General features: G+C 36.4%; 5 long non-coding RNA genes across 6 annotated transcripts; 3 read left to right on the plus strand and 2 right to left on the minus strand.

Annotated features, from left to right (window-relative positions):
- The first annotated feature begins 20,486 nt into the window (after window positions 1-20,486).
- On the plus strand, window positions 20,487-152,370 carry LOC125318615. 2 transcript variants are annotated; one of them, XR_007200448.1, is made up of 6 exons: window positions 20,487-20,953; window positions 82,060-82,146; window positions 140,177-140,421; window positions 141,506-141,618; window positions 143,012-143,174; window positions 152,306-152,370. It is a non-coding gene; the product is annotated as an uncharacterized LOC125318615 (long non-coding RNA). The 2 variants fall into 2 exon arrangements; XR_007200449.1 differs by having other exon boundaries at window positions 141,506-141,558.
- LOC125318618 lies at window positions 32,157-34,511 on the minus strand. The gene is made up of 3 exons (XR_007200452.1): window positions 33,320-34,511; window positions 32,562-32,684; window positions 32,157-32,377 (listed from the first exon to the last, which is right to left on the minus strand). It is a non-coding gene; the product is annotated as an uncharacterized LOC125318618 (long non-coding RNA).
- Window positions 72,020-77,353, minus strand: LOC125318616. The gene is made up of 3 exons (XR_007200450.1): window positions 77,090-77,353; window positions 74,877-74,939; window positions 72,020-72,643 (listed from the first exon to the last, which is right to left on the minus strand). It is a non-coding gene; the product is annotated as an uncharacterized LOC125318616 (long non-coding RNA).
- Window positions 152,371-165,991: 13,621 nt separating the features above from the next.
- Window positions 165,992-210,345, plus strand: LOC125318617. The gene is made up of 7 exons (XR_007200451.1): window positions 165,992-166,352; window positions 172,253-172,286; window positions 173,170-173,298; window positions 183,407-183,506; window positions 200,361-200,467; window positions 201,973-202,059; window positions 209,739-210,345. It is a non-coding gene; the product is annotated as an uncharacterized LOC125318617 (long non-coding RNA).
- Window positions 210,346-217,350: 7,005 nt separating this feature from the next.
- LOC125318619 lies at window positions 217,351-219,768 on the plus strand. Its single transcript, XR_007200453.1, has 3 exons — window positions 217,351-217,441; window positions 217,833-217,990; window positions 219,541-219,768. It is a non-coding gene; the product is annotated as an uncharacterized LOC125318619 (long non-coding RNA).
- The last annotated feature ends 68,590 nt before the right edge of the window (window positions 219,769-288,358 follow it).

Raw genomic sequence — 288,358 nt, forward strand, 5'->3', positions numbered from 1 at the left:
ACTTGCCAGCAGTGGAGGTATTTTGTTTTAAAGAGCACTATAACAAAGGATGATACCTGTTCTTCTTCTAAATGGTGAAATCAAGAAACACCAGCAGTTGCAACTCAGTTTCCCTTGAAAATAATATCCTTGAACTTGAAACTCAAGTGAAATGAATGTTTAAATCAGATATTGTCAAAGTTGATTGTCACTCCATATGTTAGAAAGTAAAGGTAAGGTAGTTTGACAAGTGGTTGCAGTTTGTTGTTTTTACTAATTGGTTCATTTCCTTCTTTCTTTTAAAGTGCACGGCAGTCCATGGCTGCCTTTTCTGCTGCATAAACGCATAGTGCTGCTTGTGTTTCAGTACAGGCCAGATGAACAGAACATCTAGTTAAGATCAACAATAAGATTAGGTCTTATTTAGAAAACATCATATAAAAACCAGCCAAGTAAGCCAAATAGACAGAAGTAATGTGAAGAAAAAATCCTGACGTGAATTCGCAGTGATCTTTCAAGCAAGATAAGAGAAGGAATTAATTAGCCTAATCTTCAGGTGGAACTGCAAAGCATATGCCTGCATAAAACTGCATGGCTCTTGCCTACATGGAGAAAGTTGACTCCTTAGCAAGGGCTGAGATGTTCTCCAAGAGGCATCCTTCCTATATTTTCTGGAATCTGTAGCCATATCAGTTGTAATGCTTTGTTGATTTCCTATCACAGGCTTTTTTCTGTGATAGTGTCACCAGATAAAGAGGATTCTGAATTGCATCATACAAAGTGAGATTTCCTTACTCCTGGCAATTTTTCTGTAGCAGATGTTAGAGAAATTACAATGCAACAAAATTACAGGTGTTCTGTTCTGCCCGAATTTGATACTGACTTTCTGGAACTCAGTCCCCAGAGACCCAATGAATAGGTGGTTTTTAAAGTCAGTAGAGTTTCTCTCCGGCTCTTAAAGCTAATGTATGTCTGTTTTAATATTCTTGAGCCAGCTTATAGCTCTCTTGCCTCCAGCCTTCTGTAGCTAACATTAGGCCATCAGCAAGAGGGGTGGGTATGAGAAAATTACTCTTGGGATCCCCACAGTTATAAATTCTATCCCATTTGATAAACAGACCAGAGATTACAGGTCCGAGGGACATGTATCTTAGCTTGTTTTTCCCCAAGCATATACCTTCACACAGATGAATTAGGGCATGACATTTTGGAGCCCCATAGCTACTACATTTCCACTGGAATTCCTCCTCCAAAATAATAGCTTGGAGAAGGGGGAAAAAAAAGGAAGAAAAGAAAAAAGAGGAGTTAAGAAGAAATTCCTGATTTTCTATTGGTGATTTGTCCTTCAGCATGAAATTATCCCATCAGGACAAGAGTAAGGAAGAAATAAGATTTCAGGTATCGTAGAGATACAAGTTTGTTTAAGCACCTAATGTAACTTGGTGCAGACAAAATAAGTTTCCAACTGAATACAAAGGAAGGAAGAGTGAGTTTATAAGATTATAAGAAGGTAAAAAAGGCTGTACTTGACTGGAGCAAAGGACCATTCAACTCAGTGTGCTGTTTCCAGTAGTTGCCGTCTATGAACACTTAGGTAAAAGTACAAACAGTGTAAAAATAGGATTCTTCCTCTGATCGTTTTCCCTGCCTCAGGACTGAGCTAGATGCATTTAGCAAATCTAAATAGATTTCTTTTCCATTAGGTTTTTCAGTCTTCCCTAGAGTTCATGTAAAATTTAGAATCTATTATGTCCTCTGGCAAGGAGTTCAACAAGGCTGTTATTCCTTATTTTAAGTGCCATCTTTCACTATTTGTTTTCACCCTAGCTCCTGTCATCAGTTTTCTAAACTGAAAAGTCCTTGTTTACTTAGTTATTCTATGCTTGAAAGCATTCCACTCCTGTAATAATCTTCACTCCCCTTATCTGATTTTTTGTTATTATCTTTGTTAGGGGGGCAAGAGCTGCTCATAGTGTTGAAGATAGGGACTGAAACAAATTTAGATGCTAACTTATGACTCCAAGTTGGTATCTAATCATATTTTAAAGATGCTTACCATTTTCTGCAACTTCAACCAGTTCTGTTTTGTACTCTGATTCTCAGAGAGAGATTTTGAAGCTTGCCTTTGAAGCACAGAAATGTTATAAATAAATTACAGCCATATTAACTGAGTGTTTACAAGTCATAGCAAAAATCTTCAGACACTGCAAAGCCTCTGTTTACAAAAAAGAGATTCCAAAAAAAACATTCCAATGGAATTTTATCAACTACAAGTGCATTTTCTTCTTAGAATCAAAACTTGCTACTAGTTTTAACTTTGTCACAAAGAAGAATATGTGAATTTTCAAGACAAAATAGGGTATGAATAGCTAGTAAACTGATACAAATACTAACAGAGCAGCAGCATCATCTCTGTTCTGACCATTAATGCAACCTGTCTTCAAAGTCAGCTGTGTACTTCTGAAATTTTTACACAGCTTTTAAATCTGCACAAGATGTTGCTTGTTAAATCTGAAAGTAGAATCACATCTGGATTTTGCATGGCATTGCACAAAGCAAACAGGCAAAAAAAGGGTGCAAGAAGATCTAATTAACTCTTTAAATATTCAAGAGCTCTTACCTAGCTTCAGCAATATAAGAAATGCTGTGTAATGCAAAGGTTTGCACGCCCTGTCTCTGTTTCTCTCTTTGTAGAAAGGTTTCTCACAAGTATCTAGGTAAAATATACTTGGTTATATTTTTAATCCTTATTAAGATTCCTTGCCTATGCAAACACGAATATGCTTTGAGAAGGAACATTTTCTGTTTAGAATGCTATTCTGGAGCTCTTAGTGTTGTTTCCTGTGTAATCATCTGGTGTAATCTTCCTATATCAAGAGGAAAAGAAATCAGTCTAGTTTCTGAACACATAATTGCATGTCTGTCAGTAGAAAGGAGGAGATTATACAAAGGAGAGGATATGCTCCCTAAAAATTGCTTTATCACTAGGTAGACCTTGGTGGACACCTGAAAAGATTCACTTTTTAAAGTTACCTATGTGCAGCTTTTCCCAGTTGTTTGGCTTAGACCTTTAAGTCCCATTTCCAAATAAAGTGTTTCAATGGATGCACTTGATTCTGTTAAATAATTAGATTAGACATCTAATCCACATTCCCTGGCTGTGTACAAATGAGTTACATGTACTCTTAGTGTGTCGTGCAAATTACAGTAAGGAGGGGGATGCAGAAATCTCTGTCCTGTATGATGCCTTGAAAGACAGATCCTTGAGGAATCTTAGTTATTATTCACATAGGCTTGAAGTTTTTGGCTCTCTGATATACATCTGACAAGACATCACAAAATGAGACCCTCTGTTTTTCAATCACATCAAACCTCTGTATTCCAAATGAACTAAGCTCTAGATTATAAGAAGGATGCACAGTTGCCAAATTTACAAATCATCTGGGTGGTTACAGGAGTCTATATGCATTTGGCAACCTTCAGCCTTCAAAGAACATACTGGATTCAAAAAAGCCATAGGATCCATCTGTGGCATGGCTATCAAAGTGCTGTAGTGGCTAGGGTTCATGCTCTGACTGATCGTCACATAAGCATTCTCACCCCATCTGAGTTGTTAACATAGCAAACACATTGCATTTACTGTTGCTGTACCAATGGTTGTGACCACAGTGACAAATCACATCTGCTGCTGAACTGCATGTGTGAAGATACAGCCGAGTTCCTGCTCAACAGGGAATGATAGACTGTTTCAAGTCTCCACACATCATTTTTCACATTGCACACAGTGATAAAGAGGACCATAGCTTCTTTAATGTAAGGGATGAAGCAGCAAAGAAATTGCTGATTATAGAAGACAGAACTTCTTAGCTGCTGCCAGCAGGACTGGGGAAGTCTTCAGTCAGGGCAGATGGAAAATACTGAAAAACCCAGAAGCAAATATGGGATTAGAAGAGGTAGGAAAGGATATTACTTGGGTAGCAGTCTCTTGGAAAACTCTATAAGTGTCTCTGCTTTATGTCTGACACTGGACAGCTTGCTCCCCCACTCAGGCTGGGAGCTAAAGATGCCAGATTTCTACTGTGAAATTGCAATGAATGGAGGATGCATGCATATATCAGAAAGGGGTATATACATTCTCAATGTGGACCTTCCAGCATGAAAGTCCAGGATAAAATTCATTACCATAAGTATCTCTTTCAAAATATATTAGAAAGTCCATTTTCAGAGTGCAAAACAGCAATAAAGCAGCCATTTCCCAAGCAATTTCCCCTGCGTTTTATTGAGAGTGGGAATATATGGTTTTGTCTGTTTGGGATATTGAAGGAGCAGCTCATGTCTCCAGAGGTGATTGAAGCAGTGGAATTTATTTTGAAGTAATGAGCTTGGAAGAAAAGCATGGAGAGAGATAGTTCTGTCATAGTTGAAGGTCTTATAGAAGGAGGGGAGGGTGCTGAGAGTTGAATAAAAAGTGAGACTGCCAGCAAAGGCAAAGGCAGCATCCTGTATGACCTTTCCTTCATAATCTTCTCAGATCATTGTATTCTCAGGACATCTTCTCAGAGCGTTGTATTCTCCCTTTTATTTTTTTAGAGCTCTCTCCACCATCCAGTGCCCTCTTGCCTCCCCTGCCGTTCTCTGTAGCAATTTATTGTCCCAGGGAGAAATCCAATGAACAGCAGGGAGACAGTATTTGGTGCATTGTGGGATCCAGTGTCATCCACACTGAAATAAGTGTAAAGAGTGTGGTGGGTTCTTCTGGATGTGTATTACAGATTGTGATCTCTGTACTTCCCAGCATCTTTATAAAAGTACTGGGTTTTTCCCCAGGTTATTCTTGTTACACTTTAATTATAAGCTCCTTAAAAATGTAGTCTAAGGTGACTAGCTAATTTTCATTGGCAATGCTAGATGGTACAATAACAATTTGAGGTGGCCTAGTAATGTTCAATTACAGTATTTTTTTTAGTGAGCTGAAATGCAGCATTAGGAAAAAAGTGTATCATTGTTTTTTTCCTTTAAGCTAATGTTTGTAAAATGTTAACAACAATCTTACAGTTAAAAACTGCTTTCGTCAGCCTTCTGTATTTACTTATGCTTCACTTTCTGACTGTCCCTATTGTATTAATTTCAGAAAATTAAAATTCTTAAGAAGTTCCATGCATTATTTTTAGTTCTGAAATGGTTGCCCTCCTAAATTGGGTAGGGAAAAAAAAAAAAAAAGAAATGTCATATCTTGCTCAGGGCCAGACTACTATATTTTTTAAACTTATCTAGTGTAGGTTCTTTGGAGTTCAGTCTGGACCGGACGGAGACGAGACGGTGACGGTGACAAGAGATCTCTATAAGCAGATCTTGGAACATGCAGTTTATTGCAAAGGGCGTGGGTACAGGGGCACTGCTTAGAGCTGCCAGACTCAGCTCGGAGCAGGCCCAAGAGAGCAAGAGAGTAAGCGGGTAAGTAAAGAGAGAGAGAGAGAGAGTGTAAGAGTGTGCGAAGAGAGGAAGAAGTGATGAGAATAGAATGGAATGGTGAAGTCCTGGTTACAATACAATAAATCATCTTCTGCACTGAATATTCTAATTGTCACTAACCAATCTAATACAAGATACAAATCCTATAGCATTTACATACAGCCTATAAGAGTTCTTATATTACCATAGAGTGTTACATCTTAACTTCTAAAAACTACTCTTTGGACCCCTTCTGCTGAGCTAGTAGGGTCTGCTCTGACCCTTGGACCTGCCTGCAAGCAGAGGGTATTGTTCAATCAAGAGGGGATTACCTTCAGTCGGCCATACCATTGTTTTCCAGTTGTTCAGTAACTAAGACTTGGTATTTCAAAAGTGGCTTTCATTTCGATGTTGCCTGTAGTTTTCATATTCCCAAAATCTTTTGTCAGGCAATCATATTTATAAGACTTTCCTGTTTCATCTTCCCCAACAATCTAGTGTCAAAGTAGCATAGAAGTTAACATTTCCTTGCTTGAAAGAAGCCAATGATAACTTATAGTACTCAAGCATGCCCTCTTTATCTGGTGATTTCAGAGTGCTGATCTGAACCAAAACTAGTGCATCACTCCTTCATGGACTGATTGGTGGTTAGAAACAAACTTTAACAAAATTAACAGCAGAAAAAATGCTCTTACAAAATGTATTTAACTATACTTGTATATGCAAGTGCATGATAACTTCCTAACTTACTAGTATTGGAAAGATAGAGTTAAATTTTGGAGTTGCTGTTAAAAACCATTCTGGCAAATATGTTCCTAAGTAATTAAACAAAACACAGATTATTAAGGTAGCATTCTTAATTTCTGAACTGAAGCTCTTTAAGGAAAGTCATATAAACAGCACACATTATGTACAGAGAATCACCCCAGCAGTTTGATTTGAATAACTGAATAACTCAGTGTTTCTCACCTGGCAGTGCTTTCTGCTTTAAATGTACCTCCTCTCCTATTGTGTGAAAGGCATCAATTTCCAGTGTTGGAGGGTCATGCCTCTTGACTGGACCCAAAGATCTAGTGTTAAATGATTTTGATCTGCTTTCTTCCTAGGAACATGAATTCAGCTAGCAGAGGAGTTTGGATCTGTCTGATTTGATATGCAACATAAGGATGACTTGGATAGGAAGCAAAAAACACTGCTGGGAAAGCTTTTTTATATGTTCTTAAGGGAGAAAATAAGTGTTTGCTTATCTGCTGTGTTTAATTGAGTTGGGATTATAATTGTTCAAGTTTTCATTCCCGACTGTATTTGTAATGGGAACAGTATTTGCAGTGTGTTTAGTCTTCCTGGGCTTCACTGTACACATTAATCTAGCTTTATGAAGGATTTACATTTTATATTTGCTTGTCATATTATTTTTATAAGAAACAAAAAGCTCCCAAATAAGCCCATCAGGCAAGGCTATGAACACTTAAAAGCAAAAGATAGCTGTTGTAGTAAGAATTTGTAAATTGAGTGTAGCAAGGTTGGCAAGAAAAGTCAGAAAAGTACTTACACTCCCAAAGGGTAACTAATGGTTTAATAGTAGATGGCGAGCAGAAAAGAACTGATATAAAATTTTACAGGATGCTGTTATTCCCCAGTGAAAAACACAGAAGAAGGGGGGAAAAAAAAGAAAGAGACCAAAAGTATGAAAAGAGCTTTAAAGGCAGCAAAACGTACATCAGGGAAAAGGGGAGCTGTTCACTTATGCCACTGTTTTAACAGACCTAAAGGATTTCACTTGACATGTGACCCTTCAACACAGGCCAAGATTTTTGTACAGGCTTTCTATTTTGGATAATAAACATATGATGGACAAGTAAGTCCCTCTGGTATTTAGATACAAATGTCAATTTTATGGTGGAAAATGTAGTGGCTTATGTGTAGTAGTGGTTGTTGATATCAATGGATTAAAACAAATGGATTAGATCTGAAAATTATGGTGAATGCTGTTACGGAAATATACTGGGAAATCATAAACTGAGGGATGTGGAATGGATCTACATGTGGAACAAACTGAAATCTGACTTTTTAAATTATTTAGCTGTATTTCTCTTATCTCCTTTCCTATCTATCTATACAAACATAAGCACATACAGTACTAAAGAAAGAGGGCGAGTGCAGAGTGTAAAGAAAATCCCCATGGTCATAATCTAACCTGCAGCATTGGAAAAATAGGAAGAAATGTTAATCAAGGAAAAAACTATTCTGTAAATAACTGATACATAGTGCTGCATCTTCCACTGAAACTGTTACTGGCTGTAACTGCTGCAGAAACTGCCCTAGATGTGCAGAGCACTCATGGGTTTCATCTTTGTTGCAGTGTTTTGGTTGTTTTTTTAAAATTTTTTGAGACATTTGCTATTTCATGTATTTGGTATTTCCCACATTTAATTTCTATCTAACTGAAATATGAGCCTTGAAAGTTGCATTTGCTAAGGTATTGATTATTTCCTTTTTAAAAAAATAGAAAAATATATCATCTATCACTGACATTCACAGAACATTAACTGAGTTTTAGTTTATCCAAATTTATCCTGAGATGCAAGTCATTTTTAAACCCTGTGTTAGTCAATCAAGTCCACCTTAATATTCAGATCATCCATTTAATGGGTTTTCCTTGATGCTATTTGCCAGAAAATTTAAAGTCACTTGAAAATTTGTATACCATGGTAAGCTTCAGATATCAATTGCCATTTTTTCTTTTTCTGTGCCTTTTCTTCCCTCTACAGTCATTCTCTCCTGGTTTTATACATACTTCCTTCTCCTTGGTATGATTCATGATGACTATTTTTAAAACATATGGTGATCATTGTGCGTCATGAGGATGAGATCCTTTACCCATGTTTTATGGTATGAGATTATGAAATGTTTTGAGAAAAGCTCCTATTCTTTCTCTGTACCAGTAAATCTCATGGATCACTTCCACTAACACATATATCTCCTCAGATCCCAGTGCATCTAGGACCTTCAGAGCCAAAGTGTTACACAGACTTACACTAACTGTAACAGTAAAATGATTGAATCTATTTAATGTAAAAGGTTTTAATCCATTGATAAGAAGACCCAAAGAATGGATCTTACCCATTTCTCCCCTTAAAGTCAAAATGAGTATATCTTACATTGTATGTTTCCAGCAACTTATTTAGAACCTATGTGTGCTTTCAAAGGACTATTATTTATAAACTGTTTTCTTTCTTTGCTACTTTTTGTAATGGATCAGGGTGTAGAAATATTGAGGATGTATAAGAAATTGGGCTACTTGCTGGCTTGGGAGCAATTCATATTAGCTACTGTCTACTTCATCTCCTCTTATTGTTTGGAGTGAAAATTAACTCTCCAATACCTATAGTGCCATGGAAAACATAATCTACTTTTTTAATAGCTTGTAGATCAAATAGCTCAGCTCTGGGAAATGGGCTCCAATAAAAGCTCCATTTTGTTATGCTGGGCAGCAAATCCATACTATAGAAGCTATCTTCATTATTCATTGGTATTTTCCTAACTTAAAGTTTCCTTCAAGTAGTGTTAACATTTGATGATGGAAAATGAAGGCCAATAAGCTGTACAGTGTACGTGCTTTGTAAAATTAATTGGCCTCTTGGGAACAGAAGAGCTACAACTTCAGTGGTAACAATTATGTTTTTATGGGCCAAGACAGAAATAAAATGTTGAAATGGGAAATTAATGCAAAAGCTTAGTAGCAAAATTGTCTAAAGCTTAGAATCAGAGCATGTAAAAATCATTGTAATATATCAAAGCATCTGTTTATGAATGATAAGTTACAGAGAAGCTGAGAGTTATAAATAAGGTTATATTTTCCCATTTTCCTAACATCAAATACTGGCTAAAAATCTTTAAATTTAAAAATTTGCATTATGTGGGTTTTGCTTCCTTTTTGCTCAAGTTCAATTTTCCTCATTTTTTAGGGTAATAATTGAACAAAGAACAATTCATGAGTCAAAGACCACTCCAATTTCTAGTTTAATGATGGATAGATAACGATAGAACATATGGATATGAAGACATATTATTTGGATGCTGTAAGTTTCAGAGTAATTTATAATGCTATATTAGATGAGATACTTTTGTTGTCAGTCTGCAGAAGTTTTCAAAGCAAGGAAACAAAAATCAGCATGAGATGAGAGTGGGTTCCTAAAAATACCTTAAAGAATATCTGCAAATCTATACTGTGGTAATGCTCAAAAATTTATATAAATCTCTGCTGGTCAGTGCTGGCTGGTGTCACTTTGGGTTTTTTCTGTTATTCTGTTGTTCATTTGAATTACAAATGAGTCTACGATGGCTGGTAGCAGTCAGCAGTAGTGTATACAGGGATGCAATATGCTTCATAACCTTTATTAAGAAAGGTTTCCACAAAATCCAAAATTGTATTAAAAATTTCCAGTTAACTCACTGCCAATAGGAATTAAAATCATCCTTTTTTGGTTTATTTAATCTGATTAAACTTTTCATGCTCTAGTATCTGCATGCATTTGCAGTGTGTGCATATGCCATGTGCAGGATAGAAAACCCATTTTTAAGCAATTTTAAGCTTCCAGCTACTGAGAGGCAAACTTTCGGTTATCGTAAATGCATAGCAGATGCCATTCACTTGTGTACATTTGACTTTATGTATGTGCTGGAAAGACTCTACTGTGTATCAGAATGGACAGAAAAATATTAATTTTCAGAGAACTCCCCTCTCGACTCAGAGTGACACTACTGTACTCCGTTTTGTATGAGCACCTTAAATCAAATAAACACATAAAAAAATCTCTCATTCTACTTAAAATATTTAGAAGTATGAATGATAGGATTAAAAGATGTTGTGTCTTCCCAAGGTCTGGCAGAATGTTTGTGTCAAAGTGAGAAGCTGAAGACAGATATATCAATAGCTCCTTATACTTCAGCATTGCAACAGCATATGAATAGTAAAGAAACATTTGTCAGGGAAAGCAAGTTCTTGCAAAATTTTAAGGTCATAAAAAAGGCAAAGAGATTTTAGGCTTTCTGGACAGTGCCTGGGGAAAGATTATCACTTTCAAAGAGGATCCACTTGAGTCAGCAAAATGAGTAGGGAGCTGCCAGAAGCCAATGCTTACTTATTGTCCATTTAGACATGTAATAGATGATGGGAAGTGTTGAGATGGGGAACTCATTTTAAAACTCAAATCTTAGAACTTCACAGGCATTCCCTTGAAATCCCCAGCCTGAGATGTTGCCTCATTAATAAATATCTAATTAAACTCTCTGAAAAGCAGACATTTTTCAAAACATTTGAGGTGGTTTCTGTGGGAAGAGATAAGATAGAATTGAGTTGCGGGCTGTGGGACGTGCCTGCAGAAGCACATGGCAGCACAAAGGAGCACATGGCTATGGGGAGAAATAAGACAGAACTCGGTTGTGAGCTGTAAAACCTTCCTGCAGAGGCACATGGCAGCACAAAGGAGCACATGGCAGCACACAGAGGCTTGTCTCCACCGGGCCCTGGGGGGAGGAGGTGTCACAAGCAGACCCCTGCGGAGAGGAGCCTGCAGGGAGCTGACAGATGGGTGAACAGCGAGTGGTCATCCCATAGAAGGACACTGAGAAAGTGTGTTGCTGATGTGGCAACAGCGGATAAGTCACGTAGTGAGAATTACCATGTAAGGAAATACTGTGTCTTGGAAAAGTGTATAAAACCAGCTCATTCCTTTGAATAAATGATTCAGATTCCCTGCTGGTCTGGGTCCGTGCCTCAGTCCCTGACAGTTGCTCTGGTTTTTATTCAGTGTGTGGCTGCAGTCCCTAATTCACATTTTCAGGCTGAGAGTGATTCTGTTCACAAGGTACAGGTGACTAAATCCCTTCAGACACATGGGGATCAGGGAAATTTCGGGTTTACTTGTAATGCTTGCAGTGTCCCTTTTCTCTTCTTAAAGAAAAGACACAAGAGTAAGTTAAAGTCCCACATCCCTGTCTTCAGTCATTTTTCTATCTTTTATGCAGTCCTGCGCACTGATCACTAAAGAGTTTTTTACCAGTAGGGAGGCTGTGGGTAGTTTAGGGAGTTAGTGTAAGTGATTTATCTTTAATTTTGTGGGCTGACAATTCTTTTTATTTGAGAGAATAAAGAAACGTGGTGTTAACTTTGTAGTAAAACTGGAACGGCTGCTGAAAATTGCCAGCTGAGCAGTGGTCAGCCCAGTAAGTCAGAAGGCAGTTGTTCCTGATTTTCCAACATCCAGGTTAATGTTAGTTTTGTGGGAAATTTTTCATCTGTATAGTTTCTTATTTTGCATGAAGTTCACAAAAAGAAAAGAGAGCTATAAACAGATACAGTAGAATGATCAATAGGTAGAAAATAGTAAAACCCCCCCATTGATATATTCAACATTATGTGTTTAATAGGAAGCTGTTATTATTGATTTATTTTTTAATTCACCATCCTTTAAAATGGTTTGCATTTTTATAATGCTTTTTTTTGTCAATATGTTTCAGCAAATTCTTTCTATCCTATCTGTGCAATAGAGTTGGTACTAACACAGATCAAAGTGTATCAGATGTTTCACAGTGCACAGCTTAATGAAATGTGACTTACTTAATTTTTAGCAATTTAAGCATCCAGCAAAGTGTCATCCAGGGGTGCTGGTGTCAGACATTCAGGTGGAACACTGAGCACACCTGACTGAGCTCTTTGAAAGAAGGGCTGGGGCCATCCTCTTTCATGGGACATGAAGGGCTGCCTCACGCAGCCACATGTACGCCAGGCCACTGAGGTGGAATGAAAATATCTGATTTTGAGATGTGTGGTCTTTTAAGGCTTTTGTCTCCTACCTAAAGGCTAAGTGATAGAAATCCTTTACATTTCATGGGGCCAGCTCTGACAACATCTCTCATTCTGAAAAGTGCCTGATGTCATCAGAGTCACTCTGATTATCTCCTGTGGCTTCAAGAGGAAAGTGTGAGAGCATTTTTTTTTGTTCTTCTTTTGTTGTGTTAAACCATGAGGCCAAATCTTCAGTACCAATTATTTATCTCAGTGGACCTTGTGTTGGCCTTGTACTAATTCCATCTGCCAACCCTCCCTTAGAACAGCAGTGGAGGACTTAGTCTATTATTTAAGGGATGAGAGGAGAGGTGTTTCTTTTTGTCTTGCTTTATTTTGTCTTTGGTGATTTTATTTTGCTACAGTTTGCTAGTAGTTCAGGAGCCCTTGAGAAACAATACTATTCTTCACTTCAAATCACTCCTTAAACACAGAAATTATCTTTGTTGTGACCATGTGGGTTTGCTCTTGCATGTGAGTTGACTGTTAATCAACAGGCTGTTCATTTCTATTGGCTTCACAACCAGCCTAATCAGTTCACTGAGCTTAACTTAAGTGTTCTCTTCCACTCTGCAAGAAAAATACTTCTGAAGCAAACAGATGGGCACTTGACTGCCTTTGCTCTCAATGTGTACTGTGTGCTGCACTTTAGATGGATGGCTGGCAGTGATCCCAGGCTCTTCCCTTCCTGAGATCCTGTATTGCTACATTTCATGTTCATGGCTACTGAGGTTTTACATGTTCATTAAATAATGCAAGACTAAGGAAGACACATATATGCATGCAGACACAGAATCTTAAAAAAAAAAAAAAGAGTTCTCACAGCAGTTTTGCTTTTAATACTATTGAGCAAATGAAGTCAGAAAGCAAAACACTTAGTGGAGAAAAAAAGGGTAAATTGAATATTTTTATCAGTTTTTCTCTGCTTTCTAGGTCAGCATGTCATACAGAAGACTAAATCATTATGAAAGGTAAATGCATTTTGCTGTCTAATTGTTTGAAATAGCATGATAACAGCCATATTGCTACAATGAACTTGTTTTGATGATTGAACTAGATATATTTTTATCACTTCAATATTAGCCTCTACAAATTGTCCCTCCCTCATCCAGTAGAATTTCTTTCCTCACTCACTTAAAAATAAACAAAACAACTGTATGAATCCCTTCACACACATACCTGCCCTTGCAGGAAAAATCTAAATTACAAAATATTATTGTTGTTTTATAAAAAATATATGCCGGTCAAAAGGCCAGTAATCACCACATGTGGATTTAAGTCCAGCATTCTTACATTGTTGCTTGTTTGATTCACTTCTGTTCATTAGTGAGGAGTAGCTGTTAAAAAAGGTTAGTCGTATTTCAGCATCAGCAAGTTATGTTTTAGACAAACAGTATTAAAAATGCTTTAGCATTGGTACAGTGTACTCCTGTAGCAATAATGCAGTTTTTGTTCATCAAGGAGATTCAGAGTCTCAGAGTTTGCTTTTTGATGAACTTGAAGGTCTTTTCCAAGATTAATGCTTCTATGATTCTATGTAAGCAAATGCTACAAAAAAGAGAAGAGATTATGTCCTCTGTCTATTGCTTCAGAATTGAAAGCTGGTCCATATCTAGTGTAAGGAAGAATTTGCGGATAAATATATTATTAAGCAATAAAGGAGGTTATGATGGCATAAGGTGTATCACTAAAGCTGGTAATCCTTTCATTTTCACAGTAATGATTTAGGTAAAAGAGTAAAAGTAATAAAAATAGGTCTGTTAGCAGAACTGCTGTGTCATACATTGTGTAAGGTATAAAAGCTCACTATTCTTTGTCTGTTTAGAAAGACAAATATTTTTAGACACATGTCAGTTTCCTAACTTTTAAAACATTAGGAGAGGATATTCTGAAAAAGTCAAAATGGAGCTATCAGAATATTTCAGAATGAAATGTTTTATTTTTTGGTAGAGAATTTCTTAGAATTTTTTTAATATTATGCAATATAAGATAAAATGGCTTCATAGCCTCATGCTTCTGTCAAATTTTGTGTGTTCCCCCCATATTTTTTTTCTAAATTTTTTTTTTTTTTACTATTTGTTGACTTAAGATTAGCAGCAGTCAGGCACAGGGAGAAAAGAATGCATTATACAATTTTCTTTCTGACTTCTGTTCCTAATCCCTGTAAAATGTCGAGTTGAAGGTGAGAAAGAACCTTTTACTGCAAGTAAGAAAGAAATACAGCAGCTACAGGCAAATGCTTTCAGTCAAACATGAGTGTGTTGTTTTTGTGTAGTCTATCGTCCTAGCCTGGAAAAAGTAGAACTTGGTCATGTGAATTCTTCTTCAGAGAAATTCTGATTATTGCTCTATAGATCAACTTCATCATTTAAGGTCCAATTCAGAAGTCCTAGTATTCAACAGGAATATTTAATCAGGCTCCTACAGGCTTTGGATCAGGAGGTGAAAAGGAGTTCCAATTCTCATTACCCAGTGAGAACTAGTGGAGTTTGTTTCAAAAGTGAAGCAGATATTGATCTGCTCTGTGAAACTCTATTACATGGTCTTCTAAACATTTGGACTAAGCCCTGGAATTCTTGTACAAGGTTCTGGCTAATATGCAAGTCACGTTGGCTGACCAAGTGTGAAAGTAAAAATCCACTGAAATTTTATAGCCTACAAATTTTGGCTAACCTCCTTAACCTTATTTCATGCCTAGCTAATCAATTAATATTGTACTGGTGTATGTTTGTTTGGTGATAGACTCTTCTAGGTGTTAACGTGAAATGTTCCTGTGTGCCTACCCAGAGAAAGCACAATTTCAGAATCAGTCTGAAGTGGCTCTGGTATAAACACCCTGACCCCTTGACTCAAGGCTTCTCCACACTGTATGTGAGAATGCAATTTTGCAAGCCTGAAAGTGAGAAGTGGAAGCTAGTCTGGACCTGGGTTTCTCGATATAGGAAGGGGAGAGAAATGGCAGAGCTGCCCAGAAAATAAGGACAAAATTGGAGAATGATGGCTTTGGTGCTCCTGCTGCCCTGGAAAAGATAGAAGGTGATAAGGATGCTGTCTCAGCCAGGTCTGCTGGCTTGAGGGGGGCTGGGAGTAGGTGCCCTGGATCACAGCCTAACCCTTAGCCTCAGAAGTGGCAGCAGCAGACCTGTTTATTTCTAAGGTTTGCTGCCAATACAGATGATGTTTGTACCATGGCTGTTGCTGTTTTCTCATCTGTTGTCTGAAGCAGCCACCCACTTTGTCTGCACCTAAAGTTTACTCTGTTCTTCCAGGACTAATTCCCTTTTTGTTTTGTTTTGCTTTGAGAGATACTCAACACTCATTTATCTCCTTGAAAACTCAGTTGAAAATACACATGGTTTTTTAAAGACTTTAAAAATACATTTTGGGGATTGATTGTGACATTTCAACTGTTCCTCCTATTCTAACATTGTAATTACACTGCTGGGTGCAGGAAAAATAATAATAATAAAAAAAAAAAGTCAGCATGGTTCAGAGATCTTGAAGTCCATCAAAGATTTCAGAGAGCTTTCGTTCCAGAAAATCTGGGAGGGTTTGCAGGAAAAATTCTCAAAGCAAACATTTTACAAAGAATCAGTAACAACTTAATCCACATTAACTAGGACAGCATCATTATAAGTGCAATTAAGTAGTAGTGTTAAGTGTGAAAGCTTCTTAACATTTTGCTCATATTGTGTTGAATAATGATGTACTTAAATAATGTTTATTTTGATTCATTAAACATTTCCTCATTATACAGGATTACATCTACAAAGTGTGGAAGGTAAAAACTTCTTAACATTAAACTCTTAGCATCCTAATTTGCAAAGGATTGAGGTTTTCTTATACTTTTCTTATTAGAATAATTTCTAAATAATTCATATATCTTTTAAGTAATTGGGTTTTATTTATGTTCACATTAGTGTGCGTGAAAAAGTTCCAGCATAATAAAATATTTTCTAGGACTTTTATTTCTTTCGGTGATATATGGTCAATTTTCAGAGGAGTCTTGTCTTTTCTATAGAAGGAAAATGTCTGAAGTCACAATGGGACTTCTTCCTTCATACAAAATAAGAAAATTGTCATGAAAACCAACCCTTTGTGTAACCAGTGTATTTTGACAATTCTGATTGCTTCAGATGTTCAAAATTATGATTGTGAGCAGGTGTCAGGCAGGTATAGCAAAAAGATTTTTTTCCTTCATTCATTGTATATGAAAGAATTAGAAAAATAAAAGCTAGAAATATTGATTTTTGCTGTCTGTGATCCAGTAATTCAGTAAAATTGAAATCTGACATTTGTTGACTTAAGATTAGCAGCAGTCAGGCACAGGGAGAAAACAATGCATTATACAATTTTCTTTCTGACTTATGTTCCTAATCTCTGTAAAATGTCAAATTGAAGGTGAGAAAGAGCAAATCTCCCGTGCAAGAATGTAACAAGAGAAACTCTTGCCGTGTGGCCAGCAAATATTTGCAGAACATCATTTTTGCTGACAGTGGAGCAGCGATGTTTTCATGCTGGTAAATCCGAACACACCAAATGAATTTTGGTGACATTTGCTGCGCATATCTCAGTTTTTCCTCTTCTAGTCTCATGCATAATATCCTCTTCCTGATTCCCTGTTCTGAGGCAACATACAGTGCGGATGCACTGAAGTGTGCTATTTGGGCAACTTCTTTCAGGCTAACTCCCTCAAGAATAGCTGCCATACAGCTTGTGCTTCATTGCTTAGTTATAAAATAGAGCACACAATGTGCCTGGCCAGAAGAAACAAAAAAAAAATTAGTTAAATCAAACACAACTGGCTTATAACCTTTTGCACCACCATCCCCACCAATTTTTTGTTTAAGGCAAGCAGCTTAATGACAACTGAACTGCCTCGGAAATGTGAACCTACACTGACATCAGCTAAGTGCTGTCACAAAATTGATGCAGGTTGTGCGGTTCTTATGATCTGCTGGATATTAACTTATTTTGAAGGCAGGATAGAGCACTTCACTCAGCAAGTCTGTTCTTTACTTAGTCCTACCTTTCTGTTTGCTCAATATGAAAAAATATTCCTTTACTGCAATTTTTCTTTCAAAACCACCTGCAAAAACAGTGTGCTTTTGAATTCCTCTTGCTTGTTTACTTCATCATTTTTGCATTTAGTATGATTTGGATAGACAATAAATTTTCAACAACATTATGTGTTTGCATGTTAGTGGGTGTTTGTGAAAAGGCTGATTAGTTTAATGCTGCTCTAAATGGCTTTCCTCCTTTTTGTTGTGAGAACTCTTAATTTTTGCCAGAAGAGAAGGGGAAAGCTTTACAAACCCAGCTTTTCTTCAAGTTAGATCCTAGGTTTCTCCTGAGAAAACTATTTCAAGAAAGGCAAACAGTTTCCACAGAAAATCACCTTATCAAAACCACAGTTATTCATCAGAAAAGGTTTGGACGGAAACACTTCATCCAGTCTCATCTCCTTCTGCACTTACAGCTACCTGCAATGCACAGGTCTTTGAAAGCCTTCTGGTTATATCCCTCAAAGATTAGAGATGTACCCTTCCTTAGTGGTTGCCTCATTTGCAATTGCCTGATCAACCCTCAGCCGTCAAGTGAAAGTTCCGTGTTTCATAACATTAATTTCTTATAGCCAACCTAAAAACTCGGAAAATTAAAGACATTCTCTTGAAGCAGCAATGATATAGCATCCATTGCTTGTATATTTCTTATGTTCTTCGTTATTCTATTATTTTACCAAAAAAAAAAAAAAAAGGAGCAATGAAGGAACATATTTAATGGTGCTTGCCTTTTTTCTCTTCCTCACAAACCTTCTTTCAAAGTTCTATTTTTAATATTTTAATGCATTAATTTTATTAATTTAAAATTTAATATTGATATAATTTCTCAATATTATAGATAACAGAAACTAAATAACTCTAATTCTTTGTTGCAGCAGTCCATCATGCAATTATATACACACTCTTCCTTGTGCACTCTTCAACAGTGAGATAGTACAAAATGATAAGATATGCATGACTTTGAGTGACTTCTTTACTGACAGATAATGTAGTGTTCATTGTTTTCATGAAATATTATTTTTAAACACTGTGCGCAGTGTAAGGTTGTTACCGGCATGTAAGAATGTAAGAATAATAGGGATTAAAATGACAAGCAGGACTTGGTCTTCATCAAGAAATTGATGTGTTTGAGGATAATGCTTGTACTTCTAAATTTAGAGATTTTAAAGCACCTGTTTTCTAAAAACGACTTTAACAAAGCAAAAGAGAAGAGTAGAAACTACTATTGCTAAAGCCAAATGCAGTAAGCTAGATCTGTGTCTCAGTAATCAGCACAGGAATCTTTCAGCAATATCCAGAACATTACAGATTCTGTTCAGGTTCCTCAGCTTTGTCTCATTCAGACTGGATGGGCATGTTAAAGCACGAGTGATTAGACTTTTCTACTCCTGGCTGCTTTTACTTTTTGAGATATCCATTTCTGCCTCAGTTCTCATGTGGTAAGTGTAGTTTCTTGATAAAAGTCCCTGGCAAATTTCATGACATTCATCCTGAGTGAATGAGTCAGTGAGACTATATGTCTGAAAAATAGAGGGCAGAATCACACAGGAAGATACAGATGTTTGATCGCATTTCTCATGCACACAGGGCTGGGAAGAAACATTGCACTGAGCCAGAACTGTCTGAACATTATTTTGAACCCAAATGAACTTGTTCTATTGTGTGGTATGATGTCCTAATTTGCAGATTTTTAGTGCTTTCATGTGCTACGTGACTGTCATTTCATGTAGAGGTGGAGCAGAAACGGTGGATGACCATGCAGACATTTTCTGAGGGTTCTCTGCAGTGTTAGCAGGCCTTCTACTAATTGATATCTTTGCTCTTAGTGGCAAGGAGAGAGATTAATCTTTGCACTGAGTTGCTATGGCACACCCCTGCCTTTAAATTTAACACACTTTGAGAGTCAGTCCTTCTAAAGAATAGTGTTATTCAATGATCATTCAGGGCTTGCTACATTTGGCATAAAAGTTTCATTGAGAGTTCAGGACTTTCGCTAAGTCTGGACCTCAAGAGACTCAAGATTGGCAGGAGAAGTAACTACTGCTATATGAACTACCATGGCTTGTACAGCCAGCAAAAACACAAAGAATTAAAAACCTAGCTTAATGACTGACAGAGAAGAAATACCAAGCCTTGTACAGGATGAAAAAGGGTGGGCACCATCTGCTACTCTGTTGAGTAGGATTATAAAATACGTCAGTCATGCCATTGCTTAGAAAAGCAGAGAAAATGCTGCATGTCGCTGCATCTGTTATGACAGGTAGAAATTTCAGGGAAGAAAAAAATGCCTGATACAGTGCAGAGAAGCTGCTGATGGTGGTTATGTGAGTCTCAACACTCCTGAATGTTCAAGCTCTAGATTGCAGGGATAGTCTCCATCCTGATGGAGAAGGAAGCATACAGAGAAATGCAAGGGAGATCTAGTATTTGTCTTAGTCTTTGTCAATAGAGAAAACATTAAATATTTCTACTCTAAGAATTTCTTTTTCCCATGTAATTTCATATCTATCCTGTACCTAAACTAATGGCTTTGTGTACAAAGAGTTAAAAAGCTCCTTGAATTAAAAGTTTTACAAATGTTGAAAAAGTTACTAATTCTACATCTACTCAGAGAGGCAGATGTTCACTATCCATGACATTCGGTTCTCAAGAGACATGCATTCAACACAGCAGCAGGCTTGTTGGTAGCATGCTTTTGGCCAAAGAGAGCCTGGCCAAAGTCAGAGGACAGAAGGCCAGATTTTCCAATAACCAGGAGTTGCATATACAGAGAACAAGGCAGATAAACAGAGATGGAGTGCTCAGTACAAAGGTGCATGAGATACCCAGGTGAGTCCTCATAGTGCTCTAGAAAAGGGGTATCTATCTTAGTCTTCTTTGATAAGGCCTGGATCAGTTATGCTGGACTGTTGAGTTACTATTGGAAAAACTGAAAGGTGGAGATAATAATATCAATCTGGTTTCCTACTGCAGTTTAGAGTCCTTTGAGGAGTTTGGAGTACTTATGTAGGATGCTTTGTGCATATCTGTCATCTTGTTTTCTAGCCTCCTACTGTGTAGGTATCTTTATAAAGAACTTTATGATTAAATTTTCGAGTTTCCAGAAATATCATTTTACTGATCAGTTGGAAGAAAGTGGGTTCTCTTCTTTCCTCAGTCCTTAGTGAATGGTAGAGATTCATGAGAAGTCAAAGGAATGGTATTGTCCTCACATTTGACTGTGGCAGAGACGCTGGATCATGTTGCAAGCGTCATAATGCTAAAAGAAGAATGCTAAAAGAAGAAAAGGACAAACCTTGACTGTTTCTTTCTTGTTGAACATTTTAGTTTTATCTTCCTTCACAAGTACAGCATATTGAAAGCAGAGATAATTTCCCAGAAAAATACCAGTTCCTGATGGTATTTACAGAACATCTATAATTTTTAGAGATTTAGTTCCATGTGGACCCATGGCAAGAGCACTGCTGATCTTAGCTCTGCACTGCCGTTTACATCGATGCCATGTATCTTAACTCAGCAACACTGCAGTTCATTTTTCATTCATGTAAGTCACCAGCAGATCCGCAATCATTTGACTCATTGAACAGTGGGTAACGTGTTTTGAGATAAGGTAAGAGATTTGATTGCCCTTCTCTTGACCCTGCCTTTGCCCTTTAAGTATTTGTTTTTATTTTGTTGCAAATCTAGATATATTGCTCTGTACACTTCTGATTCTGTCTGCTACTTCTAGAAAAGCAGTTTCTATAGTAAGCCATGCAGAATCATAACACAGATTCATATTAGCCAATTTGAGAAAAAAATACCATTTCCACATCAATGTAGATTTCTGTATTGATTTTAAAACAATAGAACAAAAGACCTAAAATATATTTTAATGTATGAATAAGAAATAAATTCCTGGTCCCATTCCTAAGGAGGTAAAAGGAATACAAAAATATACAATAACTGCTAAAAAATAATAAAAATAATCAAACAATCCTCAAAATTAAAGACATTTGGAATTTTTTTTTAAATTTATGTACATGCACATATATTATGCATACTTCTATTATGTATATTATATATTAAATACTAGAAAAAAAAAAAAAAAGAAGCTGTAAAAACTGCTAGGAGAATTTGGGAAATTTACATCTATTCATTCACAAATTGCCAGGAAATTTCTGACTTCTCTACTCTGTTTTTTTGAAAGAGAAAGTATTCTGCCTTTCAGATCCCAAAAGTACAGCTGGTCAAAAAAAGCTTTCTTTTCACTAGAAAATGAAACATAATTTATATGGCATTCACTGGGAGAACATAAATATGGAAAGATAAGTTATCACTTCTTTGAAAATCCATCATTTGAAAACCATATTTTTTCAGTGACTTGTATCTTAGTAGGAAAGAATATCACTTTGAAAAGAAGAATCTCTTTCTAACAGATTTAATTGGACTGTATTAGGTTTCAAAGAGTATTTCGTTAATTTTATTATTCCGCAGTGATACCGTTAGATCATATTGCTTAGATACACAGATATTTAGAGAAAAAATGCACAAATTGCTTATATTAGAAGTCAGCTTTTAAGAAATAAGTTTAGAGAGCATCTGCAAAATGAAAATCTAAGGAAATAGGAATTCTGCAATAAAAACTGAAGTTTATTGTAAATAATATCAGTTTTGGATGACTTGGTGACTTTCTCCAGTGAATTAGAATAATATATGTTATTAATTTTTCCATCTGGGAAATAGAAATACGGCTGACAATGGAAAATTCATGGGGAAAAAAAAAAGTTGAAAACACAAAACAAATAATTTATTACCTGTATTTTATATTGAAGATTTGCCAACTAATAACGACAGTGTTGGTGATTGTGTGGATAAACATGATGATTCCTTAGCAGCATTCTCTAATTCTTTGAACAATCATTCTAAGCAATAAGCTTAGAATTTTGCACAAAGGGCAAATTTTGTCTTGACATTTGGAGTTTGACCATTTATTTTGACTTGACCATGACTGGTGAAGAGACCTCCACACTTCTTGTATGTATGTAGAGATTATGGGACTGATTGATCCTGCAAGAAAGATGGAGAGGGACTGTTTACAAGACCATGTAGTGGCAGGACAAGGGGGAATGGATTCATACCGAAAGAGAGTAGATTTAGATTAGGTAGTAAGAATAAATTATTTACTGTGAGGGTGATGAGGCACTGGAACAAGCTGGCCAAAGAAATTGTGGATGCCCCATCCTTGGAAGCGTTCCAGGTTGGATAGGACTCTGGGCAACTTGGTCTAGTGAAAGGTGTCTCTGCCCATAGCAGGGGTTGAAACTAGATGATCTTTAAAGGTCCTTTCCAACCCAAGCCATTCCATGATTCTATGTATAATTCTCAAAAGCATCCTTCAGAAGCCTTTGTAGAATTAATTATATTCTGCGTATTGTTGACTTCGTTAATGTTGTATTATATTTTCTGTACCAGGGCAGTGGAAAATAGAGAGAACTGAAAGCACAGATTTAGTCTTTCCTGTGCTGTCTGTGATCAGCTGGGGACAAGGCTTAATACACAGTTACTTGTGCTAAATCAACTCATTATAAAAATATATTTATAGATATCATCTAAGATATATAAAAAAGCAGAGAGAGACATCGTAGATTATTAGGATGGTAAATATGAAAGTTCATGTGAAAGTGTGCATACACATATACACACACATTTATTTATAATATGCAGCCGCGTAAGTGAAACTTGGGGATTTTTGTTCTCAGCACTGAACATATTTCCAGTAATAAACAACTGTTCCGGCAAATTTGTTTCCTATATGAAATTATTAGATGTGTAGTCAAAGGAGAGGAAGCTGGCATTGCAGCAGATTACCTTGCTCAGTGTCATGCAGTAAGTTTGTGATCGATTAGTGTTCCCTTTCCTAACCAGACCAGTGATATGTCCATTACATAGCAATGTTTCCTCCCCAAGAATGGTAAGAAGGAAAATATCCAAAGCTCTGAAGGGCAGTGTTTAAAAATGGAATTGTTTATTTATGGTTTTTGTTAGTGAATACCACCTATTTTAATTTTTGTTATTTATGAAGAAAAAGTTGCAAACTAAATAAATAAAATAAAAAGTAAATTTAAAAAAAATAAACTAAATAAAGTAAAAAAGTGCCAAGCGCTAAGTTGAAAAACTAAATACAAATATCAGTCCACTGGAAGTAGGGATTTAAAGTTCAGGTAAGCAGAAAAGGAGAGTAATAACAGCTGGTATCATAGTGATCCCTCAAACAGCCCTCATTTGGAAACTTCGTTGTTTATAAGGAACATTTTGCCTTCAGAGATAATATAAAGAATCATTTATATCTTCTATGCTTTTGCTAACAGTATATGCCTTCCCTTGATAGATGTAACTAAATTGGCTTTATTTTGCTTAGATATTGTTGACAAGAATCCCTTTAACACTGGTGCAGTTTATTCTAGAAGGTCTTTTCAAAGTATAAAAAAATGGAGTATTTTCAGGTCATTTTTGCTGGAAATTATATTCTTCAGTTTACCAGGAGTATTCTTAATGACGGTATGATATGGTCTTCTCTATTGATGTACTGGTAAGTTTTATGCCATGCTGTGAACAGGGTGTATGGTGCTCTCATCACCTAGATGAATTACAGCATTTTTGGTGAATGGCTGCAGACTCAAATATGAGAAGGAATCTACTGTTACTCTGCTGCTGCTGCAATGTGGTTCATCAGAGCCCACAAGTGCATTGAAATATTCTTGTCACGCAGAGCTCTTAGCGTAACAGGACTTACTGTATTATTATGTTGTCCAAATGTTTGGTGCCCTTTCTGCTTTAAAGGGTTTTCTTTCAGAATTATTATTAATAAAATTTAAAAATAAGACTTAAGAAAAATTTGGATATATCAGGCCGAACCAAAATCAAATATCAAAATGATGCCCCCCCATCAGTACTGTTTGATATTTTACTGTATATTACAGGATAAAAAAATTAGTAATTTCAAATGTGCTTTTGTAATATAGAAAAGGGCTTAAATTATTGTGGCTTTTTATTTCCATAAACTGAACTATTTGCATAGAGTATTTAGGGAAAAAAGACAACCTCTCAGAGTATTTATCACCCCACTGTTCCTTAATTAAAGATGTGGGAAGATTTGAAATAGGCAGTTAAGCTCTGTAGGGCACCATAATCCGGTGTAAAGTATTTTTTCTCCCTGTTCTTCACAGTTTATGTTTCCAGGAATGAGCTGAAACTCACAGCTGTCATTTCTTTCTACCTTGGTAGATAATTTCATGTACAGATACAAACAATATTGGTGGATTTTTTTATTTTATATTTTAAGAAAAACTAATTAAGTAAATTAAAGGATTATATTAATTTCACTGGGTAGATTCTTATGCAAGAAACAACTTAAATGCCTAAGAGAGATTTCTTAAGAAATAATTAATTACGAAACATCAAGACATAAACTGGTCCTCCACATCTAAGTCAAAAGCTTTGCTAGATCCTGGATGGTCATATTCAGATGTATTTATTCAGAGACATGGGGGCCACTTCACAAGAGGCTCCAAAGGCAGATAGTGATTGAAGAATTCCTGTGACAAGGCTTTATACACTGTGTACCAGTTGTCATCTGATGCACACAAAACCACCTGACACTGATAAACTGACAGATGCTAAGCTACTGATATTACTTCCTATGAAAGCCCAAATCAGTGCTAGAAAGACTGGAAGTTGTCCCATTTCTCATGATGCAGGGTTCAGTTGCTCCCTGAGCACATTTCAGAGGTTAGAAAAGCTGCTTATGGCTTCTTTTAATGTTTACTAGTAGTACAAGGTCCACCTTGAATCATAAGCATATGATCTGAGGAGAATGAAGACCTACTGTCAGCAAGATTTGGAATTATAACTTTGCACTGACAAGTGACTCCCTTCAAATTCCTAAAATTCCTGTGAGATTTTAAGTTTGTACACTATTCTTCTATTTGGCCCAGATTAAATGTTTTTTTCTGTTTGTTTGGGTTTTTTTGTTTTTTGAGAATTAAGAATATTTTCTATAAGAAGGAATAAGATAGTGGAGGGATTGTGCACTTCAACTGAGGTACTCAGAATGTGCTGCCTTGGAAATAAGGTCACCACAAGTCTAGCCAGCTCACAGTAGTATTGAAGTACCTCTGTGTATGCACTCTGTCTTCAAAGTTTACCAAAACTTCCATTTTTGTGGAAGCCCCTTGCCAGTCACATGCCTCATGTACACAACAGAAGTCAACAGCATTATCCCAAAACCAGAGTTTGATTTTTTCCTGTGGACTTCTGCAACCTCTAGTTGAAGATGCAGCAATCTTCTTGCAGATGGAGGCTATGGATAGTAGATAACAAGGCTCCAGAGGAAATGAACACATATATTTTTCCTCTTTCAGTAACTGCCTGTGGTGTGGAGATGATTTTTTAGAACCACTTCCAATTATCAGCAAACTAAAAGAAACTGGAAGCTTATAAATAATAATAAATAAATAAATGAATTGCTTATGATGGGCAGTATCAGCAAGCTGACTGTGATTTTTATATTGATTCACTTAGAGCTTTTTATGGTTAATAAGCTGAGAATGACAAGTACAAGGAATATTATTCATATAATTAATAGTGATTTAGAGAGTCTTTATCCATAATTGCGTTTGTGTTAAACCCTCCCAAGCACTATTGAATAAAGATCTGAAGGTTGTGTTTGAGCAAAATTGTATTGATTTAAACCCCAATTGTATCTCTTTGTCTGAGATCAGTTTTAGTTCTTCTCTGTTTTATCCTGGTATTACTGATTTCTCTTGTTCACTGCAGAACATTACACTGTTACTATGTCTATACAAAACAAAAAACAGTTGGAGCCCCAAAGCTGTGACTAAAGCTATATAAAACTAAAGCTGTATAAATTAGGGGAGGTTCTGAAACAAAAAGTCCATAAAAAGGACTTAGGACTTCAGTGTGTCTGACAATATAATGAGAAGTGATCTTCCCACTCTCTAAAGGAGTACATCTAAAGCACAACTAAATTTAATTTGGATAAAATAGTGTTCAGGCTCACTAAATAGTCACTCAAAATAGATGAATGCTTAAAACAGGGAATTATCTTGGCATATGTGAAGCAATTACTTGGTCTGCAATGAACTTCCAGTCGTATGTTGAGAAAGGTCTCTTTCTTTTCGGTACTCTTCCAGTAATATGGAGGAGTATATAGCTCTCCCACCTAACACGGCTGACAAGTACTATTGCAAAATGTTAAATTGTCAAATATTAAGGTAATGACAACTTAGGACTAGAGCTTTGTACAGTCTCAAAAATGCACTAGGAAAATGTTCAATAAATTTTGTGATCTCCACAAGAATAAGAATGTCCTGAAGGTCTTTGCTACTTACATACAGTGGCACCTTTACGTTTTATCCCGCACAGTTAAAAGGACTACATATATGAATATTTCCAGTATACAGTTTTGAATGCTTCCATTGTAGTGAATGGGGAAGAATAATTTAATATTAGATATGTATGCATATATTTATTTATTTATTTATTTACTTACTTACTTACTTAAATGCTACCTTAGCCTATTGCAATATGCCAAATAAGATGGTTTTTTCCCCCAAAATTTTCTGTATATAATGATATATAACCTATTCTGTATATAATTCTGTATATAATAGTATGTAACCTATCTTCTGTCATTGGAATTCCACCTTCCATGCTGGATTTTATCACAGTGACTTCCATAAGTTGCAGTGTAAAGAAACAAGCATGGGACTCCTAGATGATGGCATTTCTTTACAGAAAATGCTAACTTTCATCAGCAAAAAACTCCATGCCTACTACTGAAAGGTAATGTTCTATGGCTGAGGGAGAAGCAGTTAAGACATAAGCAAACCCCAAGTATTACTTTTTAGAAGTGGAAAAATAGTATGAAAACTTGTTAACTGCAGCCTGTAGAATAAGGTTTTTTATGCACTGTTCTTCAGTGATACCAGAATTTACTTGCCCTTTTTGTTTCACTTGGACTAGTTAAGGTGTCTGGAAAAACCAACCAAACAAAAAAGTAAGAAATTGAAAATATCCTCAATGACTTCTGTTAATATGAGAGTTAATTAGGCATGTGTAGTAGCTATGTCTAAGGACATTTTATAGAAATATTAAGTAACAAAATCTATCACATTTGCAAAACTAGACAGTTAGTGAAATAAATTTACATTTGTTCTACTTCCAAAAAAAGCTCAGAGGACCTATTGAAACATATCTATTTGAATATACTACAGATAATTAACTAAGATCAGTCTTGTGCCTCTTTGCATATTTTGATATTAATGCTTGTTTAAAGCTAAACATCATTTGACCCAAGCTATATATTGCTGGGTATTGAACACACAAAGGAAACGTAATCTCTATATAAAGAAATGAATCAAAATGCTTGTACTTTGGAAAAATTGCTTTTTTGATATTGCCTTTTCTATAACAAATATGAAAGATGTGATTTATCGAAAAGAAAGTACTGAAACCAACAATATATAAAGAAAAAAATCACACATGCAGAAAAAACATCATTGGCCGGAAAGCATATTAATCACACACAAGCAAACACATATACAGAGAGTGGTTTGAAACCAATGTGTTAAGTTGTACCAGATTTTCCATAAAATAGGAAAAGAAAAATAAATCAGTATTCTTTAAAGGGACAAAATATGCAAACATAGTTTTGCATATTATTATTTTGCATTTTAGTGAGGTACTATTTTGTCTTTAAGTGTATTCTCTTTATCTCTCTGTGTTTCCTACTTTGGGAACGTCAAGTGACATCATGCCAGCAAAATCAGCTGTGAATAATGTGCTTTTTATGCAGTTCTTTCCTTTGAAGAATCCAATGTTGAAATATTAATTAGTTTTCTGTGTAAGTCCTACATAGCTTTTCCTCAGCAAAGCCTTTATAGAACAAGGGAAAAGAAGATTTATCCCCCACCATCCTAAAACTCTAAGTAGAACAGGCAGTAAATGGCATCAACATATTTTGAACTAACTAAAAAAAAAAAAAAATCATATGATTAAGTCCAAGTAGAATTTCAGTCTGCAAATACTTGCTGGTCTCTGTGGCTCTTATGAAATGTGATTCAGTTCTGGACTAATTTCCTATGGTGTTTTGAATCAGAAAAACCTTGCTTGCAGGGTTAGCTTTAATTACAAGTTACATACTATTCAAATTCTAAACATTCCTATGACTCCTGATCTCTTTCTGTGAACCACAAGATGCAAATTACTAGAAAAAATAAACTTTTATATTAGCTCCTATTAAGTTAGCACTAGTCAATATTTTAAAATTTCATCCACATCAGATTTGGAAATGTACATATGCGCACACCCTTTCCTAAAGATTTGGACAGAAATTAAACACTATGCAAGCATTATGCACTGATCATGGGGGGAAGAGGGAAGATTCTTATAAATAAGAGCTAAACTTTTTGTTTATTTATGGATATTTCCTTTTAAAAATTAATACTGTTGAATCTGGATGGATTCACTTCTGAAAAGTCAGTCTCAGTGAAGGCAAGGAAAAAACACAGAACTGTAATTTTGTGTTGATTTATTGATCTTTATTATGCAGCCAACAGGAAAAACTAAGAGGCAATAGTCTTCATATTTCAAGTCTTTTTAAAAAATTTATTATTATTATTATTATTTTATTTATTAACTGTGAATTAAGTCTGACAAGTTTCTATATGGTTTTGAATTCTTGTAATGCAAATTGCTTAATTGTTATTGTCTTCCTTCATGAATTTACTGTCTTGATTCTAAACTGTTGAATGCTTTTCATCAGCTAATATATAGATATATATAAAATTATATAAACATATCAAAATGCAGTGATGCAAGAAGTATTCTTTTAAAACATGATGTTTTAAAATACTAGAAGACCTTCAGAAAAGCTGTATATTCAGCATCAGATCTACAGCTTTTTAAAGTTGCCAGAGCCTCTTTTAAACGAAGTCGGCTTTTTAAAACATGCATTTAAATGTCCATGAATATTACATTTTATGCAGATTTCATTGCCATTATTTTATTTTACTTAAGCAGGAAAACATTGCCATATTTATCTGACATGTTTTGGTTTAACTGTACACTTGTGCAGGCATTTGCAAAGGCAGACAAACAGTCGTCCTAATTGAACACTAAGAATAGGATGCACTTTGAAAACATGAGTATGTGTACTTGGCTGGTTGCTGAAACAGGGAACTGTCAGCTCTCACATCATGCCTAATTTGCAGTTAGTGCCATTCAGTACGACACTGGTTAAGCACAATTGTGCACCTTCATGTCTCGATTCAGTCAGGTGTCTAACAAAAAATGGAAGGAAAAGGAAAAGGAAAAGGAAAAGGAAAAGGAAAAGGAAAAGGAAAAGGAAAAAGAAGAAAAAAAGAAAAAAGAAAAAGAAAAAGAAAAAGAAAAAGAAAAAGAAAAAGAAAAAGAAGAAAAAAAAGAAGAAAAAAAAGAAAAAGAAAAAGAAAAAGAAAAAAGAAAAAGAAAAAGAGACAAAGAAGGCAAGGTGAGGCAAGGCAAAGAAAGGAAAGGAAGAGAAAAAAAATATTGCATTTATATTGCAATGATCTCATGGTATCCCAAATAAGATTAAGAGCAGTTACTAAAGATATAGACACTGCAGATGTCAAGAAGTTTGGTTTCTTAGAAATGGATAGGAAGGTACAGAAATGTAACCAAACTTTTCAATAAATTCTTACATATTCTAGTCAGTGCTAGATTTGGCATGATTTGCAGAGGGGAAGAAATTAATTACTTTTTAGCAAGGGAAGGCTCCAGGGTTTTTATTGTTCTGGGGAGAGGTAGTAGTATAGAGCTTGATAAAAAAATTAAGTGCTTAAAGAGATTCAGCCTTTAAGCCAACAGATTCTCTTGCTGGAAACAAAAGTGGTGAGAAATAAGCCACAGCAGAAACCACTTTATTCTTGCCAATACCCAATTAGACCTTTGGAATAACTTGTTCTCAGTTTGGCTTCTGGTCAGTTACAGAGGATGCTCTTTGAGTACTTGTTGTTTCTTTACAATTGCCTTTTGTAAATAAAAATGTTTGGGTTTTTTCTCCCACAGGATGCCATGTGGTGAGGGAAGAAGTTATTAGCTCCCCTTTCTAAAATGATTGCTTATTTAAAGCCATTTAGAAGCTATAGGCATTTCCTTTAAATTGAATACAGTGTATTCATATTAACTTTGGTAAACTTAAAGAATTATTTGAGAACTAGGAAAATGTTGGGGGCCAGTACATTAAGAAAAGTCTCTTCATGGTTTCTCTGCACTATTTTAAATATTATTTAAAATGTCCTCTGGCAGCATTTGTAACATTAATTGTCTAATTATTTTCTCATATTTAAACCATGGTAATTAAATTGTGCAGAGAGTACTTCTTTTTCCTGCTGCAATAAAATGTTTTCACTTGATTGAAGCTGAACTGCAATTTGGCCTTTATGTTATAAGGGAAGAAAGCCACAGGACTGCTGGGACCAAATGGATCAATTAAACAATGTTCTTTTGTAATGAGGATTACATCATTCTGCCAGTGATAAAAATCTGTAACCGAATCTGTCACTAATGATGTATGCCATCTTCTTAGCCCCACGATGCTAACCTATCAGGGGGCAACTATAAGGCTTAACTTTCTATTGATCCTTGAATGTTCTGTTTCAGAATTCAGTAAAAAAATGAAAAAGCAGCTCATTATAAAATTTTAACTTTATGATCAGAGGCTACCAGAGGCTGAGAACAGCAATTTCCAGGGATGGAAATACAATTTTGGGGCTTGGGGCATCAACCACTCTAGGACGCCTGTTCCAGTGTTTGACCACCCTCCAAAAGTAGTAAAGAACCATTCCCATGCATCCTACCACTGGATTTCAGGGAGAAGATCTCAGCACCTCCCTCCCCAATTCCTCTCCTCAAGAAGCTGCAGAGAGCAATGAAAGGCCCTGAGTCCCCTTTTCTCCAAACTAGACAAGCCTGAAGTCTCTAGCCACTCCTCACAGTTCCTGACTTGCAGCCCTTTCACCTGATTTGTTGCTCTTCACTGGATGCATTCAAGGACCTTCATATCCTTCTTAAATTAAAACCTTCCAAAACTGCAGAGTGCTAAAGGAGAGGCTGTACCAGTCCTGACTACAGTGGGATAATCACATCTTTTGACTGGTCAAGCAAAAAAGGTCAAGCAAATCTGAACTAGCAAAGAAAAGCAAAACCAGAAATGCATTCGCTATTTCTTATGCAGTGTCAGGCAGGTGTTCTTTGTGGAAAGAAAGTCCGCAGCACACATAATGTTTACTTGGAAAGACAAAACTGGAAAATAAAACCTGGGGATTTCTTCTATGCAAGTCTGATCTGTCCAATCTCTACAAAGACTTTTATGTCCTTACCCACTAGTTTGGCTTTACGGATGATTTTGCCGAGTGAAAGAGGCTGCACTCAGGATTCCAAATATGTTTGTGAAGCGCAGTTATTTTGGATTTGAGGAAAGGACAGCAAACCAATTCATGTGCTTGGTCAGCAAACCAAGCCAAACCAAACCAAAACTAAACAAAGCATAATGTTCTACTGCATACCATCATGATTTAATCCCAGCAGGCAAATAAGGATCCCTAAGCCACCCACTTATCAGATCCCCCTGTCTTCCCAGTGGAGGGCAGAGAAGCATAAAGAAAATGTAAAACATCATAGGTTGAGATAAAACCAGTTTAATAATTAAAACAAAATAAAATACATTACCACTACTAACAATAGTTGTTATGAAAGGAGAGAAGGAGAGAGGTGCAAAACCCAAGAAAAACAAGTGATACACAACACAATTGTTCACCACCCACTGACCAATACCCAGTCCATCCCTGAACAGCAATTAGCAGTTCCTAGCCAAGTCTTCCCAGTTTATAGACTGAGCATGGCATTCTGGGGTGTAGAATATTCCCTTGGCCAGTGGCACCCAGCTGTCCTGGCTGTGCTCTCCTTCAGGTTCTTGTGGACCTGCTCACTGGCAGAGCATGAGACAGTGAAAAAAGCTTTATTTAAAGTAAGCACCACTGAGCAACCACCAAAACGTCAGTGTGTCATCAGCATTATTCTCTCTATATATATACACTGAATAAATAACACTGCACTTTAGCAGGTACAGGGAAGAAAATTAACTTAATCTCAGGTAAAATCAGGACACATACCTTCCCAGAATACCTCAGGATTGCCTCCAGGGCAGATTTGATCCTTTAAAAGTATTGGAAGGCTGAGTCCTCCTATGGTTTCTGTACAAGTTTGCACAAGGAAGACGATCTCTGTTCACAGACCTGCATTCTCAGAGATGGATGAATTTTAGAGCTGACAAAACTGACAAAGTGTGGAGATGAGGTAATCTTACATCTACATGGAGAGGACAGAGGAATGTATTTCTCTTTTTCTGGGTAAATGCTATCATAGTAATTACTGACAATACATCCATTCCTAAATATTTCTGTTGTTCAGTTCCATATTATCCAAACATTCTTCAAAACCAACAAAATAAAACTAGATATCATAGGCTGGTAATCACAATTCAGTCTAGTCACTATTTCTTCATTTTACTTCAGATGGCAAGCATAATTTAACCCATTCAAAAGCAGGAACTAATCATTTAAATTACATTCTTCAGTGTTTTTTTCTTCCTTTTTATCTTTTTTCTGTTAAGCTGACATTAAAAAATGTTACAGATAGTTACCCCTAAATTTTATACAACAAATTTTGCATGTAACATTCAAATCTCATTTACAGTCAGAGAAAGAACACCTTATGTATAAATAAACACAAGAATTTATTGCTAATACAACTGATATCTTAAGAGTCTAAACATTAGTCCAAATCTGTTTCTCATAGAAAAAGAAAGAATAATCATGTGGTCTAAAAACTACAGTTATATACAATATATAATTAAGTTATATGAACTTACCCTACTTCTTGCAGTTATGTTCACCCTTCCCCTGCTCCTCTGGGTGCCTTCACTCTGGTGCTGGTGATGAATGCCAATGTTAGCAGCTAATTGCCAGCATGCAAGTCCTTTGCCAGGAGGAATATGATAATTATGTTGACGATTTCTTATTCCTCACTTTGGGATCAATTTATATATTTTTTATATGTTTGTTAACATATATGTATACATTTTTGCTTTCTTCATTGGTCTGCAGCTTCTCATTACATCCAAATTTACTCTATATGGTACCTATTACACGTAAGAGACCATTTCTTTGAACTCTTTGTTAAACATAAAATCAGCTTTATCAAGCCCCAGTTTTCCATGTCTTTGAGTATTTTGAGGAGGTTTGCAGCTGTGGGTTCTCCAATGCCATAAATGCAAAGCTGAGTGGTTATTATAATTTATAATGGAACACAACAAGTGGAGCACAATGAAATTGGTATTAAAAATGGAGGAAGGTAAGAGAAAATCTAAAAAAAATAATGGAAGGCAGGAAGGCAGGAAGGAAGGACGGAAACTGACTTGAAGTTCAAGCCCAACCCTAAGCATTTCTAAGGCTTGAGGGAATATTTTCCAGTTGGCATCCCTTCAGATTTCTCTTTTGTAAGACTACAGACCCCATCGATGAACAGATGTCTTTGAGAATTTCTGAAGAGCTGTCAGTACCATCAGTATTTCTTTTAGTTGGCTGAATAAGTCTTACAAAGTATCAGTGAATCTGGCTTTTAAAATGTTATGTGCTGTGATTTGTGTGCACCATCTGAAATATCAGTCTTTATCATTTTAGGAGGTGTTCTTGCCTACAAGAGAAGAAAAAGCCATAAGGCTTTTCATTCCCATTATGGTTTTAAGTAGAAAATATATTGCTATGTACATATAACACATTTGAGTAAAAGTTGCCCTTGGGACTTCAAATCTTTATAATTTCCATATTATTATCACTTCTGGGGGTTCAATCATAACAATATCTTAGCACAGGATTGTTGTTTGTTTTCAAATATTTGCTCATCCTTCTCTGATATAGGCAACTAACTCTCATTGTTGAGAACTTAAGAATTTAACAAGGTTGGACTGGGTTAGATTTTGAGAAGAAAACTTCTGCAGCTTTCTTTGAGGGGGAAAAAATCCCTGAAGTGCTTTACAAAGTGGGATCATGATACAGCATTGATAAAAATTTGCATTGTACTTGTAAGATAATTAAATATCATTTATTTCACCATGCAGTACAGAATATAAAAATGATATTATTTAACTTATGAAACAAGAGTAATATATAATTTATTATAATACCTTGTATTTTAATTTTTATATTTGTAATTATTATTATATTTCTTGTATGTCACGCACTTGAGTTTAAATTTTTCCCTTGCTTATTGGCATGAAAAATACATCCTTACATCCCTTTTTTTAAGTTGCCTTTGCTTGAGGCTGTGCCTGCAACTTACAAAGACTATCAAAGGAAAATTGTGCCTGAGATTCAAACTGTACTGAGCTGGAGGGATAGAGCATTCTTTTAAAGTTTACTTTAGAACTTTAAGTCAAGAATATTTTTTATAAATTCAATCAGTTTCAGTCATCTCTAATACATGAAACAGCATTTGAGTTTTGCTGGTGAGTTGATGTTTAGTTTTCTACAAGATTTGCAAAGAGTCTCTAAAAGAGGAGAAGAGCAAAGAGCCTTTAAAGTCCAATAGCAACCTGGAATAATTTTAAGGTTGAAGTGGAATATAACATTTTTCTTTGCCACTTTTTTGCAAAGAAGTAATATTTTGGGACACACAAAATGTTTTGCTTGCTGTATAGTTTCTCAGAAAGAGAATCCATAAAGCTTAATAAAATATTAGTTTGGTCATTATAAGGATTATTTGAAAGTTAAAAATAGTAATTTCGTCCATGATCGGAGAGAGAAAAAAATGTGAAAACAGAATATTTTAGCATTGGATTATGGAATCAAACACTAGAGGTTTGGTATATTTATATTTTGGTTGTGGACAAATGCTCTTTGTTCCATTGCAATTTAATAGTTTGCATCTCCTCTATCACCTCCTGGTTTATAGTGCAGGAGCATCTCCATATTTCCTTTTGGGGTATCCACCTTTGTCACCTACCAGCAAGGATGGTAGAATTTCCCAGCTATCTAGCTAGTCTCATATTTTGTGCTGGCATTATACGCTGCAGTAAGAAGCTTGACTCATACCTATGCATATTTGCATAAGTTGCAACTTCTATCCTGTGCTCTCCAGAATCTTATTCAGGGGTCAGAATGTGTCACATCTCCTTTTCTGTACACACCCATCTGAGCCCACAAATAGGAAAGGAAATGTGAGGGAAATGTTTGTTTGAGACCATTATAAAATAATCTTCTCCCAAAAGCACTTAGATAAATTTCCATTGCATTGCACTACTTGCTTACTAGTTAACACTTGGATTTAGGTGAAATTAAAGTTGTTTTTATTAATTTAATTTCTGGTAAATGTTAAGAAATTTGGCACACTGTTTTGAGTGACAGCACTTTTCTTGAAAATAACAACCATACTATTGTATATGATACATATCACTTCATTTCTAAGAAAAAAAAATCATCTGTATTAAAAAATCTTGTATAATGAGTCTTTCTAACTTTATTATGTTATTGAAATTTGAAAAGCATGTCATTTTTTTTCTTATTTTTATCTTAGAAAATAATTTTGTGAAGCTGAGATTTTGTGTACTTCTAGTGCAAAAAGCCCTCTGAGAATTGATCTCTTGTGCTTTGCCTCTAAGAAATTTTTTACAGCACTCACAAGTAAGCTGACATACTTTCATCAACCTTTGTGTTATTTTTTAGAAGCAGCTGTTCCAAAAAACATAAGTGGAATCCACATTAAATGCTTTGCTTCTTGAACCCAGCCAACACAAGAATGAGTCATCCCTGCCAATCTACTGATTTCTTGCCTTTGAGAAAATGTATTTTCCAGAAACAGCATCTGTGCCACTATCATAAAGGAATAATAAAGTGTTAGAAAAGAACTAGAGCTTTTCCTTTCAAGAATTCCACAAAGAAAACTTTCTCCAAAATGAAACCTACATATCATACTGTGCCTTTACCTCTTCCATGTATGCAGTGTAAAGGAAAAAATTAAATCTGTAGAGGACACAGTTCTTCAAGGTGCTGAGTGCCAGCTGAAAGCAAAGGCAAATGCATATAATTCTTTTGGGATGTCAGCAAAACTTTGACGATGGTTAGTGTTTATGAACGAAAATGACAGTTTTTCCTCCAGTGGCAGAATGCAAAGAGATCCCTTATTTCCACTCATACCTGATAATATGAAAATAAAAATAAATAAAATTCAACTTGAAATTTTGTCCCCATGTGTATTAGAGGGTGGGTCAGCAAAGGGGGCATATTGCCCTGTTGTTATTCTGAATAACCCTGAACACTTCTTATTGCAGTATCCTTGCCAGGAGTTGCACTTGACTCCTATATACCTTAGAGAAATGAAATAATTTGCTCTCACAGTTCAGTTGATGGATTTCTACCCTAATATTAAATCCAGGCTGATGAATTGAATGTCCTATTATATTATTGCCTATATCCCACTTAGGACCCTTATTTTTTTATAAGCTCTAGTGAAGCCTTCACAGCAAAGAATTCAGACCATGAAATTCAAATTTTTGGTGTTTTCTAATTGTAATTTTTTGAGCTCAGTGTAAACAACACGTGACATTAAAAATGTGCTAAAAAAGGCATAGCCCCATGACTTACTATTCAGTCCCATGGGCTCCCCCGTGTTTAGAGATACTCTTCAGGTCCAGTGATGCCACTGTCAGAGACTGAAATATTACACCTTATGACTTAAACAATTTCACAAAGGACTTTTAAAACTGTATTACAAAAGCTGCTGAGAAGACTACCACACCCTGAATGGGGTTCTGAGAGGCCCTGGACCGCTCCCTGATGAAGATAAGATAAAGCAACAACTCAGGGCTGGGGACATTCACAGAGCACAAGCTTAACACCTCCAAGATGAGGACCACAGCCCCAGGGCTATCAGCTGCCAGGCTCGAACAGACCCCCTGCACCAAAGGGTGGAGGGAAGAGAGGCTTTGGGTATCTGGGAAAAGCCTCTGGTCAGAGGCGCAGTGACTGCCCATCCTCCACTGTGCAGAGGAGCCCAGCAGAGGGGTCCTCACCAGGGGAGAAGCTGCACCCATGTGAAGGACAGAGGGGGTGACACGGCCCATCAAAGGCTCCCCCAAAAGGGTCCCCAGACCCTGCACCAGAGCACCAGAGATGATGCAACAGACCCTCAGTGTTGCAAGGGACAGTGTTAAGCCAGCCCCTGCAACGGGAGACACGTGGGCGTTCCCACCTGGCCCAAAGTGTATATTAGTCCACGGGATTCTGCACTCTTTGGTGTGTGGTGTGGTGGCGTGTGGGGGCGTGGCCACGGCAGCGACGGGGGACCCTCACCACCAGCAGACCAGATGGAGTGGAGCAATGAGACATTGTTGGGGCCCTTGGAGGGGTGATGTGCTTCCACCTAACCCCTGTCACCTCTCCCTGTCCCCCCACCCCCCACACACACTTCTTCATCTCTTTCTTTTCTCTTTCTCTTCGCCTCTCTACTATTAAATAAAAGATATCATTTTTTTGGCACCAATATCTAACCTCATTTGGTTTTAATCTGGTTTTGGGTATATTTTGAATGTTCAAAGTTCTTTCCAGTTTATACACAGAGACTTAATTTTCTTTGCTCTTCTGGGTTTAAACCAGATTGCACCAGCCACATATGGCATTCCAATTTAAATAATGTGAAATATATCAATTGTTACCCAAACCTATGAAGATAATCGATGCAGAGTTTTTAACATGTCTGACTAGACATACTTCTGTGTCATTTTTAGCAAGTTTTGTCAGTAATTGATTCAACTTTTACTTACTGAAACTGTTAATATTTCTTACTTCAGTAAGTTAATAAACTTACTGAAACTGTTAATATTTCTAAGCTGGCAGAGGAATAAATAAACAATCATAGAGTTATAAACAGTTTTAAAAATTGCTTAACTGGTGTAATTACAGTATGAATTTCTTTGCCTGTTTGTCACATTGTGTTTGAATTCAGCATGGCATACATTCAGTAGAAGGTCCTTCAGATATTAACCCAGGAAGTGCAGAGCAGACTCCAGCTTCTGCAGGATTTTCAGCTCTGTTGTGGGCTCTAGGAGATGATTTCTTGGGTAACCTTGTTAACAATCGGGAAGAGTTGTTCCAGATAGAAATAGGTGACCTTTTTTTCACCTGGGAAATGGACTGTGCAGGCATTTAAAGATAGCTGCAGCTTTCTTCCAGGTTTCAGCTATTACAGTCAGCACTTTCTCGGGCACTATGATCCCAGGAATCTACAATGAGGACACAACATAGAGACTTGAGTTTCAACAGGACCTGTATAATCAGAAAGGCCTACAAATCCATTAAGTCCTTTAACGTTCCTTAAATACTTAGGGAATATAATTCCTCACTTTGGCTAGAAGAAAACTGGTAAGAGCCTTGAGAATTTGCATTTCTCACTTTTATTTTTTTTAAAGTTTATTGTGTTTTGTTATTCATGCCGACATTTATGACTCGAAAGTTAGCACTTTCTTTTTGTTTGGTTTTTATGCTTGTAAAAAGTAAAGAATCAGCCTGCTGAAAGATACCCAGTTAGAAACAAATAGTTTTCCCTTTCTGAAAGCAGCAGGATTTAGCAAGTTTGGTTTAAATAAAACCTACAATGCAGCAAAACCAGAGTCCCACTCCTACACTGGAAGCAAGATCTGCTTTTCCTCATAATTTCCTTTCTGCTTCTTTATTTTTCTTCTCTTTTGTTGTTGTTTTGTTTGCTAGTACATAAATCAATTCCTCATTATTCATTTTTCATGCTATACATATAATAAGGACTTTAGAAATTGAATGATATTTTGAATATATTGAAACTTCCCGCATTTAATTTTCTGGATTTTGCCTCAGTTCTTGTCAGAAACATGCTTTGGGCATTTAATGAGTCTCTGTGTCCCATACCTGATGTGCCATATGTGCTTGCCTGCAGGCTTTTAATTTACAGCAAGGTATCTTGCTAATGAAATATCTTTCTACATTGTTTCTCTTTCCTTAATAATCCACCCAGGTATTGCTACTGTGCTTGTCAAAAATAAAAGAAGTCCCTAACTCTAGTACTAAATTTGCTGCAAGAATATGAACCCAGAAGATGGAACTGAAAATCCTGCTTACACATGTAGTTATGTCCCCTGAATACAGGGGTATCTTAAGTTGACTGGCAATAAAAATTTAAATTAAAAACATTTTAATTTTTAATCTGTTTTTATTTTTATATATTATTTTGCTCTTTCATTTAATCTCTATACTGCTTAACAACTTCTTTTTTTCCCTATTGTGCCTTTACAATGTTGCCCTATAAAATGCCCTTTTCTTTTCCCTTTCATCTCCCTTATTTCTCTTTCTTTTTAATTAGCAAAAACTTAACTTCAACAAACTTTCTTCAAGGTTACCCTGATGGGAAGGAAAGTGGTCTCATTTTCCTTGCAGAAAGGCTAATTATTCAAAGCTTCAGAGATCTTGTTACTCTGCCTATACAAATGTTGAACCCGTAGGAGATTCTTAATCCAAGAAGTACCTTAGAAATTGCCACTTCTGTTGTTCTCATGATTAAACTCATGGGAAGGGGTTACCTCCAAGCAATATAAATATGCATTTTTAATAATACTCATAAAAGGAGATCTGCAGGAACCAAGAATAAGGCAAAAAAATGGTAGGTTGTTTCATTCTATTGCTTTGAATGGTCCCATTATATTTTAGTTATTGCATTTGAGATATTTAATTCAAAGCAGTGATTACAGAGTGATCAAGTGCTTCCTCTTAATTAAGGTTTCAATAAGAATTCCATTAGTAGCCTGCTTCTATATCTTCTTTCTTCTTTCTTTCCCCTTCTCCCCCCCTCCCCTTTTTTTTTTTTACCTCTGGGTATTATTTTTGTCTTAATTTTTTTTTTCAGTTGAACTTTTAAAGTGAATTAAAACTATCCTGCAAGTATGAATAAAATTGATCAAGTCGTTCCCTAGAGGGTAATTCAGAATTGCTTTTTTTGAAATGGATTTCAGCCAGGTAATTTTTTTTCTCTTGTAAGCACTACTGATAATCACTTTTCTGGAGGGAAAAATAAAAATTACAATGTATCTTTATCCTCAATTCTTCCAGAAATCTGTCCTTTGTTTAGTGTACAGCCACACAAACAATGCCTTTTCATGTGGTTTGTTCATGTGAAATGTGCTCCCTGATCACAGCAAGAGTGGGAGAGGAGCAAGACAACCAGAATGAGGGTTAAACTGATTATGTTTGCAGAAATAGAAGTGATTTATTTTTTCAAGTTCCTTAATTGCTGTCCCATAGATGTTACAGAGGCTTTTGTAGTCCTGGTATGTAAACTCATGCTATATTAATGCTTAAACTGATGACTCATCAGCCCCAGTTCTGGTAAGAATTCAGAAGCTGGGACCAGTCCATAGGGAGCATGTCATGCATTAACATAGCTGAAGCAAAATGCAGAGCTGAATCCTGAGGCTTACTGACAGGCTGGTTAAGAAGTCTTGAAAGTGAAGACAATATTTAGCCCACATTTTGTCAAATAACTCTCTCATGACATGTTTTTATCTCTCCAACATATTTAGTCACTTCATTTACTGAAGTTCTTTTCAGATTGTTGTATTTTTTTGTAGAGGGTAAAGAGAAAATTCAGAGGAAAAGAACACAGATTTAATATACTCAGGGTGGATCTAATTGGGAGTTCTTTCCTGCAGATGTATATGAACTGCATGGGAGAGAGATTGATCTATAGTGCAACTTTGTAAACTGCTTCCAGAAGCAAGTGCTTTCAAAAAGAATTCTCTGCTGCAGAATGGATATGTTCTTAAATTACTGACTTAGAAAACTTTTCCTATCACATTTATGCTTGACGATTCAGGTTTATTTTGTGGTGTCTTTTTTGGCTTTCTAAAGAGTTGGGTTTGTTTGGTGTCTTTTTTGTTGGTTGTTTTGTTGTTTTTTGTTTCACACGAAGTGATTGGGACCAAGTTTACTACAGAAAACTACAGAAATTTTGGGGAGTTTGAGAATAATTCAAAAGGGCTTTCCCCAAGCTTTATAGAAGTTTTAGGAGAACCAGAAGCTCTGATGTCTTATTCAGAAGCAATATAGTTGTATAAAAATACCCACCTTTAATAGTGTTTGTTTCTTCAAGTCTTGAATGTTTCTGGTATTATGGTCCTATTACAGCATTTGTGTTATGGTCACATTCATTCTTGGAATTTTAAAGAGAACAGCAAAACACAAGATAAAGTCATTGATTTCTCTAATCTGCTGGTCCTAAACTTGTTGCCATTTTGGAACAAAGAGCTTCATGTATATTTGATTGCTGAAGCTGAACAGCAGGACACTGCATGGGATGTGTGAGCTCTTATTTCACTCCCACGTTGTCAAGTGATCCCTAGTGCCAAGCTGATGGCTCAGAAAAAGCCTACTCCCTTAACTGCATAAATAGGAATTGGCTGTTTGTAAGGGGATATGCAAAACACTGTTTGCTTTTTATTGACATTTCCCTTCCTGCAGCACATTTCAATAAAGGTCATTCCTTCTGTTCCTTCTGTTTCTTCTACTGATGATTCAAATTACACTTAGTGTTGTGAATAGAAATACAATGCCATTAACACCCTATGGTGCTAACCTTTATTTTAATGAAATATTAATTCCTAAAGAACTAGCAAGCTGGTAAGGGGGGTGGAGTGGGGATACATGGGCTGGCATGCATAAGTTAGGTTGGTTGAAGCTAAAGGGACAGGAATAGAGTGGCTGAATGTGGCTGCCTTCAAGCAGTCCTTCTATTCTGGGTATTTAGGTGGATTTAAATATTAAATGATTCTTAGGGAGTGTTTTGGCAGACAACTTAATCATTCTCTCTCGCATTAATTGTCTTTAAATATTAAGTTTTCTTTGAGACTAAGATCTTCAGGACAAGAACCAAGCCTTCAGGTATTCCCTTACAGAGGCCAGTGGAATTCTGCATATTTTTAAGTCTGAGCACTTTCATAAAATGAACATTAATTAAAACTGATAGTTAATCTTCCCTAACTCTTTCCAATAGTCTGGAAATTGGGGGTTTTAAAGATAAAACCATTATATTGTTAATTATTTTATTGGGAAAAAAATGTGCCCTATATCTTGTGCTCTTTCAGATAATGTTGAATAGCCTGTCACTATAATTTACCAAAATTATCATCAATGAATGTGCAGTCAGATATAGGTGGGTAAGTGATAGGCAAGTAGAGATGTAAATGTGTGTGAGACAAAGAAAGAACACTTATGTGAAGCTAAGATGGAAGGAAATAAAAAGAATAGTTTTGGGGAGATGACAGCCACTTTGCAAAAAAAAAAAAAAAAAGATTCTGCACAAGAAAATTGTACAGACTTGTTCACTCTTTCTTGATATGCAAAATCCTTCAGTGTATTATCCCATGTTTTGACACACCGGCATTATTTTGTACTTGAACTGTGGTAGATGCAAATATTATTTTGTACTTGAACTATGGTGTGTTGTAGGTGTTGAGGAAAACTGCAGCCTAGTGCCTTCAAAAGAATATAATTACCACTGGGAGAAGAAAAGGGTATAATCAACACCTTTTTGCTTTTAGGATGGATCTTCAAAGAATTATGATTAGGATTACAAAATGTCATTTCCTATGGTACTACAGGTTTCATATCATTACTGCTGAGCAAAATTTTTTCAAGAGAAGGTTAAATTTTCTGTAGTCTCTTGCCTACACATAGGATATCACCAACTTCTCAAATCTGTATTGGGAAGCTGTCAGAGCAGGGTTCAAAGCTGCTTCATTATGCACACTGAAATTTGATTCTTTGAAAAGATTTGTCTAACCTGCACAAGAAGTATACTTTGAAATTAAGAATATTGCAATTCGCTATATAGAAATAAATGGAAAAGAGATCTGCTACTTGGTATCCTGTGCTACATTTTGCGCTTTTTTTCCACATGGGTGCTTGGAATAGAAAAATTGAAATTAATTAATTTTTCATATCTGTAAATATTATCAAATACAGCATAAAAATACCTCTCTTTTTGTACAATAAAGATTAAATATATTTAGTAAGTTAGTGTATTTATTTAAGTGTTCAACAACGATAGAGAAAATCATTCTTATTTAGAGTAGGAAAGTCAAAACCATAGTTTCTTCAAGTTAAAAATGTTTAGATAAAAACAGTGAGGAAGACAGTTCACTTCTGTCAGGTTTTGACCAGTACTTCAGGTGTATCATGTTTTGGCCTCCTATTTGTAAGACATACAAAATGACTGTGGTGAAGACAGGTATTTTTGGGGGTGTGTCAAGACTGTGTTAGCTAGTGTTTTTGATGTTTTTCATAGGTTTGACAAGCATTTATAGTGTGCAAACTGACAAGAGTGTTGCCTTTCTGTCAGCTGAGTTGGAACCAGTACAAATGATTACCAACACATCCACCCTGGCAGGGGAAAATGTCTATAGAAGACAGAAAGCAAAATAAAAAGTATTCTTCAATTAACAGCTGCCAGAGCAGAGAAACTTGATCTTCAATATCAGCTTGTCACTTAATGTTTCAAGTATATTGTTTTTTTAGGACAATCATGTAAAGAGATGGTTTAGAACACTTCTAACTAAGGGTCTTCAAGGAGGGGTGGTACTTGCAGGTCCTTGGAGTTTCAATACACTGCACATCTTTCTACTCCTCCACAATTTATGTTAAGAAACATCATAAGGAACTTTAAGCCCTCTGCATGTATTATTTTTGTTCTCCCACATACATTCAAAGTTGTTGTGTTGGGCCTTTGACATAAATTAGACAAGTGTCTTTCATTCTGGTTTTGTGGCTATATTTTCTTTAAACTTGACCTGTGTCTGCATTCCCTGCACATATCTGGTTATGAATTATATTTGCTTCCCTGAAGAGACTTTAAGTAAAGTGTTTTTTCTGTCATTTTCAAGCTCTCTTCAAATATTTTGTTTCTTTTACAGACAAATAAAATCAGATGTTACCATCTTTTGAATACCAAGAGTGAAAGACCACATATTTTCCTTGAAAAGGAAACAATTTCAGCATATTTTTCTCTTTGAGATTAAAAAAACTCCAAATATTTTCCAAATTTGATTATATTTTCTTTTTTCTAAAATTTTCAAATCACAAATTTTATTAAAAAGTATTTTTCTAGTTAAAAAAAATATATTAAAAAGAAAAAAAAAAAAAAGGTTAGATGAATGGTCCTATTAAGTTCTCTTCAGTATTAGAGAGATTGCAAATGTGTAGTATTTGGACCTTAATTTTTATTTAGGCCCACTCTTGGGAAAGGAAAAAAAAGTGCAAAACCAAATCACAGTCCTTTAGTTTATAGTATTTCTATTTTACTTTTCATTTAAGCCAAACAAAATTATTGGACGTGGTTTAGGATGAGAAATTTGCACACAAGGACCCCTGTCCATTGTTGAAACACAGCTATTCCTATGGGTTAGGGCACAGTGATCAAGGGCCAGTATTTCACTTTCTGGATAAGAAAGGAAGGTGAAAAGAAATATATCGAGTTTGTGGGTAAAGTTTCTAATACCAAAAAGACTACTCAGATATGCTATCTACAAAGTGCAATGTCCTAGTCACAGTTTATGAGACACTCTTCAGTGACCAGAGGTTTCATGTGGTGACTCACCTATCTGATGTTAGAAGTAGGTTTTTTGCTTATTGCAAGCTAGCAGTCAGTACTTTAACTTTCACACTATTTATTAAAATATTTTACATGTTATTACTGTCTCAGTCCAGCTCTGTGGCTCACATGCATGCACGCACAGATGCATGGATATCTTCAGTAATATTGTTGGTAGCAAAGAGGCAGGCAGGTTCTTTGCATGGGTTCCAACAGGAGCATTTATTACTTCTACACTGTCAAAGGTTCCAGAGGCAAAGATGAGAATAATGGCAAACTCAGAGTTTTATCTGGGGGTGGAAAAAGGCGGGACTAAGGAACAGGGACCAATGGGAAAGCTGCGGGGGAGTGGTGATGGGCAAGGGCCAACAGCCAACCGGGGAAGCTGAACTGGGGTAGATGACTGTAACAGAACAAGGCATCCTGGGAGAGGCTTCTTTCCCTCACGATGACCGCTAAGTCTCTGGCACCAGAGACTGTCTTACCAAGAGCTCTCTCTGTCCCTTGTGCCACAGGCTAATCGGCTACCACAACATGTTAGCCTGCATTCAGTTTCTTATCAAAGATTTACATTTCTGAAGATGAGATGTCAATATTTAAATTGAAATATACAAGAGAGGCAAGGATTCCCTACTTAAATATTTCTAACGATTTTTCTTGGCTTTATATACCTCATCACTTCCTCCTATCCTCTCTACCACAACAACATATAGCTATAAAGCCATCAGTAGAAAGCCACTGAATATAAAAGTGAAATTAATAATTGATGTGTTAAAAATATTTTGAAAGAATTATTGACTCCACAGGTTTCATTTGTGATATGGGAAATTGCTATATATCTCTGGAGAGTTCTGGAAGGAAATCCTAAAAATGCCGGTAAATGGAAGCCACTGTCTCAGCATAATGTCAAAGCTGAAGTCAGCATACTGCAGGATATGCAGATACAGGGTACAGCTCCACAGGATGAAAAACTTCAGGGTTCCTGAATTTAGATTTTTTCTAAGTCACCTTTAGCTAAAATACAAACATATTAACTGTGTATACTAAGTTAAATGTTGATAAACTTTGCTTAAGAGGAGATTCAGTTAGTTTCTGCAAAGATGTATTACCCTCTTATCGCTCTTTTTGATCCAGAGAAGGTAGGATAAAAGATGTCCTGGTAGCTAATGATAAGAGATAATATCTTGGGCAGGAAGTTTACTTTAAAGCATATAACACCAACAGTAAGCAATAAAACTTGAGCTGTAACTCCACTTTTTCAAGCTCAGCTGGAGATAAATTAGGGGCTCAATTTATAAGCATTAACCAAACAAGAGAAAAGATAAAAAGTCATGGACACACACTGCTGTTTGAGCAGTAAATGTTTATCACCTTTTTCCAGGGGAACTTGTCCTGTTTGGTAACTGTTACCAATTGTTTCATATGACAAACATTATACAGATATTTTAAAAAAAAGTATTCTTAATATTATTTCATTCCATAGGATGGTATAAACTAGAGAGACAATGTTGGTAGAGATTTCTCTCCAAAATTCAGGGGAAAATAGATAAGCACATAATATTTTTGGGAATGTCTTTTTACAAAACACCTGGAGGACAGCATGAAAGAGCTTTTCATTAATATTGTATCTGTTAAGTGGCATTTAAATGTCAGGAAGATTTTCTGTGTGAGGTTCTTCTAAATCCTTTCATACTGTGATTAGAAATAGATCATACTTCAAAATCAACAGTGTAGATATACATATGCAGTACTTTAACAAAACAGCTATGAGGGTTCAGTCAAATCCATGATGTAAAAAGAGGACAGTACAACAGAGAAGTGAAGGTTCTTTATAGATCCTCCAGTTCACTAGCAAATATTTGAGATTAGCTCTGTTGGTTGGAGTATAGTGCTAATAATGACAAGATTGTGGGTTTGATCCCTGTATGGGCCATTCACTTAAGACTTGGACTTGATAATCCCTGTGAGCCCCTCCCAACACAGAACAATCTGTGTGATTTGTTCATGCAGATTTCCTGACATCTTTAAAAAATCAGCCAATAACAGTAATTGCACATGTGTTGGATATGTATTGCAATTATTACTTATGCCTACAGTGTCTCCCAATCAGGGTTTTATCACAGAAGATGGTTACTTCCCACTTTATATCTTTTCTATATGTGACATTATTATGAAGAACAAAAGCAAATTAAGAACGGGCACAGAAGAATGTGTTGTTGCAAACTGTTTGAAGATATCTGTGTAATGGAGGTAGAATGAATATGAGAATGTTTTGAGCCTGAATGACAAACAGGTTTGAGTAGCAGGACTGGGTCTTATTTTTTGCTTTGAAGAAACCTTATTGTACCTGAAAAACTCACTGATGCATCTATACCACAAGCTTAATTCAGCATGATTTTGGTACTATTAACATTTCAATTAACTGTTGGCACACTAACTCATCTCTGCTACCTCATTAGTAAGATTAAAAAATCTGCGATTTTTTTCAGGCATGTGAAGTAATAGTTGATTTACACCGCTTTTTGCTGTTACTGTGCATCATCCAGACATGCAGATACAAGTAAGATTAGACAAATATCAGTGAAAATTCTTTTTTAACTGCAAACTCCCAGGGGGCTTTTTCTTGTGAAAGTATTTTTGTGAACCCCCTAGTGCAGTAAGGCCTGACTACCATTTGCTCTAAACATTTCTATGATGAAAAAGAATTATGAACATAATATAAAAAATGAGGCATGTCACTATATTAATGTATTTTGTAGAGCAGTCTCTGTTGTTGATTATAATGATACTGATTTGCAACCTTTGCTCCCCTCTCTTTGTTATTCTTTGTTCTCGTTTAGCTTCACATCAGCTTTCTCCATCACATGTAGCTCTAAATTGGTACTCCTTAAGATCTGTATTTCAGAGACAGCAAGTTGCTCTGTAGGGGAGTATGTTCTACTTTTGTGGAGGTGTCTGTCCCACACTGTTCTTCACCTTATCTTGGTTAGAACAAGGGCCATGTTTTCATTGTTTTGATTATTTATTTATTTCAAAACACGAGCTGAAGTATCTGGGAAATTCTGGTAATGAACATGTTAATCACTGCTTTTCAATGTTAGAAACTAGCACCAAATAAAGGTACCTATCACAAAAGCTGTTCAAGTCATGAGACTATTCAAACAAGGAAGGTCTCTTGAGCAGTGTCTCAATAGGAAGTGGTGTTGGAGGTTCATGCCTGGGCACTGTTCTTCAGCTCCTAGTCTAATATTTCACTGCAACAGAGCAGTGCCACGCTCGCACTCATGAATCAGATGCTGATGCGGCGCAGCCAATCCCTGAACGTCCCACAAGGAGTCCGCTTAGGGCAGAGCACAGATAGCTCTTGTGTCCTCGCTCAGCACCCGGAGCGGGTGAAGGCACACACACACAAGCAATAAAGCAGGCAATACCAGCTACAAAGAAGTCGGAGGGACTCTTTGTGTGGAATTCCATGAACAGGGTTTATTCTGAGCATGAAAGGATCCAGGGACAGAGAGCCCAGATTATGGAGGGTCCAGGGATTAAATCGGGGGAGGAGCAGGGGCAGAGAAAGGGCCAGGGACCAATGGGACGAAGACTTTGGGGAGGAGCTTAGGCAGGGCCAGGGTACATAAACCAATGGGAGAACACAAAGGGAGGAGTTGGGATACAAGACCAATGGGGTATTGAGGAAGGGAGAACTTTCTGGAGCTAAATTAGGGAAAAAGGGGTGCACGGCCAACGGGCCAACTACCAAAGGGTAATCTACATAACAAAGGGTAATCTACATAACAAGAATGGAGGATTATAGGAAGTCACCCTAACCACAGAGGCACCTCTATACATTGACACCTGCCCACCAGGGTACATCCACTGTTCTAGGGCCTTGTGGCTCCTTCGTCATCTCTGTGGTGGGTTTGACCACCGCAACAGAGCAGGAGGGAGATATTTCCTCCCATACGAGGCTTGATTGGAAGAAAACATGACAGGAGTGTTCCTTACTCTGGTCAAATTTAGCAGCAGCTTAAGTATAAAGGCAGAGCTAAAAATGGCAGGTATGCATCATGCTATTTCAATAGTGAACTTTTTCTACCTCCTGGACAATCTTGGCATTACCTCTGATCCCATGCTTGTAGAAATCAATAGAAGCCTTTTTATTGAATTCAGTGGTGCTGAAGTAGGCTTGTGGTAGGTGGAGTGGCTTGAGTAGTTAAGAAAAATAGTTTTGTATATCCCCAGCAGAATAAACCCCGCTTTGGCATGGTGTTTCAGTGCCTAGTGACTCGACTACATTATTAAAAATGTGGCCTTTGCCAGAAACATTTCATTTCATCTATAACAAGGAGCAGGACTACACTTTCCTACAGTCAAGCAGACTGTTTATAATTTTCACCTTGTTTGATTTTTTCCTTGCTCAGTTTTTGTGGACTTGGCAAGAGCTCAAAGGTTTGTTTAGTTTTTCCTTTAGCATCCCAAAAGGCCATGTTCTTTCCTAGTTTAAGGCACTATCATTCCTCGACTTCCACTGCTAACCACTATGTGTAATTTTTTGACCTCATTCTCTGCAAACTTCTGTCTGACCATAATATAATCCTGAAACTTTTGTCTAATTAGATTAAGATGGGAGATCAAGCTACTCAGGGGGAGGATTATGTGGGCTGAATACAGTGTTCACTGTGAAATTAATTGCAGCAATGACATAATTGCCACAAAATCCCTATCACTGAGAATTAGCATCATCATTGTTCTTTGTTGTTTTGGTAACTGAATAAAACTGAATGTGAAATGTCGTTCTTTAGTCTCACTGTTCTAGTTTGGAGTTTTTCTGTTTTGGTTTTTTTGTTGGTGGTGGTTTTTTTTGGTTGGGTTGTTTGTTTGTTTGGGGTTTTTTAGGTTTGGTTGGTTTTTTTTTTTTAATCTGAGAGTAGAATGTTGCCAACATGGTAAGTAGTACCTCAACAGCAAACTCAATTCAATATTCTGAACTCTGTGGCAAATCTGATATAAATGTGTGTTGACTACATGCAAATAGAGACCCACTGTAATTCTCTTCCCTCACTTGGCTGCACACTGGTATGGCATCTGAGTCCCAGACCTATGGTAGCTAGATCAGAATATTTCAACACTCAAGGCCACTGCTGTCCTGAGAGTTACTATGTAGCCTTAATCTGGTTTGGTATGGATGCTTTGTGACCGGGCCCTGAGGTTACTACCACGCTGTACTGACCCTAACCCATTTGCCCCTGGGATGTCCCACTACAGCTCTCCATGGGTCCAGAAACTCCATTTCAGCTTAACCTGGTGGTCTAAATCCTTTCCCAAGCTAGGCTCTAGGTATGCGTTCTTCCTGGCCCATCTCCCAGGTCTGTTCCTTGGGCCTTGATCCCTTAAAGGGATTCTGGATCTTCCACTGCATATGTCTGGGGCTGTTGATGGTCCCTGTCACTAATGTCCTGCTTGGGTTCTGCAGGCTGGCACATGGGTCAATGAAGGTGTTGCCTGCTTTGGTGTGGCCCTGGGCTGTCCCCCCTCGTGGAGTAACCCCATTCTTGCTACTAACACCTTGAATGTGCACCTAAAGGTATATGATCAGCTCACCACTCTCAGTACCATGGATTTGGATCCCTTCTTCAGAATTATTTGTATGTGAAAAAATCCTTGAATAAAATTTAAATGTAATGCTGAGAGTAGGGACTCAGCAATAGTTCATTCCAAGTGACTTCGCTGACTCTGGAGTTTACAATGTACCTTTCCACTTGATCTCTTATATCTTGATTATTTTTTTGTTCAATGGCTTAATTCTGTCTGCGTATCTTCAAAGTTTCACCTGAAAAAACCTCTAAGTAAATAAGCTGTAGTTTCCTGTTTAAGGCATCTACTTTAAAGATCATATCTTCAAATTCCTTCAATCTGGGAAAAGACTTTTAGTCCTTGATCTGTTTTTACTTTTTATTTTATAGGTGATAGGCACCACCTCTGTTTATATATAGAGAGAAAATCCTTTTTTAATCTTTTCCTAGGGAAAATATGTTTCATATAGAGAGAAGGTTAAGAGCTGCATATCCCAAGTAGAAGATGAGACCAGCCACTTCAGCCTCAGGAAGGGTTAAGAGCCAGTGTTTCCTCCTGGCCTGCTGCAGGCAGATTCAGGCAGATTCTGACTTAAGACTGAACTCTCCTTCTTCTGCTGATTGTTTGGCATTGCCATGTTGAGAAGCTTAATTCTTTTGGGGATTTGCTGGTGGATTCTTGGGGCTAAATCAGGGCTCTGTTTTCCATGTTTACTGTTAGATCCAGACTTTCATAGAAATGAGATTCTGTTATTGTTGTTGTGAATCATTTGTATCCTAGAAAGATTTTAAAACTGAAATATTAATGTACATGGTCTGTGGCTAATGGCAAAACTACTTGACTAATAAGGCAATTAGAGTTTAAAAAAATGGACATATTAAAGGTTGAAAGCACCTAAAAGCTGAAGAGTTTGAAGAAATTATATAACATAAGAAGTTGAGCCGAAAAAGACTAGAAAATTCCAGTTTTCCTGATTATCCAGAAAGCACTTGTGCAGCATATTGGTGTTTAGAGAAAAGCTTTTCTGTTTCTAGTGGACTTGGAATTATCTGTAGAACAAACCTGGGCACTGAGTGTTCATTTTAATCTTGATTACATGTATTTTAATATTTTAAATTATATTAAGTACTTATATCCTTTAGAACTAGAAAGCTTCAATGTTAAAATAAAGGAAGTACTGAAAGTTTGGACAGGAAGTAAGCTTTGAAGTCTTTCTTTGTGCTAATAAATACTTCAGTTGGACAAAGTAGGATTGTTCCAAAGAAAAAAGATAATTTGATGAGTAGGAATACTAATAATTTCTAAAGGAAATATTAAAAAAAAGTAAACCAGCTTACAACACACTCTTCAGGTAAGAAATATAATTAACTTATTTATTAATTCCTGTTTCGATAGGAAAGAAAATGGCATGGTTCCTACAGCATTTACTAAAACTGAATCCATATATCTGGTATCCTTTCTGAGCCTTGAGAATATGGGTAGCTTTAGGTCAGCTACTTATTTTTGGGAAAGGTAAGAGTTTTATTTTCAAAACATTAATTTTTTAGCCTGATGTAAAACAGAGGAAATGTGGATATCAGAAATCGTTTTCCCGTCCAGCTTTCCTACTTGGATCAAACACTAACTCACATAATTCTGTATATCTCAAATTCTTCTCAACATTAGCCAAATATCCATTCAGGAAATGTCAATGATTTTATCAAAGGCCCCAGTGAAGGACTGTGTCCAACAACTTGGGAGGGAGAAAATCAGTTTATTCAAACTAAAGCCAAAGTAGCATTTGAATTTGAAAAATTAAAGACACTTTATGTTAGAGAGTTACTTATGGTGGATTTTCATTTTATAAATTATTTTTAAACCCTTTTGTTGTTAATTGTAGTGCGCCTAAGTTTACTCATCTCTAAAATGGATTAATGGACACTCTCCTTAAGAGCACTATGTTTGTTGCCTACAAAAATAATTACAACAACTTTCTGTGTTGCATAGCTACAAAAGACCAAGCAAATATATTGTTGGAGGAAACAATCCACCTCAGTGTGTTTAACTTTCGCTTGAAGGAAGATATGAACTAACAAAACAAACAAAGACCCACCAAACAAAAACCCCAACAATTCTATAATGTTTATCTCAGATGCTCATTTATACTTCCCGCTGAGAAAATGGCATTCCCAAGGGGCCTTTATCTAAGGTTTATGAAACTTCAAAATATCTTAAACGTTCAGTTATTTGAGTGCAAATAATTTTCAACTAAGTTCTTAGGAATATGCTTGTACTGAGTTTGTTTATTCTTTTTTCTTAAAAGCAGATATCAATATAAATTTTTGCTGAATAAAAAATTTAGATTCCTAATTTCTCTATTTGGAGGATTAATTGAAAGGTACAGAGAGTCTGTATTGAGGCTGAACATCAATGAGTACCTCAAGATCCTCCACTCGTGGCAAAAATTAACGTACTGTTGTTATAGAGCTTTTATAATGATAATTAAATGTTTCTATTCTCTGTCATGAACTTTTGAAATGTTTGTAATAAATAGGTGTAATATAGTCTTGGTGTGGAGTTTTGTTTTATTGGTGTCTATTTTTATTTTTCTGCTCGGAATATTTATTTTTCTTAGTCTTTATGTGAGCCTGGTCCTCATCCTGTGTAGACCTGTCCATGTGCAGTCCTTGTATACTCTTGTATTTATGTTAACTTTGGAAATATCATACCTAGTATACAAAGACTTTTGCAGTACTGTGCTCTGTGTACATATCCTTCATCCCATATTTCTGTCTACTGTTCTCCATGTACTTATCAGCTGGGCTAGACAGGGAAATTTCTTCACAGGCAAGTACAGACATAGCCAGAGGGGACAGACACCAGCAACATCAAATCCCAATTGCAAAGCCGCATTGGAACTGTCTGGGCAGGAGTTAATCTTGGGCAGTGTTGTGTTTATCTAAGACAGGATTTCTAAATGGAGACTATATCAATCATCAGTTAAAAGATCTTCAGTGCAGAAATTGTAAATTGCCACCTTTTTATCCTTAAGGATCACGAATGCCTTTCTGTTCAGATAGCAGAACAGCCTATTTTGTACTTAAAAACTTTTTGCTTGCTATCATAAGCTAAATTAACAGAAATATACTGAAAAGTGTTTTACTGATACTTAAAATTTTGCAATAAAACATTAAACACACTCTCTCACCTCAAGTAGAGCACCTGTTAGTAGGAATCATGAGGATGTAATGGTGCTCAAAAGGGGAAGTCAAATCCTCCTACAGTCAGAGGCTAAAATGACACTGCAAAGCTGTTAGGTCTTCTTTACCAATAACTCTGGGTCTAATAAGGGCTGATCTCCCACCACTTAGAGACATAAGACTTCAATTATCATGTAGCAAAGTACTGAAATTAAGACCATTTCTGTAGCTTACTGCTACAGAAATGCCAATGGCAGTGTACTTTTAATAATTTTATTTTTTTAAGAGGTTGTTTCTTTATCACGAAGAGTTACAAAGCCTTAAAAAGTAGAGCATTAAGTATCTTTGTACTGCATGGGCATGGGATGAGGCATGCATCTTCTAATGTGACCTGAAAAAAACAGGATTTAAGGAAAAAAATATATTTTGGGGGCACACTAGAATTACTGAAGTCACAATCATGATGAAACAGTATGCTTTGTACACTAGATTCTTCTGCCCCTAGATTATAGAGTATTTCAGGTAGGAAGAGACTTCAGTAGGTCATCTGGGTCTTTCTTACTCTGCTAAAATACACTAAGTTCTTCTTGCACCCCCTAAAACACAAGTGTGATAACTTGCTCTCAAAATCTGTTTTCCCCACTACCTATTCATAATAAAATCTTCTCTTCATCCCTTCCAACACTGCATTACTAAGGGGACAGTCCTTCATCCCATATTTCTGTCTACTGTTCTCCATGTAACTTAACAAGGCCGCTGCTATTTCCTGTGCCTTTGGCTGGTCTTCTGGCTGCTCTCTGTTGCTGCATTTGCTGGTCAGAGTTGGATACAGCTTATTAGATTTGCAGGTTGTGAGGCAATTCAAGCAGCCTAGATCAGGGTGCTTGGCTTCCTTTGCTGACTTTACTAAATACTTGTCTGCCAATTGTAAACGATTTTTAAAGGTCTGTGATCTCCACCCTTTTGAAAAATTCTGATATTTTCTATAAGTTTAAAAATTATTTAGGATATGGGGGACGGATATATTAAAAGTCAAATTGCTAATACTCTTTTCATTAAACTAAGCTAAAGAAAATTGTATTTGTTTGATTGTTGCATGTACATCCATAGAGGAATCTAGGAGTAGTTTTTTTGTTTGCTTCCTGAGTCTGCAGTATTTTTTATTTTCCACTGATTTATATTCTTTTCTATATGTGTGTGTATGTGTAATTTGCATATATATATATGTAAATATTTGTGGTTGCTTGGCTACCGATATCTAACAAAACTATATTAGCTGAGTTATGCAGCAAATTGTTAACGTTAAAAATTCTGAGCACAGGGAACTCAATGAAAGGTCAATGTAGCCAAGAAACTTGGGTGAATCTAGGAATAAATTCTGAGGTGATTAGCAGCCTTAAACCACCTCTGGGCTCAGTTCTTGAAGCAGTCATATTAGAGATTTTTTTCCCCCTAGGGTTTTCCATTGAGCTGATTGAATCGGAGAAAAGGAGTAATGCAATACATCATTTCTAGATTCATATTTTATAAGCTGATTTGCTCTCTACTTGGTGGGTAATCTCCACTCTTTTTTTAATATTATAGCAAAGTTCCTGTGCATGTACCTTTAGATGCTTCTATTTATTTTTTAATTAATGCAAGATTTGTCTTTTTATTGAAATATACTTAACCAGGAGGTCTGTTTGCATTACAATGAGCAAATCTTGTTGCAAACTGAGAACGAATATCAGAGTCTGAATCCACATAGTGTAGGTACAAAATCTTTTACACTCCTGCAGACACCTCATTCGATATTAAAGAAACCCAATTAAACTGTTTGAACATGAATGCTTAAGAACAAAGAAATTAAACTTATTTAATAATATTAGTAGTAGTAGTAATCTAACTGGAAGCAAAGAGATAAACTAGTTACGTGAAGAAATGATCTGACACCTTCTTTATGCTGTAGCTTCCCATCAGTATATAAACAAAGCTGTGTTATTTTTTTGTTTAACATTTTTTCCAATACACAGACTCTCAACTTTAGAAGAGATTTGTGCTTTCTGAGCAAGATTTACTATTTATTGTGAAACTATCAGAAATATTAAAGGAAAAATAATTTTAAGGTGTGGCAGGGTGGTCTGTTTTAGGAAACTGAAATTTGCCTTAGTCCTTTCCAAACACAAATGCAAAAACCTTAAGGGCAGAAGGATGTTGGGAAAGGCACAGTCTAGATGACTAGCAGAGGAAAGAAAACAAGATGCCTTTACAGATCTGTTCTCTGCTTTCAGATGGTGAAGTACCTTTGGAGAAAGAAAACTATGATATATTGATATACCAATATGTTAGTGTGAGGCAGGGGAAAATAGCTCCTTTGTTCTCCTGGCTGTGCAGCTTGAGGATGTTCCTATGCCCAAGTTAGTGTTACAGGAAATAGACAAATTCAAGGATGTGGTTAGTGTCTGTCTCATTTTAATTCTATTCATAAGGAAATTCCAGTCAAATGTTCTGTTCTATTCAGTCTTTACCAGCCAGAGTCCAGATTAGTGACCAGGAAATTTTTAACTATGCTGGTAGGGGACAGTACATCTTGTGGTAAAGTTCTGTTAGGAAAGTAATGGGCTGGAAATCTTTCCTGATATCCGTGCTGTCTGCTTGGTATGTCACAGAATGAACCAGATTAAAAGAAGGAACAATGATCAGACTTTATAGGAAATATTCTTATTTTGTCTTAGAACTGCTGTAATCGCATTGAAATAAATATGTTAATTCCTTATTTTCTCTCTTCCTCCCCACCCCTGCCTTGTCCTGCCATCCCCCTCAATTTGTGGTACAACAAGAATTCAGACTTCTGTGTGCTTCCCAGTCTAAAAAAGGTGGTTAAACTCTTTCCTCACTGACCTACAATCTCTTTTGTTATTTAACTAATTCATGAACTGGTTCATAGGAATGACAAAGGATGCTTATACCTGTAATAATCACTTTCTGGTGATAAAATTTTATCATATTTAGAATTCGCTGTCAAATCAGCCTTCAGAAGTACGTGGAAATTTGACTTTATAAGAACTTTGTGTAAAGGAACCAAGAATATATGAACACATTTCCTGTCTGCTTTATCCTTTGGGATTAAAAATTATTTTACAGCTCTATGTCCAGACAAAGCACTTGCCAAGTAAGTAATTTCCCAATGTGCTGCTAAATGCTGTGCAACATCCCTAATATGACTCTTCCTTTGTAGAGCCATACAAAGAAGGTCAGTATCACTAATCTCTTCTTTCACATATGGGAATCTGTTTAAACTATTTACTGCTGGTATGAGACACCTAGACAAGGACTATTCCTGCCTTAAAATGAGTTTCTTAGGCATAAGCTTGACAACCTCTGATCTCTTTCGAGGACAGTTATGCTCCTTAGGTTCAGGCTATTTGGGAAAAAGATAGCTAGGAAGTTTATAACAGAAATTACCCTTGTAAATTGAATTCCATACTTACTTTCTCCTGCATTTATACTGCAACTTAAGTTCTGTTACTCTTGGCCTGAACTCCATATCAGTCTGGAGAGAATCCAGGTTTCAAAATCGTAGATCATCCTGACTGATGATCTTAAATGTAATAAAGGCCAATCGTTTGAGTAGGATAATAGCTCATATTGGTTTCTTAGTATATAAATCTCTTCAAAAGCTTTTTATAGAATGATCTACATCTCCTTATTACATAAAGATAACTTAGAGATATGCAATGTGGAAATAACTTAAGTTCTATAAATGTTATTAAAAATTGTAATTTTGAAATATTTACATAGCCATTTCACTTGAAAAATTATTACAGTTAATTTTAGATCATTTGAATTCTGGTTAAATAGATTCTATAGAAATACAAAACCCAATTTTTCTTTAAAAACTGGATTTTAGGATACAGTTGTATAAATTGTATTAATTTTATTGTAAATATTCAACTTTTTACCTTGTAGAAGCATTTTGAAATTTTAAATACGCAAAATCCAGTGCTGACAGTTTGTTTTGGTTTGTATCTTTTGAGCGGAGAGGGAAGATAAAGAAAATTAGAACAACGTGAAATTTAAATTTGCAGGACATTATGTTCCTTAGATATTATTCATAAAAGACCTGATGCTAATAATTACTTTTTTCAATACATAAATTCTTCTGCAGGAGAATGAAGGCTAATGCTTTTGATCTCAGTCAATATATTACTTGGTCTACAGAAAAATCCACATATAAAACTTGGAGTAACTTTTACTTGAAGTTACTTCAGTTTCCACGAGGGAAAGTTGAAACTTAAATATCTCAGCTGATCTTCTGATACACTTCTGAACTAAGCTCCAAGAGAGCTATATTTACTGTTTGTGTATCTATGTTTAGAAAGGAATAAGCTACTTCCAATGCCATCTTATTTGTCCTGTCTTTTCTCAGGAGCAGCAGGAAGCACAGAGGGAAGCAGTGAGAATTCACAGTCAGTCATAATCTGTGTCACTGCATGCTGTGGGTGCAGCTCTCACATAGGGCAGGTTTTTATCCAGTGGAAAACTGGGTGCTGGTATTTCCATGCCCGATAATTGACTGTTATATGAGAACAGATTCAACTACCTAAGGTGAAAATTCACAGCAGCAGGGTGTAGTTCTGGTACCAGCTGCTCTGTGGCAGCAGGTCCTTACTGGCTGTACACAGCTACTTGGCTTTTAGGGGGCACTGCAGAGAGGCAGACTTGCAGTGTTGGCATGGGGTTTCCAGAAACACGCTCAAAATGATGATTAATGCTGCTCTGGGAGCACCCAACTCATGCTAGTGGAGTGGGACAGCAGGTCTTGAGCTGCTTGCAGCATATGCTGCAGGTGAAAAAAAGGCAGAGTTTAGGGTTAGTAGACTTTAAAGATAAAAGTAGGGTTGGATGCAGTGTAGTAGAAGGTAGTCTTGGTTTGACTGCTCAGTGCAGGTGTAAAGAGAAGTGGGAGATGGTGGAAGAACTTGTTTGGGGCTTTTTGTGTCAAATGGATGAAGGAACACCAATATGCTCAGTGCTGAACAGCCATGTAGGCTAGCAAGTAACCTGCTTTTCTGACTGAGCACTCAGCTGCTGCTGCTAGGTTGGTGAAATATGTTATGGATCTCTTCTCTTGAACACATGCTCAGCCTGCCCCATGGTTGGATCTGCAAGCAGGAAATTCAGCTAACAAACTGCTGGGGGAAAATTCGGCGTTTTAAAGTTCCTGGTCTTGGCTTCCCAGGAAGAATTGTAACTTTAAGCAAACCTTGCTTTGTTCCCTCATTAAGGAAACAAAACTTCCATGGGAAATGTTTCCACAATTACTATTTTTTTATTATCAATAAAACCAGAAAGAATAATTTAGCTTAAAATATTTTGGAATGACACAAGTTCTGTTATTTGCAGGGGTTTTGTCTTTTTTTTTTTTTTTTTTTTTTTTGATTGGTTGGGGTTTTTTGGGGTTTTTTTGTGGTTTTTATGTAGTTTGTTGTTGTTTTTTGGGGTGGTTTTAATTTTGGTTGGGTTTTTTGTTTGTTTTTGGTTTTTGTTTTAATTTTTTTGTTTGGGTTTTTTTGTTTTGGTGTGGTTTTTTTTGAAAACCATACTAATAAACTTTTTTTTTCCCTTTGGTGTTTAACACTGTAAGTCTTATTGAAACAATTTCATTTATTATCCTGCTAGTTTAAGTGATGCTTTACCTTTGCCTTTCTGGTGGCAAAGTACAGACTTACTCCATCCATCTCATCCACCTATCTGTCTCTTCTCAGATATATTAGCATTTGTGGGTTAGTTTTTCCCCACCTAATAGCTTGTAGTGCTACATATTAATTACTTTTTTTGTGAAGCAATTTATCCTGAAGTCCCTTGTTGACCAATCTTTTCTTAGCTTTGGTTCATGCCCTTTGTTTTTCAGCCCATTACTCTGTCAAATAATTTCAGGGCATCTGCCTTCTCTGTGCCCTTCAAAACTGTGTCTCTTAATCATTGTGTTGTGCTAATCACTTCTACCCTAATTAATATATACCTTACCTAATCTCCTTTCAGAACTCTCTTGCCTCATGTTACTATCGCAATTGCTCCCTGTCCCAAAGTTTGCTCTTACCATCTGGTTTATCAGATTGTGTCAGATATTCTGACTAATCATCTGTAGTAAGATCCACATAGCCTATATTAAAAACTCAAGCTCTGGGACCAAATATCACAAATTTGTGGCCAAAACCTGTGTCATGTCATCAGTTCAATGAAGACAGCAGGTGACATCCTAATATTAATGTTCATATTAAATTGTGGTCAGTATTTCCTGATAAAATTAAATACAGAAGGGAACAAATATACAGACACTTTCAAAATATTGTGAAGTATCAAGCCCTACTGGTAAGTGCAGGGGAATTAGATGAAATGTACTAAGATCTAATTGCTAGCCTGGTGTACTGGGTCTGCCTAGGATAGAGTTAATTTTCTTAATAGCAACTCATAAGGTGCTGTGTTTTAGATTTTTGGCCAAAGCAGTGCTGATAGCACTGCGAACAGTGCCTGTAAAGCATCAGTGCCTTCTACATGCTCAGTAAATTTGCAGATGACACTAAGTTGGGTGGGAGTGTTGATTTGCTGGAGGGCAGGAAGGCTCTGAGGAGAGATCTGGAAAGGCTGGATGGATGGGCTGAGGCCAATTGTGTGAGGTTCAACAAGGCAAAGTACTGGGTCCTGCACTTGGGTCGCAACAACCCCAGGCAGCGCTGCAGGCTGGGGAAAGAGTGGGTGGGAAGCAGCCCAGTGGAAAAGGACATGGGGATGCTGTTTTGAAAGCTGGCTAAACAGGAGCCAGCAGTGTGCCAAGGTGACCAAGAAGGCCAATGTCATCCTGGCTTGTATCAGAAATAGTGTGGCTAGGTGGATTGGGGAAGTGATTGTTCTCCTGTACTCGGCACTGGTGAGGCCACACCTCAAGTCTTGTGTTCAGTTTTGGGCCCCGCACTAAAAGAAGGACATTGAGATGCTGGAGCACGTCCAGGGAAGGGCAATGGAGATGGTGAAGGGTCTAAAGAGTGAGTTATATGAGAAACAGCTGAGGGAGATGAGGGTGTTTAACCTGGAGAAGACGAGTCTCAGGGAAAACTTTGTTTTCTACAACTACCTGAAAGGAGGTTGCGGCCAGGTGAGGGTTGGCCTCTTCTTCCAGACAACCAGTGACAAGACAAGAAGAAATAGCCTCAAGCCAGGAAAGGTTCAGTTTGGGCATTAAGAAGAATTTCTTACTGAAAGGGTTGTCAAGCATTGGAATGGGCTACCTGAGGAAGTTATGGAGTCACCGTCCATGGAAATGTTCCAGAAATGACTGGCCAGGACTCTTGGTGCTATGGTATTCAAGTCAAAGGTTGGACTCAATGATCTTGGAGGTCTTTTCCAATTTTAATGATTCTATAATTCTATGATTCTGTTTCTCAGTCTATCCCTGTCACAGTGAACAGGCTGGGAGAGGACAAAGCCAGTAAATGACCTGAAATAACTGCAAAGGTATGCTGTACCCTATAATGTCATGTTCAGCAATAAAAATGAAAAAAGGGAATTTTAGGAAGGTTCTGCTCAGGCATCAGTCTACCCTTGGGAAGCAGTGAGTGATTGCCTTTGTGTGGTGATTTTGGCTGTGATGGAGTTAATTATCTTCATAGTGGCCAGTACAGGGCTATGTTTTGGATTTGTGCTGGAAATAGTGTTGGTAACCTAAGGATGTTTTTGTTATTGCTGAGTAGTGCTCACACAAAGTTAAGGCCTTTTCTGACCCTCATACTGCTCAGTGAGTGGGCTGAGGATGCCCAAGAAGTTGGGAGCAGACACAGATGGGACAGATTACCCCAACTGACCAACCCTACCCATCTGAATTATGTTTGTCAACTTCAGTATGTCCCCAAGATTCAGGGTTTTCTTAAAGTTTACCAATAAAAACTAGTGCCCTTCCTTTATTAGTTTATTCATTCTTTTCTTCTTTTAAAGAATAAATCTTGGTGAAAAGAAAATGCAGAGTACTATCTTTTTTTTTACTTTTAGTTTCATGACTTTTGGTATTTATTTTCCCAAGCCTTTCATAAAAAATGCTTGGTTATGTGTCCTAAAATGAACAGCGATGCTCTAATGGCTCTTGTTCTATTTTTTTCATTTAAATATGCCATATTTACCTGAATAGTCATTATACCATGATAAATTACTTTTATAACTTTACGCATTGTAATTAATCATATCTATTCCAGGCTAATATCCCAATATAAGCAAAAAGGTGTTTTGCTCAGTGTTTGTTCATAATTGGCATAGTCTATGCATTACATTAATATTTCCACATTTATTCAAAGACTAAGCCCTAGAAATTCTCCCTGCACAAACTTATGTATTTTCATTTCTTGCAAAAAATTTAACACCGTGATTGCATGTTGATATTTCAATAATGCTGTTATGAAGACAAGAGGTAGATGTCTTTTGTGTATATATATGTATAGGTATTATGGATGACATAACATTAATGACAAAAACACATGTAACAAAATGCCAGAAGGAGGTTTAAAATTGAATTCAGTAATTTATACGGACCTTGACTGTCATTATAATACTGATGTGTAATTGCAGAAATTAAGGCACACAGTGTTGATCAGTGAGTAGCTTCTGTTTAATAGATCCCCAGATGTATTGGTGGTCATGAGAAAACAATATAAAGGTGAAACTCATCAAGGTATATTTTGCATGTAAATATATGACTGCTCATGGTTGCTTCTAAGGGTTTGTCCTTAAATAAGAGGCTAGAGAAGAACATATTGGAAAGTAACTGAAATTATATTGAGGTAGTTTTTAATTAATCTCCCAAGATGTGAAAAATCTTTCACTAAGATATTCCCAGTTGTATGACTTATTGTTGAGATACTATTGTCAGCTCTGGCTGAAGTTGATATACTGCCTATGATTCTATGCTAACTATGTGAAATAGGCTGCAATTTTATATATAATTTTTTTTCACCTCAGTTTCTAGTTTTTTTGGCAGGATGTGGAAAATTAATACTATTGAGTTATTTTCTTGAGACCTAGCATATCATAGGTTCATAACTGAAGAAAGTACTGGATAGTTTCTGCGTTAAGTAACAGCATTTTGTCACCACAAGAGAATCACTTATCAGTTGGGAAGACAAAGTACTGAGAGCCAAACTAACTCTCTCAAAACTTAATTTCCTCAAAAGCAAAAGGGTATTATTACAATAATGGATGTAAATAGAAAAAGGTAATTCAGAACAAATGGGGACAAAAGACAGAAAACATAATTAAACTTAAAAAATTGAGGGCATGATGTGTCATTCTAATTGGAAGGAAAACACTGAAAATGAGCAGATGGTACCATTAACTAAATCAATTATGGGGCCCATACTGATGTAATAAGGATTGTGTTGCCGTGAATCATCTCACATTTACTTACATACCACACTTTTGATAATGAGTATTAATGACTTGGCAAAAACACTTACAATTTTTAAGGTTTTATTTTAAGCCAAGGAAGAATTAAATTTCTGGAGAACTGAAACATAGGTTTTTTTAATTGCTGTTTTTTCCAAACATGAGGTGTAAGCACACATTATCTGTGAACCACCCAGCACTCTTCTGATATTCAAAGCCAGTAAACAGACATTAACAAACTAAAAGTATGCACTTAAGCCAATACTTCCACTAATATGTGACAAAAGTCTCGTAAAAGTTCACTTAATCCTGCTCTTAATGAAATTTTGACTTGCTGAACATGACATATCATAATTTTAGATGAGCTAAAAGGGGAGTGAAGGACGATGGAAGAATATGATCTATTTTAGTGAGTTTATCAAGAGTCCACATTGAGAAGGAAGAAGGAGAATACACTTGAGCATGGAGAAAGGTTGTGTTTGTCAAAATGGTTACTTCTTATTACCTCATCCCGCAGCCATATGGAGGAGAGATATCCAGCAGGCAGGAATTGTGCAGCAAGATTGATTTATTTAATTATTTTACAAACTTTTTATAGACTTTTTTCTTCATAGTCTAATTGGACAAAGGATCAGCCACCCCTTGAGGTGATTGGCTAAAATCCTAAAATATCCATTGTCAAAATATTTTCCTACTGTACTATAAACAAAGCTCTGCAAGGTCGCAGGTGTTCATGGTTTATAAACTCTGCGAATATCTTCTGTGAGAGAGAAAAGTATCCCACGGACTTAGAAAGTAGCAAGAAAAATTCTTGCTAGCAGCATTTCTGTATCCACAATTTCTTGAGATGGAAACATGTTAAAATTAATGAAAGTACATGCTTTCCTAAATTGATGAAAATTGATTTGAGTACAATGTGTGAGTTTTAGACTGAGAAATTTTAACTTGATTTTAGTAAATAGGTAGGCAGAAGAAAAAGTTTACTCAATTTTATAGTACATTCTTTACACTGAAACTGCCACTGAAACTTTCTTCAGGCATTAAGCAAACGTAGACATCAAGCAGAACTTCATCATCTAGACCAAAAGGAAATTACTGGAAACACCAATTGGTTGTATTCAGTTTGCAGCAACTACTTGTTATCTGTAAATGTGTCTCCTTAATATCAAAAAATTGTAAAGAACAGCACCCACTGCATCTTATGTCTGTTTTCTTTGTGTTGCCCTTCAAAGATCAGCTTTTCTCACAATCTAGTAGACAAAACAAAGTACAAGACTGTAAGGTCCAAATGTTTTCTCCTTCTAAACCTAATGAAAAATGTTATTCAACAAGATTATTTAAAAGGAGACTGGGAATATAGATAAATAAAAAGAATATCAACAACAACAAAACACTAATATATTAATTACTAAAATACAAACATATCAGCTATGAAGCAGTAGGGTTTCTAACTGAAAATAATGCAGAACTGAATACAATGAAAAAAGAGAACGGAATATACTGCATTGTGGAAATGAAACCTGAACTTTTGTTTGACAGCATTGGGGTGGTGATAGTGAAGAATTTATTGTATTTTATGACACTGTTACAAATCCCTCCTTTCCATTTCTTCTCTTACTGAAAACCCCAAGGTACGGGTTCTTTGCTCTTCTTCAGTTACTGTAATCCCTTGTTGATCGTTTATTCAGCTTACAAGCAGGAAAATAAGTATTATCTGAGAGACAGAAAAAGTTACTTTCTATACACTTTTGACAACAACACTGGAATTTAATCGTGTCATGTCTTGTGTGTCATACACTACCATTTATGTGTGGATTTTCTATTATTCCTTTAATAGAATGGTGTGGGAGATAAGGAAAATGCTCCAAGGGCAAGAAACACAGGTAGTACTTCTTTTAGTCCTCTAGAACATCATATTACTACCTACTTTCTTGCATGTTCTGAAGTTATAAACCCCATTTTGCTATGTTAAAGTAATTCATGAGGAGCCCATTTGCTGGATTTTTTGACATTGTTGACCAAGCTGAAGAAGAGCAAAACTGGATGAAAAGAGATGTGCCAAATAGAAAATGTGGAATATATACATATAATAGTCACATTCCCAGTATTACCACATCCGAACCGATAGATTTTACCCCTGCATTTTCATGATGCCAGAAATGAGATTTTAATCTCAAGCATTGAGGGGATAACTTTCTTACTGATATCTTCAGTCTGGAAGTGAAGTAGCTTTGAAGGTCAAGCAGCTCTGAAGGGCACAGGTATTGTAATCCTGAAGTATAAGGTTTGATATCTCAGACACATAAATCACTTAAAATGTTGGAGTGGTATTAAGAAACCAAATTTAATCTTTAGATAAATATCTCCGGGTTATGGCTGGCTTGACAATTAACTGTCAGTGTGTAATTTCAGTTTTTAATGCCTCAGTTTAGGAGTTGCAGTTTCAAAACTTGCATTAAAAAAACCCCCTGTAAATTGGAAGACTTTTCCTGAGAAATATAACTATCTAGGTGTACCTGGAGCTTTGACCTGAGATGCATTTACAGATCTCCCTTTACCAAGGTGAAATTTGTATCAGAGGAGGTAATGTAGGCAAAATACCTAGATTCTCTGCACAAAAATAGCAAACAGCCAGAAACCCCCAAGTTTCTGTAGCTCATCTTTTTATTTTTGACCCAGTATACTTTTGTAGTAGACCCACAGGTTTTAAGAGATCTTTACACTTTTTCTTCATGAAAAGGACTCAGTTCATAAAGCCCAATGCTTCCATAAGGGGAAAAAACCCAGAAGTGATGGAAGTATTCAATTTTTAGAAGATGAAGCAGCAGAATTTTCACTTTTATCACATCAACTAATATGAATATACTGAAGAAGTGCTTATATGAGGTAAAAGACAGCAATTCAGTTGCTCAGTATTTCTCAGAAATTCTGTAAATACTGAAAGTAAGTGTTAAAACATTTGAGCTTTTATATGCTTTAACTGTACTCTTGAGAATAGACCCCTAATTTGATTTGTAGTTTTGATAGAGTTTTTTAAAAATCTGGACTACACAGTGTGCATTATAATGGAGTTATGGAATGAAATTGCAACAATGAATAGTAAAATGGGGATTATTTTTTTTAGTTTCATGTGGACACATTGCACAGTAATTTAACCTACAGCAAATTAATGATGGTATTTACCTCAGAGTATACTTTAACTATAAAGAATGACTTCTTCTTGTGGTGCTATAACACTTTATCAGTCCAAAGACTCCAGTAATTGTAGCCTTTTTTCAGACTGCATGGTACTGTACATAAAAAATTCATGGTACACATATTCCATGTAAAGCACAAGAGAAGCAAACATATCTATCTCTCAGTGCAGTTGCAATGGTTGAGATATGGAAAAGTAATTCATCCCTCTGAAAATATTAGCAAGTAATTTTAGAAAAAGAAATGTCAGCTGCACCATATGTCCTATAAATGTCATCTGTAAAATAAAGAATTTTTTTATTCCAGAAACTGTAGCCTAAATTGCTTACCTGACTTTTGAAGAAATTGAAAATATCTGTAATGTGAATAATTATCTTAAAACCTATAAAATCTTATTTTCCTTTATTTTTTATTTAAAAGTACTACTCTGCAATGGGAAAAGGACTTATGTTATTTTGAGGCTGTGTACCTGCCTCATGCAGAAAAACATATTAATAATATATAAATATGAATGCGTAAATTAAAAGTCCCCCCTTAATTGCTGAAATACCATATTTTAAAAAAACGAAACCTCTCAAGCTGTCTCAAGTCCCTTCAAAGTTTTACTTCCTTCAAATCCTGGTTATTGCAGCAAGCCCCAGAACACATTGTTTTGTTTTTTTTTTTTTAAGATATTCTAAATCCAAGCGTGTTTGGCATTTTAGGCAACAGAAAGATAAAGTATTTGTTTAAAGATAATGCCTTTGTTTAAAAACATCTGTTTTGCCATGCTGTTGTTATATTTAGACAATTCGTTGCAGACTACTTGGCTTAGTTTCAAATTTCATTATCTGTCTTATATCAGAACAGGTATTAACTGTGTCACAGGAATTCGGATGAGTGGATGAGCTGATCTGCTATGGCACATACCATGTTAATTCTCTTCAAAACCTGTTATCCAAGACTGGTGATACATGATGGGCAGAAATAAGCTGTCATTAGTGCAACAATGTTATCTCTCAAATATGGAATTTCATAACACCTGGGTTTATATTGTATCATCTTATCTTTATGTAATATAACTTTCCAGTGAAGTCTTTCTCTGTCCTTAGGGCCACAAAGACTTCTTTCCTAGCTCTCTGTATGTGGTGGCCTGTTAACCCCCTGATTCTGTATGTTCCCCCTGTTCCCTGCCCTAGCCTTGGCCACTCCCTTTGTTTCTCCCTATTTGCTCCAACCCTGCCCAGGGACCACCCCTGGGCCCCTGACGAAACCACCCCGCACTCAGACCGCGTTGTCTCTCTACCTCTGAACATCACGAGAACAACATGTTATTAAAGCCATCTCAAACCCTCATGAGAGACCCTTCTCTACCTTCTTTACCACCACTGCATTGTAACGCTGCTGGCTGCCGGAGCCAGATCGCGGGGCTGTCCGAAATGGACTCCGGGATGCGACTGATCGCATGGCCCTAGGAAACCCCCGCTGAGCTCTCAGGAAGCTGCAGCCTGCTAGGCAGAGCCCAGTGGTTACAACGTCTGTATACAAGAGGAACAAGGTGTTCAGCTTTTGGATAGTCAGGATGGTCTTTAGAATTAGCTGGTGGCTGCAAAGGTTTTCTGTTCTATGAGGGGACTTGCCACAAACAATGACATTCTGAACACAAAAGAAAAGGCAACGATATCTAACAATGAAAGTATTGTAATTCAAGCTGATGTCCATGTTTATAAACTCAACTTTTGCAATGTTTTTCAACTGGTCTGTTCCAGATTTCAGAGTAAAATTTTTGAATAATTGTGCCTAGGTTTAAGTGAAACAATAATATTTAACATGGAAACAAAAAAAAAGAAATTCCCAAAGTAATTTAGTTTCAAAACCATGTTTTTTCAGCAGAAATAATTTTATATTCTTAATGAAAAAAAAAAAAAAAAATCAATGTATCTCTGTACACCAGCTTTTTTTTTTCCTACAGAAAGTGGAGTTTGTACACAAACCCAAGATTAAGAATACTTGCGATTTTCACTCTTTAATGTTCTGAGAGCTTAAACAAATTCTGATCTTAGAAGCAATTTCTTTGTTGCAGGTCATAGGTCTCTGTAGGCCAATTTTTCTTGGTTTTCATGGTCAAAATTGCCTTAGAAATTCATATAATTCATGGCAGCCTGTGAGATGACCTTCTCCCAGCCTACTCCACCATATTGTTTTACTGGGGGAAAGATTGAGTGGACAGTCTGTGATTCTGCTTTTCTGCTGCAAATAAAACTATTTTAAAGAGGAAGAAAAAGAAGGAAAATGTCTTGAAGGGTAAACACGAGATGGCAAGAAAACTTAGGGCAACACATTCAAACTATTTCACTTGCATATGGAAAGAGCATCACTGTGCAAAGAACTCATTTTTACAAATTAGGAGAATGGGTTACAGCAAGAAGATGAGACTTTTGAGCTATCTTCTTCCAGTGACTCATAGTACAGCTCTGTATGTGGAGCATGACATCATAAGCTATGGGATAACGTTTTGCTCTGTTGAGGTCAGCTGTCCCAGCCATGTCCCCTCCCAGTTTCATGTGTGCCCCCAGCACCACCTTGGTGGGGTGCTGTGAGAATGAAAAAAGGACTTGATGTTCTTTAAGTGCTGTTGCTTTCCAAAGACTAAAATATTCCTGTTATTAACACTGGTTTTTGTCACAAATTTAAACACAGAATCATAGAGGCTACTATGAATAAAATTAACTTGACCCCAAACTAGCAAAAACTAGTACAGAGTGTTATGAGATTTGGATAAGATTATCACCATGAACAGTAGTAGATTCTGTTCAGTGGCCAATGGCTTTCAGTCTGCCAATGTAAGTAGTTTACAGCAACAGATTGCCTCATTTATGTTTTTAATTATATGTTCAATAAAAGGATTATCATACATCACAATGAACTTTGAAGGTTGGCACTAATTGACAAAAAGTTTTTCAAGAGAAGGAAAATAGGAAAATTTTAATTTCCAGTTTGAATGGAAGTCTTAACTTCAGGGTATAATGTGACATTTTCTTGAAATATTTGTCATCTTAAGACTCACAAATTCCTATGGAACACCTCACATGGTTTGTGTGGAAGCAGGTTATACTTCAATAAGCAGTTTAGCAGACATGTTATAGTTTACACTCTGCAACTATTCCAGATTGAGGTATATCAAGGCCTTTAGCAGTCTAGTTGGAGACTGAAGCCTCAGGACAATATTTCATCATTATAGTCTTTTAAAATTCTAATACTTTCTTTAAAATATTGGAGGACAAAATTTGAAGGACAAATTTTAAGGGGAAATCTATCCCCACTAAACAGCTCTTTGGAAGAGAGGTTGTAAATTTTTTGTGTGTTTTTAAAAAGCCTAACATAATGAAGGTGTTGATTCTGACTTGAAGCTATATGAAAGCACCTGTGACACTGAGATATAATTTCGATGTTCAATTTTCCTTGCTTCATCTCCTTTGAGGACGTTGATGTTACATATTTCTGTGGTATAACTGATTGTTAAGGGCAGAAAATAAAGCTTCCAAAAAATGAAGTGGCAGAACTTGAAGATTTTTATCTCTTCATCCAGGCTAAAATTGGTTGAGTCAACAGGGCAATATAAGATAACAGCTGCAAAGGTTCTATGAAAAACAATTTTTAGGAACTACTAGGGAAAATTTTACACCTCCATTAAAATAGAGTTCACTTGTCACTGTGGGTAAGGCATAGGAAATAAAGGCACATATCTCTATCTGTCCCTGTAAACCATCTCTCAAAGAAAATAAAAAAGCTTCTGTACCTAAAAGGAGTACTAATAAGTAAAGAATTAATATCAAAACTAGGGAGGAAATTCAGGCGTACTACTAAAAGTAGATTCTTTATCACATGTTGTGTTAAATGTCAAATATTGTATTATTTTAGACAAAAGCAATTCCAAAGACAAGAGTTTGAAATGGTATCAAAGTCTAGGTATTATTCAGTTGGGCTGATAAAGATTGAAATTTATGTTTGATATGTATGATTGACATGAATACATATTAACAAATGTTGATATTAACTGAATGCAGAAATGCTAAGTGGTTTACTAATTAATAGAAAGATCAAATATAGTTAAAGTTTAGCTGAAACTTTTGGTAGACTGTAAACAGCATATTAAACTCTGATATGTTTGGCCTAAAATAAACTCAAGATCATTATTATCCCTTTGTCTATCATTTATACCTGGTTAATGCCATCTTATCCTAGTCCTGGCTGCGGTTTGGTAATAAAGAGACAATGGAAGAGAACATCAAAATGTCCCGAGAAATCAATAAAGCTGGAGCCTCTTGTGTATATTCATTGGAAAGCCAACAAAGCAATTTGTAAATTTTAAAGGTTCAGTGAAGGAAAAAAAACACACACAGAAGTCCAGATTGGTATATTAGAAGTACTTCTGCTTTTATATTGTGGTGTCTGCTCTTGCATGAGTTTTTTTTTTTTAATTGCAATAAAAACAGATCAAAGACAATGGGACAGTAACTCCTCATCTGTCACAAGCTACTGGATTTTTCAGATAATAGTTATTAAAATATGCTCTTGCTCCTCTGTTGATATTCCAAACATCTGTTACAGTATTCAAACTTTTGTAATTGAATCTGCAATTATGTTTAATGTTAGTTTAAGGGCTTAGAAAATCATACTTGTTTTCCATGTTCCAGGATTTTTTTCAATAATATATTAACAGTAATTGTAGGCTTTAAAATATTAGACTTCCGTCCTTGTGGCTACAAAAGTCTTGGTGTCCCCTGACTGAGAAGCATGAACCTCTTTTGATCGAAGAATAATTACACCAGGCTGCTGTGGTTAATGAAGGGTAAATCTCAAAAGTTCATGGTAAGAGTTCAAGTAATCATCCATAACTAGTTCATACTAGTCAGTCAGAGAATTAACCAGATGATTCACAGAGTTTCTCTTTCAGATTCATTGTTTATCACTGTCTCACTGACTGCACTTTTGTTATGAGCACAGGAAATACCATTTTTTAATTTCAGAAAATAGAGATAATGTGAATAGCAGAAGAAAGAGGTGCTGAAGAAAAACTCAGGAAGGGATTTCTAGTGGCTGACAGATGTATCAAAATCTTAGGCTAGAATTGAAAGAGAAGAATAAACCTGAGTTATCTATTTTAGCACAAGAAAGAATTCATCTAGGAGAATGAAGATGCAAGGGGGGAGATTGGACATTCAAGTTGGGTGAGGCTAGGCAGAATTCGAGAAGTGTTAGGGGGATATATGCAGGGCCAGCAGGAAGAGGAAGTTAAAAAGGCATAAAGATGTAAGACAGTCAGACAACAATTTTAATAGGACAGTCAGATCAATAAAAAATGAATTGTCTGTAGAGACAGTACATGAGTTTATAAATGAATGGTAAACAGAGCAGAAAGCCAAGATCAGTTACGTAAGAGGGAGGCATGAGCTGAAAGAGGATCTAATCAGTTTTGCAATGGCTGATTTAATGTACTGCAGGTACCAACACTGCAGCATATCCCTATTTTTAACACTACAGAGCAAAACACAATACATCACACAATGCAATGCTACCTCTTTTGCTATTTAATTAGTTTTCTTTCTGATATACATTATTTTCAGTTGCTATGTGAGGCTAAAAAATTGATATGTCTTACTTTATCTTTGGACACTGGCAATGGGAGTAGGGAAGGTTTTCATTTCAGCTTTTAATTGTGGCTTTTTTTTCTACTGCCTGGGAAAATGAGTAGTTCCCAAAGCCCGAATGCCACCCATCATATGAATTTACATATTACAAGAGATTAAAACTAGAAGTGAAAAGGACACTTAGGTATAAAAAACTTTTGTTCTCATAAGAAAAGCCCTTGATTGGGTTGTCTGGTCTATTTTGCATTAAATTCTGTATTGTCTGCTATCAAAACATCCCCGAATATGAGCTGATGTTCAAAGACAAAACAGTGGAAATACAAGTCCAGGTGCACTCTGAAATCAATGTTAATTTTTCAAAGCCTTTAATTTCCCCTCTTTCATTATTTTCTTTCACAGTGAATATTGCTTCCTTTCAGGACACATGATAATGAAAATGAGTTATTTGTTTTCATCCAGCGATCATGATTGCCACCAGTAGAATTATCTTTGAAAGCATCATGCTTTTATCCTCCTGATTTCATCTTTTTGGAGGCATTAATCTTCAATCTAGGGAGAAAAGCAATATCTCAAGTCAGATATACTCTTTCACACTATTCAGCTAGCACAGCTATTTTGGACAAAATCTGCTAAATAAATTTGCAGTGCGTCCTCAAGTGTAGTTAATAATAAATACAGAGTTATGACAGTAAGCAGCAGCATAATCAAACCTTTCTTTTTATTTTTCAAAACTGGCTGACAGCACTGTATATTATTTTTGTGCTTAGGATTATAATCTTGACAAAAGCAAGGGCTAGAGAATTCTTCAGAAATAAATTACTGAGAAAAAATATTTACTGTGACTTCCAAGTTCAATGCCTTAAAAGCATCTGATCACATATATAAGGCACATGTTCCTGGCATACAGAATGTGTATGAACACACAAATGGTTCATAAATAAATTTAAAATTCCCTCATGATCATAGTGATTTGCTTGTGCTCTGGTATGAGTCTCAGTATTATAGCTATGATGGAAAGAACATGTTTTAGACTCAGTTATCTATGGCAGCCTGTGTAAACATGAGACAGCCTTTATATAATTAAAATAGTTGTCTTGGGGGTTTTCTGGTTTTTTTCTTTCTTTTTCTTTTTTTCCCCCAATTATAGTTTAATTTATTTCTCTGGAAAGATCCATTTACATAACTGAGTCAGTAATGTCAGAGAATATTTTTCACCTAGATTCAACTGCAATGCAAAGCAAGTAATTTCTAGCTTGCAGTCACTCTAAGGTCATGAAGTTTAATTGTGAATTATGAATTTGGAAAGAGAATACATCCCTTGGACTCTTAAATTCAAAATGTTGAGAACTAATTTTATGGTGCTTTCAACATGTAGGATTTACCCAAAACTCATCACCTGACGAGTCACCTGTTCGTCACCTGAACACAAAGTATATTTTTTATTTGCACCTAGATTTTTCTATAGCTGCTTCCAGTCCAAAACAAACTAGGTAATGCAAGGTGTGCCAGAGGCAACCTGTATTCATTATTTGTGTGATGAAATGTAAGAAGGCACAAAGGAAGAAACCAACTACCTGACCTCTCAATGCAACTGGAGAAGTATTCTCAAAATGTAAACAAAATTAACAGAAACTTGTGGGAAACAGAGAAGCAGAGATTTCTACAAGCATTAGTAAATTTGATTTACAGCCCTGGAAAGAACTTGGGTTGATGTAGTGGCAAGGCTGTGCAGGCTTTAAGCAGAAGAATCATAAACCTGTGTTTCTAGAGTTATAAGTAAGAAAATGTATTGGGTGATATGGTGAAGGGTTTTTAAGTATAGTAATGTGATTTTATAGTTTAAGTTAAGAATTTAGATGTTATAATAGAAGTATGTGTGTGTATGTGAGCTAATAAGTCATTGGTTGTGGAACAGACGCAATGCAGTAAAAAGTAGTAAAGGTGATAGGTTAAAAAGTCAAAACAAAGTTTCGTGTTAATTGCTTATTAGACCAAAAAGTAATAAATTACGATGTAACTCTGAAACTCGTGACTGTCTTCAGCTATGGCAATTTGTTACTAAATCCATGGCCTCTGAAACTGATGCTTTGTTTGCTGTTTTAAGCAATAAATTGTGGTAACATGACCGTCCCATCTCTTGGATAATAAGGCACCAACAGAATAATGATTCATCAGTATTTTTGCCTTTAGGAAAACAGAAGCTTGATATGTAACTGGAAGCTTGTGAGTTCTGGTCAGTGACAGAGCAGCTGCATATATAAACACCTCAGGGGAGCAGTTAAATATCTCCTCAAAATTTACTGAATCTTGAGGCTCTTCAGTGTTGCCCTGACCTAGCACCATAAAGGTTGCCACTACAGGAACAGAATACTCTGGAGGAAGCAGAGAGGCTTAAAATACTTTTTCCTTTTTTATTTTTATTTCTAAGTAAACAGTGTAACAGGTGAAGAACATGCCAACACCTTGTTAGTGAAAATCCTAAATTCCCCACTTTATTAATTCCTTGGTAGATTCCCACATCATAGCTGGATGCTGCAATGGTTCAAATAAAATATTATTCAGTGATAGCTAGTCTGTGTTTTGGCAAAACAGTTTTTTTTTTTTTTGCCTTTACATGTACATGTAATCAAAGGATTTTTAAGGTCTCTTTCAACCCAAACTATTCTATGATTGTATGATTGTATGATTCTATTGATACAAACATATTTTTTCAATTTTCTATTTCCAGCATTTTCTCCAAGCAATCCTAAAGTGAATAAAAATTTTGACTCAGAATACATACCTCTCGATACTGGAAGCACACATAACATGTTTCCTTTATTTATTCCATAAATATAAACTTCAACTATGTATGGTGGGAAAAAGAGAAAACAAAAAGTCCGAGTATTAACATTTAGATTTTGAATATTAACATCCTGCAAAAGCAGGTTAATACCATTTTACCTAGTTTCGCTCAGGTTATCTCTCCTAAGATTTTCTTTATAATTTCTTTTGGAATTTTTTTATCATTCCTTTCTGATTTAGATACATCCTTATTCTTCTCTAGATATGTGTGACCTTTCTCCATTTAGAAGAAATGGGGTTGACAGTTGTTCAGCAAGTCTTAACCCTTCTTCACTATGTTTGATTTGTCTAGACATTATCCTTTCCTTGGAACAACAAAAGAAAAAGATCTGAAAACAGCTTCTGTGTGAAAAATCTTCAGCACAGACCTGTTTAGGTAAAATCTTTTGATGTTCATTAAAAACAAACATAAAAGCTCCCTTATGCAAGATCTCTGAGCCTGGAAAATATTTCTAGATAAAGCCGTCTCCCCACTTCCCTTATCACAAATTTTCATTTAAGAAGGTTTGCAAGTGCTCTGGATGGGACATTTAAATTTTTGAGATTGTCTCATAAGAGTAGCACAATAACAGCAGAATAACTAGCATGTACAGCATATAAGGTGAAAGGCTAATGAGATTGGACAGTCTCTTCCACAGTGTTCCTAATGTTCCATATTTAAAGCAGTATTTATGTTGTGCTGCTCACTATTGATATTTGCTTTATTGTGCAGAGCTAATAACAGGGGTTATGGTTTGAATAGGGAATTACACTTAATCAGAATATGTCACTCTTTGTGGTATTGAGAACCAAGTACCTACAATCATTTTAGAAATTTTCACAGTAAGGTTTTTCCTGAAGAGGGATTTTTACTACATGCAGATATATATAAGTGCTAGTACGTTGTCATCCTGCATAAGGAAGGATTTCAAACAGAAAGAACTGACTCTCTCACTTAATATTTTTTCTCAGTATCATCAGCTGTTTTAAAAGAACTAATTTATTGCCATAATCACAAATGTCAAAAACAAAATCAAGCTTTTATGTCCATCATTTTAGATCGAATTTTAATACACTTCATTGCATTGATTTCTCATCTACAGTATTATTATTTTATCATCCCATGAGCAAAAGGATTTCTTTGCTCTCTGTCATCATTTTTCTGAAAAACAACAGTATAATATATGCTCTGTCACCTTTATCTAAATGGCAGCAAATAATTCTTTTGTCTGTTTTTTTGAGTGAAGAGAAAGGGAAGAAGTGGAAACCTTTCAGGATTCTTTGTTGCTGTTGTTTAGTAGAAGCCAATATGTTATAGGATAGACAGGTGGACGCTTGTAAGGTCAGTTTACCCTGATCTCTTTTTATATGATGTCTAACCCTAGAGACTCATCAAAACAGGTTTTTCTCAAGTCTTGACAGAGGTGCTTTTTCTGTGAAGTTTCAGGTAGCTTTACTTTTAATGCATCCACAATAACAAAAACATACACCAAAGGAAATAAGCTTTTCTGCCAAAAACACTAATTTTTGATCATGTCACCTGGTATTTGTTTGTGTGGTACAATATGCCATTTCTCCCAGTGGTGGATTCAGATTTAAAAGGCTACCAGCCTCCTTTGCTTTTCTTTTCCCTTTTCTTTCATTAAAAGAGACAATCCTGTTAATCTAGTTATAATTCATAGGTGGAGAGAGTCCAATTTGTTTCAACCTTTTAAGGACTGGAATTAGAAATTTGAATCCTATCTTGTAAATGCCAATGGTAGAAAACAATCATATACTGATCATTTATTCTGCTGCCAATGATTATGACTACTAGGGAATGATTATTGTGTGACAAAATTTGTATCAGGTGGACTTAAAATTGGTCTAGTTTAAACAAAAGATATGTATTGCCTATGAATTTTGGGTTCACAAAGTCATCCCCTGAAGTAAAGAAAGGCTAAAACAAGTTAGATGGTGGTATGAAACAATTATATACCATGTGAAAATGTTCAGATTTATAAATATTTACTTATAAACTATGGAAAAAACCCCCAGGTAGTAAATGGAGAGACAAAGGAAGATAACCCATTCTCCTGCAACTGGGAACTATGAACATCCACAGTCCTATGTTTTTACAATCTGTCTTGTGACAACAGCCATATAAACATACGCCAATAAAAGATGACTTACCTGTGCACTCTTGCTAAGGGATGTTTGTAGTGATGGATTTTGTCTTTCCAAGTCCCTGTTGTGGATGATGTAGCCCTGCTTTCCTGGGGATGGCTGAACACCTGCCTGCCCATGGGAAGTGGTGAACTCCTTCATTTGCTTTGCTCGTGCGTGCGACTTTTACTTTCCTTAATTAAGTGTCTTTATCTAAACCCATGAGTTTTTTCACTTTTACCTCTCTGATTCTCTCCCCCATCCTGCTGGTGGGGGAGTGAGTGAGTGGCTGCAGGAGGCTTGAGATTCTGTCTGAGATTAAACCTCGGCAGACATTATAAACTGCATAAAAGCATTAATCGGACTGATTTTATGATGGCATCACTTTGGAGCATATTGGATTTTTAATTAAAAAAAAATCTTTGTTGCATTCTCAGTGGAAATTATATTAGGACACTTTTGAAATTAAGCACACCCAGGCAATTATTTTATAAAAGCTTTTGAATGGCCTTGACAATCTTATTCTAGTGTCAGTCATTTACTTGATTCAGCATTCCCATAACCAGTAAATGTCTTTCTAATTTAAATGTATAGAGGCCTCATCGACAAAAATAGAACCTTTGCTTTGACCAGTATTTTAATCTAAAGTCTAATTTGTTTGTCTGAATCATTTTCTTCATGCATGATGTGCATTATTACACTTAGTGAAATAGTAAGAGAATGTTAAAGATGCCTGCTAAAATACTAAAATTATTTAATCTAGTTTTACATTGTTTGCGTCACTAAGCTTCAATTCAATTTGGGGCTTGTGAGAAAACGTCTCCAGAGTTTTCATGTGTCTGTAAAATACAGTGCAGCAGACATCCTCATTTCACAGTATAGTCATTATATCACAGAGTCTGGATAATAATTGGATCTTACTGGTAGATTTGAATTTTAATTATTGTGTTGAGATGAGAGACTAGCCTACCTACTACTGCTTCAGCTGCTGATAGGATCTGTCTCCTGCATTTTAAAAATGAGAATTTCGATGAGGAGAATAACTCCATAGTAAACCACCATGAAATAAATTAATCAAGACTTACTTTTCCTGCTTTACTTTATACAATAAATTTTACTACAATTTCATTACACAATACATATTTTCAAAATTTCTTTACACAATAATTAGTAAAATAAATCCTTTGACTGGAGATGCTAGATGCCATAGGGAATCTGGTTTTTTCTCTAGTCTAATTGGGTGGCCTATTCATTATTGTGCCCAAGAATTTGGACATTGTGTTTGGGAAAACTATGACAACTAAGTTTGAACAACTTGGGGCTTGCTCAAGCTCCAAAAGCAATTTTTTGGTCCTGCATCATAGTCATTGGAGTTAAAAGATTGGTCTCTCTGCAAAAGCCAGAAGACTGAAAAAGGAATTTAAAAATAGTTTTTTAGAATACAAAATAAAAGGGTTTTTGTGTACATCCTTTTAAAAAATTATTTTTACAAGAGCATTTGAACCACAAATCAACATATAGTTTAATAAAATATTAAATATAAATATGATTTAAATTTAAATTGTATAATAAATATAATAAAGGAAAGTAGTATGAAATATAATTTTAATAATTATTGCTTTTAAATCTTAACTTTAAAGTATACAACATTCTCCAGCTTTGAAACCATCTATTTATTTTTTATTTTCTTACCTTCTTTTGGTTTTTGTTAAATATAACCATAACCATTACACATTAAAAGTGTAGCAGATGACTATTTCTGCCAAGACTGTTAGACTTGGTTTGGGGATTTGATACAAATTAGCATGCATATATTTAGATATCCATATATCTTTCTGTCATTCACTCCAGGGGAAAGAAAAAAGGGAATAATTTTAGGTCTAATTATTTCTTTGCTCTAGTTCATTGTGTGACTGTGGAGCTTATGGTGCTAGGACAAAGGTAAGGGCAACAATCATTGGGAAAAATGGCTGAGGGCATAAGAAGGATTGCTTCTTTTGGTGGTGGAGTTGTCCTGTTTTAATTTAATTTGTATATGCAACTATTGCCTGAGCTAAGGAAATGTCTGTCCGGAAAAGTGCACTATCCGCTCAAGATCTACTGAGGGAGGAGAGAAACACTTTTCTCTAACCACCAGCGCCACTTGCATTGTTTGGATTTTTTGTAAACAAAAACAAAAAAAAAGCTTGTAGAAAGTTAATAGCTTGTATATTAATTAATAAATTTATACTAATGTTGGCTACTCAACAGTGATGTGTATAAATCCTAAAGCACTCTAAGGCTAAAGACTTGCTATTGTGCTCAGTGGAGCTGCCAGTGGTGTAAATGAGTTCCACTATCCCTGCCAGCTGGTTGTACACACACTGTCAGGCTGTCTTGACACGCACTAAGTAGCCCCAGCTAAAGCTCACAACTGCTAAGCAGCAGTATTTTATGACAGTTGCCTGCAGTTATGTGTCCGTGTCATGTCCCTGCAGAAGCATTCTTGTCCAGACAATGTCAGCATGTGTTATCATGCTGGGGCAAGAAGGAAATACTCACAGTACAGTTGCTGAAGTAACTTTATATTTAAAGTAAATTTGCATAAATTTGAAAAGTCCCAAGAAAGAGGCAGCTGTATTCATGTTGTGGAGAAAAGACAAAAAAATCCAACATGCAAGAAGATATTAGGGTGGACAAACAGCAGAACTGAAAAGGGAGCAGTTGAGTTTTGTATGAACTGGCAAGTCTAAAGGCAACTGAATGGGAGCTAACTGGAATCATTTCACCAGATGATATAAATAGGAATATTAAAAGGAAACATATATAATAAAGTCAATTAACTGTTCTGACAGGTTCCCATACCTGATCAATTTGGATGAGTAAAATGACCATTTTTAAAGATTCCTTCATGGAGATAATATTATTAAAAGAAATGAACACAAATCAAGCAAGCTCTTAGACTTTAAGGCCTTCTTCCCCACCAAACTTATGCAATTGTTTGGACAACCTGCAAGTATGTAAAGCCCCAAATCCTTTCTGAATCTGTTAAAAATCCATCTTCGTAGTCAAAAAACCCTCTTTTTGCTTCAGTCACATTGGAAAGTTACACATACACATTACAGGCTTCCTTGTTAGTTGTGAAAGTAACTGTAGACCTTTTATGTTTTACTGAAGGAAATATAATGCTGTTTGATCCTTCTTGAGCTGACTGGTTCCTTGGTTTGCAAAGGCTCCTTTTTTGACCTTAGAATATTAAACAGACTTGGCACTCTCATTACTGCATTAGTATATGTTTGCAGTATTTTTTAATAATGTTAGTGCAATTGTTCAGGAAAGCTGGATTTTTTGTCTGACTCTGCCACAAGATAATGCAAATCTACTAAGTATACATGGAATCATTCCAGCTAGCTTTTTATATAAGTGCTGGATAATTTCCTGTACCAAGGTCATATTAATTCTAAGTGGGGACTGTGAAAATCAATGCTAATGAGCCTCCCAGTGACCATAAATCTTCTTTTATGTAAGTAAACAGAAGTCAGTTAAATATAAACTTTTGTATCCCTTGATGTATAAATGTGATTTACCACAGTATATTTAGGGGAACAAACACTGTGCTTAGAGCCAGTGAGCTCCTGGACCAATCTGTACCAGATTTGTGCTTCTCCATTCCTCTTCCTTCATGTCTGCATAAAACACTATGCTCTGCTCCCATAGCAACTGCTATTGTTTGGGACGATATCTCTATGCATTCGAAAGGCACCTTGTTTTGCACCGGCCTTTCAGAGTAAGCAGTAGGAAAATATTTTTTTTAAATATTTTAAATTCCATTGACACAGAAGAATGAAACAAAGCTGCTGGGGCTGTAAGCAAAGAATACCGTGCCAGGCAGACAGGGTTTGTGCCTTCCATCTCGATCCAAATCTAGCAGAAACACACTGAAGCCAAAATCAGAGAAAGAAGCAGCATTTTTGCAGCTGCAAATGTATCAGTGCTAACCGAGGAGTAACTAGCAATTTTTGTCTAACTGAAATTGATAATGAGAAGGAGAGTCAATATTTGAAATCATAGACAGATTTTTATTATTTGTCCATACTTTCTTCTTATCATCTATCTTGAGGTATTTCTTTCCATTCTGGTACCAGCCTGCATTACTGAAGTCTTAAATAGTCTGTATGTAGTCATGTCATTGAGTGAATGCAGTCACAATTTGAAGCAGCTGGAAATGGGGATGAACCATAAAAGTGTAGAAAGAATATTTCTTTCTATGTGCTGATAAGAAATAATTTCCTTTTCTCTGTGAAGGGGGAATTTGAAAAGTTTTTTCTTTTCTTTTCTCCCTCATCTGTAATTTCTTGGGTTCTGCACCCAAGACAGGCAAAGGTACTTTTGTCTTGCACATAATGGAGACTAGAAATTTTGATGAACTGGAACCGATACTGACAGATGGTCATGCATATTTTCATTTTCAGTATTGTGCCAAAACTCATGGGCCCAGCAATAATCAGCAGGCAAATTTAAGCTGGAAACAGAATAAAGACAGCAAAAATGCATGGCATATAATTAATTTTGCCATCATTTTCTCAAAATTTGTTGCCTATTGTCACCATCCTTGACTGCTCAGAATTTTTAAAAATCTTTATCCCTTATATAAAATCTTCCCAACGCTGTCTAGCTATTAGTATTTATTGCAAAAATCTGTTTATTTTTTGTAGATGTATAGAGGGCCCTCAGAAGTAATTTCTAAAATTTCTATGTCATTATATGTCCTAACTTCATTGAGGACCCATGACCCTGCAACATGAAATTCAATTCAGACTGCTAGACTTGAGGCTCCAGTGTATACAAAAAATTTTACCCAATTTAAGAGGATTAAATTCTAGATCTAAATGAATAAGATACACCAATATTAGCTACCCTTTAGCCAATTTAAGAGCACCTGCACAAGGGATTTCACTGGTTTAAATCAATTTAAGAATTGATTTAACTAAATTGTTACAATTTCTTTCTGTACGCAGGGGACCAGTTACGTGAGTTTTATTTTGGGAAGCGTTAATCACTCACCTACAATACCATGAATTTCAAGTTTTATTGATGGAAAGCAGGTAGGTGCCTTCCATAATAAATACTAGAGTTAATGTGTACTGTCTGGGGGATGGCCCTGAATGAGAGATACAAGGGAACTGGCTAATTATATATTATATATTATATAATTATATATTTCTATCTATGTATATTTACAATAAAGGTAAGATACACAGATATGAAATTACAGGGTCCGGGAAAGCTGTCAGATTCAAGAAAGGGTTACAAAGTTGTTATAATGCAATTGATGGTGAATAGGAAGGGGTCTTTACAGTAAGAAGGTATCATACATGTCAAGTTTTGGATTTTTTTATTCTTGAGCGGCCAAAATCAAGATATTTGCAGGTATGTTAACAGTGCAGCTCAAACCTCTTTTAATAACCAAAATAACTCAGCATCTGTTCAGCAGCTCTTTAGTCCTTGTATTTCTGCTAGGACTACTAAGCAGAATGTCTATTAGTGACACTTTTGACAATGCCTACTCGGCCTGTAGACAGCTATTCCCTTGGAGCTAAGTGCTCCTTCCTTTGGTAACACCAAATTGCAAATTAGTATTCTGTCATTATAGATGAGATCTGAACTGATATTTCTGTTTCAGTTTAACCACATTCTGTAAGGGTGGATTGACTGATGTCAGCCCGTGTTGGTGCATGCCTAATAGTCCTGGAAAGCCTTGGAACACTGAAACATATGTTTCCATGTGTTTCTATACACGTGCCTCCATACAATGTATGTCATAACTCACCAGGCCCCTAAATTTGATAAGGTTTTTTGTAGCTTTCTTCTTTAACAGGACTGTTGCAAAAGTGTCGTGTGGAATAATTTTTCATCATTGTCCTCATGTTTTCACATTCATTTTCAACATTGAGCTGTATTTAAGGAAGCATGAAAAAATAAGACCTGAATATTTTAAAAGCTGTCATGAAAGTGGAGATGGATGCCTGAAATGTAAAGACTTGTAACAGAATATTAAAGAGCTTCCTAGAAACCCTTAACTCCTTAGGAATCCTTATCTGTATTCCAATGGTTATAGAAAATAATTGGAATGCAATCTATTCTTAAGAAGATTAAGGGAGCCACAGTTTACATAAAGGTCTAAACACTATTTTATCAAGTAAACTTTCATTTTTAAAGGGGCCATTTCAAGTATGTAGGATGCAGGTGCCCAGGTGCTGCAGGGTCACCCTTTTGAAGCACTGGTTTCAGCTGGCTCCAAAATGGACATGCCTCAGGGAACAGCTGAGCCCCTCAGCCAGAGTGGTGATACATCTGGGGAAAGATATTTAAGATAAATTAAGAAAACCATGAAGCAATGAGAGGTGTGAGGAAAAAATATGAAAAACAGCCCTGCAGGTACCAAGGTGAGGGATGAAAGAGGGGGAGGAGGTGCTCCATGTGCTGGACCAGAGGATGCCCTGCAGCCCTTGGAGAGACCACACTGGAACAGGTTTATCCTGAAAGACCACAGTTTGTGGACAGAATCCATGTTGGAGAAGTGAGAGAAGGAATAGCAGCAGAGAGGAGCTGTTATGGAATGGTCACAACTCCACAGTTCCTCATGAGCCTGTCAGACAGGGAATCAGAGAGGAGTCAGGCTCTTGAAGTAATGAAGTTGAGTATGAGAAGTGGGGAGAATCTATTCTAGGTTTTGGTCTTTTTTCTCACCATATAAATATGTTTTAATCAGCAATAAATTACACTGATTTTTGCCAAGTTGAGTCTATTTTGACAGTAAATGTTAAGTGATCTCCCTGTCTTTATCTTTGCTTCATTTTATCCCACTGTCCTATTGCGGAGGGTGAGTGAGAGAGCAGCTGGGCAGACGTCAGCCAGTCAAGTTAACCCAACACAATGGGGTGAATTATAATAACATGGAATGTGCCTGTCCTAGAAAGACAAAACTCTGGTAACTTTTTTCAGTATAGATTCTAGAATTTCATTATTGTTATGAAGACAACAACAATGCTTTAACATGTTCTGTTTTGGTTTGATTTATAAGGGTTTTCAGAAGAGAAAAACAAAGTGACTGGTCTTCTTACCTATCACTGCAGTTAAAATAAGAACAGGCTTTTAACTTGTATAAAATAATTGACAAGCTGTGATGATGAAAGTGTAAAGTGCTGATCACATGCTGTGACTGTTGTTTGCAACAGTAATTTTAAGAAAAGATCATAAAGGGAAAGAGACAATTAGGTTCTGAAAAAAACAGTCCACGAATTGTTACAAGGGCTCTTTCTAGCAGGTGTCTAGGTTGGAAATGAATCCCAAAAAAATGTATACATGATTGTTTCTTTTGGTGACAATAAATCTGACCCAACTGGTGCATTTAATTTATTTATTTCATTACTTTCAGATTGATTTGTTTTACCTTATGATTAGGTATAAAACTACTTGATACCTTATTTAGTGTAATGGAATTCAACTGACAATTTAAAAAAAATTACACAATCAAATTCTTTCTCAATTTCTCTTTTTCTCAGATAAATCATGTCACAACGTAGCAACTTCATAGAAAAAAAAATAATTAGGTTTGGGTTAGGGCTTTTTGTTGTTTTGTTTTCTTTTTTTCCCAGACTAGTGATACCTAAACTTTCTGTCTTGTAGAGAAATCAAAGTTTGCCAGAAGGCTATGAAAATTAATGTAAATATGAGCTAATGAAAGGTGATTCAGGGTTTACCATTTGTTTGATAGTAATATCAAAGTTGGAGGTTTGGAGGATAACCCAGATATTGAGTAATTAAGAAAGATGATGAAAATGGTAAAGCTGTAAAACTTTGATATGGAAATGTTGGGATAATTTTCTTTAGAAATCAGGTAAACAAGACAGGATATAGAAAAAAAATCTTTGTCAGGAACAGGACAGTATATAATTTAATTTTAAAGTATAAAATTTAAACCAAATAAAATCATTATTTGTAATTAAACTATAGTATTCACTGAAGTGAAAAATTCGTGAGTCTTAGAGCTCAACAAAACAATAGGCTGATGTTCCAGGTCACCTGGCTCAGTCCTACAAAGCTGTAGGTAAAGCCTAAAAATGAAACTTGCTCTGCTCAGAAATTAAGCAAGCCTTTCCCTCATCAACATATGTGCTGGGAAAAAGTACTACTGAGTCTCATTACTGTCCAACTTTTACATGTCATACTGGAAAGTTTCACTTAGTTTCCATTGTTCTGTCTTCAAGGTTATACAAATGTTCAATATTAAACACTGCTCACACACTTCATTGATTTTATCTTACAAGTTTTTATCTGATTTCTTAAACATATTCCAGCTTGTTTTATCAAGGTCATTAAGAAAATATTAAATGCAATCAGTCTCAAGATATTCGTTATGACTTTCACAGTTACTTTGATCACACTTCATTATTTTTTCTTGCAATAAGATTATTTTAATTTCAACTTTAAGGAATTGAAAAAGAAAAGAAATACAAAGCTTGTGGTAAGTCCCATCTGTATGTCAAATAAAGATTTTTCCATATTATATTACATCAAATAATCCAAAATATAAAGACTTACCATATTTACGTCAGAGCTTTATTGGTTGTGTTATCCATGGTACATCTGAAAAAACCCCACATATTTTTGATCCCGTTGTTTTCTATAGATTGTTCCATTTATTTTCCCTCATTATTTTCATATTTCTTCAGTATAAGTTCTCAAGTTTTGACATTGCTGAGATCCATTCTTTCCTGTCTTCACAGAATGCTTTATTTCCTTTCTTTGAATGTTATAATATACTTTTAGAAACTGACATGGCTCGTGTTTTATAAGATTTCTTTGACAACTTTGTGCTTTTAATTGCCTAGTTCTTTCAATATAAACATGCCCCACTCGTTTGCAACTTCTTTTCCAGTATGAGCCTCTACTTGTGTCTATTAGCTTTGAATTTTTCTATAGGACCTATGAGAGCATCACTGTTATTAGAAAATCATGAGGGAAAACTATAAGTACAGCTGTTTTGAGTAATGCTTAGATTGCCTTTCATATTTTTCCCGTCAAAAATTTGCCTTTTCCCCCTCATGTACTTATTATTTTTTGCTTAATTTATATGGTTGAGTAAACTGATCCTATTTGTTTTTAAATCCTTTACAGCACTGAATCTAGATTGTCTTTTGCTATTACTGACCAATAAGACAAGCTTTCTCTTCTCAGTCTTCTTTTTTTTTTCTTCATATCATTTTAAGGCTTAATACATCTTCTGAGACACTTATTTACCATTTAGGTTTGAAGTATTTTACTGTAAGTGATACATATTCTAGATAAATTTTACTTCTTTTACAAAAAAAAGAATAAAAAAATCATCCAAATCCCAGCATTGCAGTACAGCTCCCTTGATTAATTTCTTTGACTTGTAAGAATTGTCTGCTTTGAATTAAAGAAAAAAATCCCTGACAACTTTTATGTATGTCACATTATTTCCTTTTCACCCAAAGGAAGATTATTTTCTTAGTAATGAATTTTTTAGTGTTGATATTCCTTCAAACCAAGGAAAAACAGCTTCCACTCTTCTTAGTTCATTGATATTCTGTGAATAAATCTGATGGATGTCATATTCCAAAGTTATCTAAGCCTCACCATAATTAAACTAACATAAAAAAGGTTTAGAAAATTACTTATCAAGAACATAGGAACTATCATAATTAAACCAATCATTTCTGAAATGTTCTGGTTTCAATGAATGATGGATCCAAACCCTTCATGCTTCAGAGTTTAGCAGTCTTTTGTTATGATACTCAGATATAACATTGCATGTTATGAATGCTATCAGGCCTGGAATGAGCACCAGAATAATGGCTCTGGGATACTTCATGTATCCATCCAGTGTTCCCTAACAGAGGGACAGTTTCCATTCCACCCTTCTTCCACCCCAGTTCTCCTGACTAGAAGCACACCAACTTTTATTGTATATCAAGAGAAACAGGTCTGAATTATTGCCCTGCTCCAGCAACATGGAACAAGCAGAAGGCTGCTTGATAGAGACACCTGTGTTGTCTTAGTCACAGGATTTCCACTATTTACTACCTCTTTCCTTGCCACTTGAGCTGCTCTTTTTGCCACCCTTACACCTTATGTTCTCTGCCCCAACATTGTCCCTGGGGAAAAAAATTCTCCCTAATTACTTTTTCCCTGTCGGTCCCCATTTTGCCATACTACACCCAGCTTTGATGTTTTGGATACCATTACCTAGGTAATCTTGCCCTTACATAGAATTAGTAGTGGGTCCCCAGTGATCCCATCCAGTTATGTGTGAGTCTTGGCTCCTGTAGCCACCCATGGGGATGCCACCATCTGCTTGGCACTATCCCTAGCTCTTGTCCAGTGCTCACACTGTTGGCTGTCATGTAATGCCACTCCTCATGCCAAGTGCAGAGATTTTCATGTCACATTCCATTAGTGTAGCAACAGGCCAGTGACCTGGTCATTTCCTGCAGCCTTAACAGTGTTGAGGATAACTCTTTCCATAAATCCATAAATTTCCATAAACTTCAGAAAAGTATTTCTCAACCTTTTTCCAACATACTGCTGCAGGTTGTCAATAGTGTTACTTTTTTTTTAATTGCATATGTGATCCAGCATGCTAATCTCATCCAGCCTAAGAATGAATGAAGCATGGCTAGATAACAAAGAAAAACTTATCTTGTATTTTTTCAAGTGAATTCCTTTTCCCAAGTGTCACACTGTATGATTTCTTATCGATAATGCTGCATTTATCACATTTCATTTTAACAGACTGTAGAGACAGACTCATCTACTGTTTTACATTCATGAACTTGAATGCTGGAATATTCACACTTAGCACTGATAAGAGTGACTTTGACTTGAAAAATAGACTCCTCAAAACACATTAGCATTTGGGGAAATCAGTGTTCTGAGACTTTCTGATAAGTTTTAATTCTATTTGAAATATCTTTAAAACTACAGACACAATCTAGGAGAACTCAATTATTTAATACACCCTTGTACAATTTAATACACTTTATTACAATTTAAGTCCCTTCATACAAAGGATGTTAGAATGGTAGGGCTTGAGCATAAAAGAAATTATGTACATTAAATTTTTTTGGTATTAAGAATTTTCATACAAGAGGAAAATCCATGATTTTATGCAGGAAAAAATGTCTCATATTATATGAGAGCTTATAAACAGTAAATTCCTAATGAACTGCTGTGGATATAATGCATAAGCCAAAAAATAAACAGAATATGACTGTTGTCCCTTGAGTTCCCCTTGAAGAGAATGTCTTTGACATTGTTAATACGAAAACTCACATTTTTTATGATCTTTTCCTCTTGTTGATATTAATCACATATCTCACCATATAAGTCCAAAATGTTACAAAAATTAGAAATTAGAATTAAAAAATAGAAAAATTAGAAATTATTTGAAACTACTTCTGTTCTGGTAGTCCTCTCCCGAAAGATTCCATGTGTCAAGAGTTCAGATGACAAATCAATGAATCTGAGCAATGAATCTAGGGTGTCAGGGATAACTTGACAGTGAATTGGTTTGAATTGAACTTGCCTTCACATGTACTAAAAGTCCTGATGAGAGATTTTAGGAGAAAGAATACCATTGAAATGGATGAACAGGTCTGCACATGCTGGCAGAGTGAGATGCAAATTACCTTTTACTAAACTTGAATGGGCCATCAGAATTTTGTAAAGGTTCACCTAAGAGACACACAGGGGCTATTCACCTTTTCTTGAAAATTTAGTATGGAAAGAGCAGGCTGAAAAAACAGCATTTATTTCAGGAGAGATTGACTTATATCAGTTTTTAAGGAAAGAGAATCTTTTCCCAAATTTTTATCCACATGTTCTATTTCAGAAAAGTATTTGATTTGCAATGTCTTACTCACAATATGAAGATCTCCCTCTTGACTTCAAAATTATTGACTTTTAATGAATAAAGTAATTGATCATTTAGTCCTAGAGTTCATATAGTCACTTTCTGTCTCAAGAATTTTCAACAAAAATTGATTGGATTTTTAATTTGCTTGCACTTTAGCTCATTGACTTATATTAATATGTCCTGAATTGCTTTGACATTCATATTGTTTATAGTTGTATGTAGACTTCTATGTGTATCTGGAAAACTGCCTATCCTATCTGAAACCAGAACAAAGCAAACTACATCATCATGAATATTTCCTTACTGTTTTTCTCAGTAGATGTTTTGGAATGTGTTTTCCAGTAATTAAGCAAAGTTAATCCTGATTTACATAGGCATGCTAAGAAAACCATGGCCCACAGCTGTATGCCACTGACCTAATACTTTCTGGTATGCCTGAAACTTTAAAACAAATTTACCTTTTTTGATGCTGCTGTATATGAGCTCTGTTATTAAGATGTTAATGAAATGTACACAAATAATGGCAAATGTTTAAGTTAATTTCAGCAACTACGTTGAGTTTACCAAGTTCCATGAGCTTAATAAGGCTGTTACAGAAACATTTATGCTGACAAAAACATTACAATCCACATGTGTCATTAAGTTTAGAGAAAAAGGGTCCCTCTGGAAAGAACCCTTAAATAGTTAGAATAACAATTACTATTCTGAAAATTTAACTAAAAAACATTAACAAAATACATTTTTAGAATAAGATTTTACTTTTCCCATAAGGACAATTGAAATTGTTTAATAAAGAATGAAAACTCCCCATGGATGTTAAAAAAGATTTCACTTTAGCTTTTCTGATTGTTTTAGAAGGATTAATTGCAAACACCTTTTCATAAAATATAGCAACATAAATAATTAAAAAATTATTCAACTAAAGAAGTTTCTTTGTAGAAAATAATTCTAATTCTGTAAGCTGAGTATAGTCTTTTTTAATATCTCTTTATTTTGGTTGTGATGAGGAGCAAAATTCTAATATTATGTGGATTAGGGAAACAAAATATTCAAATCTGTTCCATTTTATTTCAGTATATAATTTCTATTTTGAACACTTTATCATAAAAATAAAGGGAAGTTTTGATGGAAAGTTTGTTTCAAGCTGAAAACCAGAAGCTGCTTCTGAAGTTATATAACCTAACTGTTCTATACCTCTTTAAACTATTGCAACAAAAATCTGTACTCTCACCATACAAGAAAAATACAAATAGAAAAATGTGAGAAGTATCTCAATGCTGCAAAGGTGAACTCCCGGATTTCCAAGTGACTTGTTTGCCTTCAGGTTGTTTTGAAAGTCAGTGAGAGACTTAAATTTGCTGTAACTGGAGATTATATGTACAAACAGGGAAGGTAAGGATGGTGGTTCTACCTACCACGATTAATTCCTATTCCTTTCTATCAGGACAAGGATTTCAGAAGTGGAAGCTAACATCATAATCTAGGTGGTTATTTTCATTTTAGGTATCCAATAGTTGTAAATTCAGTTAAAAAAAAAAAGTGTCGTATTTCTAAATTTCACTTAAATGTTTAATCTTCTTTGACTTATGTAAGTTTAGTGGAAAATTGTAAATTTAGCTCAAGTTCAGCCCATAGCTACCCATTGTAATCACACTGCAGGCCTCTTATCTGTCAATACAGTTACTTGCATAGGTTACTTCTACATAGATTATTCCAGGCATCACAAAAAAATCATCTGATCATCTGTTAGACTCCTCTGCGGTTTGTGATGCTAATTTATCTTGTGAATTTTGCCTCTGGAATTTTAGCTCCCACCAAATACCGTACTGCAACTATGAATTTTATCATTGTGACACTCACGCGGCTTCCAGAATTAAGTCAAGCAAAAGCCATACTCCACTGTCTAAAATGATTTTTTTAAAGTCAAAACAACGTGTCTCTAAAATGTCGGTATGCAATTTTAGTATCCCAGTTATTTCCCTTTTACAACACCCTTTTACAACACCTTTCCTCCAAAAAGCCTGAGACAAAATATTTCTTCTATTATTCACCCTTTTATCAAAAGTATTTGGAATACATTGACTTTGGATTTTTAGCTGTCCTTCAACATAGCAATTTTTTTTCCTGATAAAGATTATTAAAAATTTTATTGAATAGAAAAGTTCAAACACCTTATTGTACAATTTCTGCAACACGCATTCTGAAATGAGCCACCTGGGAGTGTCTTTGAAGTTGATGCTTTGATGTGTCATTCATTTTCTTTCACGTTTAGCTGCAATTGCTTGGAAGTCACTGCATTTTGTCCTTATTCTACTTTCCTGTGAATTCATTTGATGTCTGTAGAATATGCTGTTATCACTGAACTGGTAGAATAAAGTGAACAAAATAAACTGTGTCTATTTTCAGGACAAGAAAAACAACATCAAAGTGTTTAAAGTTATTTCAATGGTTAGTAATGATTGATATTGTACAGTAGCTGGATAACAAGTATATTGACTTCCTTTTATTTTATTTTGAATTCAAACTCTCCAGAGACATTTTTAGATCTGTCTTATCTAAATGTCAGTATTGCAATAAGAGGAGGCTTCTTACCTTTCCTTTACCAGTATACTCATGTGGGAAACAGGCACCCAAAAAACCAAATCAGTTCATTCTTCACTGTAAGAGATATATACTGCATGGTCAGCTGTATCTATCTACTTGAACAAAAACAAGTAAACAAACAAACAAAACAAGCAAACCAGAAATGGATTTAATAAAAAATTTTGATATTTCATCATTTATTTCCTCTTGATATTAATAATGAAAAAAACAGCATATTATCAGCAAGATGTGAGAAACCCACTGCTTGGGAGACTCCAGTTGGATAGTGGAAGGCACAGGTTCAAGGCACTGATACATATTCTACATAAACCAAGGAATTGTAAAACTTGAGCATGTATGTTCCACTTTCTACATCAGTGCTCTAACTGATGATTTCTTACTGTTGTTGCTCTGGTCCTCATCTTTTCGGTTTCATCCTAAGTCTGGCAAAGATCTGATGAATTTTGTTAACAATTTTCTTCTAAAAGAAAACAGTGTTTTTCTCAAATTCTTCAGGGGCTCTGCTATTTACACTGTAAATATATCCAAGAGCTAAGTCTTAGGAATTAATAACCTACAGTAAGTGAGTACATTATAAATTCTAGCTACAGCTATTGTCCTCAGGGTGTCATTTCTGAATAAACTACTGTATTAATAAACATTATTAAGGATGTGTTCACACTGACAAACAATTTAAATGACAGCAGAATTTTCTCCAGTATTTCAAGATAGCGCAGAAATGTCAGCTTTAGCAGGGCAGGATATTTCATCCTTATGAGGAGCAGCTGAGGAGCTGTTCAGCCTGGAGAAAAGCAGGCTCAGGAGAGACCTCATTGCTCTCTACAACTACCTGAAAGAGGTTGTAATGAGGTGGTCTCTTCCCTCAAGTAACTAGTGATATGTCAAGAGGAAATGGCCTCAACTTATACCAGTGGAGGTTTAGATTTGGTATTAGGACAAAATTCTTCACAGAAAGGCTGTCAAATATTGTAATAGGCTGCCCTGGGAAGTGGTGGAGTCACCATCCCTGGAAGTAGTAAAAAGATGTGTAGATGTGGCACTTTGGAACACAGTTTAATAGGGGACTTGACAGTGTTGGGTTAATGGTTTTCTTCGATCATCTTAGAGGTTTTTTTCAACCTGAATGGTTCTATGTATATATGATCCTGAGGGATCTGCATTTCAATCCAGACATACACTATTTTTTCCTTTTTCTAAAAAACCAGTCTGATTACATAGATTGAAATGTACATTGACAGTTGGCTCTAACTAATCCAGTCAGTCAAATAAAATCCAGGTGACCACAGCTCATCTCAGGTGTTGTAAATCACTTTTTCTCATTGACCACCTGATTTCAGTGATAGAATTCCAACACTAAACAACTGTTTCACTGGTCTTTTCTCCCCTTGTTACTTTTTACAACATTCTGCATAACGGATGCTAAATCCGCAATTGGCAATAAATGGCAATAAGAATTAATTCTGCTTGCAGATAGGAATCAAGAATTTGCTTTTCTTCTGTGTCCCATCTCCTGGGATGATAGTATTTTTTGAAACAGCTGACACTTTTTTTTTCTCTTCATAAGATGTTCATGCACTGTACACAACAGAGTTAGCAAAGATAATCCATGCTATTCTAAGGCAGGAAAAAAAAATGTAAATTATGTATGATATATATGTATATGTTTCCAAAGGTAAAGGTAAATATGTACATATTTACCTTTCTAAATGTATATCAGATTCATCAGATGAATACATCAGATTCTGGGTCAGTATTTTCATGGTGATCTTTCTTTATACTTTATTTATACCTTTTCTGAAGATGTGAGAAATTAAACACTGGCGTGAAATGATACTTTGTGAATCTGACTATAATCCTTCCTGTAAGGATTTTGATTTCAATTTACATTATTAGCAATTAAACTATTGTAGAATTATCTCACTCTAGCTTGTTTTCTTTATGTAAGATGCTTAACTCTGTATTTAGTATGCAGAAAATAGAATGTTTTTTGATTATTCTGATAAGAATGGAGTTCTTTACATTGCAGTGTAAAGAAGGTGCCTTATTGTAGTGGGGGACATCTTAAATTTTTATTTTTTCATTTATATTTTCATTTTATTTTCATTTTTCATTTTATGAAGAGGTTCTAGTATGGAAAGTGTGTTGTTTAAACAACAATTTGATAGCACCTGAGTTATGAGTTTGATTTTTATTCATGAACCAATTGCAAATCTATTAGCATCCCTGGTACATTTAGAATGGACCAGCTTTGAAGACAGTTGGAGGGAATTCCTGGCACAAAAGAACCATGTTTTCCATCAGAGAGTGTAACATAGAAAGCAGGTCTCTGTAGGAGGCTTTCACTCTGTAGAGTGAAACAGAGAATAAGAGCCCCTGCTCTTATCAAATTTCTAGAGATGTTGAGATGTAATTTAAATACACTCCACATTCTCTACACTGCTCTTTTAATATTTTAGAGCATAAAGGGACTATAAGTTTGAATTTTGTATGGAGTTCTCTCATCCTCTTCTTAGTTATTCTACTAAACCTTTTTCTAGTTTTTTTTTTGGTTTTTTTTACATCAATATAAGTACATAAATAGAATTCAAAGCCTGGCATTGCATGCTTCCAGTGTGGATTAAAATTTAGTAATTGTACCTTTATTTATGCATTAAAATCTCAGAAATATAGCAATCTTTTTCTTTCTTTCTTTTTGTTTCTCCAAGTGTTCTAAGCACTGCATTAAGCTGAATAAAAATCAGTGTTTATAATCAGGTCAATGTACCTTGTGTCAAGGTACGAATTTAAACATCTATTTAGGAAGCTTCCTTTGAAATTGTTGACCATTGACATCTATTTTATCCATATTTATTTTTCAAAACTTTGAGATCAAGGACAGAATCTGGTCAGCTCAGAATCTGAAAAATTGCTTATGCCTAATAACATTAGGTGGAAAAATCTCCAGCACTACTTTTTCACTCTAACTTTGAAGCTGAAGTAGCTTAAGAATATTTAGTAATTTTCAATATTTTTAAAATTCAAGCTATTGTATTAAAGTGAGCTTTCTGTAGTTTCTGAGCTTCTAGGATTAAAGAGTAATTATTTTATTTCATGAAGATGAGTTTTATAGTTTTAGAGAGTGATCTATTATTATGCAGTATCATTAAATCATGATGGGTTCCATAATCATGTTAGCTGATACGTTTGCAATGTATATATCTTGTCTACAGTGTCAGAGTACAGTTTATGTGACACCAATGTTTGAACTGATGTTATTAGCTATAATTAAATTATCTCATCTGTTTGCACTGTCTGTGGAAAGAAACACTTACTCTTTTTTCCTCTGCTGTTTTCTGAACTAACCAATAAATATAAATTCTCAACAAGTCCCCGTATATTACGACAGAGTAAATATTTCACCCTTTGCTTAAGGAAAACATCACCAAATCCTGGCATGTTGCAGGTTCCTCAGGGGCTTTTTCTGGAGCCTGTGGATGAGCTGGGAGTTGAGTTAGACTGAACAAAAAAAACCTGAACACATTGTTTCTTAGCCCATTGACTATCTAGCCCTTTTTTTCCTGTGCAAACTCAAACACTGTAAAAGAAAAGGTGGGGAAAACAGCTTACGTCAATTGTTCTTTGTGAAGATTGTTATCTTTTCCCCTTGGCTGTCTTTGATGAGTAGTATCTTTTTATATTAAAAATATTGGCATTTTATCCCAAATAAATAGATAAACCCACATTTTTTTGTCTAAAATTTTGCAATATAGATCATGAAAACCTCAAACCAAAAAACTGTGTGTGTAAAACTACATAGCATCTGGACATGTGTTTGATGCTCAAGACTGGGATATTTTTACTGAGCAGGCAATTGAAAAGACTGTTTTTTCATGTAAATAGGTGGGAATGGGTTGAGGAAACCAGTCTAAGGACACCAGATGGGGGGTGTGTGTGTGTGTGTGTGTGTGTGCGTGTATGTGTGTGTGCATTTTTCTAGGGAGGGAGTAGGTTTATTGAGGTAATACAAAGAACAAAGAAGTGCTTTCCTTTGCTTTAGCTACATAGGGTCATCAATCTCTAAGTAGCCACATTGGAGTGCTGTTTCCAGTTCTGGGCTCCTCAGTACAAGAGACTCCCTTAAGTGGATACAACAGAGGGTGACAAAAATTATTAAGGCACTGGAACATCTCTCTTATGAAGAGAGGCTGAGAGAGTTTGGCCTGTTCAGCTTTGAGAAAAGATGACTGAGAGGGGGCCTCCTAAATGTCTATAAGTACCTGAAGAGATGGTGTCTAGAGGATTGATTCAGGCTCTTCTCAGGGATGCCAAGCAACGGGACAAGAGACAATGGACAGAAACTGATACACAGGAAGTTACACATAAATATGAGGAAAAACTTCTTTACTGTGTGACTGGATGTGCACTGGAACAGACTGCTGAGAGAGGTTGTGAAGTCTCCCTCACTGAAGATATTCAAGAACCGTCTGAATGCAATCCTGTGTCATGTGGTCTAGGATGACCTGCTTGAGTGGGGAGGTTAGACCAGATGACCCACTGTGGTGTCTTCCAACCTGACCCATTCTGTGATTCTGTGATTCTGTGAAATGTTATAACCATTTGAGGATACCTTGAGTTGGTCCATTAAGATACAGTGAGAGGATTTTAAACTGCCACAGTCAACACTCTCATGAAGTGTGATAAGTCACTTACAGATGCTGATTTTTTTCCTTTTTTTAATAACTGGGAATGCTGCATGTCAGCCATAACACTACTTAAATGTTACTACTCACTATCATACACACAGAGTCTATAGCTTCAGCGTGATTTGCAGAAGCAGCAGACATGGCTGCTGTCAGCTTCAGAACAGATGAGGAACGAAATCTGTCACAAACCTAGAGAACTTAATATATCACTAAAGACAGTTAATTTAGCAGCCATGACCCATGTAGGCAACAGAATTAATAGCAAGTCTGTTCAGCAATGATGTTCTCCCTGCTGTGCCATTGGGAATGCAAGTCAATATTCTGATTTCAGCAGTGCTTTCTATATAGCCTGTTCTGGCTCTGCTTCCCCATCACATACATCTCCCTTGGTGTCGTGGTAGCCAGCCACCATGTTTCTAAACTGATTATGTGTTTATTTTGATTAAGGAGTATTCTAACTCTGTGGTGTGAATTGATTGAAATGAATTGTGGGACTAAAACATGAAATAGACCTGGGATTGTTTAAAAATCTTTTTATTGTTGAGCCCTTGTATTCCATTTAGAAAGTACTAGATTTTCTCCTGACATCCTATGTCTTTTTATGTGAAGTAAAATTAAGAAAACAGTTGGAACAGGGCTTTTGTCACAGGTGTATCGTGACTGTAATAGTAAGGCTAATATTGCAATGTTTCTAGGTTTATTTTTTCCAACTCTTCTTGAGGTATTCTTTTGCTGTCAAGAGATCTCTTTGCAATACTGCTGAAATGAACTTCCCAAATACACAGCTAGATGAAACAGCAGGACAAACAAATATAATACAAAAACCCAGTAGGTTTCTATCCAGACTATCTTAGATAAAAGTTTTCTTTCCGGAGAGTGAAATTATCAAATCCTGAAAGTAGTTTTATCTGTGTTGATTGATACAGAATCACTTTCACATATTTAAAATTCTGGAAATACTAATAGGGTTTTAACTTTCCAAGCAAATAACAATATTTCTAATGTATTGTCTATTGCAGATGTGGTTTTGTACTGTATTTGAAAATAATGACATTTTAAAAATCGTCAGGAACTTTTGTAATTTAGAACAGAATTTTAAGGTTATGTTCCAAACCACTAAAATTTGCTAGTTTGAATACAGTAACTGTAGCAAGACTTTTTGAAATACAGAAATAATGTTTTGGCTTACTTAGTGTATGCAAGAAAAAATACAACTTTAGCTTACATATTAAATAGAATCACGATAATTAAATGTCTTTTAGTGCATGTCTTTAGTTGCTTAAGTGCAAATATGTGTTTAAGCAGTCATATCTCAGAACTGGAGTCACCTATTGATTTAAATTCAGTGTCTTTTTCTCTCTTTCTCGTTCTTTCTTTCTTTCTTTTCCTTCCTTCCTTCCTTCCTTCCTTCCTTCCTTCCTTCCTTCCTTCCTTCCTTCCTTCCTTCCTTCCTTCCTCTCCTTCTTTCTTCCTCCTCCTCCTTCTCCTTCTCTTTCTCTTTCTCTTTCTCTTTCTCTTTCTCTTTCTCTTTCTCTTTCTCTTTCTCTTTCTCTTTCTCTTTCTCTCTCTCTCTCTTTCTCTCTTTCTCTTTCTCTCTCTCTCTCTTTCTCTTTCTCTTTCTCTCTCTCTCTCCTTCTCTCTTTCTCTCTTCCTTTCTTCACTTTTACCTTGGTTGAATAAAATCAGTCAGTGTTGCATTTTGTTTAAACTTCCATGTTGGGTGTTAGTCCTGTAGTTTCACACAGCTTCCCTGAGAACTCAGTCCACCAACTGGAGCTCCACATGCAATGCTGGTACCCCCCCATAAGCACAACTGTATTTTTTAATGTGTGGTCTCAGGCTTGAAAACAAGCCAAATTAGGTAAGTAGGGAGAAGGTTAGATGAGCTGGTATTACTGACACATTATAAATAACAAATACTAAGTGAGATCTCAGGCATAAAAACCTTCTATAGAGATAAAGATATGAAATGGAAACAACAGGAGCTAAGTCTAAGATGAGAGCAACTGATCTTTGCTTAGCTAGAAATATGTCAATAAGATCATCGAAAGAGAAAAAGGAGACTTTGGAACCTGTGGACTAGCAGAAGTATTATGAAATAGCTGATATGGTGTATTCCTTCTAAAGGAACGCTGAAGTTTTATTTATAGCCTGTGAAACACAGAGAGATTAACTAAGGATGGAGGAAGGAAGGGTCAGAAGAGAGAAATATTGTAAAGTATTAAAGAAGTCTCTGCGGAGATTTCTGAGCACTGGGATTGGCAGTAAAACAGGGGGGATACTTCTGTGGAAAATGTTCTCTCACTAGTAGCTGTTGTTCTGTGTTTGCTGGTGTGTGGGTGTTTTCAGCACATTTTCCAGCCTCCAATGTGGACTTCCCTGGGGGCTCAGACAATGCTCAAGATGGCAGCAGATAAGAGCAGCAACACTGGCAATGTGGAGCTGTTCAAAGCATTTGAGCTCCCTCTGAGTATTTGGGATTTAGGTGTTTAAAAGAAGCTGTTTATCCTTTAGTAACTAAGAAGTTAGGAGAGAATTTCAAAGATTACACTTTCCAATACAGGCATATGAATTTTTTGCAAGTCCTTGGTGAATTTGGGCCACAGTAATCTTTTCTTTGTTCTTCTTGTCTTTGAAACTCAATGTATGCTTCTGTCAAACATACAAGATCAGCATGAAAACTATGTGCCAAAAGAGCATTTAATTCTAGCTAATCTTTCAATATTAAAAAACATATTTTGTGGGAAGTATGACCTAGTAATCTTTCAGGCACATGATGTGACTCTTGAGGTGTTATGTGCAGGGCCAGGAGTTGGACTTAATGATCCCAATGGTGCCTTCTAACTCAGCATATTATATGATTCTGCAAACATAAAGAAATACACCTTGCCATGGCCACATACTGATAGGAAAGAAAACATCAGAGGAAAAAAATCCTATATTGGGTCATCATCATATGTCTAAATAATGTGATTCTGTTATTGTGTCCCTTTTATATTGCCCCTTCTTCTGTTCTTTGCTCTTCAGTACAGCTGTTTACATAAATACTTCAGTGCAGAATTGGCTGTTTTCTGTATTGCATTTTGCACTTGGGGAATAGTTTGTTCTTGTGTTGATTTCTCTATTTTCGTTTTGCCTCTGATTCGCGAGTTCTTTTACGCAGTTTGCATTAAAAGGCAGAAGACATGTTTATTATTTTCTTATCTATGGTACAGCTGCATGGGATGTGCTTCTTAGTTAACAAGGTGGAAAAATCGCCCCGAGTTCTAACTTCCAAGGTCTTTTAAGTTCCAAATTACCCAATTATGGAATGCCAACTAATTTATTTTTACTTATAATCCAATAACTAATTATTCATGTTCCGCACTGAGGGTTTTTTGAACCAATAAATGAACACCCAGATTTGTGAAGAAGAAAGAGGAAAGAAGAAGAACTAATCCACACCCCAAATCCTCCATATTGTTACTGTATCCCATAAACCCAATTTCTCTACATCTCTGCATATTCCACCCAGTGACATAACAAATTTCTTTTTAATTACACAGCAACAATCTCAGTGCTATTACAGAAAAAGGGAAGCCTTTCCCAAGGCCTCAGGTCAAATGCAGTGTGCTTTTGAGGATCATTACCTGTCAGCACTGAAAGATTGAAATTCTCTGAACCCAGGATTCCAGCATTCTTGAACTTCCAAGGCTTGCTTTCATGTTCTTATAAACCTTGAATAACATTTATTTTATTAGATATGCATCCCCGTCTCCTATGTGCTTTGGAGTTTTAAAGCTTTCACATTTTTGAGAAATGAGTACATCTCCTTTATTTTAGCTTTATAACTTTTTTCTTTCCCTATTATTATTTTATTTTTCTCTCTCTTCCCGTACTTGGATTTTTCTAGCTTTTGCCATCTTCCACTCAAACCGTTTTTGTTTTTTGATCTATTTACTCACCTAACATTTTTTTTCTCCAATGTTCTGTGCTTCCTCCATTTTCTGAATACTGCCTTCAAAATTCAGAATCAACATCTTGTAGCAGTATGTGTTCTTGATGAAAGAAAGGTATATTCCTAATTGCTACTAGAGTGAAATTACTGAGAAGAAAAGATAACAAAATTTCTAGATAAAATATAATAAATATTTTCGAGAATGTGAAGAAAACAGAACACATTTTTTCATTCCTGGAAGCCATCTTACCTACCAGTGCTTAGACAAGAAAGGCTTAGAAGGTTTTGCAATAAGGAGCAAAATAAAATTTGAGTATTCTACCCTTGTTGAGAATGTGCACATTATGATTGGGATGACAAGGAAGGAAAAGAAAGAATTCTCTTTGAAAAAAAGCAGAAGGAAGAATTATTTTGAAAATTAGCAAGAGACTATTATATTTACCAGACTTACTAGAGACTTAAATAACCATTGAATCATAAGATCATAGAATGGCTTGGATTGTTCTTGGCAAAAGGCTGTGATCCAACTTTAGAAACTACTAATATTTTTGATCCTCAGACATGGGACGCTTTGGGGGACTCGTTGTGGGACCAAGTTATGCAAGGCAACGCAGCACTGACAAAGCTTTCGTATCCATGGAGGACTGCATGCAAAGCACTCATGGCACATGCAGCACCCAGAGACCGGAAAAAGAAGGACGCTTATGTCACCTTGGCAGTTGTGCCAGCCCCTTCTGCACTGCTGAGCAAAACACAAGGCTCTAATTGTAAGCTTGTCAGGGCTGTGGGAGAAGAACCAGAGCATGGCCCCTGGTCCCCATATCTGTTTGATCCTGGGGGGGAATTGGGTCTTTTCCCCCCTGATCCACGTGGTCAGTGGGTGGCGGTGGGAAAATGGGGCTGCCGCAGAAGGGGGTGCGGATTTGGAAGAGCTCGCGCTGTCCCACGCCACGCGGGATCAGCTGGAGCCATGTCGTGGCGAGTGGCTGGATTTGGGCAAGCCCATCCCAGCAGTGTATTCCCTCTCTGCCTGTCCTCTGTGAGAGTGTAGCGGCAGAGGCAGTGATGGTGGGGGTGGCGCGGTGGTGAGCACACAGCAGCGAGCACATGGCAGAGCTGTGCTGTGCCTGTGAGCACATGGCAGAGGCAGGGAGCAGTGGCGAACACTGTGCTGGTGACACAGTGGGTCTGGGGAGGTGAGCACAGCTCTCTGCAGGTGGGATTTGTTGCCATCTTGTGTGCCGGCAGAGGCAAGCTTCTCAGTGCCGCCATGTGCTCCTTTGTGCTGCCATGTGCTTCTGCAGGCATGGCCCACAGGCCACAGCTCAATTCTATCCCATCTCTTCCCACACAGAAATGCCACAGTTAATATTTTCAAAGTCTTCTGGAGTAATTTAGATTATTTAGGTTAGATTATTTTCCAGAAGTATCAGCTATGTTGGGTTCTCCTCTAAATTTCTTTCTTCCATATCATCCCATTTTTCTATCCTTTGTCTAACTTTGACCAAAGGAGCTCATTTACAACTGTTAGAGTCTAGGTAATCACTAAGCTTGACTACTTTCCTTAAAGAGTATATACTACATCACTGGTTTGTGAAAGAACAGGTTGGTGAAATGTAGCTGCTTGATATCACAAAATCACAGAATGGGTCAGATTGGAAGGAACCACACTGGGTCATCTGCTCCAACCTCCCTGCTCAAGCAGGGTCATCCTAGAGCACATGGCACAGAATTGTGCCCAGAACGTTCTTGAATATTGCCTATCTACACCTGTATTGCTGTGCAAAAATACTCGTAATAATTGTCTTCCTAATCTTGTGTTTGTCCTGTATAGCTGAACTCATTTGGTTTTAAAATGCCAAGGACAAGCTTATATATTTTTAAAATGTTTGTACATGTAAGCAAGTAGAGAAAACCTAAACCTCTATTCCAGCTACAAGAGGGGCAAAAGAAAGAGTGTCTGGAGAGAGATTTATCAACTTTGTAGTACACCACCTGGGATGGTAGTGTCTTTAATTATATGGACAAATCAGAGCATTACTTTAGCATCATACACCATAGGGGTATTTCTACCAGTTCTAGAGCTTAACACCAAATATTTGTTCTCATAATTTTCATGTTAGAGGATATATATATATATAAAATATTATATATATACATATGTATAAATTTACTATTAATGTGATGTTAAAGTAATGTATTAATTCATATTGCTTACAATTTTCTCTTATTCTGATTTTTTTACAACATTGTCCTAAGATCTCAGTGTTGTGAATGTAAAGTTGCATTTCCTTTAAAAAAAAATTTACAATCAAATTGAAGGAGTAGCAAAATATTTACTCATGATTACACACTAAGTCAGTTGTAGAGCCAGAAACTGAGCTGGTTTTTGCTTTAACCATTTTACATTTCACCTTGGAATGTCCTCAGCTTTCTTAAACTGTATCTTAGTTTAGTTGGACATTATTTTTATAGCTTCTCTTCCTCCCCTAGCCCTTCAAATTACATAAGAGGAAGGGCATGAGAAGAATGATAGAAGAGATGGCCCAGGGGAATATTTGGTAAATTTTGAGCCTGTGATGCAGAAAAGTGAACACTATTCCTCTTGCCTTTTTTTACAAAAGTTTTTGGTATGTAATAATAGGCTACTGATTGTTGCTGTCTTACTGCTGAACTGTCCTTTTTTAATCCCATTTGGCTCTTACTATGTATGAAATGTTTGAAATTTTGTATCAGCAGTGCATACTGCAAGCATTTCTATGTCATTCAACAGCAAGACTACAAGACGTAATTAATACTTGTTAGCATATCTGTAGTATAAATGAAAGGGATTGAATTTTTTTATAGCCAGCTGTACTTCCAATGTGTCTATAATTTTCTCAATCCCTTAGCGCATGCTTTTTGAATACTTTTCCTATGCATGAGAACAATTTCCTTTTTCTTTCTCTGTGTAAGAGGCAATTTCTGAAAGAAAGCCCCTTAAGGCAGAACAGTAGGAAGATATTCAACAGTATTTGTTTATCTATGTGTCTTTATGATATATAGTAACATAAAGGTTGTCAAAATATTGGATGAATCTGACCAAAAGAATACAAAGTTAGAAAAGCAAAATTGCACTGGAAGATAGGAAAAAACGAAGCTTTGACAATTGTAGCTGGCACACCTAGCAATAATTTTAATGTTTTCCAGGAGGGGAAGATAAAGGTCCATCAATATGTATGGCTAAAGGAAAAGGATTTCATTTCCACAGCTTTAAAATTTGAGTTAGTTCTGATTTGAAGTGAAAATAAGCAGAAGGTGGACCCTGGGAGTGACATGGCCATTGTAAGGTTTGTGCTTTCTTGGAGGGTACAGCTCTTGTGGTGACATGGCCTGCAGGTGGAGTAGTTTGGGACCCCTGGGCTGCTTGTGCCTAAGCAGGAAGTTATTCTCACCTGTGTTACAATAAAGTTCTTCAGTACTGAGCCCAGTGACAAGTTAATACAGAAATTCAGGCAACATTAAGTTGTTTCAGGAATGATTAAGATTATTAATTTATTATGTAAAGAGATATGGAATCTAGATTTAGAATTAGGTTGTTTTTAGACTTGCTTGGTAGACTAGATATAAAATGGATGAAAGTGACAAGAAGAAAATGAAGAGTAAAAGAAAATATTTAAGAGATGGAGATCCATCTGCTGCTTTTTTGTCCACAAATATAGAATATAGAGTCAACTTTACTGTAAGAATATTTGAGGAAACCTATCCTACTTTCCTGTAAGGCAAACGTTCACAAAAAGAGACTTCTATGATAACATATATGCTATTGCAAATAATAATTGCATTTTTTATTGCTTCAAATAATTTTTAAACTCTTGTAACATATCTATTTAAAACTATTTTGACTTTATTCCAAAATTATGTCAGTATATTTTCAAATATGCAAGCAATAAATAATTGAAAGCAAATTCAGAATAAAAACATCTGTTTATAATTAAACAATAGTTTTCAGAAATATATTCCATTTTTGTTGTTTTATATTCCATTTTTGTTGTTTTAGGAACCAAAATTTGCTTAAATCTTAACTACTTCTTAATTTATTCCTTTCCTTGTGAACAATCCTCCCAAATCTCTTTTTGTTCAGGGTTTGCTAGCAGCAGACTTTTCTCCATGATCAGTTTAGGAGGTGCTTTATCTAACAACGCAACATAAACCTTCACAAAGTTTTATGTGTTTTCCTGTCTCTCGTCCCAAGGTCAAGAAGTGTCTAACCCTACTCCTTTTTTCCTACCATTACTGTTCTCTTTTCCAATTAATATTTTTTAGCACATTAGGAACCAAGGCATTTGTTTGTAGATTATGAAAGTGGAAGAATAATTTGGACCCCCAGTAAATAGGAGATGTGGATGATGGAACAAGAAAACCCTGGATTAAAACATCTAACGTTTACTTGTTGTGTTTGCAAGTTTAAAAGATTTGTAAACTCCCTTTAACATCCGTAAGATCCATCTTGGTTCAGTTGTCTAAACACAGTCATCTGGTTCCACTTGAGGCCATTTGTCGTTACCCAGGATAAATACACAGAGCTGGCAGAGAGGCCATAAAACCTACGTGATCACTTCCTGAAGAGGAGTCAACCAGGATATTAAAGACATTTCATAGATCACCAGTAGGACAAACAGTGAAAAGTCATGAGGAATACAATCAGCTGAGCCTAGGGAGTTATTCAGATTACCCCAAAGTAGTGGTTGATTAACAAACTCTGCAGACTCCATATTCAGTGTTGACTCTATTTTAATGGATTAGAATTCCAAGATAGCTATGTCTTGCACATTCATCTGAATGTAGGTGTCAATCTGTTGTTGGATCTCATCCTAGGTGATGATTACACATGGCTTTCAGGGACATGGTAAAACTGAGGAGCTGCCCCAGATTACAGAAGACTACAGATGGTAGATGTAAAGTACCACTTGAAGCTCAGACTTCAAATTAGCATAGTATGAAGAGACTACAGACGACACCACCTAGAATTCAAAGGGAAGGGAGGAGGAGGCAGAGAATAAATGAGCAAGATGAGAACAGAGTATTTTGTCTTTAGAAAAGGACAGTATGCAATCTAAGTGAAAGGAGAAAAAATACTGGTTTTATTAAAATTATGTATCAGTATTTATATATAGTTAAAGTATATGCATATTATACAGGTATATGATATAGTTTGCAGGAGATATAAACCCACATAAACCCCTGTGTATATATACAACGTATTATATGTAGAGAAATACAAAGTGCACAGTATCTAAAATGCCCAAAATGTGATCACTTCTGCTGTGTGACATATTTTGCCATGATAATGAAAAAACTATTGCTTCCTGTTATGGACTTTATTTTAATCATTTGAAGCACTCCATCCAAATGTCACTGCATGATGTGTTGAGCTTCTGAATTTCTGAAAAGCTGAAAAATTCTGAAAGCTGTAGGCTCTCTTTCTGTACCTCTCACAGTCATCTATGTATACTGTAAGAATGTGTGGGAAGATTTTTCAGAACTCACACCAAATATTTTACATAACAGTATTGTAAAACATATATGACAACAACTTTCCATTTACCTATTATAGAATTTCTCCTAAAGAAGTAGTATTTCTGGATTTAAATAGAACCATACCATGCTCAGGAAGACTGAACATAAGTAACCAGAACATTTTGAACTCCTGCAAACTTTTATACCTGCAGTGGTCCTGAGAAGTTTCTAAGATATATATGTGAAGTTTGGAATAAAACTTTGTCATAATGAACAGAAAGTTATCTTTTTACCAAGCTTTTCCCTCATAGCATGCAATAGGACAGAAGCCTTTTGAACATCCAGAATTCATCTTTATTTACTGACAAAGACACCAAGTGAGAAGTAACCTTTAAAATAGGTAAGAACCTAATTATCAGAATTCCCATAGATTTAAAAAATGACATTTTGAGTTACCCCTCAAAATTAATCACAAAGCATCTCAGACTCTGAAAAAATCTCTTAATAAAATGAGAAACATTCCAAAGCAGTAAGCAGTAAGAATCTCTAACTCTAGATATAAGCAAAATGCAAAGGTCTACAAGTGCATATTTGTTGTAGCAAACCATATACTCCACTTGAACTTTATATGTGATGAGCCTTTTCAATCTTTCTGTTACAGTTGTCTGTCAGAGTCTTTTACTTACCTCTTTCCATTTCTGCACAGCTTATGGCAATGCAGACCCGTTCTGGTATATTGTGAAAAAGGTCTTAGATGTTCATTTGTGAATGATTCATGTTTGAAAATTAAATCTTTAGAATACAGCTGGCCAGAAACTGATAACTTTTTTTTTTTTTAATATTCTTTCTGTTCTTTTCAGATTGTAATTGCAATTTAGATTGTATTTTTAAATTAAAAAATTAGCCAGTAGAACATAAAGAATTGATTCATAAAAAGAGCTTTCCTTATGAGCTCCTTCAGGGAAGTACTTAGAACAGAGTGGTATCAAGAGGCATTTCCTTAAATAAGATATTTATATGCCTTATATTTGTACATGTATGTTGACCAAGAATACTTGAGGTGTATTCAATTATTTTCAACCTACAAAATGTCTGAAATATTTGGTTAATGAATTCTTCCCTAGGCTTTTTAAAATTATAAAAGCCATATTCAATTGTCTTTTACTGTACGGATGGTTAATTCTGTGAGAAGTTAGCCATCAATAGAAACCCAGCAGGGTCTCCGAGAGAAAAGACTGGTAGGTAAAACCAATGGAAATTGGAGATGTACTTTTTTTGCTCCGGCTGAGGAAGATAAGAGAGAGTAAAAGCTTGTTTCTTACTGAAACAAGATAGGGAGGAAGGAAATGGGGAAAATGATGAATACTGGAGAATTAACGATATCTTTCTGTGAGAATATGTGGCACATTTGTAGAGGTGTGAAGAGAGAAATAATTTTTGTGTTAGTGGATGTCTTAAGTAGAATCAAAAGTTCCTTGATTTAGCCTATAGAGATGTTATGTCAGTACATAACATACAGGACAAAAAGAAAAATTATTATGTTTTCTGAAGTGTAAGGTGGAAATGCTAATATGATCTGAGTAAGAAAGGAGCACATGATAGGCTCTTCTTTTTACTCAAGGAGAAGACATAAGTTAGGGGTTTTTTAAGAGGTTTTCACTCAGTGTTATGAATAAGGATGTGATTGAGGTCCACAGCCATCCCAGTCTAGCTGTTCTGGGACATAGAGAGGTGGATTGCAATAAGATTGTGGTGATGTTAACAGGGTGTGAACAGATGGAAAGGTCTGATGTTCTATCAGTAGATCAGTCGATCAGGTATACGAGTAGTAGTAAAGGACACTGTTGTATCAAATTAACATGAAGACCACATTTTATTTTCAAGTTAGTCTACTTATTAGGTAAAGGAATATTAAAGAGTGTATATTAGTTTAGTGTGATTCTGAAGGCATGCCTTACAATCATACTGAAAATCCTTTTGAATAACTTGTTCCTTTCTGTGTTTTCCTAAAGAGGAACATCGAGACTGGGTTGAGTTTTGTTGGGCTTAAAAGTATTTATGCTTGAAAGCAGGAAAAGCTGTGCTCTTCTGCTTTGTTTAAAAGTTACTGTCTTCTAATGCAAATGTTAACCCTTTGCTGTGTGTTGGGGTCCCTTCCCCCCTGCCATGTAGCCCTGAGAGAGGGACCCTGGGGGGGAAGCACAGGGTTTCCCCAGCCCCTGGTCAGCCTTGTTCCCCATTGGTTGGTTTGTGTTCCCTGCACGGGCAAGGACCCTCGGGTCCCGTGATTGAGCAGTTCCTCGGAAGAGCTCCAGCCATGCGGCTGGAGAAATAAACATCTCTGAAACATCTGTCAAGAATCGGTCCATATATATTTCTTTTCCATGGGCCTCCTTGTTTGATACATCGTGTTACAGTATCTGCACTGTAACAGCTGTGGATCATATATATAGTGGAAAAGATCAAGATGTTATTTTGAGGAACCATTTTATAGGAGACATTTCTTCCTCCACGTCTATATCAAATATCACCAATGTTTCTGTAAGAAAATTTTTAAAGCTGCTTTAAATTAACTAAAAGCACATTTTTTTCACCGATTACTAGATGCTTCTGGGACAGATGGCAATCAAATGCATAATGTTGTATAATGATGTAAAAGCAAATGCCTTCTATTGGAACTAAATATGTATATTTATTAGGATATACATAATTCACACCTCCAAAGGACAGAGATAAAATTGCTTTCTCCTCTAAATGGAGTCGATTTTGCCCTTTAATGTTTCTATGTACATGATGTATGAAATGCTACATCATTTTAAGAAAATTCTCAATCAGACTCCCTGTGGAAAGATGTTTTATCTTTTAAACAGTTTTATTTCCTTCAAAAACCTGACATAAAGCTGGTTCAGACAGCTTCTTCCAATTAATTGAACTGCATGATTTATACTATGGACAAATGGAGATCAGCTAGGAGAAATCAGTTATTTTTCCCTACTCTTTCCTACTATTTATTAGACTCTACATAGTGTTATGGGAGAAATCTTTCGTCTTTCAAAAGCTAGGCTTAGAAAAAATGGCCTACAAAATTTAATCTTGAAATATGGGTTTAGAATCAGAAGAGTACATACTTTTTTTTGTATAAAATACAGGAAAAATAAAATTTTAATCAACAGCTATCTCTTGCTAAAAAAAAAAAAAATCTTATTATTAAGATAATGGAGAGATTTACTGCAAAGGTGAAAACAGTCACTGATGTTCCAATAATGCAAAGTTTGAGAAGAGGCATATAGAACTGGTTGTGTGAAGTCAGTTCGGAAACTAGATGAATTTCCAGCTAGAAACCTGTTGTGAGAACTTCACAGTTTAGTGATTGTACAACTAAATGGAAGATGTGACTCTGAAATACAAGTGGATCCCAAATAAACCTGAAAATAAATGCAGGACAGTTGTTTCTATGTTCATTTGCAAAGTCCTGCATGAAAAAGACATAAAAATTGATCTTCTGTAATAGAATTTTCTGCTATAAACTCATCACAAAAAAGTAGGATCAATCTCTATATTTGAGCACTATACTTTATGAATTCTGTGGTGTAACATTCTTACATGAGTTCCAGACTTATATTTAACTGTTAGGCATACCGAATTTCCAGATTTTAGGTAAACACTAGGGACCTAGATTCCTATTTGATTTTATCATGCACATTCTCTTCATCTCTGTAAACACCTTTAGAGTGAACCTTGCTGCTTCCTGACACTTCTGGCAAGTGCGATCGTCTTAGCTTCTGTGTTGTTTATGGTGCACCCTGAAGCATCTTTCTTAATTGCTGCTTCCTACCTTGTCACCCCTTCCTCTTTCTTAGACTTGACATCATCTAATTCAAAGAAGAGGAATGCAGACATCAGTTTAGGGTGCAGGAGGCCCTGCACGTTCTGGAATGGGATTTCTGATTGATACCAAGTTGGGCTGTGAGAGTCAGGCATGGTTTTCAGTGTCTCTGAAGTGGCATGGCCCTGCCCCACATGAGTGCTCTGTGGACAAACAACCCGTATATTTGCAGGTGTTGGTCAGGTAATGTCATCATGCGAGGGATGACAAATAGAGAGCTGATGAAGCGCATCTTGGCCATTTTGCCAAGAGTAGAGAGAAATAACCTGTTACCACTCCACAGGAATAGCAAGCAGAAAATGGGTGTGGTTTCATTATGCTATTAAATAGTCTCATAAATAAGTGAAAAGAGGTCATTTTAGCTGGGAATAAACAAAATGTTTTAAAGGCTCGACTTAAAAATAATGTGTTATCAAATCACTTTAAGGTGTTGAACTATCACTTTAAAATAGTTTGTACGGCAAAGTCAACTACCTCCACAAAGAGCTTTCATGCACATGGCCCAACATTTTCATTTAGCATTTTCTCATGTGCAGTGATGCTCACAGAATTGGTGTTTAAGTTTAGCAATTTTGCTTTTTCAGTGATTATGTGAAAGAAAATAAGTTTCAGTATAAACAATCTCATATGTGCAACACTGAATTAAAAAACCCCTAACCAATTTTGAAATTGATTCGTTTGCTGTGTAGACTTGATCTTTATTTGTAGTTGAGAATTTCCAGTAATCTTGCAGCAATCTGGAGAGTTGATAAGAGAACTGAGATGAACTGTGTGCTCTCAGAAAAATTCATCCAGATCTTATTGGATTCATACTAAATCTTTCTACTGACTCCAGTGGGCTCAAGAGGAGGGCTGTCTTTTAGGGGGAGATAGACTAAGGAGCAGTTCTTCAGATGTCTAAAGTTGCTAGGCCATTTAGATCTAGATCCTTAGAAAACAAGAAGATAGATTTGTTACTGCTTTTTTTTCTCTTCCCATGAATTAAATTAGATCTGTACTAAAGTTGGAAGAAAATAGATGATATATGTGATGGAGAAGTACAGATAAAAAGAACCCTTTTCTTCCTTATCTCTCTTCTTGTCATCAAATCACTGCAGTCGAGCATGGAAATGCCAAGGTGAATGTGAGTAAGTTAAACTTCATGGGTGGCAGGCGACTTGATAAACACCTTTTATAACACCACCTGCGGAGCCCCTTCAGAAGTGAGCTTGTCTGGTGCTGCTTTAACTTCTCCATATAGTACTGGAAAAAGAGTGAGAAAAGAGGGCATATGAGATGCAGAATTTAAAATAAGGTGAAAAAGTAGTTTGACTAAATTTTTATCTTGTGGATGTAGATTGACACATTGACAAAAGTGTTTAGCTGGTGAAATATTAAGAGACAAGGAAAACTGAGAATCAGGAGAAGGAAAGTATTTTGTGTATGTTTTTATGTGAAAATGGAAATTTATAATGCATCTATTATTCCAGTGTTGGGGTTTTAGGAGTTCTCCTGTTTTGGTTTTTTTTTTCTGTTAAAGGAATTTTCCCTATACGTGTTTCCAGGGGAACAAATTACTGCATGCTTAAGAAAAACAAAAGACCTGGCCACAGAAGTGGGGTGCATCTTGCTACTCTTTTGTTTTCACCTGGGTGTGTGGACAGTCAGTTCCCCGCAGGCGCTTGGACGGAGAGAGAGGGTGCTTCTCTGGCTGTTTTTCCTTCTAGCGAAGAAACCCCGGGATCCCAAGCCCGCCTTCCCTGCCCCGCTGGGAGCCAGGCTGTGGCCGCCCTGCCCCCACCGTTGCCTTGAGCCTTCACTACCCTGTAGCCCCGCTGCGCCCTGCCTGCCCAGACCTCCCCGGGGGGTTCCCACCGCAGCTCTGCAGTTTGGATACATCTCGTCTGCCACCCGGGATTTGTGCTCATCCCTGCCGTTCCAGCCTGCTGTTCCCGAGGATCTGTCCGGACACTGGGATCGGTTGCCCCAGCGGTTTGTGAAGCCTTTGTTCCATCCCTTCCCGGGATCCCCGGGCACCGGTGCCGCGTGCTCCCCGAGCTCGCTCCGGAGCGCCCCCTGCAGCCGCGGGGGAACCATCGCACCTGCCCTGCTCACCGGGAGCCGCCAGCGCCCCTGCCGGCTGCGAGCGGAACTGCACCCGAGGGGAAAGGGCCTGACAGCCGAGAAGGCTGGGACTGGGTTTGTGATTGTTTGCTGTTACTGCCAGAGTTATTGCTGTTTGTTTGACTTGTTATGCACATATAGATATATAATAGTAAAGAACTGTTATTGCTGTTTCCCATATCTTTGCCTGAAAGTCCCTTAACTTCAAAATTATAACTTGGAGGGAAAGGGGGTTGCATCTGCCATTCCAAGGGAGGCTCTTGCCTTCCTTAGCAGACGCCTGTCTTTCAAACCAAGACACAGAGTAAATCCAGTCTTACATCAAGGGCTAAGAGGTGTCTAAGTGACCATTAATTGACAATAATCATAACCTGGTGTGGTGACCTGTTTACCCATGCTTTTTCCTATCCTTAGAAGAACATATCCTTAGAAGACAAAGGATATCTGTAGGCAATAGGAAAAGATCTTTCTGCACCTTTAGTAAAACAAAGTTTCAGTTTTTCACGCAGTCACACCTCTGAATATCTCTTTCCACATAAGTGGTGTGACTGAGTGATTAGATTCTGGTCATGGCTCTTTCCTCCAGAGTTCTCATTCTGATACTTCTAGCAAGGTTATTTGCTTGAGATCTCTTGGCATATACAGTAAGGCTGTGTAGTGAGAAAATAATTTTCTTGTGAGAATAGTCAGGCGGAAATCTTGTACATGATTTTGCATTTTTTAAAATTTATGTAAGCCCTGTACATCAGTGGAAGAAGTGCCATTTAGTTATTGCTTCCATGACACAGTTTCTTGGTGTGCATTTTGGCAAAAGGAGGAAGAAGTTGCTCATTTCCATGAAGTTTAATTAAAGATAATTTTCAGACCTCTGTGGTTGATATTTGAGCTGACGTTCCTGAAAGAAGGGGTTTTCCTGTGTCATTGACCTAGCGTGGAGCAGCTCAAGGACACAGACTCTAGAAATAAACAAGCTAAATAGATCTCCATGTCACTACTTTTACTTCCACCAGAAAACTGCCTCTAAAAGGCCAAAATACCAGGTACTGCTTGACAAAAGGACAATAGAATATACTGCACAGCTTTTTACCAGAGCTTAAAAATATGAAAGATTCAGATGTAAATAAAGAAGCTAACTGAAGTAAAATATCAAGGGCAGAAGAGAAGAGGATCTACTTGGCTCTATGTAATAACGACCATGAGTGTACCAGCCATCAGACAGTTGTAGCTTGCTATTTTTATAGAGGTCATTAGAAACGCTGGACATCAAAAAGAGTTTGCAATAAAAGCCTCATGACTCTGAGGTTTTGTTTTCTTCTTCTTCTTCTTCTTCTTCTCTTGTGTCTAATCTTATTGTTTTAGAAAAGCAGAGGAAAATACCTTTCCCTCTAGTCTTGTGATATCATCTAATTACATCTAAGAAACTCTGGTTTCCCAAGTTTTAAAGTGAGTAGCCTTATCTGAATCTTAGCCTTTATTTACATTAGCTTATTTAAAATCATTATGGGGTTATATTCCACATACAATCTCTTTTACTGATAGCTTTAGTTGAAGAACAACACAGAGTTACTCTTAGATCTTATGGACTGCCTATCATTCACGAACCGTCTCAGCACAGCTGTTGTAGAAAAGCTAGGTATTTTTCCCTTTTTCCCTTAGCCATGTTAGCTAAGTAGTAACACATGGCTAGAACTTAGTTTAACCAGGTTAACTTTGACAGGGAAGGATGCAAATTAAAAAATAATAAATGATTGAGAAGGTAATTTTAGAATTGTCGGTTTGGCAAACTGAGAGCATTCTACTATGATAGTGGGTTTTGCCAATTCTGATTTCAGAGAAATCTGGAGTATAGTTTTAAAAGTCCTTGAATTTTGGCCAACTAAGTGGCACAGATGGGGTGATGAAACATCTCAGGTTCCATCTACTGAACTAGAGAGTTGGCCAGACTGGCTGCTCTGTGACCAAGAGCTTTTTACAGAATATTCTGAGTTGGATTCAGAATTAAAGTTTAAAATAATGTGCGAGCACAAAACCAAAAATAAATTATACTGAAGATAGCTTGAAAATTGAAAAATGTGAAAGCTTTCTATGAGTAAGATCAACTTCTCTGACCACTGCTCTACTTAGGAAGGAAGAGACCTGTCAGTGAAATTATGTAGAACAAATCTGTGTCTTTACAAGAAATATGAAGAGCAATTTTGAATATATGGGAACTCTGGGGTAAATCAAACAAGTTGCAGGAACTTAGTCTTCCTTTGCCAAGTCATAACTGTCATTTTGGTGAATAAGTAATTATCCTTTCCATTGTATTACTCTGATATCTATAAATTCTTGCTTCATATGGACTAGCATACAGGTTTTCTCCATCAGACTCCATTAAAGGAGAAGTTCAGGATTCTGCACAGAAAGCAAATCTGAAGATGTTTCAGGGAAAATAAAATACAAAAGAGGATAAAGGTATGGCGGTCACCCATTCGTGAACATCTTGCTAGACTTGCTAACAGGAATCTTCATGTTTACCCCCAAAAATATCTGCTTGCCACCATTATAAAGTAACTTAATTGGAACATAGTTCTTACTTTAACAAAGGTAAAGTGTCCTTTTATTTTTTTTAGCTATGAAATTAATTTTAAATGCATTTCCATCTCTTAATAAAATATTATCTCCTTTTTCAAACTAAAGCTAATTTCCTTTTACAACTCTATCTGGTAAATGACTGCTTAAAGATAAAGTTAAAATGTACCGAGTTAAAAGGCCTTGGTACATTTCCAGTGTGCTGGAAGTAAACAGGAATGATTAAAAAAGAATAGTTTGTATGGGTCTTTGTAGATAAAATTTCAAGCCCACAAGAAGCAACTCAGAAATTTTTGACTTGGGATTTCCTTTGGTTATCATAACAAAGACTGCTGTGGAATATTTCAAGCTGAAATTAACAGAACCAGATGTCTTTCTTCTTAAGAGGAAAATTCTGTGTAGTATGCATCAGTTCAGAGATTGCTGAGATTGATGCATAGACACAAATATGAGTTTGCTTACTATAAACAGTAGACAATAATTACTTTTTATTTTCCATAGTAGATCTCTTATCTAGTCAGATCTGAAAGCATTACATACATAATTTTTATCTTGATCTATTCAAGACCAAAGGCTTCTGGATTTTTCAGGTTTTTTTCAAATTCATGTAATCATAGAAGTGCACTGTTGGAAAGAACTTTAGAAGTTTATTATAAGTTTGTGTTCACATTCTAGCATGAATGAAATTAATTTTTATTAAAACTGGTTATGTCAATAATTCCTCTTTGCATGTGTAATGCTAGAAAATTTGAGTCTGAAACATTTTCTCTAGCTGTTTAAAAAAAGCAGCTAAAAAATGCTAATACTACCTGTGAAAAGGATGGGTTACTAGAATCTACAAAACTTTTTTTTAATTAAGGCACTAGTTTTGTCTTTGAAAGTCTCTTTTTCTTTTACCTTTAGATTTTCTGGGAGATCTCAGAAAGTGAAGGTAAAACATGTCTGTGAAATACAACCGAGCGTGCTGCACATGGAGCCTGCTCTAAAATCAAAAAGCCCAGCAGTGTTGGTTTTGCTACAGCTGCAGAGATTCAGGCTGTGATAAGCTGCATGTTGCATAAAGTTTTGAACTTATCTAGTATCTCTTCAGGTCAAAACACTGAATTCAAGCTTTAATGTGTCTTTTGTTCAGATTACTGAAATCTTTAATGTAGGCTTGAATTCCTCTAGTCCTTGTCCTTAAATTAGCTTGTCTCTTATTTCAGCACAGAGAAAGGAGTGCCTCCTCAGGATGCTGCACCATATTAGTGCACTTGAGTGGGTGTAACTTCACGTAGTCTATTTCAAGTACCCTGCATCCTCCTCTCTTTACAAACCACACACTGAAATTTCTTACACATTTAATTTTACAGCAGGATTTGTCAGCCTCAGCACTTCTCAACTCCCACTTTACAACTTGTCAAATGATTACTGAGGCATTAAAATAGAAAAGAAATTAAATACATCCCTGGAGTTTTATTTTTTTGTTGAAAGGAAGCTGAAAATTAGCTTATCCATGTCAATAAAAAGAAAATAAAATGCTAATAAATTAACATGCCAAAAAGAAAAAGGAAAAAAATAAGAGCAGTGAATACTTTCCTAACTTGCTAAAACAACTGAGTACCACATATAGAATTGTATTTAGAAGGCAGTACTATACCTTTTGTGACAATGGCCATTCAAGCTGCTCTGGGACTTAAGTGAATTATGACTTTATGAATGAAAAGTTAAATGGCTATTGTCATGGGTTGGCAAAGCATAGTCCTGGAAGGGATGTCCTTGCTAAGGGATGCCTACAGCATCCTCTGTGACCTGACAGAACCTATCAGCTGGCCACTTTGAATATGGACAATTCTTTGAGCCACTTAAAGTTGTGACTGCCTCTGCGATCCACACTTAAGAATAGAAACCCTGAGGCAGAGACGCTCTCTCTCGTTTCTGGTGATGGGACAGGTGGCTGCAGGCCCCGTGGGGGGGCCGGTGGGCCCGGCCCAGGCCCTGCTCAGGCCAGGCCGGGCCAGGCCACGGCCATCCTGGAGCCGATGGGCCCTGTTCCACCTGTGGACCCCCCCCCCCCCCCCCCCCCCCCCCCTTCCAGCCGGATCGGCTTGGCTCCCCCACCCCCCCCCACTGCAATAAGCCACATTCCAGCTGCAAGGCCGAGGTGAGATTAACCCTTTTAGTGCTGTGAAGAGCTGAAAACCTGAGGGAAGAGAAAGAGGAGATGCTTAAAGCTGAAATTCTGCTGTGAAGCTATGATATATCAGAGTATCCCATTGTAATTTCATGAAGATATGGGGGGTGGAATGTTCAGCTCGTAAGCAAAAGCACCTGCGCTGAGATAGGCAGATGCTGACGCAGCTGTAATTTCATGAGAAGTTTGGACAGGGAGAGATGAACCAGATGAGGACTTTTGCTCCAAATGGGAAAGGAGAAAACCTCAGTTCCTAGAGATGCTCCCAGAGATAGTCCTAACAATGAAGATGATGAAGACCCTTTGCTCCCAGGGAAGGAGAAGGGCCTCTGTTCTTAGAGATGAAATGTTCCCAGAGATGGGTGAAGAGAACTTTTGTTTCTGAACGGCTCAACCTTAAAATTGTACCCCAAAACCCTTCAAGAGTGGACCCTCGAAAGCAGTTGTGAGAAAAGCTGCAAACAGGGGGAAGGGACTCACATGCGAGCAGAGAGACTCCTCTTCCTAAATGGACTGAACAAGGTTATTATGGAAGTGATAAAGAGACTGAACATCTTAAGCGTTGTCTTTTTACATTGTCAGTGGGAGAAGGGAGTAAGGTGGGGGGAGAAGAGTTCTGAAGGTGCAGTATAATTTTTTTTTCCTTCTTTTAGATCTGTTAATAAACTTCTTTATATTCTTTCAAGTTTGGTGCCTGCTTTGCATTTCTCCGAGTTCTTATCTCACAGAAGATAAACAGTAATGAGTATTTTGGACCAAACCACTAAAATAACTTGTTTGACATTTTTTATTATGGTCTGTAATGTAAAATAATATGAATAAATAATATTATAAATAATAATATGAACTTTCTCCCTTTCTGTTCAAAAATAAAAAAAATACCCTGTTTTGTTTTTTTGTGAGAGTAAAATCATTAATTCTGGTGAGCCTTTTTGATTTTAGAGCAGAAAGGAATATGTAATAATCAAAATACCTGAAGAACAGAAAAAAGCACATCCATATGAAGTAAACAAGCTCAAAACTCAAAAGACTGCAATCCAAACTTTTAATACTACTTTTCTCTTCTAAGTTTCACTGCAACATAGAGTTAGCAGAGTCACTTTTAAACAACAAATGAATGGGGAGAAAAGGACTATTTCTCTCTTTTCTTTTTAAATGTTCCAGTTGAACCTTAACAGACTCATCAACCAGTGCTTTCAGTCCTGACAAACTGACCTCAGCTTACATTGATTTAGATGTTCTTAGAATTGAAAATTAAATGTTAAAGAGTGTCCAAGACCCTGACGTATAAAAAACCATTAAAATTTGTTACTGTGATATCTACTTTTATGTCCAGAATTCACATTTTGCAAGTGTCTTTTTTTCTCCCTTTTTATCAGGCAGGACAAAGAAAATGGTGTAAGTGATACTTAAAAGATGAGCGAACATAATAGCAAGAACCATGCAGGTCACAAAAAGTTAAAATGAATGTAATTTAAAATACTGCGATCAAAATAATTTGCCATAGAAATTTTATGGCTGATTCACTACTGAAAGAAACAGTTCAGAAAAACAGCAACTGCAAATGCTTCTCTTACTGTCAATAGGAATTATTTTAAATTTTACTTTTTCCCAATAGACTTACTTTTCTAAGGATCCCCTCATCCTCACCCTGAATAATCCTGTTTTCTCCGAGAACTGAAGCAGCTATGCCAGATCTCACTGAAACAGCTGCTGAATGCCAACTCTGAAGTTTACTCTGGGTCAGTTTGCAGGCACTGTTGTATTTGCCTGACTGATCAGGCACATCTGTGACAGGCTAGAATAATTTTGTTTGCGAGGTTTTAACCTCCATAAATATAGAAGTATTTGAAAGCATAAACATGATGTAAAAATAGAAGCAGCACAGTTGGGAGGTTTTTCTGTGAATTTTTCTTGTGTCTGATGAGAGACTCCTGTTCTAGTAAACCTGCAGTGTGAATTGGACCTTCATCAGCAACTGTGGAAACCTCAAAGAAGGAAATCTCAAAACAGACTATGTGGTATCCTAGAAGGCACAATCTCCAATTACATTTCTCAGTGTCCCAGGTTCCATAGGTTCCATGACCTGTGTTCCGTCTATACTTTTGTTTGAACTCACAGAGTATTCTTTCCCTCACCAATGACAATAATACAGTCTCTATTTCTCTCCTCTCCTCAGCTGCCTAGTTTCAGACATTGCATCAGAAAACACTATCTTTTAAATCCGTCTTCTGTAAGTCCATATATCAAATTAATAAGAAATTACATTCTTTAATAATATTACTATACCAATTTAATATATGATAAATATATGCCTTTACCATCCCTGTCTTTCTTAAAATTTATTTAATATTTTTACATAGTTGAATGTTAGGGGCAAGCAGCAGAATTTAGAATGGACAGATACAACCATGCCCAGAGAAAGTTATGGCCACACAAATTTGAGAAACCTAGGTTAAAAATAAGTATTTAGTAAATGCATTCAGTAGAATACAGAGCAGCTGAATCAATGTCTGCATACATATATGGGAAGTAACACGATAAACATATAGGTTTGTTAGCAAGTAGAGTAGCAAGTTTATTGAGACAGGAAGAAATCTATGTTGAGTCTGCAGGCCCTAGGGGGGAAAGCCATCATTTAAAATTGTCTAGTCTATAAACTCATGCTGTAGCAAAAAAAGCTGGACAGACATTATGGAACCATCTTATCAAGTGGTTGCCAAGGTAACCTTGAATGAATGTGTAAGAACAGGACAACTCATCACTTTCCTGGGATGCATGGAGCACACAGAGAGACTATCACTGCTTAGAGGTCACAGTCTAAGGTAGTCTGCTGGTTACAGTGGAGTGAGCATGTAATTGTACAAACCCAATTATTGCAGGTCCTCAGTTGTGTTGGAGTAAATGTAACACACACAACCTCCTGTATTTGCATTTTTTAAATTTTGTCCTTACCTTTGGGCTGCTAAATAAATAAATAAATAAATAGCCCCAAAACAATTTATACATATTCCATTTCTTGAAATGCAGATGTAGTGCTTTGAAAGCTGGAAGTATGAATTATAGTTAAGTGTTCTTGCACAATATATGTAAGAAATATATACATTTTCATGTCTTATTTGGTTCCCAATCTGTAATTTTTGAGAAATTAATTCTGATCTTTTTCATTTGGAGTATATCAAAACCATTAGTACTTTAACCTATCTTAAATTCCTATTCTGAGATACTAAGTATGGTTACATGGTAAAAATGCATCCTTTTTTTTTAGAAACATTGTGTAAGACTCATGAAAAAGCACAACTTATATGTATAATGAAAATTTATCAAGACTTTTGAACTGTAAATCCTATTTTTCCAAAAATTCTGCCACTGTATTGCTGGTCACACTCAAATCATGAGGTAGGATAGAGTACACAACTTAGATGAACACATTAAATAAATTTGAGCCCATCTTGAAACCTTGAATTATTTTTGGTTTTCACATATTTTCATATATATCTTACTTTATTTCTGTTAAATAACAAAATAGGAAATCTGAAAGTACTTGCTTAAAAAGTGGATATGTGGCATGGTATATACATATTTAAAAGGTCACAATTAAAAAAAAAAAAAAAAAACCCAAAACCAAAATCTTTACCAAAATCTTTTCAAACAGATTTGAAATCAAGTCTGGCTTGTGCTAGCAAGGTTGAATTTGCACATTGCTATGTACAAGATAAGTACTACTAATGAAATTAGTTTTTTCTCCTGAGCCCTTCCACTTCACTTCATTTGATTTTTTCTTCAAAGTTGGCTTGCACTGAAACAGCAAAAAAGAGCATAAACCCAGGTCTCACTGAAAAAGGTTAAGTGGGTTGTTCTTAATATTTTGGCAACACTTATAAAGTAAGTGTTAAGTCCAGGTGCCTTCTGCTAAGCAAGTGTATGACAGCAAAAATTATCCTTTCACTGTGGGAGTACCACATTGCTTCAGGGACTCCTTTGTTAGTGTGCACATCTTTGTCTGTGGCTCGCTGTGCCTGGGCTGACCAGAGGTGCCTGACTCGGAGCCTGTACCATACTCAAGAGCTGGGTATGCACTGCAAGATGCTTATGTCTCTTTATTTGCCTTAAAACATCCTGGACTCCATGCCCTTCAGAAAAGGCAGGTAAAATGTGCTTATAGTCAATTGTTGAAGGGAGATGGGGTTAGGTTTTTCATCAGAATAACAGGAAAAGGGTGGGAATGGGGAGTCACAGAGTTTGCATTGAATTACGCTGCTTTGTAGAAACTCACTTGGCATTTATCTCATGCTGATCTACTGCTTGGAAGTGCTAGCTCTTGAAGGGATAAGCTAAGAACTGAGGAAAAGGGCATTTAATGTAGTTTCTTTATGAATTACTAAAGCAGCTTTGATTTAATTCTCAAGGTTTCTGTAACAATACTTAGAAAGAGCTGCCCATATATAAACCTCTGAAAAGTGACTCCATAGCTTTGTTCCTATGGAAAGAGCCTTTAATAAATAAAAACATGAATCAGCTGTGGTATGATTCACCAAACTATTTTGGTGCAGCAGTAAAGGCATAAAAATAAACCAGTCACCATCGTGTTTGCCAAAGTGGTGATAGGAAAAATCTGGTGGAATTAGACTTCAGTAACATATGGTAATGTTTTTATTGTAAGGCAAAGACTGGTCATTGTTCATGGTTGTTGTTACTGACAAAAAATCCAAAATAATTTGGATGCTAACAAAATGAATTATAACAATTCTCTACATCAAAATAAAATGGGCACAAATTAATGCATTATGTCACTATAAGACTCTACATTTTATTAGCAGTTTGTCACTCTGTGTTTCTTCTTTTCTCATTATATGTAATTATTTCTTAGGGTAATGAGAGCTTCATTCCTACTAGACCTTTCAAGATCATAGTGCATGCACACATAATTGCACTTGCCTTTCTTCCAGTATGCTGGGAACAAGCAAGGAGGGCATCTTAACATTCCCAGATTTCCCTTTTTTGTAACTATCCTGGCCAAAGGACAACATGCTGTTTGGCTTTCCCCCAGGTCCGTGCAGCACACACCACCCACTGCCCGCCTGTTGCCCTGCTGCTCCACTCACACAGCTGCAACAGCTGAAACCATGGGGATCCGTGTTTGCCTTTGCTTTTCCAGCTCACAGTTTTGCTCTGATGGCTTAGCTTTTCACTAGCCTTTCCAAGTAGCAAGTTGCTGTGCATGGTGGCACCCACTGCTTCAGCACTTAATTACCAGTTGAGGGAGATTTAGTTCCTCCTTCTATTTAACGTGAATGAAGGGTGGTGAGCAAGCCTCCACTAAGATATTGCTACAGAAGGAGCAAACTGAGCGGCAGACAGCTAAATACCTGAAGAAAAAAAAACCAAACCAGAATGTATTTGAAGGTAATGATATGAAAAAAATGAAAAGCACACATATTTGATTTCCAGTTGCACCTCCAAAATATATTTGTGTCTGCATGTATGAATATCTGGTAGACACACAGAAAAAATTAGGCAACAGGAGAGATTAGAGACTGAGGTGTCTAAATATCTTGTTACCTAAGGTTTCCAATTTGCAGATACACATTTCAGCCAAGCCATTGAAGCGTGCAAGAAATCTTTACCTTGTTGGATTAGGATGCAAGGCAGTGTTTTTCAGGACTATGCCTGTGAGGTTTCTTTTAACCTAGCTAAAATCCTCTATTTATTTGAGTGATAGGGGAGTATGACCTTAGCACTTTGTTACTGAAGATGAGAGGAAGAAAGAGACATTAGCTCTAGCATTTACAGTAAAAAGCAGGGATTGATGTGTAGAGGACATCTTGTTTGAAGTCAGATTCCATACGTGGACAAGGCAGAGACTATTTTCTCTCTTTTACATGTTGTTACCCTAAAAGATCCTCATATCTCCAGCAGGAATTCTGTGACAAAGGTAGGATTTGGGAGGCTAACAGTGTTTTTGTATACCTGTTCTCATCTCATAAAACGCACAGAAGACTGAAACAGTCATAATCAAAGATAGATGTAATTCCCAAAGAAAACAAGTGGTGACATAATTCAGAAAACATACCTGGAGAACACTGATAATTAAACATATTTATATTCATGTATATTTATATTCTGTTGATTATTCATTGTATTATAATACAGCAATTTTTTAATATTATTTGCATATTTTTCCTTTGATCCTAGTCACCTTGAATCCTAGAAGTCATAGGGTGAGTAGTCCAATGTAGTTCCTCCATGGGACATGACTCATCCCCATAAATCCCACTGGTCTGCACTTTAGGCTCTTCTCCTGCCCAATGGCCTTGGCCTTTTGTGGTGACCTGGAGGCCAAACACCCTTAGGGTTGGGAGGTACACCCCATGATCTGCACCCCAAGAGAAGAGAGGAAAGGTGGGTTACAGTGTATTGTGGCTGCAGATGTTGATGTTTCCCACCTGTCATTCCTCCTTACAGCCACAAACCAAAAATCCAGCCATCAGTCTCTTCCACCTGGTTTCCAGATATGCCTATCTGAAGCATACGAGCCCCTAGCATGCACCAAACTGGACTTAATCCCTTATTTAGCACCCTATCACACCTACCCGACAATACATACAGCCAGGATCTTACCTGGAAGTGTTAAGTGTTAAAGAAGGAATATGCTCACAACTGAGAAGCTACATCCTGGTGTTAATATCAAATATCAAGGTAGTAAAATTCAACACAAGGTAACTGAGTGCACTGCAGCTTTCGACAAGACCTCTTATCTGCTGTCCTCTAACCTTTCAGTTTCTTTGAAAAGAAAAATTTCGTTGAAACTTTTTGAGATAGCTGTTCTGTAGCTAGAACCTCTAAAGACCCTTCATGTTTCAAACGATGATCAATGCCTGTTTTCACTCACTCACGTCCAGATGTTTATTAGGTAGACCATTTTATTTTGATCATAATACTATCAACTCTATACAGAAGGCATATTTAATTTAAGAGTATTTTATTGGGATTTCAGAGAGAAAAACTAATCAGCAATTTAATGATAGGGAAAAATTCTTCCAATATATGAGACAATTACATCTTTCATCATAACATTGTAAAAGGAACAAAATAGTGGGAAGCCACAATATTATACTGTAGTGTTATAACATTTAGACAACAATCCTGAAAGTTCAGGTTCAGTAATTTTTGAGAGCAGATATCTAACTCACCCTGTCCTCCATCTAAGGTTTTTTCTTCTTCAGTTGAGCTGGCTGTGCAGGAGGAGCTAAACCCTGTCCCTGGGAGGTATCACTCTATCTTGAAAACTGATGGAGGCTACTTTAGGACAGATACAGGAATAGTGGTGTTCCCCAGTGTTTCAGTACACCAAATGCATAATCTACATTTAGATTATGACATCTAACCTCTTGGGCCAGCAGACTTGATAAGGTTTTTGATTTCCATTTTGTAGGGATCCATCCCTTCAAGGAGCTGAGCAGCTCTTAGATGTGGCCATCTCAGATACCTGAGAGACTTGGATTCTAAGGACTAAGACAAATTTTACCCGGGAGCACCCCCAAAGCTGTAAAATATCTCTGCCCTCTCTGCTACCAAACAAAATGGGCAGAATCTTTAATTTTTCTTTGTTGGTTTTCGATGGTGGGCAACAGTGAAACGGTGCAACATATGTCTTCTTGCAGCGGCATCTAATCTCTTCAGAGGTACACCTGCTTTTATTTTACCTTGTTTCATTCATCTTTTATAAGAGCTTTTCAACCAGGAAAATTAACTCTAGAGTTTTTCTTGCAAATAATAAGTTACATTTCAGACAATAATAGCTTAAAAGTCAGGGGTCACTTAAATGACTATCTGTGATTTGATTAAGTTATTGTCCTATTGGTTTCAGCTGGGACAGAGTTAATTTTGCTATTTGCAGCTGTTACAGTGCTGTGTTTTGGATTCAGTACCAGAATATTGCTTTGGTTGTTGCAAAGTAGCACTTGCCCTAAATCCAGGACTTTTCAGTGCCTGGTGCTCACTCTGTCAGTGAGCAGGTGCACAAGAAGCTGTGAGGGAGAACAGCTGGGACAGCTGAACCAAATTGGCCAAAGGAATATCCCTTCCCAAAGGACATAATGCCCAGTATATAAACTAGGTGAGATACCCAGAAGGGGCCAATTGCTGCTCAGAGACAGGCTGTGCATCAGTCAGCAGGATGTGAGCAATTCTGTTGTGCTTCACTTACTTCTCTTGTGTTCTCTTACTTTCTCTCCCTCTCCTTATCATTACAATTATTATTAACATTATTAGAATATTTTATTATTATAAATAATAATATTATTGACATATTATCTTTCCATTATTAAATTTTTCTTGTATCAACCCACAAGGTTTGCCTCTTCTTTCTGATTCTCCTCCCCACAAGGGGGTGAGGTGAGGTGGGGGGCTGCATGGTACTTAGTTGCCAGCTGGGCTTAAACCACATCAGATATTTTGTAGCCTATGGTTTTAACTTTGTTATGTCAGAGGTGAGAGGGGCCTGACAGATTGATTTGGGAAGTTTTTGCATAGCAATACCGCTTCAAGCTTTGGATTTTGTTTGTTTGTTTATGTGCAAATATTTCTATTATTTTAATTATCTTGATTAAAATACAGTAGGGCTCAGTAGCCTAAGTAAAAATGACAGCCTGGACTAGGGGGGCCTGAAATTATTTCCCTGGTCTGCCACTGATCCCTTTCTGGTGATCCTTGACCATCAACAGAACTGCTGGGTTATATCCATGTCTCTGTGAATGATCAGAATGTTAATGTCCTCTTTTTCAAGACTTTTGTCACTTGCCTGCCCTGCCCTGCCCTGTTGCCTACATGAATATATAGATTCTTGCATGGCCTGAAGGACATTTTAAACGGTCCTTGAATTAATTTGTGCACTTGCAAGACAGGAAGTTTTGAGATGAGCTGTAGCACTGCTTTTAGGAAAAAAACCAGAGTATATTCCCCACTGCAAACTAGACACCCTCACCTCTGTGGCAGCATTGTGTTTATTTTCCATGTCAAGGGGATCTATGAGCATAAAAGCCTTCATTTATGGGATGTTCAGGTACTATAATAATGGGGACTACATATACCTTTATAAAAAGTAATATCAATACATTATTTTAAAGCAACAGGACACTGAATAATAAGATGTAGAAGCAAAGTGAACAGCAACAAAAGTCCTCTGTTACCTCTGCTTTTTATGTCTTAGAAAAACAATGCCACTGAAGCTATGGTGATTTGTGCTGTCTATTACAGCAACTGCATTTTAGAAATATTTAGCAAGTGCAAGCTGCAAATGCATGGCCATAACTATAAATACCACCAAGGTAAACAGAAAGCTCAAGTGTTGTTTAATAGCATGTCTCCAGACAGACAGCTTTCATAGCTGAATGACTCGGTTCCCCTGTTATTGAATTTCTGACCCAGAAATATTACACCAATAAAACTGCTATGCTGAGTTTTGCCCAGGACAAAAAGATCATTACATATTGGGATTAAATTCACTCTTCATTCCTTAGAAATATTTTGTTTCTTAAATAAGAGAACATCATGTTAAAATAACTGTATAAAAGCCAGTGAGATTTTGGTTTAGCTGAACAACAGCGTGGCTGCATTTTTATGAATATGCTTTGATAGTAAAAGAAGCATTCAGTGACTTAACACTTTTTAAAGAAAAGTGGCCACGTTATTTTGTATTAAAATAATAGATTTTTAAAGAAAATTATTTAATTTTAATTAATTTATATTTATACGATTTTATTTTCATAGCTTATACCAATATTGCATTTATACACCAATATTTTGACTTTATAAAAAATATTTGCACTGTGATTTCTGCCATGTTATCTCTTTTAGAATGAAAGAAAAATCAAAATATCAAATATTGTATGGGTTCATGGTTTCCTCACAAAAATGTCTCTGTCTTTTAGTTATAAGCTGAGTGTAGAAGTCAAGGTTTAGCATCACCAAATAATCTATATAATATAGCCTTCAGGATCTGAGAATGTGTCTGCTTATGGGTATAAATCATTTCATAATGGTCATTGGTAGTTTTTGCTAAACAAACGGTTCATTCATAAGGTCAGAAAAAAAATCTATGATCTTCATATAAATTAATTCAAACAATATGCAGCCCTAATAATGTTAAAACTGGTGTTTACTCAGCCAGCTATCAATTAAATTTACAATTAGTTTTGCCAAGACACTTCAAAATGGTCCCTGAATACTCATATACAAGCAAGACAAGCATCTCAGTTTGCATGAGATGCAAATTAAGTAACAATATTTTTTAAATAGTCATTTTTTCATATTAAAAATGAAGTTAAAATATTATTTTGCTTACAGTCTGGTATCAATTTTCCTCATGCAGATAACTGGTTTGGGGAATGAATTCTAGGCAGTGGTAATGAAATCACATTGGGGCTCTCAAGAATGAGGGCAAAGAGATGATTGTTTGCTGTGACTGAAGCTTGAATGATTCCACCTAAGATAAGAAAAAAAGAAAGAAAAGAAAGAAAATGTGCCTCTTGACAGGCAGAAGGTCACAGGATCCTCTGTAGGGGGAGAGGATGTGTGCACTGGAGGAATGGAACTCTATCTATACACTTCTTGTAATGTTTTATGTGCAAAAATAAATGAATAAGTAATAAAGATGTTTTCTACACAGAGATTAGAGAGAAAAAGCTAAGCTCCAAAAGACTACCTCCTCTTAGCCTGTGATTTAAATAACAGTTCAAGAAAAGCCTGAATTAGTGCAGCAATAAATTTACAGACCATCAGAAAACAAACAAACAAAAAAAAGCAGACATGAAGGAATTAATACAGAATGGTAATTTAAACTAGAAGCTGATAAAGTGCTACATAGTAAACTCTTTCCAAATCATAAAAGACATTTTTTCAAAAAATGTTCAAAATGCTGCCAGACAGCCAGGATGAGACCCAAGAAGTCAGGGTAAGAAATAAATTATTTGGAGGTCAGGCTATAAACAGGAGATGTTGTGACAATTACTACCCAGGCAGACATAAAACCATTAGAATAGTTTTGAGTGGGCATAAGATTTAGAATTCCCTGAGATTCACAAATCGTGTTTCTTACATGAACTACATTCTTTGTAGCTGTTGACTGATGAGAAAAGCCATATATTGTGTCTGTGTGGCTTTTCTTTCTATTATGTAATCTACAAATTGATTAAGTTTTGTAAGGATTCTGTCTTTAAAGCATGGGCTCCCTCTGTCTGTACATTTGAAGCTTGCATTAAAAAGTATTTTTATAAAACAACAAGGAAAACTTCTCAGTATTCCTCTATGTTCTTCCTTGTACATATTCAGTATAAAAATATGTGTATTTTGTTACATTTCTTTTAAATATGAGAAGTCTGTTGTTTTAAAACTGAAGATTATATGCAGCTTTGCAGTCTCTCAAGTCTTCTCCCATGAAACATTGTATTGTCTTAGGTTATTGAGCCTGATCATTTGTTAATGATCTTAGGTTTTGTATTGTGAGATGCAGAGTAGTGGAATAAGTGTCAACATTTTTGGACTTAATGAGTTTCTCAGTCTAGGAAAAAATTAATGATTTAACAACTTGGTCATCTTTTCCTCTTTTGCACACAGGATCATCACATCCAAGGTTCCTTTCTTTCCTTTTTGTTTTTTCCTCAGTGACTTGCAAATTCTAATGAACTATCTTTGATTTTCTTTTGGATGAAACATATTCTTCTTGAGCAGTAGGACATCTCTCACAGTGTAGCCTGATGCTGACAATTATAAAGAAAAAAAATAAAGTGATTGCTTTTATTTTCGGTTTCTGTACCTTCTTAATTGGTACACTGTGTCCTTCCCTACTGTGCAACATGCAGTGCAAGGTGTATGAATATTGACCCCTCATACAGAGTTGGTGTGCCATTGTAATTCTGTGTCCTCCTTTAGAAGAATAACGAAGTAACCCCTGCTTAGTGTAGATGTCTCAAAATATGCAATCAAAAGATGGGGAAGAGTTTCAGTGAAGAAGATATCTGCATGGATTTTATTTAGACTATCTTTTGCCTTACAAGTGAAGAAAACCCACCAAAGAACCACCCCCCCAAAACAAAACTTCACCAAAACCCAAAATTTATAAAAGAGAAACTGAATAAAAAAATCTAAAGCTCTACAGTTCTGGGTATTTATAATTCCAAGAGAAATGAATTAGTTTTGAAAATGACCTGAAAAGAGAGGAAGTGTTGAGTTCTGAGGGGCAAATGTCCCATTTGTAAATAATCCTGTCTGACAAAAATAGATGCTACACGATCATAGGGAACCAAAGGACCTGAAGACAAAAAAAAAAAAAAAAAAAAAGAAATGGCAGATGAAGAAGTAACAGAAATCAAAAGTCACACCACAGCCACATTCAGCTTTGGGATGTAACAATGCCTGAAACTGGATAAGAGAGATACATAATACAAAGGTGGCAGTAGATGTCAGACACATCTCTGAAGCATATGGCAGTGTTACAGTTATCCAAAATAAAATCAGCAAGTGCAAGGGACTTGTTAGATAAGGACTTTGTCTCTTGGCAAAAGGAAATCATCACAGACTAAAATGAGCTGCTCCCAGGAGCTGACACATTAAAGGGATATGACAATACTTCTTATGCATTCCCCACTCTTGCACACATACATTTAAAGGATACCTGTTCCTGAATAAAACAGAAGTATGGTTCTTGCAAAGGGAAACTTAACTTTATGGTTATTTATCAAAGTGGGATATTTAGCAAGTTTTCAGTTGGCTGATTAGTATGGTGGTGAAGTTTATATCTGAAGACTCACAGAGTATCCAATACCTGAACAATCTTCAACCCCTGAGAACAGTGGTATAACAAACAAAGGACTATCCTTCTCAAATTTCTTCTAATTTTCTCATTCTTTTCAGAATTTCAATGAGCAAAAAAAATAAATAATAGACTGTTTGTTTAATATCTTTTCTGGGCCAGGATTAATAAAGACAAAAGTAAATGAGGGACTGCATGTTTTGCATAACCATACCTTCCTTGCTTCCCTGGAGACTCCTGAGAAGTAATATGATTATCATGCAGAGGTGTTTTTCTGTATCTAAAAACTGCAGGGAATATTATCTTGGACTGATACTCTAATCACCCTCTGAATATTTGACTAATCTGCCACATTTATTTGTACATATCAGTGAATTTAAAAAATAATATATGATCCTCAGTTATTAGATGATTGGCTAATTGATATTAGGCAAATTGATTCCCTGAAACAGCTGAAAATGAGTTCTTCTCTATTTGTTCTGCTGATTTGCAGTAAATCAACTTGATACTTTGTGCAAGGGTTTTCCTTTTTCCTGGTGGTTTTCTACTGTCATAGGAAATGACAGTCTCTAAGCCTGGACTGCCATGAAGCCTTGGTTCCTGTGAATGGCAAGTGAAGATTGCTTTGTTCTTAATTTTGGTTTTTTCTCCTGCAGAAGGGATATCAGTGGAACTTCTCCAATAGGTTAACTCTTCAGTGAAGAGATGTATTTAGAAGGAAAAGTGTGGTTTTTACCATGCCCAGAACCAAAGACCGTGGTAAAAGTGTTTCGTTGCTATGAGGGTGGCTGGCACATGTTCCCTTGAGGCCGTGCTCCAGGTGCCTGCAGACTGACTGGCTTATGCTTCAGTTATTGCATCAGGTTTTCTTTTTGAGAAAAAAAAACCCCTGATATTGTTACTTGATATAGAAGGTTGGCAGTCTAGATCTATATTTTTCTGTGTTTACATATTACTCCAACTTTGCTAGGGAGATTATAATACAGGCTGCTCAAAACTATTGCTAATGTTAATCACTTGCACATTGCTCTGCCTGAAAAATTCCTGGAAATCTATCAACCCTGAAATTTCATTTTAGAATTGCACATGATTTACTCAGCCACCAAGTCAAATTGATGTTGCAAGTGAGCTATTAGATTTATATTTTTGTTACCTAAGACACTGATAGAGACCTACATTGTTATGGATATATGATTCTATTACTTCATCCAATTAGTGATATCTGTGTTGTGAGATTAAAAAATACAATACATAGGAAACAAACCAATAAGAATTAAAACCAATTGCAATTGAGTGACCAAAAGTAGATTTTGTTAAATTAGTAGTGACAATTAAACAGACAGTATGTACCTACAAGCACTATCCAATACTATACCCTTCAATTACCTTTAAAACTGTCCTTTAGTATTAATTTTAGGTGTTTTGGAAATTAATCTCCAGTCTATGCATGTTTACTCAGTGGATGAATGAAACACTGCAGCTGAATGGGAGGTGTAGGTATATTAAGTAGGTTTAAATCTTTGCTATCTGGAGACTTTGAAAAAAACTGGCCAAATGCAACATACTGCCACTGAAATCTTTGTCTTTAAACTGAACAAAGTCAAACGGTGGGGAAGTGCTGGCTCACAAAGGAGAATACCCAATTTTTCTTGCCCTTGGGTTTGTCCTGGCTGCCACTCAGTTAACCCACAACCGACTGTTCTGCAATCTACTTTTAAAATGTTTTTAAAGTAATCTTACAAAAACATGAACATAATTCTCCACAGATGGCAGGGAAGATATGACAGTGGTGAATGTGTGTCCATTTCTTTTCCTATTGACACTGTTTTTCATATTTGAAGTAGGTGTATAATTTTAGAACAGCCTTATGGAAACATGACACAGTCCATTCAGAACAGCTTCATTAGCTCAAATTGAGTTATGTCGAGGGTTGATTTTAGTACAGACCCTTTTATTATTTTTTTCAGTTAATAGCAACCTTCATACTTTGCAAGTACACTTCCAACATAGTTTTGGTGCACATTTCTTTACTATTAGCATTGAATATTTTCATGTCTTAAGGGAAAAAAATTCTTTCGAAGTTTGCATTTGACATAAAATACTTGAAACAACAAAGTTAAACAGATAATTCCTCAAGGTCATAAATTTTATACCTGTATCTTTGTTGGAACTCTGCTCATACCACATTATTAAGTAATATATAAAGTCCAAAAAAGTAGATTTAATTAAATCTACTTCTACTTATCTTCAAATATTCCCAAGAAGAAAGAACTTCACATACTTTTCATTTCCATCACTGTTAAGTCCATATACGTGTGTATATATATATATATATATAGACACATATACATACATAATTACTAAGCCCATATATATGCAATTATACTACCCTGCATTAGCTGTTCTTTACATGTTTTCCCAATAAGATATTGTATAGAAGATTTCACATACCAACTCCTCTGCTAAAAATCTAACTACTTCTTATTTCACCAGGGCCATGTGAAGTTTAATGACATATGAATACATCATACATGTTGATCAACAACATAAGCAAGCATTAACATTTAGGCAAGAGAATCTAATTTATCACATGAAACTTCTCTTGTGTAGTTCTGTTTATATTCTAATACATTTGAGTAAAACTAGTAGGTGTTAAATGCTATTTTGAAACAACTTTGGTTCAATGATCTAAGAGAAAGGTTGGTTGACTATCATTTTAAGATCTGGTATTTCTCTCTTGGACAAAGTGATTTTTTTGGTATTTTTATGTGAGGAATGTTTGCAAAAGTATTACCCAAGGAGATAAAAAGTAAGATTGTGTACTTAGAGTGTTATGAGAGAGAAATTTGTAATGAAATTACCTCAATTTTTGTTTGTACTGTCAGGGTGTGCTTTATTGGGAAAAGGGGAGAGAAGTGCCTACCTGCTTACAGTAGCTGTCTAATAGTGCTCTAAATAAGATGAAGCAGACAGGGATACTTCTTCAGTGTGTGTGCATGTGTATCTCAGTATGACTTGAAAAAATGTGCAGTCTTGATGCTGTAGAATTATGTGAGTTATCCACTCCTAGACCACAAATACTACAGGTTCCTTATCTTTCCAGTTGCAAGTTTCATGTGATTCTTGTTAAAAGTTTTACTTACAGCTTCAGAAGTTTTCCAGCAGATACAAAGTCTGGAATCAGAGCCTAAGACTTAATTAAGGAATTTAGGCCACTGTCTTAAATGTGCTATATATATGATAGTAGAGTGTATTACATATGGTAGGGTGCTATGTATACACTACATATATATATATGAAAATAGGGTGCAATTTAATCATAATTGTTCAATTAGAACAGTATTATATTTTCTGCTAGCTGTCAACATTAAAGGCCAAGAAAAAAAACCAAACTACTTTAGTACAGCATTTTTACAACTTTCTTGACATAAGCATTTCTTCTGCACTCTGCTACTGATCATACACTACGCGCAGGCTTTATTCTGCACTACCAGCGGTAAAACACAGAAGTGGTTATGCTTGCAGTCACATACATGTGTATATACACAGATTCTCTGCACAAATGAGGTAGCTTTGATGACACAGACAAACACACAAGTAAGAGGCAAATTACGGGGTTGCAGCATTAATTGCAGCCTGTCCATGTGTGGAAACCATATGGTGGTTGTCTTGGTTTTGAAAGACAGGTGTCTGCTAAGGTAGGCTGAAGCCTCCCTTGAAATGGCAGATGTAACCCCTTTCCCTCCGAGTTATTATAATTTTGAAAATCAAGGGCCTTTAGGCAAAGATGTGGGAAATAGGAATAACAGTTCTTTACTATTATATATATATATATATAACCAGTCAAACAAACAGCAATAACTCTGGCAGTAACAGCAAACAATCACAAACCCAGTCCCAGCCTTCTCGGCTGTCGGGCCCTTTCCCCTCGGGTGCAGTTCCGCTCGCAGCCGGCAGGGGCGCTGGCGGCTCCCGGTGAGCAGGGCAGGTGCGATGGTTCCCCCGCGGCTGCAGGGGGCGCTCCGGAGCGAGCTCGGGGAGCACGCGGCACCGGTGCCCTGGGATCCCGGGAAGGGATGGGACAAAGGCTTCACAAACCCCTGGGCAGCTGATCCCGGACTCTCAGGAACAGCAGGCTGGAACGGCAGGCTGGAACGGCAGGCTGGAGCAGCAGGCACGAGCACAAATCCCGGGTGGCAGACGAGATGTATCCAGATGGAGAACCCCACGGAGGCCCAGGCAGGCAGGGCGAGCACGGCTACAACGCAGCGAATGCTTGAAGCAGCAGCGGGGCAGGGCGGCCACAGCCCGGCCTTCGGCAGGGCAGGGAAAGAGGCTTTGGGATCCCGGCGTTGTTTCCAGCAGAAAAGAAAAACGGCTGGAAAGAGGAACCAGCAGCTCCTTTCTCTGCAGCTTCTCTCTCCGGACTCTGAGAGCGAACTGCCCCCACACCCAGGTGAAAACAAAAGAGTAGCCAGGTCTTTTGTCTTCTCTTAAGTATGGCCATTTGTCCCCTAGCAACATGCATATGGGAAAAAATTCCTTTAACAGGAAAAAAAAAAAAGGACTAAACTAAAACCCCAACAGTGGTATATGTCACATTTATGCTCATTATACTCAAAAGGCTCAATAAAATCAACCTACAGTATTTACCAGCAGAGTATAAACACTGCACATGGCTATAGAAAAATAGCTGCTTGCAGCACTTTTTACTTGATTTGTCCCTGGGGTTTGCATAAAGGTATTTGCAGAATATTAAAATGACCTCCCTAGACCACAGAAGTATGGTATAAATGAGAATTATTTTGATTGATTAACTAATTACCCCAAAGTACTGTAGTTTATAGTTTGCATATTAACAGGCATGTTATTAGGTGGTGGAGAGAATTAAACTACTATAAATACATCATATGGAGTAAGTGTGCAGTTAGATTTTTTTTTCCAAAAATATTTTTTGAAAGTCTTATTATTTTTGTTTGCCATGTATGTTTCATGCTTTGGAAAGACAAGGATGTTTCTTTCTTTATTTGTTTATTACAGTGTTTACCCCTTTTGCTTTTGACTCTTCTGGGTTTTTTTCTACTTGACTTGCATTTTTTTTATGTCTGTGGCAGTAGTCTGATAAGTGATGCAGTCCATGGGCTTCTCTTAATATGAATGCATGGATGGAGTGCTACTGCTGCAGTTTCCCACAGCTCTATGGTAGCTCTGTGTTAAAAGTCTTTTCCTTGGGCCAAGTCTCAGTTCTCCTGGCGAAGGTGACTATTTTAGCACTAGTGTCTGTGATGCAAAGCAAGTGTGGGAGTCAGGAATTTTATTGTTGTCTTCATTATGCTATAGATCTAAATTAGGGATAAGTGACTAGATCAGGTATTATTCACTCCAATTCTCCTTTTAACAAACAAAGACTTCTTAAAGTTGTGAGATATTTGGAAGTATTGAATCAGGGGGATGGGAAGCAGGAGAATTAGTTTGTTAGGAACAATGCATCCAGCTTGGTCAGCATACCAGGGCAGGAAGAAAAGATAAGAGACCACTGATAAGGGCAGAGGGAGTCTCAGACAGACATCCTGCGCTCAACCCAAAACTAGCTCAAACCAGTCTCAAAGCTTAAACCCAGGCCAGGGGTACAAAAGAGCATGCGTAGGGAAGAAAGGTGAAAAGTTCAGGATGATGAAGACTCCTGACTTCATCAAAAAGACCCTCGGAAGACCCCTACCAAAGCCACCAAACCACACTGCGCAAGCGCAACGCGGATGTAAATGACTTTTGGGTTCATTATAATACGAAGCGAGGCTGGGCGGGGCTAGGTGATGAATATGTATAGGCGTGTTGCGAAACTTAATGAATATGGAACTTGTAACCCGATAAATACCGAGCTGAATGCAGCTGTCGGCACGCATGATTTTGGAGGAGCGATCCCCCGTGCATCCCAGCGCTGGAAATAAACATACCTACTTTACTACTTCTTTAGTAGTGGAGTTCTATCTGCTCTTCAGTATCAGATAGCTTTTTTTAGTCAATACATTCTATGCACTTGGAGAATAGAAGGCACTTGATATACCAGGAGACAAATGACTGCTAAAGAAGCTTTTTGCAGCTGAAATTTTGATTTCTTGATATCTATGGAGTGGCTGATTTTGTAGTCATATTTTTTGTTATGGATTTCTAAGTCGTAAAAATACTCATATATTTTGAGAAATCTTGCTTTGAACAGCTAGTGGAAATTAAACTCCAAAACTTTTGAGATCAATACACTAAAGACCACCTATCCTTAGAAATAAAATTAAGAGAGACCCTGAAGGTATTTTAACCCTCAGACAAACACTGAAAATGCTACTGACCTGGAAACCAACAGTAGAAATAGATAAGTATTCTTTTATTTCTGTTGTGTACACGTAATAGCTGTTATTTGTAAGTGTAGCTGCATACAATATTCAGACTAATGTAAAGTTTTCAGACTTTTTAAAATTGAAGATGGTGTCTACAAATACTGTTCTTGAATGCTGTCTTCTTTTAAAGCAGAATATTGTCATTTATTTAATGAAATCACTCAAAGTAGAGTCATTTTAAATGACACATGTTGAATAGATTATTTTTATTTTATTGTTACTTGGCATCTATATTTGGTATTTGGAAAGCTAAATGTACATTTACCATGGTTAAAATAATTTGATGTGATGGTGCACTAAAACATAATTTCTTTTCCTCTCATGTTCACTTGCACTTGTGTTATGTAAAATCAATTAAGAAAAAAAAATTAATAACATAATCATTCTTTAGTCTGTGTTAAACAGAGGTTAAGATTAAATACAATGCTTTGGAAAACCATTTATTTCAAATTTCACAAGGTCAGATGGCAGAAACTCTTCAGTGATAAACTAATATGAAAAGGATGTTTTACTTACAGGACTATATCTGTAACTCCAAACATAAGGGAAAGAAGTATAATGTAGGACTTCATCTCAGTATGTTTTTACAAATAGGAAAACTAAATCAAGGTACCTGATTAAGCCTGGGGAACCAGATGAATTATTTTGAAGAACAAATCAAGCTCCATCAGCTGCAAGAAAAGGTGAATGTTAGTCAGTTTAAGACCTGCACAAATGCATTTTCCTACTAGCTAGCTCTTCAACACCACCCAGTGCCTAACCCTGAATATGCATTTCTTTGTGATGCACAGCGCAAACTGTGAAATGTCAGCCAAAACTATAATGGCACATTAGCCATGGAGCTCAGCAAATTACTTGTGGTCAGAGTACCGCTGTAATTTAAGTCTTGTAGTGGCTACATGGAATATATTTTGGATTTGAAACATATGCTAGCTAGCCTGAATTCCCTGAGCAGCATCATCATGTTGTTAGTGCCCCACAAGCCTCATTTATTTTGCTTGTGTGTCCTCATGAAAACATGCCATGTGGACATCCTGTTGCTCCAAAAGTATTTAAGGCCTGTTCAACTCACAAGTATTAAACCCTTAAAGAATTCCTTGCTTTATAAATCAAAAGGTTTTTTACATTTTAGATAGCTTTACAGTATAGATGGGCAGAATACTCATTCAGTGATCAGTGGCAATATGGTTTTGAGTTACTTCTTTCTGAAACTGCTGGCATAAAACAGATGCAAGAACTGAAAATCCTGTTTTATCCAGAAGCTCAGTCCTAAAATCATAATCCTTGTAAATATGTTTCTTTACAAGAGACTTCAGAAAAAAACATTATTAAAAGATGAAGTTTGTCATTGTACGATTCTATACTGGTGCTTGGAGAAGCCTCTGCGCATAATTAACACCACTGATAGGAGGGCAACTGCTGTTATGTAACCAGTGTTTTGATTTGTCATGATTATTCCTTCTCAGAGAATATTTAGGGTAAAATATTAGACTTGGTGCAGCTTATGCCTATTGTGTAGTAAACTTCAACTATCTTATCTTCAACGGAGCACCTGTGCTTTGAGAGTAAAAAAATATTTATATTCATTCACAAGTTATGCTATGTTGGGGTTTTTTTCACCCACTTAGTGTACTTTTACACCTCTACCAGATTTCGGAGATTTTGCCAGAAGTCTTGAACAACACAAATATTTCTGAGTTTTGGATTTTTTTTCTGTGGAATAATAACGAGTTTTTCCATTCTTTCCTAAATCTAATTTTATAAGAGACTTAATGCAGATCAACACCCCACTGAGCAATACTTTACTCACTAAGTGTCTAATAAGTTTTTTGCTAAGTTGCTGAATTGGGAAAAACAAGAACTCAATCTCCATAAATTGACCTTTTAGCTTCAGCTGAGCAGCTCTCTACTGAATAATAATTGTAAATAAATAAGCCTAAACAAAATGACAACAAGCATAAGCAAGCCAGTGAACAGGAGGGTTGAGCTGTTTAATGAAGCAAAATGTAAGCTAAAGCCAATGTTGAGACCGAAGCGGGGGGACTGATGTCCTCACCAGCAAGGGTGCAGTCTGGCAGGACTCATGAGAGGAGACAAGCTCGGGTAACAGCCCTGTGGTGCCCGTGTGAATCCACAGTGACAAAGCAGGTCCAAGTCAAGCCTATAAGTCATATCAACAAGGCCGGAATCAGCAAGATAAGGGAACAAAGCACAGGAATGCCCATGGCACAGAACAGGGAAAGGACAAGGCTGATGGCTGCAGAGCCTCTTGGTGTATTCAAGACCTCAACAAAAGCCAAACCTAACTTTTAGTGAGCCAAATTCATATTCAGGTTTTCTAGTGATACATGAAAAAGTGAGAGACATGAAGAGGAGAAGGGCAAATATTTGCTTTGGCACAGCATGTTCCACTTATGGTGAGTATTAATAAAAAAATCAAGAAAGCTGATTTCCCAGAAATGTCAGTTCTTGTGCAACTTCTTTTTTACACAAAGACCAGGTGGTGCAACATATGTGCATGATGTGTGAGTTCCATCTCCTCCTCCGTTACAGAATTTCCAAGGCTACATTTCCTACCTCCTAGTCTATTCCCTGGCGTGTCCTACAAAATAAGAAAAGGTATTTAATGGTGTTAGATGATCTGATGTTGACAGCATGACATCAAGCAACTTAACCTGTTCCTCTAACCTCCCTGATTTAGGAATTCTGTACTCATATGAGAAAAATAATAATTTCCTGAGCCTTAGAAAACCCCCACCACTTTAAAAGATTGCTTAGTAGCCATGGCCATTCCAGTTAGATTCCTTTATTCATCCAAGAAGCTTTGGTGTTCTCATAGGCAACGCCCTTCCAGAGGCATAAATGAAAGCTCCAGCTAACAAACCAGGGCCCCTAATTTTAACTTGCAGGATAGTATTTCTTCCAGAAAATGCTAGCAAACAAAAAGGTATCATATCATCAACCTCTGGTTTTGTGCAGAACTCTCTGATAAAGGAAATTGAGAGTTAAGCAGAAAAAATAATAAAAAAATTTAATTATTCACTCACTGTGGTTTATTGGAATGACTTAGAGATGTTGCAGCATTCTATGAATGTTAAATACATATAGAAGTCTATTCAGTAAATAAGACTTGGTATTTTTTATTAGTCTAATCTTCCTAAATAAAGGTATTTAAACCTAAATATAGGAGAAAACGGTCTGATTTATTACCACAGAGTCTGCTCCTTATTTATTTTAGTAGAAAATGCTGATGTCATAAAACATGGTATTTGACACATATGATTAATACAGTCCAAGTCTTGTAATAAATCATTGCAATTTTGACAGGAATACCTAATCTCATATATTACAGAACATCTGACTTTTTTTTTTTTGTATATTTTACTAAGTAACCCTTTCCCTGGACATGTAGTAGAAGAACATGCTCTTACATGGTATTCATGTTTCCCTATTAATTCAGCATCTAACACAATTCCAGACCATTGAATTTGATGAACAATGACAAAACAGAATCATTGATGACTTCACAGGGAAAAAAATCTACTTTGCCCACAGCAGTTCTCCTTATTTCTGTGGACAAATTTTCCCTTTTCCTTAGTCAACAAATAGTGTCACCAACATTTAACTCTTTAAGGAAAAATGCAGATTAGCCTTTATTATTGAGGGCATAATCCTTTTCAATTTTAAGTTTCATTTTAAATCAATATGTATGTCTCTAACAGATTAGTTATATCAGCAGCTTTTTGAACTGACAATTTTTTAAATTATCTCTTAGTGCTCTTATTGCTGGAAGGATCAATGAAATTTTACTAAGATTCAATATATATTTGATGTATCAATCTAAGATTAAATTATATTAAATTCAAAAAGTTATTTTTAATAAAATCTGGTCATAAATGAACTAGATATATAGTTAATTTTCTTAAATTATAAAATTCACTATTAATGTACTGCTTTGGGTGAAAATTTTTCCTGGAGTTAACTCCATTTCAAGTTAGAACTGTCACTGATCACATCATATAGTGTTTGCCGTCTACTAAGGAATCTGAAACCACTGAGTCAATCACACATTTTTAACAATGAGAGTGGATCCCACAGGGTGTTTTAATACAGTGACTACCAGCTACAGACAGATGTAACTCTTCTTCCCAGATGTAAAGGTCTGCCTGTGTACTTACTGCAATACTAGGTCTGAAAGATATGTAAATAAGCAAAATTATTCTAAGTGTAATTTCAGGAACAGACAGAAGTGATTTCACTACTATCCTTAGGAAGCAAACGATATTTGGTTTTTTTATGTCACCTACAGATAGATCTTCATGATCTCCATTCCAAATGCATGTGAAACACAGAAATATCACATAGACACTAATTTTGAAGTATTGAAAAAAAATCACAAAATTTTCAACTGCAAGTTCACCAAGCATTTCTACAGACATTTACCAAGGCACATTTTCTTTTCATACCTAATCTAACTTTGGCATGTTGCCCAGTCTTTTTTCCTCCTCTTCCCCTGTATCATCTATCTTCATGCAGCTTCCCAGAAGGATGAGTTGGTTCAGCTCACTGATGACAGAAAGTACACTTCTCAGCATGTGGGAGGGAAGAGAGGATTAATTTTCTATCAAGCGAATGTTTCAGCCAACTCATCCTGTGGGCTCAAGCTTGCAAGGGAAAGGATTACAAGTGTGTACATGGTAAACAGGACCTTTCAGCAGATGACTTCAGCTGCAGTGAAAGACTGTCCTTGTCACTCTGCAGTTGGGAGCCCAAGAACATGGGTAAGATTACTTGGAAAATCTTCAACAGACATCGAATGGCCAAGCAGTTTATTCATGTATCATTCTTCTAAAAGACACACTTCTTAGTGAAAGGCGTTATAGATTTTGCTATTGCTTGTTTTTGTGGTTTAGTTATATGGGATATGATGGGGATCATGAGTAAGTCTAAAAGTATTTTCATGGCTGTGCTGAGCCAGACTAGAGATCACTCTAGTACTAGCCCTATATACTGTTTGACAGTATATGAGGAACAGACAAATAAAGCCATACAATAAAACTTACTACTTTGTCATACCATTCCAGAAATCAGGAGAAAAGGACCTTTTAGAGCTGTAGTTCCCATTACATCTTTATTAACAGCCAATTACATCAATTTGTTTAAAGCATTTATATGTTATCCTTTCCAAATTAAAATACTATATATTTAGTAGGAGTTTACTACAAATAGTGCTTTGCATTATTGCACAAAATTATAAAGTCTTCTGGCTCTTCTCATTCGTCTTCCAAACTCTGATCTTAGGTAATTTATAAACATGTTAAACTGCAGAGACTTCAGTAATAAAAAAACAAGAAGGAAAAAAGAAAGAAAGAAAAGAGAAAATGTGGTCAGTCAGTATCTGTGTCATCTCTCTGTTCTGCATGAGTGCTCAATTTTACAAGTTCTATTTCCTGACCTCAGCTTCGTTAAACTAGAATCTTATTTTCAAGGCCCAGATAAGCTTCTGGTGTGATCCAAATACTTATTAACCTGTAACTCAAACTGGGTTTAGGGACCTGTCTTAACCATTTTCAGTGATTTCTTCTCTAAAACCAAAAAAGGGGGAGATCTTAATTTGGAAGTTGGAAGAAAAATGAAGACCCTTAATCATCAGGAGTGTCTAACTTTTAGTCAATTTTTTAAAATTTTTTCTGCTAAATTGTAGGTAAGAAAGAGACTGGGAGCCAAGGAAGTGAATGAGAGAATGAAACAACCATTTCTTTGAGACAGCAACTATTATTTCTTTGTAGCTAAATTTGATTTTTGTTTCTCATATAGCTAACATAGCTAATATTAGGGCTCTTGATCTTTTCTTCTTTCTGGCAGAGGGTGATGCTTATATGCCAAATGAAGATGAAGTGTTTCAATTTTATCATGAGGTATGCCAGGCAAAGTCAACTCAAAATAAAGGAACAAAATTAAATTCTTCATACATAAAGGTACAATGGAAACATGTTTTTTAATTTGGTGTTCTGGGTAATACAGAGGCTAAGAAATAACTTTTATAGAACTACTATAAAAAATCTGTTAAATTGCTCAAAGTGGTTTCTGTGCTTCTAAAGTACAAAATTTCTGGACCATTTAACCTGGTGTCTGGCATGTTCTCACAGTGTCTCTCAAAGCTGCAGTTAAAGAACTGTAAGTTTTCATACTGGAAACAGTTGTTTCTCTGTAAATCAGAGAGTGATTTAAAACTAAATGCTTCTAAGGATAGTCTGGCTTAATTTATATGGCTTTGGAAGTGTTCCAGCTTAGGCTAAGAAAAGAGTAATATTTCTGATGCTGGTCATTTTGGCTATATAGTGTGTACCATGCTATAAAAATCATCTGCTTAAAGAAGATCTTAACACTTCCAAGCTTATTTCCTGGGTAAAACTACCAAAATAGTTTTAAACATGATAAATCACACTCTCTGTCACCCATTGATATCTGCAATCTACAGCATGTTTAAAGTACAGCATATATGTGAAAATTCTCTCCTCTTCATAGCTAATATAAAAGGCAGTATCATATTAACAGTAGGTTGGTCACATCAAGATTATTTGTTTCTAGGGATATCTGAAAGCACTGAGCATTCTGGGAGATGGAAACATGTATGCAATAAAAGCAGATACGAATGAACATAAATCCCTGGTTGGACTTTTTTTTCTATAATTTGCATCCGAGTTGAATCTAACTGCTTCTTCATGTTTTATGGAAGAGAAAATGTGCTGACATGAATGACAATTCATGGGAATGCAACCTGCCTGACTTGTAGGTCCATGAAAGTGTTGGCTGCCTTCTGTGACTTTAAATTTCACCACTGGCCTCTGATAGAAGGCCAGTCTGAGAGGGACTGTTCCATCAGTCTTCCCATCAGTTTCTTCTTCAGATGCAGGTTCTATTCACTTTTGTATAAAAGGCTGTTTGTGTAAGGGTTTTGACTTTTCTTGTATGGAATTTCAGACATACCTAAGGAGTATAAATTCAGCTCTTGAACCACTCTTGCGAAAGTCACAAATAATAAATAAATAAGGCTAAAATGCATCCTTTATTCTAGAAAATTGGCAATGAAGCATTAGGTTTAAAATAAGGTGTTTGCATATGTTTTATGTGTCATACTGCCTGCTATGATGGGGATCTGGTATAATTGGTAACAAAACTAATAATTTCCAGCAGTCAAGAAAATGGGTAGGCCTTTTCATAGGCCTTTTGATACTAAATGCATAATGGATTAAGTTTGCCTATGCTTCCTTGTGGTATAAAATTTTTTTAAGTGGGTATAATGTTTGACTGTTTTATTTCTTAGGCTTTGTTTTACAAGTAACAAGCAATGATTTATATTTCTTGCAGTTATTTGCCACATATCAGACAGCAAACAATTTCACTTATCTTTCTTTATATCAGCAAGAAATGGACTAGCCTAAACCAAGGTTTTTTATTGGAATGTGAAAGACAGATGGGAGATGAGGAAGACAAAGTTGGACCTTATCCAGTTTTTTATTGCAAGTCATGAGTAAGTATTGTCTGAATGTTAAAGAAATCACTGAATCAAAATGTAAGCATAGGAGTTTTCCCCTTTTCCAGAGTTAGATCATTAAATAAGAAATCCTCCCTTAATTCTGATCCTCCAATGTATTGTAATCCTTTCAAGACATTAAATATTGCTGGATTAATGGTGGTTAGTGTAAAGCTTTGCTACAAAAGCACATTTTTGTTAAGCAGTAGTAATAATTTCCACTTGGAATTCAGATGCAGGTAATTGAAAAGCCAATATGTACCTTCTAACAGAAAATGTGTGACAATACACTATTTTAAAATTCGCTTTTCTTGTTTCTCAAAGCATTCTATAGCCATCCCCATACTTTTGTACATTATAGTTAAATGATTCATGATTGCAAGATGCTTTACAGAAAAGTATATTGTTCATTTTCCTATTTCCAGAGTCTCCCCATTGTCTTAGTGTACAAAAGTAAAAGCTATATAAAGAGTATACAGAAGAAAAAGCCTTTTTTTTTGCTTATTTTTGCAAAATTAAAACTTGCTTTTGCTATTCCCTGTTTATTTACCACTGGTTCAGTTTACCATTCTTGCTTTCATCTTTCAACTTTTAGCCTGCAGACCCAATTTTCTGTTGTTGTCTCTCATTTTTCCCTTTCCTGTGAGCACTGACAATTTGTAGTCAAAATTAGGAATTAAAAAATTTGCAGTGTATCTATTTCAGTTTTCCTGAGTATGTGATTAATTTGATTTGACATTCAGTTCAACATTTACTTCCCACACATTCTATTTCAATATTATTTTCAGTCTTTTTTTCCAAAATTAAACCTAAAACTTATCTTTTACCCCAAATTACTATATTTTTGTCATTCAGATGCAAGGGATAAATATTATAATGCAAAGATATTTTTAGCATTTTCTGACTAATCAAGAGTCAATATAAAGTGAAAATAGCAAATTAATTATTTTTTGTTACAAATCTGTTTGAGAAAAATACTTTAAAATACAAGAAAAAATGTAGTCTTGGATTTAAGTTTTGGGTTCATGTGGGTAGATTTTGATAACACTGAGAGTGGCAGGTGTGGCTTCTGTGAAAAGACACCAGAAGCTGCCCACATGTTGGGCAGAATCAATTCCAGCTGGCTCCTAGAAGCATGCCTTGCTGGCCAAAGTTGAGTCTCTCAGCGACACTGATAGCATCTCTGTGATAATATATCTAAGATAGGGTAAAAAATGCCTGTACAAAACAGCTGGGAGTGAGAATATGTGAGAGAAGCAGCCCTAGAGACACCAAGGTCAGTGAAGAAGGAGGGGGAGGAGGTGCACAGATTCCCTTACAGTGGGGGGCTCAGGCCGTCGTGAGGAAGGCTGTCCCCCTGCCGCCCATGCAGGGCCAAGGTGAAGCAGATACCCCCACCTGCAGTACCTGCAGGATCCTACACTGGGTCAGTCTGTTCCTGTAGGATTGTACCCCGTGGAAAGGACCCATTCTGGAGCAGTTCTTGAAGAACTGCAGCCTGAGTGTGATGAGGAAGAAGAGTCATAGATGCATTGTTAGGAACTCACAACCCCTGTTCCCATTCCCCAGCACTGCTCAGGAGGTAGAAGAGTCAGAGTGAAGCTGAGCTTGGAAAGAAGGGAGGGGTGGGGAAAAGGTGCTTTTAATTTAGTTTTACTTCTCACCACCCTATTTTTTGCAATTACTTGAAATAAAATACATTACTATCCCTAACTCAAGTCTGTTCTGTCCTTGATGGCATTTGGTAAGTCGTCTCCCTGTCCTTATCTTCATCCACAAGCTTTTAATGATACTTTTTTCCTCTGCCCTTTTGATGGATGGGGACAGGTAAAACATCTGTGTAGGCACCTGGCATCCAGCCAAGGTCAATACAGCCCATATATGAAAATAGATATAAGCAATGCCTTCAACTTTAAGGATCCTTAGGAAATTTAGAAGAACTCTCTCTCAATCTCTCTCTCTCTCTAATTTCCAGGTGAAAACCTTTCTAGCAGAAATCTCTTAACTGAAGTTTTCATTGTAAGAAAATAAATTACAATGGAAAATATTGTAAGTTTCTCAATCTTTCTAGCACAGAGAAATAAAAAATTAAGTTGATGATTTAAGAAGCTTGTTTTCCTACAGTATCTAAGCTAGGTATGTAATTTTAGATTCCATAAAAGCTCCTCTTCCAGGTGCTCATTAATGTATGAAGCTGTAACTGAGTGTCCCTGATTGTACTTATTTCAAGACAAGAGTCAGTGGAACATAGGAGTTAAATATTTGCATGTTACTGGAAAAATCCTTTAAAAACTTTGTGGCCTGATGTATATGTTTTAGGTTTGCTGATAAATTTTGTTCAGTTCCATGACTTATCTGCAACTCTTTTTTTTTTCTTAATCTGATTATTTTCTTTAAAAGTTTTGCAGTCAGTGTTCAATACTGAGACAATGTTAGGATTTAACATAATCTGATCTCTGTGACAGCACATTCATTAAGCTGGTTTCCACATAACACACAGAATTGTTGAATAGTGTGGTCATAATTATGTGGAAAAGATGATTCATACCCTGAGAGGTAAGAACATTTACTTACAGGAATAAAATCACACTAAAAAACTACAACAACATATAAATGCCCCACCCAATAAATATCTGTTAAATCTGCAGGTTTTAAACTTACAAGAATGTTTGCTCCTAATTTTCCTCTAGCGATAGATTGCAAATAACTTTCTGCATTTTTAGTTATTTCTTGAATGACTCTTCATATATTCCTACAAATCTAGAAAAAATTACTGTGCTTCTCAAACATAGTATCATCCTATACTGGTCCACTATAGAAAAGTGCATTTTTGGAACAATATGATGGAAGGAATACAAGGCCTTCTTGTGGTGATCTCTTTATCCATTGCTTTCCCTATTCTGCATTGTTGTCCCCCCCCCCCCCGTTTCCCTGCCCCTAGTTCTGGCCACTCCCTCGGGCTCTCCCTATTGGTTCCTGTACCCCAACCCTGCCCAGGTACCGCCCCTGAGCCCCTGAGAAACCCCCCCTGCGCCGGGACCACAGGGTCTCTCTGCCTCTGGGGGATCATGGGGACGAGATGTGATTAAAGTCCTCTCAAACCCTCATGGGAGGTCCTTCTCTGCCTGCTTTGCCATCACTGGTTGTAGCGCTGCTAGCTGCCGGAGCAAGAACCGCGGGGCCGTCCGAAATGGACTACGGGAGTGCAACCATGGTCGCACTGCCCTAAGCAGCCCCGCTGAGCTCACAGGAAAGCTGCAGCCTGCTAAGCTGAATCTTGCGACTACAACACTTTCTGAAATTTCTACTGTAACCTGTTGTAACAGTGTTGGACAAGATGGACAGAATGGTAACTAGAGGGAAACACAAGCAGCAACTCTGCAAGAGTACAACAGAACAACAGACATGTCTTACTGTGTCAGATCATCCATTTGTCGATCTTCAACATTTGCAATAGGAAAAACAAAGCTGGAAGATACTTTTTGCCAAGCCCTTTCTCTGGCTCATTCCCATCATACACTCCTATTATCAACAAATGTTGTTACAGAAATATTAGAGGATACACCCCTGAAGATGAAAAATTATAATTTATTATAATTATTTTGTTTATTGAAAATGGTAACAAAATTACTTTTTAAAACTTATGTAAAAGCTCTTTTATCCCTAGGTCCAGAAACTGCTTTTAACAAAGTAGAACAAGACTGGTCCTTTTGTGGGGTGTATCTCGTCAAACACCAGTTAAACAACCATGATATAATGCACAACATAGTAACATTGTCAGACAGCTAAAAAGGAACTGGACAGAAATTGAAATAAACATTCCCAGCCCATATTTCACTCAATCAAGTTCAGACTATCAGACTGATCCTGTAACGCACATTAGCAAATCACAGTTTTCTCAGATATATTTTTTTCTGTTTGTAATTTGTTCATGAATCACTGACATGGCATCTTTCCTTCTGAGCTGTGATTGTTACATTAAAACAGGCAATACTTTTAATATGAATGCCTAAGTCGTATCCACATTTAATTTCTATTACATTTTGTCAGTATAATAAATGTCCCTGATGTTTACAGAAAACTAATCCTGAAGATCTTCATGTATATTGGAGTCAATGGAAAGATGATTTTTGAAGGAAGGAACAGTGATTTAGCGATAGTTCTAACTGAGAAGATACCCAGTAAGGTTTTCTCAGAAGAAGAAAATAATTTAGAAGCTTTTACTCCATAGAATAAATAAAAATGTCAGACTTAGATGTCAGAATAAATTATTGGCCAAAGCAGATGCAGATCCAAACATATAACCTAGTAGGAACAGAAAAACAGGACTATTTATTTTTTAAAATATGTTTATTCACTTACTTAAGTATGCCATTTACTATAGTTCTGTTATTGCCTTCCTGCATGGTTACTAGCAGTTTTTCAAATTAATGTTATCTGTGAAATTTTCAAAGCAAATATGTTGGATAAGCCTTCAATTCCTGCTGAGCACAGACCAACTAATGTGACATTGCCTGGAGGTAAAAGCATCATTGTTCTGCATGCTTTCGGATATGGCTCTGCTTTCTTTATTTAATCCAAGGTCATTATTTTCAAACCACAGCATGTTCTCATGAAGATCAAATATTTTCCCAAGAAGGAATAATGGCAGCATGGTACACTAGAAATTAAAAAGTTAAAAGTCATATAAAACATTGATCAAAGGAGAGAAATGTTGTCAAAAGAGGAAATTATATTTTTATTTAAAAGATTGAGCTGTTTACACAGGGGAACAGATAATGGTGAGATACATTTTAGAACTAGGGAAAAATTATTTGTTTCTTTAGTATCAAAAAAGATTTCATTTTTCTGTTGCTGTTTGCTTTTCTTTAGTTTGCATGCCACGCCCTATTCTTCTCTCCCCGGAAAAGACATTTAAATGGTTTATGTTGAAACATCTCGATGTTGGAAGATAAGCTTGATGCTTAATATATAAATATTTGTATCAGTATTATTCTGAGGTTAAAAATTTAGGTTATGTTGTTGGATAAAATGCCAGTTCCTTAGCAAATAATTGCTGCAAAATAGAAGGCTGAAAATAAAATATAAGTACATCATGTTCCCTGTTTTATGCTAACATATTTATCCATTTCTTAACTGATCTTGAGAAAAAGAAAATGAATTTTCATTCTGAATGATGAGTACTCTTCAGAAGAGTAAAAGATTATAAGAAGGAAAGTGGGTGTTAAGTGAAGTAGGATGAAATGAGCACACGAAGACTGAAGGTAAATAAGGAGTTTTACAGGAATCTAAAAAAGGCATTGGGAGATCAAATGCAAATATTTCCTGTCCTTCTGAGACAGGGAACTGTCCTGATTTTGGCATCCTGTAATTACTATGTAATTTCAAGTACTTGCTTACACCAGTGTGTAACACATTCCAATATTTCCATTACCGATGCTGTGGTGATTTGTTAATGATTACTTAGTTCAGACCTGCAGATTCCTGCATCAGCCTTGTTGGATAAAATACAACCATAGAAATAAACAATGAATAATGGCTTATTTCTGAACTTGTGTGCTGGTTTACCTCGAGTTTTGCTGTAAACCTTGCATAGGTCACCGAGCTATGAATATCTATGTTCGACCATCTGAGAGCCTCCTGTATTACTCAATTCACCCACAAAAGTCTGAAAATCAAACCAGTGATACTGCTCTAGTTTTGAATCCTCTGTAGCCATCCAGATAAGCACATCAGAGATAGTTTAGATGCATTTGGTGTGGGTTTAATGCCTATGTGCATCCTTGGTCACCTGTAACAATGCCATCTCTTCAATCTACCTTAAAATCCTTTGTGGTAATATGATCAAAGACTATGCACTGATAATATATGCACAGACTCTTAAAGCCATCTAAAGGTCACAGCTATGCCAGCAGATAAGGCCTAAGTCAAAGATTCAATACATTTTTCATACATGCATTTCTCAATGCAAACATTTCTAATAATGATCATCCCAATTAAAAGTGTATGCATCTAATTGAGGCTCCAAAAGAGCTTTTCTGTGTGAAGTGTTTTCACATGCCTTTTTTCTTCTTGTCCCAAAGCACATATGTTCAAAGAGATTTAGCAGGTGAAAGAGTGGGGGTTTGGTGGTTTTTTTAAAGAATAAAATATTAAACATAAAATATCGGCATCACAGTGGTGTAAAATGTGATTATTCCATTTTTGCTTTGCAACATTTTGCTCTTGTGAACTAAAAATGCTAGAAAAACATTATCATATTGAATATTTTAATTTTTAATTTTTCATCTAATTATGAAGTAGAAGAGATTTTTTTTTTAATATTCCTTTGGCATTAAGGAGTATTTGGCATAATTACATTCCTAGTAGCTTCCAAGAATCTACTCTTTTGTGGCAAATAATGGAATGCAGGAAGGTAATTTCTGTCAGATGCCTGTTCTTTTGAAATAGTGATTTTCGTCACCCTGGAATCTAATTTGAACCATTCTGAAATTACAATTATGGTGAACAGTATTAGGATTTTTTGATTCCTGACACTAATGCTGTTATCTTTATGGACTCTCTTGTCTAATCTAAAATACTTCAGTGTTAGGAATACAATTAAATATAAATATCACTGTATTTGAGTAATTACCTATTTAATTTTTTTCAAAAATGGCACCAAATCCTATTATGAACCACCAAGTGCATTATAAATTATCCTTATTTTTTCTTCCTTTTTAATAGTTATTGAAATGAGATGATGCTGGGGGGGGTTAAACTAGCAAATTCCCAGGGCTGAAGCAGTATTACTAATGTCTTGAATCATAAATGTTAAATTACTTGATATAAATTGACAAGAAAGTCGATTAATGCATTAATTACCAATACTGTGAATCTTAATTAAGTGATCTAGAATTAAATTTGTACTGTAGCAAACCACTTGCATTACAAATAAAGAACCAATGTATACATAGAGATAAGTAACTCTGAGGAGAAAAACCATGGAGCTGCACATCTTCTCATTTTAAAATCAAGAGAAAATTAAACCTTTGTAGATATTCCTTCAATGAGTAAGAAATTGTACTGTGAGAAACATTAATCTGTAAATAAATTTCTATAATAAGAAAATAAGAAATTATGCAGGAATTAACAGGATAGCTGTCAGATCAAAGGTTCTGTCTGACTCTGAAAGAGGACAAATTCCACCGATTCTAACAATTTTTTTCAGACTCCAGTATTTTCAGAACTCCATCTGATTTCCATATTTTTCCTCATGAATGATCTGTATCCTTATCTTATAGGAAAACTTAGAGTAAAATTACCATGAGCTATATATGTTCCCTTGAGCACTGGTTTCCCAGTCATACACTTACTTTATTCCTAAATTGGTAGGAAGGTATCTCAGAGGTAACTATGTTCCTAAAGTATCAATTAATCACAGAATTAATCAATTAGCATACAGAAAGAGGAGAAGGGGAATAGAGGCTTCAAATTATCAGGAGACAGAGAGTATAGGATTCATATATATCTTTATCGTTAAAGTTATGAAAACAGATATTCGGCAGGTCCTTGGTTCTAAATGGCTTCTGAGGAACAGAAACCATGAATGAATGAACTGGAGAAGCAAAAAAGGAAAAGAGCATGGCAGTGAATATGCATGAAAATGCAATAGGAGAAAAAGGGAAAAGAGTTTGAGAGGTAGAGAAGCAAAAGGGGGAGGAAAAGATCCTTGTGTTAGAGAAAGGAGAAAGAGCTGTGAAGGCAATCATACAAGAGAAACTAAAGTTGACATTAGGAAGTTCTACTAAGAATAAAATACACATCTTATAACTAGAATAACAATAAACCACCGAAAAACTCAGTGCCAGTGAAAAACGGCATAGTTAACATACACGGATGTGGTTATGGATGAGATGCCATTCTTTTCAAGTATGATATGAAGATAGATTAGCATTTAATACGAACAAGTATGATGAAGCTCTGAATTTCTTTTAAACAATTATAAAACCTGTGACTAGCACTGGCTGGAGCACATCCTGCCTTTTGCCATGCTGTCTTACAGGCTGGCTGCTGTACTGGAGTTATCCATCCTGGCTGCCTTATGCCTGTGTGGAGACAGGACATGCCTTACATCAAACTCAGTATTGAGCTTGCATGTCATTAATTATTTTTCCTTTACCACCCTACCTTTTTTTTCCTTATGTTTTCCCTTTGTACTATAAATCCCAGGTTCATTAAAAACATTGGCTGGAACAACACTCAGTTTAACAGGAACTGAGAATTTACTCAAGCAAATCTCTTAATTCATTTCTCTTAGCTATACCAGATTATACACTATAATAATTCTGGGACAGATTTCCAAAGGTGTTTATGTATTTGATTTCCATTCAAATAGTTAAATCTATAGAATTTAAGTATCAAAATATTTTTCAAAATGTATTCTTTGTTCATATTTTATAAGATTCCAATTTACCTTCCCCCCTCCATACAACCGGCTGTCCCTGCCCCACAGAAAAATCTACAAAATTAAACCAAAAAACAAACAAAAAACAGTGATTCACATATGTTGAGCTCTTGAGAAGCAAGAAATCTAGGTCCAATAAAATAATCATAAAATCAAGAAAGTATTTCCTATTTCCTTCATACAAGAAGATCAATATTCATCATATGTTTGCATAAAGTCAAATGCCTTATTAATTTTTTCTTTACTCATACATGTATGTTTCTATTTAGCTTTCTTCATCTCACTCATAGGGATAAACAGTAGGAAAAAAGTGACCTTGCTCTTGCAAACACACAGTAGGGGAGGCCTTGTGTTTTCAGCTGTTTGATAGATGAAAGATGATCTAGGGTGAAAAACCTTTTAATATTTCCTTGTGGTGACAAGAATTTATTCTGGGCTCTGTGGCTTAACTCCGTCTATGAGACAGTCAGATGCCAGAGTTTCTGAACAGCCCAACTTTGACTTGACAGTATCTAGATTTACACTTCTTTTATGTAATTTTAAAGTATATTATTGAAAATGCTTAAAAACTTTGAAGTAGAAATTTTGAAACGTCAGATTTTTTTAATTACTGAACAATGCCATTCTTAGCACCATCATACTTTAGAGGCACAACAATGTTGATTTTTCTGTTATTTAATAGGACTGGGATGAAATTTTGAAATTCTGCCTGACAACAGGAAAAAAAAGGATGGAGACAAGAGAAGAGAAAAAAAAGAAAAGAAAAAATAAAAGAAACAAAAAAAGAAAAGAAAAAAAGAAAAGAAAAGAAAAGAAAAGAAAAGAAAAGAAAAGAAAAGAAAAGAAAAGAAAAGAAAAGAAAAGAAAAGAAAAGAAAAAAGAAAAGAAAAGAAAAAAAAAAACAGAGGAAAGAAAATTGTTTTGTGATTTATAATTTTCAGCCTCTACACAGGCAGCTGAAACATACAAGAAAGAATTACATCAACAGATGTTTAAAAATACAGTATTATCAGTATGTCCAGAAGTATGTGTTATTATCATGTTGAGAATATAAATATATAAATCCTCCAAACGCTTCTATGCCTTTTGAATTCCCTATTGTGTTCTTGAAGACAGTGACCCAATTTATTAGGGGTTCTTCACCTCATTTTAATTTCAGAACACTCAATTAAAATTTGTAATTATCATCTTGACTGTCATAACTTTGATAACTTTGGAACAAGGAGTACAATTCACATCAAAAGGGATGAAATGCTGAGGTTTTCTTTTTTTTTCCTCCCCCTGCCCTTTGCTGTTGTGTGGTTTGAGTTCAGCAGTGAATGATTTTGAAATTTTTCAAGCATATAAAGGCATTATAAACAATGAACAAAAGAAAGGTCATTCCTTGTGGTTTCTGCTGATTTTTATTCATACAGTAACAAAAACAATTAGAGGCCTGCTGAGAAATATAAAACTATATCAAGGGGCACACCTTGAGGCATTATGAATCTAATGAGTAAAGCAAGTAATCACCACCATTTTAGTGTTTCAGCTCTAACAGGATCTTAGTGTGTGCTTGTTAATCAAATGAATTCTGAGACAACACCTTTTTGGGTGAAAAATGTTGGGGAACTGTCATGCTGTTAAAACACCTTAATAAGCAGGGTATCACTCTAAAAAGCTCCGGCTCCTGCAGTAAGGACTGCTCCCTCTGTCTCTTCCTCTTCTGTGCCTACCCCCACTCTTTCCACCAAGTCTGTGTTTTGCATGTGTGCAGTAGCAGATATGATCAATACTTCAGGCAAAACAAAATCTAAGTGTGCATATGAGAGGGAAGACTGAAGGTTGCATCTGTTCAGTCCTATACCTAATAGTGGGGAAGCTTTACCTCACTGCCTAGCTCTGAACTAGAGCTAAGATGTGCTGCCAAAGACATCTTTTGTTTGTTTGTTTGGTGTTTTTTGCTTTGATGAATATGAAATGGAATTAAGACAAACCAGAGTTTGATGGAGGCTCTCAGGAATATGAGATATGAAGCTATCTGCTACTAATTTGCCTCCAACCAAATGCTGCCTCTTCCATTTAACAGATACCCAATCCCACTCATGATTAAAAGCTTTGCCATAGAGTTGAGACTCTTTCTAGTTTTATTGAGACATGTTAAAATTCAATTTGTATTCAGTAATGAATAAAATACCAAGGATTATAAACAAGCCATTTCAAGTCCCTTTATTCCATTTTCTGAAGCTTCTACGCTTTGAGAAAAAAAATCACAAAAAGACAATGAATTCAAGAGATAAATAATGAAAAAAAATCAAATTATTTTTCATTCTGCCACTATTCAGAACTATATTTTTTTTTTTTTATGAATGAAAGAAAAGTCAGTAATCGAGATAAGAATGTACCACACATTATAAGAGTTTTGCAGCAGTTTAGGTAACCAATACTATGTGGGCAAATATGGGCTAATTTACTACTTTCTTGAATAATTTTCTTCTGACTTTTTCTATTGGATAGTCTATTTTCTTTTCATTTTTAAACATGGATATAATGTATTAAAAGGATATTTAGACTATTTTGAAATACTAATGTTGATTTTCCTGTCTTTTTATTGGTGGCTTCCCTTATCAACCAAATATGCCAGTTATGTGACAGTATGAACAGTATCAAATGATACTTAGGCAGGTGAAGAAGTGAAGCAGCAGTAGAAGTTTGAACCCGTGCTGACTAGATGACTCAGAGTCTATTCCAGTTCTCTCTATAAGAGAATGGATCCCTGTTCTTATATTTCAATGTTCATAATATAATTTTTTCTTTCATTAACTGCACATGGATGCAATCAGATACCACCTTCAATTACGTCTATGGAAGAATTTCTCTGCTCGGACAAAGTTTGCGCTTTCAAAAGTGAACCGTCAGATTGACACAAAGCATTTGACTTCTTCACTTTATGGCACCTACTTAGTGCAATTAGTTGAACTGAGTTTAGCTCACTCTGTAACATTCCCTGAGAATTAGGAATCTAAGGACAGTATTACTCAGTTCAGGACTCCCTTTTGTCTCATTATCCACTGAGTCCTTCATTTATTTCCTTTCTTTCTTGAGTTATTGTGTACCCAGATTTCTCACTTTCTATGGGAAATTTCTAATTATCTCATTAAGCATTTCATGAAGTAACACAGAGAAAGGTACTCTGTGGTGTGCTGGTTTTATTTGTAGCAGATGTCTCCATCTACATTTCAAGGTTGTTCCACTTAGCATTGGGAAATTAAATAAAGCATCATGGATATGAGAAGGTTAGGAAAAAAAAGCTGTGTAATCCAGAAAGTGGGATACTCACCTGAGTATGAAGGAAACTTTATTGCTTTGATATAATAATCTTTTCACCATTATACAGTGCATACATCAAGGCCAGAAGCTGTAAATAATTGTCTGCACAATCTTTCTCATTTGGATTGAAAATACCACTCTTTGCAGATTCTGACATCTAAGGCAAAGGGAAGAGAATTATCTACAAAAAGATAAACATCAAAATAAGAAATTGAAAAATAATGTTTCATGTATTCCAAGTGAACACACTTTTTTCTCAACTCTGGGGCTGAAAGAGGGGACCTATTTTGAAGAACATAAATGATTAGGCATATTCCAAAAATTCCCATCAGTGCCATCACAGGAAATTAAAAAGAAAAATCCAACAGGATGTAATCATAAGGCACATATAAGTGCTTCAAAAGGAACTGCCTCCAGTGACACAGGAAGATGGTGAAGCCTGATGATCAGTGATGAGAGAGAATAGCTGGTAGCTAGAATGAGGAAAGCACAGCAAGAGAAAAGTCAGACAGAAAAAGAGAGAGAAGCTTAATGAAGGTATGAAATGTAAAGGATGAACATTTTGGCAAGTCAGAGAGATGAAGTAAAGCATCAGGGCAAAAGAAGTGAAAGTGATCAAATGGATCATTTAACAAAGAAGCCAAAGAAAAGTGAGGGATGCTGAAGGAATCAGAGAGATTGAAGATGAAATTGGAGAGGAAAGCTGAAATGTAGTGAGATGATTGGCAGGGACAGGACATGGCAACAGCTCTAAAGAAGAGAGAAGACTTCCTGCAAGTGCTGAAAATGAAAGGAGAATTGAGAGGGTTTGCAGGAAATGATGAGGGGAGTGTCCCCGTACCAACAACCTGATCTGGTCTACAGTGGGTAGGTGAAATGAAAAGATAAAATATTCCAGGTTTCCATAAATCAGAGGATTGTATGTTAGTAAAAGTGCTGTCAATGACAGTATTTCTGTTCAATTTTATTTTATATTTTATTTTAAGGATGGAGGAAATGTCTCAGAGAAAGGGAAAGCTTAACAATAGAAATGGCCATAGAAATGACAAACCAGCTCATGCGTAGTGAAGGTTCTGAGGATAGAAAAGTGTGATGGGAATAATAGGCATGCAGGATGGCACTTGTAAAGGAATATAATGTCAGAGAGCTGGTTGAAAAACACTGGGTGAGGGAATCTGGATTTGTACTTGTTTGAAAAGGAGAACAGAAAAAACTAAGTATCTTGAGTCTGTACAAATATAAAGGTGATGGGTATAGTACTACAGTGTGAGAAGATTACATGGTATACTTATTCTGAATATAGATGTGGATAAGGTGAAAGATGTACAAAAGTGCTGTGGAATAGGTAGACATTACTGCAGCATCCATGAGCCATCAAAAGCTTTAATGGAAAACAAAAAGATGACAGTTTATTTTTTTCCATGCTTCTGAAATGGGATTATTCTGGATCTCACCCACTGTGCTCAAAAAAGCAAAAGTGACTGGTTGTCCAACAACTGAGAAGGCATGGATGTTCTCTTAAGGCATATTAAACTTGCAAAATTAGTTGCAATGTTGAATGAGGTTGCCTTAGTTGTATGTCAGATGAATGAGGTTTCTGGATTCTAAAGCTGTTCTGACTGACTTAATTGTCGAGGTTAAAAACCTTCTTGTCTACGCGATTCTTTGCACTGAAGAGGTACCAAAGCAGCAGACATCATTGGGTAGGCATTTAGATGTGTCCTTTAATGAAATCTAAAAGCTTTCCATCTCAGTTTGATCTACTTCCACATATTTTACCTGTGCTCAGTATTTCAAGTGTGCCAACACTTTGCCCTGTAACTGAAAGATGGATGTTTCCACTAAAAAGTTACATTCAAATACTGGCAATACAAAGCTCATATTTTTAACTGAACAATCAGGATCACAGATTGTCATGACTTTTCAGAAAGCTGGACATGTTATTAAAAATAACCAGAACTATACTAAATTGTCCCCGATCTGATTTACTATAGTAGGTGGACTAGATAAACTCTAGAGGTCCTTTCCAGCCAAATTGTGATTCTATAGTTCTCAGGTATTGCTGTGAAAGAACACTTTGATTTGTGTGTGCAGAATAATCAGGCAACCCTTGAGTTTATTCTTAATAAGACATGATTTTCAGAGAAGAACTCTAGTTGATACATGTTTGAAGGATATAATTCAGATTCTGGACTTCAGATTTACGTAAAGAGTCAAGTTCTCTTCTTGTACCGAAGATGCAATCATTATGTTTACCCAGCATAAAACTCCCTGTATGGCAAATCAATGTGTTGTTCTATTGAATAAGTGCTGGATTCGGGATCTAAATGTCATCTAGTTAATAACATCTTTTCCCTCCTATACAATAGCAATTTTATTTTTAAATCTTAAGTTTATAAAGTGCATGCTTGGTTATGGACACATCACAGTAGGATGGCAACACTATTTTCTGCAGACATTTCTGTCATCCATAAATAGAGGACTATTGCATCACGCTACTTATTCTTGACTGTCACTTATTCCTATAAAACAACGTCAAAAGGACAAAAGCAAACTCTGAAGTTGTTGCAGAACTGTAGTACAGGGATTGAGCTCCATCTTGTGGAATAAAGAGAAGATTACAGCAGATTCCATTTTCTCCTTCAGAGAAATGATTGTGAAAGGCATAATTTAATTAATTTCCTGTTGAAAGTTTTCCTTGTTGAAGTTCTGAAAAGATAGGGAAAAAATTATCACGACATACATCACATTAATAAGATACATTAGTGTTAAAATTGTTGAGAGATAGAGCCATGGGACGTAATGTTTTGGTGAATATTTTCTTTAATACAGGAGATGACAGAAGCATTGTCAATTGAACTGTTAATATTTTTAAATATACACATAAATATTGGATTTTAGCACTCAGGCTTTTAGGTCCTTTAATAATTCACTTTACCTACTTGCTGAAAAAAAAAAACAAAATGTCACCTTCCAGTTATACTGTAGATGCATTGCACAACACTTATGAAAATAAATGAATGTATTCTCAGATGAGCATACAGACACTCCTATAATAAGATTTTAGTAATCTGTTCAATTAAACTTTTCTGTTGAAGAATGTTAATGTTAGTATTAATGGCAGCTGAGGGAGAAAAATAAAGTCATTATGTGTTTATGGCACACAGTGTTAAACATAAAAAATGTTTTTGAGACTGAAGAAGATCCTCTTTGACTTTGAAAGAAATCCCACTGAAAGGCATTCAATGCTGTATTCTAAGTGCAGAATTTTTGCATATATAATCACTCATGTATACACATATACGACAGGAAAATTTAGACTGTATATTTTGTGCAGCTGTAAAGATGAGACCATCTGACATTGGGTTTTCTTAATTGGGCTAATCCAGAAGAAAAGGTCGGGGGGGGGTAATTTTTTTTAAAATCAGTCCACTAATATATAGGTATCAACACTGCACAAAAGTACTTTGCCAGTGTTTATATAAAGTGTCAAGCATACAAGTTTATATGAGTCGTAGTGACTCAAACAAAATCTCTGTCTCTTTCCAGCTAAATACGTTTCCAAACCTGGCTTTTAAAATTATGTGCCAATTGAACTTTCAGAAAATCTCTCTCTGTGATTGTAACTTTAATTTTTACTGGTTCCTTTGAGAGCATTTAGGAATTTCAGTGAAACAAATGTTCCCAAAATTCTTACCTAGGTTCCAGATTTGTTCTTGTTTATGTTACATTTCTAAAATAAGGGCTGTCTTGCAGGTCATTGGGTGTCACTTGGGCTCATCACTTTTCATAGATTCATAGAATCATTAAGATATGAAAGACTTCCAGATAATCAAGGCCAGCCTTTGACCTCATAGCACCATAGCCAGTAAAATATTATGAAGTGCCACATCCACTGTTTTTTTAAACACTTGCAGGGATGGTGACTCCACCATTTCTCTAGGAGCCTGTTTCAATGTTTTATCACTCTTTCAGTGAAGAAATTCTTCCCAATACCCAACCTAAACCTCCTTCGGTGCAACTTGATGCCATTTCCCTTTGTAGCTCCCTAAGAAAAAAGCCACCACCACCTCACTACAGCCTCCTGGCAGGTATTTGTACAGAGCAATGTCTCTCTCCCCGGAGCCTCCTTTCTCCAGATTGAACGACCCCAGCTCCCTCAGCGACTCCTCATAGGCCTATGTTCCAGAACCTTCACCAGCCTTGTTGGTTTTCTCTGCAACTCTGTGATTCTGTGCCAAAGGACATAGATGTAACTTTGCAGTGTGTGAGAGAAGAGAATAAAGTAAAATAAAACTAAAATAAAATAAAGTAAAATAAAACTAAACTAAACTAAACTAAAATAAAATAAAACAGAATCCTAAGCCAAAAACTTGTAACTTCTTTTCTCCTCCTCTCTCTTTCCTTTATCTATGTGAGATAAGTGAAGACTGGCCAGTTTTGCAATTTTTGATAGAAGTGGTATCAGTTTCAAAAGGATTGCCAGCTTTACTGAAGACATGGTGAGAGTTTGGGAAATTTTTTTTTGTCCACAAATCTGCTTTGTGTATACTCCTTAAGTGAATAAAGAATAACAAAATACTACTACTACTACTACTCCTAATAATAATAATAACAATTATCATTAAAGGAAACAATAAAAATTTGTACTAACAAAAGTTTCCCTTCAGGAACACTATTTATTTCATTCTTGCTGTGTAAATGCAAACTCTTCTCAACATCTTTGGAACAATTTACTTTTATAACACTTCCTTCTGCAAGTATTAAAATTGATGCCTTTTTTATTTTTTGCCAAATTACCTCATGATATTCTGTCTGTGCTCTTAAAACCGCAAAGTGTCTCAAAGAGATTGCCTAAGGGGTAGATGAAACTTATAGGAAAACTGGTACCTGCCTCCCCAATTAAGTAGAAAATCTGTTATAGAGCTGGAGAGGACTGATGTTTGCAAACAACAGGTTTTTCTAAATGCAAGGGATTTTGCAATAAGTATATATGCTAAATGATAATCAAGTTTAGATTGACTTCTATTTTTCTGTATGTCCTTTTGAATTACCAAAATATGGGTAGGGATCTAATATTGATACCCAAATGAGACTGACAAAGACTCTCTAACAGTTTAGAGTTAGAAAGTGTACGTTGATTCCAGTGCCGGGCAGCTGTGCGGGATAATTCCCTGATACGCAGTGAGAAGATATAAGCAGATACAGAGCCTATTTATCTACAAAAGTTATGAATATCCAAAATAAAAATGCCTATTTATAACATTAACACCTCCCATTCTCTGCTTCATATGGAAATTAGCTTAAATGTCATTAAGCATGTGTAGTATGTTCTCTGAATTTATTCGATGGTCTTTTTATTAGGGGAGTGGGCTCATAAAATGAAGCATAAGTAGTCATCCTCTGTTTGACCTTTCTGCCTTCCTGGGTTTTGACAATACAATTACTTTTGGTGACCTTCCAGTCCTTCTTTGCGTGACTTTTGGATTGGTTCTCAGATGGGGAGGAACTTTTAGTTCCCTAGACCTACTTATCAATGTTTCTGTTTCTCATTCTAAGCACAGCTGAACAAACATAAAAGTGACAGGTAATCAGTTATTTAGTAATCAGTTACTCGCATCTTGAAAACTCATTTCAGGTCCAGCTCTTCTTAACTAACTATTAACCTTTAATTGATTCTAGCCAAGCCTAAACTCACTTCTATTTTAACTAAATTCAGCGCAGCTAACCTTCTAACTAAATCTTTCTTTTTTTTTTAAAATTCTGTGTTTCACTTTATTAGACAAGTTTTGCCAAAATTTTTACAAAATTTTATGATCGTTTTCTACATTCTTTAATCTTTTTCCCAGATCACGTGAATAGTAATATCTCTCTGAGATTTTTTCCACCTTTCTTTTTTTTCTTGGAGATAATTGTCCTTTAAAAACCCAGAGTAATTCTAGATGAATTGTGATGGAATATTTCTATTTCTGAACAATTTTATTATGGTATGCAATTTCTCAGTTGCTGCTCTTCGGTGCAGTGCCAATACAATACTTTAGATATAGTTCAGTTGGTCAATGTCTAAATTAATTTTTTATTTATCTAGATGTCTTGACAAAAGGTCAGTGCATGAATTAAGTATTATAAGTAGAAATTACAGAAAATTAGAGGAAAATCTTCCTCCCAAGCTCCATAGTACAAGGAGTTTATGATCAGTGGGATTAATGAAGTGCCTCAAATAACCTGGAGAATCTCTGAGGTGTCATGTTTGTGATTCAGGAAGCTCTAAGGTTGCAGGTAGAAAAAACATTTTTCTCTACTCAGAGAAAAAGGAATTTCCGTGAACTTCTGCCTTCCTCTTAAGCACAGGCTCTGGTCTGTTTTTTAAGAACATTCAACTGTTTATTCCTATTTGATACTCTATAAGCTTAAATTCTTAGCATTATTCTTGCTTTTCTCATGTTGTACATTCTAGCAGGAATACAGAAAGTGACCTTGTGAACCTGTTACAGAGTTAATTTTTCTTACAGTAGCTCGGGGGCATGGCTGTGAGCATGTCTAAGAGGTGATTCTATACAACTAAGGGCAAGGGTAAGGGACATGTCAAAAAAATAGAAATATATGGATATAATGGCTGTGTGAGAAGACAGGAATAGGGACAGGAATAAGAAAGTGGACGGACCAGACCTCAGGTTTGTGCCATAGTTTTATTTATTATTATCCTGAAGTCTTTGGACCACATAGTTTAATATCTTTTGAAGCTTTATCTAAAAGTAATGTTTTAGGTGCTAAATTCAATGATTCTCCTTACATTCAAATGCATACTGAGATGTGTGTGAGAGAGGAAGACAGTCCTCCTTATCTGTAGTGACATGTATAGGAATCAATGCTTTTTCCTTAAATTTATCTTGAATGAGAAGGAAAGCAGACTTTCTAGAATGTAGGATTGATGAATCTGAAATGATAGGCAAGTGCTTAGAGCAGAAAGTGATGAAATATACTCTCTGCAGCATCCATTTGATTCTAGCTGTGCTGCCTAAACTTAAGCTGTAGGTGCCTGACAAATGTGCCATGGCTGACACAAGTCCAGTACACAGTTACGTGATCAGATTCTCTTGAGGGCTCTTTTGCAAGCTTAGTTTGCTTGAAATGAAGCAGGTGAGTTAATCCTTTCCATCCCAGAGCTCTCTGCCAGCAAGGTAGCTAATAAAGACTTCAGGCCTTATCAGTCTCAAGTAGGATTATCTCTTCCACTTAAATTAAGAGTGTCATAGCACTTTTTTAAGCAAATGGTTTCACAAGTCAAGCAGCATATGATTATCTCTAATGTCTAAAATAATCTACATTCCTGAGAGATTCCCTTTCTGGCCTCCTCCCTCCCCCCCCACCAAAGACCTTGAGCTGGAAATTACCTCTAGAACAAAACAGGGTAGTGCAGGTTCACATTCTGAAGGAGCACAGTATCTTCATCAGCTTGAAGCAGGGAAAGTTCCAGTCTGAAATCAGAGCTTGCCCTGGAAAAGCTATGTAAAATGTGTCCCAAGCAGCCAATTCTCTTAAAATGGATTTGTATTATTGTTTAGTTGTTAAAAAAAGAAAAAAGAAAGAAAAGAATAAAAGTGCTATCCTACAGACAGCAGTTGGATTACATTGAATATTACTTGCTGAACCAGATAGTTTGGCAGAGACAAGTATCATTTCATCCCTATACATGACAATCATCTGACACAGACTCCAGGGAAGGATGAAAAATACTTTGTTAAAAAAAAAAATATTTGGGGGCATTAAAGCTGCTCAGAATTGAGACACTCATTAAGTACCTCACTTCACCTAAAACAACTATTCCTCTAGTTCAATATGAACTTTTAGAAAATATTTCATATGAAAATTTCTAGGAACAGATTGTGCATTCAATACTGTATGGTGTATGATATGTGCTGGGTGTGATTTCCAGAGGTATTTTGGTTGTAATGAACTTAAAGTCAGTATGGATTTTACGTAAGCAAGAAAGAATTGGACATTATACGATATTCTAATGTATCAAGTCTGTAATGCAATTAATATGTACTGTAATAAAGATACAGATTGATTTTTCATCACTCCAAGTAAAAGCACCTTCTGGATTAAAAACCTGTTCTGAAATATGTAACAGATGGTGATAGGATGAAATTCACCACAAAAACAACATTATTTTCTCTATAATTAGTTGTATAAATGAGTCATATTCCGTTTTGAATAAATATACCAGCAGTTGTAACTCTGTATATATCCTAGTTTTACATTCATTTTATACTGGCATTATGGGAACCTGAAATTTCCTGATAATTTTATTTAGAATAACTAAGAAGTCAAAAACATTTAAAAAAAAAAGAAATTCAGTCAACTAAATGTTTTTCTAAAGGAAATAACTTTTTTTTTTTTTTTTGTATAAGCTATTAATTTTTCTTAATCAAAACTATTCATTTTGTGGACTAACTCTAGTTTCAATCTTCATTGTGTCAGCCTTTACTTTATTATTATTATTAAGTCTACATTAATGAAACACACTGAAATATAATTAGAATGAACGGAAAATAAAATACAAATATCAAGAATTTTTAAAAGGGATGTTTTAACATAATAGAATGTGTACAAATGCATGTATGGACAGAAACAAATATACATAAATGTACGTATATATGCAAAACCACACATGCACAAATGTGACATAGACTTTAAAACTTTTAAAAATGTAGATATTTAAAAATATTTATAGTTGTATTCCTGTTTGACAGAATTGTGGAAATTGCTTCCCTGTAAATTTCAATATACAATGGTGCTGATATATAATCTGTTTAATGACTGTTTTCATAAAATCATGGAAAGATTCAGTTTGGGTAGGAGGTCTTGAGGTCACCCTGTTGCAGATCTGGTTCAAAGCAGGAGCAGGTTGACCAGGGCTGTGTCTAACCAAGCATTGGAAATCCCTGAGGACAGACACTCCACAGTCTCAGTGCATCCTGCCAGTGCTTAACAATCTCCAACAGAGTTAAAGACAATTAACTGAAAACAGATTGATATAAAGGTCTTAGGAACTCCAAGAGTTTCCACCATGGGGGGGGGTTGTTTGTTTGTTTTTTACATAATTGGAAAAATTGAAAAACACATTCATCTTGAAATTAAGGGGAATTGCTGAGAAATTACCCCTGCAAACAAAATCAATTCTCATTTGGAATTGTGATGCAAATTATTATAACATGCTGGGATCATCATCACAAACTGAAATGAATACAGAAACTGTTATTAAAAACTAAAAATGCTAAACTGATTATAGCTCAGCAGCAATGTAGTGCACCTTTGTAATCAGTATTGAAGGATAAAAAAACTAAAGAATGACTAAAATAAGTTGGAAGCCAAATACTATCCTCATTATCACATTATTTTTTTAATTAGATGATTTATGTTTTAGCCATTAACTACTCATTGCAGAAAATTGGATACACAGATGTTCTTCCTAATGTGCAGTGTGAAAACAAAAATCATTCGTTTATTTAGTTGATAAATTGTTATAGTTTGTTTTTACATATCCACAATATAACCTAATTAAAGAAACAGCTGGTCTTTATTTTTGTTAACAAGTTCTCAGAAATTCTTCACAGGTGGGGATTGTATCCATGTGTTTGGAAGAAGCACCTGGCAGACTGACTAATAAATGTCTTGTGTGATTTTTCCAATGATACTATTTAAATAATTCTAAGACATCCTTCAGTACAAGTAATGATGAAGTTGCAATTGTTAAGGAAAAGAAAATTTCTCATAACTACATCTCAGAGCCTACCTAGCCCTGGAAAAGACTCAGATGTTTAAAGGGACATTCTTGTTCCTCTAAAGAGCAATACTTGAATATTTATTTTGTCTGATCAACAGATTTCTTCAGGGACATCTAGTAGCCAAGATACCACAAAATGGTAGTGATAGAACAGACAACATCTAACAGAACCCAGTAATTTGGAAACTAGGCTGTCACCATGGTTGTGATAAAGTAGGTAAAGGCTCAGTCTTTTCCCAGAGCTGAAGCTAGTAATCTTTTCTGGTTAAGAAAATGTTTCAATCACATTCAGCTCAACCGTGTTTTCTACCCAGATTATTTGGTTAAGCACTGAGCAAGTATATGACTACAGTGGCCCAGAGTCCAGCGGTTACAACACATGACAACACATGACTAGCCTAAGTGAAAAGTTCTAGAAAGGGTTTAAGAACTCTAAATCCTAATCTAAAAGAGTTTGCATAAGACAAGTTTAAAGCTATGGTTGATAAAACAAAACAACTTGTTTAAATCCTAGTTTTCCATACTCTCTCACTACTTACCACTTATGTTAAGCCACTTCTATTTGACCTCAACTTCTAGTCTGTTTTAAAATACATCTCAAATTCCACATTCCAAGAATCTTAGAAACATTTTTCTTCTGTTAAGATCTGTGGTGGCAGACAACCTCAGTGTTCTTCTAACTAAACATTGCAAGGGATTGTATCTAGTAGTGTACAGGACAGAACATCTCAAAAAGAGACCTAGACTGCGTATCTTAAAACTGACATAAACCAGTCAGAAAATTAATGCAAAACTCTTTGAGTGGGTTTAAAGATTTAAATTATCATGATAATTTATCTTTTACATAGTTCTTTTTTTAGTCATCTGATGGTTAAATATTTACCAAATAGAAAGACTCAGTCCTAATGGTCTCAAAATTCAGAATTTTTTCATTGCCCCGGTAGAAATCTTTGGCAATACTATCTAGGCTGCTCCAGGTAATATTGTTCTCTTTTGATTTGGATGCATAATCATGATGCAGTACAATATAAGAATCAGAACAGGTGGAAGAAAGAAAAAAAGAGGACATCTTCATAGCTTACTTTTTAGCATATTCATCAAGTAAAGGAAATACTTGTGTTCTGAGAAGTGTTTCTGGACTGTGTTGATCATGTATATCCTATTTTATGGAACAAAGGAAATCTTTATTTTCCTCATCACCTGTTCCTTTATAACAGGAGGTTCTAAGCCTAATGGTTCCCTCTAGGTGACTGAACAGAGAATTTCTCTTCCCACTGGAATGACAAATTCTATCCTCTTCCTTGGTTCCTAGTTCAACTTTGCTTGTTTTTTCTCTTTTTCCCACAAATTCTCTGTGCAGTTATCATAGTTTATTTGCCAGATATGAAATCCATTCAAGGGTTTTCAAGGGTATAAGGGACCATTAGACTGCTGTACTTGACCAAAGGGATGTGGCTTTTAGAAGCAGTAATTTGAAGACCATCTCCCCCTCCATCCTTCCTAGGATAAGTATTTATGGGTTTAAGACCAACTCCAAGGAACAAGGTCAAATACATAAAAGACTGCAAGGAGACGGAGGGAAGCAGCCTTGTGTCATTAGATAATGATTAGCTGCTTGTCTCTTGGAAAGGTAAGAAATCTCTTTTCCTAAAATTTTTTCTCCATCCAAAACTGTCCAGGTGGAATTGGGTGTCTGTACTGCCCACAGCACAATGGGATTGAGATGTTTTTTCAGTCCTGTATGGATTTCACTAAAAAAAATTAATAACAGCATTATCCATTTCAGAGAACATGAAAATTAAGTAAAGTTTTACTGCCACTGAGGAGTAATCTCAGAGATTTAGATAAACTGTCCTTCTAATAACACTCATTGTTATGTCTTAAAAATTTCTAAATTAAATGCTAATGAACATTTAAAATATCAGTGCTCTTCATTGCACTCTCTGTCAGTGAAACTGCTTTGAGATTACTTATTGGCATTTTTCTGCAAAGCACATTCTAATAATTTCATTTGTGTTGGATTTTAATCTATCATGTTGGATGTACCATTGCTATTGAAGTTGATTGTGGAGTAGCATACTCTATTGATGGACTACCACTATCTTTCAAACTTCAAGGTCTGTATTTCTGTCAAACATTTGAAATGGTAGGCACTTATGATTTTCTTTTTGTTTTTCTGGGTTTTGTCCTGAAACATAAATCAACTAAAAAGGAAGGCTTGACTTTTAGACAAGTAAACCTAGCACAGCATTATGCAGTTGTTGACTCCAATTTGCAAAACCTTGCTTCAACGGCTTGACAAACTTGATATGCAATTAAACTACTACCCAAGTGGAATGGAAACTCCATTCAAGTCTGTGGATATTTCAGCAGTAACTTAAGTTGGTGTTGGGGTTTCTAACACGTCTTGCTGCTGATTTCTTATAGAGAATGGTAAGGAGGTTAAGCAATGCTGTAGTTTGGGGACTTAAAGGATGCTCTCAAGGGACTCTGTGGGTTTATGCCCTCAATAAAACATACCATCTAGCCAGAGGAGTAGGTATAAGCTTTGGTTCATTTACATATCCTATTCTGAAATATATGATGGTATGTGTGGGAAATAGTCCTATGAAACTATATTATTCTTCACTTCAGATTTTCAAATTATAAGCAATTTTTCCTAGTTAAAATGCAATTTCCAGCTAATTGAAAGAGATGGAAATTGGTATTACCCTATGAATTGCCGTTCATCTCTTCATCATGCTTGTTAAAGTATGACATAAAACTGAAAAGAATCTGGGCAAACTGGCCTCGTCTCCTGTTATTCTCTTATAGCTTTCACAAAATTTTTTGTATGTGTCTTTAAACACATGCAAACACATACAAAAATCTATTTTTCCTTCACTACTCCCTCTGTTCCATAGTCTGACTCTTCTAATAGTTAGCAATCTCCTAATTTCCAGTCTAAATTTATTTATTGCCAATTGCCAACATTGTCCTTTAGTCTAAAAAGTTCTTTTTCCTCCTGGGCATTTTACTACCCTGCTCATTCCTGGAGTATTTACAGAGAGCAATCATGTCTGCTCCCATTATTTGTTTGAGTATTTGCTTTTTAAAATGTGCTGTAAATTACACAGTGTTGCTGTTGCTCCCTGATTAGATTGCTGAACCCCTTAAAGCAGGAGGAGGGCTCTTTAAACCAGTAAAAATATTTGCATCAATACTTGGGGAATGGTCCTGTAGGCAAATATCTACTCGTATGGAGCTCATTGAGCCTGAATGCAATGCTACGCATGGATTTTAACCTTAGCAGCAGCTTCTTCATACCTAAAGAATGACACCTGCCATGTTTCAAAAATACCAGCATTGGAAAGTTTTTGCAGCAGCCAACCTTCCTCAGCAGCTACCTCTGCTGACACAGAAGTAGGGCAGGGAGGGAGAAGGAAAGAAAGATAAAGGATACTATTTAGCTGGTGTTAAAAACTATTCATTACCATGATCTGCTTCAGTGCATTTTAGTAGCTTTTGATCGTTTTAACTCTTTTCTGAGAGAGCGCTTTCCCACCACAAACCTGCAGTTCATTGCTCTCTGTACAAAGAGACACCTGTTTGATCTATGTCTAATGAAATCTTACCTAAATGTTTAAAGCAAACTATTGATTGAACAATTATACTTCATTTATACTGAAGTGTTATCTGTTCCCCCATTCAGTCCTCTGTTTCTTTATCTGACATTCTATAGACTCTCGTTATAACTCTATTTATAAGAACTGACACATTTAGACTGTAAATCCATTTTCCATTTTCATTGTATTGGAAAATTGCTCTTCAATAGGATTTCCTCCCTCAAAGGACAGGTTCAGTGTAGCACTTATATTTAATTGACCCACCAGGTTTTCTACTGAAGTCCTTGCCAAAGTTGCCCAGGTGAAGTAATCTGCAGTATTCTTATTGCTGAAAAAGCTATTTTAGTCTAAAATTAATGTTGAACTTTCTCACCTTTAAAATAAATGTGTAGTAGGCTGGTTGTGTGATACTGAAATAATTTTCTGCTTCAAGACCATTTTGAACTGATACATCCTAGGTGATATTTTTTCTTTGAGTTCTTTGAAATGACTGGGTGTATCCACCTCCCTACAATTTAGGGGCATTTATATAGATAATTAATTAATTAATTAAAGTATGTCCATTAATATGTTAAGAGCACTACCTGGAAGAATTTGCAATCTCATTAAACTCTTGAAAGAACACTGAGCTATTTTCTGAATCTAAAAAATTCATAACAATATCCAGGATGTCTCATGGAAAAATTCTTCATTCCTTATAACACTATTCTAAGCCTTTCAAGATAAAAATGCCCCAAGACTTACTTCTCAGAGTTATGGAAGGGAAAACATGAAAGGAACACTTTAATAATATTTTAGGTACCTGAAATCCATTACTACACAAAGATCTTTACTAAATCAAGAATACTGTGATGCCTTTCTGAACAATGGGTCTTTTTACAATCATCTGGTCAGTCTGGTTGGTGTGCACAGCCCTGGAATGCTGTCTTCAACAAAGACATAAAGGAGCACCAGAATCCACTTACGCTGTTTTCAGTACATAACTAAGCTTACCAACTTCCTTTTATTGTTTGTTATGTGAAAAAAACAAACTAAACCCTATCAACATTTTAGATAATTTTAATTCTTGAACATTTTCTGAATATAGATATAAAAATATATACCTTTCATTTGTTTCCTAAGTACAACATTGTCATATGAAGGAAGGAGATGTTTTACTAGAAATTATTTGTGGATTTTTACTACTTTTTGAGATCATGATGTTCTTTGCAACTGTTATCCTTACTTGGATCAGTGTTATTTACCGTCTTTGGAACAGCAGTGCTTTAATTAGGACATCACAAGGCTTCTTCATTTCCAATGAGAATAAGTCTGACTTTCTGGTTAGTTGTTCATGAGTTGAATCTTAGAAGCTTGGCATCTGTTTGACTGTGCTCCATTCCATTAATGATGGCATGAAAGTATGAATAAATATTAACATGGTTGGATCTAAGAATTTTATCTTCAGATCATTAATTTCAAAGTCCTATAAACGGTTTGTAGTCACTACTGAGATTTTAAAATAAAATATCTTTATAGTCTCTGCAAAGGTATACAGAGTGAGAGTTCTCAGGTGGTCTTAAGTGAATAGAAATGGAAGAATTAAATAAATACAGTCAAGTCTCTGTGGAAGTATGAATGCAGCATGTCTCAAATAAATTTTAATACTTGAAAACTTATGAACTTTAAAAAAATATTAAACGTTTGTGAATGACATACTTTTTATGCCTGTTGGAAAGTAGTACTTAGGAGTTTTTATGAGATTCATTTGGATTGCATCAAAACTGCAGTCATAACCTTGAAATTAAATTTATTTTCTCTGGGATTTTCTAATAAAAAGTAATGGTTTCCATTTGTTAGTACTGGTTCCCTGAAATAAACACTTGAGTTCAGTACAATATTTAGGTTTCTTAAATCTCAAAATTGGAACCTTAATGTGGTATCGTCCCTTTAGATTGCGGGATGCCTCTGCTAGTAAAGATTTCAAAATGAAGAATACATGTGAAGATGTCTGATGCTTAAAAAAGGAGAAAAAAATTCTACATAAAATAAGTTAAACCATACAGAAGAGAAAAAAAAAAAATGAACATGTTTTTGTTTCATCATTGTTGGTATCTGATGTTTCTTTCTTGTGTTTTTTCCTATTAATCTTTTTTTGGAGTAAAATTCTGAAAACAAGCAAACAAAAAAAAAAAAAGAGGAAATTGTGTTTATCTTTACTTTTTTTATCTTTTGGGAAACTGCCTTCATTGCCACATTTCTGCTAAATAGTGACTATCTAAATAAAAACACTTGAGAATTCCTTCATTTAAAATTGTGATGATACATGCACACTGCAGGTTTTGTAAGAGTGTTTCGCAGATCAATATAAATTTTCACAAAAATATTTCATGTCAAATAAAGTCTGATATCACAACCACAAAAGATACATTTCCAGATTTGATTAAATAATTGATAGACGTGACTAATACTCACTAGATCACTTTTGAAAACTGATACTTTTAAAAACCATTAAATCTCAAACATTATAGGCTAGTCAGAGAAAGACTAGTTGAATTTCAAGATATCACTGCCAGGAGTCCCAGAAGACAGAATAACTTGGACTCATTTGCACTTACATAGATATACTTGTGAATTGGGAACATTTCAACTACTATGAGTGCTGAAATAGAGAATCTCTGTTCTCCTGCATGTACATAGTAGAGTAGTTGTACTGTAGATGAAGCAAAACAAGCTGCCTGTTGTGATGAAAAAAAGCAGCAAAACGTTAGATGACAATTTCTGAAATTTCTGAAAATTTTGTTAAGAAGTTTATTAAAAACAAGTTTATGAAACTGTAACAGTGAGTTAACTGTTATAAATGGTAATTTCATGCTGTAGTGAATTTAAAGAGTTAATTTCAGAAGGGATTACCCCTGTGTCATGCATGCCTATTAATAGTCACTGCCTTCTGAAATGAGAAGGAATTTTAAAACAGATGTGAAATAGAATATGTATGGGTACAAGTAGCAAAAAAATCCTTCCTCAACTATTTTGCCAGTTGAACCCCAGCTCGCTTTCACAGACACGTATTTATGCTAAGAGAGGTCTTAGGAATAAGGTAAAAACCTTCATCACCAACAAAGAAGCTATCGGCGGACTAGAGGTTACAGCTACACAGTTTTTCCTAAATTCTTTCGTAAATTCTAAATCTTATCAGCTGAAACCCTGTTCCGCATTATTTCTTCTAGCTTCCATGAAGCAGGCAAATTGTTCTTTTTGTACATCAGTAATATACAATGCCAGGTTTAAATAAAACCAAGCAAAAACAACTAAACCAAAAAAAAAAAAAAAAAAAAAGGAAAATTTGTTCACACACAGCCTTAGAACCTGCTGCAGAAGATGGCAAAAAGCTAACACTGCTTAAGGAATAGATGGTACCTCTACGGTTTTAAAAGGAAAATACATTGAGGCATTGAGGTCATGTAACCTCTTGAACTGGAACTATTTGGGTGACGATAGAATGCTGGGGAATAGTGTTATTACCCTGTTCATATTGTTTTCTCAACATCTGTTTGTATACGGCTTCAGGAACAGAACACTGAATTTGAATTTCACCCTGATATGATGTGTTCTTTCTTCAGTTCAACAGAATCTTCTTTTTCTGCCTTCTTTATGCTGTTCTACTGATTAAAGGTGAGGAATGAGGAAAAAGAAGAAAAAAAAGAGTTGAAAAACATGAGTGCAAGATAGATGAGAAGCATTAAAAATGAGGCAGATAACTCTGAGTGAATAGGGGCAAGGATTAAGAAGAAGTGGTGGTAAAAATGGTAAGAAGACTGCTAGTCACAGATATAAATATTTCTAAATTCATAGACATAAGGATGGACTGTTGCTTATTCCATCCTTCTAACATTCTCCTACCCACTAGATTATAGATATCTAACACTTTCCTTCATTTTTACAGGGGGTATGACTGTACCAAGACATCAGTTACACGGGTATGGCTTGTCATCTGCTTTTATAGTGTTGATATTTCAATAATTTCTTTTTCTGTATTTGATGAGGGCTATCATTTTATATGTTGAATAGACTGGGATAACTGGACACTCCTAATTTTCTGACACTTTTCTTACGCCCCTGAACTCAAAGGAGGACAAAGAATTCCACCTTCTATGAAAAACGGAGGAAAAATATTTTAACTCCTCTGTTTGCAGATGGTAGCCTTCACCTCGAGATAATATTCAGTGCTACTACTTGTTTAAGAACTGACATCTATTCTCAGTCTTGTGTACCCATTACACTCTTAAATCTGAAAAAACCTGAAAGTTCTCTCTGTATTGTTTAAATTTATTCTCAAAAAAAAAAGAAACAAAAACTACCACCTGTGACACTTATCATGCTGCCAGCTGTAGCTCATTGTGTGAAGAAGAAGAAGAAGGTAAATTACAGATATGTTAAATGGAGATTACATTAATGAGAGATGGAATGTCATAGGGTGAAGCCTATAAAAAAGCATCATTTAAATAAGACCTTGGCTATATCTGCCCAGCTCTATCACATTAAATTATCGGACTGGGATCACTAACAAAGCACAGATGATTATTATGGAGAAGGCTTACCCTAAAGAGGTGGACTATGTCCACCTTCCTTTAATGGTTTAGGAAAGAAAAATGCATAAACAGCTAACAGCTTTTCGTCCATGTAATGCATCTAGGGCAGAGCCCCAGAAGATAATAGCAGTTTAGTTATCAAAAGGCAACTGACACAGTGTAGAGGACTTTGTATTTCTGACTGTTACAACTGGACAGATGGGATTGGAAGAGAGTGTCTTGTTAAAGCAGGGCAATGCTGTTCTGAGCTGACTTCCCACTCCATCTTGAGACTCAGCCCTCTGCCTGGTCTCACTCCTTGGATGTGGCTGTGCAAATGGACTCTGTCTCCTGAAGAGAACTCAGACAACCAGCTGTGATGGTCAGCAACCCAAGTTTAGCACGCAACTTTGCAGACCCGGTGAGAACCCATAAGTCCTTTGTTCTGCTGTTTGCAGGTTTTCCCCTGATTGGTTAATGTTTTCCCCTCCCTCTTTTATGTATGAAGTTATGTATATTCATGTCCCTTGTTTAATATGTATCAGTTGTAGAAAGTTCTTTGTCCCTCAATGCCCCATTGGATCCTTCCCTAAGTCCCTCCTATGTGTTGTTCGCATTGGTTCCCTTGCTGTCAACCCCGCCTACTTGTCCCTAGCCCATGGCTGTGATCCGTCTCCCCGCTTATTTTGTACCCAGTATAAAATCCCTGGAGCCTGTCAAAAATTCGGCTCTTAGTCCCTGTTTTTTCACTGGAATGAACCTGCATGGAACACATACGGAGAGTCCCCCCTCTTTCTTCTTCACCTTCGTGCCTTCATTCCAGCAACAGAAGGAAAGCTCCCTTGGGTGAGGAGCTCTACCCCTTCTTTGCCGCCTTGCAGAGGGGTTGTAGCTTTGACCTCTGGGCTTCCTTCTGTCTGCACGTGAGGGGTAAACCCCCTTCAGCTTCCTCTAAGCTGCAAAAACACCTCACCTGGAGGAGGGCAAAAAGAGCTGGCTGTACATGCATGAACAAGTCAGCATAAAAAATGCAGTTTACATAAGAGGTGTGCACCAAGTTAACTACAAAGTGAAATGGACTGGGCCTCTTCTCTTTCATTCTCCTCTTTGATGGTCTCGCAGCCTCAGCTCCAGACCATTCATGTCGCAGGACCAACGTGGGATTCAAGGACTAGTGATAGTCTTTGTTCTCTCTTTCCCTCTTCTGTCTTTTTCTCTCCTCCCTTGTTTACTTGGGCAAAGCACAGCCATAATATTCTACCCTGTGTTTTGTACTGAAGTCTGTTGTGGGAGTGGGGAGAACGTGGAAGTGCGCTGTGGCTTGTTAGCCAGCGCCTTTGGGAGTTTGTTGTAGGAGTTGAGAACTTACAGAAGTGTACTGTAAAAAATTAAGGGCTTTTCAGCCACCATTCTTGTGGAAGCATATTGTAAGAATTTAAGGGATTGTTAGCTAATACCTCTTAAATATAAAAAATAGACTGGTTGCCAGAATTAAGGTGACTGTACAATAAAATATAAGAGCTCTCTGACACACGTCTGGTGTCTCTGTTCAGCCTGATGAGAATTCATAACATACATCACACTCCTACCAATGGGTTGTGACACTTAGGACATGAGAAAGTCAAGAGATTGGGCTTGGGTTATGTCTCTGGTGGCTTAAGCAGAATTTTTAGGATAGAGAGCAATAAATAATGAAGACAGCAGCTTGTCCTGGGGAAAGAACACCCACAGATGTGTTCATCAGTGCCAAAGGCTAAACTCACTTTGCTGTCCAGGGCTTGGACATCTCAGACAGGTGGAATATATGTCCTGTTCCCTTGAGACCATGATGCTGATCACAGCTGGACTAGAAAACTTGTCTGATGTGGGCAGCCTATGCAGACTTATGTGTGTGCAAATATGAGATAGAATAAGAATTGCTATCTAACCCTTGTACTCATCCTACGAGTAAATAAATTTTAGATCTTGTGCTACTGGGTTCCATCACACTTAACTTGCCCTCTGAGAACAAAACCCTTGGCAGCAGAATGACATCTTATTTACTTACTTCTGATCAGTTATTGTATAACTTTGAAATATATTCACAAGTCCTTAGTGCTTCTCTTTTATGTTCTGTGTTTGGGCCTTACAAAAATTGATCAGTTACACAGGGAAAATGCAACCCACATGAAATGTCTCTGGGCAGGAAGAAGGTCAGCTGATTTCCAGTGTGGTAAGAGTAATTAGTAGGGAACAATGGAAAGTAAAGTGTACAAGTTGGAATAGTTGTGGGTGGCAGAAGAGGGCTGTGAGGAGACAGACGTATTTTAAATAACGTGTAGTGTCTTCTAAAATTGGTGTGGAGGCAAGAAGGCAACTCTCATTCCTGCTACTAGGGAAGAAAACGAGGGGTAGGAGATGACAGATAACTTCAGAGAGGTTTCTTCTGCTGCTAATTAAAAATTTAAGGGCAATATTAACAAAGATGTAATTCTCTCCCATTATCTGCTTTTGCACCTTCTCATGCTCTGCAAACAGTGATGGTCATTCAAGCATGAGAAGGAACTCATTTCCTGAGGAAGTACTGCCGCCGCTTAAGACACCTCTTCCTAGTGGTGTCTCTTGTACAGTTTTCTTGGGATCCTCATTAAAGTTATCCTACTAAATAAGTGACTTTGGTTTTAAAAACTTGTGTTCCTCTCCTGACACTGTCTCCCCTTCATGGGAATCTGCACAGATGTAGGTGCCTTAATTGCAAATGATCTGGATTCTATAAAAATAATAAGCTGTAATACTGACTGTTCATAAATTAAAGACATTCAAGATAAAAAAAACCCAAAACCAACTGAGTGACACAAATGAAATTGGTAAACTGGTATTAGTAACATCGGGATTTGAGAGAAAAAATTGCCATTTTTGACATATATTAAATCCTGAGTAAAAGAGTTGAAAGACAGCAACTCAGCAATTCTGATGATGTGTCTATACTGTGGAACTACAGACATCTACAACTTCATGACCTCTTTGGCCTTCAGTGACTCTCATCAGGTGTCTGCACTAAAAGCAGTGAGCATACTCATGTTGAACTAACATACTCATGTTAGTTGAAAAACTAACTATGGCAGTTAGTTCATGAATAAACTATGTGTTCATATAAACTGTGTATAAGTACTGCTTATGGTATTTGAGTGAAATTAAGGTTGTCCAAATGAAAGTGTTTTAAGAGAGGAATACACCCACCAGCCCTCTAAAATAGTTCCCTTTCACATACAAGGGAGCAGCCCGGGAACTATGCAATTTTCTCCTTCCCATCCAGCCCTAAGGTTGCTGGCTATCATATTAGAAAACACGAATTTAACAGCAGAGTTTAATGTAGCTTGGAAATACTATTATGGGAAATGGCTAAAACTTGGGAAAAAACCAAGAAAATGCAGCTCAGATTAATACTTTTCTTACATTTAAGAGAGTTTCATTATCCAATCATGTTAACCTGCAGTACCTCAAACCTCAGACTTTAATTTCTTTTGAACTTCAACCATCTTCCTAGATTTTTTTAAATACCATTGCTAAGGCTTATTACAAATGAAAGAAATATTTCCTTGTGCTTTCTTCAGACGTTATTCAGAAATCCAAATAGTGGTTTCAGCATTATGTATTAATATTAACTTTTTGATCACCTCTGAAATTACAGCATGACATTTATTCTAATTCTTTTTGTGCCACTGTTGAGATTCTCATAGAAAAAAAAAATATTGTTATTGCTGATGTAAATTAAAAAAGAGCAGTATTTATGTTCAGAAGATTATATCAGATTAAAAGGTTTTTCCTGTATGCAAAATAAAGGGTGATTTGTATAACCCCATTTTCTCTAAACACAGAAATATTAACCTATGAGTTTTTAATTAAACTTTACTTACACCGCTCTTCTCAGGAGCCCTAACTCTTCCAAGTCATTGAAAACAGGGTTTCTTTTAAACAGTTTTGTTTGGTTTTTTTTTTAAGTAAATCAGTCTCAATATAATGATAATACAGCAGTTTTGCTCTTCTAAAGGGTTTTTTCATTTCAGGCTTTGAAAGCGGCTTAGAAGTTCTAAGGAAAAGACTTTTTAAAGGAAGCTGTATTAACTTACTGATGCTCTTGTTAAACTCTGCAAAATTCTCACTAACTTCAGTCAGAGTAAAACCAGGCCAGTGCTGAGTGTCTTGGGATACGCTTCCCCCACACTATCCACACCCTCAAGTTATTTTACATAACTGATGATTTTAGGAAATGAATATACATTATTCATACTTCACACTGAAGCAAGAGCCATGATTCATTTAATCAAACAGCAAAGAGCTATGGAGACCTTATTCAGAGGTCTGGGCTTGAATTTCAGAATATCTGGGCTTTTTTTTTGGTAAAGATTAGGTAAAGAGTAAAGCTGTGCAGAAATTTGCTCCATGGGAAGGAAATAATTTTAAATTATTGCTCCTTAATAGAGAAAAAAGCTTGTAAAAAAATTCAAAACAGGAATTTTGGAAGTTTTGAAAATTTCCATTCATGGTTTTTCCATTTATGACTAGTTAGCTCTTTGCCCATAAGCTTCTGCAGAGACCGGAAACAAGTAATTTTCCTCTTTACCCAGCAGCTGCTGACAGAAATTACCACAATTCCTCCCACTGGCTCAGGTCTGTTCAGTACAGGTAAAGAGTAGTGCTATAAGCAACATTTCTGTGTCACCTTCTTTCACTCTCTCACAGGGACATACACATTTATGCACTTTGCATGGGGTGTTGCAGAGTCCTGATGTGGAATATAATCCTGCAGCCCTTATCAAGGACAGAAGAGCAGGTCCCACCAGAGCTGCCACAGGATGACTATCCAAGCAATGTCTGATAAGTCAGGAAGGCAAGGATCAGCAAAGGGTATCCCTGCAGCACAGGCCAGGCAATGGCCAGGGCTAAGGGGCTGAGCTCCAGCACAGCCCTCATGGGAGGAGGAGACCCATAAAGGCTGATCCCAAACCTTATCCAAAGTCACTGCCACCTAGAAGCAGAAGTGATCCTGACCTCACTCCCCAGTCCCAGAAGGGGAAGGGAGAGGAATGGGATAGGATGGACACTGCAGAACTTGTTGCAGCCAGGGCCGTAGTGATCTCGTAAATATTTGTACATAATAGAACAGCTAGAATAAATCACTGCTTTTCTTCTCTCAAATATGGAGGAAGAACTCTTGGTTACAACTTGCTAGTTTTCCTGCAACAGAGCTGAGTTTCACCCAACACCTGTCCATTATCTGAGTATTGCATCTGGTCTCAGTTACTCAGTCACATGGTAATGCAAATGACTGTTAAATATTTCCATCGCTGTACAAATACAAATGTTACTTAAGCAAAAATCAAATATTCAGTGTTTTGTATCATATTCTCTTCCCAGTAACATGGACAACAGTGGTGATGCTCAGCCAAGCATCAGAAGAGAATCTGTTTTTATATAATACTGATTGGAGCACTCTGCTCAATTGAATATATGTTGAAGACAATGAATGTAGTTAAATAATTTGTTAAACTACCTGAGGTACAGATCTTGATCAAATTCATTTGAACTTCATATTCATATATCATATCATACCATTCATATGCATATCATATTTGTTTGGATTTCTTGGCCATTATCTACTTTTTTCATATAGACTAATCACGGTATGTGTGAAACAGCAGTCCTTCACAATCCTAATTCCCCTGAAGTAGCTTCTAGTTTATTATCCAAAATTAGTTCATTGCATATACTACATCTGGTGACTATTGCCATGGTGATTCACAAGAATGCTGGCTAATGTTTTGATAAGTTGAGTTACAGGGGAAAATATGACAGCATAATCAGCTGTCAGAGATTTCTTCTGCATGTGAATAAAATATTTGCCTGTTGATGCCAGGTATATAATGAATTGTCAAGGAGAAAAATGGCTGTTTAATATGAAAGATGGAGCTCTGGAGCATTTAATATTGTATTAAAATTAAAGGATGAATTTTTTTCACAACCAGATGCAAGAAAGAATTATGAGGAATTGTCATGGTTTGAAACTGGCCAAATGGCAGGCACCCATAAGCTGCTCACTTACCCTCCCCTGCCACAGCTGGGCGGAGGAGAGAAAAAGAAGTTGATGAAGGGCTCAGGAGTTGAGATAAGGACTGGGAGAAAACACTCCAAGGGCAAAACAAGCTCATCTTAAAGACACAAAGTGAGTTTAGTGCTAACAAAATCAGAGCAGGATAATGAAATGTAAAAATAAGTCCTTAAAGAATACCTTTTTTGCCCAACCCCTCCCTCCTTCCCACTGACAGACAGCACAGGGGGATCGGGGCTGGGGATTTTGGTCAGTTCATTACCTGAGGTTTTCTTCCATAACTCAGGGAGAGGAGTCTTCCCCTGGGAGGCCGTGGGTCCCTCCCACGGGAGACAGTTCTCCGTGAACTTCCCCGGCGTGGGTCCACTCTCAGGAGCAGCAGCCACACCGCACCTGCTGCAGTGTGAGCCCCTCCCACGGGCACACAGCCCTCCCAAAACTGCTGTGCCATGGGTCTCTCTTCCATGGTGTGCAGCCCTCCAAGGACAGGCTGCTCCAGACTGGAAGCAAGGGCCCTCTGTCTCCACCGGGTCTCCCACTGGATCACAGCCTCCTCCAGGCACCCACCCACTCCAGCATGAGCACCTCCCCCATGGGCTGCGGGTGGATCTCTGTATCCCCCATGGACCCATGGGCTGCAGGGGGACAGCTGCTGCCCCATGGTCTTCACCACGGCCTGCAGAGGCATCTCGGCTCCGGTGGCTGGAGCACCTCCTGCCCCTCCTTCTGCACTGACCTCGGTGTCACCACGTTGTTTTCCCTCACACGTTCTCACCTCCTCTTCTCTGACTAGAAAAAACTGCACGCACTTTATTTTGATTTTCTTCTTAAATATGTCATCACAGAGGCTTTACCAGCCTCTCTCATTGGCCCAGTTTTGGCCAGCAGCATGTCCATCTTCAGAGCCATCAGAGATTGGCTCTGCTGGACATGGTGGAAACTTCCAGAAGCTTCCTCACAGAAGCCACCTCTGTGGCCCCCGCTACCAAAAACTAGGCCATGCAAAACCAACACAGGAATATTACAGAAAAAGTGCAATATTGGAAGTTGAAGATGCTATGGATTTTTATGAATTGTAGATTTATCAATGACTGGTCTTCATAATTCAAATTTTGAAGATAATTTCTGATGTATCTTCCCAGAAAACATCATCATTTTGAAAATGTGAAAATCAGAGGCAATAGAAATAATCTGATTGGGAGCCTTTTGCTGTGTAATATGAGAATTAACCTTTACAGGACAATGGTGACTATATTTTTTGCAATTGGAAAATCAAAAAAAAAAACCCACCCCAAACTATTGTTTGGATTTTCTTAATTCAGTAAAATAATCTCAGTAAATTTACAAGAAATCAGTACAGATTGTGCAGGCTCTTATCTCCATTTACATTGCTTTTGTTTCCTATAATTTTACATTCTAACATTGCAAAACTTTTATGATTACAGAAAATTTTGCATGGCAGAAGGAAAGTGTGTTAATAATATAAATGGGCTTTCAAAATCATATCTTTAGTAGTATCTGCTTATCTTTTGATGTAGCCTAAATTATTTGGTGCACATAAAGGAACTGGTCATAACATAACTGTGTTCTCTCTCTTTTTCACTTTCTCTGTGTGCTCATAGTAAGTATTTCATTGTTGAACACTTTTTTTCAAATCAGTCGAAATATTTGATATGCTCACATGAATATATATTATGTCTATTTTTTCCTTTTTTGTTCCTATTATTCCCTACAGTCAAAAGGCTTAGCATAATTTGACGCCCCAGGGTATGTTCCATATTAATTTAAAACCAGGTTATCACTAAAGTCAGAGAGACACCTTATGTCAGTGAGGTTTGTTTGCAGTAAGCTACAATCAGATGTAGAAAATGTGTAACCACTGCTGTCCAGAAATGACAGTTCTGTTCTTTCAGCATAAAAAAATTACCTACAATAAAATCAAGTACTGCCTTTGAGGGAGTCAGAACTATCCTAAAAGTCTAGTTCAAAGGAGCAAATTCTCAGCTGTTTCTACCTTCACAAACTAAGGATAAATTAATCACCCCTTTATGCTTCATGTAGTGCAATTGTTTAGTAACACATATATTCAAACAGAGAGGCATAAACAAACTTTGCCTACTTAGAAGTCATTTCACAGTCAATGTTTCTCTCCAAAAGAAAAGAAAAAAAACAAAACATGACTAAAGTTAGTCATATTTTAAAACTAATTAAGGGAATTTGTTCAGTTATTTTGATGATATGGACCTGTGTAGAAAAGGACATAAAGTAATGAAAAGCAGACACTTGTCATTAGAATAAATAGCAGCAGTCCTGGATTGCAGATTCAGCAGTGCCACGTGTTGACTTGTTCACTGATACAAGAAATTAGAGCAACATGACAGGTTTAAATGTTAGCAAGGTTCTTCCCTGTTACCTTCTTAACAAGGGTCGTTTGGTGAAAGGGCATCTGAAGCTAACAGTACAAGTGGTTCCTGATCTTCCTTAGAGTCCCTGAAAGCAGGAAGAATTCACATTCTTTTCCTTGGTCGCCCCTCTCTGGGTCTCCTGAAGGAGTCACAGGCTCTGGAATAATCAGCCTGTCCTTAGGTTTGCAATCCTTGTGCCGCTAGATGTCCCTGCACACCAAGCTTTCGGAAGGCCTGCCTGGAGTACCCCGACGTTTCAGAGGCAGCGCGGCAGCCACAGGGCAAGCGAGGATAGCCATAAAATTCGATTGAGCAGAATTTGACCATTATTTTTTTTTAGGTAATAATTGTAGTGACTAGAAACAACGCTGAAGATTTTCCACCCTGCACCAAACATTATTATTCATTGACACAAATGTAAGGTCCATGACATGGTATTGACATTGGCATCATTTAATTTAAGTAATGTCTTCCCTCACAAGGGTAAAAACACTGTATGGAAATCAGCCTGTAATGCCTGTTCATTCAATAAACTTGAAATGCCCTTGGTGCTCTGTATGGAAGGGCAGATTTAAAGCAGCAACCACTGCAAAAATTTAAGTAAATAGATAAGTGCTACTTTAATTAAAGCAAACATTTGCATATACTGATTGGAATACAATAAAATAAGTATTTTTAAAGAACCGGAATGTTAAAAAAATACCTTTTCTAAATTACTCTCAATTTGATCCAAAAAACCTTCTCCTTGATTAATTATATTTTTTAATGATTAGAAATACATTAAATATTTACAAAATAATTTGTACATACAGTAGCAGGCTGCAGGGATACTTGTGTTTGAGCAGCACTAGAAAGCTGATGTGCAGCAATTATTTTGTTGTCTCCTGGAGGAAGTAAACCTGGCAAGAAAATCTTTACATAAAACCAGACATATTAGATGTTTTCCTGTTGTGAGTATAATTTTATTTGTTTTCTTGGAGAAAGCATTTAGGTTTGGCTCTTCCTTTCATAACAGTAGAATATTGCTTTGACTAATATGCTTCCTGTAGATTCCTGCTCCAGAAATCCAGCTTCAGGAAAAAAAGGTGGGTCACATCCACTGGCAATTTAAAAATACTCCTTCTTTCACCTAGACTTAAAAGTTCGAGTCATATTCCATACATGGAGAAAATAACGGAAGGGTAAAATTACTATCATTATGTTCATAACAATGGAAGGAAGTGTCTTTTTTTTTACAAAACTAAATCAGTGCTACTTCTTGGTGTTCTTGAGGTGTACTGTTTCAGTTTATTCAGTTATTGCAACTCCTTAATTCTGCCTGTTGGATTAGGGAAGCAGCAAATGATGAATGCTGTTTCCCCTACTGTCAAAAATGGTGCTGTACGTAGCAAGCACTCTTACCTAAAAATGGAATCTGTGGAGGATTAAGAAGCATCCGGATGCAAAATATCCCTCCCCTCACTCCTCTCTTATTTTATAAAAAAGTGACAATATTTAGGTTTACTCTGACCCTGACATCTTTCCTTTCTGTTATGTAATCTTGGGTGTTTGGTTGTTGGGTGTTGGTTGGTTTGGTTGGCTAGGATTTTTTAGGGAGCAGGTGGGGATGTTTGGGGGTATTTTTCTTCTTCTTTTTAATTTATTTTTTTTCTGATAAGTATTCATTAGAAATACTCTCCCTTTTCCCTTCAGGGCTAGGAAGATTTCATTGAATTCTTTTTAAGCCTGAATTACAAAAATGCAAAACTAACTCACAGACTCTCAAATTATGGAGAACACACTTGATAAATATCACTGTATACTTGTCCTGGTCTTAAATTCTTCCTTAGGCAACCACTATCAGCAGTTGGTAAAGAATGGAATTAATATCTGGCTAGAGAAACCTTGAATAGTTCTTCCTATATAATGCAAGACATCTCACTTTTTCTTTTTTTTTTTTTCATTCAGAGCATGCTTTTTGCACAGATCTCATCTATCGGAAAGATTTGTGGTTGGATGTAACTCTCATCATTTTCTTGTTTGCCTTCTTGTTTTAGATGGAACTTCTAAGGACTGTGCACACAGAAGCTTTGTGTTACACTCAGTTTCGAAGTAAGAAGATACATCTACTCCTTCGCAGTGGGAAAGAAGACCAAGGTATTGATTACTCTGGGGAAAAACTCCACAGTGAATGTGTGAGAGACAGAGATTTTCCATAGGGAGAGAAGTTTTAAAGTATTTATTTTCCACTAATAAATTCCTTGTTCGGCTTTAGAAGGAATGAATAGCTTTGTTTTAGTAAGGAACCCAGGACACGTGGATTTCTGTGTAATAACCTATTGCACTGTTGCTAGACTGTCAAGCTGTCTGCTCGGTTTTGTTATAAAGAAAGTTATACACAGGTAACAACAGTTCTATATTTATAGCTAATCCACAGCAGACTGTTTTTTGTGAGTCTTTATTCTAGTCACTGCATCCTGTGTGAGCAGCAGGAATTGCAGAGACATCAAATAAACTTTGGGTTGGGATCCCCACTGACATGTGTACCACTAACTCAAGCAGTCAAATTTGTGACAGCATATTAGGCAGGAGATACCAAGGGTATAAACCCCCTGCTTCTTCCTTATCCTTTTTCTCAAACAGCAGAAGTCATATTTCAGGAATATGTACAGATTAATACAATAATATATTTGTCAGGCAATTTTTCATAGACATTCCCGATGAACCTAGCATGTAGCAAATTTTACTATTACTTGTGCCAATTATTTACATTTTTTCTAAGGGATTTTTTTGATTGGTTTCAGTCTTCTATTAGATAAACTGGGAAATGTATTGGAGCCGTACTGTAGAAATGTAAGAGCCAAGAGTGTTTGAAGCAAAATATTCTTGGTTTTAGAATGGTCTTTAGGCTGAACTCTATGTTTGAGATAATCTCAGGCAAGTCTCAGAAGTAGAAAGAATTTAAGTAAAACCTTTGTGGAATTACATTAAGTATCATTTTTTTGCTGCTGTCAGGTGGCCATTTTTTCAGGGAACACAATAATCACCCAGCCAACTACAAGAGCACTAAGCAGATCAGCAAGTAAAAGTACATAGATGAAACATAAGAATTAATTTTGTGTTAGAAAGGCATAATTATCTACCCCAAATCTGGCCAGTAACTAGGGACTAACATTGCTAATTTTGTGGAAGTTCCTGAAAATGTTCAATATGAAAATGATGAAGACATTAATTTCCCATCTCATACAGAATATGTCACTTCCACCAGCACAGCAGAAGATGATTGATGATTACTTGCTAAATAGAAATATTCCCACATCCTGAATCTCTAGTGTCGCTTCCTATAAGTTCCACAATCACTCTAAGAGACAGCCACCTCAACTTCCCCATGGAAGAGAAAGATACTTCTTGGTCTGATTGAAAAACAGGTGTTTAAGAAATAAGTTAAAAGGTATCACAAACAATGCTCTACTGCCTTAACATCTGTTCTGGCTACAAGGGAACAAGAAAGTCTGAAATAGCTTTAACTGGGGTCACAGGTCACTGTAGCAGTGACCATAGCAGTAGGAATGGAAGCTTTAGACTCTCATGATATTTTAAAATGAAATTCTCTACAGTGACATATTGCTATAAAAGAAAGGCTTCAGTAAAGGCATGAGACTATTGAAAACTGTTGCAGGAAGCAGAAACCCAAACATACTAAAGCAGGAATAGGCCTGGAAAGAGAAAAAAGCTTCTCTTCTCTCTCAAACACTTTGTTCTACAGAGTGACTCATATTTGGATTTAATTTTTTTTTTTTTAGCATAAAAATGGGGAATATAAGTCACTAGCTTTGAATAGTTCAGCTTGCCATGAAGTCTGACCTTGTGGCCTCCCAGAGCTTGAGCAGCTCTTGAGGTTGTGACTAGTTCCTGATGAGCTGTACCAGGAAATGCAAACATACCTAGTTTTGATTTTCTTATTATTATTTTGGTATTGACCCTTACAGCAGGATAGAAGCAAGCACATTGAATTTTAAGGCAGAGACTACTAGAGACGACTGTGTCAGCAGTAAGTCATAGACTTTTTAATGATTTTTGCACATTGAACATGCACAGGGAACTCATCTGGGGAAGGGACATCTAAAAAGAGGATTTTTTTTTCTTAACATTTTTTGACAGGCAGTGATGGCAAAAGTATTGCAAAAAGGTATTAAAAAAGTGATTCATGACAGATAATTGCTTATAAAAATACAGACGTGAGAAGTCAGGAATTTCAGAACGCCCAAAGTTTGGAGCTCCAGGGAGTTTTTCTTGCCTGAATTAGAAACTTGTGTGGATATCCTCTCAAGAAAGGTCATTCAAGTCTCTAGACTTTCCTTGTCAAAAAATATGAAGTCCTTGGTCTCCTGGGAGGAAAGGAAAATACCAAAGCTTTAGGGCTTTCTTGGGTCAGCATCCCCTGTAGGAATTCAAAGTGTCTCCAAACAGCTTGCTCCAAACAGAGTCAGAGACCTTTGTTAATCCTCCTCCCACATGCTTACGTATGAATCCGAAGCACCTCAACATATTGCTGTTTTGCTTCATTGAAAAGTCCGGAAGAGAGAAATTGTTTGAGTTAACCAGGTTAGGGGTAAGGAGAAATGTCTCTTGACAGCCCTTAGCTATCCACCTGCACGCCAAGGCCATGTGCTTTGTATTGTCCAAAGAGCCAATGTGTAAGGTGTCTTTGGGGTCACTCGTTAACTACCTCAGTTTCCACTAATCTAGCTCATGTGCTTTTAATTCTTTTTTTGGTCTGCTTTGTAGATAAATAAAAATATAAATCAGCATCACTCTTTAATTTCTTACTGTCTTATTTGCAAAAAGAATTTAGAAAACTTATATGTCTCTATCCTTGATTATGGCAAAATTATTTTCCTTAAATGCTCTGTGGCTAAATAAGAAGACACCATTTTAATGAATACTTAAAGAAGTTCTTCTCTAAGAGATTTTTTCAGTCAGATTGCCTTCCTTCCTTTTCCATGGATTATTCTACATAATATCCTCAGGTATCCACACAGTGACAGGAAAATAATGTATTACATTGGCATGTAATCAGCATGGTGCTTCTCCAGCAATACATTAGATCAAATCATGAATGTAGCAGCATTACAGTAGTACCATTTTGACAATGATTTAAACTAACATATCATCAGTGCTACTGTACATCACTTCAGAGATAGAGTGTGTTAATGACTCATCAGATTGATGTTGCTGTGGCAAAAAGTATTAGCATAATGCAGGGGTGATGTAAGTATGCTAAGTCCATTTTTCCTCTTAATCATTTTTCCAATTAATTTATCTGTGGAAAGTTCATATATATGCACTTTACACGTGAAGGTCAGATTGTGCTACTCTAGTGCTTATAGCTAATTTACTTAGGACAATCAAGCCTGATATTTGCATTGCTTAAGTGAATGAAAATTTTGCTGTTGACTTAAAAGAGACAAGATAAAATTTCAATTGAGAAACACTTTCCTGCTTTTTATAAGAAACTATGATGCTGAGAGAAAGACTAGCATAATACATTGACTGGAAATTCAGGTAGGTGCCTTCTGCTCCTGGTGGTTTTCCTATATGATTCCTATGTTTATGATTGGATGCAACAGCAAAGTGACTGAGTGATTTTGTGCAAGTCACTTCTCACTGAGAAGTCAATCTTTCCTGTAGCACCTGCTTTCTTTTTGTTGATTAAAACACTTGTGTTGTTAATTGTTTACCACTAGTATTAATAAAATGTGTAACACACCAGAGCTGCAATCTGGTTTCTACAGCCTTCTAAATAGTCTTTGATTACTCTTTAGTAAAGATTTAACAAAATGATCCAGAATAGGAAAAAAAATATTCTAGTTTGCACAGTTTTGAGGGTTTTTTTGTTCTCTACAGAAGAAAATTATTATTAATGAACTGCAGGATCAAAGAAAGGTATTGACGCCAGATTTTTGTTAGCAGCCAGAGCAGCAAATGTTCCTACTTTTCCCACAACTGGATTCTTGAGAAATCTTGACCCCCTTGCTGGGGTGGAAGCTGGTGGAAGCTGGGCACATGGCCAGGCAGAAAGGTTCTGGATTTATTCCTAGCTTGAATACATTGTTGCTGGCTCTTTGTTCTTCTCCCCGTACAGGGAGAGTCATGGTCCATGTCCTTTTCTCCCATTTGGTCATGAGACCAAGTGGGCTCTGAGACCGTTACTTTGCTTGACATGTAAGACAGAAATACAAAGTGAAAATATGGTGGGTTTGAGTAAAGGTACTAACAAAAACTATCCCTCAGATTTTTTAGAATATTATAAGGATGGCTGGATTATTTCCTTGACACAGATAATTTTTTTTAAGTCATTCAAATCTGCATCAAAACATCCACATTGTTTACTCCACAATTCAATATATCCCACAATTAATGTAGAAAACTTGTTTCTTTGTAAACCATTTATGCAAAAGATTTACTCACTGAAATTTATAAAAGAACTTAAGCAACTTAAAATAAACAAGGTGCTGGGTGAATTTTTCTAGACCATGTTTTTTGTTAAGAAAGGTTAGACCAGATGATTCTGGAATTCCCTTCCAACCTGGTATTCCATGATTGAACAGACTGTGGAAAGGAATTACAGGGCAAAGGCAGTCAGGGCAGAAGTGCCTGATAAACGTGATTTGTAACAGGCTTCTGTGACTCAGCACGTCAGTTTGTTATGTGATAAGTATTACACATACAGCCCAGTATATTCATCCTTCCACAGCTGTGCAGCAACTAAATTTCAGAGCAACTTTTCATCAGGCTGGTAGCAGGCCTGCACTGGAAATCAGTTTCCAGGAATCCATTAGCATTCCAAATCACTGAGCAGCAGGACAATTCTCAGCCTTCCCATGAAACACACCACAAGTGATTCAATGCTTTAATACTAAGAGGTTTTGTTGTGGTTAAGCAGTCCATGAGTGCTGTGTCACCTACCTCACTACCCTGGAAAGATTTAACAAGACTCCTCTGTCTGGTCCATAACCAATCAGGCCTGCTTGTAATTTGACCTGCTAAATGATTAAATGATTATGCTCTGCTTTCTGGTTTTGTTGCAGTCAAGCAAGCTGCAGGATTTAACATCTTACCTCTTTCTCACACAGTCTTCTCTCCAAACTCATCTGAAGGGAAATTCACTGCCATTGGTATGCTCTTTCTGTGGTTAAGTTTCTTATTAACAAAAAGTGATATAATTGTTCCAGCATCAGCTTTTACATATTTACCCTAGAAATTATTTTGTCTGTTAGATTAAACTTACATTTTCCTACATACACAACTAGAGAATGTTTGATTCATTCTGTTCAAAAAACCAATTCACTTGAGCTTCTTGAAAGTCTTACATCAATAAATATTCATCCCCTAATAACTTCTTGATGCTAGAAAGAAAATATATGTGTATATATGTGGTGGTTTTGGCTGGGGTGGAGTTGGTTTTCTTCATGCTGTCCAGTGTTGAGATCTGTGCTGAACACAGGGTTGACAGCACAGAGATGTTTTTGTTATTGCTGAGCAGGGATTACACAAAGCCAAGGCCTTTTCTGCTTTTTGTATGGCCTGGCTGGTGAGGAGACTGAGGGAGGGAGGGACACAGCTGGGACAGGTGACCCCAAATGACCACAGTGATATTCCATCCCATATGACATCATGCTCAGGATATAAAGTGAGGGAAGAAGGGGGAAGGGAAGGATGTTTCTAGTGATGATATTTGTCTTCTCAAATAGCTATTGAGCTATTGAGCATGATGGGGCCCTGCTCTCCTGGAGGTGGCTGGACATCTGCTTTGCCATGGGAAGCAGTGAGTTAATCCCTTGTTTTGCTTTGCTTGCGTACATGGACTTTTTTCCCCCTATTAAACTTTCATTATCTCAACCCATGAGTTTTCCAGCTTTTACTTTTCCTCTTCTCTCCCTGATCCTGCTGGTGAGGGAGTGAGCAAGTGGCTGTGTGGGGCTTGGCTCTTGGCTGGGGTCAAACCACCACAACATATTACATATGTAAAAATTATTTTAATATGTATCACCAGAGATGAGGAGACAAAGAGCAGTGGAAGGTCAAATAGATAGTCGTATTCTTTCTGTTCTCTCTTGTAATGTTAAGCAGCTTGCACAGGATCTATGTTCTTTCCTCTCCTTTTATGACCTTACTCCATCTTGTCTGAAAGAGCCCCGTGGATCAATGCATCTGAAATTCCTCTTGTCAGCTCATAACAAGAACAGAGAATGCTTTAACATGCAAGAATTTCAGAATGCCTCTAGATTTCAGTTAGCATTTCCAGACAAATTTAGGTAGAACAAGGAAGAAGCAGTAAGCAAAGAATCTGTTGAGCTTTCTGTTGACTCCTAACCATACTTAACTGTTGAAAACAGTACATCTGCTCTCATTTAAAATGGAAAATATAGGTTTGATTCTTCTTTGCCTCTTAACAGTCCTATAGACCTCCGAAGGAACAGGTAGCTTCCACACTTTTCATTTATTAAGGATGTTTCCCTGTGTCTGTGTTGATTAATAAAGCTCACGTTGACAAGAAAGGCTGCTGTGACACAAAGTAGTTACAGGGTATGTTTTAAAGAACCTTTCTCGTATGCCTAATTTCTTAGCTATCATTATCATGTCGTCTGTCATTTTCAGCCAATCTGCTGTAGCTGACTGACTCAATGAAAGAGTGCATCTTAATTTGTCAAAAGCAATTAAAATAATTCACTACACTGGAACATGCATACAGCCTGTGCACAGCGGAAGAATATCCTGTAGGTGAGAAGATTCAATTATCCCCTCAACTACAATTTTGAGTTATGTGTAACCGTTCTTTGTAGTGTATTCAAAGAAATTTACATAACCTTTACAAATTTAAAATCCAGTGCCCTTGAACTTCTGCCAAACTTTACTTATGTTCTGCATCTGATGGCATCAGACAAATGAACAGTAAAATTGCAACTTCTGTTTTACTTCCTTTGTTTGTGATGGAATAGTGGGTTTTGTTTGTGTGTGTATTTTAACTCTGCCCATCCACCACTATAACTACTGGAAGTCCATTGATATTCCTTGCAGTCTGGAGCCTTCAGTCACTGACCCTCGCATGAGTTCTGCTGCTGAAAGCAGGAGCTATTTCAATACCTGAGATATATCTTAGAATATGTGTAATTAATCTGTAATTTAATCAGAGAAATCCTCTGAAAGGTAGAAATCTTTGGATTATCTTCAACTCCAGTAGGCCCAGTACCTCAGAAGTAAAGATTCATACCTGACCAGAAAGGAGGCACTGCTCTTTCTGGGTCATTACTGCTCTCTCTCAGGTCGCTCCTTCCACTTATCAAATAGAATTTGTATTTTCCAGTTCTCTGATTTTTTGTGTCAACTCCTTCTGTAATGAGAGCTTTTTAGTAGATATTGGCTAGATCAAATACTGCATTACTTCCCTCAAGAAGCTGGTGAGCACTTATGGGTACAACTGACAAAACAGACACAAGTAATGTTTATTTTACCACTAGAAGTAAAGCAACTAAAGAAAATAGGTAACTGTCATGCACATACTGTAAACTTATCTCCAAACCTGCCATCCCCTGACTGCAATCTGTGATAGACGTAACCTCATTAGAAACCATCAACAGGTCTCTAGGTGCTAATTTGATTCTTTGTTCAGTCACACTCCTTCCCTTTAAAATTGCAACATCTCCTTTAGAATATTAAATTTCTGTGTACAGGATTTATTCTATGGCAGGCATACAGAATGTTTGTTGACACAGAAATTCTCTGTTTTCTGGCCTTTTCTTTCCGGCTTCTTTTCCCCTAGTGGCCGTACTAAACAATGTTTAGTATGTTTAACCAAGAAATTAAAGTCTAAACATGAGACTGGACTGGTTTGGGTCTTTCACAGGCAAAATGAAAACTATTTTAAGCACTTTTTATTCTTGTTGTGGTTTACACCAAAATGAAAATGTATGTCTTTTGTGAAAAGGGGAGATTTTCTTGACCCTTCTGTGGAAGGTATCTTTCAGCTTTTACCGCCTAGGCTAGTGGTTTAATGCCTTAGAAAGCCTCGAGCAGCCTAGAGAGGTAGCACGGGCGATCTAGCACTTTAGTAGCTCTAAAATCGGTACCTGTATTAGCTGCAAAGCAAATACCATCAGCAGAAGCAAAGAGGGAGAAATACAGCTCCCTGCTTGCTCAGTTTCCTGCAGTTAGAAGTTTTCAAATGAGACAGACAACAAGAGATGTTCACAGGCAGGATAGCAGAGCCAAAAGAGCACGGGGGGCCTCCCTTCATTGTCTCTTTTATTCGGAGAAGGGGAAAGGGGAGGACTGGGGGCGGACCCGGGGTAACTGGCCAATCAGACGCTACTAAAAAGTTTGAGTAACATTTGTTTTGCCCACGCTTAGAACAAAGGAGCTCAGAGCACGTGGCAGAGACAAGTGTCTTGGGGAGGGGGAGGGGAAGCTCAGAACAGGCAGCAACACCCTTCATGTTTGATTTGACTGTCAGCACCCCAGGAAAGCTGAAACCTTTGTGGCTGACCAGTCTGTCAGTGTCCCGCTATGGGGACCCTTCAGTGACCAGTCCTGCTGGATCAGAGGGCTGTGTATTCAGGGACACACACCTAAGAGAGACCCCTCAGCAGGTCTTCCCACCTTATGACCTTTCAGTGTGTCTTCCACTTTGTTCCAGTATGTCACCCATTTCCAGAGACTGCCAGCACCCATGAAGGACTCACACAAACAGTTTACAGAATAACACTCTTTATTAATATAAAATTGTGAGAGGTTAAGATTCAAAGATTGTCAGCATTAATAACGGACTGCAAAAATATATTCAAAGGAATGCACAGACAAGCTCTAATCCATAATAAAAGTATTCAATGCACAGAGGATGTGGTTCTTACCCAATAGGCGTCCCTATGGGGGAGAGAGAGGTTCAGCCCATCTACTGATCCCAGTAGCCAGGATGGAGTCTTCCCTAACTTTTCCACATTCTCAACTTCCTTTTATACTATTTCATTCTGTTTGGGTGGAGCTTGAGTGCAGGTGCCGTGGTTGTAGACTGTGTGTTTGGGGAACCATTGTGGAATGGGTTTTGAACATGCCAGCTACATCCCATCCAGTGAGTATCAGCTGTGTTTTACCCTATACTTTCCATACCATTAAAACTTCTATTAGGATGTGAAAATAACTTCTCAGTTTCCTCTAGTTTTATGTTCAGCCATTTTTCCACTACTTGGCACTAGTATTTTTCACTTAATTAATCAGACTACAGTCTATTTTATGTCTTTGACCATTTAAAAAAATATATATTTTTTGTTCATGACTGGATAAGCAAGTGAAGGATGTAGAGATGAGACAGCTGAAATATTTCTATGAAAGAGAATCCTAGTATAATTGGATATGAGATTTCTAACTTTTGTATGCAGGCTTGTCTATTTAGAAATGTAGAAGGGAAAAGGAATAGCTCAGCTCCTTTCAATGGCCAGAAACTTTGCTGTATACACATGCTTTCAAAAAATCTACAGAATGTCTATATTGCATAATGCAGACTGCAAAATGTTTCCTGGTAGCCCATAATGAACATGAAATTTTTAATAAACCCCCAAAGCTTCAATTCTAATGTGTCATAGGAAGAGAAAAGGAGAGAATAATCAACCAAGTTCTGCATTCTACTGTTACAAGGCATTTCTTTAATGATTAAAATATTTACAAGTTCTTTTCTCCAGCTATTTTGACTGATATTGTACCAAAATCTCTTTCCATTTTTTTCTGTGCTGAAATGATGTAAGTTCCAGCATGAATGGATAAGAAGGACTGTTTTCTTGTAGTGTCTCTTTTTCAACAAGTGTTATTATGCTCCATAGCCTAGAAGGATGCATGGAAGTACAAGTCAAAAATACATCTGTGTTTACAATTTCAATTGTTATCTATTAGATTAACAAGTGTTTCGGCATCTGTTTAAAATTTTATGTTGTATTCATGTTGTAATTATAGTCATAGAAGGTAGTTATAATCATGTTCATCATCTTATTCATATCTGGGTTTTTTGAGTATGTGTATTAGAAAATATGGAATTTTTAACTGCTCTGAATAGCTTTTCATATTTTTGGTATTTTATGTTCACTAGTATTTTAAGTCTACATTTAGCTATTCATTGATGGTTTCATTTCACTTATGTAAATGTATTTTAGTAAAAAATAAATTATCATTACTTTAATTAGGGGAAGTGTCAGTAGCAGGGAATGTCAGTCTTTCTACTGATTTGATGTCTGCTTTATAATGAGTTATCCAATTGTCAAAAAATCAAGGTTAAACACAACTTTTTTTTGCTGGTAACAGCAATTTAACACAAAAATATCCTCATATCCTAGTAGTATGCTTTTAACGAAGTCATTTGTTTTGATTAACTAGAGAAATAACTTCTTCAAAACACATAGAATTGGTTATCTGAAGAGGTAGACATGATATATACAAGAGCAAGCAAAGTAATTTTAGAAAAGAAATCAAATAAACATATTTGGCTTTTATTGCATTCTTTATTCAAATAGGAGCTGCAATTGGTAAAGTTTAGACTTATTTTTTCTTTTTCATCTCCATAGGAAAAAGAACCTTTAAGATATGATGCTGGTCAAACCACAAAGTATTTTGGTCATTTTTTTTTTTCCTTTTCTTTCTTGATTAAAGATTTTTAACTTCTATCACTCTTTTCAGATTATATAATTAACCAGCAGTGTTTTGCAAGTATAGATTATGAAAAAGGTGCAGAAGAAGAATAACTTATTAATGACATTTGTGAGAAATATTTAGTGTTTAAAGATTTCCATGCAATTTAGAGCAACAAATTTACATACTTTGCCACATTTTTCTTTCTAACATCTTCATATTTCCATAAACCAATAAAGTACATCAGTAAATGCACTTTTAGAACATGAGATTGTCTTGTCTTTACAGGCAGAAGTGATAGGACGAGAAAGAAGTGTGGAACACAGAAGTTAAACACATCTAAAAGAAAGTCTTTCTCTGTGATACATACAATCCTTTTTGATTAAGGCTGCACCGCCAGTAATTTCCTTGCCATGTCTCAAAATTTTACATCTTAATTTCATGGTTTTGTAATGTTAGTTCCCTAAGTATTGATAGACATGACATGCTGCCTGCACCGATTGCAATGGCAAATGCTAGAAATCATGCTTGTGGTGATGCAATGTTTTTATTGTATTTTGTATATTCTTTGTACCCTAATGGTTCGTCCCTACCTTCCCCACTTCTGTTCCCAGTTGGTCTGTCCCAGATCCAAGCTGCTTCCCCGGTGCTCCCAAATATGGCTATCCCCTCCCCTTGTTCTGGCACCTTCCCTATCAATCACCCACACCCTGCCCGGAGTTCTGGACTGTTCTGTGTCTGTCACCAAAGCCCTCTCTAATTACCCTTATATGGTCCCTGTCAGTCCCCCAAGACCCAGCCCACTCGGATACCGCCCCTCTTGGAAATCCCTTAAACCTCAACGCCCCATTGGGGCATGTGACCCCTCTCCCTCCACCCACCAAGACCATTGGACCAGATATGAGTCCTTCCCTCCAGCATCCCTCCCTCCTGATCCGCCTATTGGTCCCTAGTTGGGCTACTCCTCCTGTTGAACCCCCCTTGTATAAGGTATGGTTGCCCTTCAACTGTTGCCTGTCCTGCGTGGATACCCTTCAATAAAGTTGGATTACCTTCCCTGGCAAGCCTCCTTGCTACTTTTTATCTTTCCCTTCCTCGAGGGCTGCTGACTGCTACAGTGTCTGGAGCCTTAGCTCCCCTGGGTAGAGCAGAGGCTTCAGAGGAGCAGCCTTAAAGCTCCGTGCCTCCAGCTGCTCCCCACTCCTGCCGCGCACCGCTGGAGCTGGCCTGGGCAGTGGACAGCAGCGGTCACTGCAACACATACTTATCTAATTTATCTATCATGAGGTAGATTATTTTTTTCCCACATAGGGTGTTACTAAACTTGATTTTGGGCAGCTATATTCTCAGGTGGTAGCAAAGAATAAATTGCAAGCATTTAGCTTTTTTCTCCAAAGCTACTATCAATATTCTTTATGTCTCTATCTAGTCTATTGCCCTATTTAAAAGGTGGGCTGCTGAAGAAGATCACTTAGGATACTTGACTGTAGAGTATTTTGCACCTTGTAGGTACCCATCTGTCTTTCTCAACATAATCTGACCTAATAGCTTGATTTTGAATATGAAATCAGTCTCTTAGGCCAAGTAGAATTTGAAGTATTGCATGTAAAATCATATAGTTGCATTAATCAACAGCAGTGTTATTTGATAATCTAAATGAAGAATTTTATATCCAAATAAAATTGATGTAGAAATACTTTATACTTAACCTCCAGCATATTTATTGCTTTGTGAACATCTTCTACTATGATTAATATTTTGCTGGCTAATAAAAACATTCTCTGTTTCAAATAAACAATTGCTATTGAAAATATTAGCAGAATATTCCAGTCACATGAGTAAACCATTTGCTCTGACCTACTAAGTTATATATTTGACATCGATAATACTCTTTAGGGTCTATGCAGGAGTATGGTTGTCCTGAATATTTAATTCCCTTGTAACTTCACTGAGCAAAAGCTCCATCGAGAAAAAGATAAATTCTTCCTCCAGTCACTGTACAGAGTGCATTTACTGTGCCATGCGTGGACTCATTAATTAATGACATATTTTAAAGTGTCCTTTAGTCTTCTGCCATGACAGTTATCCTGTTGAGTTATGGTTCTCAGGTACCAGGGGAAAGCAACTGGAGACTGCTGCCAGGTAATGAGTCTAGAGAGTCTTGAAAGTTAGTGATGCTTCCCTTGCATAGGCACGTCATCTGGAAAAGTTAAGCTGTTAATAATTTATCAACTGTGAAGTGGAATGAAAACATATTTATTATCCTTAATATGATTTTGTCATTTTTTCCTAAATATTTGCACAATGCTCTGCAGCTGCAATGGGATTGTTAGGAGATTGACTCTGTGTCATCATTGCTTTGTCTGTGCACACAATCAGTCACTGGAAAGTCAGATCAGCTTATATGTTCAGTCACATAGGTCTGTCTTTGCTGCCTCTGATGCCTCTACAGGACAGTGAAATCGTAAACCTATCATTAGAGATAAGGACTTGAAAAATATAGTTTCATTGCCTTTCAGATACTTCATCTCCAAGTGATCCCATTAATTTCTTTGGACTAAAACACACACCACATCTTAAAGCAGTTTTATTTGATTGGGTAGTCTCTTATGCAGAAGGCTCTGGAATAGATACAGGTCAGATACTTCAGTTAAATTAGCAAAGCTCCATTACACCATTGCACTAGTCAGACACATTGAAGCCACTGATGATTTATGAACTCTAATGAACCAAGCCTTTAGTGAAGGTTCTGTTGTGATACTTAAGGTCTGATCCATGAAGGAATTCCCTTCTTCAGAAAAGGATTTAGGAAATACACCTAATAAAATTTATATTCCTTGTATATATGTAAATCTTGCAGTTTTAAGACATAAGAGTGTCGTAATTTATATCTCTGTTCTGTAATGCTGTACATATCAGATGGGATTTACAGCAAGTCTTAGAATTCATAATTGACTTAGATTTAGAAAGCCAAATATAACTGTTGCTGCTCTCTGAACATCACCAAACACACAGCCAAAGATCTGACTCTAGAATTGGAGCTGTTATTCATTAATATATTGTTCTCTCTGCCTGTTCTACCTATGTTCATAACAACACAAGTTCTTGCTGTACTGTATGCAAGGATTTTCACAGAGGAAGTTTTTGAAGTATGCAGTAAATCATATCCCTTCCCACTTCCCACTTCTCACATCATCATAGGTGGAAACATATTGTTTTAATTTTGTAATATACTATTAATCTTAAAAACCCCCAAGTTTTTTCTGGTTTAGGTCTGTTATCCAGTTCCAGACAGATTTTTTAACAGTCTTTTTCATTTTATATGGTGGACTTGCACTTGGTGGATAGACAACCTTTAAACAGCTCCCAAAGGCGAAAAACTGATTATTTAAGCATGCATCAAATAGACATGGTTCAAAGATGCTCTGTGGGATCTTTCTGTAGAAGAGTCTGCTGAAAGAGTGTCACAATATCACAAAGCACCGGTGGCATTGTGGTTAATGTTGGCAGCACTCAGTTATATCCATTGTTGTAGTGGTTTGGTCCAAAATACTCATTACTATTTACCCTCTGTGAGATAAGAATTAGGAGAAAGCAAAGCAGGAAAGCAGGCACAAAACTTAAAAGAATATAAAGAAGTTTATTAACAGACCTAAAAGAAGGAAAAAAAGAAAAAATAATAAAATCATACCACATCTTCCGAACACTTTTCCTCCCGCCACCTTTCCCCTTCTCCCATTGTAAAAAGGCAGCCCTTGAGATGTTCAGTCAGTTTACCACTTCCATAATAACCTTGTTCAGTTCACTTAGGGAGAGGAGTCTCTCTTGCTCATGCTATGGAGACATCTCCATGAGAGGTCCTCTCATGGCTCCAGTATCATGAGACAGCCGCTTGGGTTGGTTCTCTGCTCACATCATGTGAGAGTCCCTTCCCCCGACTTGCAGCTTTTCCCACAACTGCTTAACTGCTTTCGAGGGTCCAATCTGTAGCTACTGGGGTACCATTTTAAGGATGAGCCATTCAGAAACAAAAGTTCTCTTCACCCATCTCTGGGAGCATCTTCATCTCTAAGAATAGAGGCCCTCTCCTTTTCCTGGGACACAAGGGTCCTCATCACCTTCATCTCTAGGACTATCTCTGGGAGCATCTCTAGGAACAGAGGTCTTTCTCCTTCTGATTGGAGCAAGAGTCCTCATCACTTCCATCTCTCCCTGTTCAAACTTCTCCTCAGATTACAGCTGCTTCAGCATTTGCTTATTCCAGCACAGGTGCTTTTCTTCACAAGTACAAGTTGAACACTCCAACCCCCCAGGCTTTCATGAAATTACAACAGGTACTCTGATATATCATAGTCTATCACTACCATAGCTTTACAACAGAATTTCAGCTTTAAGCATCTCCTCTTTCTCTTCCCTCAGGTTTTCAAAAGCTCTTCACAGCACTAAAAGGGTTAATCTCACCCGGGCCTTGCAGCTGGAATGTCGCTTATCGCTGTTGGTCACATGATCTTTGCTGGAGAGCAGGGCAGCTTCAGCTGAATCTTCAGCCACACTGTAGAGGGAGGGAGCTGGGCCACGCCGCCTGCACGCAACAGGAATTGGGGGGAGAGGGGGGAGCGGGGCCCTCAGGTGGACCAGGGCCCATCGGCTCCAGGATGGCTGTGGCCTGGCCTGGCCCGGGTCCGGCCCAAGCAGGTCCCGGCAGGGCCCGGCAGGGCGGCACAGGGCCCTGTATAGGCCCAGCCCAGTTACCTGTCCCCCAGCCAGACACAAGAGAGCCAGCTTCCTGAGGTTTGTCCATTCTTAAATGTGGACCACAGACATGGTCAAAATTCTAAGTGGCTTAAAAAATTGTCTGCATTCAAACTACCCAGTTGATAGGTTCTGTCAGGTCATAGAGGAAGCTGTAAGTACCTCTTTGTAACAACATCACTTCCGGGACTATGCTTGCTAACCCATGACAATTGTGATGAAAATCACAAAGGGAATGTGACTGTTACTTTACCACCCCTACTGAGCTCAAGTTTGAGGTTCCTTGCTTTAGAAGCAATCTGTTTTCCCCTCCACTTGGTTATCCTTCCAATACCTGAAGGGAATTTACAGAAAAGATGGGGCAAGACTATTGCGGTATCCTGCAGCCGTAGGGAGGAGAGGAGAGATCCAACAGGCAGGAATTGTGCAGCAAGATTGATTTATTTAATTATTTTACAAACTCTTTTATAGACTTTTTTCTTCATAGTCTAATTGGTCAAAGGATCAGCCACCCCTTGGGGTGATTGGCTAAAATCCTAAAACATCCATTGTCAAAATATTTTTCTACTGTACCATTAAGAAAGCTCTGCAAGGTCGCAGGTGTTCATAGCTTATAGAGCTCTGCTAATATTTTCTGTGAGAGAGAAAAGTATCTTGTGGGACTGGAAAGAAGCAGGAAAAATTCCTGCTAGCAGCAATATTGTATCCACACAAGACTATTTACAATGGCATGTAGTGACAGGACGAGGGGTAATGGGTTTAAGTTGAAAGAGATTAGGTTTAGATTACATATTAGGAAAAAAGTCTTTATTATGAGGGTGGTGAGGCACTGGAATGGGTTGCCCAGGGAAACTGTGGATACTCATCCCTGAAAGTTTTTAAGACTAGGCTGGATGGGGTTTTGAGTGACCTGGTCTAATAGAAGGTGTCAGTGCACACAGCAGGGGTGTTTAAATGAGGTAACATTCAAGGTCCCTTCCAACCCAAACCATTGTACAATTCTATGAGTGTCCCAATATCTGACTTAATCACCCCAGTGAGCGGGCTTCAGGTGCACAAGAATCTGGGAGGGGACCTGGCCAGGACAGCTGATATATGATGACCAATAGGATATGCCTTACTCCATGATGTGCTCAACAGTAAAAGCTGCAGAAAAGGAGCAGAAATGAGGGATGTTCATGGCTGTAGTGTTTGTCTTCTCAAGTAATCATAAGCATAATGCAGCCCTGCTTTCCTGGAAGCGCCGATATCTGCCTGCCAATAAGAAACAATGAATTCATTCCTTGCTTCGTGTTTCTTGTTTTGCTTTACCTATTAAACTGCTTTTATATCAACCCACTAGTTTTTGGTTTTTGTTCTTCTGATGCTCTCTCTCACCCCTCTGAAGAGGGAATGACCCAGCAGTTGGGTAGTCACAGCTGCTTGTTACAATCAGTTCACCATATGAGAGCTTTGGGTTGGTTTTTTTTGTTTGTTTTTTGGGGTTTTTTTGTTTGTTTTTTGGGTTTTTTTGTTTGTTTGTTTGTTTTAAATTCATTTGCAGAAGGTACTCAACAAAATTTTAATTAATTAGTTTTTTCTTTCCAGCTTCAAGTCATGAAAATACCCTCTAATGCCGCATCACTACAAACTTCTGCAGTAAGCATTCAGCCAGCTGCAAAATAGAACACACTGAGAGGTTCAGCTACTTTCAGGTATTGATTCACACCATTGACAACACACTACATTACAAAAACAACAGAATAAACACTGTCAGCAAATCAGCTGAAATTTGTGAGGATTCCTGTTGCTTCTTGTAACACTGTTTCTTACGACAAGGCTTTATGAGAAATGTGCGGGTAAATCCTTTGACTTGTTAATAATGGATAAAGTGATTTATATTGACAATGTTTCTGAATGTGATTGATGTAGGCACAGGAAAAAGTGGTCCTCTATAATAATTTTAAACAGACTTAATTACTTTAAACAAAATGTGGTGTTTTATTTAGATGCTATAGTGGATATCACACACAGCCCAAGAAAAATTTTTTCCATCTGTTGAGTCCCATTACTGTTATGTCAATTTCCATAAAAATTATATTCATTGATATGCATACCATAAATTCTCTAGCTTTATATAGAAACACTTTTTTTTGTTTTTTTCCCCAAGACTGAAAGCATTCTTCCCTAACTGAAAAACTAGTCATCTAGTACTTGACTAACACATACAAAAGTATGTTTTTACAAATCTGTACTTTGTGGTACCCTTACCAATCTTAGTTAACCTAGTCTTAATGAAGATTGGAAAGAGAAGAAATCAACATAGAAAAGACAATTAGACATATTAACGTACAGTCTGACTACCCTACTCTGTGAAGCAAGAACTTTGGTTTTCTAAGCCTCCACAATGAATTACACCTGTTTTTTCCATAATTGCACATGAAAAAAAGAACCACCCCAAAAAAACCCTCCTCAAATCAGAGCAGTAAGAAAAACAATCTATTTTCATGACTTTGTTCCAATGATTCAGAGGAGAGGGTTAATCTAGGAAAACCAGTTTTGTATCTATGTTAAGTAATTGTACTCAGATTAAGTAGTGTTTCTAGCTTGGACTCCTATCTCATCTTTCTCTCCAGGGATTGTGAAAAATGCTCAACATTTTGGCACCTTTGTTTGGCATCTGAATATAACATGAATCCCTTTTGAATTCATTGACTTCCTGAAAATGTGTTCCTTTAGTACATCTCCCACTTTGTATCTCCCTCTGCCATCATATCACTTTCAGATTCTAGCTTTAAAAGGAGCGCTAGACACAAAGCACTATTTCATAAGCACCAGATAAACTGAAATGACTTCCAGCAGCCAGGGCAAAAAACACAGTGAAATCCTGGACTTTACATAGTAAATTCTGAGCTGTCTGTTGTTGATCTCAATTGATCTTTGTAAAATCCATGATTGCTTTGTGGTCTAGCCAGAAAACAGGTAGGTGTAATCTTCCTGGATATTCATAGAAGCTGATATCAGAACAGTGGTCTCTTTGCTTCTTCGATACAAAATGCACAGGAACAACGTTATCTATTTTGCTCTGTCTCTTATTTATGTTGGGATATGTGTGTTTCCTCTGAACAACTTCTGTTCCATTGCTCACTTATTAAACAGCTCTGGATTGTTACAGCTATATGATTACCAAGGTTTAACAGTTATCACTTCTGTCTCAAAGGTCCTGAGTGTACCTTTGCTACTCTGCTTTGATCAGTCCTGCCTGAGAAATTCTGGACACATAATGATAGAATGCAAGCCATGGAAGGTAATCTATAACTCTATGTGACGATTAGCAGGACCCAGATACATGATGTTGTGCAAAGTACAAACAAAAACATAAAATTTATGGAAAGCTTAATTTAATTTTAGGAGAATTTGTAGTTATAATTCACTAGAAATTGAATGAAGATCTAAATAAATGAGTTTCATATGTGGTCATACTCTCTGTGGCACAGCAAGCTGCCTACTCAATATGTTAGCCAGTCTGCTATTTTTAAATACTGTATCTTCAATCCTCTTCCTGCCGCACAGCATGTCACTTCTCTTCAGAGAAATCTTTCTTCAGCTTGAAACTCCACTGCTTCCTCACTGCAACTAAAAGCTTAGAAGAGTTAATCAACTTGTGGTTTTAAGTGTTTGGTATTGGGGGTAATTTCACTTCTCCTTGTTTCAGTGCAGGTCATTCAATGGAAAATTTCTTGCAAGTTCTTTATCATGGCATTTCTAGTGCTGTGTGCAGCCCCTCATCCATTTACCTTTATTAGGAGGACTTTAAAGGCAAAGTAAAGATACATGCAGTGAACTTTTTATGTTCAATAACTCTTCTGGTAATAAAAAACTTTGTGTCTCCTTTGGATTTTGATTGGACTTTTTAACTTCACAACTTAAAGACTAATTTTCTTGCTGCCTAGCTGAGTTTTTAAAATGAAAAGAACTGTGAAAGAAGAAAAATAAAAATTGTGGAGTTTGCAGCTACCATATGTGTTCTGTTTATAATTTTAAAATATATAATCTACATAAAGTGTGGGTTTGGTTGAATTTGCATTTTTATTGTGTCTTTCTAGTACTGAATCACTGGCAAAAAAAGAAAAAGCTTAATTTGAAAAGAAACAGATTTTATAAACATTGAAAACATTGACTTCTACTTTTTGAAGGCTATTATTTTAATGCAGTCTGGACTTTTTTGTTAGAAATCCAATCAATCTATTTTCTAATTAAGTCTATTGATCTCATTGGCCATTCAGTAAGGTGATGTCAGAATATCCTGGATGGGTAAGGAGTTGTTATTGACCCCTTAGGCAGGATCTAGGGAGCAAATGTTGAGAATTTGAATAATTCCAATGTAGTTATACTTTATCTTTTAAAACTCCAAGCCTTTTTCTCTCATTAATATCCTTATACATTGGATACTGAAGAGGAAAAAAAAACGAGCAGTCCATTAACCTAGCCTTTTAACTGTTTTGCACTGTTTTTTTCAGTGTTTTCTGCACTGAACTACGGGTTTTGTCAGTATAGACTGAGAAAACTCTCTAAATTCCTAATTCAAGTTAAGAGGTGAGATTTGTGGAAGCTGCAAATCTTACCTATCAACCTTCAAGTTAATCTGGTCTTTATTAAAACAAAAACCAAAACCCACTTAAAACACAGGTTACAGTTATGGAGTAATTAATAAAGTGATACAAAGTGACATCTATATTAATTCTATATGTTCGTGAAAAGTCCCTTTAACACTTATCTTAATATACCCTGCAGAATATAAGAATGACAATTTCATGTATCTCATAATGGAACTTATAATAGCATGATTCTGTTGGAGCTATAGAGTTTTTAATACTCCCATTACTACAAATGGTAAAAGACAAACAAGCATAACAGCAGCAAGAACAAAAATTAATGAACCACTAACATAACCTTGTCTATTTGAAAATCATAAGCATATCAATGTTCATTTACATTTGTTTTGAAAGACTGAGTTTATGGACCTGAGCCACAAAAGTTTCTATGACAGTAAAACACATAAGCGCATGTTCCACCATCTAGCTCTCCTTCTTACTTCTTCTCTTTTAGTATTTAAAAAAAAAAAAATAGAAAATCTACAGCATTTTTTAACAAATCTTACCTACAAAGAAGTGTAATCACTGCAGAAAGCCAACCCCTTTCAACAAACCCACCAAAAGCCAGCACCAAAGCCTCTGCCTCTGAACTGTAAGAAAAGTAGAACATTTCTCCTGAATTTACTTAAAACTTCGTGATATGAAAATAAAAAGTACAGAAAGAAAGTGATAAATATATCTGTCTGGCACATTCAAGTGTCTAATTAGGCTGAATGCACTTAACTTGCTTTCTTTCTAAAGTTACAGTTTTTATAAAAGGACTTATTGTGTATCTTTGGTATATAATTTAGACATTTAAATTGAAAATGTAGACAAGACTTGGCTTCTACAAACGTTGTTTCCATACATATATATTGTTGTTATATAAGCAGTTATTTTCTATAAGATTTATCTCTGATCAAAGGGTTAAAGGAAAGAAATCTAAAAAACTTATAAAGTATTGAAATCAGCTGTCTCTTCCTTTTTGTCTTAATTTCATTTTGTTTCTTTTCAGAAATACTGGACTGCCATATGTCTGGCTCCTATTGCTTATCTTTCTTTATTAGAAATTTTTAATTATGATTAATAAAAATGTATTCTGAAGATGATGAATGTATTCAGTGAAAAGAAAGCTATTTGCTTTAAATATGGTGTAAATATCAACTTCTGTCAGTTACAATGGTTACTTAAATTAAGCTTATTATGTATCTTTCATTAAATGCTTGAGAGAGAATCTGTAAACCAGAGTTAGTACACAGGAGATTAAAGACTGAGGTTTCTCAATTTGCAAGCTCTTTACTCCATAAGAGTGCTTGTGTTTTGCTCATTACTGTGTTGCTGAATGAAGTTTAAAACCCACTGGGACATAGATTTAACAGACATTACGTTTGATTCATTGCTTGATAAGGCCATATTCAACCAGATAATACACCTCTTCATAGCTCTGCCAATTTAAGTGTAGTGCATTCTGATTGTCATACCTTTGACAGGCTAACCAGACAAGGATGAGAGTGTTTCATAGAACTGTTTCTGTCATTCCATTCCCACCTCACACTGGAGGAATCTCAGTGCTTTTCCTATTAAAAATCAGATGGAATTCATGTCAGTTGGGCTGGTTTTGATACCGAAGGTAAAAATATGGAATTCACATCTGAGAACATAAGGGACTCTGGAGTGCAGGTAGATTTTTATCGTTGCTCCTGGTCAAAGGGAAAGGGTTTGAAAGGGCCAGTTGAATCTGGTGAATCAATAAGTGGTTACAGGACTGGTGCCACAGACAAGTTTTGGCTACTTAGACCATGGGACTCATTTTGAGAAACCTTCTCTGGTGGGGTCAAATGGGGTCTGTCTGTCCAAGAATGGCAAAAGCATCTCCAGTCATGGGCTTGCCAAACTGATGAAGAGAGCTTTAAACTAAACTTGTCAGGGGAGGGGAACCTCAGTCCTACATGCTCCTAGAAGTCAATCCTCTTGAGTGCCACTGCCAGTGAGAGAAGTCCAGAGCCTGGAGATGGATGCCAGGTCAGCAGGAGCACTTGAAGAGAAGTGCAAAGGAATTACATCCACTCAAGCCAGTAATTCAGTTTCATTAGGAACCCAAACTAAGTGTCTCTATGCAAATGCACCCAGCATGGGCAATAAACTAGAAGAATAAGAGATGTATGCACACCTGCAGGGCTACAATCTTATTGGTATCATGAAGACCTGGTGGGCTGGCTCCTGTGATTGCAGTGTTGGCATGGAAGAATACAGACTGTTTAGGAAGGACAAGCAGGGAAAATGAGGAGGCAGTGTTCCCCTCTATGTCAATGACCAGCTGGAGTGCATGGAACTTCACCTGGAGATGCACGAGGAGCTGATCAAGGAATTATGGGTCAGGGTTAAAGGGAGGGCAGGGACAGGTGACACTATAGTGGAGGTCTGCTACATGCCACCAGACCAGGAAGACCAAGCTCGTGAGAGCTACAGACGGATAGCAGCTGAATTTAAAAACCCTGGTCCTCTTGGGGAGCTTCAACTACCCTGATATCACCTGGTCTAGTTGGAGGTGTCCCTGTCCGCAGCACAGGAGTTGGAAATAGATGATCTTCAAGATACCTTCCAACCCAAACCATCTATGAATCTGTGTTTCTATGATCCATTTTTGTAAATAATTGCTGCTCAAAACAGAATTTTATTCAGATTCCAGAACTTAAAAGTAATCCCCAGTGCTAACATATTTATTATAGTTCATGGTTCATGGAGCTACTTGCTCCTTCCCCAGCTTCTTTTTCTCTAAGTGGCTGACACTTTTGTCTCTCTAAATAACTTAGTTTGCAATAACTGTAGAGAATCAGAGAAAGTACATAGCCTTTTGTTCCCTATGGATTTGAAAAAGCAGAAGGTACTTGTGATATAACCCATCTGTAACCAGAAACGTGTGAAACTTTCCTGTTATTCTTGCAAATGTGTTTATTGTTTAAATAGAAGTAATTATTTTTCTTCTGCTGGAAGTTTCAAGTTGAGTCAAATATCTTTAGCATTCTGCTAGCAGATATTTTAGAATAGTGCACATATGTTCAATTGTTTTTATAGAAGAGATGGCAGGTAGTAAGTCAGTTTCTTAAGCATGTAGATTAAGCTTCTAGAGAACGCAAGCCTGTGCAGCAGTATGTTAATTAAATAAGCAAATATTCCATGAAAGCTGGTTTTAAAATTCAGCACTTTTATTGAGCTGTATCATACTATGGTGTTGAAGTGGTTTTGTGTTCCCCATTGTTTGGTTGACATTCTGTTGTCTCTAGAACCGTAAAAGTGTAAGTTTTGTGATCAAAATGGTTCTTTGCTTTCTTCTGAGTTTTGTGGAAATCACACTTGAATTCAAAAGAACCGAATGCTTCAGTATGTTATACAAAATGTTCTATTAATATGTTTTTTCCTCACTGCAGGACTAATGAATGGATTAGGAACATTCCATTTTTAAAATACTAATTAGTTAGATTGTATACAAGGACCTAAAAGTTTTACATAGCTCTGAGAAAGAACTGTCAATTCCTATCTGATGAAACTGGAACAGTTCTTCATCTCTGCTTTGACTTCAAGCTGAAGAACTAAGAATACATAATTTAATTATAACGCCTGCTTTAAAACAAATGTATCAAGTAGAGTACAAGAAAATTCACAATTTCAGTTGGAATGTCACCCATCCCAGAAAAATACCATATTCCTACATCTTCAGAGTTCATTCTATTTCAGTATGAACTGAATCACTTGTTCAGTTCAGACTTACTTTCTGGCAGAAAAAGAACAAAGCATATTCTTTCCTACTTTGGACATAAGGTATTTTGTGAAATAATGCTGAAACCTACCTGCTAAGCTTGAGCAGCCTCAGAGGTAGCTGGGCAGACTATCCACTGGAAAAGACAGGATCAGTCTGGTCTGAAATTTTAGAGCAGACTCCCAATCATAGGTAAATAATTTAAAGGCTTTCAATCTCGACAGGAGGAAACAAGTCTCTTGGAGAGACAGATAACTTTAAAGGTCAGTCTTAGAGATCATCAGATGAGCATTGGTTATATTGAATTCACTGGGTTTAGGATTTGATCTTAATTAAGGTGCCTAATTCTCCCATATATGGTATAAAGGGAGTTGACAGTGAAATACTAACTGAGTATTTCTGACTCTTACTAGCTCTCATCCTATCTTTTTGAGAGTAACATAAAAACTCTGTATAAGTCCACTGGATCTTTAAATGTATGTAAACAAAATTTAAGATTTTATTGTTTAGGTAAGCATTTTTTTATGCTTTCCTCAATTTTATAAGATTTAACTTTTGAATACTTTTAGGTTTGATACCTTTCAGCAGAGGGACATTTTGCCTTTTGAAGACTTTTGTTCATTTGACTGATTTAAATGAGAAACTCTTTTGTGGTAAAAACTTGTGTTTATCTCCAAATTACAGTTATGTCAGAGAAATGTCCTCCTAATGTTCTTGAATTCTCTAGTTTTTATCCATTGATTGCCTTGAACAAAAAGCTGCTTCCAATATTATTTTTATGTTTCCTTTTCAGTTCATCAAAGGAATATATTGGGCAATTTTTTGTCTTTGAGACATGCATAAAAAGTGTATTAAAAAAAAAAGAAGAGCTCTGTTAGAATTTCTATTTAACTCTTCTGGCATGAATTAAAATTATTACCAATTTCCATGTTTATTTCCCAGTATATACCATTAGTAATGTTGTTCCAGAATTGTTTTTCCATTGAGTAGACACGATCTGAGTTAAAATTAGCTTTTCTCTTCTTTCTCAGTTTTCAGAAAGCCCTTTGTACCAAGAATTACCTTTCTTCAGGACATGTTTGTTGCAGTTCAGTAGCAATAAATTTCACAATCAGGACTACTTTAGCCCACTGTGTAAATTTGGCTTTTCAGACTATTTTTACTTCTCCAAAGTTGGTAAAAGTCATTATTTCCTGTCCAAATGTCTTTAAATACTTACTAGGCTATGTATAAACTTAAGGTGTCTCAAGACAGACATCCTCAAAGATGTAAAGGCTACTATCTGCAATGAAAGTTTCACAGTAAACATAAGTCCTTTTTCAGGTTTGCAGAAATTGCAGTTCAGACTCTCTAGGGACATTTATGGCAGGGAAAATGATGATTTGGGGATTTTAGTTGTTTTGCTTTCTTTTTTGTTTTTTTTTCCCCTTAATCTTGATTCTGTACAATACTGCTAAAATCAGCAATATCTGTTCAGTTTTCTCCAAATCAAAGACCAATTTAACCAGTTTTAAACTTAATATCTTGAGAAGTATATTTTCTCCTTCCATCTTTACCACTCATTTAAAATATGTCCCCTCTGTAAATACACTTTCATAGCAAATGGAGAGAAAAATTATTCCCTTCACAGGAAATTAAATGATATTTGGAAGATTTTACAGACCATAAGAGATCTCAGACTAATCTGAAAAGAAACAAAACCAAGCAAAACAAAAAATCCCCCAAATAGCCTTCTCCTCTTGCCCTCCCTGTTTATTTTTATTGCAGAAAGATTGTTTGCACTTTGAATGCTGTATAACCATGGGATACTAAAAAGCTATAGGTAAATTTTCCATGTTTTGCATCACAGTTTGCTGATTTGTTTTACTTCAGTCTTCCTTTCTTGCTCTTTTCATTACTTAAACTACTTCATTAATTCTTATGACCAAATTACTTTCAAATCATTATTTTTTGCTTGTTAAAGTGATTGATTTTATTTGTTATGTTTTTTTTATTTATTTATTAAATGTGTTACGCAATTTTTTATTGTTTACTGTATGGAAAGTGAAGATAGCCCCAAAATGAAGAGATATTTTTTACATATACAGGCATTACAATTTACTTGTACATATGAGCGGAAGAGATTAAATTAAAGGCTCTTTGTAACTGTCAGCTTCTGCTTCTCTCAGGCATTTATTACACAAAACCCAAAAGGTAATCTTTGGAAGCTTCGGGGAAAGTAAAGAATTATTATTTATCTCATTAGTTTTGATTTGACTAAATTTCTGCCTTGGCAGAGGGAATTTTTATCATGCACATAAAAATAACGGGGGTTATGTATGGAATGGTGGATAGACTGACTGCAAGGGATAGTTCTTGAGATATCAAAATCTTGCCTCTGATCTCTCTTTTCTATGATATACTGACTGCCCCCTGTTTCCTTAGCAAAAATGTTTTGAGGCAGTAAAGCATAGATGCAAATGTAGGAGTACAAAAATACAGAAGTCATGTTTCCTATAGGTAATACTAGGATTTTATGACAGACCCAGTCCTTTATGAAGGGTTTCTGCTGTTTGTTCAAAAGTTTGATTCAGTATTTTTACATTTCTGTCACAGGTCCCTCATCGGTTTGTCATCAATGAAAAAAAAGACATTTCTCTAGTTCTTTCAAAGGACATCTCTTTTTGAAAGGGTGCAGTTTTATTTTCCTGCCATGGACATCACTTCTGCTGCCTAATACGTACATGGGGATGGAAGTCCTCCACCTCTTTCTGTCTCCCATGGACCTCTTAAGAATTATCTCATCTAAATAGCAGCCCTGTTATTTTTATGACCTCTAAGGAGAAGTTCTCAGAAATCTTAAGGGTCTACAATGATGTAAATTTCAAAGGAGTAATTATTATAAGAGAGGGTTGAAAAAGTCATCACTTTAATTCCAGATCTTATTAAACTCCAGGTTTTTTTTACTTGAAAGAATGGTGAAGCCTGTATCTCTGTACAATTCTTTGAATCCTTCAAGAATGAACATTGCTAAAACAATAAATCGGCCTGAAACAACTTTGAGTTTAGAACTTGAAAGTAACATATAAGTTCAAAGTACTTCTTTTCTTTTGTCAAAGCAGCAATTAGATTTCCAGAAAAGAGAAAATGAAGAATGATTATAATATTTTAGATGTCATAACCAAGCCTGACATAAAAATAAATAAATAAATAAATAAATAAATGCCTTCAAAAAGAGTGCCTTAATTTAATAGCAAACTGAGCATGCAGGCATAGAGCTGAAAGCCTGTTGTGGTCATGCAGAATCTTCTGAAATGGAGTCACTTATGTAGCTTCCTAAATAATGATATAAAAGCCTCTTTTGCTCTCCTACCTTCAAAGATTTTAGTTCATCATTTTCTCAGTGCAGTAGGCTGCATTCTACTCTGTGACATGCAAAGGTTTTAGCTGGGTTCAGACTAGGAGAAAACGAAATCATTTTTCTATCTGCAGAAAAAGTTCCAAAAAGAGAGACGGCGAGAGAGAAAGAGGAGGTAGAGAGGGGTGAGGGCACGTAGAGGGAGTCTGCTGGAAGAAACATACAAAAAATGCAAAGTGAAGCAAAGATAAATACATAGACAAGGAATTGTGATAAAGGGGAAAAAGAAGAGAGAAGCAGATTTTAATGGAAATTTTAATGAAAGAAACCCAAAGCATATTCTCTCTTAATGTCTTTTATTACTGCTAGCTTTGGTCTGAATGAGTAGGGACTAAGCATTTATTTTGATCTAAATACTTAATGTGCTGTCTTTACCTGTGAAAAATAAGCATGCTCACAAAAAAATTGAACTGCCATTGGCAAAAAAAAAGAAAAGAAAAAGTAATTGCTCATAAAGCCTGTGAATTTACATTAACTTTAGTATTTAAGGAAATCCCTGAAGCAGACTCTGAATCCCATACTGTGGCAGCACTGCTCTGAGTGCCTTTGCCTGTTCCAAAAACCTTTTTGTTTCATGTAGATTTTGCTCAATAAGGCTAAACATTTATAAACACTATTGTTTTATACACATTTTCTGGTGTTTATAATGGTGCTCCATCTTCAGAGCTTAATTTTAAGGCCCAGTCTTGTAGCTGTTGAGATTGCTCCCTTTGGTGTCTGTGGGATAACATACCACTCCCTCCCAGGTACACTTACTCCTGCTTAGAGTACAACACAGACATAGATTTTAGACTAATGTTTAGTGCCACAACCACACATAAACTAAACAAAGAAAATGAATGTATGTTACAGAATTTTGGGGCTAAGTGACAATTCATTATCCAAGCTGTCATGGGTTAGCAAAGCATAGTCTCGGAAGTGATGTTCTTGCAAAGGGGTCCTTACAGCTCCTTTATGACCTGACAGAACCTATCAGCTGGCCAGTTTGAATATGGACAATTTTTTAAGCCACTTAAAATTTTGACTGCCTCTGTGATCCACACTTAAGAATAGACAAACCCTGGGCAGAGCCTCTCTGTCTCGTTTCCGGCGCTGGGACAGGTGGCTGCGGGCCCTGTGCGGGGGCCAGCGGACCCGGCCCAGGCCCTGCTTGGGCCAGGCCAGGCTGGGCCACGGCCATCCTGGAGCCGATGGACCCTGTTCCACCCGTGGAACCCCGCCCCCTTCCCCCCCCCACCCCTGCTATGAGCAGACAGAGTGGCCCAGCTCCCCCCTCTCCAATGTGGCAGAATATTCAGCTGAAACTGCACCGCTGTCCGGCAAAAAATCATGTGACCAACAGCGATAAGCGAAATTCCAGCTGCAAGGCCGAGGTGAGATTAACCCTTTTAGTGCTATGAAGAGCTGAAAACCTGAGGGAAGAGAAAGAGGAGGTGCTTAAAACTGAAATTCTGTTGTAAAGCTATGATATATCAGAGTACCCGTTGTAATTTCATGAAGGCATGAGGGGTGGAGTGTTCAACTTGTACTTGTGAGCAAAAGCACCTGTGCTGAGATAGGCAGATGCTGAAGCAGCTGTAATTTCATGAGAAGTCTGAACAGGGAGAGATGGAAGCGATGAGGACTTTTGCTCCAAATGGAAAAGGAGAAGACCTTAGTTCCTAGAGATGCTCCCAGAGATAGTCCTAGAGATGAAGATGAGGAGGACCCTTTGCTCCCAGAGAAGGAGGAGGGCCTCTGTTCTTAGAGATGAAATGCTCCCAGAGATGAGATGGGTGAAGAGAACTTTTGTTTCTGAACGACTCAGCCTTAAAATTGCACCCCAGTAGCTCAAGAGTGGACCCTCAAAAGCAGTTCCTGGAAAAGCTGCAGGTTGGGGAAGGGACTCATATGCGAGCAGAGACTCCTCTTCCTAAATGGACTGAACAATATTTGGAAGTGGGCGGCTGTCTCGTTGTGATAATGTTTTCATAGCATGAGCAAGAAGAGACTTCTCTTTCTAAATGGACTGAAGAAGGTTATCATGGAAGTGGTAAACAGACTGAACATCTTAAGGGTTGTCTTTTTAAATTGTCAGTGGGAGAAGGGAGGAAGGTGGAGGGGAGGAGAAGTGTTCGGAAGGTGTGGTATGATTTTATTTTCTTCTTTTTCCTTCTTTTAGGTCCGTTAATAAACTTCTTTATATTCTTTCAAGTTTGGTGCCTGCTTTGCTTTTCTCCTTATTATTATCTCACAGAGGGTAAACAGTAATGAGTATTTTGGACCAAACCACTACACAAGCTTAAAAAGAATTTGAGTTGGCTTTTTATTTCAGTGTTACAACTTTTTTGGCACTTGACCAAAAGCCAGGTTATAAACATGAAGACAACTTATCAAGCAGATAATCATGTTATAGAAGAGCACAGCATCTCTTCAGGCAGAATTTTGCTTCTTCCTGGCCATTCTGTAGAGCCAGTTTATACTTTGATTTTACCAAGAACTTTAAAGTTCAAATTCAATTACAAAAATAAAAAGAGATCAAGCACTATTACATCACTGCAGAGATCAAGCACTTGATCATTTCCTGAAAACAGACAACCAATGGCAGCTGAGAAAATCAAGAACTGCTAGTTCAAGTGTTTCAAAATTGTATTTGTAGGGCTTTGTATATACCAGCACACATACGTATAATGTTATTTATTTTTAATTCTATTTTAATGAGGGATGTAATAGAAAATTCACCAGTGCTTAAAACAACATCTTTTTCTTTGTTTTCTACTAGCTAAGCTTGACTGCCGGTGAAAAATGGTGTGTAAATGGATTGGACTAGAAAGATACATGTGCTACTCAAAATAAACTTAAGTTAGAGTTAAAATGACTGAGGGAGAACAGCTGCAGGCTAAAAGGATTAAAACAAACTGAAATCTCATTCTCCAAAAGTGATTATTTCAGCAGAAAACAATGCAATTCTTGTTTACTGGCTAGGAAACATGAATTTATAGTGATGATAGACATTAAAACCCCTTAGGGAGATCACTATGAAGTAAACCCCACATTTTAATTGCAAAGGAATGCAAGCAGCTTACCTTGAAAAATTGCTGATATTAAACTAGTCAAATTTCATTGGAGATGAGATGTAGAGTTACCGAAAAGAACATATTACTATTTTCAAGCAGTGCCATGTTAAGCATTGATGTTAGAAGCCCAGTACATTTTCAAAAAATAAGAGGATCAATTTCAATCAATCTTCTAATTCATTAGTAAACACTACATCATGGATGGGAACACTGATTACTAGTACTAGTTAACTTTCATCCCTTCATGACCCAAAATGTGGAATTACGTAGTAAAAGACAAGAATTAAATGCATTAGACACAGAAATGCATTTAATACCTGACACAGAAATGATATTTTAATAGAAATGCTTTATAGAGGTCTCCACCCTTCACTCTGATATATGTGGATTTAGAATGAAATATTTATGTAAATATCATAGAAAACTCATTCACCTCTAAGGGGGTTCACTTATCAAGATGTGAAAGCAAATACACTTTACATTATGCTATCTGCATATCAATATTCCTGTTTCCTGGTAGCTGAGAGATCTGAACTCTAACTTCTGTTTTGACACAGTTCTACTATCATCCTGGGCAATCACTGGGGTTCAAATTTTCCAAATCAGCCTTTTATAATTGGGTCCCTCATCATGAATTTCTTGAAGAAGGGCACAAGAAAGTTTAGACTACGAATATTACCTCAAAGTATTTATTAAAATTGTGATTATCAGTATTTTGTAAATGTTCCTTATGCTCGAATTACAATGTAAACATCTGCAGGAAAGAAAAAATCACTAATCAGGCACTGTTAAGGTCTATACATCTTTATTCATTAAATGCCAATGACTAGTTAAATTATATAGTTTCTTTAATAAAGGATATCTCAAAGTTAAAGGCATCCCAAATTATAAGAAGCTAAGACAAGAGAAAATCACTTCAGCACGTTTAGACATAAACAGAGTGAAAAAATATCAGCCTAAAGATGGGAAGGGAACAAGGTTTTAATTCATTTCCCAACCCATTGAACACAAAGGAGTTACAAAAGGTGCGTTTAAAATTACCCAACTTCAGATTGGGTATATACATTGGGCATTATATATAGAAAGTTGAGTCTATACTACTTATCCAAGTCTTTTTCAGACACAGCAGAAAGAAAGAGACATCTTCCAGAGATGTTATTTCACCCAGATCGGACAACCTGATTAAGAGGAGTTGACTGAAACTCTATAGATGTTTCTTTCCCTCAGTGACTACAAAAGGAGTCAGGTGACTGGTCCTGAATCAGACATTCATCTTTTATCTTTTAGATTTACAAAGTCAGATGAGACCAAGTGTCTTGACATGAGTTAACCCTGGACTTTTGTCTCCTACAAGCTTCTCCACCAAGGCATAGTTTGCAACACATTTCTTCTAAGAGCATTTCAAAATTAACAAATCTAGTATATGACAAAAGAAGAGCTGGGATGAAGACAAGAAGGAAGTAGAAGGCAAAATGAAAGGAGAGAAAAATGGAGAAGGATAAAGAACAAACAAAAAAACAAACGGATAGGAAGAGAACCAAAGAAAGAATGAAAAAAAAGGAGAAAATGAAAGAAGGAAGGAAAAAGGAAAAAAGAAAAAAGAAGACAAGGAAAAAAGAGAAAGTGAAAAGAAAAAAGGAAGGAATAAGAAAGAAGAAAGATATGAAAGCAAAGGTGGAAATAGAAAAATTTAAACTCTACTTAGAGGAAGAATATAGAGCAAGAAGTGTTTTGTGTGCATTTAATGATTCTAATTTGCACAGTTGGCACAAAGATACTACTGTTAATAGGCACTTTGGAGATGACAGTGATAATATGCTAGATTAGGCAATGACCATTTTCTGATTATTACAAGCTCTCTGTTTAAAGTAATTACTACAAGTGACCTTAATTCCAGTGAGGACTTGGTTTACTGAAATTAAGCTTCCAGCATCAATGGCTAAACTGTCGCATATAGCTGTTAGTGTTTTTACATTTATTTGTTCAGAAAAGAGAAAAAAAGGAAAGTGTCAGATAAATCTTTATCTGATGTAAATTACCACATCTTACGTGTCCCCTAAGTTGATTTACACAGACTGGTCAATATGCACTGCAGTTCACCAAAAGCCAATATTCACTTTATTTACAAATTGGAAAATAAGCATGCTTGCTGCAGGGAAGAGTAAAGCATGTCTTTGATTCTTCCTTGAACAAACAAAAAAAATGAACTACATTCTTTCAAACGTAAGGGTACTGAGTCATATCGCAGTGTCATTTGCAAAAGAACCCTGAGGCTGTGGCAGGCCAGCTTATCTTACTGTTGCCAGATTTATTACTAGCAGAGTTTTGAATGCTTAACACTTTTTGAAGGATTTCAGAATGTCAGACTCTGACTGACAGCTTTACTTGGTGACTTCATTGCTTGTGAGTATATGACAGTTTGACAGGTATCCTTAGGGTTCATTTAATTGTTTTATGCAAGTCTTCTTACCGAATAACATTAATGACCATTTTACATTGTATGCACAGTAGCAGCAAACTTAAGCTGCCACACTGCATTCTATCTTAACTCTCCCATTTACTAGCTCCAGGCATTTTTGTACTTTTCCCCTCCCTCCTCCTTTAGCCAAAAAAAAATATTTAAAATAACATATTCACAGGAAAAGGTAACAGATTAAAGACTAATGCTTACATGGTGTCTTACAAAATTAAAATATCATCAAATGTTTAAAAAAATGAGCAGATATTTATACTGATATGAAAGAGTTATTCTGGAAACACTCTTTTAAAGGAAAATAAAAGCAGAAAAGGAAACATAAGGAGAGAAAATAAGAAAAGTTTTAATTTCTGAATAAAACATTTATACGTAGTCATGGCTATTAATACCATTGTTGTTGTTACTGTTGTCATAGTTATTAAGATTTATTCTCCATCAGGTTAAAAGTATACATCTATCCCCAGAGCTACTTTATTCCAGGCAAATACTGACATTTTTTTCTTACTATGGCAGGTATGGTTCTTTTCTTAATAGTCAGTCAGACTTGCAGCAGCTGCCATTGATGTGGAATGACTGATGTGATCTATAGAGTCATTAAGTAGCTAACCTGCTCTTGAAATGTTCATTAACAATTCTGAGGTTAAGAGTATGGAAATCTTACATCCATTCTGACTGGATAACACAGTGACGTTGTCTTTTGCTGTGACTCACTTATCTTCTGTCTGCAAATTCCTTGCCATTTTTATTACAGCGCTTGAGAAAGAAAGGCAGACTGTAGTTTAACGACTCAGAGACTTAAATGCTACATCACGGATATATCCAAGCTATCACCTACTCTGATGAGAGAGGGAGATGAAATTAGTTAGTATTTTTATATTTCTTTGACCATTCTGAAAAGAGAGACAAACTAAAACATTCAATAAAGAAAAATTTGAAAGCAAAAATATTCCTACCTCATAGGCTACAAACATCACTCATAGAAAAGCTATCTTTTGGAATGGTCATATCTGCTGTTTACCTGCAGAATATCAAACATACAGAAAGGTTAACCCTGGGTAGCCTAATAAAAACCTCCTGCTCCTCTTTGCTTATGAACAAAGCACTTAATCAGTACTGGAATTTCATCAGTGAAAGTCCTTAAAAGAAAAAGAAGTATATTTTTTTTGGCCATAGAAAGGATCTGACTTTTTTCACCCTGTTGTAAATATGACTCAGTTCCTACATCCTGGTCCACAGAATTTCTATTTCTGTGATCTACTCAGGGGGTCTGGATGCCTTGTTGAAAGCCGTGGAATGAATCACTATTTAGGAAATGTCAGATGCATTAACACTGCTGTTGGAAGTTCCCACAGGAAACCAAGAAAAAAAGGTAGGGTAATTTGCAGTTTTGGTATCAAGGCATTGCCTAGGAGAATTTAATATTAACTTGGGCTTCATCAAACACTTCCTATGTAGCCCTTTCACAGAGTAACTGTGAAAGGCAAAGTGTTGTTTCATGAACGGCATATTTGTTTCTTTCTAGAAAAGCAGTTTCAGATACATATTTTAAAAAAATATTAAGTGTTGAGTAATCATAGCTACAAATGAAATTGATGAAAATGCTCAGCATTTCTATGACTGGGGCCATGATCAAGAAAAACAGAAAATTATGTAATGGAGACACTTACGGCTCTTTCACTTGACATTGAAAAAGCAGTTCTATGATAAGTCAAGTGTCATACACATAATAATAAAGTGATTAACAAATCTACTATTCACAGGTTTCAAGATCAGTCTTTTACCACTTTGACCTCTGCCTACACTTATTTGAACAGCACAGAAGGCATACATCTTATTCTACTACAGTTCAGGTCCCTGGTTTGTTCTCAAAGAAGCTTAATATTTGTTACAGATAAATGGACTTGGTTGCATCTTACAGGTAAGGCTTTGAGTGGGAAGTCAGCGATAATGGTTCCTGATAAAAATTTGATGGATAGTCTCTGGGGTGAAGGCATCATTAGAATGTGGACAAAGTGCAGCAATGGTGATTCATTCCATTTTCTATCAGGAAAAATCACCACCAGCTATCATTATGCAGAATGGCACTATTTAATCAAAAATAGATATAAGGATTTGGGATGAAGAAAAATATTCTTATGCTACCATTCTTGAAAAGACCTTCTACCCTCTGTTCCATCCCTTGTTGTCTTTCATGGAGAAAATAAATCAATTGCGTGAAAATAATAGATTATGCAGACTATTCATTATTATCATCACACTTTCAGGGCTTCACTGACAACTCCCATCTTGTGATTATGTTGTGTGGAGGTAAAAACATCTGCTGAATTAATGACAAATCTGTCAGTGCCTTTATCCTCTGCCCTGTTTGAAATGATTAAACTCATCAAGTGTTTGCTTAATCTATTTTTCTTTTTCATATACCATGCTCACTGCCTGGGGCAAACCCATCTAATAATACTCAATTGAATAAAACCATAACTCATGATCCAATAAATTATTAAAAAACCCTGCATTGCATCAGATTCATCATTCATCTTACCATAGTGGCAGAAAGCCTGCAGAATTCCTTAACAGTTCTTGCTGTGATAAATAGCTCTATTAAAATTTATGAATACAGTGGTATATATTAACAGATAGTTTGTTACTGAATTATCTGTCATATTTCTTTGTTTTTTCATGCACCAACATGTTGCATTAATAATTCCACTGGTCTGCAAAACTCAGTCAGCTATAATGCAACAATATGTTTTATTGTTTTTTATTTTTTAACTTAACCCTGAGATCCCTTCAAAACTGTGGTAACAATGCTGTCCTGAATTGCTTTTGCTCATATTTTCAGTCTTAATTTCTTAAGAATTATTAACATCTATGTCCCTATGATTGACTAGTCACAAAACAAAATTAGAACTCTCATGACACACAATAGAAAGAATAAATAATGATTAAGTAAGTAGCTGCCATAGGACTGAAAGATAACAAATTAGGAGATACCAGCCTAGAAGAGAGTGGAGTGAATGTGAATTTTTTCTGCCCCATATTCTTTTGATTTCATTAAATCATAGAATCATAGAATTGTTTAGATTAGAAAGCACCTTAAAGATCATCCAGTTATCCCTCTGTCATGGGTAGTGTCACCCACTAGGTCAGGTTCCTGGGGGCCCCATTAACCATGGCCAGGAAAACTTCTGGGGATGGGGCATCCACAGCTTCTCTGGGCAACCTGTTCGGTGTTTACCATCCTCTGAGTAAAGTAGTCCATCATCGCAAGTGATATTGCCTCTCATGCACAGCTTTCAGAGAAAATATTTTCATAGCATATTGAAAAATAAGAAATTTGCCTTTTTTAAATAATAGAATAAAGTTTGCTTATGTGAGCTGTTGCTTCATTAAAGCATTTTATTGTTTGCAACCAGTTTTATTTACTTCACAGAGAAACAACTGAAAGTCTACCATGTTTCTGTTTTCAAGGTTCTGACGTCCAAGTAAATCCCATCTTCTCAAGACTGGATTCTTCTGAAGGCATAATTCCAGCATGAGGTGTGGGGTGGGAAAGGAAAAAATACGAAGATTTAAAATAGGAAGATTTTAAGCTCTCTGCATCTGTACCTGACTGTATTGTAATTTTCAGTTAAGAAATCTATACTAAGCTTTATCAATGTACAAATATATGGAAATAAAGCCCCTAAATAATCAAGAAAAAAAAAGTAGGCCTGGTTTATTTTCTGAAGTACACTACGGTGTGCTTTCTTTCAGAACACTGTGTCACTATTAATGATATCAAAATAATTTTAGTCATGTAATAATCTAAATAATATATTTTTCTTGATCATTATAGCCCTCTATCAAAGCTACTTGAATGTTATTTTGTGTACACAGAAGGAACTAACTGCTTGTAGAAAGGCAAGATACTGCCATTACGTACATTTGAAACTAATGTAATGCTGCAACTAAAATTGCCATTTTCCTTACACAATGTGTTTGAAAACTGTATGGCTTAGAGATATTGCATAACAGCTCAAATTTTTTTAGGACACAGATTTTGGTAAGAGCTCTTAATACATGATCTTTGTCAAGGTATCCACTGCGCCCCAATAAAATTTGAGGTCTACCAAAAAAAACAATAAAGTGGATTGAAAGGTAGGTTATCCTCTATCTGTGGTCATGTTCTCATTTATTAATTAACTTTGGGAAGAATCAGAATCAGAAATATTCCTCACCTTTCAGGGCACTAACTTTTAATCCTGTAAAACAATTGCCCTGATATATTTACCAGAACACTGTGCCTTACAAACTTGCAAGATCCATTCAAAGCTATCAACTAATCAGACTTTAACCAAAGCATAGCTAAAGAGGGAGGTGTGGGCAGGGAATTTAAGACTTTAGTGGCTTAAGATCTCAGTCACCTGGGAAAAGGGAACAACATCTAAATTATCTCTTCTGTCTGTGTCCCAAGACTACAAAATGTTGAAATCTGAATTAAAAGCTGTAAATGTCACATCAGATATTTAAGGGGGTAACATATAAATAGAAGAAAAAAAAAATACAAAAAAACCCCAACCAAACCAAAACCCCCAAAAAACCCCAAAACCCAACAAAAACAGGAATGAAATAGAGTATCCATATATATCCTTTCAGATAAGACAGAAGTGAAGGTAAAAGGGCTAGGATTCTCTGACATTTAGACATTAATAAAAACCAAGCACTTAGCATGAATAAAACAGAAGGCAGTTTTAAATCTCTTTAGGGAAGAATAGTAAAGAAGTATAGTTGAAAAAATATTCTATAAACTCCTCTTTGTGACAGAAAACTGAAATATTATGAGAAATACTAATAGCCCTGAGAGCTCTCCTATTATGGTAGACTTCATCTTCTACAGATACATATTCCAGCAGAAATGTTAGTAGTAAAAAAAGTGCTGAATGTGATTGGAGGGGAATTTTCTCTCCAAATTTGCATAGATTCAAAGAAGAGGGTGTCACAAGGGAAACTGTAGAAGCTCTGATTTAGTGAAAGCATTAGAGAAAGGATGGGGGAACTGGTTTTAGAAAAAAACGTCAGTGCTTCTGGGATGTGCTAGAAAAGGAAATAACCAAGAGGCAGAAAGATTACATGCAGTTTCAAAGCAATCTGTGTTTAACAAGAAAATTGTCAATATTTTAAATATCAGTGAGATAGATGCCTAAAATATTTGTGTGCTAACAATGTGCTAAAAATGTAATTGGAGATACATATTTTGTGATAATTGATGAAACAGAAATTATTTAAAATATAAAAAAGATGGAGTGAAAGTTTAGTAGTACAAAATTCAGGGTCATGTATTTTAAATAGTAACATAAACTTCTACTAGGAGCTTATATCCTAGAACAGCCTAAATTTGGGTACAATGCTTCATCACAGAAGTGATGAACACGTATCTTTATGTTGTACAGTTCAGTACTGGAACAAGAAATACAATCTGACTCAATTATGGAAGGAAGATATGATAACTTTTTTTTTTAAGTCTTCTATTCAGGCAAGCAAACTGCATTTCTTTTACTAGAAATTCTGCTACTTTCTTTTAAACACAATGAAATAGTCTTCATTTATCGCTTTTCTTCTCAGGCTGCTGGGAAAGGAACATGTTGGTATAACAGTATGTAATTCCCTTTTCCTTAGCTGACTAGTCAGGACTATATCCTGCTTATACTTCCCCATCACACTGATAGGGTTCATACAGTTTTGCCAGTCTTGTTCTTTGTTGATGGCTCTTTCTATGGTGTTATGCCTTCTTTATTGTTTTCTTTCTCTCTTTTATTCTATAGCAATAAAACATGATATGTAAGACAACTACAAACTTCAGCAGAAATAACCGTCTTCCCAGTGCTACCTATCTCATTATTTCTTTTCTTAACATTCATTTTGGCCCAATGATCTTATATTTTTTGCAAGAAGAGCAAATATAAGCACCTCCTGAGTGCCATACCGACTCTACTATTGCATGTGTTAGTAATTACACACACACACACGCACACTTTTAAAATGTAATTTGTGTATTAGCGCACCCAATGGAAATCATTTAGAGTGCAGTGTTAGGTACTAGGAAGCTGACTTTCCACATGGGTTGATCAAGGCCTGGTACTCACTGCCTTCATTGGGACAGCTATTAAAACAATACAATATGCAACTGTAACTAATGGAAAAGGAAACATAGGAGTTTTTTCTTCCTTAGACTGTCACATTTCTAAAGATGTTTCAGGGTAAAAATGCTAATAAGAAAACAAGGGGCTGTTTAACTTCAGGCAGTATTTGACTCCCACTATTCTTTTTTAATCTGAATAATTAAGCTTCTGTTTCCCCCCCTGTTTTCCTGATCCATCTTTGTGCCCCAGCTTGGTTGCTGCTGAAATATGAAGAATGTAAGTATGTAAACAACCATGTTATCATTGGAGCTTACAGGGACTAAAGAAAATGGGCCAGGCTCTTCTAGTGGTATCCATTTACAGGATGAGAGGCAACAGACAGGTTCTTAAATACAGGAAATTTTGTTTAAACATAAGAAGAAAAAAACCCCAAACCCAACCTTTTTTACTGTGATGGTGGTCAAACACTGGAGGACTTGAGAGGTTGTGGAGTCTCCATCCTAAGATATATTCACAGCCCAACTGGGCATGGACCCTGAGCAGGCTCCTGTGGATAAATGACCTTATTCTGAACAGGTGGGTTGGACTAGATGATCCCTGAAGTTACTTTCTAGCCTCAGCACTTCTATGCTTCTGGAATGGTGTGTGTTCAGGATTGTTTCTCCTAAACAGGTGTCAAGCTCTGCTTCTGTATTTTTTACTTCTTTAATTAATGTCTCCTTCCTGTTACTTTTGCTAATGAGGCATATTAGCACAGTAGCTGGCATGATGTTCTGAAAACCAATATAATCATATGACATGTGGTATTATATTTAAGGGGATAAATGACACAATGTAAATAATCTCTAACTTACTAGATACTTTCTAGCATTCATCCAAAATCTTGACAAAATGTAAGTTATATGAGTTGTTGGTGGAAATCATAATAAAAAAAATTGTCATATCATAAAGAAATCTGTGAGTTATTTGCAGCAAATATTTTGTGGGAATTAAACTCCTCTACTGATGAGAGAAAGGAAAAAATTGACAATACTTAATAATTGTTCTAGTTTAATAAATGTTACAGCCCAAATTGGATAAAATAAGTTTTTCACTTTCTTTATGAGATTCCACATAGAGCAATATTTTGACTGCATTTCATTTACAAGCACAGAAAGTCCTGAAGTGTCTCATTTTGCATGTCAACTCAGCTGATTTTCCACCCACACTTCATTACTTCTGCTGTATAATGTCACTTTTATGATTTTGCTTGAAGTAATAGCTATGGTTGGATAACATGAGAAAATGGTGCTTTCCATCTCTGCTAATTATATTTTTTGGTTTGTAAAGACACCATGAATATCTTGCTGTAATATTTAGCTCAATAAATTACATACAGCAATATGTATAAATTGCATGCAGGATTCTAGATATAAATGGTAAATGCACAATATTTATTTTTATAGTTATCTTATTTTTCAAACCAAGGGAGATGTTCATTGTCAGACTACATTAGTCTCATTTATCTCCATGATGTCCTTAATGTTATAAGATGTTACAGCCACATTACTGGCTCCTGCAGGCCTGTATCAGCCTTTAGCTACTCAGGCACATTATTAGATTGTCAACATAATTCAGACGTCTCATACAAAAAGAGCCAACCCACTGGCTTCAGTTCTTTGTAAATGTATTTGCCTGATTTAGTATCTTTAAATTTATCGAGCGTTCTTTTTGATTTTAGTTACACAGACATTACTTGGAGAATCTTGTTTAAGGCTGTTAAAAATACTAAGAAAGGTAGCACTTAGCACAAACTCTTGCTATTGGCACATACTGTGCTATTCTGGTACATCACTGCACAATACCTGGATGAAGAAGAAAACTCATGGAATATTTATTAAATGAAAATAGACAGGTGTTTTGAGGTGACTTTGGCTAACTGATATAACTCTGTTTAGAGCATTCTGATTTTTTTAAGAAAAGTTACCCACTTTTTGTAGGATTTAATACCATAAAAATTTTTTGAATGTGCTAGTTAATTTGTGCTTTAAAAAAGCACAAATATTTGAAAGAAAGAAAATTCAGGAGAAATTTGGTTGTGAACGAGCAGCCAGAGAAAGGATGGATTTTTTTCAGAGTGCCATCTCTGATATAATTTTCAAGTAAGTCACTTGGACCCTCACTCTGCATAAGTAGGACAATTATTCAGCTATTTTATTTGTTTGGGGTTTTAAAAATTTTTTTGTTTATGCATTGAAGTACAAAAAAGCATTCATCACCAAAGTCCAAAGACAGAAAGATTATCAGTAGAACCTCCTGTATAATTGGATGAAGCTGAACCATGCCATCTCTGAGGCAAAGCAATGTATTTCATTGGAATTCAGTGCATTTTCACTTCTTAACATTTCTCACTAACCTAAATCAAATAATCCTAACCACAGAAAACAAAGTGTGTCAGCAAATTTCAGTAACTCATTTCCCAAAATATTATTCTTGTGATTTGCTGTGTATCCGTATGCACACATACACAACTGCGTATGTCACACATAAGATGTACAAAACATTATTATTAAATTTTCTCGAACAAAAACATTAGCTTTTTGTGGTCATTGTAGCAGCTTTTGGAAGCAAGTTATTGAAAGTGCAGAAGCTTCACAAGCATAGCTGAATATCTGTGTATTTTGCCTAAAAATATGCAAATGAACTCTTTAAAAGGGAAAGATTTATAAAAACCTGCTACGTGTTATATATTAGGCAGAACTATATACAAATTAGTCATAATTTGTATAAGCAAAATACTTATTCATCTCCCAAACCTCATTTCCAACTACTGTAATGATGAAAAGATCAATCATGGAACAGAACTGAGTAGATACTCTAAATCCATCTAGCATCTGGAACTGAAGCCAGTGAGCTAATAAATGAGCTAGTTTCAGGAGAAGATGAGTGTGCCCAGAATCTTAAAAACACTGAGCAGGTGCTAAGTGTAACTGGATAAGACAAAGCAAAATCCTCTTCCAAAACCTGATTTTTTTTGTGGGCTTTAGTAAAATTCTCTGTATTTTCGTAATTTTTTCATGCAATCTAGATGGAAAGTGGATCCAAAAAAAGCCCCAAACAAATAGCCTAAAACTTTACAAGTAATAAATCAAATGTCTTGGTTAGATTTCTATCCCTTTGGCATTCTGTCCACATACAGTATTGTGAGCAGCTTTTTGTTTGTTGTAATTTTTGGGAGTGGGAGGATGACAGTAATCATTCAAAATCTCTGCAACTTAAAAATATCTTTACTACTGATTCTGCTATCTCAACCCTTTCCAAGGGCACACCTACTATCCTGTACTCTTTGTCAACATCTATCGAAAGCTGACATTAGAAGTGTTAGCATTTGTGGTAGAAACATACGGGCTTGCAAAAATTCTGATTTACTGAATCCATTAAGTGTATTATTATTCCTTAAAACTCAGAAACCTTTCATTTAAATGGAGGAGAAAATATGAAGGAAGGCAGGAAAAAAGAACAGAGGGAGTGAAGGAGGGGGGCAAAGGAAACAGGCAATATGCAAAGGCACATTTATGGTTTAGTAACCTCATATGCATATCATTGTGCTGATTTGTAATGACCTGTCAGATAGCTCGTAATTTACTTACTGTTTTACTGGTAACATTTACTGTTAAAGGAGAGAACTTAAAAAACTTTTCTAAGCATGCATTTTTTCCTAAAGTTGAGTGAAGAATTTTCAGATGTTAACATACTTGTGAAGGTCCAGTCTTTTACATGATGGAATAGCTTCAGGTGGATGTAGAACTCCCTGTGTGTCCATTTTCACTTGTTATCTATGTCTTTGTTCAGGTTTTATTTTGTCATGCTTCTCTTACAGTGATTTTCTTTTCAAAGCAAACAAGACAAGAAAATAATTTGTTAATGTTGTCTGTCTCAGGATCCAAACTAATTTGATCCAAGCTAATCCAGAGAGTTTATGATGAAGTATTTACTTTTACTTTGTTTGAAACATTAGATTTGTGTGAAACATTGCAGTATTTTACTTAAAGTCTACCTCCCCCCTCACCAGTATATTATCATCTTACCTATGACAAAAAGGAGAAAGTAGTTTTTCTGTATCTAGTTTGGCATTTAATTTGATCCATTAAATTCATTGGTAAATCTAGTGATCTAGACCTAGTCGGAGGCATCTAAAACAAATGTGTTTTTTTTTAAAAGAATGTCAGTGAAAAGCTCTGTGAAGAAGGAAAGTTGCAATTCCTAAAGAGGAAGATAAACCAGGGTCAGTTACAATAAACATCTTTGCAGATTAGAGGCAGCATAACAGCTTGAACACGTTCTCAGTAGCAGGTGTTTCAACAACAGGTGACATTTATTTGGGAGCCCATGACTCAAGAGAATGATGTTGTTAGGAATAATACACAAAAATGACTTTTTGGAAGTATGAGATTATTGATATTGCAGATGAAGACAATAAAAGCATATAGACGTCAATTTGCACTTGCTTTTCTACATTATGTACAATGTTACAGGTTCAAAGTTAAGCCCTAAAATGTAATTTCCTAATGGATTAACTCAACGAAAACCCATGTGTCTTTGTCTTTCAAAGCAAATTTAAAAACAAACACATATCATTGAGTGGGAAGAGAACTGCCTATAAAGCAATGTAAAATGCAGCTAATGAAAAGTAATTAATCTTACCCTAGCCATTCTGCTGGCTGACTTCTCTGCAGGTGCAGAAGAAAATGCCTGTCAGAACTCTGTCCCTGGCTGCTTAATAGATCTGAAGTGATACCGTTTTACCCAAGGGGACATGCCAATTAAAAAAGAAGTGGAAGCTTCCTTTCAGGGTGAAACTGCATTACATAGTGCCAAAATTCTCAAACAATAATTCTTTTAATATCATCATTGAAATGAGTTTTCATCTTCTAATCAGACTTTTTCTCTTACAGATAGTGATGTGCAGTGTACTGAAAGTTTAGCGAGTAAAACAGAAAAATCTATTCTTTGCATGATATTTTTCAGCCTTGAAGATGTAAAGTAGGCTACAGAGCTAAAAATAATACAGAAAAACCCTTATATCAGTGATAGAAATATGTAGGATAAAATTTTTTCTCTAGATAACGCAAAAGGAGGTCCACCTGGCACTCTGCAAGATGCTGCCAATTACACTGACTTTTACATATAATTTATAAATGAAAGTTTGACCTTCACATCTTTGCAATATTAATTAAGCTTTTCCCAGGGAGAGTAAGAGAAGGTCAAATGCGTGAAGAGGAAAAGACAACATTTTTACGATGCTCAAACTCGTTGTGAGGTAGAGAGCATTTTTTTTAGCAGGGTGGGGGACTGGTCTTTGTAGCAAATTATGAGAGAAAGTGGAGGATTTTTGGTGCTTTCAATTCAGTTTGGTTCCTTTCAGAAAGAAGTGTTTTATCCAAACATATATTAGAAGAGTCAATGACAAAAATAAATCAGTCACATAATATAGTTCATACTATGCAAGACGCAAATTAAATTACCTGATGTTCTCTCCTAGCTGTAGTATCAGAGGGCCTGTTAATGAGTGACATAGAAAGATTTAAAAGTTCAGAAGAGCAATTAATCACCTGTAGAGAGATAAACAGGCATAAGATCACTACCATTTTAGTTACTCTAAAAGTAGTTTGACAATTGTCCCTGATTTTTCATTATAGAAATGAAAGATTGGATAAAAGATTGGGCAGCCTTGATTTCAAAAGGAATGACATTTTAAAATGGGAAGCAATTAATGACTTCTGAATGAAGCTACAAGTGAAGTTCATAAAACTGACTGGTGAGTTTCTCTTCTCCATTAAACTTCTGCACTGTTTCACATGGTTAGGTAATAATGACTCAGTGCATTCAAAAATTATTAGCATTTTAGTTAATATGCTTATTCCTGAATTTTACTTCATTGGGTATTTCTTTTATACTTGAATATCATACTTTTGTAGACTTGTTTAAGAAATATTATTCATGTGTTTCTTCCACAGTATTCTGTCACACCTACCGTAAGTTTTTAATAAATGATAGGTGTATGTAAGTATTTATATAGAGAAGCTACATTTCAGAATAATTAATTGTAACTTTTATTATCAATAGCCAATAGAAATCATAGAATGGCTTGGTTGGAAGGGGCGTTAAAGGTCATCTAATTACAACCCCCTTGCCATGGGCAGGGATGCATTTTACTAGATCAGGTTGCTGAGCACTCCATGCAAGGGTGAGAACAGATCTAATTAGAGAGTATAGGCGGCATTAATAACAGAGTCTTAGCAAAGGCAAGGGGAGAGATGGAATCCTGATTCTTCAGTCTCTTCACATGGTGGAAAAATCTTGGTTCTGCTGTTGTTAAATTTCCCATTTGGGGACATCTTTGTAAATTGGAGGGGTTAAAATATCATATTATAAAATGGTTTGCTCTAAATTAATGTTCATTCAACTCACATTTTTAGGAACTGGAATAAGGAAAGCCTCTAACTGATACTGTAATGGCTAAATAAAATTCACCTAACACCTAACATAGGATGAAAGGCTTTTCTTGCTGCCAAAGCCCATTCAGTTGCCACACATTATGGAGCTCCAAGTGAAAGTGGCATTGTATGAGCAGCACAACATTCTAGTAACATTTAAGTTTTTACCAAGTGCTAAATATATTTGATGTATACATATTTATTTATTTGTTTCATGTTTTCATTCAAATTTATAAAATACTTCAAATTTTAAATTTAAATTGAATAAAGACACTGACAGTGTTGACTCTGTTACCAACCAAGGAAGACTGCTGCTAGTAACTGGCTTCAGTTATGCACATGCACTGTTTTTCCTCTATTCACCAACTAGCCGAATCAAAAGCTATTAGGTTGTTCAGACACAAGTTGTCCTTGTTAAATCATGCTCATTGTCCACAGTTTTCCATGTACTAGATTGTGGCTTGTCATGTACCTTATCATTTATATACCTCTGGCTTCATAAAGGATTTATTTCACAGTCTCTCCAGGAATGGGACTGAAGCTGTCCAGTCTGCAGTTCCCTGGATCCTCTTTTTTGCCTTTGTTGAAGACAGACACGAGATTTGCAGGCAGTCATCAGGAACCTCCTCTGATTGCCATGACCTTTCAAAGTTAATTGAGAGTGGTCTTGCAATTGACATTGATCAGCTTCATCAACACCCTCAAGTATATCCCATCTGATCCAATGCACTTTTTTATGTGAAATTTCTTCAAATACTTTCTAACCTTTTCCTTCTCCACTGTGGTTAAATTCTTTGCTCTCACAGATTTTATCTCTAGTCCTAAGGACCCTAGGCCCAAACTTACCAGTAAAAATGAAGGAAAAACTCCATGCATCAGGCTTTTCTTATATTTTGTCACTGTGTGTCTGACTCCAGTGAGTAGTGGGACTACATTTTCCTTATCTTTCCCTTTGCTTACAGTGTATAGAAACCCTCACTGTCCTTCACATTCTGTGTGAGTTAAAACTGAGATTTGTCTTTCCTCTCTCCAATCCTATATGCTCAAGCACTCTCTCTGTATTACTCCTTGGTAGCTCATCCCTCCTTCTACCTTCTACATACTTTCTTTTTGTATTTGAGCTCAGTCAGGAGATCTTTGTTCATCAGTGCTGGCCTTCTGCCATGACTGTAACTCCTTGCAAGTTGAAACAGACTGTTCTCGTGCGTCAGGAGGTCAGTTTGAATAACAAGTAGCTCTCCTGGGCCTCTTTGCCTTTCAGGGCAGTCTTCTACAGGATCCTGCCAAGCAGATTTTTAACAAGCCAATATCTGTTCTCCTCAGTTCCAGGGATATAATTCTACTATTAGTCTTGATCACTTCTCTCATGGTTTTAAATTTCAGAGTCTTGAAGTTTCTTCTGCCAGTGCTGAATTCAGCCCTCACAGCTCTGACGGTTCTTTCTATTTCATAGTAACCAGCAGGGAACAGTTGGCTCATTGATCCCTGTGTCCTCAACATACTCCAGAAATCTGAATCACATTACCATGTTGCCCTTTCAAACATTAGCAGTATAGTTAAATTCCCCCACCAGTTGCAGTGCCTGTAATAATGAGGCTTCCTCCAGCTGTAATGAGGTTTGTCCACTTCCTTCTCGATCCATAACACCTGCAATGATGTCTACTGTTTTCATCTGCTTTTTGATCCTTAGCCATAAGATCTCAGCTGACTCTTCACTTGTTTGCACACATTCAAACCCATCCTTTGCCTAGAGTGTAACCTTTCCATCCTATCTTCTCTATCTTTCCTGAGAGCCTGAATCAAACTACAGAAATCTCCATGCACAGAATTACAGAATCATTTAGTTTGGAAAAGACCTTTAAGATCATCAAGTCCAACTGCTAACCCAGCACTGTCACGTCCACCACTAAACCATGTCCCAAAGTGCCACATTTACACTTCTGTTACATAAGTCTAGGGATGATGGCCTAACCACTTCCCTGGGTAGCCTCTTTCATTGCTTGATAAGCCTTTCTATGAAGATTTTTTTTTCCCCAAATCCAATCTAAGCATCTCCTTGTGCAGCTTGAGTCCAGGGGATGGTGCTGTTCCATCATCTCTTTTTAATCTCAATAAGATAACAGCTCTGCAACTGTGCACAGGCTTCTAAGTTCTTGTTTTTTCCCAAGCTTCATGACTTTGCATACAGTCATATGTGAGAGTCCCTTAGGCATGAAGCTTTCACAGCAGGAGCAGGAGAACTTTCTGATTTATGCTGAGCCCTGGGGAGTACCTTCTTTTTCTCCATGTCTCTTGGGTTAGCATTACCACCCTCAAATGAATCTAATTTAAAGCCCTCTTCACTAGGTTAACAAGTCTGTTGGCAAAAAAAAAGAAGAAAAAATAACAGTCTTGACACACTTTGCATCTTCCTCATGCCTTTTTCTCCCTAGAAGTCCTTACTTTTCAGAAATGATTCCACACTCCTAAAATACGAAATCCTTCTTCAGCACCAGCCATGCAACCAGGGTTTTCGTGCAGTGCGCATTTAACTTTTCCCCTTCAGCAGCAAGACCAAGAGTGCTGCCTGCATTCTCATGCCCTTCATTATCACCCCAAGGGCCTTGATATCATTCGTGATACGCTAAAGGTCTCCCCAGTAGCATAATTTGTCTCTGTATGGATGAGCAGCAAAGGATAATGGCTTGCAGACTGAATGATCCTCAGCAGTTTCTCTGCAACATTCTAGACCCGTTGTTAGCAAGCAACAAATATGCCAAGACAACAAATCAGTTGTGTTTCCATCCCCTGCAGATGTCACTTGCCAATAGTGGGCAGCCACTGCTTACATTTGGGGCCAATTGATTACACAAAAATGCTATTGCTATGGATATGGTATGCACTATATGCTATAGATATCGGTATGCACTGTTTGCAATTGTAGTGAAATTTTTGGTAAAAAGAATAGAAGATCAGGAGTTAGAGCCTATTACTTAGAACTTAGAGATTTCAGCTTTCAGAGCTTTTTTTGTTTTGTTTTACTTAAATTTGTTACCTTCCTCTATATTTTTAAGGAGACAAAACACTCAAGAAATAGTATTGAGCTGTGGGAGCTGCCTCTTCTCTGAGTTAATTGGTTGCTGTTGGATAGCTGCTCTGCAGCTCTCTCCTCTTTTGAGCTGAATTGATTGCTGTGTCTCCTAGTAAGTAGGCACAAGACAAGTCTCCACTTCACAGAAAACACTACAATAATTTGACTCGTTTATTGAAAGTCCCTGCAGAGATGCTAGGAAATGAAAGAACTTAGAGGAAGAATTATCCTCTCATCCTGCCTTGAATCAAGCCTGCAGGTCTGGGAAGCAGGTTGGAAGCACCACGAGGACTTTTTTATCCTCAGGCATATGCTGCATCTGTTCAGTGAGGGGAATAACTTTTGCGTGCTCTTTTAGTTCTTCCAACAGGGACTTAACTATTGTTGAAGGCACCATATTGCAATCTTGTCCAGTAAAGGTGTCCCAACTGGGAAAAATATTCCTTATCCTCATTTTATTATAGACCTATTCCTTCTTGCCTTGGATTGGAAGATTTCTAGTACAGCTTCAGCCAAAGGGCAATTACTTTCCAGTTCAACACTACTTAAAGTTCTGGTCAAAGCTTTAATCCTGTCTATAGCTGCTTCTGGGCAAAGCTTTAATACTGTCTATAGCTGCTTCCATTCCTATTCTTGAACATCCTTACATAGTTCTTGATTTCCACTAATTCCTGAACTCATGCAAAGAAATTAAATTAAATTAATATCTTGACCAGGAACAAGGGGATCCCTTCACTCTCTCTTTCTCTCCCTCAGCCCTCTTCAGCCTCCACCCAATCTCTTTCTCTTGTCCACCTTCTGTCATACATTATAGTGGAATTAATCAGTCATATGTCAAAAAGATGCTTCAGAGAAGTGGATAACATGAGCAAGAAATCTAATATTTATATTTTTAATAAATTTTAAATATTCTAACATTTGAAATTTTCAGAATAAAAAAAAAAAGTCCAGGTTTTTTTCTTCTACTCAAAAAAATCCCCCAAAAGACAAAGTATTTAAAAATAGGGGGACAGCTATTGCATGAGGTCATAAACCCTAAAAGAGGAAAAGATGAGCTAAACCAGTAATGACTGATCCAACCTAGGAAATTCTAGAAATTATGTTGATTTATCTAGATAGAAAAACGTTTTTGAGAAAAAAACCTCACTAGATGCTTCTTAATATCTTTTTTAATCAGTGCTCTTAAAATTTACTTTTAGTAGATATAGATATGTATAGATCTGGGAGATTTGCTACTCAGAAATGTGGAAATTGAAGTACCTGGCTGAAGTAGTCCTCTGTAAAAAGTCTGAACAACAAAGAAAATATCAGATACATAACTTCTGCAAATCAAAATACCTCAGTATTGTCCATGGAATTTTTCTACTGCATCCAAGGTAACAATCAGAAATAGTACTTGCCTGAAATAAATAAGTACTCAAACAAAGTCTTGTACCTAGTAGTTAAAATACCTTAATGCAAGCATTACTAAAGTGAAGCAGTGTGGAAAATTCAGCAATGATCAGATTTCATTTCAGTTCTCACTAAGAGCAGGGAGCACTGGACACTTTTTGTATAGGTTTTCCTATCAATGAGGCTTGATCATCTTTTCTCAGAGGTGCTTTGGAAAACAATGCCAACATACGTTCATAAGAATATACTTCATCTTTATTATTTTATGAACAATATGTCTTGCCTATTTTAGAAATTCTGGCAATAGTAATCTTGACTAAATTCCTAGAAAGTGTTGTGCTAGAAAATGAAGATTACAGATTTGTATTTACTTGTCATAAATGAATCAATAAAACAGAGATGGCTGTTTAGATCAGGTAAATGGATGGCAGATGAAATCCTAGCACCCTGTAAATACTATGATTTACCTATATGCCTACATATTCCCTGCAATTGTTCTTAAAAAGGGAAAATAGGAATAGAATGACATCCTTAATATTACTGTCAAACAGATATAAGGAGTGACAATCAAGAAAGCAATTATCCAAATAAAGAATTAAAGCACTAGCAAATTTATGTCAGGAAGTCCCAGAATGATTTCTCTGTGTCAAAACTCTTTCTGTGTTAGTGCTTTATTCATTACTAGTTTGAAATAGAAAAAGACAGCAAAAATGTAAAGTAGAAATATAACATTTTAATAGCTATAAAAAAATGTGTGATGAAACTAAATGTACATGCTGAATATCTCCTCGATACTGTATTTACAGATTCTGGGCTATTGGTATCAGTGGGAGTTTTGCTGCAGATAGAGAACTGTGTGCAGCTCGTTGTATTAGATTGATAGCAGGAGCAGAAAAATGCTATTTAACCACAGGAGGTTTTGATTGTTAGTTGAGATGGAACAGCAAAGCAGAAGCTAAAATAAGTAGATGAATTAAGTCTACGAATAAATTTTAAAAATCATCTGTCCATCACTTTTCTGTCATTCTAAATTTTATAAAACCTAGTTTCTACTAACAGGTTTTTTTTTGTGGTGTTCTTATTATCCGCACCACCCCCCCCCCCCCATCCTCCTGCTCCCTGGCCCAGTCCTTATTTCAACAAATATTAAAAAAAAGGAATTGACTGACGATTGACACAAAAAAGGAGAGAACATCTACATTGTGGTCTATTCTTCTGGTAGCTAGCCTAGAGGAAAGTATAATTTAAAAATTCCTGTGAACAGAATAAATTTGTTGTTATTATTTTGTAATAAGTAATGAAAGATAATGATAAAAAAATTTCACCCACATTTTATAATGTTATAACAAATTAGAAGCTGAAAGGGTTTTCCAGAGAAGTTTACCTCAGTTAAGAACTGAAAAATGGATCCAGATTTGGTGTTGCTTATTTTGCAGAATCACAGAATCATTTAAGTTGGAAAAGATCTCAGAGACCATTGAGTCCAGCCTTTAACTGATCACCTTGTCAACCAGACCATGGCATTAAGTGCTATATCCAGTTGTTTCTTAAACACCTCCAGGGATTATGGCTCTACCACCTCCCTGGGCATTCCATTGCAATGTTGAACGACCCTTTCTATGAAGAAATTTCTCCTGATGTCCAGCCTGAACCTCCCCTGGTGCATCTTGAGGCCATTTCCTCTTGTCCTGTCACTAACTGCGTGGGAGAAGAGACTGACCCCCACCTTGCTACAACCTCCTTTCAGGCAGTTTTAGAGTTATAAAGTCACCCCTGAGCCACCTCTTCACGAGGCTAAATACCCTCAGCTCCCTCATCTGCTCTTCATATGGACTTACTCTCTAGAGTCTTTGCCAGCTTCACTGTCCTTCTCTGGACTCATTCTAGCACCTCAATGTGTTTCTTGAAGTGAGGGGGCCAAAATTGGACATCTTCATACATCAGAATTTAAAAAATAAATAAATTAAGGAAAGGAAATGCTCAACAAATTATCTACAATCTACAGCCATCAATTAGTAAGAATCATTTCCAAGTCAACCTGTTCCTGGGTTGAGTTGAGAAACAAGTTAATTGTTTGCTTGCACAAAGCTATTAGAAGACAGACCAAGTTGCCTTTTTCACTTTGGTGTTTACCTACCGCTGTAGTGTTAAACTGACAGACCTTACTTTCCTCATTTTCAGCTTCATTATACAAGGATAAAGAATTAGTGGGCCTGACAGTAAGTAGCTGTTGACCTTTTCCTTTCCCTGGAATCCCAACTCCAAAGGACCAAGCCAATCAAAATACTCCTATTATTTCTTTCTCTGCCTGCCCCAAGACAGTACTCTATTTTTCAGACAGTTTGAAGTATTCTGAAGAATTGCTTCTCAAGAAAAAAGATAAAGACAGATATCAGAAATCCACCAGATGTAGACCCTTGGAAGTGTCCCTATGGTGAAAAGTCTGCTAGTAGAAAAGATTGGACAGCATCCAAAATAAGCCAACTGCTGAAAAATATGGATAGTCACAGAGACAGGAAGAGGGCTTGACCAGGGTGGATGTGGGTTACAATAATTCACTGCCAAGAGCTGAGCCTCACAACTGAAATGTCAAGTATTGCAGACAGTGCTGTTATGGGAAATTATAGTAAACTTTTTAGAAGACATATGGAAATGAAACAAATGTTAATAGATTCATCTAGCTCAGGGGAAGTCATGCTTCTTGTTTGTTTTATCATTCCGTCCACCTTTCTCACAGCTTTCCTCCTCTCACAGTTTCTGCCTTCAGGCCACTGAGTCTATAAACAGGAACAAGGTCATAAGTAAAATACAATTTAGCTCTTCTGAGAGCCTGATAATTAGTGTTTACATTATTGAAATGGAACGGGCTGAATTTATTGTTGGGGGTGTATATTCTGTGTTGACTACAACAAAGTCATCTTCATCTGTCAACTTGCTGAAAATCCATCATCCTGGGTGAGTAAATACTAGTACTCCTGCCCCATTATTAACTAAAACAAAATAAGTGACTCCTGGTTAAAATATATAAACAGGAAAAACCTCAAATAAAAACACAACCTCCCTGCACCCATCACTCCTTTCTTTGCTGTCTTCACTGACTGAGGGAAGCTATTATGGACTGTAATCCCCCATTTCCCATCCCCTTTGCACCATGCAGCACAGTATAGGGGCACAGATGCCTGTGACACTAATTAACAACTGATCTCCTTTATCTCAACTCAGAAGCTTTCTCATCTTATTTTTTACCTCTGTCTTATTGAGGAAAAGGAGTTAGAGAATGACTCGGTGGGCATCTTGCAACCAGCCAAGATCATACATAACGTTATACTGTTATATATGCAGTATACACATTCCTGTATACATTACTAGGCTCAATTGACAAAGTTTCCATCCCGAAATGATATGTAAAGATGCTTGAAAAATTATATGATGAGTTCTGGAGACTGTGCTGAGAATAGTTTTAGGACAGAGAGTGTGAAAACGAGGGATAGGAGAAGGAAAAGAGGGATAAATCTGGTAAAAAACAGGAGTAGGCTCCACCACAGCACAAAGATAAAAACCAAAGTATAGGACCTGAAGGGAGCATGTTTGCCAAAGCAAGGTACAGCAAGAAAGCTGCTCTTGCTTCTTTGATTCCTCCTTTAGCAGCTATACTTTTCAAGGTCAGCTGACCTTACTGTCATGATTTCCAGAACAACCTGCAAAAATCACTATTTTTGGCTAGCCCCTAACTCACTATTTTTGGCATAAAGAAGGAAAATTCGTACAGTGTCCTCAGCAATATTACTGTCTGATATTCTTGCTTTCCCACACAAATAATATAAAGATTGCTTCTTAGAAAGTATTTGCAGAGTTCTTGATCTTATTTTTAAATTCACAGGCTTTCTTTTTCCCTCAACAACTGAATCAGAATGAGGCCGGGGCTTTCACTCCATGAATTTGGTTTCATATTATTCCCCATGCTGCATTCCTTTTCATAACAAGAAATTTTCTTTATATCATTCTCTTCCATGAAGGAGACATTGCTATCACTAGCATTTCTGTTGAATCAGATAAGGGCCCATAATAAAGTTTTAACTCACTTTCCATATTGTGTCCCCTTACCTTACCACTTGCCCTCTTAAAATGTGCCAGCCTCAGCTGTAGAAATAAGAATTAAAGTGGGAAGCCAACTAAGGTCTTTGTCTGGAAGGTAAATCAGCATTTAGAGAAATGAATAGAGAAGCTTCCAATTCTAACTGTAGCCATTCTGAAGGGGAACAAAGAAAACCACCCTCAACTCTTAACTTACATCTTTACTATATCCAGATTGACAAAACGAATGTTCTGGGTCACCCTTACGTCATCTTCAAATAATGGGTTTTACACTGAAAAACAATCAGAAAACAAGAAAGATGAATGTAAGCAATGAGAATTTTGGTTTGATTTTTTTCATACATACTTTTGGTCACTTGTTGAATCTTATCAACACTGAAGTAGGCACATAATTTAAAATGCATGCTGTACTTCAAGTTAAAACAACACTGAACACTTATGTTTTCCATGTATCAATTTCGCTAGGAACTTGAATTTTAACTGAGAAGTTTTTCAGAGAGTGCCCTCATTGAACTGCAACTGACATTTCCTTGCTAATGTCTCTTTTCCCACTCCCTTCCCCCATCTACCAGTCACAGAGATCTGCTTTGCTTTTATGAGGAAAAAAACGTGTATTTCAACCCCAATCTAGTGCTTTCTCTGAAGCATTAGAAAGCCATGAGTACTTTGAAAAGATAAACCTAAGACCTGAGAAAAAGATAAATATATGTCAAAAGAACATTAAATATATGGGTAAAAAATATTCACAGCTAGTCTGATGAAATCCCAATCAAGGCCTATAGCCAACAGTCTATACTAGTTGGAAAGACACATTACAGAAATATCACACATTCCTAGTTATAACTGATAAATGTATTCAAATTCTATTACAGCATCTTTATTAAAATATAGAGCTCTCAGTATCCCTCCTGTATGGCTACAGAAGGAATGCTTCTCCAAGGCTGCTGTCTGCATATGGTGGCTGCTTCTAGAGACCTCATTAGATATTTACCTGACTCTAACCAGTGCAAGCATCTTCAGCTGTTCAATTTAATGACCTTCCAACAACATTCTGTTTCTACTTTAGATTCAGTTTTGGTATTTCTCTAACTCAGTGGACTTTTGTTCAAAAGCTAAAGTGTCCCTCTGACCATATGCATATGTTGGCAGAAACAAATGGTCAAATAACAGATATTTGTGAAAGAACAGACCTATATGGAAAAAAATTATGTCCTATCAAGCCCTAAAACTGTTAAGACTACCTATGAAACTTCATGAACTAAGAAAGAAGACGGGAAAGACCTCTTTTCAAACATGATTTTGACCTGGTGAGAGTCTTTTTCAAAATAATCATTTTCATGTGTATATCTGTCTTGTGAAAGAATTCTCTTTCATTGTACAGAGAAGAGGGCAATAATATAATAAAACTAAAATTCTAATCAAATACCATCATTCTTGAGCTTTATGAGGAACTAAAATCGGAACCTTACTGTTTTATGTTTTCTTTGGAAGGTTATCTTTTTAACCCAAGCTGTATACCAAGAGCATAACACTAGTATGTGGCATGTTGTTACATATTCAGCAAAGCTTTTCTAGTGTGAATAAGGCTAGGAATTGCTGACATTTAGAGAAGAAACACTAGTGAAACCTATTGGGACAGACAGGAACTCCAAGTAATAATTACTCAAAGGCCTGACACACTTCTCAGTCTGGACAAAAAGTTTGGAAAACAGACCTTTAGCAAGCAACACATTATTAGTAATCTGCTAGTCAGTCTTCTCTTGTCCTCAGTTACTGAACTGGAAGTAGTAAATATTGATCTGTAGTCAGAGCAGGTGAGATATATTCTCAATAAAGAAGAAATTATCTCAGATATAAAGGTGATATTCATTATTAATATGTATTTTAAGTGTCAAAAAAGATAGCATCCACTGCATTTTATTAAAATATAGAATCACAGAATCAATTAGATTCAAGTGCCACATCCCATCTTTCCTTAAACACCTCCAGGGACATGACTCCACCACCTCCATGGGTGGTCCATTCCAATATGTAATCACCTTTTCTGCGGAGAAATATTTTCTAATATCCAACCTCAACCTGCCCTGGTGCATCTCAAGACTATGTCTTCTTGTCCTATCCCTAGTTACCTGGAGAAGAGACCAACCTCCACCTGGCTGCCACCTCCTTTCAGGCAGTCGTAGAGAGTTGTAAGGTCACCCCTGAGCCTTCTCTTCACCAAGCTAAACATTTCCTATCTTTAACACACTTACTGCTGCAAACACATGAAGGTTCCTGAATCACTTGCAAACAATGATAGAAATGAGTGCTTAAAGAGTTCTATTTGTCTTGATGCTCACATATTGAGAACAAATTATACAAGCATCAAAACCTTCACAGAATGAATTTTAGTAGATGCTTTCTTCCCTAGCTATTTTTCCAACAGGCAACGCCAAGGAAAAACTATTTCAATGTGTTCTTAGTTGTCATTCTCCCTCTCAACTTTTATCATTCGGGCTCTCATTGCAGTTCAACTGCCGAGTTTTGTGTCTTGCTTTTATACAGCCTGTGAACATTGTTGTTATTCCATGGTAATGGGGTGTTAATTTTTCAAATGCAGCTTCTCTGATGCCATAGTCACTGGGTATAGATTGCTTCAGGGACTCTTTGGATGCATATGCCTTTATCGAGTTAATGTCACCATTAGTTCTGAATGCTTCTTTAAGTGCCTTCTTGTGTTCTGTTCAGGGTATTACAGATTCTTATTGTTGTCTTCTTTTGGGCAATTTTACTTTAATGCTTTGTTTGTTTGCAGTCTCCCTGATTTGTACAGGAGTTTTTGCCTCAATTTTCCTTCAAAGTGGATTCCAGTTGTGTTATTAGGTGGAATACAAAGTGGTTTTCCATCACTTCAGACAGTTTTATACTTGCTTAATGAGGTTAGAGTTTCTGTTTCTGGCGATATGACTTGCCTTTTTTAGTGGGGGTTTAGTCATGCACAGTATTCAATGACTTTGTTGGTGGAATCTTTACAATTCCCTCTGTGTGTTTGGTGTTTTTTGCAATATTATTCATTTATGACCAACTGCAGCCGTGTGATTTCATGGCTGATGTTTACAGAAAATTCTGTTTATCAAAAACTTCTGAAAAGCTGATGTACTTTGTTTTTGAATAGTATCAGGCTGCAGAATTCACCAAGTCCCTCATAACAAATTTTGCTTTGATTTCATTTACCTGTGCATGCATGAGTAAATATAATTTTATGGAAATAGAATGTCTGACTAGAAAGGCTGTGTTTCTCCTGTTACACTCTATTCCCTGGTTAAGGATCACTTTATATATTTTAGTGCCCTCCTAACAAACTTGGATCCATTATGTTAGACTCTGTGCTTTAGATCTCTGGGTATGTTGATCCTTGAACTGAGCGAGTTAAGATACTTTAACTCCATCCTTCAAGAAGGAAAATATAACAATTTCAGCAACTGAATACTAATTTTTTCTTCTGGATGCATTAATGGATGGAAGTTTAAATTTAGAAGGTTAGTGAAAAAACCAAATGACTATCAGTAGCCCCATTGCAGACATTTAAACTATTAGAATTTTGGAAAATGAAGTTTTGGTAGAGTCCAACGCATTACAGAGGAAAATGGCCTGGTTTCACTGTGTAGCTTCCTAAAGAAGAAGGTTTGATTTATATCCACAGGGTGGATGCTTCTGACATGGTCACCACCATTCTTCTGCCACAAAGTTAAACCAGATCAGGCTCCTCTGTGACAATGGGATTTTGGTGCTCTAAAAGCTGTTTATTTTTTATCTGTTTTATCTTAGCCCAGCTAAATGTATTAGCCTTCCAAAGGTAAAAATACAGTGAAGATAAAGTAAGATAGTTTTGCTTTGAGGCTAAATTCAAGTACTACAGCAGGTGATGTATCGTATCACCTGAGGTAAAAGCACAGCATTTACTGCTTTTTCTTCTTTAAAGTCATGAAGCCATGAGACTTGATATCTGTGGAGATAAATTGTTTCAGTTCTGAAATACTTCAGACAGAAAAGTCTCCTATAGCTACATTTAAGGATTATTTCCAGGGAAAAAGGAATTTGTCTTGGTTTATGTTTCTTCATGGATTATAAACAAGTCTGAAGAGTTTTGTTTACACTAAAGGGATGATTAGTGGAGTCCCCAGTATCGGAGACTAACTTAAAAAAAAAATAGAATGTTTAAGAAAAAACCCATAATTTTAATTTTCAATTCTCTATTTCAAGTCTTTGGATGTAATAGGGTCATATTTTTAAAGCCTTTCTCAGTGACTGCCAAAACAAGAAACTCTGAGGAAAAAAAAGCTGTAAACATGGGATCACTGCTGTGGGGCTTCCGAGTAGGTAGCTCAACAGACTTCCTCATGAATGGGATAATTTAATTGTAGGAAGTATTGCTTGAAAGAAGCTTTGAAACCTGCATCTGAAACACAAAACAGATTCTACTTGCTCAGACTCAAGAGTTTCAATATTAGGTGTCTAAAAGGCAGGACAAGACATCTTTATTGCTCTGCTAGTTTACTCAGAGGAGAGTTTTCAGGAGATAGCTCATCTTATTCCAAAAAACCATTGTTTAGGATAGATCAGACGAGTCACCCTTCATCTGGTTTCATCTACTGGCTATTAGGGAGAATTAGATTTATTTTCACCCCTAAAAAACCCACAATAATCTAACCATCTTAAGTTATAATATGTGATTAATCCTGAGATCCTCAACAAACTTGTTTACTATCTTCGTAAAAAATCCACGAACCACCTTGAATGAATCCTTGAAGAGAGGAATTATGAAGGGTATTAATGCGTGTATCTGGGAATAAAATATTTCATGTTTAATCAACCTTTTGTAATTCTTGAAACAAGAGAGTGTGATTGTTGTGAAGATTGATCACTGCTCAATTTGTGTATCATTTATGTTCTTGGGCACTCAGACTTGCAGGTATAAAAGTCTGTGATCACTCAATGCTCTGGAATCAAGTACTGTAACTGAAAATAATTATTTCTTCATCAGAAGTCACTAATTGTTAAACTACCCTGGCAGTCTTTGAAAGACTAGTTAAGGTTGGACTCTTTTTTGAATTTTCAGCCTTTTATTCTGGAAAAATTTGGAAGACACTTTAGCGAAGTGTGGAAAGGTATTTGTTCCCTTCTAGCAGTCAGAATACACCCAGTAGTTCAATCTTTATGCAGGTCTGTTTTGGAGATTTATGCTATCAAAACCCCAAAAATGAATTCCCCATAAGATTTGATTGAGTGATGGGTCCTATCAACAGCAGTATTCCCCTTGATTCAGGAAATAGTATCACAGTAACTCACGAGCAGTTATATTTTGACGTTATTTTAATATCTTTTAATAATTCTATTGCTCATTGTCTTCACAAAAATCCTTGACTTAAATCTTTCTGGTTTAAGAAATGTTACTAAAGATGAAAAGATATGTTGGCATAAACTTCCAGTAATGAAAGATGTCATTCTGCAGAACCTTGAGTTCGCTTAGAGAAACACACATTGAAATCTCACAGCATCATATATAATAGGATAAAAATTTGAAATTACTGTGTAAATTAAAATGTTGGAGCAATGTTGGAAAACTATGAAGACATTTTAGAAAGAAGTGTTTACTACAGGGATCAACAGCTCAAAGAGATCAATCAAGTAGAACATTAACTTTGTCTTACTTTTCATTATTATGCGTGTGGGTGCCTTACAAACGTCTGGTATTTTCCAGCTTTCTTTGAGTGCCAAAGGTGAAAGCAGCAATCCTACTGTGAGAAGTTCAAATTTGCCTAAATGATGTGAATGCCCTTTTTTACATCAATGTGAAAAAAAGCAGGTTATTCGAATGCCAGTGGTCTCATACCTTTAGGTGAAGTCTGGACAAAGTGAAGGTTTTTTTCAAGATGTGTTTTTTCCCAGACCCTCTGCATTCACCTTGGGATGTGAAAGGTACATTGGAGATATGAAGCCAAACAAGGGGGAATTTCTGGGCTTGTCATTCTTACAGAGCCTGTTGCAAAAAGTGAGAGCTTTCCTGTAACAGCAGTGGCCATTATTCACAGTCTCTAACCTTTTCCTCGGGATCTATTTTAGGAAAAAATGAACATCCCTGTGCTCTGGAGTAAACGAGGTACCACTTGAAACATTTTGTTACCCTTGACAGCTATCTGGGTACCTACTTATCTTTCTTGTGTCTACAGTTGATCTTGGTTGAAAAGTAATTACAAAATCTTTATTGTTGTAGAGAGACAAAGGAAAGACTCTTGGCAAAAGCAAGGGAGGTGGAAGAGAAGAAGGGCTACAGTAGTTGATATGTGTCTAAATACATCTATACATGTTATTTAGAAATTTTGCAAAGAAACAAAGGAGAAAGTAGGGAATTAAATGCAGATGGTAGGGTATAAGATAGCAGATAGGAATGATAAAGGATTCTTCGAGGAAAGAGAAGCAGTGCATTTGGCAAGAAATCAGGTAATGCTACATGAAGAGAAATCAGTGTTATAATGGAAGAATTCTGAGTAAGGAAATGGCTCAGGGCAGGTTCCATTGAGTCATAGGAAAGGATGTGGTGGTGAACATTGACAAAGAAATTGTCCACATTCCTCACCTACTTCCAAGTTTCTCCTGGATAAGCATAAATATAAATAACTTATATTTTTCTTTTTCTAACTTATTTTAATGTCATAATTATGACTTGCCACAAAAAAGTTAACATCTTATTATACATCATATGTATTTGCAATTTATCACTTTCTTCCAAAAAATGATTCTCAGAATAATTTCTTAATATCTTTTAATTAAAAGTTTTCAAATATTCCTCCTTTATCTTAGGACAGCTTTGCATTTGGTTTTCTAGGTAAAGAGATTTTGACAATTGATTTTGTATACACAATCCATGTGATATTTTTTACGCGCTAATTATTAGTATTTTTCTCTAGCTACATTTCAAACACTTGCATGGTTTGAATAAAAAGCATATTTTTTTTTGCCACAACTTTTTCTTTTCTGTAAGTCATTTGAAGCTTTAATAGGCTTTCACTGTTTATTTGTGTGCTAACTAAAGTAATGTGAGTAGGAAAGATTGTTTATCATAATTACATTCCATGCATCTTTATCTTGTTGGAGGTCTTGATTATTCCTTCAGAGAGAAATGCTAATTATAAATGATGGACATTCCTCCTCACTTTTCAGAATATATCTGTGAACAAAGTAACAGTTTTTCTGATTATTCTTAAGAATCTTTATGGTCCAGCCCATCGATCCAGTTTCGTAAAGCTTGTGTTGTAGAAGTCAGTGATATTTGCATAAAAACCCTTGCTGATTTCAAGGCTGATTTTCTGGCATGACAATGCCAGCTTGTTACTTGTTTCTTGAAGTGGTTTGTTTGGATGCATATTTTTAAAAGTAAAACAAACCCTGAAGAAAGGGATATGTCCATAAAGAAGTACATCATGTTTGTATTATTGTCCTTATAATTGCTCATCATCTCATAATGCTGCTGCTAACATAGGCAGGTTTAGACTCTGGAAAGTGCAGTCCATGTTTATCTTTCATCAATAATGATAGCTGCACCCCAGAAGACAGTATGGTATTTCAGTGGCTTACATTGGTAGAACAGCTTCACGCAATACAGAGCAAGGGTTTTGAGAAACTGCAGGTGCTGTCTGACGTACTTTTTGGAGAGCTGGAAAGATTTTTCTTCCATTTGACAATGACATACATAAAAGGTGTGGCAGCACAGCTTGAAAAAAGCTAGGTCATGCCCTTGCTCTGTATTTATCTCCACACTGTTCCTGAAGCCATTAATAAAGACAGCACCGACAGAATTCCTGCTGAGCAGGCAGCTGGACATTTAACATAGGACTTAAAAGTTTTGGATATGTTTTGGTCATACCACTGGATACAGAAAGTGCAAACCCAGCTTTTCCTAGAGGAATGGAAAAACCCTTCAAGGAGTTGAGGAACTACTGAGAAGGCTTCTGCCATGATGGTTGTCTGTTTGTTTTCAAACGACATTCATGACTATCACAAATGGGACCAAGTCAATTTTAGTATTTCTTTCCTGCCAGTGACTAGTGGCATTGGACATTTTTTCATGACTCATAAATTGATGTGCTCTTTAAAGTAGGACACACTGTACACCTCTGAGTGATAATGCATATGTGATGGATCACCCTGTTAATTCATAGAATAGCTCAGCTGAGGAATCAGTAGAGTCAAACTTCACATTAACCTCACTCTGGCTTAGGAATATCAAACACCCATCAAAACAGCAGAAGCCAGAGGTTGCCTGTTATAAGCAAAGTTGTAGAGCATGTTGAGATAAAATCATTGATTTGAACCCTATTACGCCTTAACCTGTTCTTGCCACATCATTTGTAAAATGTGATTCTTCTTAACATGAGCTCCTGTCACATTACCTAGCTTGAATTTTCAGACAAAGACTAATAGTGAAAGCATTACTATGGATGACAAGGAGGCATTTAATGATGAATATTCTATATCAGACATGACATGTAGTTCATCTTACCGAAACATTTCTAAAAGTATAAAAACTGATATATCCATTGCTCATATTAGAAAACTCTAATTTAGAACAAATCTATCTCTGTCTGAACAATGGTTTTAAGCAATTTTAATTAAAATGTCTTAGGAAAGTTGTGCAACCTAACTGAAAAATGCAAACTGGGTTTTAAAAAGTTAGGCACAACAGTCATCCAGAGGCTATACAGCTTTAAAAAAATCCCAAACTTGTATTTTGTAAATCCATTGGTAAAATTGATTTAAAAAAATAGTTTGTATTTTTTTGACACATTTATTCCATATATTTCAAAATGTCATAGTTAATGAAAACAAATATAGCAAATTTGCAGAGAATAATCCTCAACATGTGAGAGAATTGTCCAAACAAAGCAATAAAATACAGAACCAGGGTTAAAAATATATGTCATATTAGCAATAATTTGATAATTGGGACAAATATTCATTAGTCTGTGACTATAAAGGGACTTGAAAAGTTAAATATAACTGCAACAACAAATTAATTCTTGCTGCTTTAGATTGTTAATGCCTTTTTAATTATTAATACTTTTTTGTGGAAAATAGCTTTTACATTATAGTTGACAAGGAAGCATGAAGAGATTGCAAACATAGTAAGAGTTTTACAGTCTGTTATTACAAAATATTCAAAATACTAACAATACAGCTAATTCTAAAAGGTCACAGACAAAAACTGAAATGTGAAGGTTTAATTGAAAAAGAAGCTAAACTTTTTCTCTTCATTAAACAGTGAATTTAGACAAATCAAACATCATTAAGTGTTCATTGGGCTTTCTGTGTTATGCTGTTTCTCATTCTTTATGTGTATGTAATTGCTTTTCATCTTATCACAGAATAAGCTATGTTTCCACTCAGAGCTGGTTCCCACTTAACCCAGAATGGACTATTCTGGTTTACTACAATATTGTTCTGTCCATATGATATTTTAGTCTTGAGCTTTGTAACTGTTGTACGAAACTTGACTTCTCCTACCAATGTTGCACTGGTGAGCAGTAAAAGCTAATTGCTATCCTGTTTTGGTATAAAGAAAAGGAAAAAAAAAAGAACATTCCTGTTTCATCTTTAAAAATTATTAGTAGGCCGACTTGACAGGCTTTTGCAAAGTAGACTGCCCATTCCTAGTGAGAAAAAACCCCTACTTTGTTCGTGTTTTCTTTTTTTTAATTATGAACAAATATAGAAGAATTTTGAAGATAAATCCATGATTCAATTACTCTAAAAAAAGGTAGCTAATCAGTAGGAAAAGTCTAAGTTTTGTCATAGAATGAGATTTTACTATATTAGCATGATTGGACCTATTAAATTCTATTTAATTTCAGATTAAAAAAAAACTCTCATAGCCAATATTAAATAAAGTAATAATGTAATGACAAAAAATATTCCCTCCAAAATGCACCAGCTTCGTTGTAGTTGCTGACAACAGCTTCATTGCATTCTTGGCAGAATTTTTTCTCTTAAAAGAATTTAAGGAAAACCATGGATGCACACATTATAGATACAGAAAAATAATAACCAATGACATGCAAAGGATAAGCTGTGACTTTTTACTAGTGTATTTTTAAAAAGGAAAATAGAATAGATGACTGTTTATACAGGATGATAAAAAGAAAAATGATCCAAGAAATCAATGACAAAATGAAGAAACTATAAGTAAAATAGATAAAAATAGGAAAAACAAAACACCAAAAAGTAAGCAAAAAACTTATGAAAAATTCAAATTAACAAACAGAAGAGCTAAATAAGAAAAGAAGAATGCACCCTAGGGAAAAGTGAAAACAGAAAAAAAAACCCCAATAGTTTTAAATTTAAAAAATTAAATTAAAAAAATATGATAATATGGAGTATTACATTTAGCAGGTGCTGAATTTCAATATTTGTGCAATAAATCTTTAATTCAAGCAAATATCAACAAAAAGAGTTTCAAAACTTTGTTGATGTTTTCTGATTAGAAGAAAACTTGAATTTCAATGATCATGTTCTCACAGGTATGTATGTTTTGGATATAATGCTGGAAGGTCTTTGCATGTTTTCAGAAAGTGTCAATCAGTAGTTCAATTGTACCATATGCCAAAGGAACTTTTAGCTTCAGATGTATGGATTTTCATTGAACAAATCTTTAAAAAAATCAGTGACATTTTAAAGATTGAATCATTTTAATGTTATACTAACATATAAGAAATCACACACAAGGAAAACTATTATTTTTAAAACAAGTATTAGGTGTATTTTCTAGAGTCTGGCATGAGCCACAATGCAATCTTGTCAAATGACTTATACTGAAAAAACAACTTGCCCTTGTAAAATCTATGTGTATTTAATCACTAAAACATCTTTCTTTGGCATAAAGATGAAATGCAGGTGAAACTACACTGCTAAATTTCATACAAGGTGGTGTGATTTTGTACAGCTACTTTTAGAACAGCACAATGTCCGGGACTTGCAAATTCACAGCCTCACTAAGTAAAAAACATAATACAGACATTTAGTGAAAAGTTGTAATATTCAAAAAGAAATGTTAGAACATTTTTTGCTTTATTTCTTAACCTCACTTCTCCTGTTGAAACTGTAGTAGGAAGAAAAGCTGCTATTCTGGAAGACAACACTTAATGAGTGACAGTGGTGCTGACCTTGTTATTCTGATTCCTTATGTTCAAATGATCTCATGTTTTACTTTAACCAAAAGCTGTTCTTCTGAGATTGAATTTCCTAACAGACAGCCCTACATCTGAAAACTGAGGAAGTCTATCAGTTTTCAAAACTGCTTTGAAGGGTGTGCTTTGAGGACCTCAAAGGTGCTGCAGTCTGCATTAATTCAACAGACAGAAGCACTCTGGTGAGCTGTGCATTTCAGCACCTTATGCCCCACACAGAAAGAGGATATGAATGTGTTCACAAAGAAAATCTATTTTAAACCATGGTGATGAGCAAGCTACCTGGGAAACAATCACTCCAAAGCCTTCTTCTTCATCAATATCTTTGTCCAGAGGTAAAAAAGTCCTTAATACCTGTAGATCAAAGCAAACAGCTCTGAACATTCAATCTGTCAGTGGGAGTATGGCATGTCTTGAGATGAGGGGAAGTCAATTCCAGAAGATTTATCAGTGTCAGACTAGTTTCTTGAAACCCCGAGGTATATATGTAGAAGATGCAATGATTCAACAAAGCAAGAGAAAGAAGGTCCCCATGACATTTTTAAAGAAGTGTTACTGCCTGAAACCCAGTGCAGAGGGAGACATGCAACATTATTTAACAGATCTTGACCTGGAAACATTCAATATCCAATCTGTAAGTTTTGCTCTAGCCATGTAAATTTCTTTCTTTGATATCACATGTAAATTCTTTTCTCCTAGTGATCATGCAAAAATAAGAGGACCTGATTTAATTATCTCCTGGTATAAACTATAAATGACTGATTCCTTTTTTTTTCTTTTTTTTGAGAGAGTACCTGTTTAGTTGAAACAAACACAAAGAGATTGACAAAGAACAACTAAAATGCTGAAAGAATTGTTGAAATTAACATTAATTGTTAAAATTAACATATCTACACAGATAAGCAGAATAAAGTTGAAGTCTACTGAGTGGCAGAATTTTCAAGTAAAGTAAATTTCCAAGTGCTAATAAAGAATCCCCACAGGTGACTGAGAATCAAGTTATTTTAAGGATTAATGTAATTCCTCACACAAAATCTTCTACAAATTCAAGATCGCACTACACAATCTTTGTCAAAAGTGTACACAAACAATTACTTTGTGTCAAGTTTTTGTGATATCTACTTACCACACTGGAGTCCATGAAGTCACGTCAGGGACAAATCTGGTCTTGAGAATATATCCAATTTGTCAGCGCTAGGGTGAATTCCTAGTTCAGAGTATTTGTATTAGGCTAAAATGTATTCCATCACTCATAACCAGTCTTGAGCACATACCCAATTTATCAGTGTTAGGGCAAGTTCTAGGATTATAGCACTTATGTTAAACCTAAAATATATCTCATCACTCAGACTAGACATATTCTCAAGGCGGAATTCATCCCTCACAGAACTTCATCAACACCACTGGGTTTACTGCCCGTGAATGAACTTGCCCAATGGTCTTACTAACGCAAATTTTAATAATCAATTGTCTTGTAACAGGTAAAGCTGAGAAAGTAACCTGTTATTTGATCAAAATAATGTTGAATGATATCACTTAGGTAGAATCAACTACTGTGCTCATCCAAAATCAGAGTGACATAATTGATTTAAAATAATTCCAATTAATAGCCTTAATCAAATAACTCAAATAGTCTTTCAGAATACTTTCCATTATGAACTCCATCCTAGACATGAAAAATTAAATTGATTATAATTTTAAATTCCAATTAAATGTAAATATTTATTTTATTAATATGCTTGTAAAAAAATAACAGTAACAATGAAAATCTAGAACTAATTCAGGCCATGTTCAATATAGCTCAGTTATTTTCTTAGCAAAGAGCAAGGCAAGCAAACTAATGAATGAATTATCCCCTAAATAACTGGATTTTCTCAGATTAAGCAGTATAGCAGTTCTCTAAGTTTAGAAATACTTGAAAGTCACCTTCTTGATATGCTTTATTTAGCAGAACCAAGGTTAACATGGAAGCTCCTTCCTTTTTGTTTGGGTTTATTTGCTTTATCAGTGCTTTTATCAGAACTGTATCAGTGTGACCTAGTAGCCAGCCTCCCAGACAGATGTAACATGCACAACACCCCCTTACATGGGTTGAGCTACATTTTCATCACAGGTAGGAAGTGTTATTCTGTGAGAAAATGCCTCCTGTTGTAGCAACCACCAGCCTTTACTCATTGAAGATCAGCTCAGATCAGCCTCCTCCCTCCCTCCCTCCCTCCCTCCCTTCCTTCCTTCCTTCCGAATTCCTTCCTTCCTTCCTTCCTTCCTTCCTTCCTTCCTCCCTCCCTCCCTCCCTTCCTTCCTTCCTTCCTTCCGAATTCCTTCCTTCCTTCCTTCCGAATTCCTTCCTTCCGAATTCCTTCCTTCCTTCCTTCCTTCCTCCCTCCCTCCCTCCCTCCCTTCCTTCCTTCCTTCCGAATTCCTTCCTTCCTTCCGAATTCCTTCCTTCCGAATTCCTTCTGAATTCCTTCCTCCCTTCCTTCCTTCCTTCCTTCCTTCTGAAAAATACTATGTGAAAAGCAAGCCTTACATGTTAAACATTTAGAGGCATAGCTCAAGGATAGTTTTTTGCTTATAAACTATAATTGTGTTTATTTGATTTTTTTATTCATACCAGAAATACATATGTTATAATAGATAAGCATATTTCAAGAATGCAAGCTTGGAGGTAATTAAAGGTATATCTTGAAGCCACAAATATCAGAAATTGAGTTCCCATGGATTTCTCCAGAAGTAAAATTTGAGATGCATAACAAACAAGCCTTGATTGCAGTGAATAAGCAAATAATGGTAATTAAAGTTTGAGACACTGTAATTGTTTTGAGCTATGAAAGGAGGGAGTAAAATAATGTAAGAAAATATGGCTGAGAAGATTTAATGAGAGGTTTCTCAGTCATCTAAGAAACTATTATGTAAAAACAAAAGTCAGTGAAGAATCACATCGTCATTTAAAGATTGTTTTTAAGAAATTAAGTCTGGAACAAAAGGCAAAGAAAAAGCTACAAGGAAAGGAACACTTGAAATAAAATACAGTGTTAATTGGGGAGAGTCAAAGTGTGTAGGTATAGAGATTACATTGTAATTAGAAGATTATTTACCTTTTTGGTTTGCATATCTGTGAGTTCCCAAGTCCAAAGTTGAAATGAAACAATAAACTACAACTTGGAGAAATCTGTCAGTTTTCAGCTGTGTTAATCAATTCATCAGTGTAAGTGGGTTACTTGGATAACCTAGCTACAGTAAAATTAAAAAACCACACTGTGTCTTCCCATATAACTTACTTCTCACATCTCAGACCCTGAGAACCAGGATAACTGGTTATTGTTGAACAGTGCCTGAAGCATCAAGGCTGTCTCAATGAGTTATTTCCTCAAAATGTAGTCATGAAAATAAAATATATCAACATTAAAGTAATTAATTTGGGTTTTCCAAAAAAAATATTCACAATCAGTATGTTTTCCTCTATATTTTGAAAAGTACTAGAGATGATGATACTTACTAATATCTACAGCAAAATGAAAATCACTTGTAAAAAAGATGAGATATTTCTGATGAAAAGCCCATAAGATTCAGTGTTTGCACATTAACATGGAAGCCAGAAGCTAACATTTTATGCTGCTGGAAAACCCCAGGGGCAAAAAGAATATAGTAATTCTTCTTCATTTTAAGTTAAATATATAACCTGAGGGTAACAAGCAGGGATTACTGCTTGCCTGAGGTAAGAAAAAAAACCCAGACAACCAACATGTTAAATGTCCTCTCACCAATCACAAGACAGTATTGAAAATATCACTCTAAGCTGGAGAAGAAGGTGTGGTTCTTGCTGTGGAATTTCTTGTCCTATTCTTTTTAAGTGCATCAGGGAGAAGTAGATAGCCTCAGAATTATGAGTTAGTACATACAAGGAATTTAATTTCCACAGAAAGATGTGTGAAGCTGAGTCTGGAAAAATCTTAGAGGAAAGTGAAAAGAGGAAAAACTGTACTGTAAAAGAATTCAGACCTATTAAGTATAACTGATTTTTTCTTTATGCTTTTGCACTCTCTGCTGAAAATCACTAAAAGAAGGAAAGGTAAAAAAACAGAGTCCCTCAGCCTTATTAAAATGTTTGCATTTAAACTACTCAGCAGTTACAGGAAGCCTGAAATTTCCTCTGTTGCCATTAAGGCAATATGTAAATATACGTGCTGAAGTTTAGTCTCCCTTTCTAACGTACAGTAATTTGCATGAAATAACTTGGAAAGCAGTTTGCTCAGAAGTCTTCTCAATAAGATAGGAGGAAATTTTCACCATGAAATGGAAGCATTACAAGTGAATAAAAGGATTGTGATTTCTCAGCTGTGTCACCTTCATCCACAAAACGGAACACGTATGTCTACACACCGAGGGTATTTATGCATATATGTATTTACATAGAACCATCTTTGGGAGGTTTTCAGTCATATTCAATTTTTTTTCTGGATGTATAAAATTAACAGGGGTTTTTTTGTGTTGATTTTTTTTCTCTCTTTTTTAGCTTTGAATTTAGCTTTTCACGGAAAATCTTTCCTCTTTGATTTAGAATTATTTAAGCAGTTATTAAAGGGAACCATCAACTCAAACCCTTTGCAGTGCATCCAGTTAGATACTAAGATTAATTTGTCTGAAAACTCCAGTGGATTCCTATCTGAACACTCCAGTGGATTTCTGATTTATGACTCTGAGTCTAGCAAACCATTAAACACAAGTTAGTCAACATCACTGCCATTATCAATGCTACAAATGAAAAGTACTTTATGTTAAAAGAATATTTAATGATTTTTAAAAATTACATGGAAGTGTAGGTACAGTAGGTTTTAGGTAAACAACTATTATATTAAAAAAACATTGTTCTCATTACATATAAATACCATATAAGTTATTATATCCTCTATATTACATATTGCATTCTCTATCCTTTTTAGTGTATTCCCATAACTGGAAAGGTGTGCTGTGGATAAAAACAGGAAGCTTTTTAGCAGAGATCCAACGGTTAATTTGTTATAAGATTTAGCAACAGAGGCAATGAAATATTTTGAAAAATAAAACTTTGTTTTCCTGCTGAAGCAAATTGTATGTACTAAGGTGTTTCTTCAAGGTCACAGAAGTAAAAGCTTGCTTTTTTTGAGCCTTCATATATTTAAAGAGAAAATTCTAAGAAATTCCCTAAAGGAAATAATTACTTTGATAAACAACCTTTATTGAATATAGTTGGAGGAGTATTTCTTCAGGGTATATTGCATTTGAGGTATTTTTCAACAGAATTAATTAAAGTCCTGTTCCAACCACATTTCTTTATTTTCTAAGCAAGTCATTTGCTGTCCAGCACAAAATCAAATTGAGTGTAAAACCGAATCAATTTGTCTGACAGTGAAATCATGAAAACTTGCAATTAATTGAGAAGCTTTATTTTTATTTATCTTAAGTAAAGAACACCATGGGCATGCTGTACTAAACTGGCTAGGTAGCAGATGTCTGGAAACCTTGGCTTATAGTTGAGCTAAATTGTAATGAAAAAGATTTTTTTATTAACTCTGGACACTGTTTGGAAATATTTGTGCCGTTTTCTTGCATTCAGGGGGCCGAGCTATCAGCATTTTAGGCACAGTTTGGAGAGTCAGATCGTTCTGCCCACATTAAGTGCAGCTTATCTACAAACATGTGAAGGCCATCATCATACCAGACAAGAAAATTCACATAATTTTTTTCTATGAAGAACCTGTCTCTAAATAGTGGACCTTTTCCAGCCTAGGAAGCTTTTGACTTTATAGTAAATGTAGTTCACTGTCTGCGTGTGTTTCTTTGTTGTTTACATGTATGACCATATGTATGTATATGTATAGATATATGAATTTTAATTAATATGAAAATAATTTAAATTCATATGTACAGATGTTAAAAGAGTATTAAGCATTGTTTAAATATATGTATTTTCATGTATTTTTAATTTAAATAGAGGCAAACCAAGGGAGACATAGTAATTGATACAATAGATTAATCATTTGTAAATTTAGAGAGAGTAATTTAAAAACAGAGAAAGTCTATGACCTCTCTAAACATGTTGAAATGTTCAAGTATTTTGACATCCAATGTAGTTTATGTGTACCAACATAACATATATAAATGCAGTCATCTGTACTGGTTTTGCACAGCCTGGATTTTGGTAGTGGGGGGCTGTTGCTGCCTGTTCCAAGCTTCCCTTCCCCTTCCCCAAGACACTTGCCTCTGCCATGTGCTCTGAACGCCTTTGTTCCATGCGTGGGCAAAACCAAATGTAACTCAAACTCTTTAGCAGTGTCTGATTGGCCGGTCACCCCGGGTTTTCCCCCAGTCCTCCCCTTTCCCCTTCTCCTAATAAAAGAAAGGACCAAGGGGGGCCCGCCCTCTTTGGCTTGCATCCCTTCTGCAAACATCTTGTCTCTGTCTCTATTTGAAAGCTTCTAATTGCAGGAATTGGCAACCAAGGGCTATATTTCTTCCTCTTTGCTTCTGCTGGTGGTTTCAGTTTTGCAGCTAATATTGGCCACTTTTAGAGCTACTGAAATGCTGGATTGCCTGTGCTACGTCTCTAGGCTGCCTGAGGCTTTCAAAGGCGTTGAACTACAAGACTAGCTGGTAAAAAGCTATAAGCATCTCCAGCCACTGAGATGGATCCTGGGAAAAGCTGCTGGAAGCTTCCCACCATGTCCAGCAGAGCCAATCTCTGATGGCTCTGAAGATGGACATGCTGCTGACCAAAACTGGGCCAATGAGAGAGGTTAGTAACGCCTCTGTGATGACATATTTAAGAAGAAAATCAAAACCAAATCACAAGATTTTGGATTCCAGTCAGAGAAGAGGAGGAGGTGAGAACGTGTGAGGGAAAACAACGTGGTGACACCGAGGTCAGTGAAGAAGGAGGGGCAGGAGGTGCTCCAGCCACCGGAGCCGAGATGCCTCTGCAGGCCGTGGTGAAGACCATGGGGCAGCAGCTGTCCCCCTGCAGCCCATGGGTCCATGGGGGATACAGAGATCCACCCGCAGCCCATGGGGGAGGTGCTCATGCTGGAGTGGGTGGGTGCCTGGAGGAGGCTGTGATCCAGTGGGAGACCCGGTGGAGACAGAGGGCCCTTGCTTCCAGTCTGGAGCAGCCTGTCCTTGGAGGGCTGCACACCATGGAAGAGAGACCCATGGCACAGCAGTTTTGGGAGGGCTGTGTGCCCGTGGGAGGGACTCACGCTGCAGCAGGTGCGGTGTGGCTGCTGCTCCTGAGAGTGGACCCACGCCGGGGAAGTTCACGGAGAACTGTCTCCCGTGGGAGGGACCCCACAGCATCACAGGGGAAGACTCCTCTCCTGGAGCAGCAGAAGGAAATCTCGGTGATGAACTGACCAAACCCCCATGCCCTGTCTCCCTGTGCTCTCAGTGGGAAGGAGGGAGGGGCTGGGGGTGAAAGGTGTTCTAAGGGCTTATTTTACTTCTCATTATCTTCCTCTGATTCTGTTAATAATAAATTCACTTTGTAACTTTAAGTTAAGCCTGTTTCACCCTTGAAGTGTTTCTCCTGGTCCTTAACTCATGAGCCCTTCGTTAACTTCTTCTTCTCTCCTCTGCCCAGCTGTGGCAAGAGAAGGTGAGCGAGCGACTCTCGTGGATACCTGGTGTTGGGCCAGTGTCAAACTACAGCATCATCATATTAGAAAAATCATTACAAATTTTCTCCTGAAAACTGGGTATTAACAAAAGTGGACCAAATCTGACTGCATCATAGCAGTCTTACTGTGATTTGTTTTTTGTTGCCATGAAACCTATATGTCAGTGTCATATAATTTGAGATTTTTTTTCTGCCAAAAATCAGCAAGATTGTCTAGAAGTTTTTTTGTTTAGTGCCTAAAGGCAGTATATACACGAGTGCTTGCATTTAAATGGAAAAGATAAGTAAATACTAAAAATCAAGGTGATAAGAAAGAAAAGAAAAGAAAAGAAAAGAAAAGAAAAGAAAAGAAAAGAAAAGAAAAGAAAAGAAAAGAAAAGAAAAGAAAAGAAAAGGTAGTTTTAGAGAAATAAAAAAGTGCTGGATAAAAATATTCAGTGCAAAGTGTTACAATCTGATATTAATACTAAAACCCATTTTGCTAAAGTTAGAAGCAGGATTGAAATAAATCTTGATCACTTTTGTTGGATCACACAACAAATGTTCTAATCTCTTGCCCTAAAGTTTTTTGTAAATATATGCAGATATAATTTCTTCTTCTATCATGAAATCATTTGACATATAATTTTGCAAAATGTTTCTAGTCTCCGAATTGCAGGATTTTGATCAGGATTAGAAGTAAACTGATGAGGAGGGAATATTGGTGTGGCCAGTCTTGAGAAAAAAAATGTATTGTTTTTCTGGTAATTGTATTTAATTTGCATATATATGATCAAAAAGCTGAGCCAAAATGGGATGAAGAAGAAATTTTCCCTAGATTAAGTTGTGAAGACCCCCATTTTTTCTCTGGAGCGTGACACTGATCTTTCTTGTAACAGAGTTCATATTTCTCCAAGTGTCTCTTAGCAAGGGGATGAAGGTCTTTTCCACAATATGTAAATATAGAACAAGTATTAAAGCTTAGACTTGAAATTTAGATTAAAGAAAGAATGCCCTTGTGACAATAGCACATTTTGTCTTTCTTTTTTTAATATTTATTGGGGAATTCTACCAAAATTTAGCTCATTCAAATGCCTTTGAAAAATCTCTACTCTTCAGAGGGTGCTGCAAATGCTGCAAATTGACATTTTACACTTCAGCAATTGTAACCTTGTAAGAGTTATGTATTTCACTCATGATTCCAGAGAATGGGATCTATTCAGTTCAGGGCTTCTGGGGCTCTTTGAAACATACGGATTATTTACAGGGAGCTGATATTGTGGAGGACTGAATCTGTTTCATTGTCTTAGGATAAGGAGACCAGGATATAGAAGACAAATAGGATAAGGAACCTCTAACGAATGTGGGAACCACAGGGCAATATTGAAAATCTTTACTGTGCAAAAGGGGTGAGAGGGACAAGTGAGTACAATATGAAATTTGGGAAAAGAAACAAGGACTTGAAAGATATGAGAAAACTCTGCTTGATAGAGAACACCATCTAGGAATGTGAATGCCAGTCCAGCATTGTAAAATGGTGTTTCCAAACAATCCTGGGATGAACAAATTGAAGTTGCATGTGTTCAGATTCAGGCTGGATGGGGCTTTGAGAAGCCCAGTCTAGTGGAAGATGCCCCTGCCCACGGAAGCATGGGGTTGGAGTAGATGAACTTTAAAGTCCCTTCCAACATGAAACCATTCTGTAGTTTTGTGAAGTGTCTAGAATTGCTGAGGTGGGAAGAAGAGAGAGGGTGAGAGAAATTAAGAGGAAACACAGCTAGGTAGCGTCAGCCTGGAAAAGATTGACAGGGAAAATTTGTGAATAAAGGGAAGTTGGTTTCTGCTTTTTTTAAAAGTAAAATCCGTAATTCCTGATTCTGGTCCTTTCTGCGTGTAGTAGGAAGCTCAAGTAACATGTATGCCTCAGGAATGTGTTGTATGTTATTAATCCTTATCACATCATTCATTGGATATGGTGTGGAGTTGTGAGATGTTGTTTAATCCATTAGCTCAGGGATCTAAAAGATCTAGAGACTTTGGTGACAGTTTAAGAACTTAAATTATAGAATTTCAGTATTTTATTTTTTAAAAGTATTTCCTTGGCTAGGGAGCCACAGAAGCATGTACAACTCTACTTTCATTTGTTCACAATATTTGTAAAGATACAACATTTTTACGGTTGAAACATTAAGCACTTGAAAGTTAGAAAATGTCTGACTCTGAGTTTCCTATGCTTTGTATGACCTGACCTCCCTTCCACCTTTTTAGGAGTATGGTTTCCAATTAATCACAGTGACAGCTCAGGCTCTTGTGCTTTCAAAGCAAAGTTTGAAGATATAAAAAATGAAAGCAACTATGACCTCAGTTTTATGGCATGTACTAGCTAAAGCATTAAAGCTAGTACTATGTAGAACAATACAAAATACTGCAGGTGAAAGAAGGGAGAATAATTACAGATGTAGAAAATGCAATCCTTTTAATTAACAACACAAAGCAGTCAGTAACCTTTCTCTCCTCTGCAATGCTGCTACCAGCTTTGCATACTTGACTACAGTATGAGAATAGCTGCCACGGCTTGGAGGGCAAGGAAAGTGGCTACGGTGGTAATGACAGAGATTGCATTCAATCCTCAGCACAAATTGAGGGCTGCGTTCAGTAATGGATTTGCTGTATTCCCATACCCACAGCTTTTGTTTCATTAAGACAGCCAGAGTTTAAACATTTTGCAATCTGATGAGAGAAAAATGTTGTCTCTCGTTTCAAGAAAATGCTTAATCATGCAGTAATTTTGAGTATGCTATGAAGTTCTCTGAATTTAAATACCTGCAGTGTGGAAATGAGTCTTAATAAAAGAACAGATGAGAATGAAGGTACTTCTTCACACATTTCAAGGACAATCAGACAATACACACAGGTCATATACAGACAAGCTTGACAATTATTCAAAGTAATAAAATTTACCAACATTTTCACAGAAAATATTTTGCCATTCCTTACTAGTGGTGGAATTAACCTCCATTCATTTTAGATTTATAATCTCAGCATTTAGTGGATATGATTCAAAAATACCTTTCTAGTCAGCAGAGAAAAAGACCTCCAGGGAGAAACTGGTCTGGAAAAAAATGTATAAATTACATCTTTCTGTCTCAGGTGCATTAAAGAGAGCTCAGAGTTTTGGCCTCGATAAGACACCTAGACCTCAGATGGCTAAAATGGCTAACATGAACCCCTGTTTTGAAGTCCTAAAAGAAATAGTCCCCAAGTATAAATCAGTGATCTAGATACAGACTCTCTAAGCTGACATCAAATTGTCACATCTAGGCCTGTAAATCTGGTTCATTGATCCTTAAACTGTTTGTCAAAAATTTAGTTCAGCTCAAGATTATAAACTGGGTATGCAGGATCACACAAGCCTGACTTTTTACTTATTGAACAATATTTTTGTGGGAAAACTTGCTGTCTGGGTGATAGTGAAATACAGATAATCCCAACTGCTGTCAGAGTTCCTGACTTTGGTCAAGACATGCAGTGTGCCACTGCTGAGCCATGTGACATACACGTTTAAAAGAACCTGATATTACTACTCTGGTTGCATGAAGCCAATATCAGCAGATAATAGCACTCTAGCACTGTATAAACTGGGAAAATGTCTCCTCAACTAAATCTCAAAATAAGGAGAGAGAGAAAGGGGGTATTTACAGCTAAAAACTGGTAGTATGAAAAATGTGTGTGTGGTATCTTTTTTTTTTAATGCAACTATGAAGTGAGAAAATAATAAAAAATAATCTTTTATGCTTATGATATACATTAATGACTCACTGAAGACAATTGCACACAGATGGCCTGAAAGACCCAGATGTTCAAATCAGCCCTGTGTGCCTGTTTTGTTTCTTGTTGTAATAGCTTGAATTCATCACTCAGAATTAAATTTCAGGATCTATTATGAGACATGAAACACACAAATAGGGAAAACAATTCAACAGGTATGTGTCTAACACAGCTTTTAAAGTTATTGCACTTATTCCCTCACTTTACTATTAAATGGCTATTAGAAAAAGAAGAATATATAAACCTCTATTCATAGAAAAGCAAACAAAAATCAAATGTGCATCTGTGTGGATATAAATAAATAATCATATTTGTAACTTTTAGTAAGTGACAGCATTGAAAAAACATGCTGCATGAAGTGCTTTGTAATATTGTATTATTCATTAGTTTTTGTAAGTCAGGACTCGGGCATGTGGAACACTAGAGGAATCTGTGAAGGCATGACAGCTTGTGTTTAAAACAGTCAATGAGCTCAGTTTAATATGAGAGACAGGAGACAACATAAAAAGCAAGGAAGAAAGTAGAATGGGATAATTGTATTAATAGCCACAAAGAACATATAGGGTGGTTATTATCTAAAACTACCCAGAAAGCTTACCCAAAATACTTCTTTCTTTTAAAAAATTTAGTTCAATAATGCCAGCTGTGGGACATGGAAAACATTAGCTTGGTAGGGTACACTAGCAAGTATCAAAATCTGAAGAATATACACATACACCTGGTTGCATTTCTGAATCACTTACTTCTTCAGTATCTGAAAGAAATGTAAGTCCAAAGCCATTTTCCCTAAAATACCCATAATAATGGATTGACTGCATTGTCATCAGATTTGCTGATGACACCAAGCTTAGTGGTGCCCCTCTGCTCTGCTCTGATGAGACCCCACCTGCAGTGCTGCATCCAGCTCTGGGGTCCCAGCACAGGAAGGACATGGACTTGTAATTGTGCAGAGGAGGGCCAAGATGATTAGAGGAATGTAGCACCTCTTCCAAGAGGAAAGGCAAAAAGAATTGGTTTTTTTCCACCTGGAAAGGAGAAGGTGAACTATTAGGGTGAACTAATTGTGGCCTTCCAGCATCTGAAGGGAGCCTGCAAGAAACGTGGAGACAATTGACAAGAGCATGTAGTGACAGGGCAAGATGGAATGGCTTCACACCTAAAGAGAGTAGCTTTAGATTAGATATTAGGAAAAAAATCTTTACTGTTGAGGGTGGTGAGACACTGGAACAGGTTGCCCAGGAAAGTTATTGATGCCTCATCCCTGGCAGTGTTCAAGGCCAGGCTGGATGGATCTCTGAGCAACCTGGTCTGGGGAGGTGTCCATGGCAGGGTGAAGTAGAAACAAGCTGATCTTTAAGCTCCTTTCCATCCCAGCCATTCTATAAGTTTCCTAATTAATTTTTCCTGCTTTTTTTTTATTATTCACCTGAGCTCACCTCTTGTCAAAGCAATTAAATTTCTTTTGAAATGCAGCTCTAAAAATTCATTCAAGAATCTGGAAGTTATCTATGAATAGTCCCCCGAAAAAAAAATATTTCCTGGAAATTTTTGTGAAGACAGTTTGCATTTATTCTCCTTTGATTTATATGCAATTTTACATTGAAAGATCATAGAATGTCTTGAGTTGGAAATGACCCAAAAGGATCATTAAATTCCAGCTCTTGGCCCTGCACAGAACATCCCCAAGAGCCACACCATGTGCCTGAGAACATTATCCAAATGCTTCTTGAACTCTGTCAGGCTTGGTGCAGTGATCACTTCCCTGGGGAGCCTTTTCCAGTGCCCAAATACCCTCTGGGTGAGGAGCCTTTTCCTATCCGATATGTAACCCAAACCTCCCCTGACACAACTTCATACCATTCCCTTGGGTTGGGTCACCAGAGAGATGTTCTTGGATCTGCTTAGACTTTAAAACTCTCAAAAAATTGGAGTTTATAATCACAATTCTCTGAAATCCAGAAGTTTGGGACTGAGCAGCAAAGGATGGTATTTTCATGTTGATATAGAAAAGTGAAAATAGTATTTGAATGTATAGATTTCTAATAGCATATAGGCAATTAGTGCATCTAATCAAATTTATTTGGTATTACTTAGTCTTTGCTTTAAACAAACAAGTTTATATTGTTGTATTTCTTTCACTTAATAAATGTCAAGTCTATTAAAACAGGTTTAATTAGTAGAATTAGCAGTTTGTACTTGTCTGAAAGTCAGAAGCAAATGAGAAGACACTCTCTCTATCATTATTGATTACCATAATTATTTTCCTTTTAATACTATGAATGTTTTATAGTTCCTTGTTAACAGATTCTTACTTTTAGCAATTATAGAGTTGTTACCTGGGCTGCATGCTTTTGACAGGTCTCCCAACTTCATTCTTTTTGATGACTGTATTTAAAACTTGTATTTTGTTTGTTTGACATTTGAGTATTCTCCCAGGGAAATAAATGTTTTAAAACTGTGCATATGACCAAAACTTTAGAAAGTCTTTATAAAACTCAGATACGTGTTTATTAAATTTGAAGAGAATGTGGTATCAAAGTATCTAATCAATAGAAGAGAACAGAGACTAGGTAAGGTGCAATAACAGTCATTTACTAGTAAGCAATAAATATATTGTCAGGACAGTACTGCTTTGTATTGATGTGCTTTGTTAAAATTATTTGCTTCTGATAGAGCAGCTGTAAAGATTAAAAAACCCCAGACAACAAAGAGAAGTTTGTGATGAACACTTAAGAATGAAAAGACAACTAAATGCTCCTTATTAATTCCTGTATTAATTCAGACTTCTTTTGACTTTTTAAGAAGCATCCCCATTGGGATAAACATTCAATGCAAGTAATTAAAACAGTTATTTAGCTAGAGGAGTTTTCTTGGGAAGATTTAGGAGGTGCAGGACTTCTTGTGACGTGCTTGGGAGAATGCTTGTTGTACAAGACTTGAGCAGGGCACATGTTCAGCTGGCATTTTTTCCTTGAATACTCAGACATACGATCTTCTACCATTTTTAAATCAAACCTGTCTTAGTATTTATTAAAGGAATAATCAAAGAAATAATTATAAGATTCATAGAAACAGGCATAAGCTGTCCATCTATATCAACTTTGTACTTCGCATTTTCTTCCTGAAAGTTCATAAAAGCAAGATGATTAAATCAGAACCATGGATTCACAAAGTCACTTGATTGTATCACTAGCTGCAGAACTCAAAACACAGCCTGCCTGGTTTATACTGCTTAAACAGGATTGAGATGAATATAGATAACAATGGGGAGCTGGTCTGTAAATATACAAATAAATTTGTAGAAAATTATAACCCTCTAAATGTATGTCAGGAAACAAACTTCTACGAATATCAATAAAAAGTGCATTCAAGACAAATAGTGCTGAAGTGCTTCTTACAGGTAAGAAGGTTAGAGAGTCAAAATAGTCAGAGAAGAGAAGAGAAACACATGGATTAATTAAAAATAAAACCTTAAGCCATAAGCCATAATAGCTGAAAAATAATTGCTTTTTTTTCAGTTGATCAGAATGAAGTTCCTTGAAAATCTGTACATTGTACAAACTAGATTTCATCTCTTTTGTGGAAGCCTGCCAAAACGAATTTATTTTATTTTCTTTCCATTAAAATTTCTGTAACATTTATTCCACCAGGATTCAAAATTATATTCCCTTGACATTTTATAATTTATGATGTTAAAATTTTCTGTGGAAAATTTTGAATGTGCACTTCAATTAGAAATTTTAAAAATACAATTTTGGATTTTTTTCCAAGAGGAATATTTTTTGTTTCTTTTAATTTCTAAATGAGCAGCTATTTCTCATTGAATTATTGAGAAAAAAAGAAGAAAATTTCCTATTTTGAAAAAATGTGAACTGTAAACAAAATTAAAACATAAGCATGAAAAAGCAATTGTTGTAGCTGCTGAGCCAGCAGCTATGATGGCTGGGGAACCAGGGAGCCCCAAAACAGCAGAGGCCCGCTGGTGGACTGATTCTGAGGTTTAAGAACACCCTCTAAAATCATGGTGAGAGAGGAAAAGCCTCTCCCATCAGCCTTGGTGGTACCATGCAGACTTGGTCTGTCTGACTGACTTGCTATCCTACACGCCCCCAGACCTCCCCCATTGGCTCCCTTTCCATCGCCCTGCCTTTGTACCGCCCCTGTGCCCTCAGATCATTGGTCCCTGATGCTCTCTCGGCTCCCGTACATAAAGCCTGGACCCTGCAGGGCCCACTCTCTTTCGCCTCTGGTTCCCTTCGTGGCAGGATGCAATAAACCATTGTCCATGGAAATGCCATACGGGAGAGCCCTCCTGACTCTTTGCGTCTGGTAACACGTGAGCTATCCAGCTTGAGTGTGTGTGCATGAGAGTCCCTGCCTGACAGCCGCACGGGTGAAAAGAGTCAGCTTGCTGGGGTGCTGTACTGCACCCACTGGAATGATCCCATAGCCAGGGACGTTTCGGGGAAACGCAGCTACCCTTCACGAACCCAGACATAGTATATTAGGCAATTATTGCATGAAAGTGATTAATAAAAGTTCAGTATTTTAAAAAGTAGCTTAATAGCAGTAAAATGGGGATTTATTTGCTGCATGCTAATTTTTATCTTTAATAATGTAGCTTTCTGAAATCAGAAGAACCAAGATCAGATTAACAGTTTTCTGAAAAAGTAGTAGCTGTCTGTAATGAATTTATTTGGATGAAATTGCTACAAAGCAACATATTAAAAATTTCTCCACATACAATACTTCTTGTCTTGTGCAGTGAGGACTGATGATTTAACATAACTGCAGGAAAGAATAAGAGCATAACTTAACCAGTTCCCACAGAACAGTCTCTTTGAAGGGCATCATAGCACTTGATTTAACAGCCCTTTAAATGGTGGGATGGAACGTGCAGGTGCCAGTGTTATTAGGGATGATCATTCTTTTGGTCAAGAAAAGATTATTAAAAATAAGACAAATTGGTAGATAAAAAAATCATTAGAGAAAGTGAAATGGTGAAATAATGAACAGTGAAGTAGAGCTTCCTCTGGTCGGGAACAGCATAGCAATTGTGCATTCAGGCTGGATTTTGAAGGTCATGTGCCTATGGAAGGTTATTACTGCAGCTGGGGTAAATTTTTGGCTACTGAGCCACTACTCCTCTGGGAAAAACAGCTTCTCCAATGCAAAAGGGCATGCAAGCACCCTAATGCAGAAGCAGCTGTAACTCAACAGTCTCAGGATTTTTCTTCAGTGAGTTTGAATCCTTGATGAGATTTTTTGTATAAATATTTCTGCTGAACAGTAAGTAGAAATGAGTATTGCTTTCTGGCCCTTTCTCTGTTAAATAGCCTATTGCTATCAAGAATATATGTCATTTTGTCATAAGATGAGTACTAGGTGACACTTAGACATGGCTCCTTAAGGCAAATTTAAAGATCACAGTTATGGTTTCACCTGACCTTAGTCTAGAATCAAGGCCAAAGCACTCCCCTGTAATAACCCATTCTGTAAATTTAATAGGCATCATTGACCTAGATAATTATTTTAATCTTCACCATAGCATAAATTTTCAACTAAAAATTCATGACATGTTTAAAATAGTCTTCACCAACACACTCAAATTAAAGTGGAATTCTCATTTTCCAGGTTTTCCCATGCTGATGTGTAAGGAAAGAGTAAGGAAAAATCTTTCAGTTTTCATTTTACTGAGTGAATTTATTACCTTTGGCAAATATTTTTATTTGCATATATGTGCACTACATATTTTCCTATAAATGTAATTCTACCAAGTTTATCCCATTTTAATTGCCCTGTAGATGCCAGGGCAATAAGGAGTTAATGCATTACTTTGCCTCAAAGACCGATGACCATTAAACTGGACAAGCTAGAACAGGATGTGCTTGGAAAGGAAGGCAGTATAAAGCTATGACAGCACCTTTCTGGAGCCAGTTTTCCTGTTCAGGTCCATGATGACAGCACAACATCCAGCACAAGCGCAGAAATGGTGTCAAGGAGCAGGCAAGACCAATGCAGGGGGGCATTGAGACAGCCTAAACACCCTCAAAGCCTCCCAGCCCATATCTGGAAAGCTCCAGAAGAACAGACTGTGCATGCTAACTCATTTTCATGAAGAGCTAGAGACCTAATCCCACAGGAGAGAAAACTTTCCTATAAGAAAATCCTCACAGAATCTGTGTCACACATCTCCAGGACTCAGGACACCCTGTCAGCTGGATCAGCATTGGACCCAGGACTGGTTATCCCCTTTATCTCATCTCCCTTTCATTTTCCTCTTTCTTCCCTATATCTTCCCTCTTCCCTCCTCCTTCTTCTAAAATATATACCAATTTTCATGCCAGGTGTGTAGTGTGCTAATACACTTAGTGAGTTTTTCTTTTTTTAAACCCTTTTGGCTTTTGCTGTTCTTTTTCAAACCTGGGCATCTGCAAATCTTGGATGCTCCCTTCTGTGTAGGAGTGGGACACTACATACACATAACACAACTTTTCTGGCTCTACTGTATTTTTGGCTATCTCAATTGAGCTTCTCAATACTAGCTGGACTGTTTTCATCACAGGGATCAGAAGTGTAACTGAAATTAAATTTACTGAGGTGCAGAATGACTGAAACTGGGCAACTATGTTTCTTAAAAAGCCTTCCTAGAATCTCCAGATTTTCAAGTTTTGCTATATTGACAGATAGGTTGTTTTGCAGAAAACTGGTAATCTTGAAATGTTTTGTGCCAAATATAGTAGGATTGGGGAAAAAAAAAAAAAAGACGATAGTTAAAAGTTTAATGCATTATCATAATATTAGTCAATTAGTGTTGGTATTAACATTGATGGTAATGTTAATGAACCCGGCCTACTATGGAAATCCATGCATGTATCTATTTGGTTTGAGATAAATGTTACTATTATAGCTCACTTCACTCAGTTTTATATTTACTTTCTAAATCCATAGGTAAACAGGGAGGATATAGCTAATAATTTTCTTTTGTTTACTTTGTTTTCCCTTCCTCTCCTCGATGTTTTAATGAGAAATACTTCAAATTAACTCAGTAGATTCTAACTGTAGTGTATTTTGCTATGGGAAGGTTAATGTTAGGAGGACATTCTGTCTTGCACAGTTAAGAAAATGTCACTTGACATGAGAGATTAGAAAATTTTCATCAACACATTCTAAAGGAAAGGGCCACTCTATGTCAGTGATGGATTATTCTTCCAAAGCCAGGCAGAGTTCATTAGTTCTTGTGCCTTCAGGGCCCCATTCCAGGTTTTAGCTCTCACATGACAAAACAAATGAGGAATATACGGGGTTGTAATGACATATTTAGTCCTTGCTGTGCACAATAGCCATGCATCTGCAAGTGGCAGAATGTTTGTCAGTTTGAGGAGGCTTTGTGACGCAGAGAAGGCATCCTGCAGAGGAGTCATTTGCCTGAACTAACAGCTACTGGTGACTGTATTGCTCTAATGCATGTTTGATCCATCCAAGCACAGTCTCCCATTAAGATATAAAGCAGTTTTAATTTTTCATGGAAGTGTTTATTAAATATACTTGGCCAAGTTCACTGATGATTTACCTGTGCCTTTTCTGCTGCAGTTTGCTTCTTTGTTGTGTGGTTTTTTTTTTCTTTTGGGGTGGGATTTTGGGGGGGGGGGTGGTGTTTGTTTGTTTGTTTTTCTTCTTGGATTAATTATGCTTTAAGAGAGTCCAGTTCTTTTTGAAGTTTTACTTAAGAAAAAAATAAGACACTTGGAGGTTTAATGGTGTGTAATATGCCTGCCTCTGCTAGTCTTTTCAAGGTTTATGTATATATTTACTTTTAAGGATTGACTGTAGAGTCACTTTTAACATAACCTTTTCATAGCTTATAGCAAGGTCACCTTATACATGTAATGCTATTGATCCCATTAAGTCTTAAAATACAGTTTGAATACATCATTGGGTTCACTCTGTGATATAGCTCTTAAAACAATTTTCTCAAATTTGCTAGTTTAATCCACTGTGGAGTTTTATCTTGTTTGTAGAGAAATGCAATTTCTCGTTCTCCAACAATGATCCTTTTGAGCTATGTTCATTTTTACCAATTCATGTATTAAAAAAAAAAAATCTTAAAAAAGAATACAAGGCCACTTACTTTCCAACAACAGTATAATTTTAAAGAATTTAAAAATGTGGTTGATGGAGTTAACTAATATATAAACTATTTCTTAAACCTTCGATGCAAACACATTGATTTTGAGGTGAATTGGCACCTATATGAACTCAGGCAAGGAAGGTTATTTGGCTCAGAAGTATTTAATCAACTAAATTTGCTGTTGCAAAAATCGACCAAAACCAAATACAAAAGCTAGTTATGAGAATTAAGAAGGAAGAATTGATGTTTTTCTCTCACTGCTTTCATCTATCTTGAAAATAACCAAAACAACTTTAAAAGACTCTTCCTAATTTATATTCCCTGCTTTCAGTCTTGGATTAAAGTTATATTCCCATGGCTTCCTTTGATATTGTGAAAACTAAAAATATTTCTAAATGAAAAATGTTATTTGAAGTCCCAGGCACTGGAAATATATATTTATTTAGCTGAAAATTTTGAGATTATATAACATGAAGGGTAAACTTTCTAACATAAAGAGCATTGTGCTAAAATTAATGTATAGAAGGTAGTAGTAAAATAGGAAACAAATAAATGAAATAGAGAAGCTATGAAAAGGTGTTATTTTAAAAGAAAATTGTGTACTATGTATACATATTACTGTCATGTCTGTCAGAGTATAAAGCATTCAGTTGCTTTAAATGTCACTTTCATAATGCTAATAATTTGTGTCTCAGTTTATTTATAGTTTAAACAGTTCATTATTTTTCCTGCATCCTCCTCATTATTTTGTGTAAAAGTACAATTTTCTAAAATCTAAATAATTTCTGTGTTTCAGTGACTATCCATACATCTCCAGGAAAACTCCTTTTAACATCAGCAAATACTAAATCTTCCCTTGTGAGAGTAAAATAATAATTAAAATATCAGTGCTTTATAAAAATTAAAAAAAAAAAAATTCAGGAAGAGTCCTTCCCTATGATCTTCCTAGATAATTCTTGTCATGGTCCTAGCCTTTCTCCTTGGAACACTACATTTTTCACAGATACTCTCCTATAACTTTTCTTTCAGCCCTCAATCAAGAAAAAATATCTACAACTTGGAAGTACTGAGTTCCTAAATTTAGCTCTCCAATGTCCACTTCGTACCTTAAACTTTACAATTTCTTTGTAAATCAACCTTTTCTAGTTTTTGAATCAAGCACTGAAAATGGATATATAAAACTGCAATTAATGTTGTAGCTGAAACCCATATAATCATTCCCAAACTTCAGCCAGATGAAAACCATCCCAGCAAAGAAAAGTATGCAGGAAAATGACCCAGCTACTTAATTGGATTCTTAACTGTGTTTTCAATCTCCCAACAGGTTTGATACTGATCCAGTTATCTACATTATTTTCTTTTATCTTTCCTACATTCATCAGTGTAAATTTGAAATCAAAATTTAAAACACAGGAGAAAGAACAAAAGAAACAATGAAAAGATAGAATGAAAGAACGAAAGAACAAAAGAAAGAAAAAAGAAAATCAAGCTGTGTTAAGAAAAGTGCAATTTGTACCAGAAGAGTGTGGCAATGATTCTCTCAGATCAAACTCCATGATGTCTCACAAGATAGCCACGGCAAAATTTCCTAACTGCACAAATTGCTAGTTTAACAAAGCTTACTCAGAGCTAATCTGGCAGGCTGGGTACACAGGGAAACATTAGTCCTTTTTCTGTGATGCTCTATCTTTGCTATCTCTTACTGACATGTTTTTATTGAGTGACAGAAAATTATTAGTAGGATTGCAATTATTCAGTTTCTTTCTTCCTTACATTTTACCTTTTGTTGCCTTGAATCTTATATTGTTCTGACTTGGCTTATGAGGACCCATATTTTCTTGAATACAGCATCTGGGACATTCTTACTTTTCACAGGAAATACACTTTCCTTCCCCTTTGATGCTTCTGGTGTCTTTTTGAAGATTTAATTTCATATGAATAAAGTGGTGGTGGTGGGGACAGTTAAGACCTTTATTTAATTTTTCTCAATTACTTTTAGTTTCTGCCCAGTTCTAATTAACTAAAAGATTAAACTTCTTTTTTCTGAAATGAAAAATGTAGGAGCTGATTAAAATTCTCATGATCAGGATATTAATCCAGATGAAAATTATAATTACTTGTAATTGTATCTTATTTATGCACAACCAGTACAGTGAAAACTTGGTCTTGGTTTAAAATCAGGAATATGTCCTGGTTTCTCTGCAGCTGATGAAAGAAGCAAAATTTCTCAGATAAATATTCTATATATAAAAAGATATATCCCTAGTTGCACATACTTCAAAATAAAACAATTTAAGGTGTCTCATTCACACTTCAATCTATTAATGTTTTGTGCATCACTTCTCAGCCCAGCATCTCTTAGTCTATTATCACTTGCTGCCATGATAACATTTCCACCTGCAATTTGTGGCTGTAAATAGGCTTATCCTGTGATGTCCCCTAGCTACACTGCTGGGAAAAAAAACAGTTTTAAGGTTTTTTTTTTTTTGCTTCATCCATAATACAAAATACCATACTACATAGTTTATCTCTAGTGGAATAACTTAATTTCTGAAATAATGGAATTTAGTTCATTGTTTAGTTCCTGATTCAGCAGATCTCTGAACTCTACAGCTGCTGGAATTGCCTTGCCAGTGGGAACAGGCAGGAAACTTTACAGACAACTTAAAGTTAAGAGTGGGGACATCATTAAAGAACTATCTAGGACTCTTGATTCCACAGAACCAGAGGTTTCCTTCAGAAATTTGCTCTTCAAATTGTGCTGGACAGAAACTAACAGAAAGAAAAAGATGATCTTCAACAGTTGTAAGTGCTGAGCAAGATTTAAGAACCTGTTTGTAGGGGGGTTCCTAATGCAGCATTTACCCTTATACCCTTTTTTGCCCTTTGACATTCAGTAAAGTTTAAATATCTCCAGAATAAGTATTTTGCTAAGTAATTTCCTTTCCATTTTTAAAAGTCAGAAGAGAGAAACTAATGGCTGACGATTTTTTTCTTGCTTTGTCTCTTAATGGTTGTTTCTGTGTCATTGTCCACGCAGAGAAGAATCTATGTTTCTGTGTTCAGCATGCAAGTTTATGATCATTTCAAGAAAAATCAGACACTAATTCCTTGATATTCTTAAAGATAGTTCTATGTTTCTTAAAAAAGCAGTATATATTTAAAATAGCATTTCTTCATAGTAATAGTATTTTCAAGCAATGAAAAACATTCTTCATCTTGCAGAAAATAGCAATATTTTCTTCCATGTAAACTGCTGTAATTATAGTGATGCCACGGTGACTCAGTTACAGTAGTATTTCTATAAGGTGTGACTTTCAGAAACTTGCCAAGTTTTATGAGGTGCAGAAGATGTAGAGGTATCATGCACTGAAGAACACCACGCTGAACTACATGTCCACATATATATATATGTATGTATAAAGGAAAAACAACATGAGAGCAAAGTATGAATTTTGACCAAGGAACTAAAACGTGTTGCTCTAGGGAAAAAAAGGAAAATAACCTCTTGAGCAAAACATGCGGTTAGAATCCAGAATATGCATGCATGTATACAGGAGAAAAAACAAAATTGTCTTAGAGGAAAGTGCAAACTCTTTTGCCCTAGTGATACACTTACACCTTTAAAATTTTTACTGTTTAATTTTGTAGAAAACTAAGTATTTTACTTTTTTTTTAATTCAATGGATACTGTGATAAAGAAGTATTTCTGCCACACGAAGTCATACACGACTGATAAGATACTGTATTATTGATTCAGAAAACTCTTTTCAAAAAGCCCTACTACAATAGAAATTGAACTTTTATCTATGATAACCCAAGTGAGAAACCAACAATCATGTATAATGAACACTCAGCCTTGCACTGTTGGAACTTTCACAATTTGTACCAAATGATTTAACTATACATTGGACTAGATAATCATTAAAAGGGACGTAATTTAGTCTTGCAGTTCTGATATTCAAGAGAATAAAAAAACTGACTGTAAAGTTGCTTACCAGACTGCAAGATTAAGATATAAACACTCAAGAAAAAATGTTGACATTATGGTCAGAGCATAATGGAGATTCCACTTTAAATTTCCATTCCAAATTTAGTTTCAAAGACAGTTTTTTAAGTTACATATTTCTCTTTCTGAGTGAAGTTGTGGATAGCTAATGAATATTTGAACAGAAAATTTTCACTGGAGTTCATCTTGACCCCCTGCATGTTATATATTAAGGAAAATGTTTTGCAGTGAGTTAAGAGTTCCTGACTGTCTTTACTTATCTTTAGACGTATATGTGTACAGAAAACAAGTACATGAGTGAGATATTGTGATTAGCAAAGAAGAGAAAGGGCTGTCAGAAGAATGCAGCATAAAAATATATGAAGCTCCATACGTATTCTCTCTAGAGTGTCTATTTTCCCTAATGTTGCAAACACAAGGACACCAAGCTCACCCCTTACAATAAAATAGGGCAGGTCTCCACCTTCTCTCTTTTCTGAGAAAAATAACATGAAATATTCTGATGGCTTTTTGTCATTCCCTTTGACTGAGGAAAAAATCCCACAGTCAAGGAAAACAACTTTTATACAAGCTTTGTCTCAACAGATAAGCATAGCACTCCACAAACGTAAGGTCTGGGACACTGTATTATCTACTGTTACTCTTTTCAGATGGTTAAATTAATGTTATTTTTACAGTTCTGATGTTGTGTCAAAGAAAAATTTCTATGTAAATTCTGTGGGTTTGTTTGTTTAAAGCCATTATTAACTATGAAGATTTTTAATTTTATAGGAAAAAAAGGAGATTTACTTTTAACTACTACTCTCTTGTCCTTTCTTTTGACTTTCCTGGCAGGCATTAAAAAGGAAAAATTAAGTTCTGACCATAGGCAGAAATTTTTTAAAATAACGTTCTATAATAAAATCATCATCATCATCATCATCATCACATAATAATCATTATTATTAGAATCATTGTTATTACTACTGTTGATGAAATGAACAAGCTTGTAATTTCCTACCTGCTAATCCTACTATAAATGAAACTCTTGCTTTTTAAAAACAAAATTATTAGTCTCTTGTTATTTGGATTCACAGCACACATTCTTCCAAGTGACTATAAAGCCATCGTTAGGTGTATGATTTAAAATATAATGACAGAAAAAGACTGGAACTCAGAGTGTTTTGTGCATGTGTTACAGAGAAGCAAATGACATTGGATATAGCCCTCACAGTATCACCCTCACAATGATGTAATTGACTGATTGCTTACTGTCCTCCTCTTGATGCCACATAGAATGTAATTATCTACACAAAGCTTCCGGGATTTGAAGGTGCAAGCAGAATAAACAATTTTTTTTTATAGGAACAAGTCATAGAACTGACTGACAATAAGTTTTAGCACCCACGCTTAACCGTCACTTTCTAAAAGAAATGAGACCCAATAACTGCACCTTGCTCTCTCACCTAAATAACAGGTAAGAGACAAGGAAAAGTTTCTGTAACAATATCCACCAGATGTCTGCTGGCAATACATTACAGCAGAGAGGAAAATGTCTAGGAGTTTCTTGGTGTATAGACAATAACTTTGTGACGCAGCTGGTGAAGAAGCCCACTAGGCGAAATCCCCCTCTGGACCTACAGTTTGTGATCAGAGAAGGACTGGTGGGTGATACAATGCTTGGAAGCCATCTTGGCACAGCAATCATGACATTACAGTTTTTGATTCTTGTAGCAGCAAGCAGGCAGGTCAGCAGAACTGTCACCTTGGACTTCCAGAGGGAAGACCTTGGGCAGACTGGTTGAGAGAGCCCCTTGGGAGGCAATCCTGAAAGAGGGAGGAGAACAGGAAGGCTGGATGTGCCTTAAGAAGGAAAACTTAGTTACAAGGACAGGCCATCCCCATGTGCCTGAAGAAAAGCCAGTGGAGAAGAAGACCATCCTGGCTAAAAAGAGACCTAGAGTTGTAACATTCTATTTTAGTTTGTTGTACAGATTATTTTGGAATTATCTCAACATGGTACAATATAATTCAAATATACAGTCTAAATTTTTTTTTATACAATCTTCAAAAACAAATATGACGATTCTTGGAGAAATCAGTAAACAGTAAAAACAGACATTCAAGACATATCTTAAAATCCTCAAATATTGTGATATTCCTAATACTCTTTGAGAAAGCCAACCATGGCCTTCTTTTAGTTTTCTACAAAAACTTTTGCTTTTGTTGAGAGATGACTGCTCACTTACTGGGTTTATATCTGAGCAACTTGAAATCTAAGACGTGTTAAACCACACATTTTTAACTATTTTTAATAAGATATTTCAAGTAATCAGTACCACAATTTAATAGGTGTATATTCATTGCCATGTACACAGTGTGGCTCAGATGGCTTGCTCAGTCCCATAAGTTTTGAAAACCATTTTAAAAGCAAAATTTAATTTAAAAATAATTACATGATACAGACATAACAAAAATATTTATTTCAGCCACTAGTCATCATAGTTATATAACGGTTTGGGCGGAAGGGACGCTAAAGACCACTTAGTTCCAATCCCCTGCTATGGGCACGGACACCTTCCATCAGATCAGGTTGCTCAATGCCCCATCCATGCTGGCCTTGAACACTTCCAGGGATGGGGCATCTACAGTTTTTCTGGGCAACCTGTTCCAGTGCTTCATCACCCTCACAGAAAAGAATTAATTCCTAATATCTAATCTAAATCTACTCTCTTTTGGTTTGAAGCCATTCCCCCTTGTCCTGTCACTACATGCTCTTATAGGAAGTCTCTTTGCAACTCTCTGTATTCCCCTTTATGTACTGCAAAGCCCCTCTAAGGTCTTCTGGAGCCTTCTCTCCTCCAGACTGAACAACCCCAGCTCTATCAGCCTGTGTTTGTAGGAGCGGTGCTCCAGCCCTCTTTCCATCTTTGCGGTCCTCAGCTGGACTCACTCCAATAGATTTGTGCCCTACTTATGCTGGGACCCCCAGAGCTGGATGCAGCACTCCAGGCAGGGTCTCATGAGGACAGCAAAGAGAGGCAGAATCACCCCCTGAACCTGCTGGTCATGCTGCTTTTGATGCAGCCCAAGATGCAGTTGGTTATCTGGGCTGCAAATATGCACTACAAATCTCCATGCAAAGAAAAAACCCTACAGCCTTTTTTTTTTTTTAAATACTTTTGAAAAATATGAGTTTTGCAAAATGTCCTAAAGATACACAAATTGAGGAGGCTAATGACTAAGAAAAAGCAACTCTGAAAAGGAGATTATATGAAACAAGAAATGTACCAAAGATGGTGATAATTTTAATGTTATATCTTGTGAAAGAGTAATTTCTTTTAAAAAATCATGTCAAATTATTGCGGAAGAGATTTCAAAAGGGTCAAGGAACAGACACCTATTTTCTGTTGAAAGGTGACAGGTTTTCATTTTTGTGAATTCAAAAACCTGCACTTCTGGGAGAACCAGGTCAAAACCAATTAACTTGTAAAAACTCTGTAGAAACTAAGTTAAATACGTGTGGATGAAAGACCACAAGTGTAATCCCCTTAATAAATTACAGCAGCTAATAACCAACCTTTCTGAATTTGAACAGCTATATTTTTTAAAAAGCATTGAAATCCATTCTGCATAGATCATTAACCCAGAAATAAGGTAGGCAAATATGACTGTAGCAAGATCTGTATCATAAAGTAATTCTCATTTCAGATAGGAAAGGAAAAAAAGGGAAAAAAAGGGAAAAAAGAAAGAAAAGGAAAATAAAAGGAAAGAACACTTGATCAGTACCTCTATAAAATTTCCGAAACACTAGACGGAAATCTAACCAATTATCTACATTTCATTTTTAAATAAATTTGCACACCCTCATTCAGCTGTGGGGCCAATGCATTGATTCCCTTAACATCTTTTCCCTTCTATCACATTGTAGTGGGTTGAACCTGAGTTGATGGAGAGTCTTTTAGACTAATGACACTTCTCACAATTTACATATTTAAACTGCGCGGAAAGGCGGGAATTTCCTTACGTTCGAGCTTGCCTGCCAGAAGGTGGGGGGGACCTCCGAGCCTCTGGGCCCGCCGGGCTGGGCTGGGGTCACTGCCCCCCACTTTTTTCCCAACGCCGCAGCACGGACCCTGGGTAGCTGGGGAGGGGACTGTCCCAGAGCTGCAGGCAGCTATAACCAGCCATGGACTGCTCACAGCTAAAACCAGCCATGGACTGCTCACAGCTAAACCCATCCAGCGCGGCTTCCTGGGACAGGCGGGTCCCTCTCCTCTCCATGCGGAGCCGGCGGAGTCAACGGGAGCCGGCGGAGCCTCCTGTCTGCAGCCAGCACACTTCGTGCTGAACTGAAGAAGACACCGTGCAGCCAGCAGCACAGAGGGAGCGAGGCTTTCCCCACCGTAAAGCCCGAACAAGAACACTCTTCAACATGGCGGCTTCAGAGTCAGAGAGAAAGAGAAAGTGAGTCACGTGGGACGGAGCTGAACGTGGCGACAGGAGAAAAGAGGGCGGTGCCGCATTTCTTGAGCGTAGCTTAAAAAACCTTCTTTCATGCCGTGGTAAGAAACTGTAATACCACAAACTGTTTGTCTCTTTAATCCATTTGAAGTACATGGGGGGATGGAGAATTCACGTGTGGCCCGTGAAGATTGTGAAGAGTGCCTATGCCAGGCTATATAGAAACAGTGAGAGGCTTTTAGAAATTGTGGCGAAGAAAGCCTTTGTGTTCAGGCCAAAATAACTCATCCTCAAAAAAATTAATAACCCCATGTGATGGGGCTCATGTTTTGCAGTGTGAAGGAACTGTGAGATTTTTCATGGGAGAGATGTTTTACACTACAGCAGATTGTTTCTTTCCAGGCGGGTCTGCTGTTGGTGGCAGTTTGGGAACCATGTGCAGCTGAAGAAAACCCTTTTTTCCTTAAGCATAAGAAAAAAAGACCTTTCAAGAACTGCAACACTGACTAAAATCCCATGTTCTGTTATCCTTTGTGCAAGTTGGGTAAAAGGAGAGAAGTGCTGGAAGGGGGGGGAAGGTTTGCTTTAATTTCTTATTTCTTTTTACTTTTAATTCTATTAGTAAGAAAACTCTTTCTTTGTACCGCAACCATTTAAGTTTGAACCTGTTTTGCTTTCTCCTAATTCTTATCTCACAGAAGGAAAATAAGTAAGTTATGGATATTTTGAACCAAACCACTACACACGGTAGACAACCCTCAAACAGCCCTAACTATCAGCTATGCATCAACTCATCTATGCATCAACTAGACAATGGGTGAGAATGTCAACACCAACAAATAAACATTATGAAACAGAGACATTCAGTGTGAAGGTCCTTGTCTCTGGAAGTGTGATGAAGATGAGACCGAGAACATGGTGAAAGAGGAAGAAAGACAAGAAGAATTGTTATGGGTGGCCATGCAGGAGGTTCCTGAGTGAAGAAAACCAGCCACCAATTTACGTGTCATGAAAATATCTGTCTTTTAAAATGAATGAGTGCACAACCAAACTTCTGACTAGCTCTTTATGCAGAAATTAAATGAATAAAGACTATTTCCACTGTAATAGGCATTTCTGAATCATCTTGATTGTCAGTTGTTATCTACATGAAAATAAAAAGATTTTTCTCCATTGGCCCAAACTTCTGACATCTGAGGAGTCATCTGCCATAAATTGTAACAATTACTGATGTCAAAGGACCAAAATTCAAATGATCATTTAATGTTGTTTCATATGAAAGAAAACATAATTGAATTCTAAACAAGTAATGTCACATTCTGTGAAATGGCTGCTGCCTGGATGACAGCAGTACCCCTCAAACAGTTGCTGCATTTCACACAGAAAAAGAGCTGGCAAATAACTTAAATGTATTTTTGTTTAAATATTGCATTAAAACAACCCAAAACAACACTTTAACAAAGCCTTCTTTCTTTCTTTTCTTTTGCTGTTTTTCTTCCTTTTTTTTCCAGAGGAAAAAAAAATTGAACATATGGACTGAAAACCAGGCAATTATATATCTGTAACCTTCCTGAATATTTAAAATTTAAGAACAAGTTGAGAGATCAAAATGACTCTTCATTTACATGGGGGGCCTCTCTAGGATAATAGTAAGATCTTGTCTCACATTGCAGCATTATTAAAAACTATGACACCATTCAGGCCAAATAAATATGTAGAATGATGCCATACTGGTTAAGGTCTTTGGTGTAACATAAGCATTGAGATCCTTTGCTGTGTGTTAGAGTACAATTATGCTGAACTCCTGTTGCTAATAATCTGATTGTTTATAGGTAAGCCAGGCAATCGAGAGTACACTACTTTTGAAACTGTTGATTTGTAGGTATTCATTATAACATAGGTTGGGCCATGTATTTGATAATACTTCAAAAAAGAAGGAAAAGAAATAAGAAACTTTAAAGGAAAAAATCCTAAAACATTCAAACATGCAGAATTTCTTAGGAATAGAACATCTTACAGTAAATTCAATATAAATATTTGTTCTATTGGCTGAAAATGGTCATATGTAATGTTTTATTTACACTAATTTCCTTGTTTAATTAAGCCTGGTCATTCCTTCCATGTCTCTCCTTGATATTATTTTTGTTATCATGGACAAGAAGGGATAATTAAGGGTTAATGTGATGGAATAATTTAGAAGGTTATGCTTACATTTTTAGACGGATTTTGTTATAACAGCTTGCATGACAGGTTATCTTAAAACCAGAAATTTTTGTGTCATCATCATGACTTTTTGACCACTGTAGCTCTGCATCAGCATTTCAGCTCAACACATCTTAGTGATGACTTCAATTAAAATTAATGTCCTCATTATGCTTAGAACAAAATAGTCAGAGACAATTTCTGTTGTATCAAGACTAAATTCACTTAAGCATTTTGCTTGATCTGAAAACTACTATCTGTGAAAAGAAAAAAATAAAAAATTTTAAACTAAAGATCATACATTTAAAAGGATCATCTTTCTCATAACATAAAAATATTATGGCCATGACTCTGGAAAGAAACTGGAAAACACATAAATTCACATACACTCAACTCAGGTTAAGGAATAAAGAATTCAAATGCTAAATACAAGTTTTACACCCTGTATCTTCTGAGATGCCCTGTGGGAATAGATGGAATAAAGTTGAGTTACAAGCTGCAAAAGCTGCCTGCAGAGGCACATGGCAGCACAAAGGAGCACAGGGTGGCACACAGAGGCTTGTCTCCACCGGGCCCTGGGGGGAAGAGGTGTCACATGGCAGAGCCCTACAGAGAGGAGCCTGTGGGGAGCTGACCAACAGGTGAACAGTGAGTGATGACAAATGAAGGACATTTGGAAAGTGTGTTGCTGATATGGCAACACGGGATAGGTCACATAGTGAGAATTACCATGTAAGGAAATACTGTGCCTTGGAAAAGTGTATAAAACCAACTCATTCCTTTGAATAAACAATTCAGATCCCCTGCCGGTCTGGGTCTGTGACTCAATGCCCAAGCCAAAAGACCATTCTCAGAACATTATGGCTGTATACAGATTCAATGCTGAATTGCATAAGAAGGAAATATACCTCTTACATAGCAGCCTATTGATTGGAATATGGTCTTGTGGTTTCCACAGAAAAAGAGAAAATATGATGGTCTGCTCTCCACTCTTCTGGGTTCTGTCAGGTAAGCAATGGCATAAAATTCACTTTTGGGAGAATTATCTACTTATTAAATTATACATATTAAAAAATTACATGATAACAGTTTTACTTAGGAAAACAAGTAAACAGAAAAAATCCAAAACAAAACCACAAACTATGCCACTTTCCCACATTTATAAAACAAAGACTGCAGATGGTTATAAATAAATCTTCCTCAGCCTAGAGAACTTGTGTGTTGATCCACACAGAGTACGCAGTACTTTGCACATACCCTGCTCCAAATTCTGCTCTGGGGCTGGGTTCAGGCCTGTGAGCAATGACATGCCTAGGAGTCTGAAAAGGTCATGGACTATGCTCCAGGATGAAACTATGTGGACTAAATCTGAAGCATCAATATCTTCATTGACCAATATTAAGGAGATATTTTTGTCCTATATTGAATCCAGATGCTTTCTTAAACCAGGAAAATATTAATATATTCATATCAATATATTAGGGAATATTGATGTATCAATGTCATAAGAAACCTTCACAGGTAAGCAAAGAAAATATTATGATCTTGAATACTATAGTCGTCTTCATTGACTTAGGCACAACTATTCACTTGTATAAAATTAATCACATTTATAAATGCCTTCAGAGTTTAACATAGAAATGGTCATGCCCTTTCTAAACAAATTATTGGTGGATATGCCATGGAATATATAACTCAAGGAAGAGCCTCTTCTTTGCACTTCACACTTTCCTGCCTTGAAATATCTATTGTCCTCAGATTTTAATAATTTCTCTTTGAGTATTTGCTTAGGATTCATTTCTTTGGAAGTTAATTTTTCATATATACATCCCAACGTATTTTACTCAAAATCCCAGCGTGATATGGAAAAAGACTGTCTCCTATGTCAAACTCCCTGTAAATCAAAAACCAAATGTACTTTTTCAAGGAAATGATTTATGCAAAGCAGCTATTTGATCCATAATAATAGTCACATGAGAAAGAAACAATGGAGAAAGAGGCCTGAGAACACATGGCAGGAACACAAATGTAATTACAATCAGTTTTTATTTGTCAGACTTAGAAATACAAAATGTGCATTCACAAAAATAATCATAAAACAAAATGTCCCAGGGTTCCACTCAATTTTATCCCATTTGTTTCTGAGGAACACATGGATATGAAGAAAAAATTACTTCAAACCCAGGAAAAAAATGTGAAAAGTGGTGTAAAATATAAATCATGTATTTGAAACATTCAATTGCTGACCCAGTCAGATTTATTTAAAGCAAAACACCACCTCCTGCATATCCAATTAATGGTTGCCATGGCAAGTAAGAGCTCCCACTGCACTGTCTTATTGCAATATGCATGACAATTGCAAGTATATCACTCAGAAATTTCCATAATGATATTAGCTGATCTATTCAGCATCAGACAATTAATTTTGTAAAGCATCAGGTGCTCAAAATTTATCCTCATAAAAATTAAATGCAAACACTCACATATCATATGGAAATGGATTTCCCCTTTATAATCACTGTCCTGCCTTCTCTCATTAAATATTTTTCTTAAAATTTAGATTAGGATGGGAGACAGATTTTTGGTAAGTTTTCTGTATGAAATGGACATGTTCAGTACAATATTTTAAGCTTTGAATAGCAGTTAGTTTTAAAGTGAGTTCAGATAAAGGATAGATACATTTTGTAAAAAACGTTTTGTCAATGAGTCTCTTCTGGCTTGTAAACATGTTTCTTGGTGAAATGCAAGTTCGTTCTGTCTGTTTTGTAAGGATTTTCTTGGATGATAATGGCTGGATGAGACAGATCCAGCACTTAGCACTGCCAGATTTGTAAGGCTGTCCTAGCACTGCCAGATTTTGCAAGAAATGAGTGGAAAGAGTTTGCTGTCCCCCCAAAATTACACGTTAATAAGGAATACATGTAACAGAAAACTAAGGACTAGCCTAAATTTCCTCTTCTTTGAATATGGGTATCTTTAAACTGTTGTGACCCAGGGCTCAGAGCTTCCCTTTCAGAAATTTTGTAATAGTTTTATTTTAAGCAACTCACTGTGGTGTTTTGTATAATTACCCTCTGACTCATTGTGCAGTCCAGCCTGGAGAGATAGCTGCCTCCATGACTGCTCTCTTCTCTAGGCTATAATTTCATCTTGTAGTGGTACTCATTTTCTATCCCTGTGAAGGTGAGTTTTGCACTGAAATAAATACTGGAAGTAATCTACCCCAAAGAGACCCCAAGAATAAGAGCAGTCAAGAAACTCACTGGCTCAGAGAATTTGGGACCAAGGAGTTCTAGGTTATGTCCATAGAAGGGTTTCTGGGTTTCTACGCAGTTACAGTTTGAATCCCTCAGTAATTCTGAGAGAAGGTACTGAATATTTAGGCAATTTCTTTTCTTTGAAGTGAGGAACTCTCTTATAACATTACACTTAATAACATATATAATACAGTGATGCTCCTTCAACTTAACCTTTTAGTAAAAATGCTTCTTCACAAGAAATCTTCATCTTTGAAACTTCAGCCACCAACAGGGGAATAAGGAATCTAATTGGGGGAAGAAGTAGAGTGATGTTGGTAAAGAAGTAAGCATAGGAATAAATTCTTGCTAAATGACCAATAATGAAGGTGAAGGACTGGTAAAGCTAGAGTTGGCAAAATGATTATTATTAATAGCACTGCTGGTAGTAATACCAATCCTGCTGTTTTGGCAGTTTGCTTTTGATAAATTTCAAGAAACAGCTGTGTATAGCAAACAAATCATGTGGTCTATGAAAATAAACTTCAGAGCTCCTCATTTTTTACTCCTTTGAGAATGTATTTTTATGTCGAGATTCTGGTTTGGCTTGACTGGTTTTTTTCCTAGTGTGTTGTTGTTTGAGTTTCTTTGGTTTTTTCCCCCTCCTTATCCAAAGGATCATTTTGTTAGACAACTTGAAGTGTAGTTTTACATGACAAAATATTATCATAATCTTTTTGGCATATTTAAGGCCATCCTATGAAAAAATTGAAAATTAAGACAGAAAACATGAAACAGTTCTCTTTGGTATGAAATGCTTATCAATAGTACAACAATCTCATTAAATAATCACTATCTCTTTGCAGGGAAGAAAAAAAGAGTTAAATAAAGAGTGTACAGTTTGATTTTTAGATAGGTTTTTGACTATATTTGGCATCTGTAAAATTAAAACAAGCCGGAGAGCAAAATTAAGGTTCATTGCATATATTCAGATTCATAGCACTGACCTCCAATGTACCAAAGTCTGAAGCTGGCTGTAGGCAACAGAAATAACTGGAAAATCTGGAGTCCTTCTCAGCATTTTTAACACAGAATTTTGCAATGCTTTTGGTTTTAGTCTTTTGGCACATAGTGTAACCAATAGCTTCATTTAGCAATATTCAGCATATATAATATAATTACTTTTAGAAAGATAAATTAAGGAAATGCAACAGTGGAAAGACAAAGTGCCAGGACAGAGGGTTATCCTTTGTTTATGAGTCTTAACAGTATTGCTTCATTGCAGTCTGCATTGTGGCAAGTTTACTGCAGCTGATTATTTACTGTCTTTTGATTAGATTTGCTAGAATTAATGGTGATTTCTTCTGTTTCTCTTATGAAAGGTGTAAATAAACAAAATTATATTATCTGTTGACATTTTCTACATGAAGTAGAAAATCAATTTTGATTATATAAGTAGTCTAATTGAATTTGCTTCTTTCATTAAAAAGGGAACACCCGCAACTCAGCAGATCCTCCTACTATTTCCATCAATTTATCTAGGTAAATACATATTAAAAGCCAAGAATAGAAATAGAAAGAGACACTCTATTCCATTGAATATTAATTATGTACTTCTGAATTAATAATATGGTCAGATGTCCATTAGAGTTCAGGTATCAATATAATACTACCAAACTACACCGGCTTGGGGTGAAACTATGGAAAGGAAAAGGAAGGGGAAAATGTAGTTAGTATCATATTCTGCTGTTTATATCACCTTCAGTAACTCAACTGTCCAGTTATAGCTGGCTAATGTGAGAATAGCTGCAAAATAAAAGCATCATTAAAATTCTCTTCTCCTAGCTTTAAGTGTCACTACAGTTGTGAATTTAACAGCACTTAAAGTCTGAGTCCCCGATTCTTGAAATCTCCACAGGTAACACAAACATGAAGAGGAGTTTTTGCCATTGAAAAGAAAAGAACACAGGCCGTAAAATGGAGTACCTTGGATTACTTCAAATTATCTACCTGCCATTTTATTAATTAAAAAAATCTAACAATGGCCATAGTAGTGTCCAGTCAAACCACCCAAACACTATGGAAGTACACATTTTTCTAGAGACAGGACCAAACTTCTGTTTTATAACACATCAATAATTAACGTGTAGACTTTCCTGAGTCTGAAGACGTAATCACCTATTCACACATTGTTTAGACCTCAGGGATAAGAAGGTTGTAAAGAGGCATTCTATATTCTAACACTTTAATCTTCCCAGATTCAGATATTTTAGACAGCTATTTAGAGTAAGCTGTTTTGAGCCTAGAACAATTGATAGTTGTCTTTATGATCTCCTGGAGCAAGTCTTGAAGATACATTTTTCATGATAAGTGGAGGCATTCACGAGTCCAAACATCTCTCATTACTCTCAGTAGGCTTCTCTTCACGTCATAATTTTGAGACCAAATACTGTCCTTACATAGCACTATGCAGTTCTATAATGTGAAACTTAAGACTCAAAATTTTGAAGTTTTTTCCTCTTACATTTTAATGACTGTTTTAATACGTACTCACATTTCCCTTAAAAAAGGCTGAACTTAGAAAGCCTAAATATTATGATAAACTACTAGCATTTCACTTCATTTAAAATGTAGAATTAAGTTCTGTGGGAACAAAATTTCACATTAACCACTGACAGCTATAAATATGCAGAAAATCATACCAAAGAACATTAATTAGAAACTGAATAGATTTAATCTGGTGAAGTCTTTGTTTCTACAGATTTACAAAGTTTCTGTTTGAATATTAAACAGTACAATTCCTGATAAAGAACATGCACATCTGATCTTCGTCTGAGAAACAGAAAATATTTCTGAATTAATACCAAGGCTTTTATTCAGTAATGCATTTAATAAAAATTTAACATATGAAGTGCTCAAGTGCTGAGGAGTTTGAATATATGTTTACACATCTTGTCCAAAAAGGATTAATTTATGTAAGCAGCCATTGTTAAATATTTTATTGTTGGCCCTAGTTTTCCAGAAATTATAGATAACAAATCACCTGGTACACAGGCTTTTTCCTCACTTGCCTATAAATTAACAGCACTAAAGGCTGTCTTAGATTCAATACAGTGCAAGAGTACATTTGGATCATGAGCCATTGCAGTATGAAAGTAGCAAATTAGAACTATGTCACTGTAATAATAAAGTAATAAATGAAAAATGCACAAGGTTTCCCTCACTGACTGGAAGTCTTCCTTCTTTTCTTCTAAATTTTTTAATTGCCCTTTTTTAAATTATCTCTTTATAGCCTTTAGGGCTTTTCCCAGCATCAAAAATTAAAATATACCATTATTTATAGCATGGAAGGGGAAGAAAATGTGACAGCAACTCCTGGACATACTAATGTATTTTTCCTTTTTTGTTTGTGCCTTTACAGGCCATTCCCTAAAATCAAATTTAGCCACATGAGTTAATGCCTCACTAATATGAGGAATGTCTTCTTCTACATCGCTACGGTGCTTTCACTTTGTGAATTGTCTGGTCTACAGAGAACTCTTTTGAGGATCCCTTTTTACTCTGTTAATAGGCAGTAAAGAATCACTTAAATATGAATTTAAAATAAAGCTAGTAAATCTACTCAAAAGAATCAAAAGGTTTCCTTTAAAAATTAAAAAAATAAAATTGATAGGAAGGTGACTGGCCTGAGTGGATCATCCGTCTATTAACATCTGGATAATACCCCAAATGGGTCCACAAATTGATTTGCCAGAAATGACTTCCCAAAGTAATCTGATGGAATTCAAAGAGGGAAAATTAAAATGAATGAAGGAAGAAGTGAACTATCTGTGTTTAATCTTCAGTTTCATCAGAAATCGATTAACTAGCTGACTTTGGGTCCAAAAGAATTAATTATACTCAGTCTCTGGTATAATTAACAACACTATGGCCATGTCCCAAAATATTCATTAAAGAGTCAGGAACAATATGAAATTCAAATTAAAATTGGAAAAGAGATTAAATAGAAGTAGTCATCTCTAAAAAGAATCATACTACATCTGAGATGAAATCATTTAAGCAATACAAAATATGGAAATACATTTTGTGTTACATTCGATTATCATTAATTCCAGCACTGCAAGCTGGCAGCTATTTTAGGCTCATTACAAAGACTAAAATGGGCTGGAATTTTAATAGAAATCAATCCTCCTTGGAATAATGGGAATATGATTCAAACTTACAGGAAGTTAAGTTCTAAAATTCAAGTTTTCTTTTTAATTCTAAGTTCAACTGAGGAAATTTGCATTCTGATGTACATCTACCATTAATTTAAAATACTAAGGAATATGTACATAGATGTGAATGCAAGGAGAGAGAAGAGGGAGGAGAAAAGATGTAGCTTAGATATACGTTTCAGAATCCCTATTTTTCAAATTTCCCAAACCTAGTATCAGTATCTTGTGGAACTGAATAATGCTGCCATGTGCAATATGGAATTTACTTTCAGTTTTCTACATGTGAAATTTTTCACCCCCTGTAATTTTACCTTGCTGTGTTTGGTACATTATTCTTCTGAATTTCAATACCCTTTATCCAGTAAAAGCCAGGCTTTTCTTGCTTTGGGTTTTTTCTTTTTAAATTCAAGTATCACAAATCCTCTCATTTTAACAATTTCTGTAGAAAGTAATTGCAGCAGAGCAAAATTAACTTCATGTAAAGTAAGCTGTCTTGGGGGGCTGTGCATTAAACTAAAGGTTCTATAGAGGAGAATACTCATGACCAAATCAGCTAGAAACCAAAAAAAACATACACGTCATTAATTATCAAAATTAAATCTTCTATCATTTTATAATTTTATTTTAAATTTTTTTATCAAAGGCACAGAAAGCACTTCCTTTTAATTATTGACTGCTTATGCAGATCTCATTTTTGCTTACGACTGACACCTTTAATAAGGCTGTTTAATAAGACTGTATCAAGAAATTTTCATTTAGAGTAAAAATCTGTTGGATTATTTAATAGTTTGGTATAATGTCATCATTTTGCATGTCAGCTTTTCTCTTCTTCAATCCTCTAGCTGTCTTGACTAAGGACTTTGCCACTGACAGAATTTTGACATTGCGTGCAACTTTGATCTTTGGTTCTGTGGTGGGTTGATGCTGGCTGGACGTCATATGCCCACCAAAGCTGCTCTATCATTCCCCACCTCAGCTGGACAGGGAGAGAAAATATAATGAAAGGCTCATGGGTCGACATCAGGACAGGTAGAGGTCAGTCTACAATCACAGACAAAACAGACCCGACTTGAGGAAAAATAATTTAATATATTACCAATCAAGTCAGAGTAGGATGAGAAATAGAACTGAATCTTAAATAAACACCTTCCCCCATGCTTCCTTTCTTCCCAGGCTCAGCTTCTCTCCTGAATTCCTAACCTTCTTCCCTCCAGCAGTGCAGGGGGATGGGGAATGGGGTTTGCAGTCAGGTCACACATTGACACTGCTGCTCCTTCCTCCTCAGTGGGAGGACTTGTCACACTCTTCCCCTGCCCCAGCATGGAGTCCCTCCCATGAAAGACAGTTTTTCAACAACTTTTCCAGCATAAGTCCTTCTCATGGGCTGCAGTTTTAAACAAACTGCTTCGGCATAGTCCCTTTCAAGGAGTGCAGTCCTTCCGGAACCAGCTGCTCAACCTAACGGGATTTCAACCAACTGGATGTCTGCCAGAAAAGCAATACAGCTGGCTGGATTGAAAGGAAGTCCAGGGGGCTCCTGGAGTGCATCAAAGGTAACTTTCTGGTCCAATTATTACACAAACTAACCAGAGAAGCGTTACCAGACCTGGTGCTCGCTAGTTCACCTGAGCTCATTAAAGAGGTTTAGATTAGTGACAGCCTGGGCTGTAGTGACTGTGCCCTGGTTGAGTTCATGATCTTGAGGAACGGGGACTTGGCAAACAATAAAGTCAGAATTCAGAACTTCAGGCCACTTTTCTTGGAGCACAGGAGCTCTTCATCTTGATGTTTAGAAAGTAAGACAAGGCAGGCCAGAACTTGATATGGCTCAGCAAGGATCTGCTTCTCATACAGAGGAGTAAGAAGGAAATGCGCAGTCAGTGGACGTAAGGATATGTGACCCAGGAAAAGAACAGGAATACAGTTTGAATGTGTCGGTATGGGATATGGAAAGCTAAAGTACCATTGAAAAGGGACTTGTTAAGGGATGTGAAGAATAATAAGAAAGGAATCTCTAAATTCATAGGTCAGAAACAAGCCCAAGGAAAATCCAAGTAGAATGAAAGAGTAAACCCACACGAGTGAGAAGGGAGAACTGGTAATTACAGATATGGAGAAGGCTGAGGTACTCATTGAGTTCTTCACCTCAGTCTTCTCTGGCAGTCAGGTTTCCCATGTCTCAAGTACCTGAACCTCTAGGTGGGAATTGGGGGAGCAAA

This window comes from Corvus hawaiiensis, chromosome 30, assembly GCF_020740725.1.
Source record: "Corvus hawaiiensis isolate bCorHaw1 chromosome 30, bCorHaw1.pri.cur, whole genome shotgun sequence".
NCBI classification, from domain to species: Eukaryota; Metazoa; Chordata; class Aves; order Passeriformes; family Corvidae; genus Corvus; species Corvus hawaiiensis.